The 238,462-nt window shown below is 42.3% G+C and overlaps 3 protein-coding genes across 4 annotated transcripts; 2 read left to right on the top strand and 1 right to left on the bottom strand.

Moving 5' to 3' along the window:
- The first annotated feature begins 10,977 nt into the window (after positions 1-10,977).
- LOC120052513 (FAS-associated factor 1-like) lies at positions 10,978-98,756 on the top strand. Of its 2 annotated transcripts, none has more exons than XM_038999467.1 (19): positions 10,978-11,270; positions 16,941-17,009; positions 21,666-21,712; positions 29,190-29,416; positions 29,937-30,028; positions 30,236-30,327; positions 34,916-35,021; positions 49,815-49,898; positions 62,706-62,801; positions 62,913-63,039; positions 63,139-63,202; positions 63,319-63,400; positions 66,839-66,993; positions 74,152-74,288; positions 74,521-74,609; positions 82,612-82,692; positions 83,001-83,078; positions 87,016-87,231; positions 97,352-98,756. In XM_038999467.1, exons 1-19 carry the CDS (start codon positions 11,214-11,216, stop codon positions 97,433-97,435), a joined length of 1,983 nt encoding a protein of 660 aa, XP_038855395.1. In that variant the 5' UTR covers positions 10,978-11,213; the 3' UTR covers positions 97,436-98,756. The 2 variants fall into 2 exon arrangements, with proteins under 2 accessions (XP_038855395.1, XP_038855394.1); XM_038999466.1 differs by having other exon boundaries at positions 62,880-63,039.
- A 9,522-nt stretch (positions 98,757-108,278) lies between these two features.
- LOC120051833 (doublesex- and mab-3-related transcription factor A2-like) lies at positions 108,279-109,902 on the top strand. The gene is made up of 2 exons (XM_038998715.1): positions 108,279-108,726; positions 109,055-109,902. The coding sequence occupies exons 1-2, from the start codon at positions 108,279-108,281 to the stop codon at positions 109,900-109,902; spliced, it is 1,296 nt and encodes a 431-aa protein (XP_038854643.1).
- A 10,408-nt stretch (positions 109,903-120,310) lies between these two features.
- On the bottom strand, positions 120,311-175,308 carry LOC120052068 (piggyBac transposable element-derived protein 4-like). Its single transcript, XM_038998929.1, has 6 exons — positions 175,179-175,308; positions 169,583-169,679; positions 169,233-169,239; positions 122,432-122,545; positions 121,271-122,222; positions 120,311-121,134 (listed from the first exon to the last, which is right to left on the bottom strand). Exons 1-6 carry the CDS (start codon positions 175,306-175,308, stop codon positions 120,311-120,313), a joined length of 2,124 nt encoding a protein of 707 aa, XP_038854857.1.
- Between the last annotated feature and the right edge of the window lie 63,154 nt (positions 175,309-238,462).

Below are 238,462 nucleotides of genomic sequence, written 5' to 3'. Positions count from 1 at the left end.
ATGGCACCACAACAAACCTGTCAAGAGAGGGCTGCCCACCAAAACTCATGGACCAGGCAAGGAGGGCATTAATCAGTGAGGCAACAAAGAGACCAAAGATAACCCTGAAGGAGCAGCAAAGCTCCACAGTGGAGATTGGAGTATCTGTCCATAGGACCACATTAAGCTGTACACTCCACAGAGCTGGGCTTTACGGAAGAGTGGCCAGAAAAAAATAAACACATGGAAGAAGGTACTCTGGTCAGATGAGACTAAAATTGAGCTTTTTGGCCATCAAGGAAAACGCTATGTCTGGCGCAAACCCAACACCTTTCATCACCCCGAGAATACCATCCCCACAGTGAAGCACGGTGGTTGCAGCATCATGCTGTGGGTATGTTTTTCACCAAAAAAAGCTGATACCGATTAATCGGCCAATTTTTATATATATATTTGTAATAATGACAATTGCAACAATACTGAATGAACACTTATTTTAACTAAATATAATACATCAATAAAATCAATTTAGTCTCAAATAAATAATGAAACATGTTCAATTTGGTTTAAATAATGAAAACACAAAGTGTTGGAGAAGAAAGTAAAAGTGCAATATGTGCCATGTAAAAAAGCTAACGTTTAAGTTCCTTGCTCAGAACATATGAAAGCTGGTGGTTCCTTTTAACATGAGTCTTCAATATTCCCAGGTAAGAAGTTTTAGGTTGTAGTTATTATAGGACTATTTATCTCTATACCATTTGTATTTCATATACCTTTGACTATTGGATGTTCTAATAGGTACTTTAGTATTACCAGCCTAATCTCGGGAGTTGATAGGCTTGAAGTCATAAACAGCGCAATGCTTGAAGCACAGCGAAGAGCTGCTGGAAAATGCAGGAAAGTGCTGTTTGAATGAATGCTTACGAGCCTGCTGCTGCCTACCACCGCTCAGTCAGACTGCTCTATCAAATCATAGACTTAATTATAATATAATAACACACAGCAATACGAGCCTTAGGTCATTAATATTGGTCAAATCCGGAAACTATAATTTCGAAAACGAAGCGTTTATTCTTTCAGTGAAATATGGAACCGTTACGTATTTTATCTAACGAGTGGCAAGAGAAGTGACACAATTTCCCTAGTTAAAATAAATGAATGTTAGCAGGCAATATTAACTAAATATGCAGGTTTAAAAATATATACTTGTGTATTGATTTTAAGAAAGACATTGATGTTTATGGTTAGGTACACAATGGTGCAACGACAGTGCTTTTTTCGCGAATGCGCTGGCGTTTGGCGAAGTAGGCTGTGATTCAAGGATAAATTAACAGGCACCGCATCGATTATATGCAACGCAGGACAAGCTAGATAAACTAGTAATATCATCAACCAAGTGTAGTTAACTAGTGATTATGTTAAGTATGATTGTTTTTTATAAGATAAGTTTAATGCTAGCTAGCACCTTACCTTGGCTCCTTGCTGCACAACAGGTAGTCAGCCTGCCACGCAGTCTCCTTGTGGAGTGCAATGTAATCGGCCATAATCGGTGTCCAAAAAACGCTGATTACCGATTGTTATGAAAACTTGAAATCGGCCCTAATTAATTGGCCATTCCGATTAATCGGTCGACTTCTAGATTTTGGGGGGGGGGGGGGGGGGGTGAGAAGTTATGCATGCTCAAGTTTTCTGTTTTTTTGTCTTATTTCTTCTTTGTTTCACAATAAAAAATATCTTGCATCTTCAACATGGTAGGCATGTGTCAATCAAATGATACAAACCCCCCCAAAATCTATTTTAATTCCAGGTTGTAAGGCAACAAAATAGGAAAAATGGCAAGGGCGGTGAATACTTTCGCAAGCCACTGTATCAACAGCTATTGTAAGCCAATCCATTAGGGGGCTGGAAGCTATGGTGAGCTTCGATTGGTCATTCGTACTGCAATATTATGGAGAACTTGCATTAAATTCAGGTTTCCTCAACTTTAGTCCCACCCTTTTCAACTCCCTCACAAAGGGGCCAGGATTCTGGTCTGGAAGCACCCTTTTGACTGCACCTACAGTTTTGCCTGGTATTGCATTTTAACTGAAGTATGGCCCAGAAAGACAATTCCTTTAGAGAAGACAAATTTGAAAATTCCTAATAAGACAGTTTAGTCCTCCCCTTTGTGCACAAAACATCCATTGAGTTATTCAAAATAATTTTTTCCATCACTCACAACCGAAGATATTAACATTTTATATTCATGCTCTACGACATGAGCCCAACTAGCCAGGGGACGTTCCATTTGGCTTGTTTAGCTGTCCACGCATTGACAGAGTTGCTGGAGCATGCTTGCGCGATACTGCTGTCAGTCCAGTGCACATTGAGTGCTAGTGCGCATGTGCAGTAATCCCAGTCAGAAAAAAACTCTGAAACAGTGTATGCGAACATGAGTAGATTACGTTGTTCAATGGTCGGACATCTTGGACACAGTCTCCAAACGGGTTCCTTGGGAGGGCCCAAGTCTGACGTCACCCCATTGAAGTTAAAAACGGTTAAGGTAAGGGTTAAGGTTAGGGTTAGGGTAAGGGTAAATGTCATTTTTAGGTTTTTGCTAGTCAGTTTAAGGGTCAGCTGTGTCCTTATAGTCTCTCCCTAGAGTGGATAATGCTACATGCTGATGTTGCACACAGATTTCAGCCAGGGGTAAACAACTGCTGAAACCTGATTGGCTGAACACCAGGAAGAAGCTTTAGCCACTTTAGCTAGCATGGTGGTGGAAAATGTTGTTTGATTAAGACTGTATGCATATTTTTCCAGCTTATTTTTATCCCGGCAGCTTGCCATTAAAGCTAGTTGAGGAGGAAACCTACACCCTTGCAGCCTGAATGGAGGATGTTTTATGTATGAGCTGGTTGCCCGGGGACACAAGTGCATAGCCGGCTGCATACATTCCTGTTGGACGCAGATGACAAACGACATAAAAGGAATAATAGCGCCTAGAGCTATCTATGAACTAGAGACTGCGTCCAAGATGGATGCCTGTTGTTTTCAATGTAATCTACTCATGTTCGCAAACACTGTTTCGTGGTGGTCGCTATCGGCTTCACAGAGCCTATAACGCCTGCGCACTAGCACTTACAGTGAGCAATGGAGCAGAGCGAGCGGCAACAACTTCATCATGTCATCCAGAAATATAACAGACATTGGATGAATATAAAATGTTAATATCTGCGGCTGTGTAAAAATCAGCCTTGAGGACAATAACTTAAATAATAATATAGATATTTTTGCCTCAAAGTGATAACAAAAGTGTTTTTTAAATGTTTTTTTTTTACTTCTCTATGGGGCCGTCGATGGGAATTTTCCTTTTGGGCTTAACTTCAGCTAAACTGCAGTACCGAAAGTGGAAAGTGTGCTTGCAGACTGGAATCCTGGCCCCCTGATCATATACAGAGAAATAATAATAATATCCATAAAACCTAGCCGGTCAAACAGGGAAATGGTTTCAATCGTTTTTCAACCTTTCATTTTTCCCATTGGGGATTTTAGATACACTTCAAATAAGGGCTGTGTTTTGTGTAGGCTTACCCTGGGGTGACGTTTTGATAACCGTGTAAATCTCTCTAGGACAAGGTGAATTTATCAATATATTCGCCTGTATTTATCCCCCAAAATGAAATGCTAATTTGCAGATTTTTGGTTTTGACGCCTATTTTAAAGCTAATTAGCATTTTCGAATCTGAGAGTAAATAGAGCCGAATATATTGATAAAGGTCACCTTTGTCAGACAGAGATTTATGTGGTTATGAAAACGTCACCCCAGGGTAAGCATACACAAAACATTATTTTAAGTGTCTCTAAAATCCTCTATGGGAAAGATGAATTGTGGAAAAACGATTGGAACCATTTCCCTGTTTGACCACTAGGTTTTATGGGTATTATAACACCTCCTCTGTGTGGGTCTACCCTGCTGCAAACATTCCAGTTGGATGCAGATGACAACTTCAAATGAATAATAGCGCCATCTGCCGGCCGGTTGGGCTAATATAACTCAATGATATGAACATAAAACCGACGGAGTTCCACCTCCGACACCGCCAAAACAACACTGCAAATGTAAATCTGATTGAATGTGTCGTAAAAGGGATCATCACATTCAAGCATACCTGATTACTTTTGTCTTCATGGCTGTACTGTAGGCCTATCCCAATTGAAATAAAGTAGTCTCATCGCTTTCCTTGCATTAATTAAGCTTGTTTGAGAGACAACATGATTAGATAGCCTACATAGCCTACATGACTAGAAAGAAGTCAACCACATTATGTTTATGAGGGTATTACATAGCCATTCACAGTTTGACTACACTTATTTCAAAAAAATATTAACGTTTTCTCGCTTTTAAAAGACAAATGATATTGCCATTCAAAGTGCCAAACTTCTCAAATATGACCGTGGGACAGAAATTGGGCATGTTCCTCCTCACCGAACCTAAAGTAGCAGGTTAGGCCTATAAGCTATGGCTTTGCTGTGCTTTTCTCCAAGTGGCCACCACAAGCCGTGAATGTTTGAAGTTCGTATTTGAATGTTAATTGCGCTGTTAATTTGCAAAGGAATAAAAAATAATATATATATATAATAATTGCCTGTCAAAGTGGTGCGTGGATAGACATTCCATGGCTTGAATAGTACCATAAAAATGTAGCAACTCTATAGCCACCTTAAAACTAACATTACATGATTTCATAATCACAGTGATAATAAATGTAGAAGCAAAGCAGATGTCTAGCCAATGTTTGGAGTAACAATATTTTTTATACAGTTTCATTTTGACCCCTAGTACTTCATTCCAAGATAGGGTATGCCTACTTTCAATAGCCTATATTTTCCTTGAATTAATAAAATACTATATCGTATGGAACAATCACTGTTGGTTGATCACATCAGCAGTGCTGAGTAGCCTCAAGGGGGATATAAAAAAAATGGCAAATTATTTAAAAAATGACGCAAACTTCTAATAATCAGTGAACAAATTAATTTATTCGTCTCACAAATCAAACAACAGTGAAAAACATCGATTAGCAATATTCAAATAGAAGATAATACAGTAAAACGAGGTCTACTGGTAGTATAGCCCTACATACATTATATTTCAACCAAATTGCTATCTAAAAGCCAAACAGAAAATCAGGTAAGACCTGCAGACAGTTGTCTTTGGTAAAAAAAATAAAACGTGAATATTAGTAAACGCGTGCTTTCACAGTTCCTTACAAAATCTATTTGTATGATTATTTACAAATGCACTGAAAATCGAAAAGAATTGCCGATACAGTCAGACTACCATTAGATTGATAATTTTTGACCAATGGTCTGGAGAATGAAGGTAAGCCTAGGTCACTGGGTTATTACTCAAAATAGCATGGGTTTAATTAACAAAATGGGCTATCGGACAAAATAAGACATTTGCTATGCGCACAAGAGTAGGCTACCTTGGATGAAGAGGGTCATCTATTCTAATACCTACAGCCTATGGTCTTGAAGTTAAACAATAAAATATTGTTCCTCATTTCATTTGAAATAGTCGTTGAATTATCAAACCCACACCTCAAATAGTTATTAAAATGTTGGTAATGAATTGAATTTGAAAGACAAATCCCCACCTTACGTGTACCACTAGGGAATATCGGAAAAACATGAGAGAAAAAAAGAGAAACAAAGCAGCTGGAGATGTTGTTAGGGAAATGCTGTCGGCCTAAAAATGCTTTAATATATTAAATAGATTCAAATGATCATTCCAGTGGCATATAATCTCGTCACATTTGTTCTGTGATGGAGAAAATGGGAGTCAAAACCTATGGAATTAGGCTATGTTTTCTTATTAGGTTAGGAGGAAACGTTCATGCTAGGGCCATCCTTTATGATTGAGAATTGAGGCTATCATGTCTGAAAAACATCCAAATACATTGTAACCAGAGAGGTAGATTGACCTACATGTTTTTGCTACTTTCTTCCTCGTTCTTATATAGGCCTACGACCTCGCTATCCCAGCCAGGATTGTCCGATATATATTCATTAATTGGTGTGCCCCTGAATGTATTGCGCAATGGATACTCTATGGTTCATAGTCGCCAAATCATAAGGTGTGTGGCCTTTGGAGTTGCACCTTGTGGCTTCTATCGTGCAACCAACAAGGAGCTGGACCACATCAAGATAGCCTTCTCTTGCGGCTAGATGCAATGGAAGATTGCCATCATTGTCCAGGAGATTGACGTCTGCGCCATGATCCATCAGTACGTGTAGGGTGTCTGCATATCCATCCCTTGCAGCGTCATGAGTGATGGTGAGACCTCTGACATGGTCGCGCACGTTTGGATTTGCGTTCGCCCTCAGCAGCGCTTCCGCGATGGCGGGGTTACCAAGTTTCATCACCTGTAAAAAAATTAAGAAAGAAAGAAGAAAAAAAGGGGGAAAAATATAATCAAATATCAGAGCTGGTTGAGAGCAGAACACTTATATAGTATAGTATATGCAAAGACAGAACATGTAGGCTGTAAGAAGTATACTGTTTTAAGGAAAATAGGAATTCTTTAGGGCTATGTTGCGGAGAGACACGTCTAGATTTACACCTGTTGTTTTCAAAAGGAACGATAAAAAACGAATCTAAATCACATAACAATTTATTATGTATTCATTATGTTAACCTTTTTTCATTCGTCTTTTACCTAAATAATGTAAACCTATTATCTTCTAATAAATCATAGAGCCTTAGTTCGTCGTCATCATTATTAGGCATATAGAATTAATAGCCATGACATATATTTTTCATTTGGAAGAGAGTGATACTAATAGTGTATTACAGTTTTGTGCGTGAGGATACATGTCATACTTATATCGTTTTCTTATGTACTAAGGTAAATCTTATAGAGCACTTTGAATTTGAGTATAGGCCTAAATTGGAGTTATACATTCAACAAAAACGTGTGGTTCGGTCAATTAACCACTTTCAGCCCTTTTCATCTGCACCCTGGACCCTATAACATGGTAAGATATTAGCCTGAAAATCTATCCAGTCTGGTTATGAACTGTCCAAATCAACAGTCTTTCACAATCTGCAATTTGCTAGTTTTTCATGAGTTTGATTTTGTAATTTGAGAAAACAGTAAACTTAGTTACATTTCTAAAGCAAACATTGCATTTGGAGATTCCCCATGTGGTCAAAGGCAGATATTCAGAGGTATGCCAAGGCGGTATAAATATAGCCTAACCAACCAAGTGATCAACCCACATAAATGTGTCATGACATAAAGAAACAGCAAATTAGTGTTTTATCTATAAACTTACAATTTAAGAAATAGTCTTGTTGAAACCAATTACATGTTTCATAGGCCTATGTGTTTGAGTGTGCATGCTTGTCCAAAGAGTAGTGCATGAGGTCAAGCATCAAGGTCTTGACTATATTATCTTCTTTAATTATCACTATTGAGCAATGATACTTCTTTAGAAATATAAAAACGTAATCACATTATTCAATGATTGACAAGTTTTCATAATGTTTGAACCCATCCTTATCAAGATATATAAACCTGCTAAACTTTTTAGTCTACAGAATGTCAAAAATATGAATATATTCACCAACAACAAATATATAATGCATTGCAATTACTGTTTCTGGTAAATCACGAATAGGTGTACATCATTAGTCTCGTCTACATTGGGGTTTTTAGTGGTTCACATAATGCTACAAAATGAAGGCCAACAAGTCACTTTGCTGCACTCTCCATAAATCATACAATTAAAAATATGACACCCTATTCTCTTTATGCTATTTTAGACTATTCGTTAAAAATCATTTGGATCAAGTATACATATATATATATATAGTCCAAGTTACAGAAATTGTAGCCTCTGGATAATTTTAACACTTTATTTGTCAATAAAGCACGCAGTTTAGTCCATTTTACATTAGGCTATACCAACACACACATATGCTAAGATGTGGTAGTTTAAGTTCAAATCGATCAAATAGACTGAATCATGAATTTATAGATTTACATGTTTATAAAATAAAATGCAAAACCAACCTGTAACGGTGTCCTGCCGAATACATTGTTTTCATTAACATCTGCTCCGTTCTGTAATAACATCTCAACTTCTGCTAAGTCTCCTCTTGCAGATGCGCTGCTCAGTCTGTTTGCCCCTCCAGCCATTCTTGGTGGACGAAAACCATAAAGAGAATAATGTTATATGATACAGGTTTCAAAAGTTGATACTAAGGTATGTGTGAATGATTTTGATGGTATACGTCTTCTTGGTTGTGACGCAAGGCACTGCGAAAATGTAGTAAATAGTCTGTAGCCTGAAAGAAGTTGGTACACTGCCAGGGTCCGCCTCCCTTTTTAATACCATCCCAATGTAACAACTCGCATCAGCACGGAAAACATGGATGTCACGCCATTTCCAACTCAAGTGTATGGTCATCACCACCTTCCTTAAAAAAATATATATTTTTATCACATTGGATTGGAATGTTGGATGTCCACTTGTAGACCAAGATGCACGAAGTTGAAAAACTAAAAACTAATTCCAATCGTCCAGCCTGCAGAGTTGAGGTTTATCTTTATTCTTGAACCCCGTTCACGTGAAGTTGATAACGTTTGAGATTCTAAAAGAGTGTTCAGGGATATTTCCCATGGTTAATTTATAGACCCGTGTTATTCAGAAAGATTCTATCCAACTCCACAATTAGGCTATATACTACCCTTCCGGACTGACGATACAGGTTAGCCTACAGGTGCAATTTATCTGCAACTCCAAAATGTTGGTCTGTCTCCTGCTCTCAAAAACGTTGCCTATGATGTCCTGCTGCAACTGTATCCATGGAACATTGCCGTTTCGATTAGGGTTTGTAAGTTTGTAGCTTCTGATTGTCGACTTGCTCTCTTACCAGTCCGGGGTTGAGAAAGATAGTTTAGAAAAAAACATTCTGACAACGTTAAGTCATCCAATGACATTTGGAGAGATGCTTGTTCAGAGTTTTATGTACACTTCCCGCCCATTTTCAAATGATGATACACGGTCTGGATATCGTCCTTCTTTGGTTCATTAATAGTAGCCTAAAGTGTTTGTTCGGGACAGTGCGCGGGAACAGTTTAGTCATTTGATATTGACGTTATATTAGCATATTCCGCTGAGCACATTACTGTAGCAGCATTGCCTACCATCTGTTACACTGAAAAGATTTACGCTACTAAACTTGTAAAGTTGAGTAAATAAATGAAATCAACCACACCATGGGCTAAATAGTTTCAAGTTCAGCCTGTAACAGGCATATGCCGGGTAGGTGTCGTCTAATCATGTAGGAATATAGCTTAACATAGCCTACACAAATGTCAATGTATAGCCGAGCCTTCATTCATATAACATTCTCCTACATACGACACCTCCTTACCCTTGCCATCATATGTTGAATTAGTTCATTCATTCGACTGGTTGGAAGTCAGTATTTGAGGAAAAAAGGCTGTTCTTGACATCACTTTTAGCCTATTTTTCAAATACCGAACCCGAACGCATAACAGTCGACAAAAGCGAGAGGGCGGGACTGAAAACAGTGATCATCAAAAAGGCTGCAGAGGCTGCAGTTATGACGATAGCGTCCGAGGCTACTTTCCCGAGTGCAACCACAAGATCACATTTTCATAACCAAAAAATGCCACGGAGTGTTGTTCCAGAACAGTTCATATTGCTCTCTGGTTAGGTTCGGTTGTTATGTCTCTGGCAAAGGCAACAATTACATTTGAGGAGAGCACAGAAGCAGAGCCATTTTTCTGCACAAACAAGTCATATCATAGGGCTACCATTGGGAGAGTGTAGGTAAGCCTACCTGTCAAAAACATGATATATTCAATCAGCTATTTTGGATATAACCTAGGCCTATGCATACAAACATAAGCATTATGATTTTGTTATCAATGAGGTCGGCATGTCTAGATTAGGTATTGAAGGCCAAGTCTGCAATTTCAACAGCCTGACCCTGTCACTTTGTTTGGTAAAATGAGGGATGGGAAATATTGATCGAAAGAGTAGATTGGAAAGACTGATATTCCATGAGATTGATAATTTGACCATATTTTAAAGCTATACATTGTTAAAAGACTCAATTTACAAATAAAAACAACTTAGAATTTGGGTTATGATGGGGGGAAAGACAGGTGTAGGGCCTATGCTAGCTAAGCCTACTAAACTCATGCCTATTCAAAAATGTTATTATGCAGATGACCATTGGAAAGGATATTGCTTATCCCTATTTGTAAGCCTTTTATGTAAAATTAATAACTTAGGCTACTTAAATCATTATGCTAAACATTTTTAGAATGAGAGATTTCCGTCTTGTGAGACATGAGAAATGTTGGCTATAGGCCTTCAGTACGCACAGTGTGGGCCATTGGAGCTGTCCATTGGAGTTTGTGTTGTTTTCTCATAGTAGTTTATTAAACATTTGATGTGAAAGCTCAAAAGTAAGGTTAATGTTAAAACAAATGACAATCTGACAATCCGTTATGTGGTCTATTTCTGGTTTTGTGGTCTAGTACAATACAATACAGTAAAATATACAACAATACAGAATTTGCTTTATTGGTCCATTTTCAATTTGAAAATGCAAAAAATAACTGACCTACATTTTCTGTCTCCTTTGATGGGTAGTCCTGATAGGCATGCTTTTATTACCTTGCATATGCTACCGGTATGGAGAACAATGAAATGTATTTATCAAAGAGAATTGTCACTTTAAGAATAACAGCTGAGCTTCCTCACGATGCGACAATTTGGGCATACCGTGAAGGCGAAAGGTTCCAATGTTGCAAATATAAAATTAAATGCATAGAATGAAATGGGTTCTAAAAAAAATAGAGCCCTCCAACTCTTTGTAGACCCATTCGCGCTCTATACATTGAATGTATATGTGTTCAGAACGTTACAGCAAGATGAACCATACCCCACTTTGCGGTTGCCGTAAAGCGAAGACATAGCCGTGAATACTGACGATAACAGAGAATTGAAATTCATATAAGCTGTACAAACCAACCCAAAGTGTGGCATTTGCTCCTTAGACATCTGGCGCATATTGATGTCTTGAGTTTACTAAAGACGATATTTACATGATATCTAGTGACCCTTTGCCTGAGTGAGTGAAGCGAGATAGCAAGCAAGCGATATAAGAATAATAGCTAACTAGCGTTTAGCCAGTCACTGCGATGGCTTCTGATAGCGAAAACAACATGGACAGAGAAATTATTTTGGCTGACTTTCAGGTGGGTTTCAACTTTCCTCATGTCACAATAACAAAACTAGCTACCTACTTAGTTTAATTATGTTGAATCGTAACGTACATTAATAGGCAGTGTTAATGTCAACAGTGCTGTCTCGTCAGCTGACAAGGCAAACACATTTCGCTAGCTAGCGTGTTAACGCTTACTTAGCTCACGTTAGCATGCTAACTAGCTAACAAGCCAGCTAACGTTAGCAAATTGAGCTGCACCACTGTCCCGCTTATCAATAAGTTGATGCATTTTAACAAAGTGTGTGTGTGTGTAAACACAGGTGCGTTTGTGGTATTGAATAATTACATTGTTGCAGAGCATTTCGTAAAGCTGTCAGCCCCCAAAATGAGCTAACGTTCGCTGGCCAACTAATGTGGTATGCCAGTCTGGTAGCTAGGTGGCTAGACGTCAGTTGCTAGCTCACTAGCTACTAGTAACAACAAAGCAGAGCACATAACTAACATGGATTTAAATATGATATAGTTAGCCCGGTGTCCTCTTTAGATATATTAGCCATGAATTGTAAATATTCAACTGACACAGATGGCTAGCTAGCCATCTTGTGTTGGCTTAGCTAGCTAACTTGCTTGGTCACTATTGAGCTAGCTAGCAGAGACTTGGATTTCTTATGCAGTGTGTCCCTGCTCTAGTGTTTGAAAGTATGAGCTGGAATAAGGTTGACTATCTGTAAAGTGGTGATGATTTATTAGCCAGGTAAGTCAGTTGGCTAGCTACCTAACGTTCAAATGAACTCTATATCATCCTGATAACAGGTCGTAGAATAACAAGGCCACAAAAAAGCTGAAGAACACAGTGCACCACGTGACTGAATAAAATCAAGCTTTAGGCTAGCCATACCAGTGTGTTGTGAACAACATTGGCGTGAGCAACAATTGTGGAATCGGCGGGTCGCCTTCAAAATAAAAGTACCCAATGAAACTGATGCAAACGGAAAAAAAAAAGTAAAATAATGACAATTCGACTAGATAATGTTAAACAAGTTTTGAATGTTATAATTGTCTCTTTTTTGTAATTAGTTATTTGGATTTTTTGTTAAGTACATCTGTTTAGATTGCACTCTAGATATCTAAATTATTTTCAGAATTGCATTGGGGGCGTACTTATATGCGACTGTACAACCAAACCTATGGATTGTGCACCCATGAAATGGTGTATCAGCCTACTCAGTGACACTCACAGAACACATCTATGTACAGTTGACACACATATTAGCATCTAATTGCAGTCTGAATAGTGCTGTGGCATTCATGAAATTTTCTCAGCTGGTGATTGAAATTAAAATAACTACCAGTCTCACGGTAATTGACCATTAAATAACAAACACGTTTAGCATCTCCTGGCTTCCACTCATAGCCTACAAGCCACTAATGCTTGCTTAAATGGAATAAATCCATTTAATATAACCTACACCATCACAATAAATCAATTTTATTTTAGGCTACATTTTCTTCATATGTTTCTTTAGACTAATTTCAGAAGAACAGAATAGCATATTCTGAGTTGTCCTTATGTTAGCCCCTGATCTGGCTATGCCATATGGCTGTGGGCTACACTAGTTCATTTAGCAGACAAGATTTGCTTAGAATTCCATGGCATAATTTTACATTATTTTAATAGTATGAAGAAATACAGTTGAACATAGCTGAACAAAATAGAAATAATATTTTCCCCAAACGATTTCCGAGGGAGTATGTACATGTGGCTATTCTTTGTTGAGCAGTTAACAAAGAAAGGGGTCCTCTTATCTGCTTAATTTAGGTATTTATGCAACTTTAGTTGTAATACACACGTTAGGCTATATGTTTAGATTTTTTATACATTCTTAGGCTGCATGATGCGACTCTAATGATGATTTGAAAAAAGTTGCATGAAAGGGATGAGCTCTGCTCCACATGTTTCATCAGTCTCTCATTCACAATTTGACAAGCACTTGATAATATTCTCATCCAGCAGACTATTCTTAATTTTATCTGTTCTTTCATATAGCCTACTACATGACCAAAGTATGTGGACACCTGAGGTTGGGCACAGATTTTAGTTGACCAGGGCAGAAATTTGATTAACTGAGTTGTTGGAAAGGTGGCAGCCTATAACAGTGCCACGTTTAAAGTCACTGAGGTCTTCAATACGGGCCATTCTACTGCCAATGTTTGTCTATAGAGATTGCATGGCTGTATGCAAAAATGTTATACACCTGTCAGCAATCTAGTGTGTATGTGGAATTATTTGATTTAGAATGGCCCACAAAAATAATAATCCGTAGCCTGCAATCGAATAGGGAATGGAGGTTAAGTGCATTACGCTTTTTTATATACAAGCATAGGCAGTGCGTCCATAAGGGGAAGCTTTCCCAAAGTACATTTGATTTAAATTGCCAAAATTATATAGCCTAATTAGCCTACTCCTGTCTATACATAAATAAATAAAATCATTCAAAATAGTCAACTAAAGCATGATTTGGGCAGAGAGGATCATTAGCTTCTTAAATAAATTGTGGATTGTTTTAAATCACATTGCCTACAGTCTGAAGGGGAAGGCAGCGTGTGCAATTTGAGCAGTTTGTTGATTTGTGACTGAAAAGTAGAGGCCAAGCTAATCGCAATTTTTGAAAATACAAGCGCATAAATACAAGCGCATAATTCTCAACCTAATTGAGCAAACAATAGTATAGCCTATTTTATTGGCGCCAGCGGAGAGCATCGGCAATATCCCAAGGTCGAGTGCGCACTGCACATATCTACTATTTTTCATTGTTGGGGCAGTGCTACTACTACAGCCGCAATGTTTCTTGACACTGCTCGCTTAACCCGGAAGCCAGCCGCACCAATGTGTCGGAGGAAACACCGTACAGTGTGCATGTGCCCGGCCACAAGGAGTCGCTAGAGCACGATTGGACAAGGACATCCCGGCCGGCCAAACCCTTTACTTGTTGTAAAGCGGATTAAAGGGTTACATTTTTACGATGAAGTTGAGCAGTGACTAGTGTGGGCGGACTGGAGTTCTGACGTCACAGAAAATGACGTTTTATTTTTTTCTAGGTGTAATCGTTATTTTACCAGCTAAATTGAATGAGAACACATTCTCATTTACAGCAACGACCTGGGGAGTAATATATATATATATATATATATATATATATATATATATATATATATATTTTTACAAATAAACGGATTTCAGCACCCAAAGAATAGCCTGCATTTACACATCACATTGATGCTCTGTGTTCTTCAGCATTTTTGTGGCTGTTATCAGTTTTTGATAACTTAATTTTGTGACGTCGGAGCTCCAGTCTGCCCACTCTAGTCGCCGCGTCAATCATAAATAGTCGGCTATCCATGATGACAGAATTGCTTCACAGTACATACACTCCTTTTTAGCTCCTCTTTAAACCACATTAGGCTTCATGCAGCTAAATCTGCAGAATTCTAGAAAAGCATCCTTTCAATGTCACATTATACTAGCTTTAGCATAGGTGGTTAGTGCAATGGAAATACATTGGGGCAAAAAAGTATTTAGTCAGCCACCAATTGTGCAAGTTCTCCCACTTAAAAAGATGAGAGAGGCCTGTAATTTTCATCATAGGTACACTTCAACTATGACAGACAAAATGAGAAAAAAAATCAAGATAATCACATTGTAGGATTTTTAATGAATTTATTTGCAAATTATGGTGGAAAATAAGTATTTGGTCAATAAAAAAAGTTTCTCAATACTTTGTTATATACCCTTTGTTGGCAATGACAGAGGTCAAATGTTTTCTGTAAGTCTTCACAAGGTTTTCACACACTGTTGCTGGTATTTTGGCCCATTCCTCCATGCAGATCTCCTCTAGAGCAGTGATGTTTTGGGCTGTTGCTGGGTAACGCGGACTTTCAACTCCCTCCAAAGATTTTCTATGGGGTTGAGATCTGGAGACTGGCTAGGCCACTCCAGGACCTTGAAATGCTTCTTACGAAGCCACTCCTTCGTTGCCCGGGCGGTGTGTTTGGGATCATTGTCATGCTGAAAGACCCAGCCACGTTTCATCTTCAATGCCCTTGCTGATGGAAGGAGGTTTTCACTCAATCTCACGATGCATGGCCCCATTCATTCTTTCCTTTACACGGATCAGTCGTCCTGGTCCCTTTGCAGAAAAACAGCCCCAAAGCATGATGTTTCCACCCCCATGCTTCACAGTAGGTATGGTGTTCTTTGGATGCAACTCAGCATTCTTTGTCCTCCAAACATGACGAGTTGAGTTTTTACCAAAAAGTTCTATTTTGGTTTCATCTGACCATATGACATTCTCCCAATCTTCTTCTGGATCATCCAAATGCTCTCTAGCAAACTTCAGACGGGCCTGGACATGTACTGGCTTAAGCAGGGGGACACGTCTGGCACTGCAGGATTTGAGTCCCTGGCGGCGTAGTGTGCTACTGATGGTAGGCTTTGTTACTTTGGTCCCAGCTCTCTGCAGGTCATTCACTAGGTCCCCCCGTGTGGTTCTGGGATTTTTGCTCACCGTTCTTGTGATCATTTTGACCCCACGGGGTGAGATCTTGCGTGGAGCCCCAGATCGAGGGAGATTATCAGTGGTCTTGTATGTCTTCCATTTCCTAATAATTGCTCCCACAGTTGATTTCTTCAAACCAAGCTGCTTACCTATTGCAGATTCAGTCTTCCCAGCCTGGTGCAGGTCTACAATTTTGTTTCTGGTGTCCTTTGACAGCTCTTTGGTCTTGGCCATAGTGGAGTTTGGAGTGTGACTGTTTGAGGTTGTGGACAGGTGTCTTTTATACTGATAACAACTTCAAACAGGTGCCATTAATACAGGTAACGAGTGGAGGACAGAGGAGCCTCTTAAAGAATAAGTTACAGGTCTGTGAGAGCCAGAAATCTTGCTTGTTTGTAGGTGACCAAATACTTATTTTCCACCATAATTTGCAAATAAATTCATTAAAAATCCTACAATGTGATTATCTTGATTTTTTTTCTCATTTTGTCTGTCATAGTTGAAGTGTACCTATGATGAAAATTACAGGCCTCTCTCATCTTTTTAAGTGGGAGAACTTGCACAATTGGTGGCTGACTAAATACTTTTTTGCCCCACTGTAACTAGTTCACTGTAACATGTCTTGATACTGATAATAACCTATTATAACTTGTCAGTCAAACCACCCAGTGATGTACTGAGTGGAGGACCCTTATTCATTAAGGACTAGATACATTAGGATAGTTGATAACAGGTAATTACAGTATCATTCAGTGTTATGTACTGATAATGGTAATTTATGCGAGAAGTGTACTTTCCAAATGTGTCCATTTAGTTTATTGGTGAGGCAAATTTGGGAACGCGGAGCAGTTTGTAAGTTAGTTATAAACTCAATCTCTTAATACAACAAACAAATCTGCTGTACCTTGTACGTTTGTAATGAGCTGGCATGTAGGCGTTATATTTGTGTATTTAGGAGATGCTTTTATCTAAAGTGACTTGGCTACAGTACAGGTCATAGTGACACACATTCAGTTGCCAATGTTGTCAATGCAGGAATCAAATCCATAACCCTGGTGTTGTCAGTTAGCACTGTAGCTGCTCAATTACACTTTCTATTGGTCTTTGTGTTATGTACATGACCTCTGTTTCTGTTTTTCTAACAGGCTTGCACGGGCATTGACGACATTGCAGAGGCAATCACGCTCTTAGAACTCAATAATTGGGATTTAGTGGTAAGTTCAAACATCAGTAGGTCATACGAACAAGACTCGGTTTTCTTCTTTTAAATTGGAAGTATATTATCTATTTTGCTGTTAAAATAAATGGTTGACTTATAGCCTTTAGTGTTGCATGTATATTTCAGTATGTGCTTTACAGTGCTACTACTGTTATATGTTGTAATTTCTGGAATATAATGCCTGCATTTTTGTTGTTCAATCAATTAAATGTACTTCATTAGTTTTGCAGTTGGGAAAACCATGTAGGCTCATGTCTAGTGATGCTCCATTTACTCTGCTAACATACATTTATTAAATGAAGAGCTATTTATATAAAATGATGGCCTAGGTAGGCTTAATTCACAATTCTCTCTTCATGATATCCACAAAGGCTTAGTCTACATGGTGAACCTGACTAAATCAAATCATGCTACAGTACAACTGGGCACTGGTGCGTTCTCATTACTGCAACTTTTAAGCCAATTCAATTGACCAAATAAGCAAAAAGCATAGCCACTAAAATCACACAGTGTGATTTTGTTACCTATTTCAGTTTGTTTTCTATTTTAACAGAAATGGTACACTTATGACTGAGATGTATCAGCCCCTTGATTGTGACGTTTCAGTCAACATTGCACCATCATTGCTATGTCCATCCAGTTGTCAGAGACAACGTAATTTGGGCTACTACCCCGTCTTTAATGTGCATATAAAGAAAGTCTCCTGACAGTTTTGATTTAAATTGAGATTCAAAGGAGTGGTATGAAACTGATCCTTGTGGAATGTTCTTTTTTATATATATATTTTGTTTTATACAATGTAACCCTTTATCATAAAGTTTGTGTTTTAATGGGGGTGTGCTATATTTAGCAGAGTGCTGTTCTTGTGCTGGCAGCTATTCAAAGCAAGCAAGCAGGGCCTAAGTAGTCTGGGTACCAGTCTCTTCAGCTAATCCACTCCATGTCATGTGCCAAAGAGACTGGATTTTACGCCGTCTTCAAATATGAACATTCTGTCATTAATGAGCTCAAGGAGAACAGGATTTGAGCACCCTCACAGCTATCCTCCAATCACAATGATTATGCAAATAATTTTTTTTTGTCCAGATGAATGCAGTGTGTCAAGTTGCTAGCGCATGTCTAAATTCTCAAAATAATACATTCTTCAATTCCAACCACAAAATGTTAGACTTTGTTATAACTAATTATGTTTTTGAGGCGCCACGTGTTATGGAAAATGTGTTATTTCCAACAACCAATGAGCAACTCTGCCGTATATCCAGCGCATATTAAATGTTGAGATGGCCAAAAGGCCAGGCTCTTTGGCAATTGCAAGGAGTGAAATGTTAGCTAAAGAGACTGGTACTCAGATTAGAGTGCATCAGCGGTGGTTCGACACATCTGTAAATGTGATGACTTGCACTTCCTTTTGTGTTGCTGTTAGGTTGAGCAAAATTGACAAGAGACCTGTGTTGGTACAGGACAGGAAACAAGTGTTAAATACTGTCAGTGCCCCTTGGACCCAGCAATCATTTTATAATATGTTCTGTTTATGTCCCTAGTAGTTTATGGTACGTTCTGTACTGTTTTCAAATACTGCTGGACATCCCCCCTGTTCTAGAGCTCTCACCTCAATAGGTTCCTAACAGTGGGTCAAAACTACTCGCTGCTAGCATTGTCCTCTTGCTGCTCTCTCAATCCTCAACAGTTCCCTAAAATCAGTTTCACAAAAAATCTGTTCATTTTTCTGAGGCCTACAGTCTGACACTTCAACCTCTTTTTACGAATGATCTGTTCTCATGTGATTTGTCATCTCCTATATTTTCATATCATCCCATCTACATTGCCTTCAGCAATAATTCACACCCCTTGACTTTTTCCATATTTTGCTGTTTTACTGCCGAAACACACTACCCCATAATGTCGAAGTGGGATTATATTTTTTACAAATGAAAAGCTGAAATGTCTTAGGTCAAGAATTCAACCCCTTTCTTATGGCAAGCCTACATACGTTCAGGAGTGAACATTTGCTTAAGTCACATAAGTTGCATAGACTCTGTGTGCAAAAATAGTTTTATTAAAACATGCATCCTGTTTGCATCTAGGCACTAACATAATACTGCAAAAAATGTGGCAAAGCAATTCACTTTTTGTCCATAATACAAAGTGTTATGTTTTTGGGCAAGTCCAATAACACATTACTGAGTAACACTCTTCATGTCTTCAAGCATAGTGGTGGCTGCATCATGTTTTGGGTATGCTTGTAATCGTTAAGTACTGGGTAGTTTTTCAGGATAAAAAAATTTACGGAATGGAGCTAAGCACAGGAAAAATCCTAGAGAAACCTGGTTGTCTGCTTTCCCCCAGACACTGGGAGATGAATTCTCCTTTCAGCAGGACAATAACCTAAAACACAAGTCCAAATCTACGCTGGAGTTGCTTACCAAGAAGTTGGTGAGTGTCCGAGTTAGAGGTCGACCGATTAATGGAATGGCCGATTTTTAATTAGGGTGGATTTCAAGTTTTCATAACAATCGGCATTTTTGGACACCAATCATGGCCGATTACATTGCACTCCACGAGGAGACTGCGTGGCAGGCTGACTACCTGTTATGCAGTGCAGCAAGGAGCCAAGGTAAGGTGCTAGCTAGCATTAAACGTATCTTACAAAAAAAAACAATCATACTTAACATAATCAGTAGTTAACTACACATGGTTGATGATATTACTAGTTTATCTAGCTTGTCCTGCGTTGCATATAATCGATGCGGTGCCTGTTAATTTATCATTGAATCACAGCCTACTTCGCCAAATGGGTGATTTAACAAGTGCATTCGCGAAAAAGCACTGTTGTTGCACCAATGTGTACCTAACCATAAACATCAATGCCTTTCTTAAAATCAATACACAAGTATATATTTTTAAACCTGCATATTTAGGTAATATTGCCTGCTAACATTAATTTATTTTAACTAGGGAAATTGTGTCACTTCTCTTGCGTTCATTGCACGCAGAGTCAGGGTATAATGCAGCAGTTTGGGCCACCTGGCTCCTTGCAAACTAATTTGCCAGAATTTTACGTAATTATGACATAACATTGAAGGTTGTGCAATGTAACAGGAATATTTAGACTTATGAATGCCACCTGTTAGATAAAATACGGAACGGTTCCGTATTTCACTGAAAGAATAAACATTTTGTTTTCGAAATGATAGTTTCCGGATTTGACCATATTAATGATCTAAGGCTCGTATTTCTGTGTGTTATAATTAAGTCTGTGATTTGATAGAGCAGTCTGACTGAGCGGTGGTAGGCAGCAGCAGGCTCGTGAGCATTCATTAAAACAGCACTTTCGTGTTTTGCCAGCAGCTCTTCGCTGTGCTTCAAGCATTGCGCTGTTTATGACTTCAAGCCTATCAACTCCCGAGATTAGGCTGGTGTAACCGGTGTGAAATGGCTAGCTAGTTAGCGGGGTGCGCGCTGATAGCGTTTCAATCGGTGATGTCACTCGCTCAGACCTTGAAGTAGTTGTTCCCCTTGCTCTGCAAGGGCCGCGGCTTTTGTGGAGCGATGGGTAACGATGCTTTGAGGGTGGCTGTTGTCGATGTGTTCCTGGTTCGAGCCCAGGTAGGAGCGAGGAGAGGTATGGCAGCTATACTGTTACACTGGCAATACTAAAGTGCCTATAAGAACATCCAATAGTCAAAGGTATATGAAATACAAATCGTATAGAGATAAATAGTCCTATAATAACTACAACCTAAAACTTCTTACCTGGGAATATTGAAGACTCATGTTAAAAGCAAGGAACTTAAACGTTAGCTTTTTTACATGGCACATATTGCACTTTTACTTTCTTCTCCAACACTTTTGTTTTTGCATTATTTAAACCAAATTGAACATGTTTCATTATTTATTTGAGGCTAAATTGATTTGATTGATGTATTATATTTAGTTAAAATAAGTGTTCATTCAGTATTGTTGTAATTGTCATTATTACAAATAAATAAATAATCGGCCGATTTTTAATCGGTATCAGCTTTTTTTTGGTCCTCCAATTATCGGTATCGGCGTTGAAAAATCATAATCGGTCTACCTCTAGTCCGAGTTACAATTTTAACTTCAATCTGCGTAGGGCTCTTAGACTTACCCAGAAAGACTCCCAGTTGTGATTGCTGCCAAAAGTGAGTCGAACATGTATTTACTCAGGGGTGTGAATAATTATGTAAATGAGATATTTCTGTATTTAATTTCCAATAAATTTGCAAAAGATTTATCAAATAGCTTTGGAAAAAAAATAAAAAATCTGACCCAATTACACCCAATACCCAATAATGACAAAGTGTAAACATGTTTTTAGAAATTTGAATTCAGGCTATAACCACAAAATGTGGAATTAGTCAAGGGGTATGAATGCTTTCTGAAGTAAATACCGTAACACTTAATTTGGGGATTTTCGTTTTGAAATATATTAGCGGTTAGTGACTCAGCCTCTCGCATGACTGCAAAAGGTTGCATTTGAAATCAGTCATTCTATTGGCAGGAACTGGCAGTAGAAAGTTATGGGGACATTTACCTACAGTAATCAGGATTTGATGTTGGAACATGCATGCTTTCAGGAATGTATTAAGTTGCAACACAACGTTTTCCATGGTCTTTTCTCTCTTTACAGGCGGCCATCAATGGTGTGATACCACAAGAGAATGGGATCTTGCAAAGGTAATATGCCAGAAAAGCCTGCCTCTTCAGAAGAGTCAATCAAGTGTTCACTGTACAGATTTTGTCAGTTGGCTTCGTTCAGATAGGTGAGGGAATGGATAATAAAATGTAGCCTGTTTCCTAAACATCCACTCCAATAATGTTGACCATATTGCATGAAGTCACGTAAAACTATGGCAAAATAGAAAACACCTTTTACACAGGAGGCATGCATCACCACATTCAAATCCATACTTAACTGTGAGCAACAACATTTCATGCCTCAACATTTCAATATTTCCCAAGCTGTGTCCTGTTCTTACTCACTTGAAATATGTGTGTAAATGGAAATCGTGGCCAGTAGCTTAAAACTACCATTGCACACGCTCTTCATGTACTTTCTGTAAGCACAGGTGCGGGCAATGCCCTGAACCTTTTGCTTACCTGAATATTGAACAATCATTTGTATGAAATTATGCGACAGATTATAGAAATGTCATAGTATCTGATATCACCCACAGTGAAAGCACATTTTAGAGAAGAGCTGGTTACTTATTCATGCTCTTGTAAAATAAAATTGGCCTTCTCAAAAAAGCAAACAATACCAGTCAAGTTTGGACACACCTTCTCAATCAAGTTTTTAATTTTTACATTTTTTAAACTTTTTAATACACTGTAGAATAATAGGTAAGACATCAAAACTATGAAACAACAAACTCAGCAAAAAAAAAAGTCCCTTTTTCAGGGCCCTGTCTTTCAAAGACAATTTGTAAAAATCCAAATAACTTCACAGATCTTCATTGTAATGGGTTTAAACACCGTTTCCCATGCTTGTTCAATGAACCATAAACAATTAATGAACATGCACCTCTGGAACGGACATTAAGACACTTACAGCTTTCAGACGGTAGGCAATTAAGGTCACAGTTATGAAAACTTAGGACACTAAAGAGGCCTTTCTACTGACTCTGGAAAAACACCATAAGGAAGATGCCCAGGGTCCCTGCTCATCTGCGTGAACGTGCCTTAGGCATGCTGCAAGGAGGCATGAGGACTGCAGATGTGACCAGGGCAATAAATTGCAATGTCCGTACTGTGAGACACCTAAGACAGCGCTACAGGGAGACAGGACGGACAGCTGATCATCCTCGCAGTGGCAGACCACGTGTAACAACACCTGCACAGGATCGGTACATCCGAACATCACACCTGCGGGACAGGCACAGGATGGCAACAGCAACTGCCGGAGTTACACCAGGAACGCACAATCAGTGCTCAGACTGTCCGCAATAGGCTGAGAGAGGCTAGACTGAGGGCTTGTAGGCCTGTTGTAAGGCAGGTTCTCACCAGACATCACCGGCAACAACGTCACCTATGGGCACAAACCCACCATCGCTGGACTAGACAGGACTGGCAAAAAGTGCTCTCCACTGACGAGTCGCGGTTTTGTCTCACCAGGGGTGCTGGTCGGATTCGCTTTTATCGGCGAAGGAATGAGTGTTACACCGAGGCCTGTACTCTGGAGCGGGATCGATATGGAGGGGGCGGTGTGTCACAGCATCATAGGACTGAGCTTGTTGTCATTATAGGCAATCTCAATGCTGTGCGTTACAGGGAAGACATCCTCCTCCCTCATGTGGTACCCTTCCTGCAGGCTCATCCTGACATGACCCTCCAGCATGACAATGCCACCACACACAGAACGAGCAGTATGGCTGATTTCATGCAAGACAGGAATGTCAGTTCTGCCATGGCCAGCGAAGAGCCCGGATCTCAATCCCGTTGAGCACGTCTGGGACCTGTTGGATCGGAGGGTGAGGGCTAGGGCCATTCCCCCCGGACCCGGGAACTTTCAGGTGCCTTTTGTGGAAGAGTGGGGTAACATCTCACAACAAGAACTGGAAAATCTGGTGCAGTCCATGAGGAGGAGATGCACTGCAGTACCTAGTATCTGGTGTGGCCACCAGCTGCATTGACTGTTACTTTTGATTATGACGCCACCCCCCCTTTGTTCAGGGACAAATTGTTAAATTTCTGTTAGTCACATGTCTGTGGAACTTGTTCAGTTTGTCTGTTGAATCTTATGTTCACATACATAATATTTACACAAGTTTTCTGAAAATAAACGCAGTTGACAATGAGGACGTTTCTTTTTTTGCTGAGTTTAGAATCATGTAACCAAAAAAGTGTTTAACAAATCAAAATATATTTGAGTTTCTTCAAAGTAGCCACCCTTTGCCTTGATGACAGCTTTGCATACTCTTGGCATTCTCTCAACCAGCTTCACCTGGAATGCTTTTCCAACAGTCTTGAAGGAGTTCCCACATATTCTGAGCACTTGTTGGCTGCTTTTCCTTCACTCTGCAGTCCAACTCATCCCAAACCATCTCAATTGGGTTGAGGTTGGGTGATTGTGGAGGCCAGGTCATCTGATGCAGTTCTCCATCACTTTCCTTCTTGGTCGACTAGCCCTTACTTAGCCTGGAGGTGTGTTGAAAAACAAATGACAGTCCCATTAAGCGCCAACCAGATGGGATGGCGTATATCTGCAGAATGCTGTGGTAGCCATGCTGGTTAAGTGTGCCTTGAATTCTAAATAAGTCACTGTCACCAGCAAAGCACCCCCACCACCACCTCCATGCAGAGATCATCCGTTCACCTACGCTGCGTCTCACAAATACATGGCGGTTGGAACCAAAAATGGCAAAATTGGACTCATTAGACCAAAGAACAGATTTCCACTGGTCTAATGCCCATTGCTCAAGTTTCTTGGCCTAAGCAAGTCTCTTCTTCTTATTGGTGTCCTTTTTAGTTGTGGTTTCTTTGCAGCAATTCGACCACGAAGGCCTGATTCACGCATTCTCCTCTGAACAGTTGATGTTGTGAAGGATTTATTTGGGCTGCAATTTCTGAGGCTGGTAACTCCAATGAACTTATCCTCTACAGCAGAGGTTACTCTTGGTTTTCCTTTCCTGTGGCCGTCCTCATGAGAGCCAGTTTCATCATAGCGCTTGATGGGTTTTTGCGACTGCACTTGAAGAAACTTCAAAAGTTCTTGAAATATCTGGAATGACTGACCTTCATGTCTTAAAGTAATGATGGACTGTCGTTTCTCCCTGCTTATTTGAGCTGTTCTTGCCATAATATGGACTTGGTCTTTTACCAAATAGGGCTGTCTTCTGTTTACCACCCCATACCTTGTCACAACACAACTGATTGGCTCAAACGCATTATTGCGGAAAGACATTCCACAGATTAACTTTTAACAAGGCACACCTGTTAATTGAAATGCATTCCAGGTGACTCCCTCATGAAGCTGGTTGAGAAAATGCCAAGTGTGTGCAAAGCTGTCAACAAGGCAAAGGGTGGCTACTTTGAAGAATCTCAAATATAAAATATATTTTGATTTGTTTAACACATTTTTGGTTGCTACATGATTCCATATGTGTTATTTCATGGTTTTGATGTCTTCACAATTCTACAGTGTAGAAAATAGTAAAAACAAAGAAATACCCTGGAATGGGTAGGTGTGTTAACTTTTGACTAGTACTGTACATTTTCATAGCTGTGTAAAGTGGAGCTTTAGTCCATCTGTGTAGGCCTAGATGTTTTTTTCAAGTCATCAAGAGCTAGTTTTTTTTTTTTTTTTTTTTGTAAAGCTGCAGTAGGCATAAACTTTGTGGCCTGATGAGGATTGCTGAGTGATGTAGCTTTGGGACAGTAGTACTGTAACATCAGTTTAATGATTGTTTTCACAAGCGCACTTGACCTCTTGAAGATGTAGCTCTGTTTCTTGTACAAAGCTTGAGTAGGCACAACCTGTGACAGATGGAGGAACAACCAAGGAAACAATCGTGATCATCAGTGCAGAACATTTAGGCTTTGGATCTCATTTCCCCTAGGAAGCTCAGTTTTTCATGTTTACTCTGTCGAGATTTCAACACCAATGTAGCCGTAAATCAAGAAACCAGATTTCTAGCTCAAAGCTGGGCAATATCAGGTGAAAGGCTAGTATTTTTGCCGGTGGTTATAGTTTGAGGTGATATTCAAGGTAGAGATTGTAGGTGTCATTGCGTTTTGAATTACTGAATTTCAATGGTAGGGAGAAAGTATTTGATATGTTCTTTGAGTATACAGTAGTAGCTATCAACAGAAGCAAAATAGTGTTTTGGGAAAGAGGATAAATCCAGAAAAACAGATCTTGCCAAAAGCTGGAATTAAGAGTGTTACTAACTGAGAAAAGCCATTGTGGACAACGTTTTTGCTCAACGGTCAGTCAGCACTCATGAATACACTGAGCTCAAGAACAAATACATTCAGGCTGGGCACATTCTGTTAAACGGTTTATTTTGCAAGTTTCTTAAGACTTTGGGGCATGAGAACATGGTTTTCTTAAGGGCACACATAATTATGAATGGAGCCTGGCAGCGTGACTTGCAGCCAGCCCGTATACTAAATAGCTGGCACCAGACTGCTCTCGTAGGATGGCACTCCTCCACAGTAAACGGCTCCATTGAGGTGACTAGAGCCAGCTGGAGGCTTGCTCTCAGCCACAAAGCCATGTCCTGCCTCACATTGAATAGGTGGAGAGTGCCATCTTCATGTATGCCATGGAACAGCCGTTTTTATTTGAAACACTCCTGACTTAACAATCCTTAGTATCAATGTGCCAAGTTTGTAGTTAAGTGTAACTACGATCCTTGTTATCTGAAACCTTCCATCACAACCTTCCATCACATTCCAAGCCTTCTGTCCATGGTGAATTTTCACCTCATTTTTGTCACGCCATATATATATAGTCATTGGTTGTGTCGTGTGTGTGTGCACTTGTGTGTGTGTGTGGGGTCAAGTTAGAAGCTTCACAATGGATTAGGTGAAAGATGGGCCGGTCTCAACAACACCAACATTCTATGATGGATATGTATGATAAGTTGTCAGTTATCCACCAAGATTGAAACTAAACTATCTGCGCTCTGGTTTTCTCATTTGTGTAGCTACAGGAAGTGTTAATTCGCTGTGCTTCTAGTTTCACTCTTAAACATTTACTAGGTAAGGGTGGATTACCTCAAACTGGCAATTTTGTTTTCTAAACCAATTTGTGGAGCCCAACGTTTTTAGAGAATGTGGCAGTGATTCTAATCGGCCTCACAACCGCAGATGACGGGGTGTTTCTCGATATGCATACTAACGTGTGTGGCACACCAAGTGCATTATCCATGTATGGTGTCATGTGGGTGAATGGTTTTCTGTTGTAGGGCTGGGCAATAAATCGAATGCATGTTTTTGCGCGATATTCCAAATGCCTGTATTGCAGGAATTGAGATTTTGTTCATTTTCGTTTTTATGATTGTTTGTCCGCATGTTGTATTTTTGGGCTCTTCTCCTTCGCTCCTTCTGTGCTGTGTGCACCGTCCCATTTACACCAGAGATCTGTATATAATGACGAAATGCACGTCTCCGCCCTAACTGATAGTCGGGAAGGCAGGCGACAAGCTCAGGTCCAAAATAAGCCCATAGAAATGCATGAAATGCATCATGAATTGGAAACGCTGCATGATGTGTCACACTGCATGAGGCAAATTATGGTAACACCAGATACTGACTGGTTTTCTGATTCACGCCCCTACCTTTTTTGACTGATTTCCTTATATGAACTGTAACTTACTGCATTTTGCCTCTTTTTTATTTTTGTTTAGTATACAAGGTCAGTTGTGCAGGTATCTGGAGTACAGGTGTTTGGCCATGTGCCCTTTGAGGGTTTGACCCTTGATTATTGCCAACAGCCTCTGCTCTTCCTGAACAAAATTTTCTACCTGCCCATCTGTTTCTATCTCTCCCTCTCTCTCTGCCCTTCCACCTATGATGGTATGCCTAATTTCTGGCTGTGGGTGTATCCAAGCCTGACCTATGTCTTCTGTTTACGGTATGATGACTGTTTGTAACAGTTTTCTACGTGGCCTCAGAATCCCAACGTCTTTAACCTTTTGGTATTGTAATCAGGTGGGATAAATGCAGTCTTTGTGCAAGGCCTTGGCACCCTGCTCCCCCTCCCAGTGCGATATGTGCTGACCCCAGAGGAAAAGAGAAGCTTCTTTGTCTGGGTTGGGAGAGAGAAAATACATTATTTACTGCCATGTGGGACTAGGGCTCAGGGGAATTCAGGCCCTAGACATAGAGAGGGAGAGAAAGGCGTTTTGTGTCTCTGGTCTCTGCAACAAAAAAAAAGACTGATTTTGCTCAGTGGCAGACAATTCAGCGTCTATAGGGCCCTGCCCATATTATCCCGGGTGTCAAGCCTGTTTACACTGACTCTGAAACTATTTTTGTTGCGGCTGAGCGACCCTTGTTGCCTTAGGAGGTTGTGGGTATTCTTATTTATTTTGACGTGCTCCAGTTGTTTGGGTATTTTTTGTGGTTTAGGCTACTTAAAATGAAATGTGATGCTTTCCTTCAGCATTTCCATGCATTGTGATACCAAGTTTTTAACCATCATGTTCCATATGTGGTGTAAGAATAACGCTGTATTTTGGTGGTTGAAACTAAACAATAGACTCCGTGATGCTCTGTGTTGGTCTACATCAGTGGTATTCAAAGTTGTGGTCGAGACCTCACTAGGGAATGGCAGTGGAGTTTTACTACATCTTTTTTTTAAGACTACATATTCATATGAAATGGGACACAAATGTTATTGAAAAATAATTAGAACGATTTTATTGAGTAAATGTAGGTATTGGTGCTCTTAGAGTTGAATGTGTAATGAATTGAAAGTTATTTGTTAATGTGAAAATCAAAATGTACAGCTTTGAAGGTTGTCATTATATATCTTAAAAATTAAAAAAATTCACCTTTATTTAACTAGGTAGGCCAGTTGATCAAGTTCTCATTTACAACTGCGACCTGGCCAAGATAAAGCAAAGCAGTGTGACAAAAAACAACACAGAGTTACACATAGGGTAAACAGAAGTACAGTCAATAACACAATAGAAAATCAATGTACAGTATGTGTAAATGGAGTCAGGCGATAAGGCAATAAATAGGCCGTAGTAGCGAAGTAATTACAATTTAGCAAATTAACACTGAGGTGATAGATGTGCAGATGATGATGTGCAAGTAGAAATACAAGTGGGCAAAAAAGTAAATAAAAACAATATGGGGATGAGGTAGGTAGTTGGGTGGGCTATTTACAGATGGGCTGTGTACAGCTGCAGCTATCGGTAAGCTGCTCAGATAGCTGATGCTTTAAAGATAGGGAGGGAGATATAAGTCTCCAACTTCAGTGACCAGTGAGAGATACCTGCTAGAGTGCGTGCTACGGGTGGGTGGTGTTATGGTGACCAATGAGCTGAGATAAGCGGGCGCTTTATCTAGCAAATGTGGGGTGGGTTGCCAAAAATTCTGGTGGGGGGGGGGGGAAATGGGGTCCCCGCTGATAAAGTATTAATACCACTGCTCTACATGATGCTTCGTCTGACACTTTGCCAACTGTCTGAACCCACAGTAACTTATCCAGCGTGGCATCCCAGGCCAACATCGATGGACCTCACAGCCAAGCAGCACCAGCGGCTCCACCAGCGGCTCCAGCAGCATCCTCCTCGTCTTCCTCAGCCTTCTGCCCCACCCTCCCCTCCCGACACATTGTGGAGCGGCAGCCACGCATGCTCAACTTCCGGGTGGAGTACCGCCAGCGCACTGTGGAAGTGGTCATAGAGGAGGGCAGCGTAGTCGGTGAGGCGACCCTCTCACCATAGACTACTCATACTATGGTTCCTACACTAACATTCCACTATGGGCCTACACATCACACACCCTTACTGCTTGCTTACTCTGAGACAATGTGGTGTTACTGAGAACCAAAAATATTGTCAGTTCCTGGTAAAAGGTGCGATGTTGGTCAAATTAACTTCACACTAAGGTATAGTGCTTTAGTTTTTAGACTAATCCCTTTCTCAGAATCTAGACATTTGTAACCAGTATTGGAACAATTTCTGTTGTGAAGATAATAGTGTTAAGAAGTCTGTTTTTACCCAAATATATAAGTTGCTTGTAAGGGGAAAATTGTCTAAAAATGATTAATTAAGCATATATTTGCACCCTCATGACAGAAAATACACATAATGAATTCGGTCATTTCACTGCATTAAAAACGTATTTGAAGGTTTTGTGTAACCTGTATTTTACTGCCATCTAATGGTGAACTGCTGTTGCAATTACATTAGGTATTTCTTCCTTTATTTTATCTTTGTAGGGGAAATTAAACAGATTCTTGAGACAGAGCTTCAGGTCCCCGTATCAAAAATGCAGTTGAAGGGTTGGAAGAGTGGAGACCTATCTGACAGTGTGAGTATTGCCCTCAAAATAAGAATTCTTTCCATAATGGAATGCCTCTTCAAATGATCATGTTTAAACCATCTCTTTGCACCATTTTTAGCTTTATCTTAATTTATTTTTCACACCGGAGTAGTTTTCACAAATGTCACCCACACCCATTTAGGGGGGATGGATACAGTACCACTGTGCATTATTCATTTGTCCCTATGTCCTCAGATTGTTCTGCAAAGTTTACACTTGCCAAAGAACAACAGCCTGTATGTGCTCACCCCAGATATCACACCCACTGCAAGCACCAGCCAAAACAGGTAACTAACTTCACTCACTCTTTGTTTTCAGTCGTGTAATCTGCAGCACAATTGTTGTAGAATAGGCCTACCCTCACTGTTGGAGATACCATCCCAGCAAAAGCATTATTGCCTCTGTTTTTTTAATAAAATAGACACTGCCACTTTTTTCTGATATGGAAATATGCAGTAGCATTGCCTGTTAGTGTTGCCCACATCCTAAAGGACTGGTTTATCAACAGGATTGCAACACTGCCAACCAGAGACGTTTACATACATGTTGAACACTAGGTGGCACTATACACCTAATAATGGTCAAATTGTTTCTGGACTATATACCATCCATTAATATTATACCATAGATTTCAATGTGATTGGAATATTTTACGAATATATTTTACCCTTTTGCACAGAAGGTTTCTGTCATTTATTTTGACATTTAAAATGAAAGGCTACTGCAATAGTCTCTAGTGTAAATAATGGTTTTCATAGCTGTATTTGTAACCATTTCAGAGCTTTTATTGAGTTATTTTCCAATACCAATAGTAAAGCAGTCTTTCACTTATGTAATATCAAGAGACATTTGAGATTCTTTGCGGGGGAACCATTAAGCCACTCTAGAAGGTCATTCTACCAAGCTGTATGAATCCAAGGAGGTTTTAACAACCTTTCCATCTGAAATGTCAAACTACTCATCATTGAGCTGTAATCCCATCACAAAGGCTGGTTTTGTGTCCGATCTGATTTCTCATCTGTATCAGCCAGGTAAAGTTCATACTAATAAGGAAATCCCACCCGTGGTGATAATGCTCTCTGGTGCACCTGCTTGCCAGCGTGGCACCAACCAATAAGGATGGTCAGGATTTGGTTGAACACTTGTACAATCTTTATTTGAGCATACTTTAACAACATCAGATTTAACCAAATGTAGAGAGAGAACCGTGTGAAAGGCAAGGTACTATAGTATTGCTTCTGTAATTGTTGATGAGATGTAGTGCTGTTGGTGTTTGTCCGTGGTCAGTTGTAACAGGAGGGGATGGATCTGTGTAATTATGTTTGTTGATTAGGGAGGCAGTCGGGGCCTAGTGGGGTTGCTGAGGAGATAGACACCTGGCACTGCCATGCATTATGAAGAGCCAGTCCGGCTCTACAGCAGTCACTGTGCACCGACGTGTGTCGGACAGGAGGACAACAGTCGAATTACAACTGGTCTCATGTTTCTTCCTCCTGTGTTTCTCTCAGAACACGTTGAATCAGACACAGAGAGACTGGCAGATACTGGCATGGGTCAAGTATTGCAATGCCTTGTTTGGATACAGTTTTGTAATATCTCTCAGATATGTAGGGGGTTGATATCCAGAAAGAAAGAATGCTGCTGCTGCTGCCGTTGGCTGTGCTGCTTTGATAACCAGTAAGTAGAGGTTTGACTGTGTAGGAGGCAGCTAATGGCCATTTTCTGGATAACTGTGCAAACTGCTGTCTCTTAGTGGCACAATTTCCAATTTTCTGTGTGCTTCAGTGTTAGGAGCTCATTATCTTCCATAAACTATTTTGGTGGAGTGTTGGGGAGTTAGCGGGGGTTTGTGGCGACCCTGTTGTCATCTTTGCTGCTGAAAGAGGATGACGATCACACTGCTCAGAGGAGCAGGCCTCCTGCAGGGAGGGCAGGCAAGCCGTTAGCACAGCAGCATTAAAAATAACCTTCGCAGCGCCGTCACCGAGTTGCTAGTCTGCTGCTGTCAGAGAGCTGCCATTCCCACCGCTCTGCCAAACTTTGTATTAGGCCTAATACTGTACCTGCTGAAATGGGAGACTGACTAGGCTGACAGGGCACTACTAGCAGAGCTACCTTGGTACTACTTTTTTATATCACACAGTGAACAAACAAGACATACACTTGTACTGAGGAGGGTACATTCAAGCCTGCGTAACTAATTGAAATTAGACTTTGTGGTAGGTAGTGCGCTGAAAAGCCAATGAAACAAAGTAGAAGTTGGAATAAATTGTGTGCTTATTTTTTGGCATTAACACTTTTTTATATTACTACTTAACTGTTTTAAGTTATGGAAGGCAATTATATTTGGTGGTAATTTATTTATTCATTAATAATCAAATTGTCTACATACTGGAATAGACCATCCAGTATTTAGTACTTCACTAATATTTGTGTATATTACTATGCCAGGAGAACGTATGTCCATATTTAATCTACTCATTGCTTGAGTTTAAAACCTAACATTTTACTTCTGATTTAGTTCCTAGCCCTTTGTAATAATTGGGTGCGGTTTCTGAAAATGGGACATAACTTAACAAGTGAAAGCCACAGTAGGCAATTACTTCAAAGCCGATCTCTGCACACATTAACCAGTCAAATAGTTATCCATATCATCAGGCCCACTCATTTGAATCCGGTGTTTGATAATAAATAAATTGGAGATTTCAGTCAAGCTCTCACTCAAAAGTTGTTACAAATATCTACTCCTGAGCCAAACAAACGTTTCCCGGTGTCTGTTGACTGACTGAATATAGGAGGGTTTCTAGATGGAGCTAATCTCTTGCATAAATAATGTAGGGTGATGAATATTTTAATGTGACTCATCTATTTCTGTTGCTTCCAGGAAGTGTGTTTATTGAAGGTTATTTTAATTTGAACTCAATGTGAAATACAAATGCATCATTAGACATTTGGTATTTATTTGCCACGTCCCTCCCTCCCCAGTCTGTTAACCCCTCAGAGATACTCATGCCTCAGATGCTGGCTGCCCAAAAGCATTGGAAACTATTAACAATTGGTGTGATGATTAGTCTTGAAACAAAATGGCAGACCAAGACATACCAGATAATGGAAGATTGCGTATTTCCTTTTTTGTGGAGGTAGGATGGTAATGCATGTCTGTCTGCCTGTAGTTTTGATCTCTTTAGCTCATACGTTACAGATGAGATGGTCAGTGTGTGTATTGTGATGTTCTAAAGTGAAGGAAAAAGTGTGCGTGTCTGCCAGGGTTAGTTTAATAAGTTCTGTGTGTCTGCTCCGTGCCTAGGGACCCTCAATGAATCAGGGAGGCTTATCTCAAAATGAAACCAATCTGTTGAGACTCCTCCTCCTCCTGCAAAACGGTTTATTTATTATTTATAAATCTAAGTGACATTTTACTCGGCGCACCTCATGCCATGTCAAGTACTCCTGAGAGGACGGAGCCTGGCCCGGTGTATCCATGTATAGAGTGCACTGACTGCTGAAGCAAACACTTACGTAACCCTTAAGCCCTCACAGCAGGACGGCCTGATGGGAGTCAAGTGTAGAGAAAACATGAGAAGAGCTGAAAGCACTTCGTTGAGTCGGTAGTATGACCCCAGAAGCAAAGATATTAATTCTCCACCGTAGGTTTCCATAGATCTTTTATCTCAATACGTCCGACTTGCAGGAAGCCAAATAGCTAAGTTACAGAGGAGACGAATTCCTCACAGTATGGACCACATAGTCTGCTCATGTTTACTGTGTAAAGCCATAAGTCACTATTATTATTATTTTTATTGCGGTCTTCACAACGGCTTATGATAACGCTACAACCCAGCTACCCACTTTTCTCTTTCGCGGTTTAGTCTGCCAGCAACAAACGGGACTGTGTCCAAACAAATCATGGCGATATTAGCTAGATCCCCTGTGTGAGTCTCCATTCCTCTCTCTCTCTCTCTCTCTCTCTCTCTCTCTCTCTTTCTCTCTCTCCTGCCTGCCTCTCCCTCTCTCCCTGCTCAACTCATTACATATGCATCCAGTCCTTCCACACCACACATTTTCAATCTTCCCGGTTAGCTACAACAAACATAACATTTACATATTGTTTTCGTAGTTTTAGTCAATGTAAATATGCCGTCATTATAGTACATTTGAGCTTCTGTTAACATAAGCTCGTCCAGATCTGCGCAGATTAAGGCAGTGCTTGCATAATTAATGTGTGCTACATATTAATTCTGACTCTCCTCTTCCTCCTCACTTGGATTTGAGCTCTGATTAACTGCCTGGCTTGAACTAAGCTCCCAATTCATATTCACGAACACAGACTGAGCGTTTGCTCAAACCGCTACTTAACCTCAACATTTATTATTAGGGAAGCTTCCAAAACTTGAAGCTCTCTGTGAAGCACACAAAGTATCTCCCTCTTATGCTGCACATATCCTCAGTCATTGCTCAAAACGGCAAGTTAGGACCCAGAACTCTACACCTGTTTGCCCTTAAAACCCACTGGCCAATGTATAGGTGCAGAGAAAAGACCCTCTGACAAATCAATACATGCTCTTGACTTCCAGACCAGCCATGTGTTGTTGGGGCTGTGAACAGGCTGTATGTGGGATGTCACTGCTGTGGCCCTGTGTCCTGGCCACCCCATGCTGGGTCAGGGAGCAGTCTAGCAGGCTGCTGGGGGCTGTTGAGCAGCAGAGGGACCCAGCACCAGGCGAGGCCTGCCTGGACAGAGACCGAGGAGTGGGCACGAGCCCCAGGGGAGATGCAGGGAGCCACGTCACTGCAGGGATAAGTGTCTGACAAGTCTTTGCTTGTTTTCTGCTTGACTCTGTTAAAAAAAAAAAAAATGTATTCCTCCCTCTCCAGCGACCTCCAGGAGTCGTTAAATCAGAACTTCCTGCTCGTCATCAGCCACCGTGAAGCCCAGAGAGACTACAACCTAAACTTCCCCGGCAGTCGAACCATACAGGAGGTGGGTCTACCTCTCTCTACACATAATGTCCTGTCAGTACTAGAAGGGCCTCAAGATATGGCCTTCTACCAGTAGGATAGTTGTAAGGTTTCATAATATTACACTTAGAAAACATAACTGCCATCACTGAGTAGGAACATTTTAATATTTGAATTTACTCTACAATTGCGATTGCAGTTATCGTTTATTACAAAGTTCTGCTCAGCCATGTTGCTACAATAGGAATGAATATCAATATTCGTCAAGAATGCTGAAGTTTACACACAATTGTTCTAACAGCTGTGGTGCATTGCATGCTTGCTGCGGCACCTCAACAGAGGACAGGTAGAGATATAATTTTTGTAGATTATCTGTCCATCAGGTCCACAGTGCCAGAGACTGTCTAAATGGCTTAACGCTGTTTGATCTGAGGACAAATTGGCATTTGCAGGCAACTTTGTGGGAAATGTGTTTGTGTAGATGGGGGTGGGGGCAGGGATTGGGGCCTGCTCATTTTCTCTATCTGAAACCAAACACTGGATTTGGTAGCAGATGATGAAATATTCATACTAGGACCACCAGCTGCGTATTTGCCCTTTCTCTTATGACAGTCTTAGCGACAGCTCGATTTGAGGGTTGAAGGGGGTTGGGTGGGTGGACTGCCATGTAGACAACACCATCATCAGTTGCTCTCTTCATCCGTTGCAGCTTTATCCTCAAGTGTTTTCACTTAAAGTGAGCTCAGAGAACCAAAACCGTGTTCTATTATAAGGATGCACCTCACCTCTTCCTCCTGTTTTAATAGCATATACAGATTGAGCTGAAATGCCTCCACGAATTATTAATGGCAGGAAGTCTCGTCCACGTTAAGTGTAACAAGCTCCCCATGAACTGACTGAAATCTCTCCAATGAGATCGATGCTGGGGTACATGGCATGCTCAAGGAGTAGCCTCCTTTTGAAGTTTGAATCGGATGATACTCAAGTACAACTGTATCACCATTGTGGTAGAGTTATTTTCATGTTATTCTGCACATGTCAGTGGCAGCATTTTGCTACTGGTGACTCTTAACATTGCCAAAGTGCCAGTGATTGGTTATTGTTTCTGTCTCTCATAATTAGCCAAACTGCAGACAGACAGTATTGTTGTGTGGCGCTGGTGCATCAGTTATATTGGTTTCGTAGGTCCCAGCATCCCCTGCTCTGTGCTGCCGCCTGTATGGCGCTGGTGACCATTACTGTAATCAGCCTACTTGAAGGGTTTGTAATGGTGCTAATTGAAGAGATTAATACAGCAGTGGCGGAGTGGGGGCGGCCTCTCCCCTTCCTCAGGCAGATGGTTTTGATGAGCGCCCACTGTGAACCTTAAGTGTTTCTGCTGGGATTACAAACACTGAGGAGGGGTCCCTGTTGTGAAGAGGGGTGTGAGGGGGAAAAGAAAGGAGGAAGAGGGCTGGTAGCTTGGTGGGGGAGCTGGAAAGGGGACAAAGCGAATTCAAACAGGCCTCCATGTCCTCACGCAAGCTTGTCTTTAGGCATTCTGTTGCCTCAAAAGAGAAAATGAGGCCCAGCACCTTTACCCCTGTACCTCTATCTGTGGTTCACTGCTTGTTGGGCACTTATTTACTGTTTGGTCAATGTTTTTTTTTGCATCATAATTTGTAGAACATAAGGCAGAATGCAGGTGATGGTTCAACAACTAGTGTGATCGCTACAGGTGGAAAACTGCTATTTGTATCGACAAGTGCCAGGCCTAAAGAACATCAAAGGGTTTTGGAATACTTTACAAAACTCAATTCAATTCTTAAAGTAAGTAGTGCAGGGAATTATGTAGTTTTGTTTGTCTATATTAATTTACTTGCCAAGTGAAAGTTCTAAGATCAGGGATTGTATTGTGGTTATGATGGAGATCTGAAACACCAAATAAGAACGCAACAAAGAAGCAACACCATATTCAAAGATGCCGGCCACTCCCATTTGCCCATTCAGTCCCCAACACCGCCACATATGGAGCCCACTGCAAACCATCTTTCTCCCCCCCATCCACTTTTGTCTTAGTTGAAGATCAGCCAATGGTGTCTGCTTGTGCATATTAATAGGGAGAGAGTCCTGTCCTCTTGTTTGTCTTTGCCAAAAGCTCTGGCTTTGCCTTGTGGCTCCCAGGGAACAGCTCCCCTCTCCTGCTCCCCTCGCTCGCCACAGTTCGGCCTCAGGGCTTGGGCTCTGATTGGTATTCCCAGCCAAAATGTGGGGGTACGCTAAGCTGGAGAGCAAATGTTTGCCAGGAAAGTGGCGGGTAGAATAGGGGTGGCCGATGGGTCTGGAGTGTCCGTGACCAGATGAGTTGTCCGGGGGATTTCTCCAGCCCCTGCCGTTTCTACTCTGCAGCTGGAGAGATGAACGGAGGACAAAAAAGAAAGAGGGAGAGATGGAGAGGGAGAGACTGAAAGAAAGGCATCTGGTGCTGGAGAGCTTGTGACTGTTTAACGGCAACCTTTTCTTCTCTTTGATTTTGCTCCAGCCAAGGATTACTAGTACTTGGCATTAAGAATGATTAGATCATTAATGTTTCTGTGTATATCGCCCCAAGCACTGTGATATCGACGACATGCTGGTCTCAGCCTTAACAGCAGGGAAGGGACATTCTTTATGTTATGTTATTAACACTTTATTTTTAAGGTATGTGTAATTACAGTGGATATTTCATTTTCAATCTGTCCTGACAAAGTAGACTATAGGCTATGTAAAATGACACAGCCGCAAAGCATTTGTGACATTAAACACATTTTTTAGCATTGTCTGCCTGTCTTTTACTGCTATTACCTTTTTGTAGGAACAGCTCTCTGGTTATTACTCATACTTAAAGGAGTTTAGGCTATTATGCTACATGTTGAAGGTGCAATATGCAGAAGTCGCTCAGCCATTCCCTGGTTGCTAGAATTCTAATAGTTCACCTAATTTCTGTTTGTGACAAAACAAGAAATGTCTAATGTAGAGAATCATTGTACCATTTTATACTGCTGTGAAATATCTTGTCAATAACCAAAAATACTGTATTTTCAGCTGTTTGACACTGGTGTCCAAAATTGAAAGTACAAAAGGCAAAAACTAAACTAAAGAACGGGAAGCATAGAAATGGTGCACACAGAATATATCTACCGCTTCTTAGACTTGCTTTCAATGCGAGTGACAGATCTATAACTCACTTTTCTAAGTGACTTTGGTCGTCAACCAAAAAGTTAAATATTGCAGCTTTAAGAAATAGTACAACTTGTCTGATTTTTATATTATGAAGTATAAGCTGTAACAATTAACCGATGTGCATCGGTCCCCGATTCAAATGTTTAAGATACGACCCCATCGGTCCCCAGACGTTTAACGTTTCCAAATGTAGCATCAGTCATAAAATAAATTCAAATGTTAAGAATCGCCGATTCACTAAAATCTTCAGCTCATACTACTTTCTTTCTACCTTCCGACTGATGCATCATCTACTTGTGTCGAATTTAGCATATAACTGTGACAGTCATTGATCTAACAGTCATTTTGCATGCCGAACAACCCAAGAGAACATGTAGCCTGGTCAAACTGTGCACTGTGCCCAGCTTTGCGAGCTGAGCAACGCGAGGTAGGCGGCCTGTGCCTGATCTTGCACATCTGCGTAGCGCATTCAAATGGTGAAATGGCTTGCGCGATATTAGGCTTTATTAGTTGAGTGACAACCTATGTAATTTGCTAGGTTGAGACGCAACTCTCATCTGGCTATACCTGCTAAACGGGGTTTACAATGATTTTTATTTCCATTGTTCAGGTTCACCATCAGCAATAATTTAGGTAGTTCTGCTTTCAACAATCAGTGTATGTTGTCATTTTTAGATACAGGGTAAAGTTTATAATTTAATAATCAGGAATCACTTTTGTGAGGCGCACTGCATAGCCAAAGCGGGAGGATAAAATAAATTCATTAAACGATTCGAGATGTGGGTGGAATCCAAAATTGTGATATTCATTGACTATGTCATAGCTAAATTGTAAAGGATAAATATTGATATATTGCTAGCTCAAACACATGATTAGTGAGTGATGGTGATTTCAGAACCAAAGTGGGGGGGGGGGACATAAAACAGGCTACATTGCCACCCGAATGTGTTAGACACCATTCCACTCCAGCCATTCCCACGAGCTCGTCCTCCCCAATTAACGTGCCGCAAACCTCGTGTGCTAATAATCTGGTCAAATCAGACCCGAATCAAACTGCTCTTGAAAGTGAATACAATTCTCTGAAAGACAGGGGGCAGCATTAGACAGCACTGTTACCAGTGTGTTAATATCACTGGCCTAACTTGTAATGGGATGGACTTTTTTAAACTTGATTGTAATACAGCGTTGGTCAGCAGTTGTAATAGTAGAAAGTACAACTTTTTTACTGAGTTGGGGCGGGGTTAATGATCTCTAATTGGAATGCCCAGCAAAAGACTAGTGCTAAATGACTTAAATGTATATAGAGGTGACATGGTCAATTGTTAAAGGCCCAGTGGAGTCAATTGTTTTGTATTTTTTTATCCGTGTTATTTCCTGATTTGTATTTTCAACTAGCAACTAATCTACACCGGACCTTCTAATCAGCAGGTTTGCATGGCTGGGTGTTTCGGTTTAGGCAGTAAATTAATAGACCAATAACAAAGCGTTACAAACCTTTCTGCCAAAAACAGTTTTCAGTTTTCCCCTCTGCACTCAGACCACTCCCAGACAGTCTTAGCAAAATTTTAGCTTAAATTGCTTTTTAGCAAAAAACTTTGTCAATTTTTAAATGGACAACGTTTACAGTAAGGTACGTATGTTACCCAGAAATGATTTGATATTGATATAAAAAAGGCTGAATTGGTTCTTATTTTAATGTTGGTTCTATTTAGCCAGATATCAATAGTAGAGCCCGACCGATATATTGGTTGGCCGACATTATCGGCCGATATTAGCCTTTTACAGAAATATTTGTATCAGTCTTTATTCCACAGATAAAGCGCCAATATTCTATACATAGAATGAACAAATCTACTGTAATTAGGCTCTTTCTAGCCAGCAAAGAAGTTAGCCTAGCTAGTAAGCAATCAATCTGTGCTACTTATATGCGACCACTGGACTGGCGCCAATGTAAACACGGACTCATCCTTGATACAAAAAGAACACTGTTACTGTCTGGGCCTATTATGTTAGTGGGCTTATTTAGTTAATTTTCTGAAACATGCAATCTGCAAAAAGCTAGACTAATCTGCGCCAATTATCATTTAGGCCATGCGCTTGCATTCATGTGTTAAGATTGTTAGCTAGCTGGCTGGCTACCTCAATTAGAATATGTGACTAAAACCAGTGCAGCAAGCATTTTTGTGCATGAATTTTTTCAGTTATCAGCTAATTACTTTTGCAGTTGACTTGAAATACAGTGCCTTCGGAAAGTATTGAGACCCCTTGACTTTTTCCACATTTTGTTAGGTTATGGCCTTATTCTAAAATGTATTTAAAAATATTCCCTCAATCTACACACAATACCCCACAATGACAAAGCAAAAACTGGTTTTTAGAAATTGTTGCCAATTTATCAACAACAAAAAAATATGACATTTACATAAGTATTCAGACCCTTTACTCAGTACTTTGTTGAAGCACCTTTGGCAGCGATTACAGCCTTCTAGTCTTCTTGGGTATGACGCTACAAGCTTGGCACACCTGTATTTGAGGAGTTTCTCCCATACTTCTCTGCAGATCCTCTCAAACTCTCGGGTTGGATGGGGAGCATTGCTGCACAGCTATTTTCATGTCTCTCCAGAGATGTTTGATCATATTCAAGTCCGGGCTCTGGCTGGGCCGCTCAAGGACATTCAGAGACTTGTCCCGAAGCCACTCTTGCTTTGTCATGGCTGTGTGCTTAGGGTTGTTGTCCTGTTGGAAGGTGAACTTTCACCCCAGGCTGAGGTCCTGAGTGCTTTGGAGCAGGTTTTCATGAAGGATCTCTGTACTTTGCTCCGTTCATCTTTCCCTCGATCCTAACTAGTCTCCCTGCCGCTGAAAAATACCCCTACGGTATGATTCTGCCACCACCATGCTTCACCGTAGGGATGGTGCCTGGTTTCCTCCAGATGTGACACTTCGAATTCAGGCCAAAGAGTTGAATCATGGTTTCATCAGACCAGAGATTCTTGTTTGTCGTGGTCTGAGAGTCCTTGAGGTGTCTTTTGGCAAACTCCAAGCTGGCTATCAAGTGCCTTTTACTGAGAATTGGTTTCCGTCTGGCCACTCTACCATAAAGGCCTGATTGGTGGAGTGCTGCAGAGATGGCTGTCTTTCTGGAAGGTTCTCCCATCTCCAGAGAGGAACTCTGGAGCTCTGTCAGTGACCATCGGATTCTTGGTCACCTCCCTGACCAAGGCCCGTCTTCCATGATTGCGCAGTTTGGCTAGGCGGCCAGCTCTAGGAAGAGTCTTGGTGGTTCCAAACTTCTTCCATTTAAGAATGATGGAGGCCACTGTGTTCTTGAGGACCTTCAATACTGCAGAAATGTTTTGGTACCCTTCCCCAGATCTGTGCCTCGACACAATCCTGTCTCGGAGCTCTATGGGCAATTCCTTCGACCTCATGGCTTTGTTTTTACTCTGACATGCACTGTCAACTGTGGGACCTTATATAGGTGGACCTTTACCACAGGTGGAGTCCAAGTTGTAGAGACATCTCAAGGATGATCAATGGAAACAGGATGCAGCAGAGCTCAATTTCAAGTCTCACAGCAAAAAGTCTGAATACTTTTTAATTTAAATTTTTATACATTTGCAAAAATTTCAAACCTTTTCGCTTTGTCATTATGGGGTATTGTGTGTAGATTGCTGAGAATGTTTTATTTAATACATTTTAGAACAAGGCTGTAATGTAACAAAATGTGGAAAAAGTCAAGGGGTCTGAATACTTTAAGGAGGCTAATATATTTTGTATTGAATGACCGTGTAAGTTATATTATGGTTTCAGAAATAGCATTTTCAAGTAGCGTTATTGCCTGTCATAAAGATTTTTATAAATAATCCAAGATCGACCACAGCCTGTCGTTTTCCAATGGGACCAAATGAGTCATAGTGGGCAGAACAAGCAAGCAGAGCCTATTTGCGTGTTCTAGTATGTATTTGCCTATTTCTTTAAGGGAACTCCTACTCTGAAGTGCTTGTGTTCAATAACTCAATTCGCCCTTGCACTCTTAAACAACACTTTTTAAAAAACAATTTTACTTTGGCAAAGGGTAAAGTCTACAAAACTTAGTCCACTCTGTCCATAACAGATTTTTGTTTTGGAAACAACTGTATTGAGAAAATGTTTAATCAATGAGAAAATTAGCACAATGTCAGCCAAAATCCGTGTCGCTCCATCTTCTCCCACTGCCGGCCACTGGGCTTCCTCTCACCACCATATTTGGTAGTGAGTGGTAACGCCAACCGGATTCACATTTATACGTCCGGTGAAATATCTGGCTAATTGTTTTATCTGTTATAACAAGCTCTCATTGCCAGGTTGCCTTAGTGTTTCTTTACATGACCTTTGACCGTTGTAAGCACTGTAGTGAATCTATTTAATAGAAATGCATATATCTAGTGGTGACATCACAAACTGCATTTCACTGCATAGTTTGATCTTGTGAAAAGTGCTGTTTCAGATTACTTTGAGACAATTTAATTCATTCTGCTCTTGTTTATTAGTGTGCTTGTGGTGCTTCAGAACAAACACTTATGCAGTCTTATTCACTGCCATAGATTGATACGTCTTTAAGTTGTAACTAAGAAGGTAAGTTGAACAAGTGTTTTGTATTTATAGAGGATATAGTTGGTTTTTGCTGGGTATCATGTAAACCACAAATAACAATTTTTCTAAATCTGAATTTTTCTATTTAGTTAAGATATCATAGTTTAGAGCAGTGGTCACCAACCTTTTCTGAGTCCATATCTCTTTCACAGTCAAAAAGCAAGTCGATCTACTGCCCAGATTTTTTTTTTTTTTTTAAAGTGACTTAAAAAAATGTAACATTAACCCAATGAAAACAGTTCTGTATGCATGAGGTTTGACCAGTAGGCTAAATACATTGTCACAGCATATTGGTTATATGCCTGCCCTGCCAGTATTGTTCTTCTCAGACAATATTATATTTAAAAATTCGCTCTTTGACAACAAAAGAGATCAGTTGCTATAGCATTTGCGAGGCACAGCTTAGCATGAATTGAAATAATTTGCTTATTTGACTTTTTATTTTACTGGATTGATGGCACCTGCATCTGATGGTCATGGTGCTTTCGAGACAACAGGGATCTTGGAAAAAACGAATAAATCACGACAATGAAGTTGATGTTGGATGACCGTTCAAAACAATTTTTCCCATCTTGTTTTTTTTTCAGTTCCCAATTGTCTGGAACGCACTGAAGTCAGATTTCCGAGTCCACAGTTGTTTGGAACACGGCATTAGTCTCAGTGGAGGGAGGGAGATAGCAGCAGAGGATCCGCCTCTCACGGTCCATGCTCTCTCCTTCCTTTCCTCCGGTGAGACTGACCGGAGAGAGGACACAGTCTTCCACTTGATGGTGAAACTCAAGTCGCACCGCATCTACCTCAGGCACAAATTCATGTTGTTCCTATGACCAGAGAAGGTGAAATACTCATTGATATTAAAATACGATGGCCTGCTCATAATAACAAAAACATAGGTCTATCGACAGGCCTAAATTAACACCTGCCAAATGCGAGTAGATTTTGTTATTGGCTGGCAAAATGTCTATTTTACCAGCCACTTTGGCAGGTGGTTAGGGCTCCACAGTGCGAGCATTTCACTGTCATTTGTGAAATCAAATAGTCAAGTATGAATACATTTATAATAAAATGTTTCAGTAGCTGTTTTCAAAGTACTTGTGCTGTTTTGTTTTCATAGCTACCACGAATCCTATGTAGCCTATTGCGCTGTCGCACAGGCATAACTTTGTCTAATTTACTTGAAACGAACGTCTGCTGAAGTGAGAATTGTGTTTCTTGGCTATTTACATTGTATTGTTCTCAAGGTTGCTTGTTTTTCTATGTTTGAGTTTCAACTGCTAGGAAAGAGAAGACAACGCTTCTACTAGTCAGACTCAATCTCACAGGCACCAACATGACTCGAGTGTAGTGATGGGTTGTTTGCGAACGAGTCGGCTCTAAGAGCTGGCTCTTGTAGGTGAACGTTGGGAGCCGGCTCACATATCAGAAGAGCCGAATCTATTTCTAAAAATCTATTTTTTAAATATATGAATAAGCAAAAGATTTTAATTGAATTAACTATTTCAAAGTGTGAAAAAATAAATAAAATAATATAGGCCTAAATGCTCAAGCGCACACATTCGTTCTGACTGTCTGCTCAGACTAACAGCCACACGCTTAGCAGCCGAGGAGAGAGAGGAAGGACAGCTGTGAAAATAGCTGGAAAGAGTCGGAAGCACAGTGGCATTTGGATGCATTTTAATGATGTCGACAATGTTAGAGCACAGTGTAGAATTTGCCAAAACAAAATCTCATATAAAGCCGGTTCTACGCACAAGCTACACCGGCATATGCGAACTGTGCACCCAACTGTGAAGCTAGCTGTAGCGGAGCTTTGACAAACTAGCGGGCCTGCTAGTGATGGTGGTGGAGCCAGCACCTGCACACGTGGAGATGTATCCACTCAGTCAAGTATGTCTAATCCGCGACCCACAGCAACGCAGTCTTCTATGGACCAGTTTATGCCAAAGTCTGTCTGTAGCAAAACAAGGCCAAGTTGATATTGCATTGGCTAAAATGATTGCCACTGATTTCCAGCCATTTTTGATCGTGGAGGACAGAAGTTTTAGAAATTATAGCAATAGTCTAAATCCAATGTACACAATTCCAAGCAGGAAAACCCTTTCAAAATCACTTATTCCACAACTTTTTGAGAGCACACAGGCTTCCGTGTGGGAAAGAGTCCAAAAAGCTACTGCAGTTTGCCTTACCGCTGACTGCTGGACATCAAGGGTAACCACTTCTTACATGTCGGTTACATGTCACTTCATTGAAGATTTTTCAATGTCTAGCTGTCTTCTGGACTGCTTTGAGTTCAGTGACAGACATACCTCAGAACTTGGCAGAGGAACTGTTGAGTGGCCAGAGAATGGCAAGTAAAATGGACCCATCATCCATGCCTTGCCCACACAATCAACCTGATTTGTAAGATGCTCTGAAGGTGATGAAGCCCACTGTGGACAAAGTGAAAGCAGCTGTGGAATACTTCCACAGGAGCACAGTAGGTGCTGAAAAACTAAAGTCTACACAACGCCAGATGGGGATGCCTGAGCTAAGGCCTAATCAAGACTGCACGACAAGATGGAATTCAGCATTTTATATGTTGAAGCGGTTTCTTGAGTCAAAGGATCTCTATCCTGGCCATTGTCAATGCACCTGTTGATGCTCTGACCCAGGAGGAATGGGAGGTGATGGAGGTGTGCGGAGTCCTGGAACCCTTTGAGCAGGTCACTGTGGAAATCAGTGGAGAGCGCTACAGTAAGCAGCTATTACTACAATGTATATGAGCAGTAGATGAGAAGGTAGTATCAGTAGACAAAACATGAACCTGAACTAATAAGTTACTGTTTACTCTTCAGCTTTGTGACAGCCTAAAAAATGATACTCCTGTGTAAGGGTTTGCAGCAAATCACAGCCAGTCGCCGGAGAGAAGCAAATGTAACCACAGGACGTGACAGAGTTGATGGACAACCTATGTTCATCAATGGACAAAGTTCCACAGAATGGAATATAATCATGTGCTATCAGAAACTGTTGCGCTTGACCCCAGGTTTAAGAAGTTAGCCTGCAGTGATGCCAGAGCGATTGAGGCTCTTCAAAGAATAACCTCAGCAGCAGGGAGGGACAGTCCCAGCTGGCTCTGGCACCAGGGCTACAGGAAGAAGAGAGATCAGATGGAGCAGAAGCACCAGCAGTAGTGCCACAAACGTCTGCTGTTTGGATGCTGTTTGACGAGACAGCAACTGGGGATGCAGCACGAAGGAATCCCTCAGCAGATGCCATAATGGATGTCCGATCCTATTTGGAGGAGCCAAATAGGATCTGCAGATCCTCTGAGCTGGTGGAAGAACAAGGCCTCGGTCTACGCACGGCTTACTAAAGTCATGACAGGGAGACTCTGCATAGTGGCCACATCCGTTCCCTCTGAGAGGGTCTTCTCGAAAACAGGACAAATAATTACTGAGAGAAGAAACCGCATCAGCCCCTCAAGTGAGGCAGCTTGCATTTCTGAATGCAAATTTCTCACAAAAGCAAAATATGGCCAGCATTGCTGTGTGCTGCTGGTTATGACATGGCAATAAAGAAGAGAGAAAAGAGGGACCACTTTAATGTTTTAAGTTGGATGCTGCAGTTTTGCAAATTATTTTTCTTTGATATGGTGCAATATTCTATTATGCTGTTCAGATTGTATTAGTTTTGAATGGTTAGATTTATATGCACTTTGTTTATATACATTAAAAAGTTATACTTTAAATGCAAATGTTTTATAGCCTTTTTCATAAACACATTGTGGTTAAGGTAGAGTATGATTTCATTTAATAATTTAATTAGAATTGTTTTAACACCAATCATAGGCAAACTGTTTGACTTGAAAAAATACAAAACATATATTTTATTAAAGAGCCGTTTGGGAGCCAAAAGAGCCGTCTCTTTTTGGTGAGTTGAGCCGAACGAGCCAGCTCGCTGAAAGAGCCGGAATGCCCATCACTACTCAAGTGGCGCTACCACGGTAACCTCCCGCCCTTAGAGGCAGGTGAATTTTTAAAAACATTTTCATCTCATCTGTGATATTTTGGTTAAGACTCCGGTCACACAAAAAATAAAATGGTGGGCCAAAAGTATTTTGGCTGGTAAAAAATCTGAGTGGCTGGTAGATTTGTTTCCTTTTATTTATTTATTTTTTTATTTTTTTAAATCTACCTGCTACAGTGGCTGGTGGACCCAAATGTTAATTTGATGCCTTAGCTATCGATACACTTGGCTACTCATTAAATTGCGGCTGCAGTGTGAGTGGAAGTAGAGTGAAGCGAGTTTTATGTTTTGACAACCCTGTGGCCGGGATCGTGGAAGCTGTAGCTAGGCACGTAGGGATTTCACCAGGATGGTCAGATCAAAGGACCTCAGGGACAGTTATGAGAACCTGTGACTCCAGTTGGTGAGGTCACAATAGTGGGTGAAATGTCTGAGGGAGTCAATGGTGGTGACATGGTTTGGCCAGCGCAGTAGGCATACTAGATTTAGCCACAGATCTCCCGGCCGTGTAGGCGGAGTTTGTGTTTTCAGACATGAAATATTTCAAAATGTGAACACTTTGCCTACATGTTGCGCAGGGCTTCTGAATCAAGTGCACCTGCCGACAACAGCGCAACACGAAAAAAAAGGAGGGCTTTTATCGTTGGCTTTCCTACAGAAATGTTTGGTGATTGACTAGGAATGAAGGTGACCGCAGATTTAGAGTATCGGTTAATCCTTTGGAGCACAATTTGTATAAATATAAATAATAGTCAATAACGAAAGTTATCCTGGTCTTATATTGATTTTAGGGCAGCTTCAGAGAGAATTAGCCAATATGGTCGTTATAAGCAAACCGGATGAGCCTAATCATTCATTCAGTAATTTCCCAACTCCCCTCATATTTTACTCATAGTAGTTTTGCTGAAACATTACTTTGTTTACATGTCAAATTTCAGTTGCTTGCTAATCATAAAATTATAGATTCTTGTTTTTTTTGTCTCTCCTTGAAGTTCTGTCTACTATGCTCAAGTCAGAACTTTGTGAAATATTGGAGTTAACATTTTCAGTGTATAAAACATCAGGAACTCCTTCCTAATATTGAGTTGTACACCCTTTTGCCCTCGGAACAGCCTCAGTTCATTGGGGCATGGACTCTACAAGGTGTCAAGTGTTCCACAGGAATGTTGGTCCATGTTGACTCCAGTGCTTCCAACAGTAGTGTGAAGTTGACTGGATGTGATTTGAGTGGTGGACCATTCTTGATACACACGAGAAACGGTTGAGTGTGAAAAAACCCAGCAGCGTTGAGTTCTTGATACAAACTGGTGTGCCTGGTACCTATTACCATACCCTGTTCAAAGGCACAAATCTTGTCTTGCCCATTCACCCACTGAATGGCACACATACACAATCCATTGTCTCAAGGCTTAAAAATCCTTCTTTAACCGTTCTCCTCCTCTTCATCTATACTGATTTATGAAGTGGATCTAACAAGTGGATCTAACATCACCTGGTCAGTCTGTCATGGAAAGAGCATGTGTTCTTAATGTTTTGTACACTGAGTGTATAGGAGTATGAGATTGTGCTGATCTGAGAGTAGGTCTGGTTAAGGTGCCATGGCCTGCTTGCAGTCATCAGGACCTCTGTATGGGCGTTAGTTTGTTGTTTCTCTGAGGCTGCTTTAAGCTCTGACTGGAGACGCTTCATTACAGGCTGGGCGCTAGTGTTTACGCCTGCCTGACGGTCAGCACTCAGAGGAGAAATCCCTGTAGCCCTCTGGTCAAACATGGATATTACACTCTATAATAACACTGGCCACCCAGCCTGACCCCACTGCATGTGTGTTTTAGACTTGCGTCCTGCTTCAGAGAAGAGGGAATGAGTTTTGAATATCATGATCCCATGTCAGTTCTTATGTATAAACTTTTACCAATGCAGGTTCAGGACGGTCTGCTTCTTACCAGGTGACAACCCCAACAAAAACACTTGTCTGCAGTTAAAAAAAAATTAAGAATAATCAATATGGAAAAGCACTCCACTGAGGGATGTTTGCTCCTCAATCATTTCTGAAATGGAAGTAGATGTTGGGGCTCTGTCTTATACCTCATTAACTAGCAATTTGCTTTAGATCAACTTGATATTAGCAGATCGGTCTGAAAATGTAATAGAGGCTCATTTTGAAAGTGAGAGTTCACACACTCCCCATAGCCCAGAGTGAGCGCTGCATGCTTTGCTTGGAATCCTCTGTTTTTGTAACGTTCTTGGAGTTTCCACCTCTATGGGCACGAGCCTTCCGTCTCACCAAAGATACATCTCCCTCTGAGTGTTAGAGGGAGGATTTGGCTGTGTGTGGAGGGAGCTTTCCACCACAATGGCCAGTTTGCTCAACATCAGTATCTGCCCCCGCAGGGTAGTGCATTCTGCTGGCGTAATGCGCTAGAATCCAGCGCCCAACACGCTCAGACGACGCCTGCTTTGATCACCCTTGGCCACTGCACATCAGGCTGGCGTTGGGCTTTAAACCAACAGGCCAGGGACGGTTGAGCGTGTCGCTCGGGGACGCTGCTAACTGTTTAAAAGCACGGAATGTTATTAAGTGCAAATACACCGCGCATGAATGGGAGAAGAGAAATACTGTTAATTTCAGAGCGTGGTTCTGTTGTTGTTGGGAATTAAGCGAGGCATCCGCAGAATGCAGATAACATGGGGGCTCTTTCTCTGTCCATTGTGCCCTCCCGCCATCTTTGTTATTCCCTGTGATGCTAAAGTGTGTGGCTATCTCTCGGTCTCCTGTGAAGGTGTGGAAGGAACTGTCAAAGCTATGCCGTCAGCACACACTGATGTTTTGTCTATTTCATGATGCGTTTACTGTTTTTATAGTCTGGTACAGCTTACTTACTGATTATTTGCAGTTTAACATTTGTTTGCTTCACGTTTGATAAACTTGAAATGATTTTCATAATTATTTGCCATTGTCATTTTTTTTCAGGTGAAGAGGAATGTTTCAGACCTGACAAACATCCCAGTGCGACACCAACAATGGGAGGGCTGGCCTGCTTCGGCATCTGATTCAGTAAGGAACAATAACACACCAACTTGTCTCTTGGGCTTGGAAACGACACTGTTGTCTTCTGCCTTTTATAGCTGTTGTTCACTGGCAGTCTTGAAATGCATGAGGAAAATGTGTTTTCATTTCACAATATATCTCATCAAAGATGGTCTTCTAACAGGCCCATTTGACATGTAGGTCTTTATCTGCTGAGCTGTCATGATTTAAAGGTTCAAGGCCCTGTTAGGTTTTTCCATGAAGGCTAGGCAAAAGCCTATTATTTTACAATATGTAGTGAATCCCAATTGAGAGAAACTGTTCAATGTTTTCAATGCTGAAACCATCTGCCCAGATGTTGAAACTAATTATGTTGTCAAAGACTGTCCCCCATGTCCTTCTGTCTGTAGACATTAAAGCTCACATCATTGAGTGTCACTGACCTCTCCTGCCCGGGGTCATGGTTCCCAGCCATTCAGCTGAACTTTGTCAAAGTGCTCAGAAGCGGTCCTCACAAGAAGACCTGAGGAACCCCAACCCCACCCCTTACCCCTCTTGTTTTTATTTGACAGCTTAGGCCTATATGTTCCCATGCTAATTGTATGGATGGTTATGCAACTGTGCTGTTGTGCACACATTTTGTTGGTCCCTTAAATGTTATCTTTGCTTTTTGAAGTATAAGTTCTTATTACAATATTTTATGGCATCTTCACTACACCAAACTGGGTTTGCTTGCCTGGGTCATGATTAAAATATATAATGACATTTCTGTTTTAGATATAGTAGTACAGAGTTCAGTAACCTGTTCTGTAAATGTTTTTTGGTTCAGATGGGAACCCTCTCTTTTTTTCCCATCTACATAAAAAAATTATATTTGACATATTGAATGAAAAATAACTGCACCGTTTTTTTGTTTTTAGTGAAGCTTTTAGGACTCGCTTGGTTGCTCTCTTGTGAAAGCGAATAGGCCTACATTGCGACCATGTATTTTCTTGAAAGGCTGAGACAAAAGGTTCCACTTCCTTTTTGTTCCAAATTGTTTCCTCTTTGTGTGTCCTAAAGCTAAACGCAGTGGCCAAAGGCAACCTCTCAAATGACGTTGTAGTAAACATTAGGAACACCTACCTAATATTGAGTTGCACCCCCTTTTGACCTCAGAACAGCCTGAATTTGTTGGGGTATGAACTCGACACGGTGTCGAAAGCGTTCCACAGGGATGCTGGCCCATGTTGACTCCAATGCTTCCTACAGTTGTGTGGTGGACCATTCTTGAGACACGGGAAACTTGAGCATGAAAAACCGTCTGGCACCTACCATACCCCGTTTTAAAGGCACTTAAATAATTTGTCTTTCTATTTACCTGGATTCACCTGGTTAAAGAGAATGTTTTGTATACTGTTTATTTGAATTGTTATCCATCTCTTTCATTAGACGGGCACCAATAACTCTTGCTGAGAAATCAAGTCCAATCAGGAACCACAGTAAAGTGTACAATATCACTTCACAGCCCTTTGAACCCACCATCTCTCACTTCCCAGAATATGAGTGAGGCTGCTTATCATTGAGCCTTGACTTGACCAAAGTGCTAAGGTAGCCTGGGGATGAATAGAAAGTGGGTGTATGTCATAGGCATGTGCCTTGCCATAGCCTGGCTAAGGTGGCTCTCTGCTCCCATGTTTCCTGGGAAGAGATATTAAAAGCCTTGATTGCAATAATGGCCCTCTCCAGACCCTTATTGAACTGTCTCTCTGAGCATTACACAGAAAAGCCCTTGCATGCCAGCCTGGCTGTTTCATTGCATATCTCATTAACCCCGCCTCATCTCTGGGGATTTGTACCAATAAACATGGCTTCAAATTACATTTTCAAGGAGTCAGAATCGATGACTACTACTCAGCTCTGCTTTCATTATTCTCAGCATATGCTCTCACTTATTTTGTGTGGGGGGAGGGCAGAATTCCCTTTTAACGTGTAATAAATTGACGTTTATTCAATTTGGAGATCAATATTGTTCAAACCAAGAGGTTTTATTACCACCCGGCCGTTTTATAATTAAAGACCCAAGACCCGTTGCAATATCAGAAATTATTGCGTGAGTGTCTACATTCAAGTGAATGTGGGGAGAAAAAAATCAGTCACAGATAAACGACATCTACATGTTTGTTAGATTACAGGCGTTATATTGGTGATGGCATAGTCATGTACTGTACACTGCTGGAGCAGCTCTCTGGAGTTCATTTCACAAGCTCCGCTGGGCACCACCTCTGCCAGCCACTCCAACCCACACAGCCTTTTAGCAACCAATTGCCAAGAGTCACTTTCATTTAGATCCTTGTGGATGTTGAAAATATAAGGCTTTGAATTGTCCAATTATAGATTTAGCAGCTAATTGATTGACTTATTTTACCTACTTCTGTTTTATAATTGTGCTTAACGCTCATAAATTGTAATCTTTGAAGATTGTTGGGTTGCTTTTTTTTTTTTTGTACATGAAAGCAAACCGGGTAGGAGCGTACTTCACATCACTGGTACTGTGCCTTCATTGTGTGTAGCGCCACAAAAGGTTAGCCTACATAAAAATAAAATCAGAGCAGGAAGAAACCTCTTGTTTTGGTTGGCAATGTGATTCAGTGAGGTAACTTGATATTTCAAATGGAAAGGAAGTGAAATATAATCACAGAGAGTAAAGGGAAATGCAAGCAACCTGGCCACAGAAATGAGAGGGTGATGCTCATTTGGCAGTATAGGCCTATATCCATGGTGCCTTACATTATGATGAAGCTGATGCTCAAATCCAAAGATGTTTGGGATTGGCTGGGATGAAAAACCAATAAAGGCACATTTATGAGGAAACAGTTGTTCCTTGAGGTAAAGGGCCATTGACTCCCTTGGTGTGAAAGATGATTGGTCTGTTGTGAGACCTTCTTCTTATTACAATTTCCTTCCTTCACATCTCTGAGAAATCAAGGCAGGCGGTAGGCGCTCTGGCCGTTCTGATTGACAGGGCGATCCTGCACCTTTGGAAGTGATTGACAGACAGTGGGACATCCTTATTAGACTCTCTTGTTTTCTCTGCTGCCATAATTGCTGACATTTATCCAGTGTTTCATGGTGTTTGCTAATGTATTAATGCAGCCATTCTGAGGGCTTCGCGCCCGTCGCCGAGTCTCCCGGCTTTTAATGGATTCTCTAGTTGACAGGCCCGTGCAGGCTTATTGGGGCCTGCTGGTTGCCGTAGCGACAGGGCTCAGTGATAAGCTGAGAGAGAGCCCCCTGTGATTGCTGTCTTTAGGTGACATTCAGTGGGCCTAGACTCTGTGGGGGACATGAGCTCTATGGAGGAGAGACTGTGTAGGCGGTCTCTATCCATCGCCCTCTAATGACCAAATACATTTGCTAATGCTACTTTGAGTCAGGGCTAAAAGTAAGGCGGTCTGGTACCGTGTCCCAGCAAAATAGATAGTGGGGGGTTAGGCTCATGTTTTACCAGTACGGCTATCACAATAATTCAAACAAAATGTCAAAAACTGTAGGCTATTACACAATTATTTGTCATTAGTGTATGTCAGAGGCACGAAAAATGAGTGAATGAACTTGATAACAGGTGGTACAGCCTATGCTCCACATTTTGCGAAGGCAGAGATGGGTGGCCGACAACACCCGCGCGGACAGCAGTATACGCATACATTCTGGCCTAATGACATTTTCCAAATGTCATTACACTTTTTGGTGTTTTGTGTAACAGATGTCTTTTATTCACCGCTGTTTTAGAGGATGAAATGTGCACGGGTAGCCTAGTAAAGGAGCCCTTTTGAAGTGATTATTTCACATTTGGAAGAGAACATTACTGGTTGTGTTTGCCACAATAAAAGGTAATAAGTTGTAAAAGTTAAATGTGAAATCTTTACGACTAGGCCCACACAGATCCTATGGAATTAATAGTGATTCTATATGTATTTCTATGATAAGGCCCAAAGGCCTACATTTTTTTGGTGCATGTGCGTGCACACATACAGGTCCCGTGCCGGGAAGAAATTTCATTTACTTTCACCCCTGCATTGATTGCTCTAATACATAAAAATAAAAAAATCATCCAAAGTGTTCCTCATTAGCTTGGACACTTCTTGGATCCCCTAGTCTGTGAGCATAGTGGTAGGCATGTGACAACTATGGAATTTGGAGAATGTGGCAAACGGCCACAGTTGCCAATTTTTTTTGTTATGTTTTGAGCTTGAAATGCACCTTCTCCTAAAATGAAAGTATTCAGAAGTTTGATTTATTTGAGTTCACGGTTATTGTCCATGATTGTCGGTTATACGATAATTGTGCCAGGGCTACATGGTGGTAAAACACCCCGCTGTTGATCCAGCAGCAGACCGGCATTCCTTTCCCACTGTGACTCTCTGTGGAGAAGCCGGTGATCAGAGTTGCCTGTGTGAACCTCACACACTTGGTGCAGGACCCCTGATCCTAATCAGGAGTGACATATCTGCAGCAGCAAGGAGGAACCTGAAAAGGGACCAACAGGTGTTTAGGGTGGGGCTTCTTTATTCTTTTCTTCTCTTCTCCTCCGTCTTTATTTTCTCTTTCTCAGGCTCTGTTGTCCCCCTTCATCAAAGAGTTGTTGAACAAGGTGCTATTGGGGCTCTGGGTGCCGTCAGTGCAGCTGTCAGTGGTAATTATCTCACTCACAGCCAGAGACCTAATCCAAACACTGCCTGAAAAAAAGAAACAGAAAGAGAATAAGAGAAAGAGGGAGAGAGGGAAAGAAAGAGAGCCAGCGAGGGGGGCTGAGAGAATTATTTCCCTGCATCGCTCCCCAATGCTTAGAAGCTTCAATGCAAGTGTTAATTAAAAGAATCCAAAAAAGAGGAGCTTGTTCATTGTGTAAGGATGGAAGAGAAGGTCAGTATGGGGGGGGTTAACCTCTCCCCTATGCCTTGTGGCGTTCCGTCACAGAGCTGTGGAGCTGCACTTGTCCCAAAGCATCAGTGGAAGGCACAGGGTCAAAGCTTGGCTTGGGTGAGCGCTCAACTTTTATTCCTTTTTTTGGGCACACATGTCATCCCTCCCCTCAAGGTCCCCCATTGACTGGGGAAGTGATCAACTTTATTTCTACACATATTAGGGCCTCGGAGGAGGAAAGCCTCTTGTCAAGAGGGTCCACTCGGCCGCTGTTAAATTCTCACGTTTGATTGCCACTCGATTGTCGAGGCTAGAGGAAAAGAGCATGGCATTCCTTCACATCTCAAAGCCCTCGTCGCTGTCCTGCTCAATGGGTCAGCCTCTTAAATCCCTGTGTCAATCATTTTTTTTAACAGCACTTTGCTTTTTATGGTCCACTGTTTGGAAATGTGCTCTTTCAAACCAACAAAGTGTGGCAACCTGACTCAATTTACAGTCTAGAATATTTCCATCCAATTCCTTTTATAAATTAATAAAATCAACATGGCTACATAATGTCTCCACCATTTCCTATGACCGCCTGATACGGCAACTGGGGCCTAGCTCCCTGCCATCCAGAACCTTCATACCAGGCACAAATTGTCAGACTCCAGCCACCCAGGCCATAGACTGTTCTCTCTGCTACCGCAGGACCCTGAACCAACAGGACCCTGAACAGCTTTTACCCCCAAGCCAAAAGACTGCGAAATAGTTAGCCAAATGGCTACCTGACAATCTGCATTGACCTTTTTGCAATAACTCTCTTGACTAATCACATATGCTGCTGCTACTGTTTGTTATCTATCCGGTTGCCTAGTCACTTTATTCCTAGTTATATGTGCATATTTCCCTCAATTACCTCGTATCCCTGCACATCGGTACTGATACCCTATGTATATAGCAAAGTTATAGTTATCCTTTGTGTACTTATTACTTATGTGTATAGACTGTTATTACTTTTCTATTTCTCTATTTACTTTCTTTCTGCATTGTTGGGAAGGGCCCCTAAGTAAGCATGTCACTGTTAGTGTACACTTGTTTACAAATCATGTGATTTATTCAAGTAAAATTGTACTTACCCTGGCACCCTATATATATATATATATATATATATATATATATATATATATATATATATATATATATATATATATATATATATATATATATATATATATATATATATATACTTTCACCCTTACCTATATGTATATAGCTACCTCCATTACCTTGTACCCCTGCACATCGACTCAGTACTGGTACTCCCTGTATATAGCTTGTTATTTTTACTCGTTATTGTTATTAGTTATTTACTGTATATTTATTCCTCGTGTCACTGTTTATTTTTTTGTTGTAATTTTTATCTTTAACTCCATATTGTTGGAAACGGATGCGTAAGTAAGCGTTTCACTGTAAGTCTACACCTGTAGTTTAGGAAGCATGTGACAGATAACGTTTTATTTGATTATACAAGGATATTTAACCCGCTAAAGAATTAGTGCGGGTAGATTTTTGTTAAATTGTTCATGTAAGGCAATTATGCTAAGTTTTCTTCCTAGGTGTTCCAGTGCTCTTTAGTTGTCTCAGCCTAGGCCTCTTCTGTAATGTACATTTTGCTTTTAATTAGTTGTGAAAGACAAACACTATCTGTCATGTCAGTATGTGTGGGCCGTGGAACTCACAAGGCCACATAGGAAGGCCATGACTAGAAGATGAATGACTTCGACTGCTTCTTCCCCTGGCCCTGTGCTGCACAGCAGGGAAATGGGTATGGACCATGGCAGGATATTGCTCATGATTTATTTGTCAAGGGAATACTGTGTTTCTGGTGTTTTTTGCTTAGCCGTTTAGCGAGTGGGAATTTGAAGTACAATGGTCAAGAGAACCTTATTTCTAGCGCCAGAAGTAATTAACAGTAAATTCTCAAATGACTGATGGCTCTCTCTGATATTTTGGTATGTTGTTTTTATAAGCCAGAAAAGCATGTGGTGGCCAAGGACTAACGGTTACGCTATTTTCTGGCTGAATCACTTTAAAAGAGATGTGGGAAAACTCCAGCAGTCACTCTGCTTTTGAAACTCAATTGCCGTTGCATGGAATTGGCTCCTGATTCAACAATTACCAGCTGGTCTTTGTTGGCTATAGCACCTGACAATAGCAAAGATTGCTACCCCCTGCTGTTGACTGCCAGGGACTCTCCCTTTTATCTGTCAGTGTGTCAATCACAGCATTCTGTTTAAACCTCCAGTTAATGCCACGAGTTTCTCAAGAGGTGAACGAGTAGGTCAATACATTTTTACAGTATTAATGAACTACAGTCAATGAGTGATGACTTGGTTTGCTAATGTTGATTATGAACAGACTAAAACACAGTATTGCTGAGTAGCGATTGTTTCTGATAATGCTTTTATTCATGATCTTTGATATTGTCAGTGATGGTTTTTCGTTGTGGTCAGATTCAGATCTGCCTTACATGCGCTCACCTCTGTTTTAGACTGTCATACTTAAATGAAATAATGAAAGCCTTTTAACACATGCAGTATTAATTTATTACTGTGATCATCCCTTTATCAGAGGGTGGGTTAGTGAGCAACACAGGTAAAAAGATGGCTGCTAGTGTTGTACAGTATACTGAAACTTCTGTACCTTTTTGATACTTGAACACAAAAAACGGTTTGGTTTTCCAATTTGTTACTTTCGGTACTTCTGTCATGTGTTTCACGTCGTCTACTGATTTTGAGAGAGGATCAAGTCAATCAGCGCAGCCGAATTCCCCTTATTATAACGCACCGTGCCTGCTCCACTTACTGCTACCTCTAGCCTGTCCTGAGAAACCACTACACTGGGAGTCTGCTGCATAGAAGTTTGCTGCATAGAAGTTAACACACTTAAATAATGCAACATGGCATGTAGATTTGTTTAAATTGTTAGTTACTGTTCACAAAACAATGTTCGTTACGGTCTAGAAACTTTACAATCCGAGCCGGATTAAGAAATCATAGGCCCCGGGTCTTTGTTTTCTTAATAGGTCTCATGCCCCCCTTTCTGGCACACCATCATTTTCTGTAAACAAATCTGTGCACCAAGATGCAATTCGATGCGTGGTAAATTTACTGTTGAAGAAGAAGCCCCTTTATAATAAAGCCATCATAACGTTTGCCTTGTGTCATAGGCTACAGTTGAGCGGAGGCGTTTTTACAATTTCCACACTAGAGGATTTTTTTTTGGCATGGTGCAAACATTTGGAGCAAACACCTGCTCTTTCCATGACAAAGACTGACCAGGTGAATTGAACTGACTCTGTGTGAATGACATTGTGTGTCTTAATGAGACCGCACACATTTTTATATAGATAATATATACAGTTTATATTGACTTTTATAAGGTTTTTGTACTTGTTTTTTTTGTGCTGCCTCTTGGTCCTCCCACGGGCCTGGGCCCAGGGGCTTCAGCCCTGGTAAGCCCCTGCTTTAACCCGGCCCTGTTTACAATGCAAGAAGATAGCCTACAAAGCTGGAAGCAACCTGGTAACTTTCCTTGTTACCTTACAGCTGAAGCTAACATTAATTATTGTTTGTGATATGCAAACCATAACACTAAATATTGCTTATTGTCACAAAAAAGTGATTTATTCATTTCCTCTCCCCGCCTCATCTCTGTCAAGATAATCTTTGCTCTAGCCTCGAACTGACTGTGTGTGAATGATGTCATAGGTCTTAGACTGCACACATTTTTATAAAGGGAGAGATTGCTTCTTCTTGCAAATGTTGTTGATCAATAAAATAAGTCCCAAATGTAGCCCAATGAAATCAGCCAAAACAAGCTCAATAACTCAATGCATGCACACACTCCTATTGAATATACATTCACCTGTATTATGAATAGGCCTCGGCTACATCTTGATTTACCCAGTTTATTAGTAGAGATTTACCATTTAAATAAATTATTACTGTTATGCATTTAGATTTGTTAACTGTCAATTTACTATATAATTGATTCATTAATAATGCATCTTGATGCAAAATCTTGATGATATTGAACTCAAGATCTGTCTGGATCAAGTGCCATTCTGTGACTTTGGCAAATATTATTTTTGGGGCCGTGGTATCATTTTGGTATCGAGCATCCGGATGGTATCGCATATCGTGATACTAAACCTGGTATAGGTATCGAAGTCAAAATTCTTAGATCGGGACAACACATGGGTACTGGGGTCCCATCACTTTCCTTAGCCTCTACCCTATCCCTTGGGGTTCAGCTGTATAGACAGTCTTTAACGAGTCCCTCCGCTGTGGTAGGTGACATTTACAGTGTCTATAGTTAGAAGGTTGTCCATAAACCATGAATATATATATTACCCATAACAGGCTGGATAAACTTTGCTTTCTTCTAACGATATCAGAAAATCTAAATGGTTTATCTGTGATTGCTGAACTTGGATCTATTTCTCCCTTGACTCCTCCTTTCAGTGGGGTCTGAAATTAACACCCTTGATAAAGATGACCAAAAAAATACTGTATATAAGATTGAATCGTACTATACCGGCTTCAACGCTCGTCCGATGTGGCAGGGCTTGCAAACTATTACAGACTACAAAGGGAAGCACAGCCGCGATCTGCCCAGTGCATCAAGCCTACCAGACAAGCTAAATTACTTCTATGCTCGCTTCAAGGTAAGCAACAGTGAAGCATGCATGAGATCATCAGCTGTTCCAGACGACTGTGTGATCACCCTCTCCGCAGCCGATGTGAGTAAGACCTTTTAAACAGGTCAACATTTACCAGGCCTCAGGACCAGACGGATTACCAGGACGTGTACTCCAAGCATGCGCTGACCAACTGGCAGGTGTCGTCACTGACATTTTCAACCTCTCCCTGTCTGAGTCTGTAATGCCAACATGTTTCAAGCAGACCACCATAGTCCCTGTGCCCAAGAAAGCGAAGGTAACCTGCCTAAATAACTACCACGTAGCACTCAGGTTGGTAGTCATGAAGTGCTTTGAGGCTGGTCATGGCTCACATCAACACCATTATCCCAGAAACCCTAGACCCACTCCAATTTGCATAGCGCCCCAACAGAGCCACAGATGACACAATCTCTTTTGCACTCCACGCTGCCTTTTCCCACCTGGACAAAAGGAACACCTATGTGAGAATGCTATTCATTGACTTCAGTGCAGCGTTCAACACCATGGTGCCCGCAAAGCTTATCACTAAGCTAAGGACCCTGGACTAAACACCTCCCTCTGTAGCTGGATCCTGGACTTCCTGATGGGCTGCCCCAAGGTGTGGTAAGGGTAGGTAACAAACACATCTGCCACGCTGATCCTCAACACGGGAGCCCCTCAGGGATGCATGCTCAGTCCCCTCCTGTAACTCCCTGTTCACTCATGACTGCATGGCCAGGCACGACTCCAACACCATCATGAAGTGTGCCTATGACAACAGTGGTAGGCCTGATCATGACAACGATGAGACAGCCTATAGTGAGGAGGTCAGAGACCTGGCCTTGTGGTGCCAGGATTACGAACTCTCCCTAGATGACTGTGGACCACAGGAAAAAAGGAGCACCGAGTACACCCCCATTCACATCGACGGGGCTGTCAAGCTTCAAGTTCCTTGGTGTCCACATCACCAACAAACTATCATGGTCCAAACACACTAAGACAGTCGTGAAGAGGGCACGACAAAGCCCTTCAGGAGACTGAAAAGATTTGGCATGGGTCCTCAGATCTTCAAAAAGTTCTACAGCTGCACCAGCGAGAGCATCCTGACTGGTTGCATCACTGCCTGGTATGGCAACTGCTTGGCCTCCAACTGCAAGGCACTACAAAGGGTAGTGCGTATGGCCCAGTACATCACTGCCATCCAGGACCTCTATACCAGGCGGTGTCAGAGGAAGGCCCTAACAATTGTCAAAGACTTCAGGCACCCTAGTCGGACTGTTCTCTCTGCTACCTCACTGCAAGCAGTACCGGAGCGCCAAGTCTAGATCCATGAGGCTTCTACCCCCAAGCCATAAGACTCCTGAACAGCTAATCAAACGGTTACCCATACTATTTGCATTGTCTCAGTATTTGAATTGTTTATTTTATACAGCCATTTTTGCTCCTTTTTATCAACGGTGTCAATCATTTCGGACCCCACTGTATATTTATACTGAAATAAATAAAGTATGTGGACACCCCTTAGTGGATTCTGCTATTTCAGCCACACCCGTTGCTGACAGCTGTATAAAACCGAGTGCATGGCCATGCAATCTCCATAGACAAACATTGGCAGTAGAATGGCCTTACTAAAGAGCTCAGTGACTTTCAACGTGGCACCGTCATAGGATGCCACCTTTCCAACAAGTCAGTTCGTAAAATCTCACTACCAAGTTCCAAACTGCCTCTGGAAGCAACATGAGGACAATAACTGTTCGTCAGGAGCTTCGGAAAATGGATTTGTATGGCCGAGCAGCCGCACACAAGCCTACGATCACCATGCGCAGTGCCAAGCGTTGGCTGGAGTGGTGTAAAGCTTGCCACCATTGGACTCTGGAGCAGTGGAAACGCATTCCCTGGAGTGATGAATCACGCTTCACCATCTGATAGTCTGATGGACGAATCTGTGTTTGGCGGATGCCAGAAGAACGCTACCTGCCCGAATGCATAGTGCTAACTTTAAAGTTTGGTGGAGGAGGAATAATGGTCTGTGGCTGTTTTTTGTGGTTCAGGCTAGGCCCCTTATTTCCAGTGAAGGGAAATCTTAATGCTACAGCATACAATGAATTTCTAGATGATTCTGTGCTTCCAACTTTGTGGCAACATTTTGGGGAAAACCCTTTCCTGTTTCAGCATGACAATCCCCCCTGTGCACAAAGCACGGTCCATACCGGTTAGGATTCCTGGTTTTCACACATGCGGCCTGGGTTCAACTCCGGGTATGGGAACGGCCTTTTGGGGCGGCAGGTAGCCTAGTGGTTAGAGCGTTGGACCAGTAACCGAATCCCCGAGCTGACAAGGTAAAAATCTGTCGTTTTGCCTCTGAACAAGGCAGTTAACCCACTGTTCCCCGGTAGGCCATCATTGTAAATAAGAATTTGCTCTTAACTGACTTGCCTAGTTAAAGGTTTACATTGTTTTTATTTTATTTTAATAATGGTTTGTTGAGATCGGTGTGGAAGAACTTGACTGGCCTTTACAGAGCCCTGTCCTCAACCCCATCGAAAAACTTATGGATGAATTGGAACGCCAACTGCAAGCCAGTCCTAATTGCCCAAAATCAATGTCCGACCTCACTAATGCACTAGTGGCTGAATGGAAGTATGTCCCTACAGCAATGTTCCAACATCTAGCGGAAAGCCTTACCAGATACCTGGAGGCTGTTATAGCAGGTCATGATTTTGTAATGAGACGTTCGACGAGCAGGTGTCCGCATACTTTTGGTCATGTATTGTATAAACGCAACATGCAACAATTTCAAAGATTTGACTTAATTACAGTTCATATAAGAAAATCAGGCAAATTGCACCCTCAACTTCAGAAATCTGTGGCATTGTGTTACGAAACTGCACATTTTATAGGGCATTCTATTGTCCCCAGCACAAGGTGCACCTGTGTAATGATCATGCTGTTTAAACATCTTTATGTCAGGTGGATGGATCATCTTGGCAAAGGAGAAATGTTCACTAACAGGGATGTAAACAAATGTGTGCGAAAAGTTTAAGAGAAAAGCTTTTTGTGCGCATGGAATATTTATGATTCTTTTTTTTTTTTAACACTTTACATGTTGCGTTTTATTTTTGTTCGGTGTATTTTAAAGGTTAAAATTGGAATGAATAGATAAAGTTCATTCAGATTTTTTGTTGTCAAATTTTTTTTCTGATCTCAGTGATTTCTATCCCTAGATGACACTAGCTGCCTCTGGAATCAGCTACCCCTGCCATCACCTCGGTGTGTGTCGAAGGTCCTCACCAGCCAACACCCAGGAGCCAACAGAAGAGGTAGAGAGAGAGACACACACACACACACACACACAGTTTATTTGGCCTGCTTTTACATTTTCTATTGTGTTTTGATAGGTCAACAATACTGAAGTGAATGTGTTTGTACAGTGCGCAGATGTTCACATGGTAAGTGACAGCGAAGGGGATGACTTTGAGGATGCATCTGAATTTGGAGTGGACGAATCAGAGATGTTCGGAATGGGGACTTCTACAGGCTGTCGGAAAGCCCCCTTGAGTACGTACCTCACTGAGTGTGATGCTGCCACTCGATTCAAAAAGCTTGATTTATTGTTTATCAATCTGTTATTAAGCTAATGCTTTTTACTCTCTGCAGTGCCAGAGAACACTGAAAATGAAGTTGATGCCTTACTGCACTTTACTGCTGAATTTACCACAAGGTAGGTTTTTAGTATTGTTTTATTGTTAGCATCGAAAGGGGTCTATGCTTCTCAAAAGATGTGGAAGTTTATGCATTCTTGCTTATTGATCTATCTCCTTTTTGTGTTTGCTGCAGGTATGGAGAATGTCATCCAGTGTTCTTCATTGGGACTTTGGAGGCTGCATCTCAAGAGGCCTTCTATGGCAAACCCAGAGATGTAAGTAACAATACAGGAGGAGCCTGTCTCGGTAGTATTATTTACAGGTTTACAGGACATGATACTAGATGACTGTTGTCAATGCTTATTTTTTTTTTTTACATGTTTGGAAGGTTTTTGAAATAAAAAGTTGGAGTGTTTGTTCAAAAAGAGCCACCATTTGATTCCTCTCATAAAGCTCATAAAATTTGTTTCACGACAGCTGCCGCTTTATTTTTAGCCCACAATTTTTCTTCATATTTCTGCTTTGTTCTTTTAACGAGGGTTGTATCAACTGACAGCTTGTGTGGATTACTGTCTTATTAGAATGGGAGAACACAGCAAGATGTTTGGGGGGTTTTGGACCATGAGGCAGAGGCTCGGTTGGCGTCTTGCCTGTCTCCCAGCTGATATCCTCTTCGCTAAGCCAGTGCAATATGGCCCACTCGCTGTGGATATCCTCTCTGTGGTGCAGCCGGAGACTGTACATTGTGTCAATGAAAATAAACCAATATGAAGGGACACATGCAGCTGACCCCCAGCTCTCTGCCTGTAGGCCTGGAGGAGATGAGACTGGAGAAACGCACACACATTTGACTCCCACTGATGTGACCATTGGCTGTCAACTATACCGAAACCTCCCCTCCCCAACCACCACCAGCGTCCTCTTGACAAAATTGGTCTAAATCGCTCCCTTCTTGTCATTGCAACTAGTTGTTCATTAAGTGGATATTGGAATGGTGCACATTTCAGGAGAAGGGGGGCAGTGGAGAAATTTTGCTCAGTCTCAAAGGCTGGCGGGCTAATCACTAAGTAAAACACTACATTTGATGAAGTGTTTCTGGAGGGGGAGATGCGCCTCAATCCAGCCTTAATGAAAATGCTTTGGGCTGCTGAGCCCTCCAGGGGATCAGCAGTAAGGCTCTTCAGACAGGCCACCCATCACTGCCAAGGCTCTTCTTAAATCCCCTTAACGGTGTGGTTAATCGGAGTAACCCTGCTCTCACTCACACAAAGACACGCATCAAAATTCATAGCAGAGGGTTTTATCACACTCAAGTATCCTCTTAAATCCCCCGTAGTTTAGCAAAAGAGCAATGAGGGGGAGAGAGGAGAAATCGATACCAGGTAGGGAAATGGATAAACATATTTTCATCCATCCCTCCCTGCTCTGGTGAAAGTGATCATTTTAGTGGCTTTTAATATTTTAATTGGCTTCTACTAGAACAGTTCCAGTCAGGTGAACTGAAGCCCAGCTGAATATTTAGACTATTAGTTTCAACTGTGTAAAGACTATTATTTTAATGCAATTCTACAATTGAATGCTATTGTTTTGTATTCACTCCATTTTTGACTAGTTATTGCGCCTAAATAAAAACATAAAATCAGAAGTGGTTAGACTATATATAGCTATTAATACAAAAATCCTGTTTTCAATCGGTTCAATCATGTACCTACCATCTGTTAAAGCGTTGATCTGAATGTGTGTTCTCAGTGTGTGAGGTCAGGGGAGCAGTAATTTGAGGTCTTCATTTTGAAGTGTTTGCTTTTCTTGAGGCTGCTGTGGATGATCACTTTTACCCGTTTCCTCCGCTCCTCAACACTGGATATAATTAAAAATGTCCTCCCACAACACAAGTACATAAACTGGCTGGCTGTCACAAATGAGATATGGTAGTGTGTTTATCAAGGGCCACAGTTATCAGGCAGGTGTATTTTTACCTTATCCTCTAATGACCCATACTACAGAAAATCATTTGTAAAACAAAACAAATGGCTTTTTTTTCACTGGTGTCTTGTTGCATTCTCATAACAATCCGTGTCTGTGTGACGTGGTTAAAGATGAGTTAGGTTCTACATTTTGTTCTCAGACTGGTCTTCATCTGCCAGTTGTCACTCTATTCAGCCCCCAGTGGAGCACCTGTGTGGGAGAATTCCTACTCATGTTGCAGATAATCATATGGTCCAGGCCGGACACAAAAAAACAGCCGTATGTGAGCTGAGCCCATTCTGCTTGCCAGCTCCTGGCCAACGGCTACCTGGTTCACATGGCTCTAGTCTACACTAAAGAGGAACAGACAGAGTGAACACTGACAGGGTGCTGTGTGAAAATCCCTACAGTCTGGCTCACAGAACGGATCGGTTTTCTCAAGCTTCTTCACTCTCCTCCTCTTCCCCTTCTCTGTATGGTGAACAGGTGGGATGATTCACACCAGTGGCTTTTGGGTCACTTTCTAGCTCGGGTTGAACCTAGTAATTTAGTTTTACAGGCGATTTGTCCCTGCTTAGAAATGCACTACAAAAGATGAAACGTGAAAGAAGATGGGGAACAGTTAGAGAAGACCGTTTAAGTAAAACGACGAAGTTTGTGATTGGGTGTTATTAGAGAAGAGGGCTTTTCCCTTTTCTTTACATAATGTATGTTTTTGAAACTACGGTTTGTGAAAATGTTCTCCGGAGACTTAGCACTTTCTATAAGTTGCAGAGGGACGAGTGTGTGCGTGTCCATGCGCCTATGTGCACGTATGTATAAGATAATGAGTGTGTGCGTGTCTCATTTCGTCTTTTGTGAGAGAAAAAAAAAAAACTCCTCTCAAGGCTGCATTTGCTTGTCTTCTCAGCATGAGTGTTTAATCTTTTCAGGGCGTTCAATTGGGCCACTGAATTAGCCCCAAGCTCCTTCCCGCTAGGAACCAGGGAGCTTATTCTAAACCTCTAATCGCTGAGCAAACACAGCAGTGCTCTCCCACTCCTTTTCTACACAGGCCACAATATAGCACAACTTTCTTTTTACTTTCCCTCACTTTTCTGCCTGTGTGGATTTTGCTTTTGGTATATACAGCAGCTCCTGAGAATTTAGCTCCTTCGAGTGTTGTAAGGAACATAGGGGGTTAGAAAGAAATTTGAGTGAGTGTTCTGTAATTTAGAGGGCTTTATTTCCTACATCATCCAAAAGAACCTTTTGTTTGTGGCTGTGTTTGTTTTTTAATGAGTTGTCAGTGAGTCTTGAGAATCTGTGGCTCATATGGTGTCTATCCATGGATTTAGAGCATTGTCAATATTGTCCGCTCCTGCTGTTAACCTGAGAAGGCCAATGGCATTTGGTGTAAAATAAAGTGATTTCTCTGTTTTTGTTTTCTCATTGGCCGCCTCAAAGGAAGTTTTATTTACTCCCTGTTCATTTGATTTTATGTGTTTTGCGTTTGACTGGTTTGGCCTTGTTGTCTGTGAAAGCAGTCTCTTTACTCGCGGTCTCCTGTCGAACGACGTGCGAAAGCTGTATTAAAACCTCTCCCTTCAATGATAATATAACGGGACTCTGAGCAAGGACACTTGTCTCCCCTTCCCAGTGCTGTGTTGGGTGAGGCCTCTGTGTTTCAGGGTCTGGCTGGTCATTAACTCATTGGCTTCTAAATCCTCACACCTCTAATGAAATACCTCTGCTGTCCGTTTCCACAGAGAAAACTGCTGGCAATCTACCTTCACAACGACGAGAGTGTGCTCGGCAACGTCTTCTGCTCCCAGATGATGTGTGCAGACTCCATAGTGTCCTATCTGAGCCAGAACTTCATCACATGGGCCTGGGATGTCACTAAAGAAGCTAACAAAGCCAGGTATGTCTAAGTATATGCCCTCATCACATCTCAGGAATCCACCCCTGGAGAACAGACTGAATATTAGAGAGTCTGAGAAGTGGATAATATTCAGCCCCCAGTCGCCAACTCCGCACCACCTTCTCTTTAACTCAAGCCCCTCTTCATCGGGAAGGGGGATGTGTGCTAACAAAAGCACTTGTGTTTGCAGTATGAGGCCCCAATTGGGCAATCTTAACTAATCTGCCTCAATGGAGGGTCAGTTCGAAATGAAGCTCACATGAAGTCTGCGTTGCCTGGGAGACCATATCTATTTACCCAAGGCTGAGGGAGTTGTCTTATCAACATGACAACAACTTTATCTCTCCTCCGTAACTTTACAACAGTTAGTTTCTGATTCACAGCAGATTCCAACTCCTTATTTCCACCTAGGCCGTGGCTGTTCCAGTATGTGACTCCTTGTGCTTAGCATTACCCAACTACCCAACTACACTCTCAAGCCCTCCACTCTTGACCCCAAAGCCAGGCTGGCCTCTCCCTGGCCTTGCTCTCCTCCTCTCCTAGTCAGGGGGGAGAATGAGGTAGCGGCCCAGGTGTGATGTGTCTGCTGTGGGGAGGATGGAGGAGGAGTGAGGGCCCGGCCGGTAGCCAGATGGAGGTTTGATTGGGGCACAGCAGCAGCCTCTTGCTCCGCGGCAGGCCCTAGATTTTCCTTCCACTAGACTTCAGGGCTAAGCCCACCCCCTGGTAGGAGGCGTTTACGAAAGACCGGGGGTGAGGCTCAGACACTGACCTCACTCCTTTTTTATTTCCTTTAAGGATATTCCTTCCCTCATTCTGTACCCTTTCTCCCTTTGCTTCTTGCTTTTTGCTCCCAGCTGAGCCTTTTTATTGCAGATTAAAGGCAAGCAACATCTGGAGCTGTTTTCCCCACGTTCTCACGCACTCATCTCTGCACCAGTATCCCTGCTCATTGTAAATATGGTATTGGATCTGACCCTGTATAATAGCGTCTTACTTCTCGTGTTCTTATTTTTATTTATGTTTTTGTTCTGCCTAATGTTATTTTTTTTGCTACATTGATAATGATTATTGCTTTGTTGGGTTTGGAGCTTGCAAGAAATGCATTTCACTGTGACATTAACACTTGAAACTCTTAGGTTAATCCTGAGTCACTGATGATGGGCATGAGTCGCAGTGACTAACTATTAAGAAGGTATCCTAATTTCTAGGGCCTCATAGCGTAAAATGAGCCAGTTAGGTTGCCTCTGTATTATCACAGTCCTCCTCTAAGTTTAGGTATTAATTATTATGCAAAAGGCCAGATCTGCTGAAAACATGCCAATTGTCACCCATGGGAAATGTCTCTGAAATACCACATGGACACTGAACCGCATACACAGCAAATATTGAACTTATTTATGAATAAATGTACTCAAACGACATCTTTCAGATTGTTATCTATGTTTGTTTTGCTTTTGATTCTATGTTTTGTGTTTTGACTGCCCACTTTCATACCACATCTCGTCTATTTTAATGCATCGTATGGTGCTGTACTGATCAAAAATGGAATTGAACTCATTATTCAGCACATTACCAGTGAAGGTTATGGTGCAGTCATCCGACTTCTTCATAAGCTCTGTGTATTCAAAACAAGAGAATATCCGGAGAAATTCAATTTTCCATTCAACACGTCTGCACAGAAAGTGTGTTTTGTGTGAGTAGCGTCTGGTTCCTATTCCACGTGATTGACTAAAGCACACCTGGAGAGCTTGTTGGCTGCTCACTGGGGTGGGGTGGCAGCAGTCTCTCAAGATCTCACGCATGACTGATGTAAAGATGTGAACCTTACAGTCCAAGGAAACATGAACATTTTGTGCAGAGATAGTGAGCTGATTTAGAGCCTCTTTACACTACTTTGACGACGCCACCTACACAGAACAAAAATATAAACGCAGCATGTAAAACGTTGGTCCCATGTTTACTTAGCTGAAATAAAAGATCCTAGAAATGTTCCATACGCACACAAATATTATTTCTCATTGTTGTGCACAAATCTGTTTACATCCCTGTAAGTGAGCATTTCTCCTATGACAATATAATCCATCTACCTGACAGGTGTGGCATATCAAGAAACTGATTAAACAGCATGGTCATTTCACACGTGCACCTTGTGCTGGTTACAATAAAAGGCCACTCTAAAATGTGCAGTTGTCACACAACACAATTTAATTTAATGTTACTTTCGCTACCATAAGCTGCCGCCAACGTGGTTTTATAGAATTTGACTGTACGTCCAACCGGTCTCACAACCGCAGACCACGTGTAACCGTGCTAGCCCAGGACCTCCACTTCCGGCTTCTTCACCTGTGGGATGGTCTGAGACCAGCCACCCGGACAACTGATTAAACTGTGGGTTCGTACAACCAAAGAATTTCTGCACAAACTGTCAAACCATCTCAGGGAAGCTCATCTGCATGCTTGTCGTCCTCACCAGGGTCTTGACCTGACTGCAGTTCGGTGTTGTAACAGATTTCAGTGGGCAAATGTACACCTTTTGATGCCCACTGGTACGCTGGAGAAGTGTGCTCTTCACGGATGAATCCTGGTTAAATGTACCGGACAGAAGTATGGCGTCATGTGGGCGAGCGGTTTGCTGATGTCAACGTTGTGAACAGAGTGCACCATGGTGGGGTTATGGTATGGGCAGGCATACTGTAAGCTACGGACAAAGAACACAATTGCATTTTGTCGATGGCAAAATTCCGTGACGAGGTCCTGAGGCCCAGTGTTGCGGCATTCATCCGCCGCCATCACCTTATGTTTCAGCAATGACCTGGGGAGTAGTTACAGGGGAGAGGGGGAGGAATGAGCCAATTGGAAGCTGGGTATGATTAGGTGGCCATCCCCACATACCCCCCTCTGAGTGGTACAAGGTAAAGGCACCACATGTCCCTGTAAGAATTACCTTAATACCAGAAGACAGCATTTCTTTTCTCTGTGAGCCAAATTGAAAATGAAAGGATTTCAAAATATCCAGACATTTGTGAATTATTGCATTAATTAAGAAACTGTGCAACACTATATGCAATATGGTTTAGATGAGAAGCTCCTGTATAGTTTGAATTGTTATCCTTATTTTGTTTGTCTATACATTATGACATTTATGGTATGCGAATAGCTGCACTCGCACTTGAAGCAGTAATGTTGCTTTGGCCACAACACATCCAAGGTACACTTGGGCGATCTACCGTTTTATAGGGTATACCAAGGTATGATTTTCAATACAAAAATCTGTTTTTATTTTGGTGTGAGGGCACCCCCGCCTTGCAGCGGCTGTTGGTGTGCGTGCTATACGTTCTATAGAACTATAGAAAATCTAAGATGTGTCAAATAAATGATATCCAGCTCAGGGCTCCAGCTATGCATTTGGTTTGCTAATTTGTTAGCTAAGGGACTAGATGTCAAGATCAAGCTTATTGGTTACAGAAGATACATTCAATCCCCTCCTGGATCAAGATCCCTGTTGCCTAAATAGTTTTGAGCAAAAATTCTGCCCCTTTATTGCATATTCGGTAATACCTTATACCCTGGTATGGTACAGAAATGGTATGAAAATCTGGATACCGCCCAACCCTAGAGGTGTTCAGTCCTACGGTCCTGCCTTTAGTGATGAGCTTAGAGGGCACTATGGTGTTGAACGCTGAGCTGTAGTGAATGAACAGCATTCTCACGTAGGTGTTCCTCTTGTCCAGGTGGGATAGGGCAGTGTGGAGTGAAGTAGAGATTGCGTCATCTGTGGATCTTTTGGGGCGGTTTCCAAATTGGAGTGTGTCCAGGATGATGGTGTTGATGTGAGCCATGACCAGCCTTTGAAAGTGTTTCATGGCCACAGATGTGAGTACTACGGGGCTGTAGTCATTTAGGCAGGTTACCTTGGCATTCTTGGGCACAGGGTCTGCTGGTCTGCTTGAAACATGTAGGTATTACAGACTGTGTCAGGGAGAGGTTGAAAATGTCATTGAAGAAACTTGGCACCTGGTCAGTGCATGCTTTGAGTACCTGTCCTGGTAATCTGTCCTGCCCTGAGCCCTTGTGAATGTTAACCTATTTAAAGGTCTTACCTTACTTACTCTTGTTGGCTACAGAGAGTGAGATCACACAGTTGTTCAGAACAGCTGGTGCTCTCATGCATGCTTCAGTGTTGCCTGCCTTGAAGCGAGCATAGAAGGCGTTTAGCTCTCGTCACTGGGCAGCTCGCGGCTTGGTTTCACCTTGTGATCGTTTGCAAGCCCTGCCACATCCGACGAGCGTTAGAGCTGGCATAGTAGGATTCGATCATAGTCCTGTATAGATGCTATGCTTGTTTGATGGCTAGTCGGAGGTCGTGGTGGGATTTCTTATAAGCGTCCAGATTAGTGTTCCGCTCCTTGAAAGTTTAAGCGCTTGCCTTCAGCTCAGTGCGTATGTTTTCTGTAATCCAGTGCTTCTGGTTGGGATATGTACGTACGGTCATTTCTGGGATGGCGTCATCAATGAACTTATTAATGAAGCCTGGGACTGTGGTCGTCAACTCAATGTTATCGGATGAATCCCAGAGCATATTCCAGTCTGTGCTAGCGAAATAATCCTGTAGTGTAGCATTCGCCTCATCGGACCACTTCCGTATTGAGTGTGTCACTGGTACTTCCTGTTTGGTTTTTGGTTGTAAGCAGGAGGATAGATTTATGATAAGATTTGCCAAATTGCAGGCAAGGGAGAGCCTTGTTTGGGTGTCTGTGTGTGGAGTAAAGGTGATTTAGAGTTTTGTCACCAAGATGCACATGCTGGTAAAATGCTGGTAAAAATCTGATGTTGAAGAGATGTCATTAGACATATTTTTTTCTAATGTAAATCCACCCTTCAAACCTGTAACTCTACCAAACCACCCCAAAAATACGTTTCTTTAGGACCTTCGTAGGAGCGTTGTTAAATATCAGAACAGGTTACCAAAACCATCGTTAGTAAAGTTTCCCTTGAAAACCCTTGTTATGTATTCACTGCCTCAGACCACTCATAGAACAGCTAAGTGCGTTTTTGGGTGGGTGCTTTTTTTGCCCTTCCGCCTCACTTTATACACCGAAGATATCTGCGAAACAGAAAATCATGATGTTCATCTGTCTTTCTGTGACCACTAATGACTTAAGAACTAATGTGACTACAAATACAAAGTTGCCATTTTCTTTTAGCATTTGTTAAACAAGTGAAGGATGAAAAAGATGCTTCAAATAAAAACCGAGATGAGTACATAAATAGCTACATACGCCTATATAAATAAGTCATATTAAAATGTCATGTTAATTCAGTTGAGTTATATTTTGCTAATTTTAGGCTACTGTTGGTCATTTTATCTTCAATATATTTCATGATGTGTAACAAGGTGCGCAATGATGTGCCAAATCTGGATTTTTACTAAGCATTAGAATAAACCACCTCAATATTTGAGACATCTCTAGGAGCTGATCTGTCGTCAGTATTGTGGAATAATTCTAATGTTAAGGTAAAATTTGAATGGAGACAGCTGATACGAGAGCAGCGCTGCATTTTATTTAGATCCTATCAGTACTGACACAAGCCTCAACGACGCACTTAGCTAACATTCTGTCTGCATGGTGTTTTGGGAAACGCATGTTATCTTCAGCCGTTGTAGGAAAGATGCATCGTTAACACACTCCTAATCCTTACTTCCTAGCCTGAGACGACACAATTTTCATCCTTCATATATGATGCTGTGTCAGTACTTGTTATTGTGCATCATATGTAGAAACCTTTTCTTAGCTTTTGGTTTACAAACTCAAGAGTAAAAAAAATCAAGCATTAGCCGTGTATGGTAGGTGTAAAAAAAGAAAGAAAAAAAGGCTGTATTGTGTCCGATTACATAGTTGGTTCCTTGAAACAGGTTTTTACTGTTTTGGTTTGACTCCTGGGGTGTTTGATTGATTGGAACAAAAGGAGGTTGTTGTTTAAGGGAATTAAGATTGGGTTTCTCTGAAGGCCCTGATGATTGTTCCCAAGTCCTTGGTGACAGGTTAGAATTACCCCTTTCCATTATTTTGGCCTGGCCATGGTTAGGCCTTTTCAGGGCCCTCTAGAGCAGGGACAAGGACAGGACATGGACATCATCTTAACTTCACTGTGTAAGGGGGAGAACCCCTCTCCTTAACCACAGTAGAATGGACAAAAGACGAGTCAGCCGCATCGTCAGAACTCATGAGCAACTACATGAGCTATTTGGTGTTGACTTAGGGTTAGAGTAATGTTGGGGTTAAGGATTGTGGTGGAAATTACCTTGTTTCTCCTGGAATGCTGATGGAGATTGGTGCTCATGCTTCCCATGGTTAAGCATTGAGCCACCGTTGTTCCATTGCACAGTTTGAAAAGTAATGCAACTAGCTCTCTCAACTTTGAATTCATGATTAATGAGTAGCAACCACGCCCAGACCACTCACTCCATCCCTCTCCTCTCTGACCTCATCCTCCACCCATTCCATTACTCCTCTATTTTACCAGCCAGTTATTAAAGTGGATCTTATTAAAAGGCGAGTGAAAAAGCGAATCTATATTTGCATTCAGTCTATAGCGATTCATTAATATTATGACATTTACAGTGAGCTTCGAGGGCCTGCCTGCTACCCTTTTCATTCTTGTGAAATGTTAATTTAAAGTTCTGTCTTTGTAATGGAATAAGAAATCCTCTCTGCCCTATCAATTCATCACCACTGGTGGGGAATACTAATTTGTCTGCCTGGCTTATTTAGACAGGGACCTCTCCTGGAAGATAAGGCAGAATTGGTTTTAAAGTCCTTAATGGAAACCTCCACCCAAAAACTAACTTTTGGTATTTGCTTCATTAGTCCATTGTTGACATAGTCAACCCTGTATAGGGATGATTTCATATCTTGAAAGCTTGAGTGCCGACAAGCAAAACATTTGATGCAAAATGCATCGTACATGGATGATTTCATATCTTAACTTGAGTGCTGACAAGCAAGATATTTTGGGACTACGTCAACAATGGACTAATGAAACAAATACCAAAAGAGTTTTTGGGTGGAGGTTTCCTTTACTGCTGTGAGCGGTGTACCTCATTCAAGTGCTGTTCATGTGGGAAAATGTCTGTCCCATCTTTTCCTTTCCCAGACTACTCACTATGTGCACGAGGCACTTTGGCAGTGTGGTGGCACAGACGATTCGGACATACAAGACAGATCAGTTCCCCCTCCTCCTTATTGTCATGGGAAAGAGGACATCAAATGAAGTTTTAAATGTTATTCAAGGTAATGACTGCATAAATCTCAACAATATCAATGGGTTGAAAAATCACATTCTGGTTGAAAATACGTCTTGGAGAGCTCTATGTTCAACCAAATTACTTTGTGACCCTCTGATAATGCTGAAATAGTAATGTATTTGTGTGAATACTTTTTTTTTTTTTTACCACAAAAGACATTTTTAAAATTGTATTTCTTAAATGTCTTTTTTTTATTATTTTTTTACTATTCTTTCAAGGCAACACGACAGTGGATGAGTTGATGATGAGGCTAATGGGTGCAATGGAAATCTTCACAGCTCAGCAGCAAGAGGACATCAAGGATGAAGTATGTATGAGAGGAACTCTGAAAGCACACAGAGGAACAGAGTTAAGTGGGAGTAGATGTTTGAAATGTAAGCCATTATTAGGCCATGGCCACTGAAATATACCATGATTTGTTTCATCACAGGAGGCCAAGAGGGAGCCAATTATTGTGCCATTTGAGCCGATCTCTTATAATTATGCCATAGTTTGTCCGGGAGCTAAATGGGGACATGCTGAGACAAATCGGAATGCATTGTGACTGCCACCAGCTCCACTTAGGGCCAAGGCAAAGAATACATACTCTGAGAGGCCCTTTATCTGGGTCAGGGGAGCGAAAGCACAATTCATTTCCCTCCCATTTTGTTTTAGTTTACTGTGCCTAAGATCGTCACAATGGGAGCAGGATACAAACTCTTCTCTCTTTCACCCTTCTCTGTCTATTGCTGCTTTAATCCAATAGAAACTTGACAAACAAACTTCACTCTGAGAAGAAAGCAGTGAAACAGAGGCGGTATTCTTTCATGTGAGGACAGGAATGTGGGGACAGTATGGAGGGGGTCCCTCTGTGTCAAAGACATTCACCTGACCTCATGAACGCTCTCTTTTCTGTGTCACAATGAATGGATTTATTTAACCATTCTCTCACTTTAGCAGATATTTGCTCAACATCCAATAACCAAAGAAATGCATTCTTTAGGTAGTCCTCCTAAGCTGACTACACTAGACCATGCTTTCTCAGGCATACAGTTTGTGTTGTTAGTGATTACAAATGACTCCATACCTTGTTTCTTTGTACTGTATTAACCTCTCATTAATCAGCAGTCCGGAAGAGATGACGTGTCATCAAGCTCAGTCCAATGTGCTCAATACTTAGCGTAAACTTGTCGCTGCGAGATGTCTTTGAATACCAGTACACATTCTCTCTCACTGACTTGTCTTTAGACCTTTCACTCTTGTTGATGGGATATAGATTTAGAGAATGAAATGGTCACACGGTGGTTTCTGTTTCTGAGATGAAAGGCATCTGTAGCAGTGTTTTATAGTAGATTAAAACTGGAGATTGTCTCATGTTCTTCAGCAGCACTAGGCCTGGCTGGCTGGCTGGTTGACTGTCTTTCTCATTCCTCGACTGTCACATCATATGATGAGTTAGACTCCCACGGTGTTGTAACAATACTAGTTTAGTGACCTTTCAGTGGTTGATTTAGTTTTGTTACAGCATCTCAGTCACGGGAATCATCATTAGTGTTTTGCACACAGCCAAGGGGGTAACTGTACGTGAGCCGATGAGTGTTGACACTTCTGTCTGTAACTGTGATTCCTATTAGGTTCTCATTGGATGCCTACCCTTTCAGAAAAATCCTTAAGACCAATAAGAAACAAGTGGAATGTACGCTATGTGCACATGTCACCAAGCTGTATGTCCTGTGTGACCAGACTGGATGCTACAGTAATATGCTCCAGTTAGAGATGTATGAATAATTGACTAACAGGTTTTCATGGGGAGAAGCTCAGTTGAATGCCTTGCTATTGTCTTCGTAGATGCAAAGCAAATATGACAGCTTTTGCTGTGAACAGAAAATCTGTTATTAAATTAGCATACCATACAATTTGATTCTTAAATAATGAAAATGGCCTTTATGGGTCAGTCTTTTAATTCAACAGTTCTCTTCTTGAATAGCTTTTCAATTTGGCATATTAGAATGTTTCTGTTCATTATAAGAAAAGTAAGTCATTTTCTGTCAGAATTGGCACCTTGACAAGCCATCTGTCTCCATAACAGTCACTGGTTGTGATAATTACACATGCCTGTCGGGATTGAGGGAAATGTGAAGTGATAATGTCACAAATCAGGAGAACAAATTATCATGAGTGGGTAATGTAAGATAGTGATTAATAACCTTAGGAATCTGAAACCACATCCTGTAAATTCCAGACCCTGTCTCTGCTGTGAGGTGAACTTGTCACTCCTAGTGCTCATCTGTTTCTCAAACATTAGAAAGCGCAATGACTTGCTAAATCACTTGACTACATGTACAATCTCATTGCTAAATATTTAACTATTTTGACACATTCGTAGGCTCAGTGGGCCAATATTAGTCAAATGCATTAGTACAGTATGTCACCATTTGGACCAGAGAGTTCAAGCAGAGGTCTCCTCAGGCGTTTCACATTGACAAGCGTTAAGGAGGTTTTCTCGAGATATTCTCGAGCGGTATCGATTGTCAAGAGACATTATTGTAATGTAAAAAAGTAATTTCAAATGCTACCTCCGGAGGTCGCGCACGGCACTCGCCCGAGTGTTGCCCCCCCTCCACGCAGGACAGTGTAAACATAATTGTCTCTTTCAGCCCAACACTCCTACATTGTAAATCGTAATAGCAGAGCAATGTTTTTGAAACTGATGAAATGTATAGGCATTTTCCTTATATTAGAGACTTGTTAAAAAAAAAAAATGTTTTTTTTAAAATTGCAGTAAAAGACGGTTAATCTGAAATTGACTCTAGCTTTAAGGGAATATCAAAACACGTCATTTATTTCAATGCAAAAGTGAGCAAAACACAAGCATCAACTCCATAGTGAATTAACTACTTTTTCAGTTGCAATTAGCTTTTTTTCATGTAATCATTTGCATGATATTGATGAAATTAAGCTAGGTTTGTTCCACTGGATGCCAAAAAGCAATCTAGCAATTGTATTATTGGCTGACATTAGCATTCAACTAACTAGCTAGCTAACATAGCCATTGTCTTACATCAGAGAGCGCGTTGATTCTGCCTACACGGTGGAGGGACAAGCGTCGGGGAGTGACGCCATCTGACGTGAGACAATGTAACTTAGCTTGCAAGTTATGTATGTGAGGATAATGCAGACATTTTGTTTAGTTTGCTATCTAGCTCTGTATAATATGAATGACTCTGTATGATAACATCACAGATAGAACAATGAGCCAGATATTTCACAGGATGTATAAGTGTGAAGCATCCGGTTGGCGTTTCCACTCACTACCAAATATGGTAATGAGAGGAAGCCCAGTGGCGCCAGTGGGAGAAGATGGAGCGAGATGGATTTTGGTCGACATTATGCAAATGTTCTCACCGATGATACATTTTATCTCAATAGTTTTCTGTTCCCAAAACTATAATATGTTAGAGTGAACTATGCATTGTGTTCTTTAGAAGGAGTGCAAGGGCGAATTGAGTTATTGTGCACTTCAGAGTAGGCGTTCCCTAATGGAAATATGCAAATACATCCTAGAACGCGCCAATAGGATCTCGCTAGCTCGGGCTTGGCTCTGCCCCCCTCCTTGCTTCTATTGCTCACTTTGACTAATTTGTTCCCACTGGAAACAGCCTGTGCTCTATCCTGGGTTAGTTATAAAAAATCTTTGATAACCGTTCTTGAACTTAAATTTTTGCTATTTGAGAAAATTATGTTAGCTAACGTAAGCTAGCTAGCAGCTATGCCCCTTTGGCTGTTTGTCTTACAGCTAAACTTATGAGTGTATGGACAAGGAAATAACCATTGAAATGCTTGTGTATTGTTGCATTATTCAGTGTGTGATATGGTAGATGCTAGGGTTGGGTGGAATGCATATTTCCATATCGTCATACCGTCCTTCTCTCATCCCGGGATTTATGGTGTTACCGGTTTAGTACACAAAGGGGCGCCAAAAACACCATTGTGCAAAATTAGCACAAGTAATAGCGAATTTCCATGGAGGCTGCTAGCTAAATATGCTAACGAGTGCAAACTAATTGTAAAGTCAGGCAATCCAGCTCATAAAGTTATACATATGGAGGTAGGAGTTACCAAATGTCATTTTTGGACATTTACAAATGAATGTGAATGAAAGATATTATGCACATGTACAAAGTTTTGCCTTATGCTTGTCTGAAGGAAGAACAGTACTGTGTACACGCTGTGTCTGTGTGGAGTTGCTAGGGCAACAGGCCTGCCTGCCTGCTCTGCTCATAGAAGATAGGGAGGAGCAGACAGGCCCAGAACAGAGAGGAGAAAAAGTGCAAGGAAATCAAGCTGCAGTGGCAGCTGTACAGAACTCATCCAAAGGGTTTTGACTACTCAAATACTAACACAATATGATGCCGCGTCACCTTATTAATTCAGCCACTTACTTAGGTAACTACCAAGTTAAACTTAAGGGCCGCGTTAACTTCTTTGTGATACCCCCCCTTCTCTCAATTTCCGCCTGAAGACATACCCAAATCTAACTGTCTGTAGCTCAGGCCCAGAAGCAAGGATATGCATATTCTTGGTATCATTTGAAAGGAAACACTCTGAAATTTCTACCACCGTAGATCTGGTAGAAGAAAATACAAGGAAATAAACATACGTTTTCTGTTTTTTATTGTTGCATCATCTTTCAACTGAACAAGAACAGCCAAACATTCAGATATGATGCTGGGGATAATTTCAATGCAGAACAGAGGAGGGCAACACTATTTGAAAAAAGTTTCAGAATGATATCTTCAGGAATGAGTGAGCTACATGTCACCCACTGATAATCACCCAGGTGTCCAAATGTGGCCAAATTGGTACAGTGATACATTTTGAACTAAATGACTACAGTGGGGCAAAAAAGTATTTAGTCAGCCACCAATTGTGCAAGTTCTCCCACTTAAAAAGATGAGAGAGGCCTGTAATTTTCATCATAAAAAATCCAGAAAATCACATTGAATTTATTTGCAAATTATGGTGGAAAATAAGTATTTGGTCACCTACAAACAAGCAAGATTTCTGGCTCTCACATACCTGTAACTTCTTCTTTAAGAGGCTCCTCTGTCCTCCACTCGTTACATGTATTAATGGCACCTGTTTGAACTTGTTATCAGTATAAAAGACACCTGTCCACAACCTCAAACAGTCACACTCCAAACTCCACTATGGCCAAGACCAAAGAGCTGTCAAAGGACACCAGAAACAAAATTGTAGACCTGCACCAGGCTGGGAAGACTGAATCTGCAATAGGTAAGCAGCTTGGTTTGAAGAAATCAACTGTGGGAGCAATTATTAGGAAATGGAAGACATACAAGACCACTGATAATCTCCCTCGATCTGGGGCTCCACGCAATGGTAGGATTGCGTGGAGTGGTAGGATCAGTCAGTGGTAGGATTATTTTTTGTGGGGGGGGGGGGGTTGAGATGGTTTGTCCTCGGGGTTTCGCCTGCCATTTCAGTTCTGTTATACTCACAGACATTATTATATATACAGTTTTAGAAACTGGAGTGTTTTCTATCCAAATCTAATTATATGCATATCCTCTCTTCTGGGCCTGAGTAGCAAACAGTTTACTTTGGGCACGCTTTTCATCCGGATGTCAAAATACCGCCCCCTATCCCAAAGAAGTTAAGCGAGCGGGTTGGTGGGTCGCGGCTTGGTGGGTCATGTTTCGTAGGAATATATGTGTGTGTTTTACAATACACTGCTTATAGTTTCCTTCATCATTTTGACACAACTGTCAAATCGCGGGAATTCCTATCGCTGTCCTTGGTTCTGAATTCGCTTGTAGCCTAGGCTATTTTCCTATTTGTTTACCTTTCACGTGGTAGTCACTAACATGCGATGGTCAATAGCGATGGTAGGCTAATGTTATTATAACGTTTGTGCAATGTCCAAATCCATGGCTCGAACATGCAGTGCGTTGAATAGTTCCATATTGAAGCCAATAAAATAGAAAAACTAGATTTGCTACATGTTTGTTATATCTAGGACTATTGTAGGGTTAGTGTATATAAATAATAAACTATATTCAATTGATAGGACAAACATCCATGCCTCCTGCCAAAGAGCTCTTAGGCCTACATGTGCGCACATATAATGACGTTCATGGAACAAGAGATGCGATTTATGTTATGCTTCTGACCCGATCCTATTTAGAATTATTGTTGTTTAGTTCTAAGAAACAGATTGTTTTTGGTTAATTGGATTTACAACAAACCCATGAACGGTGAATAAGTTTGAGAATGTACATGGCTTGAATAAAATGCCATTTCAAATGCCATTTCCCTTTCTCTTTTTATTGGATCTTTGTCCAGCTCCTGTGAAACGTTTGGATGTGTAAAACCCTCCGTAGTCTAAGTTGCCTTGTCTGTATTATGCAATTATGGTGCCTGTAACTGTATTTATACACACAGCCTTGTTTTATTAGAATTTGATTAGAATTATGCATTCTTTTTAGGCCTTATCAATAGCATAGTGAATCTAATCTTGCTTATTGACTACGTTTGGCATGTCCATGTCCAGACTGCAGTTTACAGTAGGCCTAGCCCCTGTGATTGCTGTAGCCTATGTTTAACCATGTATTTATGTAATGAAGCAATGCAATTAGAACAATATGGACAATGCTATTTAACGAACTGGCTTGTAACGGACTAACATTCGATTTTAGAGTCGATGACAATGCAATGCATTGGACCGTAAATACACAACTTGAAGCAACCACATATTTAGCAATGGAGCACGTTCTGATTGGCCAGTGAGGGGCCAAGCCTCGACACACCCACAACTTGTTTATTAATCAAAACCTAGTCCTTTCTCGCTACTGCGCCCATAATTACTGTTGTGAAAATAGCAAAAATATTTCTGACACACCCCTGAACCGGTAACTCTACCTCCAGCACTAAGATTTACCGTTGCGTTAGGTGTGTTGAAATAGAACCCATTATGTACATTTCGCCCCGATACCTCTACTTTTACTCTCTTCAATGGGAGTAAGCTCTCAGGGTGTTGCTGTACTCTGACGTGAACCCAAAGCCTCCACCACGTCTCCCATCCCAGGCCGGAATGACTTGTTCCTGTACCTGATGGTCGCCCCATTGCCAGCGTTGCTGCCCCAGACTGCTTTGAACTCACACCTATTCACTATCTGTGGCTGTCCTGATCTGCTCTCCCACTCCTCTGTGGACAGACCCAGACACTACAGACATCTGCCAACATCACACTCACATTCCTCACTGACTGACGTGCCTGGGAGGTAGACAGGAGCAGAGCCAAAAAGATACTTTCACACACATTACAGCAACCTTCACTGCTTCAGCCACGCCTACTTGTGGTTGTCTGTTTAGTTAGTTATTTTAACTGCAAATGATGTGTTCATCAGCAGGAAAACATTCAGTTTGTTATAGTGTAATCCTTTTGATTGCTTTTACTTTCAGATACAAAGTAGTTGTATTGTACACCATACAATACTCTGTAGATAATTGAAGAAAGGCACCATGTCTTGTTCATTGTGAGTGGTACCTCAACAGTTAAACCATAGTTTTATTTTGTTTGTTTCATGATATTTCATCAAAGGTAATGAGCACAATAAAGAGCGTAATCATTTACAGTAACTGTTATTTTGTGACTGGACGACTGCGTTTACAATAAGTGATCCATTATTATTTTGTACTCAACCCTGCTACTACAGTGTCTGTAGGATAAAGGGGAAAATGTGTCCTTTTCATTTTCAGACTTCAATACGACAGCTGACCACTCCCCCTGCCCAGCGCACAAACCCCACAAATTATAATAGCGTCACCTTTTCACATCTTTGACACAAAGTCCAGCGTTCAGAAAAGAAAATGTAGTCTCCCAAGCTCCAAAACAAATGCCAGTGCTGACACAATGGAAACAGTTATTTTTCTCTGCTTTAGAAAAGCCTCTTACACACAGCAGGTAGAAAAGCAGCAGTCTGCCTCTGTACAAACAGGAGCTCTGAGGGAAAAGAAAAGAGCCCTCCGGTCTGTTAAGGAAGTCAAGGCCCGAATAGATTCCCTACTCCCACATGATACTCTTTCAAACCTTGTGTCTGACAGAAAGCATTCGGTTCTCTCATTCAGCTCTACTCCAATTCCTGCTGCTCTGCTGCCCAGAGTCACAGCTATTCAACACAGCACAATATTACATGTGGCAGAGGGAGAAAGCAACTTTGTATTTTAACAGCTTTTATTGGTGTTTGTTTCGCTCATAACTTTAAGATATTTGTCTTCTTTTCTGACCTGGTCTCTTTCTCTCTATCCAGGATGAACGTGAAGCCAGGGAAATGGTGAAGAGGGAGCAGGATGAGGCCTACCAACTATCTTTAGAGGCTGACCGTAAAAAGGTTGGTCATCAACTCGAAAAACCACAACACAATGACATGGATCCATTCTCATCAGATAGATGTTTGAGGGTTTTTGAAGATCCATTTTAGCATTATCCTCAAGTGAAATATTATACAGAACACAAGTATAAAGTATATACCCTTTTATAATCATGTTATGATTGTGGCCAATGCAGGGTGTTTTAAATGGTTATTGTGAATTTGCCCAGTAAACCTGTTAACAGCCACATTTATTGATTGCTTGATCACTGTTCATAATGTTTTGACTTTGAATGGCTGGAGTAATAAAAATATATTTGTTTTTTCAGAGAGAAGCACAGGAGAGAGAGCAGGCAGAACAGCTTCGCCTGCAACAGATCCAGAAAGAAGCAGATGATGAGAAGGAGGTGAGAACATGAACCATATCTCATAATGTTTGTTTAGAGAAATAATGTCCCACTTAGATATTGTTGTAACACTGAAAACACATGGTTAGTTTGTTTTTTAAACATTGATATTTCAGTCCGTTCCTTGTTGCATATCAGACATTTCCATATCTTTTGTTGTTTGTGGAGTTTATACTAGCATGTGATCCCTGTGGTGGGGTCAGAGACACAGAGCAACATGTACTAAACTCTAGTGTGTACAGTAAGGCCTATCCCTGTTAAGCTTGTCATACAGAGATGTTATTGTCCTGTTCAAATGCCCTACAACACACAAGCTCATATTGAAACCAAGTGAACAAAAGCGGGAGTACAAAGCACGGTGGGACAAAGAAAAACAATTATGGCAGTGGGAACGCATTTGTGAATGCTGTAGTTATAGCTCCTTTTAGCCAGCTGATTGGCTATTTACTCAGCAGCAAACTCTACAGCCAGCAGGGATCAGGTGAACCAGCTATCTGAGATGATTTGTCACATTAGTTAAACAGCCCCGGACAAAAGCCCTGTCTGTCCAGTCTTAATTATATCACTGTAGTCCTCTAGCCCATTGCCATGGTTTCTTCTCCGCCAACACACTGCTTGTATCCAACAAGTGTAGATATTCAGCAACATGATACCCAGCAATGAGCACGGTTCCATGCACACAATAATATGATTATGGTGGTTAGTCAGATTAATGCAATAGTTTGTTTAAAACATTTACATGCTTTGAAAGAAGAAGGATTTCCCTGATAATCCTGTTTATATGGACACATCTGAAATCAGGCTACTTGATGGGACTTTTGATTTAATGCAGAAAATCGACCAATGAAAATAATAATTATACCACAGTGACCATGTTATTTTTGCGAAGTACATTTGATTCTTAGTTCGGGCATGTACAATTTGTATGTGAAAACAATTTCTAAGATGCATACTATCAGTTTTTCAGAACTCACTAAACTCGTGCGTAAGAGGGAGGCTTGCGTTGCTATTGCCGGCACATGTGCAGTTTAAATGCACTGCTGGAACGCCGATCTTAAGCAGGTCCTAATGATTCGAAAGCTTGCTCAGGAAATCAGGTGTTTAAATTGGTATATGCTTGCATTTATTTTGACCTTTGGCCGATTTTAAGATAAGTAGAGTAAGGTGTTTACATGACTATTTCCATGCTCGGCCTACTGCCATAATCAGTTTAATATCGATTGATTAGTGTGCTTGTAAACGTACTCAATGGCCCCTCTCTTGTTTACATGTAGTATGTACATGCAGTATATACCTTAGACAGGCTTACCGGGGCTTTTTATAAACAGATAAAACTGCAACCTATCGAACAACGCGGACTGGAAAGAGACGCACGCTAACACACGCACTCTACACACACGTGCATTGTAACGTTGTAATATAGTTGTATTGCGGTTTTATACATTTTGTATTGTAGATATGTATCGGTGTAATAATGTGTTGTATATTTTTTTCTCTAATTGCCTTAATCTTTTTTGGATATCAGGAAGAGTAGCAGCAGCTAATGGGGATCCTTAATAAATGCAAAATGCAGGTACCTTATTGTGGCCCTAAAGGCTAAAACAGGGGCAAACATAGACATTTTATTTTTTGACTTGACCTGTGTGTGATTGTATCAGGTGTATTTTCAGCCTGTCGACTGATGCGTTTCACGAATCTGGTTGTGTGTCTGCCTGGTCAAGTGTGAGGCAGGCAGGAGGGTGTGTTTAATGATGACAGTGGAGACTTAGAGACACTAGTGGAGTCACTAATGAAGCCTCAGGGACAAGAGGGGGGCAAACAACCTGGAGGAAGACGCACAACAACACACATACCACAACCATGATCACATACAACAGTGGTGAGGTAAAGGGAGGTCTCTGTCTGTGCCAAGATTGTGTATGACAGTCTTTTAACAGGTTGTACATCTTCATAGATTACATCTAGCTATACATCAGTATTACATACAGTTTGTACATGCATCAGAACTTCATGAGTCATCACTCAAGAGTAACTGGCACCGGAACATCTGTGTTTCAACAAAGCTGGAGTTCAAAACACAGATCTAGTTCCAGATTGTTTCGCTCTATCGCCCGCTACTACTACTGTTGGTCGTCGGGTAGAAAGATGGGAGAGATTAAGTGGAGCCTGTCTGTCTGTATGGCGTGTGGAGGAAGGACAACAGCTGTCCCAACTGTTCAGAGCTGTGTGCTGCTTACCCCTGGTTGTGCCAACGCCTCATTTCTCTGACATTGTGTGTGAGTAAACAAGGCAGCATGGTGTCCCACACCTGGAGCCCAGCCAAGCACCTAGCCAGCCACTCAGCCAGCTACTCACTCCCTCCCTCAGCCTCCCTGGCCTACGCACAGACCAGGGCCCAGATTCACAAAACACTTCTTATGCAAAAACTTAAGTTGCTTAAGTAGAAAAAATAATAAAAGAAGTTTGTAAGTGCAATTCCTCAACAGTATTTTAAGATTTAATGATTTTCTTACAAACTTCTCAAATATCTTCTAACAAATCTTCTTAAGATGTTTGTTGCTAGGCAACCATTTTAGCTAGCTGTCTAGCTAGCAATGACAATCATGTTAGCATATTTCTTACTAAGATTTACTGTTCTTAAACATGTTATTGGGTTTAAAATAATCAATACTGAAACATTCGGATGAAGTTTGTGAGTGAATGTTCAATTGCTTTCATGAGCTTTTTCTCTCACTGCCTTGAGTTTAAGATGAGTTTAAGATTAACTTTTTTCTTAAGGAGAAACATAAGAAATAACCTTTTTGAGGAATATAGCAACTTTGAGGGGGAGTTAAGAGGGGGATAAAAGGAAGTTAAGAAGAAATTTATTTTTAACAAGGTTTTGTGAATCTGGGCCCAGAACCCTCCAGTCTGCCGCGCGTCTACGTCTGTTTGTGCCCTGCACCACCCGCCACAGTACCCCGCAGGCTGCAGGAAAACAAACACCACAGTAAACACACAAGGACAAGGGGAATGCATTCTGTGTCTTTGTGTGGAGAGGGAGGTGAATGGAAGAGGTAGGCAGAGTGAGAGAGGCAGAGGGGGGGAGTGGTGATGTCATTATTTAACACATCCAGGAGCCCCATGGTGCTCCTGTCAGGTGCATGCATTGCCCCCCTCCCCCTCCCTGCCCACTCCTGTGGTGGTGTTTTTTTGGGGGGGTTTTGGCAGTGAGCGGTGATGCTCCTGAGTGCTCTTTGTGTGGAGCGGACTCTGAGTGAGGCGTGTGGCTTCAGATGCCACAGATCTGTGTGCTGCAGGGGGCCCTAGGGGCCCCTTTACCAGGCCCCTACCTGGGGGAGAGCCTCCGGCACGCGCCCACTCAATGCTTGGAGCTGCTAATGAACTACTGTTGTACACTTTTATGAAATATAATTGCATTATGGTTGGTAAATAAAGCTGCCGTGTGTTGTCACAGCATATGCTACCCACTGTCAAAACAGGAACAACAAGCTGGAGGGAAAGAGCCCGCGAAAGCCACAGGTCCTGCTCTGTGACACTGGAGACCTGATTAATTTCTCTGCTGTTGATGAGGCTAGCCTTTTTGTTCTGGGCCGCTATCTAATCTACCTCGACACGAGTCAGCGTTGTACTGTATGTCTTAATGGAGGAGAGGCAAAGACTAGCCTACATGTTTTGGAAGAACAGGTCAGAGGATTCGATGCCTTATAAATTACTCTGAATCCATATGTTGTCTCGTAATTAGTAGTTTGAGTGCCCATTTCTACCACAATTTATTAAACAGTTACAAAATCAACCCAGTATTTATATCTTAACATTTAAGTAGGTGTATTGTAAGCAAATAAATCACACCTACAATGATCATATTGTCCAACTGTGAATAATCATGGCCTTCCGTACCTAACTACCTAACTCTTTGTCCCTCCCCTTTGTCCAGGCCATCCGCCTCTCATTGGAGCACGCCCTGCCGCCAGAGCCTGCGGAGGAGGGAGGAGAGCCAATTAGCAAGCTGCGTATCCGAACCCCCAGTGGAGAGTTCCTGGTGCGGCGCTTCCTGGGCAGCACCAAGCTGCAGGTCCTCTTTGACTTTGTGGCCTCCAAGGGCTACCCCTGGGAGGGCTTCAAACTGCTCACCACCTTCCCCCGCAGAAACGTGAGTACAGCCTTCAAACACTGCAGTAAACACAGCTCACACACACACACATCAATTTAGAGGCTTTATAACAAGATAGAACCATGGTCTATAATGACTAACATTTAACTCTGTTTAGCTTTCTTTGCTCAGTGCCTGCAGCTCCCTAACTACAGGTACTGAGCTGTCATCATCAACTCAGCAGAATGCTCAGTGGTCCTGAATGTAATGTAACATCTCTGCAGGAGAAATCCACAGTAATAATTGGCTCATCCCGGCAAGTGGCTCGAGTTTGTTGCTCATCTCTATCCCTAGTGCCCAGAGAGTGTGACTGTTCAGATAGTTAGAGGATTGCTGTATAATTAAAAGCCATGGTGGGCTAATGAGAAGTGTGTTTTTCATGCGTGTGCATGCGTCCACACGCAAGTGTGTTTTTGCTTCTATCCACAAGTGCATTTCTAATTTGGTGAATATTAATTAGGAGCCAGTGCACATGCACAAAAGAGCACTGGCTACTTAGGATACAATACAGTCAGCAGTATTCTCCTCAGCCGTGGTGTACGGCGCAGCACCGACCGGAGTTCTCCAAGTAATTAGAGCTGGTGCCCACGCTCTGCTCTGTGCTGTGGCAGGTAGCTAATGAGCACAGTTCTAACTACCTGCTTAATTGGAGCGGTGGAAACAAAATAGGATTTCCATTTGTGTGTGTGTGTGTGTGGGCCTGCCCAGACACCCTGCCATCCTGGTCTGTAGGGAACATGGGAGTACAAACACTTTTCTCTCCCTAACTCTCTCTCACTCACACACACACACACACACACACACACACACACACACACACACACACACACACACACACACACTATACACATAAAAAATGTACAGGCACATACACTGAGTGTACAAAACATTAAGGGCACCTGCTCTTTCCATGACATAAACTGACCAGGTGAAATCTTTGATCCCTTATTGATGTCACTTGTTAAATCCACTTCAATCAGTGTGGGTGAAGGGTAGGGGACAGGTTAAAGAAGGATTTTAAGCCTTGAGATAATTGAGACATGGATTGTGTGTGTGTGTGCCATTCAGAGGGTGAATGGGTAAGACAAAATATTTAAGTGCCTTTGAACACAGGGTATGGTAGTTAGGTGCCAGACGTACCGGTTTGTGTCAAGAACTGCAATGCTACTGGGTTTTTAATGCTCAACAGTTTCCCGTGTGTATCAAGAATGGTCCCCCAACCATAGGACATCCAGCCAACTTGACACAACTGTGGGAATAATTGGTGTCAACATGGGTCAGCATCCCTGTGGAACGCTTTCGACACCTTGTAGAGTCCCAACGAATTGAGGCTTTTTCTGAGAGCAAAAGGGCTTGCAACTCAATATTAGGAAGGTGTTCCTAATGTTTAGAATATATATAAACACACACACACACACACTACTGTTCAAAAGTTTGGGGTCACTTAGAAATGTCCTTGTTTTTTAAAGAAAAGCCATTAAAATAACATCAAATTGATCAGAAATAGTGTTAATGTTGTAAATGACTATTGGAAACGGCTGATTTATTTTTAAATGGAATATCTACATTGGTGTACAGAGGCCCATTATCAGCAACCATCACTCCTGTGTTCCAATGGCACGTTGTTAGCTAATCCAAGTTTATAATTTTAAGTCTAATTGATAATTAGAAACCCCTTTTGCAATTATGTTAGCACAGCTGAAAGCTGTTGTGCTGATTAAAGAAGCAATTAAACAGTCCTTCTTTAGACAAGTTGAGTATCTGGAGTATCAGCATTTGTGGTTTCGATTACAGGCTCAAAATGGCCAGAAACAAATTACTTTCTTCTGAAACTCGTCAGTCTATTCTTGTTCTGAGATATGAAGGCTATTCCATGAGTGAAATTGCCAAGAAACTGAAGATCTCGTACGCTGTGTACTACTCCCTTTACAGAACAGCGCAAACTGCCTCTAACCAGAATAGAAAGAGGAGTGGGAAGCCCCGGTGCACAGCTGACCAAGAGGACAACTACATTAGTGTCTAGTTTGAGAAACAGACACCTCACAAGTCCTCCACTGGCAGCTTCATTAAATAGTACCCGCAAAACACCAGTGGCAATTTCTCACATGGAATAGCCTTCATTTCTCAGAACAAGAATAGACTGACGAGTTTCAGAAGAAAGTACTTTGTTTCTAGCCATTTTGAGCCTGTAATATATATTCTAAACATTAGGAACACCTTCCAAATATTGAGTTGCAACCCCTTTTGCTCTCAGAAAAAGCCTCAATTTGTCGGGGCATGGACTCTACGAGGTGTCGAAAGCGTTCCACAGGGATGCTGGCCCATGTTGACACCAATTATTCCCACAGTTGTCAAGTTGGCTGGATGTCCACATACTTTTTTATAAGTATGTGGACACCCCTTCAAATTAGTGGATTTGGCTAATTCAGCCACACCTGTTGCTGACAGATGTATGAAATCGAGCACACAGCCATGCAATCTTCATAGACAAACATTGGCAGTAGAGTGGCCTTACTGAAGAACTCAGTGACTTTCAACGTGGCACCGTCATAGGATGCCACCTTTCCAACAGGTCAGTTCGTCCAATTTCTGCCCTGCTAGAGCTGCCCTGGTCAACTGTAAGTGCTGTTATTGTGACGTGGAGACGTCTAGGAGCAACAACGGCTCAGCCGCAAAGTGGTAGGCCGCACAAGCTCACACAACGGGACTGCCGAATGCTGTAGCACGTAAAAAATCGTCTGTCCTCGGTTGCAACACTCACTCCCGAGTTCATAACTGCCTCTGGAAGCAATGCCAGCACAATAACTGTTTGTCGGGAGCTTCATGAAATGGGTTTACATGGCCGAGCAGCCGCACACAAGCCAAAGATCACAATACTCAATGCGAAGTGTTGGCTGGAGTGGTGTAAAGCTCGCCACCTTTGGACTCTGGAGCAGTGGAAGTGATGAATCACGCTTCATCATCTGGCAGTCCAACGGACGAATCTGCGTTTGGCGGATTCCAGGAGAACGCTACCTGCCTCAATGCATAGTGCTAACTGTAAAGTTTGGTGGAGGAGGAATAATGGCTTGGGGCTGTGTTTCATGGTTCAGACTCCTTAGTTCCAGTGAAGGGAAATCGTAATGCTACAGCATGCAATGACATTCTAGTTGATTCTGTGCTTCCAACTTTGTGGCAATAGTTTGGGGAAGGTCCTTTCCTGTTTCAGCATGACAGTGCCCCCATGCGCAAAGCGAGGTCCATACAGAAATGGTTTGTTGAGATTGGTGTGGAAAAACTTGACTGGCCTGCACAGAGCCCTGACCTCAACCCCATCGAACACCTTTGGGATGAATTGGAACGCCGACTGCGAGCCAGGCCTACTCGCCCAACATCAGTGCCGGCCTTCACTAATACTCTTGCAGCAATGTTCCAACATCTAGTGGAAAGTCTTTCCAGAAGAGTGGACACTGTTATAGCAGCAAAGGGGGAACCTACTCCATATTAATGCCGATGAATTTGGAATGAGACGTTCGACGAGCAGGTGTCCACATACTTTTGGTTATGTAGTGCCTAGTGCATTCGGAAAGTATTCAGACGTCTTGAATTTTTCCACATTTTGTTACGTTACAGCCTTAGTCTAAAATGGATTCAATTGTCGTCGTCCCCCATCAATCTACACACAATACTTCATATTGACAAAGCAAAAACAGGTTTTAGAAATTGTTGCCAATTTATAAAAAATACCAAATGGAAATATCACTTACAAAAGTATTCAGACCCTTTACTCAGTACTTTGTTGAAGCACCTTTAGCAGCGACTACAGCCTCGAGTCTGCTTCTCTGCAGATCCTCTCAAGCTCTGTCAGGTTGGATGGGTCGCGTCGCTGCACAGCTATTTTCAGATCTCTCTAGAGATGATCGATCTGTTTCAAGTCCGGGCTCTGCCTCGGCCACTCAAGGACATTCAGAGACTTGTCCCAAAGCCACTACTGCGTTGTCTTGGCTGTGTGCATAAGGTCGTTGTCCTGTTGGAAGGTGACCCTTTGCCCCAGTCTGAGGTCCTAAGTGCTCTGGAGCAGGTTATCATCATGGGATCTCTCTGTACTTTGCTCCGTTCATCTTTTCCTCTATCCTGACTAGTCTCCCATCCCCACAGCCTGATGCTGCCGCCACCATGCTTCACCGTAGGGATGGTGCCAGGTTTCCTCCAGACGTGACGCTTGGCATTCAGGCCAAAGAGTTCAATCTTGCTTTCATCAGAGCAGATAATCTTGTTTCTCATGGTCTAAGAGTCTTTAGGTGTCTTGTGCCTTTTACTGAGGAGTGGCTTCCGTCTGGCCACTCTACCATAAAGGCCTGATTGGATGAGTGCTGCAGAGATGGTTGTCCTTCTGGAAGGTTCTCCCATCTCCACAGAGGAACTCAACTGCTGTCAGATTTACCATAGGGTACTTGGAGGCTACTGTGTTTTTGGTACCCTTCCCCAGATCTGTGCCTCGACACAATCCTGTCTCGGAGCTCTACGGACAATTCCTTCGACCACATGGCTTGGTTTTTGTTCTGACATGCGCTGTCAACTGTGGAACCTTTTAATAGACAGGTTTTTAATAGACAGCCTTTCCAAGTCCACAGGTGGATTCCAATCAAGTTTTAGAAACATCTCAACGATAATCAATGGAAACAGGATATACCTGAACTCAATTTCGAGTCTCATAGCAAAGGGTCTGAATGCCTATGTAAATAAGCTATTTCTGTTTGTTTTTTGTGTTTTTTTTTATACATTTGCACACAAACTAAACTTTTCGCTTTGCCATTGTGGAGTATTGTTTGTAGATTGAGGTGGAAAATAAACTATTTAATCCATTTTAGAATGAGGCTGTAACGTAACAGAATGTAGAAAAAGTCAAGGGGTCTGAATACTTTCCGAAGGCACTGTATATGCCTTATTCACAACTTAGGCACACTTTAAAATCCAAGGATTCACAGTTTTGTCTTCAGAATTAAAACCAAAGAGAAAGTAAACAAGAGTATTAGACAAAGATAAAAATGTGTCTTAATCTCCAGTGAAATTCCAGTAGATGTGAGGCAGAGGAGAAGAAAGTAGAGTTTATTCTGTATCCCAAATGGCACCCTGTTTTCTATATCATGCACTACTTTTGACTAGAGCCCTATTGGCCCTGGTCAAAAGTAGGGCACTACATAGGAAATATGGTGTAATTTGGGAGACAGCCTAGCAGAATGTGTATGTTTGTGCATCGGAACACTGTTCCCAGTCCGTCTAATCTTCCAGCTCTCCTCTCTAATTAAAATGAGCCTCAATCTCCTCCAGACGCTCCCACTGTTGCTCTGCTCGGATTAGTGGATGTACCACTATTGCATTTGTAATGCACCACAAATGTTTAAACTTCATCTCTCCTTACTTCCCATGCATGACAAGAGAATTGCCAGCAATAAGAAATCAATTTAGTGCAAGATGATTAAACCGAAAGAAAAGAAAATGTGTTGCTGACTTTATACATTGGTTTCTTTGGCTGCTTGTTTGTTATTGGGGAAGTTTCATTTTTGGTCTTGGCTTCAACATTTCTCTTCACACTCACCAGCACCATGTGGTCCAGCTACTTAGGCTGGCTATGTTTACACAGGCAGCCCAATTCTGATATTTTTTTCACGAATTGGTCTGTTCACCAATCAGCTCTGAAAAAGATTTGATGTGAAAAGATCTGATGTGATCAAAAGACCAATTGGTGGGAAAAAGATCAGAATTGGGCTGCCTGTGCAAACGCAGCTGTACATTTTTCCAGTCATGAGTTAACCTAGCTCAGTAGACCCAACAGGTTTTAGATACCAAAACATTGTCTACACGTTATATTTTTCTTCACGTTGTGATGCTGTACTTTGTGCCAGGTTTTACCTTACCCTAATTGATGTTCCAGGTTTCTGAAAATAAAATAATGAACAGTGCCAATGTGTAGGATGATTTAGACAAAACTCTAGCTGAGGAAAAAATATACCTTGCAATGAAATGATCCTCGTGTCCAACTGAAATGGACATCAAAGCTGCACCAGTTGGTTCGTTTCAAGTCTGAAACAGTGAAGTGCACAGGAAGAAAATGGCAGTTTTATTGATATAGTCCCAAAATGCATACTCTTAACCCAAAACTCTTTCTACAATATCCTCTCCCACCTATATGACTGTGGGGTATAGCTCCAAAGCTCCATGTAGGATTTGCTCTGATTCCAGTAGCTCTCTGACTTATCACACCTCTGCCTCACAGTGCTGTACATGCATACTGTACTCAGTCTCACGCTTTCTGAACTGTGTTTGTGTTGGCTCTGCTCTATGCAGCATATAGCGCTTGTGGGAGCAGAGTGCTTCCTCTTCAAGAGAAGTTAAAAGCTCAAGGCCTGTTCCCCTAGGTAACGGCAGTCCCCCCTTTCACCCTCCGGTCCTCCGTCCCTCCCTCCTCCAGGCCGCACGGTGTCCCTCTTTGAAGTGGGCTGTTCACGCCCCGGCTCTACGTGTTGCCATCGTTCCTGGAAGCACATAATGGTCTCCCACTGCTTTTGTAATTGGCCGAATAAACACTTGACAACACAACTTTAAAACAGACAAGCTATTTGGTTTTAATTGACAGAACCCAAATGGCTTAATTAAAAATGCGTTATTTCAGCTGCATGTTTAATTATGTTGGAAACGGACATCTTGAGACGGGTGTTTTTATCTTTTCACTCAAGTTATCAACATACTAATGAAGTGGTTTGCAATATTTATTTTAACTTCAAGTGTTTAATTATGTTCAGTGTTATGATTTCCTCATGTTTAACTTAAGACAATAACATGGAGTTAATCAATTATTTTCTGAGATGTAAGAGCAGATTGTCTCTAACGCATATAAATTTGCCAAAATGTTCCTACTACGGTAGTTCTTCACTAGAGATTGGAAGTTGAGATCCAACATGATCTCAAATCAAATCTAGAAATGTAATCCCTCAAACATATACTTGCAGAGGGAGGGTGGAAGCTCTGTTCGATGGTAAGAATGAAATTAATCTTGTGTTTTATTTTCTTTATACAACCCACATATTGATGTTCACACTGAAATCTCTGTAGTCCTTGTGTAACTTGAATAAGTTGTGTACATGAGTGATGCTTATTTCGTTTTTTTAACCATAGACCTAAATAAAGATTTTAGTTTTAGATTACATTTTCAGTGGGATTAGACTATTTTGACAGTAGTTTAAAAAAATTAAAAAAATGGAACCTTTTAATTTAGCAGGGAAATACCATTTGAGACCCAGGCCTCTTTTTCATGAGCGCCTTGCATGTATACGTCATACAAATGTACAACATTTACAGTAGTAGTGGATCTATCAAGCAAGCTGGCATCTCGCTCTGCTCAGTATTTGTTTGGCCACTGTGTGAGGCCTGTCAGGATGAGTGCGTGTGATAGGGTTAAAGGATTATCCACTGTCAACATCATCAAGCACTGGAGAACACACTACTGCTCCGGATTTAACCGGAATCTTCAAAACACTCTTAAAATGACCCTTCACAAACCTGTGCTGGACTTTCATGTTGTGTGTCATACACCTAGTTGGTTTATCTACTATGCTAACATATGCTAATGCTTGTGCATTGCCTTTATCATAGAGCTGTTCTTGATAAGATTGTTTTGTTAGCCGTGTCATGAATAATGTTGGAATGAATATGTTTGTGTGTCATGCGCTGCCGTATGTGTCAGTCAGGGGAGAAGAGAATTCATCGAGTCTAGGCCGAGCCAGACAGTGAAAATATGGAGCTGGTATCACGACGCAGAGTGGAAAACAACAGCTTTGTTTGTTGACGGATGCCTCAATGCTTGTGGTCTGTTAATTGGATAACAATGTAAACAATCAGCAATAGCGCTTGTCTCCTGTGTCAGTGTGGCATCTTGTTTCTCTACTTTCTTTTTAGAGTCAGATGCTCTCTTCTCCCCCCCCCCCCCCCCCCCCCCCCCCCCCCCCCAACACACACACAGCCGCACCTGATCCTCCCTAAACCCTCATTTACTCATACCTGATGCTGTGGTGTCATAACACGCCTGTCGGGTTCATTTGCATAGCTGGCATTTGTGAAATACTGAGCCAAAGGTGGGGAGAAAGGCGTTCACCCGTTGGGGTGTAAGCTGTTAGCAGCAAGCCATCTTGCTTTGCCCTCGCTGCGGTGTGTTGTGTAGGTTGCCGTGGCACCCCCTCCCTGTGCTGCCTTACACCCTCAGGTCATACTGGGGAGCGGAGAGCCCAGATGACAGAAGAAATTAGTATGAGGAGATGAAGACAAAGAGCCTCCATTGGTGTGACATTTCCCTGTTCATCTGGGAATAGCAGTGTTTGCTGATGAATTCTTGCTCTTTGAACTCCCGGCATCATAGCTTTGAAATTATGTACTTTATCTAGCTCTATTGAAGGTTAGGTTTTGGATGTCTCAATGATCATTGGAAATATGACTCATTAGGAAAGATGACTCATTGAGGGGACAATAGGTTTGTTACCATATCTGTGTGGTAGAAAAGAGGAGCATGAGATGTTATATCAGGGAGTAGATCAGCCTGTTGGCAGCAAAAGTCACAATACATCCTACTTCAATGGAGAACCGGTCAAGACAATTTACAACTACATGGATTACACCCCCAGCCAGAGCGGTGATTGAGAGACACATCTGTCAGGATCTTTACACAGCCAACTCTGACTCCACGGTGAGAGGAGAGGTGGGTGTTTTGACTTGGTTTCAGCGCTCATGTTTCAGCCTCCTCAAAGGTCTCTCAGCCATTACATTACCTAGCTGTGTTTCTCCACCTAATCTGTCTTCGTGAGGATGGGCTAATCAGTGTGAGGTAAACTCTGACCTTACTGCGCTGGTTGTCTGAGGCCTGTTAGTTAATTACCACCCCAGTGATCATAATAGGAGGTCTAACCACAGGCAGCAGATAAGTCCTGGCCTGGCCCCCACGTCACAGAGGACCCAGGTGTGGGGACGAGGACGACAGGGGCCTATGTAACGGGAGACCCCCAGTGATTAACCCTCATAAGCTAGGAGGCAGGGTCGCCTCATGTTAAACAACATAACCATGTTGACACACGGGTAAACTAACGAAATTAGTTGTATTATGGGTGGCAATGCATCATTACGGTCTTGCTCTGCTGGTGCGCTCAACTTGGATTTTAATTATTTTTGCGCTTATTGATACACACTGTGTGTCACTAATATTACCGTCTACCTTACGTATTTGTGTTTGTTCATTCACTCAGTAGGGAAGGTGGTTCGTTTTATGGTCGTAACACATCGTACAATGCAGGGCCGTGTAGAAACTACAACAGTTTGGATGGAAAAACAGAAATGATCAGTCTCTCTTGGAAATGTAATGCTGGACACTGCAACAGAAATGATCAGATTGTTGCCTCAGTCCCAGCTTGTCTACATGATGGAAGAGACTTAGTTCACGCAGAGTACATCTCTTTGCATGGCGTACATTGGACATTGACTTTTGTGTACATATCCCAAGGTACATAGAAAGAAGTGTTCAAGGACATAAATGCTAAGAATTGGAATAGTTGATCATTGTTACTTTTTTATCAGCACATTGCAACTGAATACTTTTCATGTAAACAAGTGATTCTTAAACTGTTTCAGCTTGAGACCCAAATTAGAAATTTACTGTCCTCCGGTGACCATCTTCCAACGACCCAATTTAAGAAATAGTGTGTTTTATTATAGATGTATTCTCATAACTCGTAACCCACTTCGCCCATGGCCACTGGGTCCTGGCCCATAGTTTAAAGGAATATTTTGGGGTTTTGGTAGAGGCCCTTTATCTACTTCCCCAGAGTCAGAAACTCATGGATACCATTTTTATGTCTCTGTGTCTAGTATGAAGGAAGTTAGAGGTAGTTTCACGAGCCAATGCCCGTTAGCGCAATAACAGGAAGTCTATAGGTATCTGCTAGCATGCTAGTATCCCTTCATGAAACCCTGATAACACATGCAGTGAAAGGTCACTTTCAACTCAAGCTAGAACAAAGACTTGTAATGACTGTGTCATGTAACCTGTATGAATGTGAACTAGTCTCATGGTTCTCGATTTGTTCTTTCTCCTCTGCAGATCACCCAGCTAGACCCAGCCTCGTCTTTACTGGAGGCCAAGCTTTTCCCTCAGGAGACCCTGTTCCTGGAAGCTAAAGAGTAGGACTGCCTGGCTGTGGTGGTGGGACTGGCTGGAAGAGTAGTGAAGAGCTCTAGCATGGTCCCAGTGGGTCTACAGAGACCGACCACCCTCTCACACAGATGTGAACTCTTAAACACACAATACACAACATACAGTACACTACTCAGACACAAACACCCCCACAAAACCCACACGTAAGATTCTCTGCTCTCGGCCTCTGCATCATACATGAATGCCTAGTGTACACGTATGCACAGAGAAGCAACCACAAGCACACAGCCAAACTCTTTCGCCCCTCACTTAATTGCAATGTCATGGTTTTCTCTGCCCACAATCTTACAGTATGATCAAGGATATTAAAAATAAACTTTTGAGTAGAAGAACAGCATCACGGACAAGGACTTCCCACTACAGTACGGCTGCTATTTTAGACGTGTTTCAATAAAGTAAACAAAAAAAGCAAAGAGACATTTCCTGGAGAACGCTGGACTATCTCATCTCCACCTGCATTTGGCTTGTACCCTCTTTGCTCCCTCCACCCCCATGCACCTCCATGCACCCAACCAGTGACGGACCCCCCTGCCCCATCCAACCCGACCATCACAAGCAGCCAAAGAGGCTCAATGTTCCTGATCTGCACCCCTCCTGCTCTGCTCCGACCAGCCTGGTTTTAATTTCAAAAGGCTCCACAACCAACTGTTCCTCCTTTATTTTTCTTGATCCTTTTTAAGTTTGATGCTGTATTAGTTTTAGTTTGATATACATTATATAAAATATATATGAACATGCATCGGTCTGAGCCAGCACTCTCTTGAAATGCACACAGACACACACGTCGGTTGACATTTTATATTATTATTGTGGCCTTAATTATGTTTTTTTTCCCCTTCTAATTTAAGTTATATCTTAATACAGATTTGACAGGGAACATTTTGAGGAGCTGGATAGGCTATTCATTTTGTAAATTTCACTTGGCACATTATTTATAGTATTACATTTATTTTACGCCTTTATTTTTACCATTGGGCACGTTCCTATGCTTAGACGTTGCTGACACATGACAGGTCTAACAATGCCTGGATAGATATTTTAAGTGTCAGCTAACCACATGTAGCAATTTGTCAGTCGACGATGACGTGGCATGCAACCGTTGGTTGTTGCGTCGCCTCACCTTAGATGTGGAACGCGCCCATTATGATTTCAGGGTTTCTGTCATTGAGGCATCAGCAAACTTTCTATTCCATATTAAAGCTGTTATATTATTTATGCCATTTGTCTATTTGGCCAGTAGGCTATGGGCTGTCCCTGTCTGAAAGATATAAATAAGAGTTTTTGTGTTTGACTGAACTGTGTACGTCTGCATGCTGTACTCAATTAGCGAACATGGTGAGCTTCCTGTGTAAAAACCAGGCAGGGGATAAGACTACATTATTATTGCCACTAAAATGGTAAATACTAGTTTGCTTTTCCTAAGAAAAGTTATTTGCCTCATTGTCTTGTTTTACAGCAATATTTTCCAGACATCTGGTATTATCTGCCACAAAGGCTAATTTTCTCAGTTCAGCAATGAGCTTATAGGCTTATCTCTCCATCTGCAATGGAGTTCTTTTTGACAGTAAAAGCCAAAGTTTAAGCCGGCACAGTGGGCCCAACAGTAGAGCCCTCATTTTTCACTGAGAACTTTTATCAAAAGATGCAGGTTTCGGGAATCAGGATTAGTACTCTCAATGCATGCCTCTAATGAAATGACCAGAATAGATTTGGTGTTATTTCTGGCATTCTTATTTCTCATTTGGGTGGAGGGTCAGTCATTAAGGTGGAACAGGACCTCATGCTGTGGGTTTCAGAACAGGAGAATGTGCAGTGGGTTTCAGAACAGGAGAATGTGCAGTGGGTTTCAGAACAGGAGAATGTGCAGTGGGTTTCAGAACAGGAGAATGTGCAGTGGGTTTCAGAACAGGAGAATGTGCAGTGGGTTTCAGAACAGGAGAATGTGCAGTGGGTTTCAGAACAGGAGAATGTGCAGTGGGTTTCAGAACAGGAGAATGTGCAGTGGGTTTCAGAACAGGAGAATGTGCAGTGGGTTTCAGAACAGGAGAATGTGCAGTGGGTTTCAGAACAGGAGAATGTGCAGTGGGTTTCAGAACAGGAGAATGTGCATTGGGTCATTGGCAAATATGAAAATCCAGACAATCTTAATCTTCTTGGCATATTGTGTGCATCTGACCCTTGGAGGGAAAATAATCTCTCCATCCTAAAGGCAAATTCAGCCCTTTGCAACATTCCCACCGCTTTCTTGGTTCTCACGCAAGGAATTAGAATTTTTTATGTGTTCATTCAGTCAGACTTCCCCAGGCTGCTGTGTGTGTGCCTGGTGAGACAGAGCTGAGCATGCGTCAGTTGGTCTCCTTCACAACCTGATCTGACACACCCTGTCAGTAACCTACTGCTCAAAAGAGAGACAGCATTCTAGCCCTCATTTAAATTATCCAGGTTTATACATAGATACAGGTGTAGGATCTTAATTTGATCACCCTGTTGCAGGAGTACTTTAAATTGTGTAGTGTATTTTAGGTTTAGGCTTCTGAAGTTTGTCATTTACAATTTAAAATTTCGGACTTGATTTTCCCTTACGAAAAATGTTTCAACCTCTACAAAGATGTTATTTAATTATAATCCACTTAATTCACATGTTCTGTTGCTGCAGGATGATTTTTCCGCTGTAGCAAACTGGCTCAAATTAAGATTCTACATATGTAAACGGATTCAAGTGATTTAGCAAGTCATTACTATTTCCAATGTTTGAGAAACGGATGGTGAGTACTGGGAGTGACAAGTTCACTTCACAGCGGAGACTGAACAGGGTCTGTCATTTACAGGATATGGTTGCAGATTTCTAAGGTTATTAATCACTCTGGTAGATTATCCACTCAATTTGTTCTCTTGATTTGTGAGATTTTGGTGGTCCTGATACCCTGGCAAAACTAATAACTGTCACAGTTAAACTTCCCTCATGCATTCCCAATTTAAGGTTCCACAATTCTTGACTTGTTGAAAAAGGTCAAATGTAGATTTTTAATTGAAGGAGTTTGCTGCATATCAGAAGTGGGCACGTCCAGTTTACAGAGTTACTTATTTTAACCCAAAGTAGCATCATGGTTGTAAAAGTATGGAATCCTCAACAGAGCTTAAGGTAGAGGAGAGTTCACTGGACGGTAAGGATTTCATTGAACATGAGCTGGGTTCACATAAGCAAGAGACAAGTGCATAATTCTTGTCAGGCCTTCTTCCCCAGGGAATTATGTGGATTGTGCAACTCCTCTGATGTGTGATATTACAGTTTCAATCATTGAATGGTTCACTAATGCACTTGGGCATCTCTTTTGTACAGCTGCAACTAATGATGATGATGCAGTCGGAAATGCCAATTGGATAATATTTTTCTCTCAACTTGATCAAACTTGTCACCTGATTTATTTTTTACTGCTAGAATTGCAATATGTTCTGTTAAAGAGTTTTATTTCAGAGGATTGGTTGGTTAATGTATTGATGTGTACATGGTTAATGAAAACCACTTCACTAAATTATACGTCTGTAAAGATCTAAGTTTTTTGGTGCCATTATAGACCCCAGGACATCTGTTCTCAAGCATAATTCTGCAGTAAACTGTGAGGGACAACCTTTAAGACACACTGATTGAGACATCCAAAGACGCTGCCTGTCACTCAGTCTCATCTTTAAGTAAAGCCACCGCTGTTAAATCTCACATTTTGAGAATGTGGCTGTGTGACAATGGACTTATTCTCTGGCTTCCTGTGGCACAGATTCACTGGTGGCAACATCAGGTGGTGACTTTATTCCCTAACAAAAGGGAAGCGTTCAATAATGTTTAACCAGTCTTCCAGGGTCAAGAATGTTGGCCCCTAGTGAGGGAACAGAATTCCTGATGCAAGTGATCTCTCCTTTGAAGTAAGATGTGATCCCACAGCATCCAGCATTTTAAATCCACTCACCCAGTGATGGAGGGATCCCAGACTAAACTAACCTGGAGGGTCACTCAACGTTTACTTTCTCAGAGATGTTGGCACTCAATGAGCGCCAAAGAAACAATCTATGCAGCTTAAACTGTTGGGCACAAAAGGGGGCTCATTTCTCTCTGGGTTTCTTGTTCAATAAGAGAGAGAGTGAGTGTGTGTGTGTGATGGAAAGTGAGTAAGGGAGATGGAGGTGTCAAAAACGCAGCATAGCATCAGAAGATGTATGATTATTACGCTTTAACAGCCTTATGATGATCCTGTCATTATTGTCTAATATCCCACCTTTAATGCCAAGGTTATATTCATTTTTTAAATCAATTTAGCTTTTGGCTCATGCAAGTATAAAGGTGGTGATATTCAAACTTATGGAAATGTTAATAGTTGTGAAAAATCAACAAACAAATATTATATATACTATAAATAAAGTAGCTACGTAGAACACAAATCAGTGACCTACATATTTATTTTAAATGCGGTGAAAGCCTATAGACCTACATGTATGCTATATATTGGACAATTAAACACTCAAAGATATGATTAAAGCAAGAGCCCCAAGCAATAAAACTCAACTCGGGTTTTCTATTGAAATTAAGAGAACTTATATCATAAAAAAATGTATCAGTTGTGTTCTATTCTTTCTCGCATTATTATTTTATTTACTTCAAATTGAATGAAGTTATTTTATTTACCTCTTGAGGACACCATTACGCGTCTGTAGGCCTATAGGCTATGAAAATAAAATGAATGAAAGCGTTTTTATAAAGTGTTGTCCTTTTAGGTAAATTAAACAGGGAATTAGGACTATTTTGGATAATTTAGACTTTATTTCGAATGCAAATACAAACATAGGCACAACTACAATTTCCTACGTTTAACATAAAATTATTATTATTATTCACATATATTGTTTTCTTGTAGCCTAGTTTGGACTGTAGGCCTTTATCAATATGTTCCGTTTTTAGGACGTTTTATTTTTATAGAATATAATCATTACAACCTCCGTCTCCGTAAACCACAGGGTACACATAAATGATGCCATGTCCTATATTGAGACTGAGCGGCAGCTTTTTCGATTATAATGTTGTTTTAAGTTATTTTTTATCCATCACTAAAACCATGAGATAGTGAAAGGTGTTATGCAGAGCGGGATTTTAATATCGCCTATTTCTGACTGCATGAATAACCAACCATGCGGCATTTTAAAATAAACTATATAGGCGCATACAACAGGAGACAATATGTTTTTGTTTCCCTCATGTAAATTGGCATCATGTGAAACGTTGTGTGGTCTAATATAGGCTTTTAGCTTATTACAAAGCTGAAATTCTGACACTTGTGAATTCTCGTCAATAATTTCAGCTCTTGTAATAAACTATAAGGCAATAATAATGATCAAAGCCCACTCACCATCAGGCCTATAGATGATGTTTGCATTTTTGTAATTGTAGTAAATTGGTAATAGATTAAACTCAAATGAACGCTTAATTGACTTGTTATGATGTTATTATGGGTCATAAAGTCATAACATCCGGCTAAACGTTAGGTTTGATTAAAGGGCTACAATTCAACAGGCTATAATTGCAACGACATGGAACATTAATTTATTTAACGATTCCCACATCCATTTATATGCAATTTTTTGTTAAACCCGAAAGAAAAAACTTAAACCTGTGGCATTTGGATTATCATGCCCTCGAATAAAGCATTAAACAGGGCTAAAGGGGTTTGAATGGGAGCAGTGGCGTGCGAAGTAAAGCAGAGTAATTATTGCTTCATAATTGTGTTCTTTTTCTTTTTGAACAAGGTCTTGAGGACAGCCACACTTGGAACCGACGCGGTTGTGACATTTAGGAGGCCAGTCTTTGTACTGAACATTTCAAGTTTAAAAAACAAGGCCAATTGAAGCGGCAGAGCTCAAAGCCCAGACCATTGTAGCCGAACACATTGAGTTTTGATTGGGGACAATGGTGTTTCTCAAATTTCGAGCAAAAACTCATACTCCATCTGTGATCTCAATGAACGACCATTCATAGGCTACCTTCTTTTCTGTGCCATTCGTTTGCAAAGGAGGCAGATGTGGAAGGATAGAGCCTGCATTTTAATTGGCTGTGCGTACCTAACACACACACACACACACACATTTAGGCTACTCTAAAACTGTGTTAAACATTTTACAATTGAACGTGTGGAATGGCTGTATATTAATAGCTTGATTACTTTTATTGACATTCTTATATGCACACTGTTGTCATTATTGTAGCCTACTACATACGTATGAAACATATCAAATTAATCTCCTGAATAATTGTAGCCCACCCTATTTAAAGTGAGTCATGACAAGCACTGCCAACCTGCCTTGAGGGCAGAAGAAACGGCCGGGCTTTGGAGAAAGGTACGTGCATGTGTGCGTGATGCATGCACTGAGAGGTGGGAAAAAGGTTTGGCGAAGAGACCTTAAAAATTCATATGCGATGTCGGGGTTTAGAAATGCGTGTTGTTCCAGCAGTCAAGAGTGGGAGAGAAGGACTCTCGGGCTCAAGTGTTTGCTGAGGAACTGCGACCTTCCACTTATTCTCAGAGAAATACAGCAATGTCAGTATCTTCCATTGAGCCTATAGGCCTCATTGTTTTCAAGAGTAGTGCGTGAGTTATGGGTAAACTAGACTATCCTCATCTTCCAAGTTTTGGATATCAAAATCGACCTAATCAATTTTTATGGGGGTAGCCTGTAAGGTTTGATATAGCCAAACTATTTCAGGGCCTATACATTTGTGGGCAATATAGCTTTACATTTATTACCTACAGTAATAAATATAAAGTTTTTTTCTGGAGTTATTTCAAGGTTGTGATCTACAATGTCTTCAAGGAAATGCAACCATTCGCTTGAACTCCATCATCATCGCCAGAGCCTCATGTGAACTAGAGGTTAACAACGTAATGAGCACTTGGTGAGTAGATGAAGCGTGTAAATACGCACTGGTTTTCCCAAACCCTGTGCCTCTTACACCTTGTATAACTGCTACTCTAACCTCTGTCTCTGTTAATAGACTATGCGATTTCATCGGGAGACCCCGGGAGGCAATCCGTGTCCAGCCGTGCTCAGGCAGGGCAGCAGCAACGAAAGAGGTCGCTCAAATACCTCACCAGGGTGCTGCGGCAGCAGAAACATGCTGCTACATATGTTGGGTCAAGCACTCCCTTTGTGACTGCCTAAAATGGTGTAAAAACCCAGTCATCTGTAGCCTTTCTTAAAGAAATGAAAGCCTCTCATGGGTTTTTGAAGCATAGGCCTAATGAACTGTTCAAAGAATGTTGAATTTCTTAAGTGCCCACAGTCACGTTTTAATTGCGCTGGGGCATTTAATTGGAAACCATGAGAGAACACCGATAAAAATGTTTCATGGTAGGTCTATCCATGCATTAATTATATTTTTATTAAACTACCATATTAACTCAAAGCTGTTATATTTCCAACTTATTTATATTTCCGACCGAAAGAATTGTCCACGTTTGTAGGCTAGTAGCCTAAATGCAGGCCTAATTATTGTTAGATTAATGCCTCCAAAAAGGTAATTTGTTGTGCCTGCGTTTTTTAGCATGTTGAGCTTTATCCTCAATCTATTAATCAACTAACTTTGTTCAACATTGACCATAGGTGACATCAACTCCATCTCAATGTTTATATATTAGGCTACGCCACCCCGTGATTTATTGTCATGAAGTTTTCATGCGTGTGAGATAGCTGCCGAGATAATTAGTTTGAATGTCAAAAATATATAGTTTAATGTCGTCTCTATTAGGTAATTAAAGGTGCAGATGACAGCGGCAGGGGAAACAGATGGCATTTGCTTACTGTGGTTCATAGGTAAACAATGAGAAGAGCGGCATGTCCGCGTGCTGGAAACGCAGCGCGCGGAGCGGAGTGCAACATGCACCCCTTGTAGAGGCGACCAGAAAAGCCCTAGTCTAAATGTGGAAAGGTGCTCAGGGTTACAGAAGTACGGGTTATGATGTTTTGGTTTGTTGTTGTGTTTTGCAGCCCTATTCAGTCAATATAAACCCACATTAGTTATAATACATTGAATGCAGTGTCCCATGTAGGCAGGTGAAATGTTTAGCCGGTCTGTATTTGTAAATGATGAGGATTACTGCTAAATGTTCTTTGAGAGGGGGCATGCAATGTTTGGTTTTCTGCAGTCAATCAATATTACTGTGAAATTACAGAATTTGGTGCCAATAAAACATAACACTCAACATTGCATGATCCACAAGGCCTAGTTCAGAAGAAAACATAATTGCCTAGCATAGTCCTACATTTCACGTTCTTGGTAGGCCTATTTACATTTGTTTATCAGTCTTGTGCCATTGAACATAGTTATTGGAGTCCACTAAATAAAGTTATTGAATTGATGCACTCGAATGAACATTTCATATAAGCCCTTTAAATATGTACATTATTGGATCGATCCTTATCGTTAGATACAGCCTATTCCTCATTATTTCAATAAATAGTTTGTACAAAGTTAAAATGGCGTTCTGTGGTTGGTGAGAATTGCGAAGTTTCATCCACTGTATCAACCCTACCTACATCATTTAAAAAGGTGAGTGTAGGCATTGGTCAACGAGAGCATGGATCCACAGGCACCATCAGGATCCCAAGTTCAGCCTGGAGTGACATCGGACGGCTGCAACATCATCCCCGGGTATCCATGCATGGCCAGCAACCTCCAACAAGTTAGTAGGCTATATCACCTGCAAACTGGTCGTCCAAAAGTACCCTACAAATTAGAAATCTTGATATCTTGTGAGAAAAAGGTAAACAGTTCAATGCACACTAATAAAAGTTGAATAATGAGTTCATACAGGCTAAGTTGGAATTCATTAGTCATATTGAATTATTGCAACTTTTTTGAGTAAAGGCTCAGAAAATGTGTAATAATAGTAATCATTATAATCCTAATAATCGTAATAAAGTTACTGCATTATCACTTAATTTGTGTAAACAATGATTTATTGATTATCGCATTGTCAGTGTCGTTTTAAATGATTCAATCTAAAAATAGTCATATAATATGAATGAAACAATGAAAACACTTTTGTTATCAACATCTATGACTAATAGCAAATAGAAATCATCTTGATTGCAGAAAATATAGGGTAGGCATATGCACAAATTTAAAACATGCGGTCTTCAAATTTCGAGCTCGTTGTAAAAGGATTTGTTTAGCCTATGAACTCAGAAAGGGTTCATCGTTTTTTCACCATTTGATTTATGTATGTTGAAGGTATTTGGTAGCTATGTGCTTGAATTGAAATATTGTAAAAACAAAACAAAAATATCATTATTATAAAAAATATTCATAATAATAAAAATAAAAAACTTTCAAATGAAACGAAAATTATGTTGGTTCATTGTTTGCTGAGGACATAAAGAATATTTACTGCTTTGGGATATACTTGTAGACAATATGGTCTTCTATAGGCCTAGATATTGTTTTCCTAAATATAACCACACTGAAACGTTTTTGTTGTATTTTGTTTTGACATAATAAAATAAGTAGCGTATGGATGTAGCTAAGGGTCCGGTTTGCCTCAAATGAATCGCATAATGCATGTCCATGAGTAGCAATAAAATAGTGTTATAATCTGGATTAGGCCTATCATTGTACAATGAAAACACTTACTACGTTACTATTGTAAAACAAATACGTTACTATTGTTATTATAAAAAGTTGGGTTTATAATAAGGCAACCTCATTTTATCATTTTTATTTACATGATAAAGACGTTATTTTCCAACTCCATGCACAACATTCTACCAGCAATTGCATAGCATAGGCTAGTCTATTTGAATCAATATGTAAATGTCACTTACCTTGTGATTTGACAGAATTAAAAGGGCAGTGACGTCAGTGAGACTTTAATTATTGTCTGTCTCGAAAAAGGTGTAAATAAAATTGAAGGATCAATAACGGCTTTTTATACAAGTAAGACACGTGATGCACAACATCATGAAAATTAATCAAGCAAATTAATATAGATAAACTTCAGATAGCCTAGGCCTATCGAATTATTGCCTGAAAATGTCAATATTGAGAAAAGTGCATTTCATTTGATCTTGGGAATCTATTTCCCAAATTTCCCATAATAAATATGACTTAATTGAAAATCTAGTTCCATTTGCTTTGAAATTCGAGTTAGTTAAAAATAATGTATTTTAGCTCTGCAGGATCCCATTCAGATTCTAAACACTTGTTATTTGAGAAAGAACTCTGGTGGACACAGTTGAAAAAGGGACAAGCCAATCAGATTGCACCTTCCCCGTTTGGCCAATGACAGGCGCCACATTGTTGTCAAATTTGTCTAATGAAAACGTAGGAGCAACAATGGAGAGAGAGGGGATCTGTATCTAGTGGCAATCTCTTGAGTAAGTTAGTGTCTCACGCTGGTGCGAGTATAGCAACCTCGGCTCCTTTTGGTGAAATTAAGTTAAACAGGGGAGAGCACTCATTTCTGCAAGTCTCTTGGATTTCTCCTCGTAAATGACGTTTAAATTTCTGTATAGATTGTTGCAGAGATCAAGTATTGACAGGTTGCACGGCGTTTTTATACCTTATTAGCTAAATTGACAAACAGGTCATTTATCTTGGTGAAGCTTTAGGTAAGGCTACATTCCGTTCTCTTCAATGGACAGAAAACACCGGTAGAAGATTTCTTAATAAGTTGTGCAGATATGTTGAAAACTATTCAGCTGTTGTGAACAATCATCGATACACCATCGCGTTACTTTTTTCCAATTGATCGTAGATATTGGTCAGCGACAGGACATGGATCTGAGACCAGAGCTCTCCACGGCGCCGTCAGGATCTCAGGTCCACCCTGGAGCCGGAGGGTCTGTCAACATCCCCGTCTCCATGGCCAGTAGCCTCCTGCGTGGTCCGATGCTATATCGCACAACGGAGAAGTATCCTCGCACCCCGAAGTGCGCCCGCTGCAGGAATCATGGCGTGGTATCTGCGCTGAAGGGCCATAAACGTTATTGCCGCTGGAAGGACTGTATGTGCGCCAAATGCACCCTAATCGCCGAGAGACAGCGCGTCATGGCCGCACAAGTGGCTCTCCGTCGACAACAAGCTCAGGAGGAGAACGAAGCCCGGGAGCTGCAGCTCCTGTATGGGACAGCAGAAGGGCTAGCTCTGGCGGCCGCCAACGGCATTATACCACCTCGTCAGAATTATGAGCTCTTTGGTTCTGTCAACAACGAAAGTAACTCAGGTGAGTGGATTTATAGATTATCCTGCTCAGATCAGCCTGTTCATAAACACGAATAGGCCTAAATATTGGTGGAAGGTTGGTCAGGTTGTTTTGTGCGTAAATCCTGTGCATAAGCATGTGCTTTGCTAACGGCAACTTTGAAATAAAGGACACTGATAGAGAAATAATGTTCTGATGTGAAGAGGACAAATTGGCATTTAATTTACCAAACTGTCAAATTAATGTGACTATTTTGGTAATGGTAACAATATCAAACGTAGCCTATTAGGCGCCTCTTTAATTTGAGTGACAACATCTCATCGATTCGTTTTTCATGTATCTATTTCAGATTTAAGCATGCAGAAGTATGAATTGTTTCCGAAGTCCCAAATGTCGGCATCAGTGACCCAGCAGCAGACGGTGGGCAAATCGGTTTCCACTGACAGCGAACCCGGGATCTCCTCCCCAGACGCGCGTCATGGCTCTGGCTCTGAGAATGGAGACGGAGAGTCGTTCATCAGCTCTCCTGTCTCCAAGGCTCTGAAAGACGGAGAGGACACCCCGGGTTCGATTAGCCCCCTAGGTTCTGACTCGGGTTCGGAGACCGACAAAGATGATCAAGAACCCTCCCCATCATCGGCCGCCTCCAGGCAAATGAACCCAATCGATATATTGACCAGAGTGTTCCCCAGCCACAAGCGCAGTGTTCTGGAATTGGTTCTACAAGGCTGCGGGAAAGACGTGGTGCAGGCCATCGAGCAAATTCTCAACAACAGTGGACAAGCCAAGGCCCCGGAGCAGGTGTGGACAGCAGAACGCATACTCCAGAGCGCACAGCCTCCCCTCTCCTCCACTCCAAGGCCCATGTTACCGGGAGCCATGACGCTGAGCAACCGCTCCGCCTTCTCTCCACTGCAGCCAAACGCGCCACACTTTGGCGCTGATCCCAGCACCTACCCCCTGAGCACTCATCTAGGACTAAACCCCTTGCGCCTGGCCTACTCGGCCCACAGCAGAGGGCTCACCTTCATGACACCCTACTCCACCACGGGGTTGATGCCAACTCTGGGCTTCAGGCCGCCCATGGACTACGCATTCAGTGACCTCATACGGGACAGGACACTCTTGCACAAGGACCAGGGGTACACCAATGGGCTGTACAGGCCCCTCGGCAACAACAACACAGACAAACCGTGAGACTGAGAATGTACAATGTGTCATGAACGCAGTCCTGTTGGGACTATGATTCAAGTGGACACATTCAGAGAGGGACACTGTATTTGTAGCCACAAGTGTTGAATGTTATGGAGAGATCAGTAACGTGTTTGGCTATTGCACTGCTGTACATAATGCTTTGCTTTTAGTCGGTTTACTTGCCCAAAATGGCATCGGAAACCAAGCTCACTTATATATAACTTTGTTTTCTTAGAGATAGACTATTATTCCTTATACATATGTATTGCTATAAATCCCCCGCCAAGTGTGTAACCTGAAAATATCTAGTCAAACTATTTTGTCTGAAAATATTACTTAAAGGGGTTGCAATTCCCTAAAAACGGACAGGCAAACTATTCATCACACCATAATGTATGCAGTCGCATTATAATCGAGTGCATATACGGAGAAGATACAAATTCTAACTTCGATATGATTCCTGTAAATTGTATGGTTTCGATATTGAAAAAGTGTTTGCGTCCCAACCCAAGTGGGTTGTTTGATGATCCTGGTGCAATTGTTACTTCTACCTTTTCATTCCGAGTAATTATTTTCTGGAAGAAAACATCCAACCTTACTAACGAATTATTGCTCACTCTTTTTTAGTAGCATACATCCATGCTTAAAAAAACGTTTAAGCGGGCTGTCTTAAATTATTACCATAACGTGTAAATTACTGACGTTGAACATTTAAAAACGGAAGCTTAATTGTAAAACTATTGATGTATTGGCATTCCTTTTCTGACTTAGTTTTTATTGTTTCTCCAACAGTACAGTGTATATTGAATTTGATTATATAAGATTATTATATTACAGTTGACTTTACCTGTGTACTTGACCCAGCATTTATCAGCTACAACCGTTCTTCTCTATTTTGTGAAATTGCATTTTTTGTCCTGAAAAGTCTATTGGTTTTCTGTCACAAGCTGTACCGTCACATGTGGAATTGCTGGAAATAAATGTTATTTTATACAAAATGATTTCCAATTCTTTCTAGGCACTAATATAGCATTTATTTTCACACACGAACGCGCACACGTGCGCACACACGCACACACTTAATATTAGGCTATTGCTATTAGTTGTTATTAGCCTATTATTTGCAGTAATTATATAGTGTTTATAAGAATATGTATTCTTAACTTTTATCGCGCAGAAACTTGTCTTGTCTCATCAATACAATATTGTCATTCTCCATTTTCCCTTTATTCGTTTATAATAATCGTATAGACTTATAGACTCAGTCTTTGGAAACGGAAAAACACAGGGAACTGGCAAAGCACACATTCATTTAGGAATTAAAAGTCCACAACACTTGGAATATGATGCTGTAGAAACATAATCTCTCTTGCTCGCCGGAATCGAAGTGTTTACTCACGCCAGACAAATACTGTATAACAGAGTAAACAAAGTATTTGACAGTGTGCCTTCATAATGCCAAACGGAAAACGAAACCCAACACCTTTTGAGAGGCCCCTTATTCCACATTGCATGGCTTTGATAGCTTTAATTTAACTGGAAATACATGACCTCTGTTATTAGATTAATTCATTTGAATTCATATCTGTCCATTGATATATGTACAAAATAAGAATAAATGTTCAATAGACTTAGGCTATATTCGATGACAAACAATTCCAATATGTTTCATAGGCCTACATCTTGACCCAATTAAATGTTCCCTTTTTTATTTGCTATTATCTGTTTTTTCATTTGCTTTTATACAATGTACAATGTTTTAAAGTGCATACAATGATACTCGGTGTCAAACCATACCTCAAACAGCAATTATGTAAACATTGTAGACTTTTGTTTTATTATAGACATGGCTTGATTAAACTTGTCTTGCTTGCTGTTTGGGGTTTTAGGCTGGGTTTCTGTACAGCACTTCGAGATATTAGCTGATGTACGAAGGGCTATATAAAAAATAAACTTGATTACATCTGATCATCGTTAGCCAGAGCTGAAAGCTCTGTGAAACCGTTTAGCAGAACAGTTACGCTACAATGGTTTAAGGTCCAATGCAGCCGTTCTTATCTCAATATCAGATCATTTCTGGGTAACAATTAAGTACCTTACTGTAATTGTTTACAACTAAATTGGTCAAAAAGAAACAAGAAGAACTTCTTAGCATAGAGCAATATCTCAAGCAAGAATTCTGCTAGGACTGTCTGGGAGTGGTCTGAGTTGGGAGGGGAATCCTGAAAATGATTTGTTATTGGCAGAGAGGTTTGGGACTCTCTTTCTTATTGGTCTATTAACTAATTTATCTCATGATGATGTCACCATGGAAGGCCAAAACGTAATCCCACCTAAACAGGCTGAAATTTCAAAACAGCCCTGTAAGCTTTTAGGGAGATGACCAGCCAGTCACTCAGTTCAAGTTCAAGTATATATGTGAGAGACCTCTTTGTAATTTGGGCAGCTACATTACTCCATATCTGGGCCCATATTCAATAGGTAACTGCATACCTTTGCCCTGCCATTGTTGAATCACTCCCTTCGATGGTACAGAATTTGATAGGTGTAAACTCCAGGTAGGTAAGCCCAATGTCAGACACTCCACCTGGCCTTCTAGCAGGCTTAGGTGGAGCTACTACCATATTGCTCAAACACATGCAATCCTTTCAGATCAGCAAGGGGTACTCAACAACGGCAGAAAAAAGGGAGCAGGTTATTGATTTGGGATTCATCCCTGTATACAGCCTATGTGACTAACTGGTGTCTGCAGTTCTCTCAGCTGTGCAAGTGAGAGGAGAGTAAATCCAGGAGTGGGCAGAAAACATCAGATCTGAGAATGCAGTTCAATGCATATAGCCTACATACACTGTGTCACTGGAAGTTTTCTCGCTTTTCTTTTTTTATATCAATTAAATAAAGTCACATTTATGTCTTGACCTAGTTTTGATGCATTATGTTTGAGTACTCTGTGACCTCTCAAACTTTAGTGAAGCAGACAGTGATGTCGTACCTAGTGTACCCAATGCTGTATCGGATTTGGCCTGTCATCCTCCATCTTCATCATCAAGTTGAATGCAGACAAGTAAAACATTTTTTGTTGTCATGATTCCAGAACTTGTCTGGCAGCGGCTTCTGCTGTAAAAAGAATGGTGGGTAAACTAACTCTTATCGCTAGTCACGGTGAAAAAAGTAACGCGTCCTATATTTCAATGCATTTTTTCTGCGAAAGGTGGGTAAACTGTTGGGCAAAAAAAGTGAGTAAACTGCGTTTACTTGCGTTTACCTTCAACTAAACTGGTTATAACAACTAAACTTGGCAGCTCCTGTGTGACGTCCGTCTCTATTTGTCCATCCTCTATTTTCTTTACAACAGTACCACCTGGTGGTCAACTTGATAGCTAACAGTACCCAGTTGCATCCCGACGTTTTCTTTCTCTTACAGAAGGGCAACAAGCATTGCCATTTGGACCTGTTTGGGTTGGATAAATGTTATATATATATAAACACAGTACCAGTCAAAAGTTTGGACAATAACAGTGAAGATATCGAAACGATAAAATAACACATATGGAATCATGTAGTAAGCAAAAAGTGTTAAACAAATCAAAATATGTTTTATATTTGAGATGCATTCTCTCAACCAGCTCCATGAGGTAGTCACCTGGAATGCATTTCAACTAACAGGTGTGCCTTGTTAAAAGTTAATTTGTGGAATTTCTTTCCTTCTTAATACCTTTGAGCCAATCAGTTGTGTTGTGACAAGGTATGGGGTGGTAAACAGAAGATAGCCCTATTTGGTAAAAGACCAAGTCCATAATATGTCAAGAAAAGCTCAAATAAGCAAAGAGAAACGACACTCCATCAATACTTTAAGACATGAAGGTCAGTCAATTCGGAAAATTTCAAGAACTTTGACAATTTCTTCAAGTGCAGTTGCAAAAACCATCAAGCGCTATGATGAAACTGGCTCTCATGAGGACCGCTACAGGAAAGGAAGACACAGAGTTACTTCTGCTGCAGAGGATAAGTTCATTAGAGTTACCAGCCTCAGAAATTGCAGCCCATCTCAACATCAACTGTTCAGAGGAGAATGTGTGAATCAGGTCTTCATGGTTCGAATTGCTGCAAAGAAACCACTACTAAAGTACACCAATAATAATAAGAAACTTGCTTGGGCCAAGAAACACAAGCAATGGACATTAGACCGGTGGAAATCTCTCCATTGGTCTGATGAGTCCAAATTTGCGATTTTTGGTTCCAACCGCCGTGTCTTTGTGAGATGCAGAGTATCAAGTTTCAAATCAAATCAAGTTTATTTTATATAGCCCTTCGTACATCAGCTAATATCTCGAAGTGCTGTACAGAAACCCAGCCTAAAACCCCAAACAGCAAGCAATGCAGGTGTAGAAGCACGGTAGGTGAACGGATGATCTCCGCATGTGTGGATCCTACCGTGAAGCATGGAGGAGGAGATGTGATGGTGTGGGGGTGCTTTGCTGTTCACTCTGTCAGTGATTTATTTTGAATTCAAGGCACACTTAACCAGCATGGCTACCACAGCATTCTGTATCGATACGCCCTCCCATCTGGTTTGCGCTTAGTGGGATTATCATTTGTTTTTCAACAGGACAATGACCCAACACAACTCCATACTTTGTAAGGGCTATTTGACCACGAAGGAGAGTAATGGAGCGCTGCATCAGATGACCTGGCCTCCACAATCACCTGACCTCAACCCAATTGAGATGTTTTGGGATGAGCTGGACCGCAGAGGGAAGGAAAATCAGCCAACAAGTGCTCAGCATACGTGGGAACTCCTTCAAGACTGTTGGAAAAGCATTCCAGGTGAAGCTGGTTGAGAGAATGCCAAGAGTGTGCAAAGTTGTCATCAAGGTGTAACCGATGTGAAATGGCTAGCTAGTTAGCGGTGCGCGCTAATAGTGTTATTATCGGTGACGTCACTCGCTCTGAGACCTTGAAGTAGTTGTTCCCCTTGCTCTGCAAGGGCCGACGCTTTTGTGGAGCGATGGGTAACGATGCTTCGAGGGTGACTGTTGTCGATGTGTGCAGAGGGTCCCTGGTTCGAGGCGAGGAGCGGGACGGAAGCAATACTGTTACAAAGGCAAAGGGTGGCTACTTTGAAGAATATCAAATATGAAATATATTTGTTTAACACTTTTTTTGCTTACTACATGATTCCATATGTGTTATTTCATAGTTTTGATGTCTTTACTATTGTCATACAATGTAGAAAATAGTAAAAATAAAGAAAAACCCTTGATTGAGTAGATGTGTACAAACTTTTGACTGGTACTGTATATATTCAGACCCCTTGACTTTTTCCACATTTTGTTAAGTTACAGCCTTATTCTAAAATTGATTACATTTCTTTCCCCCTTCATCAATCTACACATAATACCTACATAATAACATAATACACATAATACCACGTAATATCTACACATTTTAAATGATATCACTGAAGCCCTTGACAAAAAACAGCACTGTGTCTCACCTTTTATTGATCTCTCTAAGGCTTTTGATACAGTTGATCATGCTATAGTAAGGCAGAGATTGTAGAGTGTAGGTCTTTCAGAGCATGCAGTTGCATGGTTTGCTAACTATCTGTCTGATAGAACTCAGTGCACTCAATTTGATGGGCTTATGTCTGTTAAATTGTCTGTCTTTAATGGTGTGCCCCAAGGCTCCGTACTTGGTCCTCTCTTATTCACTATTTATATAAATGATTTAGACAAAAAATTTCCAAAATGCGCAACTTAATTTTTATGCTGATGATACTGTTATTTACTGTTGTGCATCGTCTCTTACAAAAGCTTTCCAGAACTTGCAAACTGCTTTTTATACTGTTCAACATACCTTGTGTCAATTGAAGCTTATCCTCAATACTGACAAAACTAAACTAATGGTGTTTTCTAAAGCAAGAAATAGATCTCTGAACCTTTCACCTATTACTACCTGTCAGGGCAAGGAGATTGAGGTTGGCACCTCATATAAATATCTTGGAATTTTAATCGATGACGGCCTCTCTTTTAAATTGCATATTCAACAACTTACAAAAAAATTGAAGCTGAAATTGGGATTTTATTTTAGGAATAAGGCCTGTTTTTCTTTTGAAGCCAGAAGGAGGCTAGTATCAGCTACATTTATGCCTTTACTAGACTAATGGGATATTTTATATATGAATGCTTCCGCTCAGTGTTTGAGATCAATTGACACCCTTTACCATGGCACTTTGAGATTTATTTTAAACTGCAAAACCCTTACGCACCACTGCACTTTGTATACCATGGTTGGCTGGCCTTCTCTAGTCACTCGTAGGCTCAGTCACTGGTATACTTTTATTTATAAAGCCATTTTGGGTTTACTACCTTTTTATTTGGGCATTTTTATTGTTCAGAAATGTGGTGGGTACTCTCTTCATTTGCTGGACTTTATCCTGCTAACTGTTCCAAATTTACTTAATTTGGTAAAAGGGCTTTTATGTACTCTGCGCCATCGTCTTGGAACGCCTTACAAAATACTTTTAAACTGGAAGAACTTGTCCCGATTGGTATTTATAAATCACTGATGAATGATCTTGAGACTGATTCCCTGACCTGTCAATGTTTTTAATTTGCTGTTTTTGATTTTTGTTATACTCTTGTGAATTCTATGGTTTTTACTAGATTACTTGTAGTTTTTCATGTTGTTTGTCTAATTTTTGTAATGACTTGGTGCTGCCTATCTTGGCCAGGACTCTTCTTGAAAAAGAGATTTTAAATCTCAATGAGCCCTTCCTGGTTAAATAAAGGTTAAATAAAAAAAATAAAAAATAAAAAAAACATAATGACAAAGGGAAAACAGGTTTTTAGACATTTTTGCAAATTTATTACAAATAAAAAACTGAAATACCTTATTTACATAAGTATTCAGACCCTTTGCTATGAGACTCGAAATTGAGCTCAGGTGCATCCTGTTTCCATTGATCATCCTTGAGATGTTTCTACAACCTGATTGGAGTCCACCTGTGGTAAATTCAATTGATTGGACATGATTTGGAAAGGTCCCACAGTTGACAGTGCATGTCAGAGCAAAAACCAAGCCAGGAGGTCGAAGGAATTGTGCATAGAGCTCAGAGACAGGATTGTGTCGAGGCACAGATATGGGGAAGGTTACCAAAACATTTTTGTTCCCAAGAACACAGTGACCTCCATCATTTTTAAACGGAAGGAGTTTGGAACCACCAAGACTCTTCCTAGGGGAGAATTGCCTTGGTCCCAGGCCGCATGGAGTTTACCAAAAGGCACCCAAACTACTCTCAGACAATGAGAAACAATATTCTCTGGTCTGATGAAACCAAGATTGAACTCTTTTGCCTGAATGCCAAGCGTCACGTCTGGAGGAAACCTGGCACCATCCCTACAGTGAAGCATGGTGGTGGCAGCATCATGCTGTGGGAATGATTTTCAGTGGCAGGGAGTAGGAGACTAGTTAGGATCGAGGAAAGGATCAACGGAGCAAAGTAAAGAGAGATCCTTGATGAAAACCTGCTCCAGAGTGCTCAGGACCTCAGACTGGGGCGAAAGTTCATTTTCCAACAGGACAGTTTATGAATGTTCTTGAGTGGCCCAGCCAGAGATCGAACATCTCTGGAGAGACCTGAAAAAAGCTGTCCAGCTATGCTCCCCATCCAACCTGACAGAGCTTGAGAGGATCTGCAGAGAAGTATTCATTATCCAAGATGGCAAAGCAGTCAAACGTCCTTTGTCCTCGTCTTGTCGTGTCCCGTGTATATATATATATTTACATCTTTTCTTCGCATATCTTTTTTATATATTTTTTTCTAAAAACTCAACTTCAAAACACTCTCCTGCAACCCGCCTCACCAATAAAAAAAAAAATGTTTTATTCACCTCAAATCTGAAATCCACAACAGAAGCTAGCCAGAAGTTAGCCAGAAGTTAGCCAGAAGTTAGCCTATTTTCTTTCCATATCCCCGGATTTCTACCCCAAGCTCTGGACATTTACACCTGGATCTTGCAGCTAGCTAGCTGCTATCCGAGTGACTATTGGCTAACGTCGGTCCCGGAGCAAACATCAATTATTCCGGAGCTAGCCAGCTGAAGAGTTCCATCAGCCACTCCTGGGCTACAATCACCTGTCCGGACCCGTTTTACTGCCAATGCGGAGCCCCACCAGGCCTTCACGACTGGACTACCAACGTTATCTGCCCGAGGGAGTTATCCAACTGGCCCCTCCGCCGCGACGTAACCCGAACGCCCATCTGCGGCCCGCTAATCGTTAGCTGTCTTATCGGCTGCTATCTGAATAGGTCTATCAGACAATTTTCTTGGGCCACTATAACTATAACTATTTTGCCAATTGGATTGGTCCCCTCTACCACACGGCACCCCACTAATCTACCGACGGAAACGCACGAGGTGGCTAAAAACAGACCTCCATCTTCTGCCAGCTTGCTACCCATGGCCCGGCTAGCTGTCTGAATCGCCGTGACCCCAACCAACCTCACTACTCACTGGACCCTTATGATCACTCGGGCTAAGCATGCCTCTCCTTAATGTCAATATGCCTTGTCCATTGCTGTTCGGTTAGTGTTTATTGGCTTATTTCACGGTAGAGCCTCTAGCCCTGCTCATTATACCTTATCCAACCTTTCAGTTCCACCACCCACACATGCGATGACATCACCTGCTTTCAATGATGTTTCTAGAGACAATATCTCTCTCATCATCACTCAATGCCTAGGTTTACCTCCATTCACATCCTACCATACCTTTGTCTGTACATTATACCTTGAAGCTATTTTATCGCCCCCAGAAACCTGCTCCTTTTACTCTCTGTTCCGGACGTCCTAGACGACCAATTCTCATAGCTTTTAGCCGTACCCTTATCCTACTCCTCCTCTGTTCCTCTGGCGATGTAGAAGTGAATCCAAGCCCTGCAGTGCCTAGCTCCACTCCTATTCCCCAGGCACTCTCTTTTGATGACTTCTGTAACCGTAATAGCCTTGGTTTCATGCATGTTAACATTAGAAGCCTCCTCCCTAAGTTTGTTTAATTCACTGCTTTAGCACACTCTGCCAACTCAGATGTCCTAGCCATGTCTGAATCCTGGCTTAGGAAGACCACCAAAAACTCTGAAATCTCCATCCCTAACTACAACATTTTCAGCCAAGATAGAACGGCCAAAGGGGGCGGTGTTGCAATCTACTGCAGAGATAGCCTGCAGAGTTCTGTCCTACTATCCAGGTCTGTACCCAAACAATTTGAACTTCTACTTTTAAAAATCCACCTCTCTAAAAACAAGTCTCTCACCGTTGCCGCCTGCTATAGACCACCCTCTGCCCCCAGCTGTGCTCTGGACACCATATGTGAACTGATTGCCCCCCATCTATCTTCAGAGCTCGTGCTGCTAGGTGACCTAAACTGGGACATGCTGTAAAGTCCATGGATAGTAAGAGCACCTCCTCCCAGCTGCCCACTGCACTGAGGATAGGAATCTCTGTCACCACCGATAAATCCACTATAATTGAGAATTTCAATAAGCATTTTTCTACGGCTGGCCATGCTTTCCACCTGGCTACCCCTACCCTGGTCAACAGCACTGCACCCCCCACAGCAACTCGCCCAAGCCTTCCCCATTTCTCCTTCTCCCAAATCCAGTCAGCTGATGTTCTGAAAGAGCTGCAAAATCTGGACCCCTACAAATCAGCCGGGCTAGACAATCTGGACCCTTTCTTTTTTAAATTATCTGCCGAAATTGTTGCAACCCCTATTACTAGCCTGTTCAACCTCTCTTTCGTGTCGTCTGAGATTGCCAAAGATTGGAAAGCAGCTGCGGTCATCCCCCTCTTCAAAGGGGGGGACACTTGACCCAAACTGCTACAGACCTATATCTATCCTACCCTACCTTTCTAAGGTCTTTGAAAGCCAAGTCAACAAACAGATCACCGACCATTTCGAATCCCACCGCACCTTCTCCGCTTATGCAATCTGGTTTCAGAGCTGGTCATGGGTGCACCTCAGCCACGCTCAAGGTCCTAAACGATATCTTAACCGCCATCGATAAGAAACAATACTGTGCAGCCGTCTTCATTGACCTGGCCAAGGCTTTCGACTCTGTCAATCACCACATCCTCATCGGCAGACTCAATAGCCTTGGTTTCTCAAATGATTGCCTCGTCTGGTTCACCAACTACTTCTCTGATAGAGTTCAGTGTGTCAAATCGTAGGGCCTGTTGTCCGGGCCTCTGGCGGTCTCTATGGGGGTGCCACAGGGTTCAATTCTTGGGCCGACTCTCTTCTCTGTATACATCAGTGATGTCGCTCTTGCTGCTGGTGAGTCTCTGATCCACCTCTACGCAGACGACACCATTCTGTATACTTCTGGCCCTTCTTTGGACACTGTGTTAACCCTCCCGTCGTCCTCGTATTGTGTCTAGACCCCGAGTCCTCCTCTGTAGGACTTTGACAAGTGCTGACGCCGCTTCGGTGCGGGGGAGATGCTGCCTTCTTTGGATCAGCGGCTTCACAAGTGCCTTACCCAGCTGCTCGAGGAACACCCTGCGCTTGTTCCGCTTCCGAGGCATCCAGTCAGGCTTGATCTCTCGCCATATGACAAAGGCGTTGTAGCAGGACACGTCGAGGATGTTGTGGAAGACGACCAGGGGCCAGCGGGCAGTCATCCGTCTGCAGCTGTAGGTGCCGACCACCTTGTCTAGGTTGTCCACGCCGCCCTTGTTGCAGTTGTAGTCTAGGATGACGGCCGGCTTCCTGTCGTGGCGATCGCTAATGTCGGCCTCTGTGTGCAGCGTGCTCAAAAGTAGCACGTTCTTGTTTTTCTTTGCTAGGTAGGACACTAGAGTGGCGGTGGGCGTGAAAGCAAACCTGGAGGACAGAACCTGTCTGCCCTTGGACTCGAGCAGCGCGGGCGGGAGCTCGGCCTTGTTCTTTCTCACCGTGCCCACCATGGTGAGGTTCCTCTCGAGGAGCCGCTGTCCCAGTTCGTAGGAGGTGAAGAAATTGTCACACGTGACGTTGCGACCGCTCAGTCCCTTTGTCAGATCGAGAACGACGCGCATCCCCTGGTTCTTCTCGGGGCCTCCGCTGGCCGCCTTACCGGTGTACACTTGCATCTTCCAAGTGTAGCTGGACTTGGCGTCGCAGGCCACCCACGACTTGATGCCGTATTTCGCCGGCTTTCTGGGAATGTACTGACAGAAAGGACAGCGGCCTTTGGCGAGGGGAGAAGGGATTGGCGTCATTACCGGCTCATGGGGGCCAATGAGTGCTACGTTACACATATACTAGCTCTCTCTACGCACACACGCACACACGCACACACGCACACGAGCACACGCGCACAGTACCTCTGAACGGGACCAGTTGCTCGTCCACCGTCACGTCAGGCCCCGGGTTGTAGAGGGCAGGCAGGCGCGCCTCCCACAGGTCCCAGACCTCTCTTATGGCTGCGAGTTTGTCCGTGGCGAGCCTCGCGGGTCTCGACTGGCGATCGTCGAATCGCAGCAGCCTCGAGTACCTGTGAAAGACCTTGAGCGGCATGGTGGCTCGGAACACGGTCCTGCCGCTCTCGGCGTCCCACAGGCTGGCCGCGGCCTCGCCTCGGGACCTGTAGACGCCCGCTAGGATCAGCAGCCCTACGTAGGCGCGCAGGTCGGTGGCGTCCATGGCTCGCCAGCCGTCGCCGTATTTTCTCACCCCGTGCAGATTCGTCATGTCCAGAATTATCCTTTCTATCGCCGGTGTGACGAACAGGCGGAAGACGGACACGAAGTCGCGGGCGTGACTCACGGCATAGGCCGTGGGGCCTGGAGTCTCGTCCGGCCCGGCGTGGCAGATCGCGCGGGCCCTGCGGCGGCGGCCATAGGCCACGGGGGACCGTTTGATTTTGCCGTTTTTCGACAGCAATGGCGTCTCCCTTTGGCCTACGGCCGAGGCGATCTCTTCTTCGCCTTCGGCCTCGCGCTCGTTCTCGCCTTCGTCCTCGCGTTCGGCCTCGCGTTCGTTCTCGCCTTCGTCCTCGCGTTCGGCCTCGCGTTCGGCCTCGCCTTCGTCCTCGGGGGCTTCCTCGGGGTCTTCCTCCGAAGAGCGCGAAGACGCCTGGTCGGCCTCACGCTCGGGGTCGTATTCCTCCCCGTCTTCGTTTTCCGAAACCTCTTTCTCCTCCTCGGAATCGGAGTAGTCTTCTTGGTCGAAGCTGAAAAAGATCTGTTCTAGGACCTGCGCTGCGGTGAAACGCACGGTCATGGCTGCTCGGGTCCACTGATTGGGTCCACTGATCGGGTCCACTGATCGGGTCCACTGAGCAGAGGCGGGGGAGAGCACGCGGCACGGGGGTAACGATGACTTTGTGTGCCGCTGACAATATTAGTATCCTCTCTACGGCCAGCTTACGCCCCCTGGGCGTGTGTAGCCGTGTGTGCAGTTCACCCGTGCACCACTGGGCTGTCCTCTTGCACACACAGTGGGGCATGTCTGGACGTGTGTAGCCCTGCCTGGGTCACTCTGACCCCCAGCGCAGAGCGCAGATGGGGAGCCCCCAACACAGTACACACAATAGTATGCGCCGCTCCCTGCTGGCTCCCTGCTGGCTCCCTGCTGGCTGGCTGGCTGCCTGGGTCACTCTGACCCCCAGCGCAGAGCGCAGAGGGGGAGCCCTCAACTCACACAGTACACACAATAACATACACCTCGCTAGTGGCTGCCTGCTGGCTGGCTGGCTGCCTGGGTCACTCTGACCCCCAGCGCAGAGCGCAGAGGGGGAGCCCTCAACTCACACAGTACACACAATAACATACACCTCGCTAGTGGCTGCCTGGGTCACGCGGACCACGGGAGGGTTAACAACCCTCCAGACGAGCTTCAATGCCATACAACTCTCCTTCCGTGGCCTCCAACTGCTCTTAAATACAAGTAAAACTAAATGCATGCTCTTCAACCGATCGCTGCCTGCACCTGTCCGCCCGCCCGTCCAGCATCACTACTCTGGACGGTTCTGACTTAGAATATGTGGACAACTACAAATACCTAGGTGTCTGGTTAGACTGTAAACTCTCCTTCCAGACTCACATCAAAGATCTCCAATCCAAAGTTAAATCTAGAATTGGCTTCCTATTTCGCAACAAAGCATCCTTCACGCATGCTGCCAAACATACCCTCGTAAAACTGACCATCCTACCGATCCTCGACTTCGGCGATGTCATTTACAAAATAGCCTCCAATACCCTACTCAATAAATTGGATGCAGTCTATCACAGTGCCATCCGTTTTGTCACCAAAGCCCCATATACTACCCACCACTGCGACCTGTATGCTCTCATTGGCTGGCCCTCGCTTCATACTTGTCGCCAAACCCACTGGCTCCAGGTCATCTACAAGACCCTACTAGGTAAAGTCCCCCCTTATCTCAGCTCGCTGGTCTCCATAGCAGCACCCACCTGTAGCACGCACTCCAGCAGGTATATCTCTCAGTTCACCCCCAAAGCTAATTCCTCTTTTGGCCGTCTCTCCTTCCAGTTCTCTGCTGCCAATGACTGGAACGAACTACAAAAATCTCTGAAACTGGAAACACTTATCTCCCTCACTAGCTTTAAGCACCAGCTGTCAGAGTAGCTCACAGATTACTGCACCTGTACATAGCCCATCTATAATTTAGCCCAAACAACTACCTCTTCCCCTACTGTATTTATTTATTTTGCTCCTTTGCACCCCATTATTTCTATTTCTACTTTGCACATTCTTCCACTGCAAATCTACCATTCCAGTGTTTTACTTGCTATATTGTATTTACTTCGCCACCATGGCCTTTTTTTGCCTTTACCTCCCTTATCTCACCTCATTTGCTCACATTGTGTATAGACTTATTTTTCTACTGTATTATTGACTGTATGTTTGTTTTACTCCATGTGTAACTCTGTGTTGTTGTATGTGTCGAACTGCTTTGCTTTATCTTGGCCAGGTCGCAATTGTAAATGAGAACTTGTTCTCAACTTGCCTACCTGGTTAAATAAAGATGAAATAAGTATGGGAGAAACTCCCAAAATACAGCTGTTCCAAGCTTGTAGCATCATACCCAAGAAGACTCGAGGCTGTAATCGCTGCCAAAGGTGCTTCAACAAAGTCCTGAGTAAAGGGTCTGAATACATATGTAAATGTGATTTGATTTCAGTTTTTAAAAAATTATAAATTGGCAAAAAAATCTATAAACCTGTATTTGCTAATTCATTATGGGGAATTGTGTGTAGATTGATGAGGGGAAAAAAATTGTGGCAAAAGTCAAGGGGCCTGAATACTTTCCGAATGTACTGGGCATTTGTGAAGTATTCAGACCACTTGACTTTTTCCACATTTTGTTACGTTACAGCCTTATTCTAAAATTGATTAAATCGTTTTTCCCCCTCATCAATCTACACACTATACCCCATAATGGGTGTTGATTGATGAGCGAAAAAAATGATTTACTACATTTTAGAATAAGGCTGTAACGTAACAAAATGTGGAAAAAGTCAAGGGGTCTGAATAGTTTCCGAATGCACTATATATATATATATTTTTTTTTAATCAATGATTGGTAATTTAGCTTTTAGTAATCTTATCCAGAGCGACTTAGTTAGTGCATTCGTGTTAAGGTAGCTAGGTGAGACAACCACATCACGATCATAGCAAGTAAAACTTTATCAAAACTTTCATGCATTTATTATTTCACCTTTTACATTATTTGTTTCTTATGCTTATTATTCGTATTTTGTTTCTATCTGATTTGTTGATAGCATGTTTAGCAGGACTATGCCTTTCTTGATGAAAGCAACTGAACGTTTTGTGTGAAGAGGAGGATTATGTGGAAACTACACTACCCATGAGCACCTCATCCATGATTCGATGTTCATGACTTGAGGAATTTAGTGTCGCGTGCAAGTCTGATTTAAAACACTAGATGGTAGCCTATCCATACAAATGCCACTTTGGTCCGAGATGTGCAGCATGGATGTGTCTGTCATAAACAGTAAGGTCAAACAGAACCCTGCATGCCCCAAATAACTGCACTTCATATCACACAGTCAAGTAGTTGACATCGCATGTTGACATTTTCTACATTTAAGACTCACTATCATATTTCTTACAAGGATTATTCTCTCATAACGGAAATTGAGTAAATCCACCAAAACAGTCCCAGCAATTGTAATCTCTCTGGTTATCAGATCAATTTTATGATTTTGAGTTTACATTCTTACATAGGCCTACTACCTTTTTTCATGGTTAAGTGACTTGGTGACTGATGGATGTGAATATACTGCATGTTTCTAGGACATGGTTGAGGAGCCATGGAAATACAGATAGTGGAATACCTCCACAGTGTATTCCCTGAGAATAGATGTAATGCCCACAGAGCTGCATGTGTCTCTACAAGATAATGCTTTAATCCATTTATTTATCTGACTCAGTTCTGACTGCCCTCAGTTCTGTCGCCCTGGCAACAGCAGTCTGCATTGGTGATTGGTTTGTTTAGCATGTTGGAGTGTGTCTTTGTGTAGTGGAGAGGTTAGAGAGGGTGCCAGGTGTGTGTGTGTGGGGGAGGGGCTGTGGAGCATCAGTAGAGTAGGAGTTAGGGAACAACCAGGTTAAAGGTTAATTACAGTGGAAGTGTGTTGGCAAACAGAACCACAGTTTGTATTACCTAAAGGAGAGGGAGAGTGCCATCTTCCGGATTTACCTGGTAGAGCACTTATTGCAGTTAAATAATTCCTAGGGCTGTATGCCCAACACTGATGATGGCGCTGCAATAGATAGCAGCCGTTTTACTTGCTCCTGATCAATTCTGCTATTTTGTGTTCTCTTTACGCTGATCTTAACTGTTTTTGTACATAATGTCTCCACCATCATTTCCTACGACCGAAAACAGCTTATGGAGATCAGAACAGTGATCGCTGACCTCAATTTGGATGTCAATTTCTACTTCAGTGAGTCGGCAGCTCACAAGGACATAGATAAAATACATCTCGCTGGCTTTTACACGCATCGTCAAGACTGATCAGCAGCCTCGGGCAAGATGAGGGGTGTGTCTCTTTGTTAACGACAGCTGGCAATCTCTAATGTTAAGGAAGTCTCGAGTTGTTGCTCACCTTAGTTAGAATACCTCATGATAAGCTGCAGACCATACTATTTAGCGAGAGAGTTTCATCTATATTTTTGTAGCTGTCTATTCACCACCACAAACTGATACCGGCATGAAGGTATCCCTCAACGCGCTGTTAAGGCCATAAGCAAACAAGTAAATGCACACCCAGAGGCGATGCTTTTCGTGGCCGGTGATTTTAAGGCCAACAACAGATTCGCCACGCTGACCCTCAACACGGGGGCCTCTCAGGGGTACGTGCTTAGTCCCCTCCTGTTCCCCTTGTTCACCCATGACTGCATTGCCTGGCCGCGCACGACTCCAACATGACCATTAAGTTTCCTACGACACGACGGTGGTAGGCCTGATCACAGACGGCAATGAGAGCCTATAGGGAGGAGGTCAGAGACCTGGCAGTGTGGGGCCAGGACAACAACCTCTTCCTCAATGTCAGCAAGACAAAGGAGCTGATCGTGTACTACAGGAAACAGAGGGCCGAGCACGCCCCTATCCACATCGACAGGGCTGTAGTGGAGCGGGTCGAGAGCTTCACGCTCCTCGGTGTCCACATCACTAAGGTTCCACACACACTAAACATATTCGGCAAGAAGGCACGACAACGACTCTTGACCGACAACGGCCCTCAGATCCTCAAAAAGTTCTACAGCTGCCCCATTGAGAGCATCTTGACTGGCTGCATCACCGCTTGGTATGGCAACTGCTTAGCATCCGGCTGCAAGGCACTACGGAGGTTAGTGGGTACGGCCCAGTACATCACTGGGGCTGAGCTCCCTGCCATCCACGACCTCCATATAAGGCGGTGTCAGAGAAAGGCCATAAAAATTGTCAAAGACTCCAGCCACCCAAGTCATTGACTGTTCTCTCTCTCTCTTTTGGCAAGTCGGTTAGGACATCTACTTTGTGCATGACACAAGTAATTTTTCCAACAATTGTTAACAGACAGATTATTTCACATATAATTCACTGTATCACAATTCCAGTGGGTCAGACGTTTACATACACTAAGTTGACTGTGCCTTTAAACAGCTTGGAAAATTCCAGAAAATGTCATGGCTTTAGAAGCTTCTGATAGGCTAATTGACATAATTTCAGTCAATTGGAGGTGTACCTGTGGATGTATTTCAAGGCCTACCTTCAAACTCAGTGCCTCTTTGCTTGACATCATGGGGAAATCAAAAGAAATCAGCCAAATCAGCCCAAAAAATTGCAGACCAAGTCTGGTTCATCCTTGGGAGCAATTTCCAAATGCCTGAAGGTACCACGTTCATCTGTACAAACAATAGTACGCAAGTATAAACACCATGGGACCATGTAGCCGTCATACCGCTCAGGAAGCAGAAGCGTTCTATCTCCTAGAGATGAACGTACTTTGGTGCGAAAAGTGCAAATCAATCCCAGAACAACAGCAAAGGACCTTGTGAAGATGCGGAGGAAACAGGTACAAAAGTATCTATATCCACAGTAAAACGAGTCCTATATCGACATAACCTGAAAGGCCGCTCAGCAAGGAAGAAGCCACTGCTCCAAAACTGCCATAAAAAAGCCAGACTACGGTTTGCAACTGCACATGGGGACAAAGATCGTAATTTTTTGAGAAATGTCCTCTGGTCTGATGAAACAAAAAAAGAACTGTTTGGCCATAATGACCATCGTTATGTTTGGAGGTAAAAGGCGGAGGCTTGCAAGCCGAAGAACACCATCCCAACCGTGAATCACGGGGTGGCAGCATCATGTTGTGGGGGTGCTTTGCTACAGGGGGGACTGTTGCACTTCACAAAATAGATGGCATCATGGGGAAGGAAAATTATGTGGATATATTGAAGCAACAGCTCAAGACATCAGTCAGGAAGTTCAAGCTTGGTCACAAATAGGTCTTCCAAATGGACAATGACCCCAAGCATACTTCCAAAGTTGTGGCAAAATGGCTTAAGGACAACAAAGTCAAGGTATTGGAATGGCCATCACAAAGCATTGACCTCAATCCTATAGAAAATTTGTGGGCAGAACTGAAAAAGCTTGTGCGAGCATGGAGGCCTACAAACCTGACTCAGTTACACCAGCTCTGTCAGGAGGAATGGGCCAAAATTCACCCAACTTATTGTGGGAAGCTTGTGGAAGGCTACCCGAAACGTTTGACCCAAGTTAAACAATTTAAAGGCAATGCTACCAAATATTAATTGAGTGTATGTAAACTTCTGACCCAATGGGAATGTGATGAAAGAAATTAAAGCTGAAATAAATCATTCTCTCTGCTATTAGTCTGACATTTCACATTCTTAAAATAAAGTGGTGATCCTAACTGACCTAAGACAGGGAATTTTTACTAGGATTAATTGTCAGGAATTGTGAAAACTAGGTTTAAATGTATTTGGCTAAGGTGTATGTAACCTTCCGACTTCAACTGTATGTACGAATCTACCTCAATCACCTCGTACTCCTGCACATTGACTCGGTACTGGTGTTCCGTGCATATAGCCAATTTATCGTTACTCATTATGCATTTACTCCCCTTGTTATTATTGTCTTATATAATGTTTCTCTCTGCATTGTTGGGAAGGGCCCGCATTTCACTGTTAGTCTACACTTGTTGTTTACGAAGCATGTGACAAAGAAACATTTGATTGGAAATCAGTGATCACCACAATCTTTAGAAGATGTGCTAATCAAATGATCGATTTCTACAGTAATTCAAAACACACCAAAATCCTTGTCATGTCAGTAATGAGGATATATTTGAAAACATATATATTCAATGACAGAAAATAGTCACATTTTACCATTATTGCAGTGTAACTATACGATAATACTATGTAACTTCTGCTCTTTCAATTATTCTCCCAAATAAGGGCTTTCCGGATTAAATCTGAAGAAAGAATCTGCCAGGGCAAGAGTGCTAAAATAAGAAACTAATTTGATGTGCTATTTTGAGAAATGCTGTGCTTCTATCTGACTGTATTCTTTCCATGGTTCCCCTCAGTGTGTCGTAATGAATAATTAGCTCGGAGAAGATAAATAGCCACAGGGCCTCCTAGTGCAGAGAAAATCCATTTGGGTTATTACTCCTTACATAAAACTAATTTTCATTTTAAGAGCCCTGTTTACTGTCTGCACTGAATAACAAATAGATAACCATAAACAAACAAAGAAAATAAAACAATTGCTTTCTTTCTACAGAATAGACGCAACTTAACACAACTAGCTAGCATACCAAGTTTTAATTTGCTTTTCCTCTTAAAGGGTGTTATACACTGAGTGTACAAAACATTAGAAAAATCCTAATATTGAGTTGCAAAGGCACTTAAATCTTTTGTCTTTCCCATTCACCTTCTGAATGGCACACATCCTCAATCCATGTTTCATTTGTCTCAAGGCTTCAAAATCCTCCTTTAACTTGTCTCCTCCCCTTCATCTACACTGATTGAAGTAGATTTAACAAGTGACATCAATAAGGGATCATAGCTTTCACTTGGATTCATCTGGTCAGTCGATGTCATGGAAAGAGCAGGTGTTCCTAATATTGTGTACACTCAGTCTATGTACGGTATTTTGGTGTATTGTGTTATTAATTATGACCCTGGTGTGGTTATGGGAATGATGATTGACTCCTTTGTCTTGCCATCTGTATTTTTGTGTCAGGTCAAGTTAAGGTATCTAAACTGGAGAGGGGTGGGGGAAGAGAGTCCGAGGTCGCTATTGAACATAGGTCAACTCTGCATGCATTGATAGTGGAGCACCTTGAGATATATTGATTCAAGAATCTAATTTTAAAACGTCCTTTGAAAGGTCTTTCAATTATTCGGGCCATGGGACCCCTCCCGAGTCCCTTTGGCCCTCACGCTAAGGACTGCATCAAAATGTAAGGTAATACATATGCAACATTTACCGTGAATGCAGTCTCAGCGAACGTGGGAACATTGCATTTAGATTTAAATCGAGCTATAACGCAATATCTTCAGCTGTACAGCGCATTCGGAAAGTATTCAGACCTCTTACCTTTTAGCACATTTTGTTACGGTACAGCCCTATTCTAAAATGGAGAAAAAAAACGTCATCAATCTACACACAATACCTCATAAAGACAAAGCGAAAACAGGTTTTTAGATTTACATAAGTAAGTAAGTATTCAGACCCTTTGCTATGTGATTCGAAAATGAGCTCAGGTGCATCCTGTTTCCATTGATCCTCCTTGAGATGTTTCTACAACTGGATTGGAGTCCACCTGTGTTAAATTCAATTGATTGGACATGACATGAAAGGCACACACCTGTCTATATAAGGTCCCACAGTTGAGAGTGAATGTCAGAGGAAAAACTAAGCAATGAGGTCGAAGGAATTGTCCATAGAGCTCCGAGACAAGATTGTGTCAAGGCACAGATCTGCAGAAGGGTACCAAACATTTTTTGCAGCATTGAAAGTCCTCAAGAACACAGTGGCCTCCATCATTCTTAAATGGAAGAAGTTTGGAACCACCAAGACTCTTCCTAGAGCTAGCCGCCCGGCCAAACTGAGCAATCGGGGGAGAAGGGCCTTAGTCAGGGAGGTGACCAAGAACCAAATGGTCACTCTGACAGAGCTCCAGAGTTCCTCTGTGGAGATGGGAGAACCTTCCAGAAGGACAACCATCTCTGCAGCACTCCACCAATCAGGCCTTTATGGTAGAGTGGCCAGACAAAAGTCACTCCTCAGTAAAAGGCACATGAAAGCCTGCTTGGAGTTTGCCAAAAGGAACCTAAAGGACTCTCAGACCATGAGAAACAAGATTCTCTGGTCTGTTGAAACGAAGATGGAACTCTTTGGCCTGAATGCCAAGCGTCACGTCTGGAGGAAACCTGGCACCATCACTACGGTGAAGCATGGTGGTGGCAGCATCATGCTGTGGGGATGTTTTTCAGTGGCAGGGAGTAGGAGACTTGTCAGGATTTAGGGAATGATGAACGGAGCAAAGTACAGAGAGATCCTTGATGAAAACCTGCTCCACAGTGCTCAGGACCCCAGACTGGGGCGAAGGTTTACCTTCCAACAGGACAATGACCCTAAGCACAGAGCCAAGACAACGCATGAGTGGCTTTGGGACAAGTCTCTGAATGTCCTTGAGTGGCCCAGCCAGAGCCCGGATTTGAACCCAATCCAACCTGATAGAGCTTGAGAGGATCTGCAGAGAAGAATGGGAGAAACTCCCCAATTACAGGTGTGCCAAGCTTGTTGCGTTATACCCAAGAACACTCGAGGCTGTAATCGATGCCAAAGGTGCCTTAACAAAGTACTGAGTAAAAGGTCTGAATACTTATGTAAATGTGATATTTCAGCGTCTTAATTTTAATAAATTAACAAAAATGTCTAAAAACCTGTTTTTGCTTTGTCATTATGGGGTATTATGTGTTGATTGATTAGGGAAAAAAACAATTTAATCAATTTTAGAATAAGGCTGTAACATAGCAAAATGTGGAAAAAGTCAAGGGGCCTGAATAATTTACAAATGCACTATACTTCTGCTATACGGATTGAATCGAGCCCTAAATCATTTCCTCTCAACCCAATGGGTCAGGTATGCTCCCCTTGGTAAGACAATGCATTATATGCTGCCTAACAGACTGTAAATCTGTCCATGTGCTCTCTGTCTTAACGTTAGCATCCAGTCCATGTTCATTCAATGATTGATTGGAAAACTCACTGGATGGTGTGATGGTAATGTACAAACATTCTCTAAGAACAAAAGGCAGAACAAGGTATCTTGCCAATCAAATAAAAAAAATACAAAAGAATGTTATTTGTCACATGCAGAGAATACAACAGGTGAAATGCTTACTTACTACAAGCCCTTTCCCAATGATACAGAGTTAAATAAGAAGATAAAAACACAAGCATGATTTAAACCTGCTTGGAAACCTAAGGCTCGATGTAATCATAATCAGAGTGTGTATGTCAAAGTGCACAGAAAATGGGCCTTTTAATGCAAGAGTGAGATGTCAGAAGCTGGTGTTTACTGAGAAGGGAAGCGAGGGAATCTGCCTCTTAATATTATGACAATGTAAACCAGGAGCTATGTACTGGGGGGAAACAGTCCTAACAGATGATTATGTGCCCCGCCTCCACAATTTAGTGTGCACGAAGAGGTTGAGGTGCTTGTTGAAATTGCTCATACACCCGACCTACAGTTTGGGAACCACGGTTATAGTGTGTAGTCAGAGGATGTCCTTCTCTCTCTCTCTCTCTCTCTCTCTCTCTCTCTCTCTCTCTCTCTCTCTCTCTCTCTCTCTCTCTCTCTCTCTCTCTCTCTCTCTCTCTCTCTCTCTCTCTCTCTCTCTCTCTCTCTCTCTCTCTCTCTCTCTCTCTCTCTCTCTCTCTCTCTCTCTCTCTCTCTCTCTCTCTCTCTCTCTCTCTCTCTCTCTCTCTCTCTCTCTCTCTCTCTCTCTCTCTCTCTCTCTCTCTCTCTCTCTCTCTCTCCATATTTCAAAATGATTACACATTTCATGATTTACAATTTCAGATGACTTCATACAGTCACATACATGTAGAGGAATCAGAGGGTCAGGTACATTCAAGGTCATGGACATTTTTACATTGTTCAAAGGCAGTGCTTCTCACTCCTGGTCCTGGGGACCCAAAGGGTGCAACTCCCCCCCATACACCCAACCCCAATGAGAGGCTCGATGGATCCCCAGGGCCAGGACCAAGAAACACAGCTTAAAAGTATATCCAGTAAATTGACAGGTATTCTAGCAGATTCTCAACGGGCCCAAGCCAGCCACACATAATGGATGCAAATCAGATCTTTTTTAAAATAAATAATAACAACAAAAGCAAAAACAACAGTCAGGCAAGCAATTTACAAGTTTAAAGGAGGGTATGGACTCTGTGGAAGGTCCATGAAACTCCCCCAGGTGGAATGAATTACACATTTTTTCTCTCTTAAAGCCTAACTTATGTTTTCTAGTTTAAAAAAAGTTAATTCAATCCTGCAGCCATTGACTGTGCGATGGTGGGTGATTGTTTTTCTACTCAAGGACAATATGTCTCTTGGCAAGGATACTAGCAAAAGCGATTCCATCCTGTATTGCCCTAGGCACCATTAAACCAGTAGGTGGTAGACCAAAAACAGCCACCAGAGGGCATAATTCTACATTGACTCAAAAAATGTCAGACATTTCTGAAAAAACACTTGACCAAAGCACAATTATCTTGGGACCATAAAATATGAATACGATCTGCAGGGGTCTCTCTACATTGGTCAAATAGGGGGTCTAGGTTTGGACACATTGTAGTTAGCCTGGACTTAGTCCAATAGGTTTGATGTCACAGCTTGATCTGAACAAGCACACATTTCTAGAACAAATAGACAAGGAATGGACCCTTAACAATAGTTGCTTCCATTTATTATCTAATAATTCATGGTTCAGATCTTCCTCTCATTTTGTTGTAATGCTGAGAATGGGTGAGGGCATTAACGATGAGATAGAAGCATATATTGTTGCAATTTCCGCCTTTCTTTTCAGACCCTGTGGTAAAATAGTGTCTAATAGGAGGATGGGGGAAGTGAAGGAAAGGTAGTAAATGTCTGATTCACAAAATTACATACCTGAAGATATGGAAATAAATGACATCTGGAAAGATCAATGTTTTTGACTAGTTGGTCAAAAGGGACAAAATGATTGTCAATAAAAAGATCAGTGCCATACATCAAATGCTCTCTTTTCACAAGATGGTGGGAACATGAGGTTCTTGCTTATTGACATGCAAATATAAGCTGAGCGGAGCACAAAGTGTTTTTGGAATTGGAGCCATATTCTCGTAGACTGTTTAACATTGGATTTGATGTATGCCTAGATATTGGCAGAGGTAAGGGTGAACATCAAAGTGCAGATAAAGATGTGGTATCACAGGTTGATTATTCAATTTGCACCCAGAAAGGATGGGTCGAATAGTTATGAGATTCAAGCCAGTATGTCATATTTCAGATTTTTGCAGACCAATAGTAGAACTCAAATCAAATCAAAGTTTATTGGTCTCGTACACAGATTTGCAGATGTTATCACAGGTACAGCGAAATGCTTGTTGTTTTTAGCTCCAACAGTGCAGTAATAATACCTAGCTATACAAAACAATACACACATAATCCAAAAGAAAGAACACACATAGAATCATGTAGTAAACAGAAAAGTGTTAAACAAATCAAAAAGTAGCCACCCTTTGCCTTGATGACAGCTTTACACACTCTTGGCATTCTCTCAACCAGCTTCATGAGGTAGTAACTTGGAATGCATTTCAATTAACAGGTGAGCCTTGTTAAAAGTTAATTTGTGGAATATCTTTCCTTCTTAATGTGTTTGAGCCAATCAGTTGTATTGTGACGAGGTAGAGGGTTATACAGAAGATAGCCCTATTTGGTAAAAGACCAAGTCCATACTATGGCGAGAACAGCTCAAATAAGCCAAGAGAAATGACAGTCCATCATTACTTTAAGACATGAAGGTCTGTCAATACGGAAAATTTCAAGAACTTTGAAAGTTTCTTCATGTGCAGTCGCAAAAACCATCAAACGCTAGGATGAAACTGGCTCTCATGAGGACCGACACAGGAATGGAAGACCCAGAGTTACCTCTGCTGCAGAGGATAAGTTCATTAGAGCTACCAGCCTCAGAAATTGCAGCCCAAATAAATGCTTCACAGAGTTCAAGTAACAGACACATCTCAACATCAACTGTTCAGAGGAGACTGTGTGAATCAGGCCATGGTCGAATTGCTGCACAGAAACCACTACTAAAGGACCACAATAACAAGAAGAGAGACATGCTTGGGCCAAGAAACACGAGCAATGGACATTAGACCGGTGGAAATTTGTCCTTTGGTCTAGAGTCCAAATTGGACATTTTTGGTTCGAACCGCCGTGTCTTTGTGAGACACGGTGTGTGTGAACGGATGATCTGGGCATGTGTGGTTCCCACTGCGATGCATGGAGGAGGAGGTGTTATGGAGTGGGGGTGCTTGCTGGTGACACTGTCTGTGATTTATTTAGAATTGAAGGCACACTTAACCAGCATGGCTACTACAGCATTCTGCAGTGATAGGCCATCCCATCTGATTTGGGCTTAGTGGGACTATCATTTGTTTTTCAACAGGACAATGACCCAACACACCTCCAGGCTGTGTAAGGGCTATTTGACCAAGGAGGAGAGTGATGGAGAACTGCATCAGATGACCTGGCCACCACAATCACCCGACCTCAACCAAATTTAGATGGTTTCGGATGAGTCGGACCGCAGAGTGAAGGAAAAGCAGCTAACAAGTGCTCAGCATATGTGGGAGACTGTTGGAAAAGCATTCCAGGTGAAGCTGGTTGAGAGAATGCCAAGACTGTGCAAAGCTGTCATCAAGGTAAAGGGTGGCTATTTGAAAATATATTGTAATTTGTTTAACACTTGTTTGGTTACTACATGATTCCATATGTGTTATTTCATAGTTTTGATGTCAATGTAGAAAATAGTAAAAATAAAGAAAAACCCTTGAATGAGTAAGTGTTCTAAAACTTTTGAATGGTAGTGTATATTGGTGTGAATAGACAGTATGGGCAGTATATGAATAGAAAAGGTGTGTACAGCAGTAGTTATATAGGATGAGCCATGACTAGAATGCAGTATATACACCGAGTGTACAAAACATTAAGGACACCTTCTAAATATTGAGTTGCAGAAAAGCCTCAATTCATTGGGGCATGGATTCTACAAGGTCTCCAAAAGTTTCCAAAGGGATGCTGACCCATGTTGACTCCAATGCATCCACAGTTGTGTCAAGTTGGCTGGATGTCCTTTGGATGGTGGACCGTTCTTGATACACATGGGAAACTGTTGAGCATGAAAAACCCAGCAGCATTCAAAGCCACTTACATTTTTAGTCTTGCCCATTCACCCTCTGAATGGCACACATACACAATCCATGTCTCAATTGTCTCAAGGCTTAAAAATCCATATTTAACCTGTTTCTTCCCCTTCATCTACACTGATTGAAGTGAATTTAACAAATGACATCAAAAAGGGATCATAGCTTTCACCTGGATTCACCTGGTCAGTTTATGTCATGGAAAGAGCAGGTGTCCTTAATGTTTTGTACACTCAGTGTACGTATGAAGGGGGTAAAACAGTTTGTAAACATTATTAAAGTGACCAGTGTTCAATGACTATGTACATAGGGCAGCAGTCTCCAAGGTGCAGGGTAGAGTACCGGGTGGTAGCCAGCTAGTAACTGTGACCAAGGTTCAGGGCATGGTACTGGGCGAACTGCATGTTATGCACCTTGGTTTTTAGGCCTTTGAAGGAAAAGTTTACGTTGTCGGGGGTTTTTCTTTATCCATAATATGGATAATAGGTAATATGTTGATCTAGATCGTTGAAGAAGGATTTGGAGTGAAAAACTGCAACACATTAAAATAGATGGATAAACCTTGGCAGGACATACATTTTTACAGTATTTAAAAAAATTATTATAAATATTTTCTCACCTTTTTCATGGTATCCAATTGTTAGTAGTTACTGTCTTGTCTCATCGCTACAACTCCCGTACGGGCTCGGGAGAGAAGAAGGTCGAGAGCCATGCGTCCTCCGAAACACAACCCAACCAAACCACACTGCTTCTTAACACAGCGCGCATCCAACCCGGAAGCCATCCGCACCATTGTGTCGGAGGAAACACCGTACACCTAGCAACCTGGTCAGCACGCACTGCACCCGGCCCGCCACAGGAGTCGCTAGTGCGCGATGAGACAAGGATATCCCTACCGGCCAAACCCTCCCTAACCCGGACGACGCTAGGCCAATTGTGCGTCGCCCCATGGACCTCCTGGTCGCAGCCGGCTGCGACAGAGCCTGGGCTCGAACCCAGAGTCTCTGGTGGCACAGCCACCCGGGAGGCCCAATTTTTACAGTATTTATGTGCTCAGATAGAGAAAGGTGAAGAAGTCAAGTTTGGCATTTTCCAGTAACTTTGTAAAGTTTGCCTTTAGGAGGCATTTTGAGTCATCATGATGATGTGGCCGGTGACAGTTTGCTTCTTGAAATTCCAATATCTTGAAAACTTGACTGCTGACATGCAAAACATTTTGGGACTGTATCAACAGTGGACTAATGAAAAATACATTTTTTGAGTGGAGTTTCCCTTTAAGATTGTGGAAAACTGAGACACCCAAATATGTAAATGAATTGAGACCCTTTTGAATGGAAGTGTAGCCGAAATGAAGGAGTTATCATGCGGAAGATTACAAAAATGTTTTGAGCTTGAACCCAGATATTTTCCCAAAAGTTTCAATAATATTCAAAATCATTGGTGCAGATGACATTGGATCAAAAGTAAATGGAAGTATATCATCAGCATAAAGTGAGATTTTATGATCGAGACCACCTCATCTCACCCCTTTCACTTCCTCACTGCTGCATCGATCGATGGCTAGTGGCTTTATGGCAATAGAAAATTGGAGTGGAGTGCTGTAAGATTGTTGTAAAGGAAAGTATTCAGAAAGTGTGCCATTAGTTCGAACTGTAGCCATTGGAGATTTCTATATTATTTTGATCCATGAGATAAATGTCTCTCCGAAACCAAAGCTTTTGAGTGTACCAAATAAATAATCCCATTCTGTAGTGTCTAATGCTTTATCTGCATCCATCAAAATAACTATTTCTGAATTTGCAGATGGTCCCCCACCAGACTGCTAGTCGTTTATACAGTCTGGTTTGAAACAAGAGTATGGAAGCTGTCAGACTTCAGCAGTTTTAAAAGCGACCATATAAAAATAGCAATTTTCTTAGAAAGAATTGAATCTTCAGGACGTGACTTTCCTCATGGTTTGATATTTCTAGGATGAAAACAAGCACTACAGTGTGCAGAAAACCCCTTCGCTCCACACCCGGCCTTGTAGTGTGTTCAGTCAGTGGGGGTGTGGACACTTTTCAAGTGTATGACTCAACAGATGAGAGACACCCCCAGCTTGAATGACAGAAGTAGGTCTGTATGAAACCTGCCACCTCCTTTCCATGCTACCTCTCTGTCTCTCTCTCACAATGAATTATGCTACGCCAGCTGACACTGAGTGAAAGTCATCAAATGAAGATTAAATACGAGGCTGTTTCTATTGACAGGCACTGTCGCCAGGCTTGTCCCTGGGCCTCTGGGGAATGGAGACAATTACATTTAGAATGGGATTCATTCAAAGCGTTCAACAACTCATTAATTTCATATTGCAAACAGTACGTTTCAGCAAAAAGCATTGATGAGGAACAGCAAGAAGCCTTTAGAGAAGCCGCCACCATTTTAATGTGAATTCGTTATTAGCATATCACATGGAGAGATGGGCAGGTTGGAATATTTTTTTGTTGCACATATTGCCCTCATTTAAGGCTGCTTCCATTTGTTCACTGAAGTTTGCTTAAAGTTAATTCATAATTTTTTATGTAAAGAACCATGGTTCTCATTTTGCTGATAATATTGCAGGTATGTATATAACTGTTTAGAGTGAACAAAAACGGTTATAAGTCTGCTGTTCCAATGACGTTTAGGAGATCCTACAGCCAAATGGGTGCCTCCCCAACATATACATGTTTCCTCTGCTAGTGTAAGCAGTCCAAACACAAAGCAGTCAGAGGGGAGCTGTCGTCCGGGAACAGGTGGTTGGGATACAAAAATGGAAAACAGATCCTTACAGATAGTGTGGGCTTTGTAGAGAATGGCGCTGCAATAGATAGCATCCGTTTTACGGGCTCCTGACAAATTCCTGCTATTTTGTGTTGTTTTTGCGCTGATCTTAATTTTTGGGGGACATAATGTTTTCGGCATCGTTTCCTTTGACGAAAAGAGCTTCTGGACATCAGAGCAATGACCACTAACCTCGATTTGGATGAAGATTTCTACTTCAAGGAGTAGAAGGCCAAGAGAGACCGACGAGTGGGCACCCTGACAAAAGTAAGAGTACGTAAACCGCCTCCAACCTCCATTCTATTGGCGAATGTACAATCACTGGAGAACAAACTTGACAAGCTCCGTTGGAGATTATCCTATCAAAGGGACCTGAAGAACTGTAACATCCTATGTTTCTCTAAGTCGTGGTTGATCAAGGACATGGATAATATACAGTGCCTTCAGAAAGTATTCATACCCCTTGTCTTAATCCAAATTTAGTTGTGTCACAGCCTGAATTCAAAATGTATTAAATAAATTCAATGTTTTTTTTCTTCTCACCCATCTACTCACAATACCCTAAAAAGACAAAGTGAAAACCTGTGTTTAGAAATTTTAGCAAATGTATTGAAAATGAAATACAGAAATATCTAATTTACATACGTATTCACACCCCTTTGCTATGACACTCAAAACTGAGCTCAGGTACATCCAGTTTCTTTGGTCGTCCTTGAGATGCTGGTACAACTTGATTGGAATCCACCTGTGGCCAATTCAAATGTTTGGAAATTATTTAGAAAGAAACACACCTGTCTATATAAGGTCCCACAGTTGACAGTGCATGTATGAGCAGAAACTATACCATGAAGTCCAAGGAACTATTCGTAGATCTCCGAGATAGAATTCTGTTGAGGCAAATATCTGAGGAAGGGTATAAAACAATTTCTAAAGTGTTGAAAGTTTCCAAGAGCACAGTGGTCTCCATCATTGGAAATAAAAAAATATGGAACTGCCCAGACTCTGCCTAGAGCTGGCCGTCCGACCAAACTGAGCAACCGAGCCAAAAGGACCTTGGTCAGGGAGGTGACCAAAAACCCAATGACCACTCTGACAGAACTACATAGTTCCTTGGCTGAGATGGGAGAACTTGCCAGAAGGACAACAGTCTGCACAGCACTTCACCAATCTGGGTTTATGGAAGAGTGACCAGATGGAAGCCACTCCTGATAAAAAGGCACGTGAAATTGTCTGAGAGCATAAGGCAAAAGACTGTGTGGTCTGATGAGACAAAAATTGTACTCTTTGGCCTGAATGCAAAGTGCTATGTCTGGAGAAAACTAGGCACAGCTCATCACCCGTCAACACTACACCTACCGTGAAGCAAGGTGGTGGCAGCATCATGCTATGGAGATGCTTTTCAGTGAAAGGGACTTGTAGACTGGTAAGGACAGAGGGAACAAAGAATGGAGCAAAATACAAGCAAATCCTTGATGAGAACCTGCTTCAGAGTGCAAATGACCTTAAACTGGGGGCGAAGATTTACTTTCCAACCGGACAATGACCCCAAGCATACAGCCAAATCAACGCTGGAATGGCTTCAAAACAAGAATGTGAAAGTCATTGAGTCGCACAGCCAAAGCTCAGACTTGAAAATCTGTGGAAAGACTTGAAGATTGCTGTTCACCACCGGTATTGTGTATAGATGGGTGAGAAAAACAAATCAATTTAAACATTTTTTTAAATCGGGCTGTAACACAACAAAATGTGGAATAAGTCAAGGGATATGAACACTTTCTGAAGGCACTGTACATCTAGCTGGTATTTCTTTGCATTGGCAGACCAGAACTGCAGTGTCGGGTAAGCTCAAGGGGGAAGTGTGTGTCTCTTTGTTAACAACAGCTGGTGCGCAATCTCTAATATTAAGGAATTCTCAAGGTTCTGCTGGCCTGAGTTAGAATGCCTCATGTTAAGCTATAGACCATACTATTTACCAAGAAATCTTTTCATCTATATTTTTGTAGATGTCTATTTACCTCCACAAACTGATGCTGGCACTAAGACCACACTCAACGAGCTGTATACAGCCATAAGCAAACAAGAAAATTCTCATCCAGAGGCGGTGCTCCTAGTGGCTGGGGATTTCTACCATCATGTCAACCGGTGCAACTAGAGGCAAAAAAACTCTAGATCACCTTTACTCCACACAGAAACACATACAAAGCCCTCCCTTACAATCCATTTGGCAAATCTGACCATAACTCTATCCTCCTGATTCCTGCTTACAAGCAAAAACTCAAACAGGAAGTACCAGTAATGCGCTCAATAAGGAAGTGGTTCGATGAAGCGGATGCTAAACTACAGGACTATTTTGCTAGCACAGATTGGAATATGTTCCGGGGTACCACATCAGTCACCAGCTTCATTAATAACTGCATCAATGACGTCGTCCCCACAATGACCATAGTGTATGTACATATCCCAACCAGAAACCATGGATTACAGGCAACATCTGCACTGAGCTAGAGCTACCGCTTTCAAGGAACGGGACACTAATCTGGATGCTTATAAAAAATCCCGCTACGCCCTCCGACGAATCATCAAACAGGCAAAGCATCAATACAGGACTAAGATCAAATTCTACTAAACCGGCTCTGACGCTCATCAGATGTGACAGGGCTTTCAAACTATCACGGCCGCGAGCTGCCCAGTGAAGCTATCCTACCAAATGAGCTAAATGGCTTCAATGCTTGCTTCGAGGTATGCAACACTGAACCATGCATAAGAGCACCATCTGTTCCAGACGACTGTGCGATCAAGCTCTCTGTGGTTGATGTGAGTAAGACCTTAAACCGGTTAACATTCACAAGGTCGCAGGGCCAGACGGATTACCAGGACGCGTACTCAGAGCATGCACTGACCAGCTGGCAAGTGTCTTCACTGACATTTTCAACCTCTTCCTGACCCAGTCTGTAATACCTACATGTTTCAAGCAGACCACCATAGTCCCTGTGCCCAAGAACGCCAAGGTAACCATCCTATATGACTATCGCCCCGTAGCACTCACATCTGTACCCATGAAATGCTTTGAAAGACTGGTCATAGCTCACATCAACACCATCCTCCCAGAAACCCTGGACCCACTCCAATTTGCATACCGCCCCAACAGATCCACAGATGACGCAATCTCTATTGCACTCCACACTGCCCTTTCCCACTTGGACAAGAGGAACACCTATGTGAGAATGCTGTTAATTGACTACAGCTCAGTGTTAAACACCATAGTGCCCTCCTAGCTCATCACTAAGCTAAGGACACTGGGACTGAACACCTCCCTCTGCAAATGGATCCTGGACTTTCTGACTGGCCGCCCTCAGGTGATGAGGGTAGGCTACAACACATCTGCCACGTTGACGCTCAACACGTGGGCATGCGTTTAGTCCCCTCCTGGACTCCCTGTTCACCCATGACTGCATGGTGGTGCACGACTTCAACACCATCATTATGTTTGTCGACGATACGACGGTGGTAGGCCTGATCACCAACGACGATGAGACAGCCAATAGGGAGGAGGTCAGAGACCTGGCAATGTGGTGCCAGAGCAACAACCTCTCCTTTAACGTCAGCAAGACAAAGGAGCTGATCGTGGACTACAGGAAACAGTGGGCCGAACACACCCCCATTCATATCGATGGGGCTGTAGTGGAGGGGTCAAGAACTTAAAGTTTCTAGAGGTCCACATCACATTCGATCTATCACGGTCCACACAAACCAACATAGTTGTGAAGAGGGCACGACAACACCTCTTCAGAAAATTCTACAGTTGCACCATTGAGAGTATTTTGACTAGCCGCATCACTGCTTGGTATGGCAACTGCTTGACATCCGACTGCAAGGCGCTACATAGGATAGTGCATACAGCCCAGTACATCACTGGGACCGAGCTCCCTGCTATCCAGGACCTCTATACCAGACAGTGTCAAAGGAAGGCCCTAAAATTGTGAAATACTCCAGCCACCCAAGTCATGAACTGTTCTCTCTGCTACCGCACGGCAAGTGGTACCGATGCACCAAGTCTGGAACCAACAGGACCCTGAACAGCTTCTACTCCCAAGCCATAACAATGCGAAATAGTTGGTCCGGGTTGATATTTGGTTAACTATTTAATTATCTGCATTGACCCTGCATTAACTTTTTTGACTCATCACTCTCAATGCTGCTACTGTTTATGATCTGTCACTTTATTCCTGGTTATATTTATATATCTACCTCAATTACCTTGTACCCCTGCACATCGACTCTGTACTGGTAACTGTGTAAATAGCAAAGTTATCGTTACTCATTGTGTTATTTTATTATTAAGTGTTTTCCTTTTCTCTATTTTCTTTCTCTCTGCATTATTGGGACGGGCCCGTAAGTCAACATTTCACTGTTAGTTTATACCTGTTGTTTACGAAGCATGTTACAAATAATATACTGTTTTATTTGATTTGAGGAGGTGGCTTAAGGGTGGGTACATTTCCAGAGTTGTTAAGGCCATTAATATTTCCCTGAGGGTTCAATTAGTAGCTGAGGATTCACATGGGCTGGGGCTTTTCTTACTCATTGGCCGTCAATTAGTGCCTATGTGCCTCTGGATTGTACAGCTCTGCATGGATGAATCGTGAGACCCACTTGTTTGTCCAGTGCCAAATTGTGGAGATATCCCTCCTGGCTTGCATTGCTGTTGGCTCAGAAAACACCAGGAAAACGATTCAATGAGAAGATAGCCTAAATGTTCATGGGCATTAGAATCAGTCAACATCCTGTCCTAATTTCCCACAAAGTGACTTTGCTTGATTTGATAATCATATCACCATATTCTGACTTGGGTAAGGATTATTTTTAAATTGGGAATATCAGTGGTTAACAGCAGCAGATAGCACTGTCCTGGGATTTCTTTTTTCTCAAGGTAAATTAATTAACAACGTTTCATTGTGTGGAAAAGTTGGATGCAGCTGATTGCTTCACTTACTCTGCAAGCAGTGCAGAGATTTGTGGTCCCTTGACAGCTTAAAACATACCCTCTGTGGAGGAACTCACAGAATCAACACCACCAGACCCTCAAGCACACACATTCAGACGCACAGAGTTGCTTTGTTAATAATTCCTTTAATATTTTTTCTCCATTTAAGAAATCAACAACGGTTAACTAACTTGAAGTATAACAAATTGAGACACACAGGCCTTAAAGTTTGAGGGTTGTTTGTGTTGGGTCGTGTGTTTTCCCATAGTCTTGAAGAAAAAGAGGGAATTAGGAAAGTCAGAAGGAAATGAAGAAGAAGAAGAAAGTGGGTCAGGTTGAGAGGTGGGCAGAGTGGTGGCCTGTGATAACATTAACAGACTCTCTTTCTCCAACCAGCAATTACAGCCCTCCAAATTATGATCTATACTGCCAGAGTGTGCTCAGCTACGCAATGGAGACGGATGGAGAGGGCGCAAGACACTGCAGATTGATTATTGATTGGGAGGACAGTGATGGATAGGAACTTGGAGGGGACCCCGAGAGTACAAAGAGTGGGTGGATTTAAAGGAATTTATGTTTTTGGAGTGTGGCTGGTGGGAGGGGGAAGGGGATGGGGATGCAGGGTGGGGGACGGGGGACAGGGACAGGGGATATATTGATCAACTGCCCGTTGCAACCTTGAGAGGGTGCTGTTCACTACAGTTCACACATTTCCTAGTTGCAAAGTTTTCATAGGACAAAGCAGAATATTGTGAGGTGAAATGTTGTTGTCAGAAGAGATGGCATTGAATTGTACACAGCATCTCCTCTCTCTCGATCTTGGTTCGTGCTGGTGACTGTGACCTCCTCCTCAGACCAATTGGCAGTACGCCCAGAGCATTGTTCTGGGAACCAAATGGGATATCTCAGTTTCAAGGTCTCAGCTTGGAGAGAAGAAGCCTTGTGAGGTATTGGTCGGTCACATGCAGTAACCAAACGTTAATGATGAATTAATTATGAATAATGAATAATTTTAATAATGAAAATATAACTTGTCTGTGTAAGTAGTATATAAGAGAACTAACGTGACTGCCCCAGCAGAGCTCCTGACTACTGGCAGTGTACTACTTGGTGCATTAAGTTTGTTGGAACCTCTCCAGCTGGCTGATAATAAAAAATGATTAATTTAAGTTTGACTTTGAGTCGCTGGTAGTCATTTCCACAACAGTGTTGCTCATCATATGTCAGGTGATGTAAAAGTTGTGATATTTTTATTCTCCAAAGATACTTAATGGAAACAAAAATTATACATTTCCTAATTTTGCAATATACATTCTGTGATTTAACAATCAAAGATATCTTCAAATCCCAGAAGTAATGTTGTTAATCAAGATCATCTGAGCATAGCTCTCCATTAATGAATTGGAACAGATGTGAACTGTATCTGGTCTAGAACAGCAGATGATGCTCTATAGAATCTATAGGCTCTGTTATAGGAGGGAACTACAGGAAGCATTGCTGATGAAGTCAGTATTTGTATCCAGTCTGAGATTCAGATCTGATGTTGTATTCCAAACAGTTGAAAACTATAAATCATACACTTGGATGCCTGGGGTTTTAATCAGTATGGACAGCTCTGTACGCATGCATGCGTGTGTGTGTGTGTCTCTCTCTTTGTGTGTGGTGATGAGTTTTAATTCTGTGCCAAGGAGAAACCTCTTAGTCTGTCCCCAGTGAAGGGCCCTTCAGTATGGTGTAGGTAATCCTGTCTCTCTCTCTCTCTTTACTTTCCTCCTCCGCTGATGACTCCCTTCCTCCGGCTTTGATGTGCAGCCTCTATGTATGTGTGATAAAGGATAAAACAGCTTCTCGGGGGGTTTGTTTGAGTGTGTTGGATTGAGATATTGTAGGAAATGAACCCAAACAGACAACAGCTTTACTGAGGGCTGTGAATGTGGCTTGAATTTGGTGTAAATTCTAAATCAGACCATTGTTTTCCCTACATTTTAAAATGCTATGATGATTTAACAGAATGTTTTATTGTGTCTACCAAAACATTGATTGACACCCTCTAAAAATATATATTTCAAATGTATACAGTACCTTCTTATATCTTAAACACCACGTTCAGACTTTGTGATACACAAATGAATACTACAAATTAAACAATGGAAGAAAGTAGGCATAAGAATGGACCAGACCAGAGTGTTTGCCCAGAACACTGAGCCAATAGAAAGTGGGGAAATATTTGGTCCATTAATTTACTGCCCATTTCCAAATTATTACTTTCTGGCCGTGAGCAACACCTTAATGCAGTACAAATACTTTCACATTCGTTGTGCGAATTTACAAAGCATTTTCCACTTCACACAACAGGTGGTCAGGGTCAGCACGTACTGTATGAATGTAAATAGAAAAGCACAATGTGTTGGAAAAAATGGCTGATGCATCATGTGTTGACAGTTGGTAAATGAATGGTTACACTACAACATTTATTTCGCTCTGAGACCTTGAAGTAGTTGTTCCCCTTGCTCTGCAAGAGCCGTTGCTTTTGTGTTATGATGGGTAACGATGCTTCGAGGGTGGCTGTTGTTGATGTGGGCAGAGGGTCCCTGGTTCGAGCCCAGGTAGGGGCAAGGAGAGGGACGGAAGCTATACTGTTACACAGAGGTAAGCTGTACATATACAGTATTAATGCTATTTCAGACCTCAATGCTGTTAGACGTATACTATTTCAGACCTCTATGTTGTTAGACGTATACTATTTCAGACATCTATGCTGTTAGACGTATACTATTTCAGACCTCTATGCTGTTAGACGTATACTATTTCAGACCTCTATGCTGTTAGACGTATACTATTTCAGACCTCTATGCTGTTAGACGTATACTATTTCAGACCTCTATGCTGTTAGACGTATATTATTTCAGACCTCTATGCTGTTAGACGTATACTATTTCAGACCTCTATGCTGTTAGACGTATACTATTTCAGACCTCTATGCTGTTAGACGTATACTATTTCAGACCTCTATGCTGTTAGACGTATATTATTTCAGACCTCTATGCTGTTAGACGTATACTATTTCAGACCTCTATGCTGTTAGACGTATACTATTTCAGACCTCTATGCTGTTAGACGTATACTATTTCAGACCTCTATGCTGTTAGACGTATACTATTTCAGACCTCAATGCTGTTAGACGTATACTATTTCAGACCTCTATGCTGTTAGACGTATACTATTTCAGGGTTCCAGTACTTGTAAGACCAGACATTCCTCTTACACGTCTAGTTTTGATAACAGGATATGGTCCATATCTCAGAGTAACATAGTCTTTGAACACACAGATCATGCTTGCATCCAAACTGCAGTGATGTGAACAACTGTCCTGAGAGAACATTCGATGCTGGGATAATGGGCTAATTTGCTGTATTTTAAATTATTTTCGTTTTAAACTCCTCCTCCGCTTTAGATTAATCACTCACAAAAGACTGATGAGGGCTAAATTAATGCCAGTAATGAAGCCATTAGTGTAATTAGAAGCGTGGCAATCAGCCCATGTTTTGACCAGTTTTTTTTTGTGTGTAGCTGGCAGAAAACACCTCACCAATGTGTGAAGGGGTGCTCTTAAACCTCCAACCCTCCATCAGTTGTCCCCTCTCCCTCTCCTCCACTCCCCAACCCAGTCCACCCATACCCCCCTACAGACATGCTCCCCAGGCCACAGCATCCCCAGTGGGGGTTGCTGAGTGGGTGGAGTGGGTATGATGGGCGCTGGGTGGTCTAGGTTGGTTGTTTAGTCCCTAGGGAGGCCTGCTGAGTCTGAAGGAGATGGGGAGACTGGGGTAAGGAGCTACGGAGTGGTGTGAAGCAATCATGTTCAAATAAGACCACCTCTTAACGAGTTAGCTGGTGTGTGTGATGCGTAGCATGGCTTATAGTCCTGCCAATTAGACACTGTTTACAGCTTTAAAAAGCTAATTTAAGCCACGTTAAACATGCACATCTCAATAAAAGGTTGTGTGGCAGGGAGGTTAATGAATTTTCTCTCCACCAAGGCGCAGGACTTTATCAAGTGGATCAGGAAGAGATGGCCGCTTCTGAGAGTAAACAAACACTGTGTAAATCCTCTGTCCACTTCACACATCTACCTGCCTCTTCCTATTGCACAACACACACACACACACACACACACACACACACACACACACACACACACACACACACACACACACACACACACACACACACACACACACACACACACACACACACACACACACACACACACACAAATAACCAGTCTATATGAAACGTTTTCTCTCTCTCAGATCACAGTTGAGTGTGTGTGGATTCTTCCTGACTCGTACAAATCAATGAGGGAGAGGGGAAATTGTGCAAATTAAGAAATGGGAAAAGATGGCATGAGAAAGATTAAGTATGAAAGAACTCAACTCCAGCCCACTTTAATAATGGAAATGGATGGAAATTGATCAAAAATGTATCACTAGCCACTTTAAACAATGCCACTTAATATAATGTATATGTATATACTGTACTCTATATCATCTACTGCATCTTGCCATCTTTATGTAATACATGTATCACTAGCCACTTTAAACTATGCCACTTTTATGTTTACATACCCTACATTACTCATCTCATATGTATATACTGTACTCGATACCATCTACTGCATCTTGCCTATGCCGTTCTGTACCATCACTCATTCATATATCTTTATGTACATATTCTTTATCCCTTTACACTTGTGTGTATAAGGTAGTTGTTGTGAAATTGTTAGATTACTTGTTAGATATTACTGCATGGTCGGAACTAGAAGCACAAGCATTTCGCTACACTCACATTAAAATCTGCTAACCATGTGCATGTGACAAATCAAATTTGATTTGATTTGAGAATGGTCCAAACATACCAAGACAGTCACGAAGAGGCCATGTCAAACGTTTTCCCCCTCAGGAGACTGAAAAGATTTTGGCATGGGTCCTCAGATCCACAAAAGGTTCTACAGATGCACCATTGAGAGCATCTGACCATAAGGCGCTACAGAGGGTAGTGCGATCGGCCCAGTACAGCACTGGGGCCAAGCTTCCTGCCATCCAGGACCTATTTACTAGGCGGTGTCAGAGGAAAGTCCATAAAATTGTCAGAGACTCCAGTCACCCAGGTTATAGACTGTTTTCTCTGCTACCGCACGGCAAGCGTTACCAGAGCGCCAAGTCTAGGACCAAAAGGCTCCTCAACAGCGTCTACCCCCAAGCCATAAGACTGCCGAAAAATTTATAAAATCGCCACCGGACTATTTACATTAACCCCCTCCCTTTTGTACACTTTTGTACACTGCTGCTACTCGATGTTTATTATCTATGCATAGTCACTTCACCCCTACCTACATGTACAAATTACCTCAACTAATCTGTACCCCCACACACTGACTCGGCACTGGTACCCCCTGTATATAGCCTCGTTATTGTTATTCTTATTGGGTTACTTTTTTATTATTAGTCTATTTGGTAAATATTTTCTTAACTCTTCTTGAACTGCACTATTGGTTAAGGGTTTGTAAGTAAGCATTTCACGATAAGGACTACACTTGTTTTATTCTTCACATGTGACAAATAAAGTTTGATTTGATTTGATTCAACTGGTTAGTCTATGTCATGAAAAAAGCAGGTGTTTTGTACACTCAGTGTATATGCGTGGACTTTGTGTTGAAGGAGCCGCGTGGTAAACCTGTTTACATGCAGTAGTCCTGCATGCTCTTTGATACAGGCCTCAAGATACGAGTAAACAAAATGTGCCTCCCGGGTGGCGCAGTGGTCTAGGGCACTGCATCGCAGTGCTAGCTGCGCCACCAGAGTCTCTGGGTTCGCGCCCAGGCTGGGCTGGGTTCGCGCCCAGGCTCTGTCGCAGCCGGCCGCAACCGGGAGGTCTGTGGGGCGACGCACAATTGGCATAGCGTCGTCCGGGTTAGGGAGGGTTTGGCCGGTAGGGATATCCTTGTCTCAGTATGTAAAATGTATGCACTCTACTGTAAGTCGCTCTGGATAAGAGCGTCTGCTAAATGACTAAAATGTAAATGTAAATGTAAATCTTCAATGCCGCAGACATTTTTTTGGTACCCTTCTCCAGATCTGTGCCTCGACACAATCCTGTCTCGGAGCTCTACGCACAATTCCTTCAACCTCATGGCTTGGTTTTTGCTCTGACATGCACTGTCAATTGTGGGACCTTACATAGACAGGTGTGTGCCTTTCCAAATCATGTCCAATCAATTCAATTTACCACAGGTGGACTCCAATCAAGTTGTAGAAACATCTCAAGGATGATCAATATCGAGTCTCATAGCAAGGGTCTGAATACTTATGTAAATAAGGTATTTCTGTTGAAAAACCTGTTTTCGCTTGGTCATTATAGAGTATTGTGTGTAGACTGCTGAGGAATAAGGCTGTAATGTAACAACATGTCGAAAAAGCCAAGGAGTCTGAATACTTTCCGAATGCACTGTACATTTGACTGCTGTATAGTTACATTTGGGGGTTATAACAATTTCCTGTTATTAAAGATCACACAATTCAAAATCATGGGGGGTAAAAAGTGTCTTACTGGAACTGTTTGTTCTATACTGTGTGAGATGTTTTATTCAGACTTCTCCCACTGATGTGTTACACTCTTAGAAACAGTTTGATGTTTACATAGCAAAAACAAACCTGACCTGATTACGCCCACTGTAACTAGTTCTCAAACTGAGAGGCTGGTGGAGAATAGTGAAAGACAACAAGGACCAGAAGTGGCAGGTCCCTTTAAAAACTCAGCAGGGAGGAGAGGTGAGGCTGTCTATTCAGGATATTCCACTGAGGAGGAACACATTTCTGATGTGTGATATGTTATTTATGACGTTAGGTAGGTATCCCTTGTTGCCGTTGGAGATGATATTTGTTTTTTAAAGTATTTATTTTCAAGAAAACAGGAAGGAAAACATTCTCACACATGCTTTCTCTCACGCATTCACATACAAATAGTTACTATACATCTTTGTAGTCATCCTAGTATTGTATTTACTGGTGCACTGTATTTTGTATTACACTTATATACTGTACGCTAGGTCAGATGTTTTCTTTAGTGGCTCATCACACCATAAATGGCTGCCTTGGGTTTGGCCCATTGGCATCTATTGATGGGTTACTACTGAAGATTTTGTAAGCTCAGAGGACCAGAGGGGTTGGGTTGAAGAGGGAGAGCACCAAGTAGAGGGGAGGGTGCTGCCCCTGAATAGGTATTAAGGAAGAGTTCAATATGGCATTTGTTTTGAGCTGAAAGGAAAGGTAAAGAAAGACGAGAGAGAAGGAAAGGGCCAAAATTATTCTGAATAATGTATCGCTGGCCTCTAATGACTTCTGTTTAAGACTCGCCTAAATCCTTCAACTTCTCGTAAAACTTCAACAATTTCGCAGTCGAGTAATCTTCAGATTTAATAACCTTAAGCTTCCCTAGCTCCATAAATCTGACGTTCCTACGCCCCCTCCCTTCCTCCTCCTTCACCCGTTCAGAGCGTCTGTGCATTTTATCTCCATAATAACACAAAGCCTCGTTCACAGCCTCGGTGGGCGAGATAAGGGAAATTCCTGCCCATATTTAATAGCTTCTCTCAGCTATCTTTGGCTCCCAATTCCTCAGGACCGAGCACACTCACCTTGGAAGCGGTGCCTAGAGGAGATCCCTGAGAAAGGTGTGACTAGCGTGTGTGAGCACACAGGGAGAATCTTAATGTCATGGCTGCTCTCTCTCTGTCTGTCTCCTCTCTGTTACTTCTCACTGACCACTCCCTTATATACTGGTAGTCACTGCCTCAGCAGAGGAAAATACAAAGAGATGGTTTGAAAGGAGACCACTTCTGTTGTTCTAAAACATTCACTATGGCAAAACTGACAGAACACGAAGGCTCCAATGACCAGCAAAAGTGTCGTTATGAATCTGTGATACTCTGTCTTCAAGATGGAGAATGTGGATTTCATATATTAAGAATGATGATTATGATGAGTTCAGGGGCTTTTAAGTCGGCAGGTAGCCTAGTGGTTAGAGCGTTGGGCCAGTAACAGTAAAGTTGCTGGTTTAAATATCTGAGACTATAAGGTGAGAAATCTGTCGATATGCCCTTGAGCTAGACACTTAATCCTAATTTGCTCAAGGGGTTCTGTACTACAATGGCTGACCCTGTAAAACAACATATTTCACTGCACCTATCTGGTGTATGTGACAATAAAACATATTTTCATAAAAACAATTGCTCTGACCAATCTGGCCTTAGGCTGTGACCTCAGTTTTATTATAAACCTCTAAATAATAAATGATCTGGCAAACCTTTCCTAGAGGTGGATAAGTACTTTTTCAGTCCATACTTGTGTTTACTCTTTATGGTCCTACTGACGTTGTTTGGCCGTAGTGCCAGCTGAGTCAATGCTTAGGTATTTATTAACACCTGCTGCCATCAATTCCTCAAGAATAATAGACTTGACTGAGAAAAAAGGGAAATTTCATCGCACCAGGGTGGAGGCTGCACGGGCCTGATAGGATGTGTGCCAGCTGGGCAGAGCATGATGCTAGTAACTACACATCATGGTGATACTAACTACACATCATGGTGCTACTGCTACACACCATCGTGCTATTAACTACACATCATGGTGCTACTCATCATCAGCTCATCTCTGTTACATACTGTAGCACTAATGCAGCCCTGTGACTAGGACTGAGTGATCTGTGACATATGTGACACCTGATAGTGTGTGTGTTTGTGTGTGTGAGTGAGTGTGCACGCTTGCCTGCCCTTACAGAAAAAACAAATGATTTCACTTGGAAATCACATGATTTCACGTGAAAAAGTATTTTTGGAAGACTAAACATGTGATCACATGTTTTCATATGTGTAGTTTCATGTTATCATGTGAAAACATGTTTTTGGAACACTTCACATGTTTTTCCATAAGGGTGGAGAAGACTAGAACTCTCTGTTCATGGTCAGACTCACAGAATTCTATCATGGAAGCGTTTCACAAACAAACAAGCACCCTTTCCAACTCTGCTGCAATAACATACAGTAAATGTACTGGAGCGCAAATTGGAGTGAGATGCAAAGGAATAGTGAAACTGAAACTGCGAATGTTGTTGTACAGTATGCTGAGACAGTTCTGCAAACTGTATAAAAACAAACGGTCACACAGTTAAGTCAAATCTGGTCAAATCAATATAGCATTTTCAGTTGTACAACACCAAGCTATGATCTACTTGGATGAAAATCTTGAATCAAATCACCTTTCATTCTCTGATCATCCGTTTCGAACACACAAAATGACAGATAGTAGAATCTTCTCCCTCCTTCCTTGTTGTTTTATTTCTCAGAGAGAGAGAGAGAGAGAGAGAGAGAGAGAGAGAGAGAGAGAGAGAGAGAGAGAGAGAGAGAGAGAGAAGCTGGGAAGTGCCTCTGTAGAGCGAGCAGTGTGGAGTGAGAAAGGGGCAGCTGGGATAGGATTAATTTCTCCAACCCAAAAAGACACCCATCCTTCAGGGAAAGCCTGCCCTGCTGATTGGTAGCAGGCTCTCGCAGTTTTGGGCAGAAAGGATTTGCTTCTAAGTCAGTCTGCTTTATGTAATAGCCTCCCATATGCTTCATTCCAGGGAGGCATCTGTGGAGAAGTGACCTCTGAAGGGATGAGAGAGAGAGAGGTACAGCGGAAAGAAAGTTGCTACGTACATTAGCGGTGTGTGGGTAAAATCACTGGAGAAGCCAGAAAAAAAGACATATTACAACCTATGTGTTGTGATAATTGCGTTGTTTGCTCTATAACCTTTTAGTTCATATGCCTTGCGACCGTGATATATAGGCCTAAAGGCCAAGACAATAAGAAGACACATTGGCAGAATAAATTCAACCACACATTTGTTTCATCACAAAACTAGAGAGCAACATATGTCCAGTGAAGTTCACAAAGCATATTGCTATAACAAACAGTTACATGACCTACAGCATGGTCAAGCGACATTTTCGGACCATTAAACAACTATTGATTTAGAACCACGGAGAGTTAATGCAAGTCACAAAGAAAACAGGAGCTGCCTCCATTATTCCAGCACCATTTCAACTTCAACATGTCAACATCATTAAATCACCTCTGCTTAGTCTAATACAGTGACACCAAATACAGTGACACTAAAAGATACCAAACAATATAGTCCAATTAGCGTAAGCTAAATATGATGTGGCTGTGTGTTTGTGTGTGTGTGTTGTGTGTGTCAGTGCGTGTTCGTGCAAGTAGAAAAAACATGTTGACTCACCCTACTTGTAGAGAAACGCCAATGCCATCCACCTCTCATTCATGTTGATGAAACGGTCTGTCACTGTCATACAGTACATACTTTTATTTTTTGTTGTCTTAAGGTACTTGGCTAAAATGCTTGCTCGCTAGCTTAACTTCCTTTCATCGGCAACATTAGCTAATTAACATTAGCCTTTTACATCTAGCTCCATATTGAACTTCCATCCTCTCAGGCCAGGGGCACAATGTATGAATTTATGGTTGGATCAGAATCACCGCTATAATCATTGGCCAGTACAGAGAATTACGTCCAAATCTCCATCCATTGCTAATTTAGGAAAGGGACAATTTTAGCTAGCTAGCTATAGCTACTGGAGGACAACAACACAACGAGATGCAACATTTCAAGTTGTTTCTGTCAATGACGTATGCTCTTGATGCGATTTGATAGTAGTGAGTCAAAACTGTCTTCCCTTGGCGATTTTTTGATGCGCCAGGACCATTCCCAGTTGAGCTCATTCAGTTTAGCTCAACGCTGATTGGCAATTATTTTCCACTTTTTTTGTCAAGGCAGGCCAAATGCTTGCTGGTTTCCCTTGCATTCAATGCTACGAGCGGCAACAAAATCATACCCTTTTGGACCAGACAGCATCAGATAGATGGCCTACACGTAGAGAGGCAGAGAGGCGTTGTTTCGCTCGCTCGGATGCTTTCTCCAGTGAGATACATTCAGCCTCTTGCGAATTGAAGGAAAATTATGAAACAGAGAGACGAAAGATACATTATTTTATAAAAAAATATATATACACTACCGTTCAAAAGTTTGGGGTCACTTAGAAATGTACTTGTTTTTGAAAGAAAAGCACCTTTTTTGTCCATTAAAATAACATAAAATTGATCCGAAATACAGTATAGACTTTAATGTTGTAAATGACTATTGTAGCTGGAAACGGCAGATTTTTTATGGAATATCTACATAGGCGTACAGAGGCCCATTATCAGCAACCATCACTCCTGTGTTCCAATGGCACATTGTGTAAGCTAATCCAATTTTGTCATTTTAAAAGGCTAATTGATCATTAGAAAACCCTTTCTCAATTATGTTAGCACAGCTGAAAGCTGTTGTTCTGATTAAAGAAGCAATAAAACTGGCCTTCTTTAGACAAGTTGAGTATCTGGAGCATCAGCATTTGTGTGTTCGATTACAGGCTCAAAATGGCCAGAAACAAAGTATTTTCTTCTGAAACTCGCCAGTCTATTCTTGATCTGAGAAATGAAGGTTGAGAAATGGCCGAGAAACTGAAGATCTCGTACATCGCTGTGTACGACTCCCTTCACAGAACAGCGCAAACTGGCTTTAACCAGAATAGAAAGAGGAGTGGGAGGCCCCGGTGCACAACTGAGCAAGAGGACAAGTACATTAGAGTGTCTAGTTTGAGAAACAGATGCTTCTCAAGTCCTCAACTGGCAGCTTCATTAAATAGTACCCGCAAAACACCAGTCTCAACGTCTCAGTCTCAATGTCTGTGAAGAGGCGACTCCGGGATGCTGGCCTTCTAGGTTCCTCTGTTCAGTGTCTGTGTTCTTTTGCCCTTCTTAATCTTTTATTTTTATTGGCCAGTCTGAGATATGGCTTTTTCTTTGCAACTCTGCCTAGAAGGCCAGCATCCCGGAGTCGTCTCGCGATGTTGCGCCTCTGAGTTTAGAAACTCTGTGGTTTTACTCTACACAGAGTAAAAATTACACAACCACACTCAAGTCTGGTTATTAATACAATCACTGGTTCTTTTACACCACTGAGTGTTAAGTTAATTTAACTCCTGAATCAACACTAGAAATGTTACATTGAAAAATCAAAACACTAAGTAAAAAGACACATTTCCTGTGTATCATACAATACACTGCTGGTTCACTCATACTCGCCGATACTCTTGCTCTTGCTGCTGGTGATTCTCTGATCCACCTCCATGCAGACGACACCGTTCTGTATATTTCTGGCCCTTCTTTGGACACTGTGTTAACTAACCTCCAGACGAGCTTCAATGCCATACAACTCTCCTTCCGTGGCCTCCAACTGCTCTTAAATGCAAGTAAAGTAAATGCATGCTCTTCAACCGATCGCTGCCCGCACCTGCCCGCTCGTCCAGCATCACTACTCTGGATGGTTCTGACTTAGAATATGTGGACAATTACAAATACCTTGGTGTCTGGTTAGACTGTAAACTCTTCTTCCAGACTCACATTAAGCATCTCCAATCCAAAATTAAATCTGGAATCGGCTTCCTATTTCACAACAAAGCATCCTTCATTCATGCTGCCAAACATATCCTCGTAAAACTGACTATCCTACCGATCCTTGACTTCGACAATGTCATTTACAAAATAGCCGCCAACACTCTACTCAGCAAATTGGATGCAGTCTATCACAGTGCCATCCGTTTTGCCACCAAAGCTCCATATACTACCCACCACTGTGACCTGTATGATCTCGTTGGTTGGCCTTCGCTTCATATACGTCGCCAAACCCACTGGCTCCAGGTCATCTATAAGTCTTTGCTAGGTAAAGCTCCGCCTTATCTCAGCTCACTGGTCACCATAGCAGCACCCACCCGTAGCACGCGCTCCAGCAGGTAAATTTCACTGATCACCCCCAAAGCCTATTCCTCCTTCGGCCGCCTTTCCTTACATTTCTCTGCTGCCAATGACTGGAACAAATTGCAAAATCGCTGAAGCTGGAGACTCATATCTCCCTCACTAACTTTAAGCATCAGCTGTCAGAGCAGCTCACAGATCATTGCATCTGTACATAGCCCATCTGTAAATAGCCCATCCAACTACCCCATCCCCATATTGTTATTTATATATTTATTTTTTGATCTTTTGCACCCCAGTATCTCTACTTGCACATTAATCTTCTGCACATCTATCACTCCAGTGTTTAATTGCTAAATTGTAATTACTTCGCCACTATGGCCTATTTATTGCCTTACCTCCCTAATCTTACCTAATTTGCACACACTGTATATAGATTTTTTTCCTATTGTGTTATTGACTGTACGTTTGTTTATTCCATGTGTAACTCTGTGTTGTTGTGTCGCACTGCTTCGCTTTATCTTGGCCACTCTGCTCAATAAAATCACAGAAAATACTAATTTGAAAGACAGACACTTAACAATATAAACTATGTTGGCTGGAGTTTTATGGTTATCTGTTTTGACGGTTGAGTGGGACTCTGGCAAATGGTATATATTTTGTTCTGATACAATCTGAATTTAAAATTGATTAAATTTAGTATTTGTGGCACTGGCCTACACACAACACCCCATAATGTCACCGTGGTATTATGTTTCTTGACATTTTTACAAATTAAATAAAAATGAAAAGCTAAATAAACAGACAACCTGTTTGTTATAGCAAGTCTAAATAAGTTCAGGAGTAAAAATGTGCTTAACAATTCACATAATAAGTTGCATGGACTCACTGTGTGTGCAATAATCGTGTTAAACATCGTCTCTGTACCTCACACATACAATTATCAGTCTAGCAGTGAATTTCAAACAGAGATTCAACCACAAAGTCCAGGGAGGTGTTCCAATGCCTTTAAAAGAGGGACACTAATTGGTAGATGGGTAAAAAAAAATAGAAAGCAGACATTGAACATCGCTTTGATCATTGTGAAGTTATTAATTACACTTTGGATACAGGCGTCCTTCCCAACTCAGTTGCTGGAGAGGAAGGAAACCGCTCAGGGATTTCACCATTAGGCCAATGGTGATCTTAAAACAGTAACAGAGTTTAAAAAATGTATGGCTGTGATAGGAGAAAACTGAGGATGGATCAATAACATTGTAGTTACTACACAATACTAACCAACACGACAGAGTGAAAAGAAGGAAGCTTTTTCAGAATACAAATATTCCAAAACATGCATCCTGTTTGCATAAGCCACTGAAATTAAACTGCAACAAATGTGAGAAAGAATTTAACTTTATGTCCTGAATACAAACCGTTATGTTTGGGGCAAATCTAACACATCACATCACTGAGTACCATTCTTCATATTTTCAAGCATGGTGGAGGCTGCATCATGTTATGGGTATGCTTGTCATCGGCAAGAACTAGGGAGTTGTTTTTAGGATAAAAAGAAACAGAATAGAGCTAAGCACAGGCAAAATCCTCGAGGAAAAGCTGGTTCCCTTTGCTTTCCAACATTGGGAGACAAATTCACCTTTCAGTAGGACAATAACCTAAAACACAAGGCCAAATATACACTGGAGTTGCTTACCAAGATGACATTGAATGTTCCTCGGTGGCCTAGTAATAGTTTTGACTTAAATCGGCTTAAAATAAATCGATTGTCAAGACTTGAGAATTGTGTGTAGATCTGTGAGAAAACAAATATCTAATCCATTTGGAATTCAGGCTGTAACACAACAAAATGTGGAATAAGTCAAGGGGTATGAATACTTCCTGAAGGCACTGTAAAACTATTAAGGGAATACCAGAGAGATGTACAAAAATCACCATATAGGTACAGTTTAATTTAAGGATCAGACACTTTTTATAAATTTAGTCTAAAATGAGATGCCCAAATCTAACTGCCTGTAGCTCAGGACCTGAAGCAAGGATATGCATATTCTTGATACCACTTGAAAGGAAACACTGAGGTTTGTGGAAATGTGAAATTAATGTAGGACAATATAACACATTAGATCTGGTAAAAGATAATACAAACAAAAAAACATGTGTTTTCCATCTTTGAAATGAAAGAGAAAGGCCATAATTCTATCCTCCTGATTCCTGCTTACAAGCAAAAATTAAAGCAGGAAGCACCAGTGACTCGGCCTATAAACAAGTGGTCAGATGAAGCAGATGCTAAACTACAGGACTGTTTTGCTAGCACAGACTGGAATATGTTCCGGGATTCTTCCGATGGCATTGAGGAGTACACCACATCAGTCACTGGCTTTATCAAGAAGTGCATCGAGGACGTCGTCCCCACAGTGACTGTACGTGCATACCACAACCAGAAGCCAACATTCGCACTGAGCTAAAGGGTAGAGCTGCCGCTTTCAAGGAGCGGGACTCTAACCCGGAAGCTTATAAGAAATCCCACTATGCCCTCCAAAGCGTCAATACAGGACTAAGGTCCAATCGTACTACACCGGCTCCGATGCGGCAGGGCCTGCAAACTATTACAGACTACAAAGGGAAGCACAGCCGAGAGCTGCCCAGTGACACGAGCCTACCAGATAAGCTAAAAAACTTCTATGCTTGCTTCGAGGCAAGTAACACTGAAACATGCATGAGAGCATCAGCTGTTCCGGACGAAAGTGTGATCACGCTCTCTGCAGATAATGTGAGTAAGACCTTGAAACCGTTCAACATTCACAAGGCAGCAGAGCCAGACGGATTACCAGGACGTGTACTTCGAGCATGCGCTGACCAACTGGCAAGTGTCTTGACTGATATTTTCAACCTCTCCCTGTCTGAGTCCATAATACCAACATGTTTCAAGCAGACCACCATTGTCCCTGTGCCCAAGAACACTAAGGTAACCTGCCTAAATGACTACCATCCCGTAGCTCTCACGTCTGTAGCAATGAAATTCTTTGAAAGGCTGGTCATGGCTCACATCAACACCATTATCCCAGAAACCCTAGACCCATTCCAATTTGCATACCGCCGCAACAGATCCACAGATTATGCAATCTCTATTGCACTCTACACTGTCCTTTCACACCTGGACAAAAGGAACACCTATGTGAGAATGCTATTCATTGACTACAGCTCAGCGTTTAACACCATGGTGCCCTCAAAGCTCATTACTAAGCTTAGGACCCTGGGACTAAACACCTCCCTGCAAATGGATCCTGGACTTCCTGAAGGCCGCCCCCAGGTGGTAAGGGTAGGTAACAACACATCCGCCACGCTGATCCTCAACACGGGGGCCCCTCAGGCGTGCGTGCTCAGTCCCCTCCTGTACTCGATGTTCACTCATGACTGCACGGCCAGGCACGACTCCAACACCATCATTAAGTTTGCTGATGACACAACAGTGGTAGGCCTGATCACTGACAACGATGAGACAGCCTATAGGGAGGAGGTCAGAGACCTGACCATGTGGTACAAGGACAACAGCCTCTCCCTCAACGTGATCAAGACTAAGGAGATGATTGTGGACTACAGGAAAAGGAGGACCGAGCATGCCCCCATTCTCATCGACAGGGCTGTAGTGGAACAGGATGAGTGCTTCAAGTTCCTTGGCGTCCACATCACCAACAAACTATCATGGTCCAAGCACACCAAGACAGTCATGAAGAGGGGACGACAAAACCTAATCCCCCTCAGGAGACTGAAAATATTTGGCATGGGTCCTCAGATCCTCAAAAGGTTTTACAGCTGCACCAACGAGAGCATCCTAACGGGTTACATCACTGCCTGGTATGGCAACTGCTCGGCCTCTGAACGCAAGGCACTACAGAGGGTAGTGCGTACGGCCCAGTACATCACTGGGGCCAAGCTTCCTGACATCCTATACCAGGCGGTGTCAGAGGAAGGGCCTAAAAATTGTCAAAGACTCCAGCCACCCTAGTCATGGACTGTTCTCTCTGGTATCGCACGGCAAGCGGTACCGGAGCACCAAGTCTATTTCCAAGAGGCTCCTAAATAGCTTCTACTTCCAAGCCATAAGACTCCTGAACAGCTAATCAAATGGCTACTCAGACTATTTGCATTGCCCTTATGGAACACTGCTGCTACTCTCTGTTATTATCTAGGCATAGTCACTTTAATAACTCTACCTGCATCTACATATTACCTCAATTACCTCGATACCGGGGTAATAGACCGGGGTAATACAGACACAGCAGTGGTTCAAACTGTTGAACCCGGTTCCTACATTTTAATATAAAAATTGATTTTATCAAAGAAAACTACACAACATTTTATCTCTGGGACCCTCAGGATGACAAATCAGAGCAAGATTACTGAATGTAAGTACATTATTTACCTTCAGAGGTGAATGTATCAAACCAGTTGCCGTGATAAAAGTTTTTTGTTGTTGTGCACTCTCCTCAAACAATAGCATGGTATTTTTTCACTGTAATAGCTACTGTAAATTGGACAGCGCAGTTAGATTAACAAGAACTTAAGCTTTCTGCCCATATAAGACATGTCTATGTCCTGGAAAGTTTGCTGTTACTAACAACGTCATTCTAGTCACATTAGCGCAGGTTAGCAACAACTGTCCCGGTATAGGGACACTGATCCTGTAGAGGTTTTAAAACATTTTCACACCTATATTTTTAAACTTATCAGATTACTCCAACTCCTGATGTTAAAGTGTAAACATTGATACAAACACCAATGCTTAGGCACCGTTTAAATTAAATAAAATAATACAATAAAAAAGGTTATTCAGATTCAGAAGAGTTCTACAGTGCATTCGGAAATTATTCAGACCCCTTCTCTTTTTCCACATTTTGTTACGTTACAGCCTTATTCTCCTCATCATTCTATACACAGTACCCCAAAATGACAAAGCAGAAACAGGTTTTTAGATTTTTTGAAATATCTTGTTTCTGTTTTTCTTATTTTATTTATAAGTATTTAGGCCCTTTGCTGTGAGACTCAAAATTGAGCTCAAGTGCATTCTGTTTCCATGGATCATCCTTGCGATGTACAGTATCTACAACTTGATTGGAGTCCACCTGTGGTAAATTCAGTTGATTGGACATGATTTGGAAAGGAACACACATGTCTATATGAGGTCCCACAGTTGACAGTGCATGTCAGAGCAAAAACCAAGCCATGAGGTTGAAGGAATTGTCCGTAGAGCTACAAGACAGGATTGTGTCGAGGCACAGATCTGGGGATGGGTAGCAAAACATTTCTGCAGCATTGAAGGTCCCCAAAAACACAGTGGCCTCCATAATTCTTAAATGGAAGAAGTTCGGACCCACCAAGACTCTTCCTACAGCTGGCCACCCGGCCAAACTGAGCAATAGGGGGAGAAGGGCCTTGGTCAGGGAGGTGACCAAGAACCTGATGGTCACTATGACTGAGCTCTAGAGTTCCTCTGTGGAGATGGGAGAACCTTCTAGAAGGACAACCATCTCTGCAGAACTCCACCAACCGAGGCAAAGATGAATGGAACAAAGTACAGAGAGATTCTTAATGAAAACCTGCTCCAGAGCGCTCAGGATCTCAGACTGGGGGCGAAGGTTCACCTTCTAACAGGACAACGACCCCAAGCACACAGCCAAGACAACGCAGGAGTGGCTTTAAGACAAGTCTCTGAATGTCCTTGAGTGGCCCATCCAGAACCCGGACTTGAACCCGATTGAATGTCTGGAGTGACCTGAAAATAACTGTGCAGCGACGCTCCCCATCCAACCTGACAGAGCTTGCGAGGATCTGCAGAGAAAAATGGGAGAAACTCCCCAAATACAGGTGTGCCAAGCTTGTACCCAAGAAGACTCGAGGCTGTAATCGTTGCCAAAGGTGCTTCAACAAAGTACTGAGTAAAGGGTCTGAACGCTTATGTAAATGTTTTTTTTTTTTAAATATCTAAAAAACAGTTTTTGCTTTGTCTTTACGGAATATTTCTAAAACCATGTTTTCGCTTTGCCGTTATGGGGTATTGTGTGTAGATTGCTGAAGATTTGTATGTATTTAATCAATTTTAGAGTAAGGCTGTAACGTAACAAAATGTGAAAAAAGGGAAGGGGCCTGAATACTTTCCGAATGCACTGTAGAACCCTTCTTACCTTCCAAAGAATCATTCTTGCCTTCCAAACTGTCACCAAAGAACCCTTATCTTTCAAAAAGGGTTATTCAGATCAAAACGGTTCTTATTAGGTGTCACACCCTGATCTGTTTCACCTGTCTTTCTGTCTCCACCCCCTCCAGGTGTCACCCATCTTCCCCATTATTCCCTGTGTATTTACACCTGTGTTCTCTGTTTGTCTGTTGCCAATTTGTTTTGTTTCATGAAACCTACCAGCGTTTGTCCCCTTGCTCCTTCCTGTCTGTTCTTGCTCCTGTTATCTACAGGAGTCCTTCCCGGTTTTGACCATTCTGGCTGCCCTGATCCAGAGTCTGCCTACCATTCTATACCTTGCCCCACCTTACTGAATTATTGACCCCAGCCTGCCCTGACCCTGAGACTGCCTGCCGTTCTGGACCTTTTGCACCCTCTCTGGATTACGGACCTCTGCTTGCCTTTGACCTGTCGTTTGCCTGCCCCTGTACTATAAATAAATGTTTGTTTCTTCGACACTGTCTGCATCTGGGTCATACCTGAAATCTGATATTAGAAGCCTATCCCTCTGCAAAGAACCCTTTTGGACCCCTTTTGTCTAAGAGTGAAGGCTTGGAGGATGACACTTGAATCTCACCAGTATTTCCAACAACATAAGTCTGATCTAAGAATGGTATACATGTTTATCGCAGCTTGAGGAAGGAAACCTCACTGTCAGAGAGCTGTAAATCCAGAGGAGATCAGTGCAGGGAGATCCACAAAGAGGCGTTCTGGTTGCAAGGACAGCATAATTGAAAGTCCCCCTTTTTCCTAGCGGAATCTTTTAAATTAAACAGTAGGAGTAGTGCAAGTCAGAGTTGGGATCAATTACATTTTGATTCCTCTTCCCACTTAGAGGTTGAACATAATATGTATGGGATTTAAATAGTGAAAATAATCTGTTTATATTACCGCCCATTTTTGAATAATCCATATCCAACTCTGTCCCTGAACTGTAAAGTGTAAGTATGACATGTAGGATAGAGTTTATTAGTTTATGTTTCAACCTTAAGTGTGGATTGGAAAACGCACAACTTTAGATGCCCTCTGACTTATAAACTCTTCATGAACTCAATCAGTGGCTAGTTTGTCTGAGTCTCTCCCTGTCTGGTTAATTACTGGTTAATTACTTATTTAGACACAGGTCGCCATGTCAAATATTAGCTGTAACTTCCTAAACTGACGGACTGAACCCGCAGAGACTTACTTGCTCAACTATTCTGAAGAGGAAATTTCACCAGACTAGCCTCTGTCTGAGAATTCCTCACAGTGGGCTAATGCAAAGAGGCTGTGAGAGTGAAAGGGGAGGTACCTTCCCCTCTGAAGGACTCATCCAAAGGACACTGTGTACCTCAGTGTGACAGATCTGCTTGTATTGACAGCTATCCATCTTGTCAGCATAAATAAGATTAATGGCACCGAATGAAAGGAAAATTATACATATAAAAGCCTAGTGTGTGCATATGGTCCATTAAGCATTTTCCTGTTGTTTTTATGGCTGGTTTAATCTTTTTTAATCGGTCAGAAAATCTATTTGTTCATGTTGCTGCCAAGTTGTTGAGTGGGACACTCCATCATATTTACAGGGTGTCCGTCTGAGGCTGACTGGACGAAGTGTTATACTTTGTTCATCACTCATCCGACGTGCTGGACGAAGCGTTATACTTTGTTCATCACTCATCCGATGTGCCACAGGCCACCACTGCAAAGACTGACACTGTAAATATTGTATGACTTATTGTTCTTCTTCTGCCCATTTTTGAAGGCATCAATTTAATTGATGATAATTTAACACAATATCAGTTCCATCATGGACTTTATTCCTTTGTCAACAATGTGGAGCACTTTGTATCTCTTTGCAGTGGAGGACTGCATGATTGTCCTGTACGAATATGCTAGTCTTGTTAGCGTGTGAAAATCTACATTGATGTCGTTTGGGGCTCCTGATGATACACTATATATACAAAAGTATTTGGACAGCCCTTCAAATTAGTGGATTCAGCTATTTCAGTCACACCCGTTGCTGACAGGTGTATAAAATCGAGCACACAGCCATGCAATCTCCATAGACAAACATTGGCAGTAGAATGGCCTTACTGAAGAGCTCAGTGGTTTTCAACGTGGCACCGTCATAGAATTCCACCTTTAAAATATATATATATATATTTAACCTTTATTTAACTAGGCAAGTCAGTTAATAACAAATTCTTATTTACAATGACAGCCTACCCCAGCCAAACTCTAACGACGCTGGGCCAATTGTGTGCCGCCCTATGGGACTCCCAATCACAGCCGGTTGTGATACAGCCTGGAATCGAACCATGGTCTGTAGTGCCACCTCTAGTACTGAGAGGCATTGCCTTAGACCGCTGCGCCACTCGGGAGCCCAACAAGTCAGGTTGTCAAATTTCTGCCCTGCTAGAGCTGCCCTGGTCAACTGTAAGCGCTGTTATTGTGAAGTGGAAAAGTCTAGGAGCAATAACAGCTCAGCCGCACAGTGGTAGGCCACACAATCTCACAGAACGGGACAGCCGAGTGCTGAAGCGCGTAGCGCGTAACAGTCGTCTGTCCTTGGTTGTAACACTTCCTACCGAGTTCCACACTGCCTCTGGAAGCAACGTCAGCCCAATAACTATTGGTCGGGAGCTTCATGAAATAGGTTTCTATGGCCGAGCAGCCACACACAAGCCTAAGATTACCATGCACAATGCCATTAGTCTGCTGGAGTAGTGTAAAGCTCACCGACATTGGACTCTGGAGCAATGGAAACACATTTTCTGGAGTGATGAATCACACTTCACCATCTGGCATTCCGAAGGATAAATCTGGGTCTTGTGGATGCCAGGAAAACGCTACCTGCCCGAATGAATTGTGCCAAATGTAAAGTTTGGTGGAGGAGGAATAATGGTCTGGGGCTGTTTGGTTCGGGCTAGGCCCCTTAGTTCCAGTGAAGAGTAAACTTAATGCAACAGCATACAACGACATTCTAGACGATTATGTGCTTCCAACTTTGTGGCAACAGTTTGGGGAAGGCCTTTTCCTGTTTCAGCATGCACAAAACGAGTTCCATGCATAAATTGTTTGTCGAGATCGGTGTGGAAGAACTTGACTGGCCTGCACAGAGCCCTGACCTCAACCCCATCGAACACCTTTGGGATGAATTGGAACGCCGACTGCGAGCCAGGCCTACTCGCCCAACATCAGTGCCCGACTTCACTAATACTCTTGCAGCAATGTTCCAACATCTAGTGGAAAGCCTTCTCGGAAGAGTGGAGGCTGTTATAGCAGCAAAGGAGGGGACCAACTCCATACTAATGCCCATGATTTCGGAATGAGATGTTAGCTGAGCAGGTGTCCACATACTTTTGGTCATGTAGTGTACCTTTCTAATATGTGGTATTATATTGTATTACACTGAATACAAATATAAATGAAACATGTAAAGTGTTGGTCCCATGTTTCATGAGCTGAAATAAATGATCCCAGAAATTGTCCAAACGCACAAAAAGTTTATTTCTCTAAAATATTGTGCACAGATTTGTTTACATCCCTATTTGTGAGCATTTCTCATTTGCCAAGATGATCCATCTACCTGACAGGTGTGGCATATCAAGAAGCTGATTAAACAACATGATCATTACACAAGTGCACCTTGTGCTGGGGACAGTAAAAGGCCACTCTAAAATGTGCAGTTTTGTCTCACAACACAATGCCACAGATGTCTCAAGTTCTGATGAAATGTGCAATTGGCATGCTGACTGCAGGAATGTCCACCAAAGCTGTTGCCAGAGAATGTAATGTTCATTTCTCTACCAGAAGCCGCCTCCAATGTCGTTTGAGAGAATTTAGCAGTACATCGAACTGCCATCACAATCGCAGACCACGTGTTACCATCATCTGTGGGATCATCTGAGACCAGCCACCCGGACAGCTGATTAAACTGTTGGTTTGCATAACCAAATAATTACTGCACAAAATATCAGAAACTGTCTCAGGGAAACGCATATGCATGCTCATCGTCCTCACCAGGGTCTTGACCTGACTGTAGTTCGGGGTCGTAACCGACTTCAGTGGGAAAATGCTCACCTTTGATTGCTACTCGCATGCTGGAGAAATGTGCTCTTCACGGATGAATCCCAGTTTCAACTATACCGGGCAGATGGCAGACAGAGTGTATCCCGTTGTGTGGGCGAGCGGTTTGCTGATGTCAGTGTTGTGAACAGAGTGATCCATGGTGGCGGTGGGGTTATGTTATGGGCAGGCATAAACTACGGACAACGAACACATTTGCATTTTATCGATGGCAATTTGAATGTGCAGAGATATCATGACAAGGTCATTGTCGTGCCATTCATCCGCCACCATTACCTCATATTTCAGCATGATAATGCACGACCCCATGTTGCAAGGATCTGTACACAATTCCTGGAAGCTGAAAATGTCCCAGTTCTTCCATGGTCTTCATACTTGTTACGCACACCTCTAAAAAGAGGGAACGCAACTCCCTGCTGCAACTCAACTCTCCGTGAAGCGAAAGAGGTATGGACCGTAGGTGCGAGAAAGGACGACAAAGGCAGAATTTACCGTTACTAGGATTATTTCTTACACGGTAATATGGGGAAAAGGGGCTGGACGGAACCAAAGGAAAGAAAGTAAATATCAAAGCTCCCCCTCTCCTATCTAACCTGCCTACCCACTTAACTTACCTAACTTAGCACCACCTGGTGCCCTAACCAAAATACAGGGGGTGGTCCGCCCAGGTCTTACCTAGTGTGCCTAGACATTGAATATACTACGGGTATATGTATGCCCTCGGGCCTCTTGCCTAAGCACTCCCTAAGTGCCTTCCCCTTCCCCCCTGGGAACAAATGAAACAGAATAATTATTAACAATTTCACAAACACTTTACAACAAAACTGAGTAAACTAACTCAGGCCACTAAAGAAACTTTGACAAAGCAACAAACACAGAACTCTTTCTAATGATTTCTCCAAAACATTCAATCTCCCTCTAATCTTTCTCATGATCTCCTTCTTCTGAACAGAACACTGGCTTTTATATCTTCTGGTGGCAATGGTGATTAGAGTCAGCTGTTTCTTGACGAGGGGGCGGGGTCAGCTCCAATCATCAATTAGCCTGGGGTCGACCAATCAGCTGCTTGGGGAGTTTTCAGGAATCTATCTCCTGAAACACACACTCAAATACAAACCAGAAACTGGGGAACGTAACACGCCCACCACAAAAATTGCAAACATAGTTTGTAATAACAAAACCCAACGCTTCCCCAGTTAGTAAACCCGTGATAGAGCGTCAGCAACCACATTCGCCGAGCCCTTCACATAAGCTATCTGTACATTATATCTTTGTACAATCAGAGCCCACCGCATAAGGCGGCGGTTCTGATTGTACATTTGCTTCAAGAACACTAAAGGATTATGGTCCGTGAAGACCATTACAGGCAAGGCACTGGATCCCACATATACTTCAAAGAACTGTAAGGCTAGCAATAAAGCTAGCGTCTCTTGTTCAATTGTGGAGTACCTTGACTGACACGAGTTGAACTTACGGGAGAAGAAACTGACGGGCCGATCCACTCCGTCTTCATCTTCCTGTAAGAGAACCGCACCCACCCCCACTATACTAGCGTCAACCTCCAACTTAAAAGGTTTGTCAAAGTTGGGGGCGGCAAGCACTGGGGCACTACAAAGTAGCGCTTTAGCGGACTCAAAAGCATGGTTACAGTCCTTGGACCACCTAAATGGTACCTTGGGACTAAGCAGAGATGAAAGGGGAGCTACTACCGTCGAGAAATTCTTACAGAATGTACGATAGTACCCTACCATCCCTAGGAATCTGCGCAACTGGCGTCGAGTCGTGGGAGCAGGAAAAGCAACAATATCTTCCACTTTGCCAGTTACTGGGCGCACTTGACCTCGTCCCACTTGTTTCCCTAAGTAAGTCACCGTAGCCTTCCCAAACTCACACTTGGCCAAATTGAGGGTTAAAGAAGCATTCTCCAACCGCTGAAACACACTTTTCAAAGTGGAGAGATGATCAGACCAAGTAGACGAATGTATCACCACATCATCAAGGTATGCAGTACAATTTGGCACATCTGCAAACACAATGTTAACTAGACGCTGAAAAGTAGCAGGTGCATTACACATGCCAAAGGGCATCACAGTGTATTGTACAAAGTTATCAGGCGTAACAAAAGCCGATATGTCAGAAGCTCTAGAGGTCAGAGGCACCTGCCAATAACCTTTTAACAAATCTAACTTACTAACGTAAGCAGCAGAGCCAATTCTATCAATGCAGTCATCTAATCGAGGTAGAGGAAAAGAATCAGACTTTGTAACTGCATTTACTCGACGATAGTCCGTGCATAAGCGGGACGTACCGTCAGGCTTAGGAACAAGAATACATGGGGAACTCCAGGAGCTGTTACTGGGTTTTGCCATGTCATTCTGCAATAAATAAGCTACCTCACTTTTCATTACCTCCCTTTTCTTTGCATTAACCCGGTACGGATGCTGACGTATAGGAGCAGCGTTCCCTACATCCACGTCATGTTCCAAGATGGACGTGCGACTCGGAACGTCCTGAAACACACTGAGAAAACTGTTTATCAATAGGATAAGGTCCTTAGTTTGATCGTTATCCAAATGTTCCATTTGAGAGGGTAACTTCTTCAGCATCTCTGAATTACATAGGCGTTCACACTGCTGTAACGTATGGCGTAACTCCAACCCATCCTCCTTATCATCCTCTAGGTCCCAGCCAGGCTTCAGCACCACCGCAGCCACACTGGAGACGGCGGGCTGGACCGGCTTACTTGAGGAGCTGTCTGGAGAGTCACGTACATAATATGCTTTTAACATGTTAACATGGCACACACGGGAAGAACGCCTTCGATCTGGGGTCTTTATCACATAGTTGGTGTCACTGAGTTTCTTTTCCACCAGATATGGTCCAGAAAAACGTGCTGACAGAGATGAGCCAGGAATTGGCAACAAAACTAAAACTTGATCCCCTGGTGCAAAAGAACGGCCAACAGCCTTTTTGTCATAATGCACCTTCATGCGTTTTTGCGAAGAGAAAAGAGACTTTTGGGCCAACGCACATGCGGCGTGCAGTCTCTCCCGCATCTTACTGACATAATCCAACACATTTTTAGGGGCGCTACTGGGTGTAGGAGATAAGATATGCTCCTTCAACACTTTCAGCGGGCCCCTTGGGGTATGTCCAAACACAAGGTCAGCAGGGCTGAACCCTAAGGACTCTTGTATCGTTTCCCTAATAGCAAATAGGACAAAGGGCACCCCCTCATCCCAATCGGTACTGGTATCCATACAATACTTGCGTAGCATTGCCTTCAGCGTCTGATGCCAACGTTCGAGAGCCCCTTGACTCTCTGGATGATACGGACTTGAGACCTGATGGGAAATACACAGCGTCTTTAACACATTTGAAAACATTTTGGACATAAAGTTGGATCCCTGATCAGTTTGGATTACTTTAGGGAGTCCAAACGTAGAGAAGAACTTCACCAGTGCCTTCACCACAGTCTTAGCCGTTATAGTACGGAGAGGAATAGCCTCTGGGTATCGAGTAGCACTGCACATTATTGTTAGTAAGAACTGGTTACCTGACCTGGTTTTCGGCAATGGACCTACACAATCAACTATCACTCTTTCAAACGGTTCCCCCACCACAGGAATCGGGCAGAGCGGTGCTCGAGGAACTGTTTGATTCGCTTTCCCAGTGAGTTGACATACGTGACATGTTTTACAAAATTGGACCACATCAGACTTCAAACCTGGCCAGAAAAAATGACGAAGGACCCGGTTATAAGTCTTTGTGATCCCCAAATGTCCAGACCACGCCTGGTCATGGGCGAGTGACAGCACCTGCTGTCGGAACGGTGTAGGAACAACCACTTGACACACTTCACTCCAGTCATTAACGGTGTCATGAGCTGCCCATTTACGCATCAAAACTCCTGCTTCCATAAAGTAGGCAGTCTCTCTAGTTTTAGCTTCTTCAATGGAAATTACTGAAGCAAAACACTTACGAAGACTGGTGTCTCCTTTTTGACATTCAATCACCTTCTCAGGGGTGACAGACAAAAGAATGTCATGTAATTGGGGCGCGATTTCGCAGTCCCCTGCCTTAGTTTTTACTCCTGTAAAAACTGTCGGACTTGCAGAAGGAATACTCGATGCATTGTCTTCTACTTCAATATTCTCAAAAATGGAACTAGCCAAATCCACCACATCTCCAAGCTTGCGAGATTGTGCCCTCGTTAAGACACAAGCAGGAAAAACATGTGGAAATGCTTGAAACAATTTCTCATCTGCAATTCTGATTTCTGGGTTGTCTACTACCTCTAACACAGGAGTAACGTTACCACCAGCAATATCATTCCCTAGTAGCAATGTGACTCCTTTTACTGGCAGTGTAGACACTACACCAACACGGAAACGTCCTGATACCAAGTCTGACACTAAGTGGACCCAGTGTAATGGTACAGGTACTGTTTTTGTCTCTATCCCCTGTAATATGACATGCGAGCCACAATATGTTTCAGGAGACCAGGGTAAAGCATCAGTAATGATTACTGACTGCGCCGCCCCGGTGTCTCGTAAGATTTTAATTGGCTTTTGATCAGCTTGTTCTCCAGTTAAGGAAACACAACCGGTAGAGATAAACGGAGCATAAACAGGATCCGGTTTCTCAAATGCTGAATCAATACCTCGGACCAACGGACGAGCCAAAGACTTGACTAAACCCAAACTTTTTCTTTTTGGGGACGGTGACTGTTTCGGTTTATTTTTCAAAACTGGGCAGTCCGCAATCACGTGACCCTTTTGGTGACAGTAAAAACATTCACGGATCTCATGAAAAGGTTTGTCAGAGGAAAAGCGACCTGAACGAGGCACTGATGACGTAATCAGTCTACCTTCAAAACGAGGTGCACCAAAGACAGTCTTGTGTGTCAAAGCGTACTCATCTGCCAACACTGCTGCCTGAGCCAATGTCACCACTTTCTGTTCATTTAAATGAACTACAATTCTATCAGGGAGGTTGCTTTTAAAATCCTCCAACAGCATCAACTCCCAAATATCAGCAAAGGTGTTAGCTTTGCTGGCTGAACACCATCGATTAAACAGAGACTCTTTGTCCCTAGCAAACTCAACAAAAGTACAGTGAGAGGGTTTCTTGTGGTTCCTGAAGCGCTGTCTATAAGCTTCAGGCACCAACTCATAAGCCCGCAACACGGTAGTTTTAACTGTTTCGTAGTGTAAACTGTCTTTCAGGGAGAGAGCAGCTACTACTTCCTGGGCTTTCCCAGACAATTTACATTGTAACAGGAGCGGCCAAATCTCGAGTGGCCAATGTAGCGCAGCGGCCACACGCTCAAACGCAGAGAAATAGGAATCAACTTCCGACTCTCGGAATGGTGGGACTAAAGCTATATTTTTACTCACATCAAAGTGGGCTTGATGATGAGCAGCTTTTGGAGTCGTACCGGAGCCAGCTTCTAGCTCCAGTTGTCGGATCCTCACCTCCTTGTCGGCTTCTATTTTCCTAATTTCAAGATCAAAATGCATCTGTCTCTCCTTATCTTTTTGCTCCATTTCTAACCGGGCCAGCCTCACCTTCAGCCTAGCGGTCCCGTCTGAACGACCTGAAGCAGAAGATAAAGGATCATATCGAGGCAATGCAAAGGGGGTACGAGCAACCCCTTCCTCCGCCCTGTCCTCCGACTTGACATCGGAAGGTCTACCCGTCTCCTCTCCTTGCAATGAGAGAATTCTTTCTCTTACTAATCCCTCCCTGACTAGCACTAAAAGCTCAGCCTTCAGGGCTTTCTCAGGGATAATGAATCCATAATGGTCAGCTATAGCTAAAAGGTCTACTTTTCGAAACCTCAACAAACAATCAATAGAGGGTGCTTCAATGAACTTGGAGATGGCTGAGGCAGCCATCTTGTACACAACAATCTACTGAACACACAAACTAAACAAGTCATCCAAACTCACAACCTACCATCACACCTCAATCACTAACCACAGAGAGCTCAGTGCAGCAGGGTCCGGTGGGTTTAATGGAATCCCGGATGAGCCCCCATTATGTTACGCACGCCTCTAAAAAGAGGGAACGCAACTCCCTGCTGCAACTCAACTCTCCGTGAAGCGAAAGAGGTATGGACCGTAGGTGCGAGAAAGGACGACAAAGGCAGAATTTACCGTTACTAGGATTATTTCTTACACGGTAATATGGGGAAAAGGGGCTGGACGGAACCAAAGGAAAGAAAGTAAATATCAAAGCTCCCCCTCTCCTATCTAACCTGCCTACCCACTTAACTTACCTAACTTAGCACCACCTGGTGCCCTAACCAAAATACAGGGGGTGGTCCGCCCAGGTCTTACCTAGTGTGCCTAGACATTGAATATACTACGGGTATATGTATGCCCTCGGGCCTCTTGCCTAAGCACTCCCTAAGTGCCTTCCCCTTCCCCCCTGGGAACAAATGAAACAGAATAATTATTAACAATTTCACAAACACTTTACAACAAAACTGAGTAAACTAACTCAGGCCACTAAAGAAACTTTGACAAAGCAACAAACACAGAACTCTTTCTAATGATTTCTCCAAAACATTCAATCTCCCTCTAATCTTTCTCATGATCTCCTTCTTCTGAACAGAACACTGGCTTTTATATCTTCTGGTGGCAATGGTGATTAGAGTCAGCTGCTTCTTGACGAGGGGGCGGGGTCAGCTCCAATCATCAATTAGCCTGGGGTCGACCAATCAGCTGCTTGGGGAGTTTTCAGGAATCTATCTCCTGAAACACACACTCAAATACAAACCAGAAACTGGGGAACGTAACAATACTCACCAGACATGTCACCCATTGAGCATGTTTGGGATGCTCAGGATCGACTTATAAGACAGCATGTTCCAGTTCCCGCCAATATCCAGCAACTTCGCAAAGCCATTGAAGAGGAGTGGGACAACATTCCACAGGCCACAATCAACTTCCTTATCAACTCCATGCAAAGGACATGAGGCAGATGGTGGTCACATCAGATTCTAACTTGTTTTCTGACCCACGCCCCTACCTTTTTTTTAAGGTATCTGTGACCAAAATATGCATATCTGTATTCCCATCATGTGAAATCCATAGATTAGGGCCTAATTAATTTATTTACATTGACTGATGTCCTTATATGAACTGTAACTCAGTAAAATCATTGAAATTGTTGCATGTTGCTTTTATATTTTTGTTCAGTTTATGCAACTCTCTCTGGATGACATGACACTGCATCTGTTCCATCTAATGCTGGAGAATCTCCTATAGCAAGATTGCTCTTCATGTCATGTATTCTGAACATGTGTGGATTTCTATTTGGGGTTGTCTCTGGGGTCTGGAGAGAAAGACAGATGGGGATACGTGTTTTCAATGTAAAAATGTATGTTTTCAACCTGTCAAACCTAAGATGCAAGTTGAATGGTAAGCTAATTCCCTTGCATATTCATTCGTATACTGTCACCGTTTATCTTGCCACATAAAGAAATAATATATTTCAGTCCGGTGTGCCTCAGTCAGTATCCTTATTTCCATATATTGCCATGAATCTGATCCAAGCGAGGCCTGGCATATGTTCACTGAGAATCTAAAGTCTCCTGGTACCTGCTACTGTAGCTCTAATCTGTGTAAGACTGCAAGGGAATTCATCACATTCTGCGGCTCAAAGAGAAGGTGAGAATTTCCTCTGACATCAGATCAGTCATTGAGGGGGAACAGAACACTGGGTGTTCTAAACCCACAATGAAATCATGATTATCTGCATTCAGCAAAAATTAAATAAGTATGTAATTCCAGTTGGGGGAGGAGGCTAAAAGACCTAATTTGACATAACAAGTATTACTATAAAAAGTATTTATATAATCATCAAGGGATTTAGCTGAGAACCTAGGCTACCTGGAGTGGGTTTACTGAATCCATTACTGCTGTGGGGATTATTAACATCGCCACCAGTTGCAATAACTGATAAATTCCACATTAAAACATTGCAAGGCATTGAAATATGTCATTTTCATTCACAGTGGCAGTGCCTCTGAAGCAAAAACCATTACAATTGTAAGCAATTTATATGTCAGCTTTAAAAAAAGAGCTGTATCTTGTAGAAACCTTTTTTGCGATGCTATTTTCCCCTTGAGCTCACTGGCTTATTAGAGAGACACAGAGCATTATTTGCTTATGCAGTGAAGCCTAAAACAGTGGAGCAGCAGTATTTAAAGCCGCTTCGCCCCTCCATTTCCCTGAATGATTACCTCCGTCAATGCTCCAGCAGACCCCAGAGTCCCCGATCACAGATATATCTCTGTTGGAGCCGTACAACACCTGTCTCTTAAAACGCTCCAGAAATCCTGCCAGGCCTTTTTGACACACCTCAGGATGCATTAACTCTAGCAGAAGAACTCTTTAAATGCCTGCCCATTAAACCAGTGAGAGACTGAACCATTACATGACTACTATTGGCATCAAGCTTAAGCTGCACACCAGCTAGAAAACATTATCCAACCATTACTCCCACATCCTTAGACTGTACATTTTAATACTCTTCCAAACAGTGTTCTCCATATTGTACTGTACATGTCAGGGTAGGGGTGTTGAGTGGTCTAGGACTGCACCAAGGGAACATGAGATATCAAGTGAATGAAGGCTACTGCATACTGTGCAGTGCTGTCTACCGTGACCTTACAGTGAGAGGATGGGGTGGTGTAGAAGAGGAAGGTTAAGGAAGAGGTCATGTGTTACTCTGTCCAATGCCCAAATGTAAGGCCCTCCGTACATTGTTCAGGGCAAGCAAAGTGTTAAGGCTAAATGAGAGAGCTTACTGGATGCTGTCACGCTTTGACTGTCTCTATCTCTCACTCCCAGACACAGAGAAAGAGAGAAAGAGAGAAAGAGAGAAAGAGAGAAAGAGAGAAAGAGAGAGAGAGAGAGAGAGAGAGAGAGAGAGAGAGAGAGAGAAAAGAGACGGAGTACAACTGCACAATTCTAATTTCCTCTCTCCGTTATGTTAATGGGGCTGTAGTGGAGCAGGTCGAGAGCTTCAAGTTCCTTGGTGTCCACATCACTGAGGATCTATCATGGTCCAAACACACCAACACAGTCAGAAGAGGGCACGACAATGCCTCTTCCCCCTCAGGAGGCTGACAAGACTACAGCTGCACCATTAAGAGCATTTTGACTGGCTGCATCACCGCTTGGTATGGCAGCTGCTTGGCATCCAACCACAAGGCACTACAGAGGGTAGTGCGGATGGCCCAGTACATCACTGGGGCTGAGCTCCCTGCCATCCAGGACCTCTATACCAGGCAGTGTCAGAGGAAGACTCCAGCCATCCAAGTCATAGACTGTTCTCTCTACTACTGCATGGCAAGCGTTACCGACGCATCAAGTCTGGAACCAACAAGAGCCTGAACAGCTTCTACCCCCAAGCCATAGGACTGCTAAGTAGTTAGTTAAATAGTTAACCAAATAGCTACCCGGACTATCTGCATTGACTCTTTTTGCTCAAACGTTTTTTACTTGTCATATACGCTACTGTTACTGTTTACTATCTATCTGTCACTTTATTCCTAGTTATATGTACATATCTACCTCAATTATCTCATACCCCTGCACATCGACTCGGTACTGGTACCCCTTGTATATAGCAAAGTTATCGATACTCATTGTGTATCTATTATTACCTTTATTATTACACGTTACTTTTCAATTTTTTCTCTATTTTCTTTCTCTCTGCATTGTTGGGAAGGGCCTCTAAGTAAGCATTTCACTGTTAGTTCACACCTGTTGTTTATGAAGCATGTGATTAATAACATTTGATTTGATTTGATTTAATGGAATAAGGGGGAGGGACCAACTGAGTCATTTCACCTTAAAAAACACACGACAGAGGATTATGACACCCACCATCTCAGATTGTACTAAAGTCGTTTCTGTGGTTAGAAACAAATAAGATTAGCATTCCTGAAACATTATTTTTTTGAATATAATTTGATCTCTGAGAAATTAAGTTAATTGATTACACTCAAATTGGCCATTTTAATTTATAGGATTCATATAATCTTAAATAAATATACTGTAGTGTCTAACATCCGATTTGGACCATAATTCTTCCTAACAATGAGTAAGACATGAGGAATCCAATAAAATGATCAAAAGCCATCCATGGGCTCTGTGAATGTGATGATGTTTTTTAATGAATGGTGTAGCTGTTGAACACGTCGAGGAGACTAAATTAATTGGCGTTACCTTAGATTGTAAACTGTCATGGTCAAAACATATAGATTCAATGGTTGTAAAGATTGTTAGAGGTCTGTCTGTAATAAAGATATACTCAGCATTTTGACACCACACTCCAAAAAGCAAGTCCTGCAGGCTCTAGATTTGTCTTATCTTGATTATTGTCCAGTCGTGTGGTCGAGTGCTGCAAGGAAAGACATAGTTAAGCTGCAGCTGGCCCAGAACAGTGGCACGTCTTGCTCTTCATTGTAATCAGAGGGCTGATATACTGTAAATATTATGCATGCCAGTCTCTCTTGGCTAAGAGTTGAGAAGAGACTGACTGCATCACTTCTTCTTTTTATAAGAAACATTAATATGTTGAAAATCCCAAATTGTTTGCATAGTCAACTTACACGCAGCTCTGACACACACACTTACCCCACCAGACATGCCACCAGGGGTCTTTTCACAGTCCCCAAATCCAGAACAAATTCAAAAAAGCATACAGTATTATATAGAGACATTATTGCATGGAACTCTGTTTCATCTTATATTGCTCAAATAAACAGCAAACCTGGTTTCAAAAAACAGATAAAGCAACACCTCACGGCACAACGCCTCTCCCCTATTTGACCTGGATAGTTTGTGTGTACTGTATGTATTGATATGTAGGCTAATGGGGATCCGAATAAAATACCAAATACCAAATACCTTTAAAAAAGTACTGTAGATATGAGGTTTGTGCAGTAGGCTATAGGCTCAATACAGTATCACCACATATTGGCTTTGCTTTAATTGCCCTGTCAATGCATTGTTGTTCATACTATTTTTTAAATTATATTTAAAAATTTGAGGTAGGAAATATGATCACACTGGTAATAGATAAGTTGTTGTATTACTTGTGTGGCACAGCTGAGTAAGCATACATTTAAAAGCTTTGCTTTTCATTTTACTGGGTTGATGGTGCCTGCACCCGATGGCATTGGTGGAAAAAGTACCCAATTGTCATACTTGAGTAAAAGTAAAGATACCTTAACAGAAAAGGACTCAAGTAAAAGTGTAAGTCACCCAGTAAAATACTACTTGAGTAAAAGTCTAAAAGTATTTGATTTTAAATATGCTTAAGTATCAAAAGTAAACGTAAAAGTATAAATAATTTCAAATTCCTTATATCAGGCAAACCAGACGGCAAGATTTTCTTGTTTTTTTAATTTACAGATTGTCAGGGGCACACTCATCTTTTAGTGAGTCCGCCAATCAGAGGCAGTAGGGATGAGCAGGGATGTTCTCTTGAAAAATGTGTGAATTGGACCATTTTCCTGTCCGGTTAAGCATTCAAAATGTGGGTACTTTTGGGTGTCAGGGAAAATGTATGGAGTAAAAAGTACATTATTTTCTTTAGGAATGTAGTGGAGTAAAAGTAAAAGTGGTCAAAAATATAAATAGTAAAGTACAGATACCCCCAAAAACTACTTAAGTAGTACTTTAAAGTATTTTTACTTAAGTACTGTACACCACTGCCTGATGGTCAGTCTCAGCGGAGTGAGAGAGCAGCAGACTAAGGGTCCGCTTCTCAACATCCCTCCTCTCTCCCTTTCCTCCACTGACACTGGCCAAAAAGGGATGCTGTCTTCCAGCTGATTGCAAAACTTGAGTCGCACAGCATTATTTATGCCTCATGCACAAATTCATGTTGTTACTCAGAACAGAGAAAATGAAATATTCCTCAATATTAAAAAAGCTGCTAATAATAATAAAACAAGCCTATCGATACATGTTCCTACTCATTCATTACAGCTGCAGTGCTGGTTGTAGCGTGAGTGGAAGTCGGACGATTGAGCATTTTATGGCTTATAAGTGTTGAATAAAAAGTTTTGACAGTGCTGAGTAAGGACTTCAACATGGACTCATAAAAACAGTCTTTCTCTGGTCATGATTTTAAAAGTTTGGAAATCTCACAGTATCAACTTTGCTGTAGCTTTTTTTACGCCTGCTACTTTACTGCAGACACAGTAATCTGAGCCACCCGATTGGCCATCGGTAGGCCTAAAGTGCACTTGATTTGCTGAATAAATGAACACTCAGTATTCATAAAACCATGCATAGACATAAGCTCCTCTGATCAATTGCTATTTATTTAAAATATTTCATAAGTTTGAGCAAAAAAAGTATGGAAAGGATTTTCAAATGTCAGACCATTCATGTGTGTTATTTCTTCTTCCATTACTTTTTGTTGTTTGCTTGGTTTTTGCAGTCCAAGTACAATGAATGTACCGATTTCCCTTGAAGTCAACTCTGCCATATGCAAGAAAAAAATGAACAAAGGCCTATTTGGTAAGAAAAACAGAAAATCTAATGTTTGCAGGATTCGGAAGGCCGAAGTAGCCAATCAATATCCATCAAATGGAATTTGCTGTTTCTCCAGGAGTGGGTAGTTCTACTGGATGACTCATTCGTGCTTCCCCTCTCTCAATTATGGAGACACTATTATTCCTCCTCACCATAGCAGTCATGTTGTTCGGCCCTTCTCTACCCGCCACAGATCTATTCAAGAATGTAAAATGTGATTATCTCACACCTCTGGCTTGTACAAACCTTTTATTCAAAGGGAGGTGTACAAGAGAATCCTATTGAGAATGTGTCAGACAAAAGTGCTCTTCTGAATCAAGCAGCTTTCCTAAGACATGCCCTGCTCTGATATACAGCGTGATCTCTTAGCTAAGGGGCAAACAAAGGGGAAAGGGTAAAGGAGAAAAGCTTCCACTAGTAATCCTAAGAAAGGTTTGAGAGCTACAAAAGAGGCAGGCAAATCATTTAAACAAGTTCCCTTACTACACTCTTAGAAAAAAGGGTTCCAAAAGGGTTCTGCGGCTTTCCAAATAACCCCTTTTGGTTCTAGATAGCATTTTTTTGTAAGAGTGTACTCACGTCATACTCATCCTATTATCTGTTCTGATCACTGAGGTTCTCTCTCCAACAGCAATCTCTGTTTTTAAGGGATTTATTTCCAACAAGTTTGAAGTTTGGTAAGAGCTCATGCATTACAATGAAATGTCTGCTATCCATCATAAAGTTTGCTTCAGAGCCAGGCCTGTTTACAGCGAGCTAGGTGTGAGCGATGAATCAGTGCTGCGTAAAGCCTAGCAAACAGATGTTTTCTCCTCCAGTTTGTAGATAAATGCCCACTGCTTCCTGCAAGGGACATTTGGCACCCTGATGTCCTCATTATTCATTGGGAGACGGTTTCCAATAACAAGGGCAGACAGGGGACATCTTTTGAACACATTATCCATTGAGCAATGCATAATGTATGGTGTGGTGCACACAAGGGTGGTCATCACCTGGCCTCTGAGCCACTGAGATCGTGGGAGAGATTGAATTAACGTGTGAAATGGCTCAGCCTATGGTAATCTGCCATCTTGCTGACACAGGTAGTGAGAGAGAGAGAAAGAGAGAGAGAAACAAAAAGATGTCACCGAATTTCACCTTTTTTTGCCGCCGTTTCCCAATGTTCTTGAACTTGGGAATTCATTTGCAAAATAGTGCACCTGTTACCCACTCCACAATAAACTTGTTTATGCTGCCAAAACTTGTTATTGTTAATCAGTGTTATCATAGCAACAACAATAAAGCTAATAAATCAACTTTATTAAAGCATTAAGGCACGAGGGGTGTGGTATATGGCCTACATACCACGGCTAAGGGTTGTTCTTAAGCACGACGCATCGGGAGTGCCTGGACACAACCCTTAGCTGTGGTATATTGGCCATATACCACAAACCCCCGAGGTGCCTTATTGCTATTATAAACTGGTTACCAACATACACTGCTCAAAAAAATAAAGGTAACACTAAAATAACACATCCTAGATCTGAATGAATGAAATATTCTTATTAAATACTTTTTTCTTTACATAGTTGAATGTGCTGACAACAAAATCACACAAAAATTATCAATGGAAATCAAATTTATCAACCCATGGAGGTCTGGATTTGGAGTCACACTCAAAATTAAAGTGGAAAACCACACTACAGGCTGATCCAACTTTGATGTAATGTCCTTAAAACAAGTCAAAATGAGGCTCAGTAGTGTGTGTGGCCTCCACGTGCCTGTATGACTTCCCTACAACGCCTGGGCATGCTCCTGATGAGGTGGCGGATGGTCTCCTGAGGGATCTCCTCCCAGACCTGGACTAAAGCATCCGCCAACTCCTGGACAGTCTGTGGTGCAACGTGGCGTTGGTGGATGGAGCGAGACATGATGTCCCAGATGTGCTCAATTGGATTCAGGTCTGGGGAACGGGCGGGCCAGTCCATAGCATCAATGCCTTCCTCTTGCAGGAACTGCTGACACACTCCAGCCACATGAGGTCTAGCATTGTCTTGCATTAGGAGGAACCCAGGGCCAACCGCACCAGCATATGGTCTCACAAGGGGTCTGAGGATCTCATCTCGGTACCTAATGGCAGTCAGGCTACCTCTGGCGAGCACATGGAGGGCTGTGCGGCCCCCCAAAGAAATGCCACCCCACACCATGACTGACCCACCGCCAAACCGGTCATGCTGGAGGATGTTGCAGGCAGCAGAACGTTCTCCACGGCGTCTCCAGACTCTGTCACGTCTGTCACATGTGCTCAGTGTGAACCTGCTTTCATCTGTGAAGAGCACAGGGCGCCAGTGGCGAATTTGCCAATCTTGGTGTTCTCTGGCAAATGCCAAACGTCCTGCACGGTGTTGGGCTGTAAGCACAACCCCCACCTGTGGACGTCGGGCCCTCATACCACCCTCATGGAGTCTGTTTCTGACCGTTTGAGCAGACACATGCACATTTGTGGCCTGCTGGAGGTCATTTTGCAGGGCTCTGGCAGTGCTCCTCCTGCTCCTCCTTGCACAAAGGCGGAGGTAGCGGTCCTGCTGCTGGGTTGTTGCCCTCCTACGGTCTCTTCCACGTCTCCTGATGTACTGGCCTGTCTCCTGGTAGCGCCTCCATGCTCTGGACACTACGCTAACAGACACAGCAAACCTTCTTGCCACAGCTCGCATTGATGTGCCATCCTGGATGAGCTGCACTACCTGAGCCACTTGTGTGGGTTGTAGACTCCGTCTCATGCTACCACTAGAGTGAAAGCACCGCCAGCATTCAAAAGTGACCAAAACATCAGCCAGGAAGCATAGGAACTGAGAAGTGGTCTGTGGTCACCACCTGCAGAACCACTCCTTTATTGGGGGTGTCTTGCTAATTGCCTATAATTTCCACCTGTTGTCTATTCCATTTGCACAACAGCATGTGAAATTTATTGTCAATCAGTGTTGCTTCCTAAGTGGACAGTTTGATTTCACAGAAGTGTGATTGACTTGGAGTTACATTGTGTTGTTTAAGTGTTCCCTTTATTTTTTTGAGCAGTGTAATTAGAGCAGTAAAAATATATGTTTTGTCATAACCGTGGTATATGGTCTGATATACAACGGCTGTCAGCCAATCGGCATTCAGGGCTCGAACAACCCAGTTTATAATTGTGTTTATACCATGGCATTCTTGAATACTCGTTTCTGATTGGATTGAATGGCATTAGAGAGCGTGCATTATTTCCCTATACTGCACGGTAGAATTCAATGACTATGGTTCATTCTTACATGTTCTCTGTTTGAGCTGCTTTTGAAAGCAAAAGTCGAATTGAAAATTATTGGCATTTTAGATTTTTCTTTCATAATAGCAAGCTGATGGTGTGGTTAGCTAACTAGCAAGTCTCTTTGTTAGTTTACCAAGGCAACTTCTGTCGCTATCTAGTAAACTTGCTATCTACTTCAGCGGATTAACACATTTGTAGCTGTAAGTGAACACATTTCTAGAGGCAAAAGAGTTCAATTATAGCCATGGTATAAAAGGGATAATCAACTCGTGTCTTTATGCATTCTCTGGAAAAGAATGCAACTCTGTGGAAGGTCAGTTCCACTCCACTAGCGCGTTGTGGAACACACCTTCCACGTCATTCATTATTTTCCATAGAACACACAGCCTCTTGTTGATTAAGATCATAAAGATCATAAAGATAAAGATCATCAAGGACTACAACCACCCGAGCCACTGCCTGTTCACCCCGCTATCATCCAGAAGGCGAGGTCAGTACAGGTGCATCAAAGAAGGGACCGAGAGACTGAAAAACAGCTTCTATCTCAAGGCCATCAGACTGTTAAACAGCCACCACTAACATTTAGTGGCCGCTGCCAACATACTGACTCAACTCCAGCCACTTTAATAATGGGAATTGATGGAAATTTATGTACAAATGTATCACTAGCCACTTTAAACAATGTCACTTAATATAATGTTTACATACCCTACATTACTCATCTCATATGTATATGTATATACTGTACTCTATATCATCTACTGCATCTTGCCATCTTTATGTAATACATGTATCACTAGCCACTAAACTATGCCACTTTATGTTTATATACCCTACATTACTCATCTCATATGTATATACTGTACTCTATACCATCTACTGCATCTTGCCTATGCCGTTCTGTACCATCACTCATTCATATATCTTTATGTACATATTCTTTATCCCTTTACACTTGTGTGTATGAGGTAGTAGTTGTGGAATTGTTAGGTTAGATTACTCGTTGGTTATTACTGCATTGCCGGAACTAGAAGCACAATCATTTCACTACACTCGCATTAACATCTGCTAACCATGTGTATGTGACAAATAACATTTGATTTGATTTGATTATCCCTTACTTATATAATTCAGTTCTACTTGTTCTTAGTAGTGTTCAAACTCATGTACTGTCTGTTGTAGTGAAACCTAGCTAGGTAAAGATTGTAATTATATTATACTGCATTTTATACAATTGCAGTCATTAATGCCTATTTGGTTTATTATAATGCTTAAGTGATTCCTTGTGTTCTCTACAGCAATGTTCTCTACAGACAAGAAGTCTACCTTCTGAGTGAATGGATCATGGGCAGCTTTTAGATCAGACAGCCATCAGGTTGTCACTATGTCATTCTAACCACAGTTACAGCACTGCACTGGACACCAGGGGACTGTATTCCTGAGAAATGGGTTTGACATTGATTACTTTGTTAAGGGCATGTGTTTTAACAGATCACCCTCTTCACAAACATAAGTTGTATCCCTGTTGTCCAGAGGTGAGGGGAAGTTTGTGTGCTATGTGTTTTGCCCTTCAGGGCAGGAAAGACATCAGGGACATAGAGTATGTGACTTCTGTCCTGTATTTTCTACAAAGCAAGAATTAGGATGAATTGCTTGACTTATTGATTGAGTGATTGTTTGATTAGTTGCATTGCATGGCTGTCTACAATGTTAACACAAGTGTCATTTGAATACTGTTGGACATGTCAGACTTGCCAATAGTGTGACGGCAACTAAGCTTTTCAGAGAAAAGGTAAAGCCAATAAAAAGTTGTACATGCTATTGGCTCTGTCTCCCTTTATACAGTTGAAGTCGGAAGTTTACATACACTTAGGTTGGAGTCATTAAAATTTGTTTTTCAATCACTCCACAAATTTCTTGTTAACAAACTAGTTTTGGTAAGTCGGTTAGGACATGTACTGTGTGCATGACACAAGTAATTTTTCCAACAATTGTTTACAGACAGATTATTTCACTTTTAATTCACTGTATCCCAATTCCAGTGGCTCAGAAGTTTACATATACTAAGTTGACTGTGCCTTTAAACAGCTTGGAAAATTCCAGAAAATGATGTCATGGCTTTAGAAGCTTCTGATAGGCTAATTGACATAATTTGAGTCAATTGGAGGTGTACCTGTGGATGTATTTCAAGACCTACCATCAAACTCAGTGCCTCTTTGCTTGACATCACGGGAAAATCAAAAGAAATCAGCAAAGACCTCAGAAAAAAAATTGTAAGCATCCACAAGTCTGGTTCATCCTTGGGAACAATTTCCAAATGACTGAAGGTACCACGTTCATCTGTACAAACAATAGTACGCAAGTATAAACACAATGGGACCACGCAGCCGTCATACCGCTCAGGAAGGAGACCCGTTCTGTCTCCTAGAGATGAACATACTTTAGTGCAAAAAGTGCAAATCAATCCCAGAACAACAGCAAAGGACTTTGCGAAGATGCTGGAGGTAACAGGTCCAAAAGTATCTATTTCCACAGTAAAACGAGTCCTATATTGACATAACCTGAAAGGCCGCTCAGCAAGGAAGAAGCTACTGCTCCAAAACCGCCATAAAAATAGCCAGACTACGGTTTGCAAATGCACATGGGGACAAAGATCGTACTTTTTGGAGAAATGTCCTCTGGTCTGATGAAACAAATATAGAACTGTTTGGCCATAATGGCCGTTGTTATGTTTGGAGGGAAAAGGGGGAGTCTTGCAAGCCGAAGAACACCATCACAACCATGAAGCACAGGGGTGGCAGCATCATGTTGTGGGGGTGCTTTGCTGCGGGAGGGATTGGTGCACTTCACAAAATAGATGGCATCATGAGGAGGAAAATGATGTGGATATATTGAAGCAACATCTCAAGACATCAGTCAGGAAGTTAAAGCTTGGTTGCAAATGGGTCTTCCAAATGGACAATGACCCCACGCATACTTCCAAAGTTGTGGCAAAATGGCTTAAGGACAAAAAAGTCAAGGTATTGGAGTGGCCATCACAAAGCCCTGACCTCAATCCCATAGAAAATGTGTGGGTAGAACTGAAAAAGCGTGTGTGAGCATGGAGGCCTACAAACCTGACTCAGTTACACCAGCTCTGTCAGGAGGAATGGGCCAAAATTCACCCAACTTATTGTGGGAAGCTTGTGGAAGGCTCCTTGAAACGTTTGACCCAAGTTAAACAATTTAAAGGCAATGCTACCAAATACTAATTGAGTGTATGTAAACTTCTGGCCCACTGGTAAAGTGAATAAAGAAATAAAAGCTGAAATATATAATTCTCTCTATTATTCTGACATTTCACATTCTTAAAATAAAGTGGTGATCCTAACTGACCTAAAACAGGGAATTTGTACTTGGATTACATTTCAGGAATTTTGAAAACTGGGTTTAAATGTATTTGGTCAAGGTGTATGTAACCTTCCGACTTCAACTGTAGGTGGGTAGAGGGGAAGTACTCCCTTGGATTAAAAAGAGCCTGCCCCTTTATTTTTATACCAACTAGTTTCACCCTGATTAATAGACCAAAGAGGGGGGGGGGGGGATCTGTTTTAATTAGAAAATAAAATCTATGATCTGCTCCTGTGGATAATTTGTTTCAACTGTTAAAGCTATTAGGAGTACAGGGGTGTTAGGTTGGAATTGTGTTTACCTACGAAGGCTGACTAATCTACAGTAATTAGATCGTTTTAACAATCAGGAAATGGGATGCTCAGTTTGTTATGGTATTCATCTTAAATATACCCCTGTCAAAAACACAAGAGGTATATTTTGAATAGGGAATTCCTAAAACAGAGCTATTTCATTTGAGTCAGATCACCAGGTAGGCCTAATTAGAAAGGATTTCAAAAAGTTAGTTTTTTGTAAAATGAAGCGTTCTATTGTGAGTTATGAGTAATGAAGATTGTTTGCAAGGGAACAGATTGTGGTTGTTGATGTTCTCGTTGACAGGTAGCATGTTGTCAATGCTTTGTGTTGTTATCATACAGCAGCTTTGAGTCTTAATTGGGACCCAGAAGGATTTTGCTTCAGAGCTGGGAGTGGAGGAAAAGAGAGAAGCAGAGACAGGAGAGAGCAGACAGAGCTTGGTATTATAGAGAAACGCACATAGAAACACACCAACTGGCCCACCATTTTCATGAAAAGAGAGAAGCAGAGACAGGAGAGAGCAGACAGAGCTTGGTATTATAGAGAAACGCACATAGAAACACACCAACTGGCCCACCATTTTCATGAAAAGAGAGAAGCAGAGACAGGAGAGAGCAGACATAGCTTGGTATTATAGAGAAACGCACATAAAAACACACCAACTGGCCCACCATTTTCATGAAAAGAGAAGGAGGTTGAAATGTTGGAATTCTTTCTCCACGTGACGTGTGTATACTTAAAGAGACAGAAACCTGTTTTCAGTCAGTGCATAGCTAATGTAACATCAGAGTTCTTTCTAGTCGATATCCAAAACCTACTTCTTTCATTTTAAGCCCATTTCCACTATTTCCAATCATCTGTAAGTACCATGTTGTAGTAGTCGGTACCTGCACTCTAACACAGCTTGTATTTAAACTCGGCCCAAGTTCAAAACTTTCATGTCGACTTTCATGAGTTTACAATTAAGAAGGACAGCAAGTTATTGACATGTCTCACAAGTTAGAGAACTACAGCTGCAAACACAGATACTTAATCTGGGGGTTTTTTCAACTCAAAGAGAAAGCATCCCATTATGTAGAGAAAAAGAGCAGTTTGTTTGTTTTCTGACCATATGGCTCCATTAGTGGAGTAATGACCTCCGAGCCCCTCAGGACGTTTAACACTGCCTCCAGTGGCCATTCAGATTGAATAGTCTTTTCAATGCACCAGTTGGCATGTGCCAATTTGTGTGTGTGTGTGTGTGCTTGCATGTATGTGTGCACGTGTCGTGCGTGCATGTGTGTGTGTGTTTGGCAAAGGCTTGCGAGTATGTGCAGGAATATAAAATTGAAGTGAATGTATTTGAGAACTTTGTGACTAAGAGGGTTGGTGAATGAGAGTACTGAAGAGCTTTTGATACAGAGCACAGCAGAGTGCAATAAACAAAAAAGGCAAAATAGTGAGGACACCCCAGCGAATTTGCATAGAGATCTCCAAGTGAATTATGGTTCAGGATAAAAGCGGCCAGGACGGCTGAATATACAGATTATGATTTGAAAATCCTATATGACTTAATGGTACAGTTGCCTGTTGAAGGGGAATGAGAATCCATCTGACCTCCGGTAGCCTTCCCACTGTGTTGATAAATGGAAGACCAGGGACTTCAGGATATACAGTATATGATAATGTATATATTTATCGCAGACAACTTTAAAAAAATCTGTCTCCTTGTTATGTCAAAGAGACAAATAACGTTAAGGCCAGGCACTACAGGCAAAAAGTTTGATTTTGCTTCCGTCTGTCAATTTTCAGATTTTGGGATATTTTGCAACAACCATACTTTCATAAAATGTACAAATAAATCTGCAATAATGTATATAAATACTTTATTTGTATCATTTTGTCCCAACTCCATCAACTACACCTACCATAAATGTCATTTTTGTTAGCATGCTTCATGTAGAACTTCAACTGGTATTTTTTTTTAAATCTACATGTTGAATCAGATATCATTCAAAAGCTTGTTTTCCGCAGCATATGGTTAGCTAGTCCATACATGGCTATATCCTTTGTAGAAGTAGTGCTTCGTGCTGAAAGATGATTAATTCCCTGACATCCGATTGGTTACTGGTATTTAGAGGCCCTTTCCGGCAACCTGATTGGTTAAAATGCCTCACGTGCCGCGCAACACTTCCTTGTTTAAAAATATATCCTGCGAAGAGTCCACGTAAAGAGACAAAATGAGAAAATCTCAAAGAATATACCCTACAGTATGTTAATAATAGGCAATCTCAGTTAGCCAATGCGAGAAAAGCAGTGAATGAAAAAAAAATTTTGCCTGATCAGCCGATCGAGGCAGTGGCAGTATAGGTAGAGGAGGAAAAGGAGGTAGCCGGCAGCAGCGCCACTGAGACGCAAATTAGTTGAGATGAAGATGACAGCTAGCAGCGATCAGCCAGACAATAGCCAGCCAACAGTGGCTTTTAGTCCACATGTCACAAATAAACCAACTTGTACATGATTTTATTTATCCTAACTGTAACGCCCGTCGGAAGAAGTGGACCAAGTTGCAGCGTGGTACGTGTTCATGATTCTTTATTTTCTCAGAACACCAAACATAACTACAAAAGAATAACGAACGTCACGTTCTGTAGGCTTCACAGAGCTAACAAAAAACAACATCCCACAAAACTAAGGTGGCAAAACAGGCTGCCTAAGTATGATTCCCAATCAGAGACAACGATAGACAGCTGTCCCTGATTGAGAACTATACCCGGCCAAAACATAGAAATTAAGAACATAGAGTTTCCCACCCGAGTCACACCCTGACCAACCAAAAATAGAGAATAAAAAGATCTCTACGTCAGGGCGTGACACTAACTGTCTGAACACTGGACTGAAAATCACCATAGACCCCACCAACCAGGGATCCTGTAATTCTGTCATAATAGAATGTGCACACTGTGAAGGTGATCATGATGCAATTAAGAGGAGAGTTTACACTTCCTCCAGGCTGCAGGAGTGCTCCAGGGAAGAGATGGCATTTGATATAAATGTGAGGATGTTTTTTCTAGCCCACAAACTTGGACTTGGTTATGCAGCTCTAAAGAAAATAAGCAAAGTCCTAGGGATTCCTTCCTTGCATCTCAGCTCATATCAGAGACATAACAGGAGAGTGACAGGTAAATAAAATGGGAGAGTAGCACATTATTGTCAGGTGAGTTGCTGTGTATAATTAATATTTATTTTCTTGCTCCAGTAAATGTATTCAAAGTGAATAGGAAAACATAACTGTACAATGAGAACGTCACATAGGCCTACAGTGTCATAGGGTGTAACGGCTTTCTTCCATAGGTGAAGGAGAGGACCAAAGTGCAGCGCGGCTAGTGTTCAACATGTTTAATAAAAGAACAAGTGAAACACTACAAACATACAAAATAACAAAATGTGCAAAAACCGAGACAGACCTATCTGGTGCAGACAACCACAGAGACAGGAAACAAACACCCACAAAATCCCAACACAAAACAAGCCTCCTATATATGATTCTCAATCAGGGACAACGATTACCATCTGCCTCTGATTGAGAACCATATTAGGCTGGACATAGAAACAGACAAACTAGACACACAACATAGAATTCCCACCCAGCTCACGTCCTGACCAACACTAAACAAGCAAAACACATAATAACTCTGGTCAGGACGTTACAGTACCCCCCTCCTGAGGTGCGGACTCCGAACGCACCCCTACAACTCAAGAGGAGGGTCTGGGTGGGCATCTGTCCGCGGTGGCGGCTCCGGCGGTGGACGAGGACACCACTCCACCACTGTCTTTGTCCCCCTCCTTAGCGTCCTTTGAGTGGCGACCCTCGCCCACGACCTTAGCCTAAGAATCCTCCCCAAGGCCCCCACATGATTTTGGAGGTAGCTCAGGACAGAGAGGTAGCTCAGGACAGAGAGGTAGCTCAGGACAGAGAGGTAGCTCAGGACAGAGAGGTAGCTCAGGACAGAGAGGTAGCTCAGGACAGAGAGGTAGCTCAGGACAGAGGGGCAACTCCGGACTGAGTGGCAGCTCCGGACTGAGTGGCAGCTCCGGACTGAGTGGCAGCTCCGGACTGAGTGGCAGCTCCGGACTGAGTGGCAGCTCATGACCGTAGGGCAGCTCATGACCGTAGGGCAGCTCATGACTGTAGGGCAGCTCATGACTGTAGGGCAGCTCATGACTGGCTGACGGCTCTGGACGCTCATGGCTGACTGACGGCTCCGGCAGATCCTGTCTGATTGGCGGCTCTGGCAGATCCTGTCTGGTTGGCGGCTCTGGCAGATCCTGTCTGGTTGGCGGCTCTGGCAGATCCTGTCTGGTTGGCGGCCCTGGCAGATCCTGACTGACGAATGGCTCTAGCGGCTCCTGACTGACGAACGGCTCTGACGGCTCGGGACAGACGGGCGGCTCTAATGGCTCGGGACAGACGGATGGCTCAGACGGCGCTGGGGAGACGGATGGCTCAGATGGCGCTGGGGAGACGGATGGCTCAGATGGCGCTGGGGAGACGGATGGCTCCGATGGCGCTGGGGAGACGGATGGCTCCGATGGCGCTTGGCAGACGGCCAGCTCTGACGGCGTTGGGCAGACGGACAGTTCAGACGGCGTTGGGCAGACGGACAGTTCAGACGGCGTTGGGCAGACGGACAGTTCAGACGGCGTTGGGCAGACGGGCAGTTCAGGCACCGCTGGGCAGACGGGCAGTTCAGGCACCGCTGGGCAGACGGGCAGTTCAGGCACCGCTGGGCAGACGGCAGACTCTGGCCGGCTGAGACGCACTATAGGCCTGATGCGTGGTGCCGGAACTGGAGGTACCGGGCTGAGGGCACGCACCTCAGGGCGAGTGCGGGGAGCAGGAACTGGGCACACTGGACTCTCGAGGCGCACTATAGGCCTGGTGCGTGGTACCGGAACTGTAGGTACCGGGCTGAGGGCACGCACCTCAGGGCGAGTGCGGGGAGAAGGAACAGTGCGTACAGGGCTCTGGAGACGCACAGAAGGCTTGGTGCGTGGTGCCGGAACTGGTGGTACTGGGCTGGAGACACGCACCACAGGGAGAGTGCGTGGAGGAGGAACAGGGCTCTGGAGACGCACTGGAAGCCTGGTGCGTGGTGTAGGCACTGGTGGTACTGGGCTGGGGCGGGAAGGTGGCGCCGGATATACCGGACCGTGAAGGAGGACACGCGCTCTTGAGCACCGAGCCTCTCCAACCTTACCAGGTTGAATGGTCCCCGTAGCCCTGCCAGTGCGGCGAGGTGGAATAGCCCGCACTGGGCTATGCAGGCGAACCGGGGACACCACCTGTAAGGCTAGTGCCATGTACGCCGGCCGGAGGAGACGTACTGGAGGCCAGATATGTTGGGCCGGCTTCATGGCACCCGGCTCGATGCCCAACCTAGCCCTACCAGTGCGGCAAGGTGGAATAGCCCGCACTGGGCTAAGCACGCGTACTGGGGACACCGTGCGCCTTACCGCATAACACGGTGTCTGACCAGTACGACGCCCTCTCACTCCACGGTAAGCCCGGGGAGTTGGCTCAGGTATCCAACCCGGCTTCGCCACACTCCCCTTTAGCCCCCCCCCCCTCGGGTTTCCAGCCACTCTGCCTTGCAAGCGCCTCATAATGCCGCCTCTCCGCTTTTGATGCCTCCAGCTCCGCTTTGGGACGGCGACACTCCTCTGGCTCTGCCCAGGGTCCTTCTCCGTCCAGAATCTCCTCCCATGTCCATTCCTCCTTATACCACTGCTGCTGTCGCTGCTGCCCGTTGCCACGCTGCTTGGTCCGGGTTAGGTGGGTGTTTCTGTAACGGCTTTCTTCCATAGGTGAAGGAGAGGACCAAAGTGCAGCGCGGCTAGTGTTCAACATGTTTAATAAAAGAACAAGTGAAACACTACAAACAACATACAAAATAACAAAATGTGCAAAAACCGAGACAGACCTATCTGGTGCAGACAACCACAGAGACAGGAAACAAACACCCACAAAATCCCAACACAAAACAAGCCTCCTATATATGATTCTCAATCAGGGACAACGATTACCATCTGCCTCTGATTGAGAACCATATTAGGCTGGACATAGAAACAGACAAACTAGACACACAACATAGAATTCCCACCCAGCTCACGTCCTGACCAACACTAAACAAGCAAAACACATAATAACTCTGGTCAGGACGTTACATAGGGCTGTAGCATAAAGTAAATACATGCTGATATGCTAATATTTGCATAGGGTAACATGTTGATATTTAGTGCTGCAGTTATGACTGTAATGTCGACAGACATAATAAATACTTTCCCGCCCCACTTTAGTTGCAGAGATTCAGAAAGGGCTACCGTCAATGGAGAGTGCTGCAAAGATAATTAAAAGAGCATGTGCAGATATAGACCCAGACATAGCAGAGTTGCTGAAGGAGGATGAGGATGCCATCATAGACATTCATGTATCCTTTGATGGCACTTGGCACAAGAGAGGATTCACTTCCAGCTACGGGATAGGTGTGTGCATTGGTGCTGGTACCAGCGAGCCTTAGAAAATGGTGAAGATCCACCCAGTCACAAAAACCATGAAGGCCGTACATTTTTTAATAGAGAGGTTGCACAGAAAATGGTACCTGTACATCATAGGATGTCAAATGATAACCTCCTCAAAAGAATGTAGCATGGAGGAACCCAGAATGCAAATGAATATCTGAACTCTGTAAAATGGCCATGATGCCCCAAAACTGTCTTTGTGGGCAAAAGCCGCATTGACGCAGCAGACAGTATGGCAGTAGCCACGTTCAATGAGGGAGCCACTGCTATATCAAATGTGATGGACAAATTGTGGCTTGACAGCACTTTGGTGACGCTGGAAGCAAGTAGGAGTTGTGAGAGCTGATGCTGCTTCAATGGAGTGTGTCAAGCGTAGGCGCAGGTCCCATGACACAGTCAAGAAAGTAAAGCGGCACCAGCAACTCAAAGACGGCCTTACATATGTGGCAGGCATTGCTGAGTAATGTTCTGCACATTTCAACAGCCATTCAAAATCCTTGTATGTGACAAATTGAGCAAAGTGATATGAGAATTTGCCCAAAACTGCATATTTTCCCAGCAGACCAGTATTCAAAGCATATGCTCTATTGCTTGCAAATGTATTAAACATGCTAATGCATTTGTAAAAGGTATATTTGATGTTTATTTGTCAGTTTAGAAGTAATATACGAATAACAGTTTAATTAATGGTCATATTTATGGAAAGTACATTTTAATTGCATTAGCCCAGGTATTCCCAAACTGGGGTACGCGCACTGCAGTCGGGGGTACGGCAAATAAAAATGTGATTCACATTTATTTATTTTCACATTTTCAAACAGTCTATTTAGTAAGGTCATAGAGACACATACCAGCTCTACTGGTAGTACTGCTACTACCAGCAGTACTACACCTGCACCTGTCGACGACACAACTTCCACAAGCACATCTAATGCTAGCATCAGTAATTATACATTTTGTTGTTAGCCCAGCTAGCATGGACACTGACAGTTGTGAATCTGATGCAACCGAAGAGCTACTGCCCCCTTACCTGGGAAAACACTGAACAACAGACAGGGACGTTGGACCATCGAAGAGGCGCGAATATGATGAGAACTACATTGGTTTGTGGTTCACTTATATTGGGTGTAGTGCCTTTCCTCAGCCACAGTGTGTTATATGTGCAAAAGTACTATCTCACAACTCGATGAAACCTTCACTCTTGCGCAGACATTTAGAAACAAAAAAATAAAAAATAAGCCACTGGATTTTTTGGAGCGAGAATTAAGACCACTTTCGAGTTGGAAAGTACATTAGTACATTAGTACTTCCGGCGCCGACAGAGATGGCCGCCTCGCACATCGCGCTCCACTCCCTAGCATACTACTCGCCAATGTCCAGTCTCTTGACAACAAGGTTGATGAAATCCGAGCAAGGGTAGCATTCCAGAGAGACATCAGAGACTGTAACGTTCTTTGCTTCACGGAAACATGGCTCACTCGAGAGACGCTAACAGAGTCGGTGCAGCCAGCTGGTTTCTTCACGCATCGCGCCAACAGAAACAAGCATCTTTCTGGTAAGAAGAGGGGCGGGGGGGTATGCCTTATGATTAATGAGACGTGGTGTGATCATAACAACATACAGGAACTCAAGTCATTCTGTTCAACTGACTTAGAATTCCTCACAATCAAATGTCGACCGCATTATCTACCAAGGGAATTCTCTTCGATTATAATCACAGCTGTATATATTCCCCCCCAAGCAGACACATCGATGGCCCTGAACGAACTTTATCTGACTCTATGTAAACTGGAAACCACACATCCTGAGGCTGCATTCATTGTAGCCGGGGATTTTAACAAGGCTAATCTGAAAACAAAACTCCCTAAATTCTATCAGCATATCGATTGTGCTACCAGGGCTGGTAAAACCCTGGATCATTGTTATTCTAACTTCCGCGACGCACATAAGGCCCTCACCCGCCCTCCTTTCGAAAAAGCTGACCACGACTCCATTTTGTTGCTTCCAGCCTACAAACAGAAACTAAAACAAGAAGCTCCCGCGCTCAGGTCTGTTCAACGCTGGTCCGACCAATCTGATTCCACGCTTCAAGACTGCTTCGATCACGTGGATTGGGATATGTTCCGCATTGCGTCCAACAACAACATTGACGAATACGCTGATTTGGTGAGCGAGTTCATTAGAAAGTGCATCGGCGACATTATACCCACAGCAACGATTAAAACATTCCCAAACCAGAAACTGTGGATTGATGGCAGCATTCGCGCAAAACTGAAAGCGCGAACCACTGCTTTTAACCAGGGCAAGGTGACCGGAAACATGACCGAATACAAACAGTGTAGCTATTCCCTCCGCAAGGCAATCAAACAAGCTAAGTGCCAGTATAGAGACAAAGTAGAGTCGCAATTCAACAGCTCAGACACAAGAGGTATGTGGCAGAGTCTACAGTCAATCACGGATTACAAAAAGAAAACCAGCCCCGTCGCGGACCAGGATGTCTTACTCCCAGACAGACTAAATAACTTTTTTGCTCGCTTTGAGGACAATACAGTGCCACTGACACGGCCCGCTACCAAAACCTGCGGGCTCTCTTTCACTGCAGCCGAGGTGAGTAAAACATTTAAACGTGTTAACCCTCGCAAAGCTGCAGGCCCAGACGGCATTCCCAGCCGCGTCCTCAGAGCATGCGCAGACCAGCTGGCTGGTGTGTTTACGGACATATTCAATCAATCCTTATCCCAGTCTGCTGTTCCCACATGCTTCAAGAGGGCCACCATTGTTCCTGTTCCCAAGAAAGCTAAGGTAACTGAGCTAAACGACTACCGCCCCGTAGCACTCACTTCCGTCATCATGAAGTGCTTTGAGAGACTAGTCAAGGACCATATCACCTCCACCCTACCTGACACCCTAGACCCACTCCAATTTGCTTACCGACCCAATATGTCCACAGACGACGCAATCGCAACCACACTGCACACTGCCCTAACCCATCTGGACAAGAGGAATACCTATGTGAGAATGCTGTTCATGGACTACAGCTCAGCATTTAACACCATAGTACCCTCCAAACTCGTCATCAAACTTGTCACCAAACTCGTCATCAAACTCGTCATCAATCACCCTGGGTCTCGACCCCGCCCTGTGCAACTGGGTACTGGACTTCCTGACGGGCCGCCCCCAGGTGGTGAGGGTAGGTAACAACATCTCCACCCCGCTGATCCTCAACACTGGGGCCCCACAAGGGTGCGTTCTGAGCCCTCTCCTGTACTCCCTGTTCACCCACAACTGCGTAGCCATGCACGCCTCCAACTCAATCATCAAGTTTGCGGACGACACTAAAGTGGTAGGCTTGATTACCAACAACGACGAGACGGCCTACAGGGAGGAGGTGAGGGCCCTCGGAGTGTGGTGTCAGGAAAATAACCTCACACTCAACGTCAACAAAACAAAGGAGATGATTGTGGACTTCAGGAAACAGCAGAGGGAGCACCCCCCTATCCACATTGACGGGACAGTAGTGGAGAGGGTAGTAAGTTTTAAGTTCCTCGGCATACACATCACGGACAAACTGAATTGGTCCACCCACACAGACAGCGTTGTGAAGAAGGCGCAGCAGCGCCTCTTCAACCTCAGGAGGCTGAAGAAATTCGGCTTGTCACCAAAAGCACTCACAAACTTCTACAGATGCACAATCGAGAGCATCCTGTCGGGCTGTATCACCGCCTGGTACGGCAACTGCTCCGCCCACAACCGCAAGGCTCTCCAGAGGGTAGTGAGGTCTGCACAACGCATCACCGAGGGAAAACTACCTGCCCTCCAGGACACCTACACCACCCGATGTCACAGGAAGGCCATAAAGATCATCAAGGACAACAACCACCTGAGCCACTGCCTGTTCACCCCGCTATCATCCAGAAGGCGAGGTCAGTACAGGTGCATCAAAGCAGGGACCGAGAGACTGAAAAACAGCTTCTATCTCAAGGCCATCAGACTGTTAAACAGCCACCACTAACATTTAGTGGCTGCTGTCTTCATACTGACTCAACTCCAGCCACTTTAATAATGGGAATTGATGGAAATGTATGTACAAATGTATCACTAGCCACTTTAAACAATGCCACTTAATATAATGTTTACATACCCTACATTTCTCATCTCATATGTATATGTATATACTGTACTCTATATCATCTACTGCATCTTGCCATCTTTATGTAATACATGTATCACTAGCCACTTTAATCTATGCCACTTTATGTTTATATACCCTACATTACTCATCTCATATGTATATACTGTACTCTATACCATCTACTGCATCTTGCCTATGCCGTTCTGTACCATCACTCATTCATATATCTTTATGTACATATTCTTTATCCCTTTATCAATCAATTTCAATCAATCAATTTTATTTTATATAGCCCTTCGTACATCAGCTAATATCTCGAAGTGCTGTCCAGAAACCCAGCCTAAAACCCCAAACAGCTAGTAATGCAGGTGTAGAAGCACGGTGGCTAGGAAAAACTCCCTAGAAAGGCCAAAACCTAGGAAGAAACCTAGAGAGGAACCAGGCTATGAGGGGTGGCCAGTCCTCTTCTGGCTGTGCCGGGTGGAGATTATAACAAAACTATGCCAAGATGTTCAAAAATGTTCATAAGTGACAAGCATGGTCAAATAATAATCATGAATAATTTTCAGTTGGCTTTTCATAGCTGATCATTAAGAGTTGAAAAACAACAGGTCTGGGACAGGTGGCGGTTCCATAACCGCAGGCAGAACAGCTGAAACTGGAATAGCAGCAAGGCCAGGCGGACTGGGGACAGCAAGGAGTCACCACGGGCGGCAGTCCCGACGCATGGTCCTAGGGCCCAGGTCCTCCGAGAGAAAGAAAGAGAGAAGGAGAAAATTAGAGAGAGCCAAGATTTTCAAAATGTTCATAAATGACAAGCATGGTCAAATAATAATCAGGAATAAATCTCAGTTGGCTTTTCATAGCCGATCATTAAGAGTTGAAAACAGCAGGTCTGGGACAGGTAGGGGTTCCATAACCGCAGGCAGAACAGTTGAAACTGGAATAGCAGCAAGGCCAGGCGGACTGGGGACAGCAAGGAGTCACCACGGCCGGTAGTCCCGACGTATGGTCCTAGGGCTCAGGTCCTCCGAGAGAAAGAAAGAGAGAAGGAGAAAATTAGAGAGAGCCAAGATTTTCAAAATGTTCATAAATGACAAGCATGGTCAAATAATAATCAGGAATAAATCTCAGTTGGCTTTTCATAGCCGATCATTAAGAGTTGAAAACAGCAGGTCTGGGACAGGTAGGGGTTCCGTAACCGCAGGCAGAACAGTTGAAACTGGAATAGCAGCAAGGCCAGGCGGACTGGGGACAGCAAGGTGTCATCATGCCCGGTAGTCCTGACGTATGGTCCTAGGGCTCAGGTTCTCAGAGAGAAAGAGAGAACGAGAGAATTAGAGAGAGCATACTTAAATTCACACAGGACACTGGATAAGACAGGAGAAGTACTCCAGGTATAACCAACTGACCCTAGCCCCCCGACACATAAACTACTGCAGCATAAATACTGGAGGCTGAGACAGGAGCGGTCAGGAGACACTGTGGCCCCATCCGAAGAAACCCCCGGACAGGGCCAAACAGGAAGGATATAACCCCACCCACTTTGCCAAAGCACAGCCCCCGCACCACAAGAGGGATATCCTCAACCACCAACTTACAATCCTGAGACAAGGCCGAGTATAGCCCACAAAGATCTCCACCACAGCACAAACCAAGGGGGGGCGCCAACCCAGACAGGAAGATCACGTCAGTAACTCAACCCACTCAAGTGACGCACCCCTCCTAGGGACGGCATGAAAGAGCACCAGCAAGCCAGTGACTCAGCCCCTGTAACAGGGTTAGAGGCAGAGAATCCCAGTGGAGAGAGGGGAACCGGCCTGGCAGAGACAGCAAGGGCGGTTCGTTGCTCCAGAGCCTTTCCGTTCACCTTCACACTCCTGGGCCAGACTACACTCAATCATATGACCTACTGAAGAGATAAGTCTTCAGTAAAGACTTAAAGGTTGAGACCGAGTCTGCGTCTCTCACATGGGTAGGCAGACTGTTCCATAAAAATGGAGATCTATAGGAGAAAGCCCTGCCTCCCGCTGTTTGCTTAGAAATTCTAGGGACAATTAGGAGGCCTGCGTCTTGTGACCGTAGCGTACGTATTGGTATGTACGGCAGGACCAACTCGGAAAGATAGGTAGGAGCAAGCCCATGTAACGCTTTATAGGTTAACAGTAAAACCTTGAAATCAGCCCTTGCCTTAACAGGAAGCCAGTGTAGGGAAGCTAGCACTGGAGTAATATGATCAAATTTCTTGGTTCTAGTCAGGATTCTAGCAGCCGTATTTAGCACTAACTGAAGTTTATTTAGTGCTTTATCCGGGTAGCCGGAAAGTAGAGCATTGCAGTAGTCTAACCTAGAAGTAACAAATGCATGGATTAATTTTTCTGCATCATTTTTGGACAGAAAATTTCTGATTTTTGCAATGTTACGTAGATGGAAAAAAGCTGTCCTTGAAATAGTCTTGATATGTTCGTCAAAAGAGAGATCAGGGTCAAGAGTAACGCCGAGGTCCTTCACAGTTTTATTTGAGACGACTTTACAACCATCAAGATGAATTGTCAGATTTAACAGAAGATCTCTTTGTTTCTTGGGACCTAGAACAAGCATCTCTGTTTTGTCCGAGTTTAAAAGTAGAAAGTTTTCAGCCATCCACTTCCTTATGTCTGAAACACAGGCTTCTAGCGAGGGCAATTTTGGGGCTTCACCATGTTTCATTGAAATGTACAGCTGTGTGTCATCCGCATAGCAGTGAAAGTTAACATTATGTTTTCGAATAACATCCCCAAGAGGTAAAATATATAGTGAAAACAATAGTGGTCCTAAAACGGAACCTTGAGGAACACCGAAATGTACAGTTGATTTGTCAGAGGACAGACCATTCACAGAGACAAACTGATATCTTTCCGACAGGTAAGATCTAAACCAGGCCAGAACTTGTCCGTGTAGACCAATTTGGGTTTCCAGTCTCTCCAAAAGAATGTGGTGATCGATGGTGTCAAAGGCAGCACTAAGGTCTAGTAGCACGAGGACAGATGCAGAGCCTCGGTCTGACGCCATTAAAAGGTAATTTACCACCTTCACAAGTGCAGTCTCAGTGCTATGATGGGGTCTAAAACCAGACTGAAGCATTTCGTACACATTGTTTGTCTTCAGAAAGGCAGTGAGTTGCTGTGCAACAGCTTTTTCTAAAATTTTTGAGAGGAATGGAAGATTCGATATAGGCCGATAGTTTTTTATATTTTCCGGGTCAAGGTTTGGCTTTTTCAAGAGAGGCTTTATCACTGCCACTTTTAGTGAGTTTGGTACACATCCAGTGGATAGAGAGCTGTTTATTATGTTCAACATAGGAGGGCCAAGCACAGGAAGCAGCTCCTTCAGCAGTTTAGTAGGAATAGGATCCAGTATGCAGCTTGAAGGTTTAGAGGCCATGATTATTTTCATCATTGTGTCAAGAGATATAGTACTAAAACACTTAAGTGTCTCTCCCGATCCCAGGCCCTCGCAGAGCTGTGCAGATCCAGGACAGCTAAGCCCTGGAGGAATACGCAGATTCAAAGAGGAGTCCGTAATTTGCTTTCTAATGGTCATGATCTTTTCCTCAAAGAAGTTCATGAATTTATTACTGCTGAAGTGAAAGCCATCCTCTCTTGGGGAATGCTGCTTTTTAGTTAGCTTTGCAACAGTATCAAAAAGAAATTTTGGATTGTTCTTATTTTCCTCGATTAAATTGGAAAAGTAGGATGATCGAGCAGCAGTGAGGGCTCTTCGGTACTGCACGGTACTGTCTTTCCAAGCTAGTCGGAAGACTTCCAGTTTGGTGTGGCGCCATTTCCGTTCCAATTTCCTGGAAGCTTGCTTCAAAGCTCGGGTATTTTCTGTATACCAGGGAGCTAGTTTCTTATGACAAATGTTTTTCGTTTTTAGGGGTGCAACTGCATCTAGGGTATTGCGCAAGGTTAAATTGAGTTCCTCAGTTAAGTGGTTAACTGATTTTTGTCCTCTGACGTCCTTGGGTAGGCAGAAGGAGTCTGGAAGGGCATCAAGGAATTTTTGTGTTGTCTGAGAATTTATAGCACGACTTTTGATGCTTCTTGGTTGCGGTCTGAGCAGATTATTTGTTGCGATTGCAAACGTAATAAAATGGTGGTCCGATAGTCCAGGATTATGTGGAAAAACATTAAGATCTACAACATTTATTCCATGGGACAAAACTAGGTCCAGAGTATGACTGTGGCAGTGAGTAGGTCCAGAGACATGTTGGACAAAACCCACTGAGTCGATGATGGCTCCGAAAGACTTTTGGAGTGGGTCTGTGGACTTCTCCATGTGAATATTAAAATCACCAAAAATTAGAATATGATCTGCTATGACTACAAGGTCTGATAGGAATTCAGGAAACTCAGAGAGGAATGCTGTATATGGCCCAGGAGGTCTGTAAACAGTAGCTATAAAAAGTGATTGAGTAGGCTGCATAGATTTCATGACTAGAAGCTCAAAAGACGAAAACGCCATTTTTTTTTTTGTAAATTGAAATTTGCTATCGTAAATGTTAGCAACACCTCCGCCTTTGCGGGATGCACGGGGGATATGGTCACTAGTGTAACCAGGAGGTGAGGCCTCATTTAACACAGTAAATTCATCAGGCTTAAGCCATGTTTCAGTCAGGCCAATCACATCAAGATTATGATCAGTGATTAGTTCATTGACTATGACTGCCTTTGAAGTGAGGGATCTAACATTAAGTAACCCTATTTTGAGATGTGAGGTATCACGATCTCTTTCAATAATGGCAGGAATGGAGGAGGTCTTTATCCTAATAAGATTGCTAAGGCGAACACCGCCATGTTTAGTTTTGCCCAACCTAGGTCGAGGCACAGACACAGTCTCAATGGGTATGGCTGAGCTGACTACACTGACTGTGCTATTGGCAGACTCCACTAAGCTGGCAGGTTGGCTAACAGCCTGCTGCCTGGCCTGCACCCTATTTCATTGTGGGGCTAGAGGAGTTAGAGCCCTATCTATGTTGGTAGATAAGATGAGAGCACCCCTCCAGCTAGGATGGAGTCCGTCACTCCTCAGCAGGTCAGGCTTGGTCCTGTTTGTGGGTGAGTCCCAGAAAGAGGGCCAATTATCTACAAATTCTATCTTTTGGGAGGGGCAGAAAACAGTTTTCAACCAGCGATTGAGTGCTGAGACTCTGCTGTAGAGCTCGTCACTCCCCCTAACTGGGAGGGGGCCAGAGACAATTACTCGATGCCGACACATCTTTCTAGCTGATTTACACGCTGAAGCTATGTTGCACTTGGTGACCTCTGACTGTTTCATTCTAACATCGTTGGTGCCGACGTGGATAACAATATCTCTATACTCTCTACACTCGCCAGATTTAGCTTTAGCCAGCACCATCTTTAGATTAGCCTTAACGTCGGTAGCCCTGCCCCCTGGTAAACAGTGTATGATCGCTGGGTGATTCGTTTTAAGTCTAATACTGCGGGTAATGGAGTCGCCAATGACTAGGGTTTTCAATTTGTCAGAGCTAATGGTGGGAGCCTTCGGCGTCTCAGACCCCGTAACGGGAGGAGTAGAGACAAGAGAAGACTCAGACTCAGACTCCGACTCGCTACATAATGGGGAGAACCGGTTGAAAGTTTCTGTCGGCTGAATGAGCGACACCGGTTGAGCATTCCAACAGCATTTCCCTCCAGAAGCCATGAGAAAGTTGTCCGGCTGCGGGGACTGTGCGGGGGGGTTTATACTAACGTTACTATCTGTACTTACTGGTGGCACAGACGCTGTTTCTTCCTTTCCTACACTGAAATTACCCTTGCCTAACGATTGCGTCTGAAGCTGGGCTTGTAGCACAGCTATTCTCGCCGTAAGGCGATCGTTCTCCTGTATGAGTACAGCGACTGCAATTAGAAGACATCATGTTAATGTTACTACTTAGCTTCGGCTGTTGAAGGTGTTGACGAACCATGTCCAGATAAAGCGTCCGGAGTGAAAAAGTTGAATGAGGGAAAAAAGTTGCGATGGAAAAACTAAAAATATAAACGGTAATTAAAAAACAAAACAAAAAAACGTAAAGTTGTCAGCTAGCAAAGTAAAGTAAAGTTGGCAGCGAAACGCACAGCAACACGTCTGCACACTTGTGTGTGTATAAGGTAGTAGTTGTGGAATTGTTAGGTTAGATTACTCGTTGGTTATTACTGCATTGTCGGAACTAGAAGCACAAGCATTTCGCTACACTCGCATTAACATCTGCTAACCATGTATATGTGACAAATACAATTTGATTTGATTTGAGTAGTAAGACATGTATAAAAGCAACAGATACCATTAATAAGAAGGGTCTAGAAGCATCTTGTCACGATCGTCTTGCTGAGAGAGAGTGGACCAAGGCGCAGCGTGTGCAAAATACATTCTCTTTTATTTTAGAGAGAAAGGAAAAAACACGCAACGAACACTTTAACAAACTGAAACAAAACAACAAACGATCGTGAAGCTATAGACGTAAGTGCACAAGCAACAAACGTACAACATAGACAATTACCCACATAAACCTAGTGCCTATGGCTGTCTTAAATATGGCTCCCAATCAGAGACAATTAATGACATCTGTCTCTGATTGAGAACCATTCAGTCAACCATAGACACAGCTAGACACCTACACTAAACACAAACCCATCTACTCTACTTAACCCCCTAAACCATACAACCACCCTAGACAATACAAAAACACATACCTTCCCCATGTCACACCCTGACCTAACTAAAAAAATAAAGGAAACAAAGAATACTAAGGCCAGGGCGTGACACATCTTATACGGTGAGCTACCGAGTGGCTAGGACAGGCAAGCCCTATACTATTGTAGATTACTTAAACCTGTTTGGGCTGCAAGCCCGACACCGGTACACTTATGACAACATCCAGCTCAAAGTGCAGGGCGCGAAATTCAAAAGATATTTTTTTTAAATATTTAACTTTCACACATTAACAAGTCCAATACAGCATATGAAAGGTACACATCTTGTGAATCAAGCCAACATGTCCGATTTTTAAAATGTTTTACAGGGAAGACAAAATATGTAAATCTATTAGCTAACCACGTTAGCAAAAGACACCACTTTTCTTACTCCATCAGTTTTTTACTCCATCAGTAGCTATCACAAATTCGGCCAAATAAAGAAATAAATAGCCACTAACCAAGAAACAACCTCATCAGATGACAGTCTGATAACATATTTATGTATAGCATATGTTTTGTTCGAAAAATTTGCATATTTCAGGTATAAATCATAGTTTACATTTCAGCTACAATCAGAAATTGCACCGAAAGCAGCCATAATATTTACAGACACCAACGTCAAATACCTAATTACTCATCATAAAACATTTCTGAAAAATACATAGTGTGCAGCAATTGAAAGACAGGCATCTTGTGATTCCAGACAATATTTCCGATTTATTAAATGTTTTACAGCGAAAACAAAATGTAGCGCTATATTAGCGTAGCCACAATAGCCAGAAACACTTGGGCGCCCACGACCAGTTGACATGCACGACAGATATATGAAATAACATCATAAATTGGGTCTTACTTTTGCTGATCTTTCATCAGAATGTTGAACAAGGTGTCCTTTGTCCAGATGAGTCGTTGTTTGGATTCAGAACGGCAAATTTCCCTCTTCATTTAGCATGGGCACTAGCCGAGTGGCACGGATCTCTCCAACGTAAACACAGTCAGAGAACGCAACACGGCAAAACTCCCGAAAAAATTTCAATAATCTGATTAAACTATATTGAAAAAACATACATTACGATGATATGGTCACATGTATCAAAGAAAATCCGAGCCGGAGATAGTTGTCATCCATTACGGCAGCAAAACAGAAGGCAATCGCACTTCCAAGTCGCGCGCTTCAGAGTACCGGAAGTGGACGGTCACGTCAAAGAAATAGCTTTTATTCCACCCCAGACCAAGATAAACACAAAATTTCTTCTCTCACATCATCTTGACACCCAGAGGAAGGCGTATGGAGTGTACGTAGACTCCTACGTGTCATGACCATGTATAGGCAGGAAGTTGAATAGAGCATATATTTCTGACATTCTACTTCCTGGTCAGGGAAAGTGCTGCCAAAGGAGTTCTGTTTCACTCAGAGAAATAATTCCAACGGTTTTAGAAACTAGAGAGTGTTTTCTATCCAATAATAATAATAATATCCATATTGTACGAGCAAGAATTGAGTACGAGGCCGTTTGAAATGGGCACGATTTCACTGGCTACTCAATACTATCCCTTGCAGCCATAAGAAGTTAATTCTTCTCGCTGCCGCGGATATGGCTGGGGACAATGCTGGGGGAAAAGGCCCCAAAAAACTATACAGACAATGCCTTCATCAAACAACACTGTTTCACGACACAACAGTGACATGGCAGGAGATGTTTTGAAACAATTACTGTTTTGCATACAAGCCAGTGAATTCTATGTGTTATAGCTGGATGAGTCAACAGACGTGGCGGGCCTGGCACAGCTCCTGGTATATGTCCGTTACATTTATGGGAGGTCAATTAAGGAAGACATCCTCTTCTGCAAACCACTGGAAACCAGGACAACAGGAGAGGATATTTTTAAAGTACTGGACAGCTTTGTGACATCAAATGGACTTTGGTGGTCAAGATCTGTTGGTATCTGTACTGATGGCGCAAAAGCCATGACAGGGAGACATAGTGGTGTGGTAATGTGCGTGCAAGAAGATGCTCCCAACGCCACTTGGGTACACTGCAGCATCCACCGAGAGGCTCTTGCTGCGAAGGGAATGCCTGACAGCTTGAAAGACGTTTTGGACACTACAGTGAAAATGGTTAACTTTGTTAAAGCAAGGCCCCTGAACTCTTGTGTATTTTCTGCACTATGGAATGATATGGGCAGCGACCATGTAACGCTTTTACAACATACAGAAGTGCGCTTGTTATCAAGGGGCAAAATATTGACAATTTTTTTTAAAGATTTCTTTACTGACCATAATTTTCACTTGTCTGACCGCTTGCATGATGACGAGTTTCTCACACGACTGGCCTATCTGGGTGATGTTTTTTCTCGCCTGAATGATCTGAATCTAGGATTACAGGGACTCTCCGCAACTATATTCAATTTGAGGGACAAAATTGAGACTACGATTAAGAAGTTGGAGATCTTCTCTGTCTGCATTAACAAGGACAACACACAGGTCTTTCCATCATTGTATGATTTTGTTGTGTGCAAATGAACTCAAGCTTACAGACAATGTCAAATGTGATATAGCGAAGCCCCTGAGTGAGTTGGGTGCATAATTACGCAGGTACTTTCCCGAAACGGATGACACAAACAACTGAATTCATTATCCCTTTCATGCCCTGCCTCCAGTCCACTTACTGATATCTGAACAAGAGAGCCTCATCGAAATTGCAATAAGCGGTTTTGTGAAAATGTACAATTTCTGGATTGGGCTGCACTCAGAGTATCCTGCCTTGGCAAATCGTGCTGTTAATACACTGATGCCCTTTGCAACCACGTACCTATGTGAGAGTGGATTCTCGGCCCTCACTAGCATGAAAACTAAATACAGGCACAGCCTGTTTGTGGAAAATGACTTAAGACTGAGGCTCTCAATTATGAGCATCCTTTCAAGCACACCCTTCTCATGAACCTATGGTGAGTTATTCACAATTTCTGATGAACAATAAGGTTTGATATGTAAGATGATGAAATAAATAGCAAAATGATTGATTATTATTATGTTATTATTTGTGCCTTGGTCCTATAAGGGCTCTTTGTCACTTCCCACGAGCCGGGCTATGACAAAAACTCACACTCATTCTTATGTTTAATGAATGTATCGTATAGTGTGTGTGTGGCAGGCTTACAATGATGGCAAAAAACAACATTTGACAGTGCGTTGACCCTGGTGCTAGAGGGGGTACGCAACTGGAGGTTGAATGTTGGAAGGGGTACGGGACTATAAAACGTTTGGGAACCACTGCATTAGCCTGTCTTTAATCGGCCATTTTCTCAAAATGAAATGTTCCCATGCGCCTATTTCTCAGTCTTCAAAGGACGTATATTCACATTATTCTACACACAGGTTCTTAGGTCTTATAGTCAGACGTTTACAGAAGCTTTTTTAATATCTTGTGTCATTTTGATTTTGTGTATTTATCTGTAAATATATGCAAAATATGCATCTGTCATACATGTGAAGTGTTTTTTAAATAATTCCATGAAATAAACTGTAAAAGTCTGACCATTGAGTGTCTTATCAAAATTAAAACATTTAAAAAACATTCTGCCATGAAGCAAGGTGTTGATTCTCGTGATATGCAAAATAGCACATATTTAAGGAGGTTTTGCCTCATTTGCATATGTAAATAAATTTAAAAAAATACAGCTTTTAATACAATAATATATTGTATTTATGTATACTTTCAACTTGTAAAGTTTCAGTCTGATGAGAGTAAAGAAAAAAAAATCCCTATTAGCCTGTGGTGCATGGCCTTAACATCATGATGATTACAAATGAGTAACAAATACAGGTGATAACTCAATAAATGCTTCTGGATTTTTTACTTCTTGTTCTGCAAAACAAAATGACTAATTATAATGACTTATCATTATCAATCACTTTAATAGTTGAACTAGAACAAATACACCCTGGGGTGAATGAGTCATAAAACATAACATAATAGACTTAATTAAATCAGATAGCATTTAGACTTCCTTTAAAAGCGTCTCTGATAATCCAGGCATAGGAAAAATGGTCAAATACTCGTAATTGCTGTAAATGTGAAACTTTACCTAGGAATACATTACAAGGATTCTGAGTGCCGTCTAGGAATAACATTATCTTTGAAAGCGTTCACCTTTACATCTAACCAAATAGGTAGAAATTGCAGACACACTCATATGTCGAACTTTATAACTGTCTAAAAATTATGAATACAAATCAATTGACCACATGATTTTTCCTGTAGTTAAAAGAAAAAACTGAAATATATTATAGTTTTTTACAATTTTTTACAACAAGCGTTTACCTATACTTAAGATACTTTTTCTAAACTCTTAACACAGCAACACATCTACATCACACAATTAGACAAATAGTACATTTTCTGCTCAAAACCACATTTTGTTAATTAAATACAACTCTACATTTCAAGATGAAAAAATGTTCTCTATATACACTAACTATATCAATACACGACAAACCCGACTCAATATCTAATAATTCTGTCAAAACTCTAGCACATTTTTTCTCTCTTTATGTAGTGTTGTGTTGTCTCTCTTGTCGTGATGTGTGTTTTGTCCTATATTTATGTTTTTTTATTTTTTTATTTTTTTAAATCCCAGCCCCCGTCCCCGCAGGAGGTCTTTTTCCTTTTGGCAGGCCATCATTGTAAATAATAATTTGTTCTTAACTGATTTGCCTAGTTAAATAAAGGTTAAATAAATAAATAAAAGTCCTAATTTTTCCTCCCACATGTTCCCTTTCTGCTTCTGGCACCAGTTGTTGGTGGAGGTCATCTAAAAACAAAAGAAGGCGCTTAGTGTTGTAGGGACCAATCTGGCACTTCTGCAGGACCAAAGCAGCACTCGAGATTGCAGCACACATTGTGATATTTGCTCCTCTCTGACCCGGCACATCAACGGTGACCCTTTTCCCGATGAAGTTTCTACACCACCGACTTGTTTTTGCCAGGTTAAACCCTGCCTCATCTACATCAATGATTTCATGTGGGGTCTGATTAGCCTCCAACTCCATGACTCTCTGAAAGAAATCAAACACAGTATGTGTAAATGCTTTTCAGTATGTCCTACTGTATGTACTGTAACCCATGTTAACATGTAGAGTAGCATAGTGTAAAACTCACTATAGAGCAAGACATATTGGATAGATACCGTACCTGGACGTATTGGTGCCGGAGTTCCTTGACCTGCTCACTGTTCCTTTCAAAAGGAACTGTTTAATTTGAACTCTGTGTTTGGTCATTGTCCGAGCAATGGTAGTCAGACTGATGCTTTCCACATTGTGAAATACCAGGTTGTCCTCTACAATTCTGATTTACTGCATTGTCAGCAATGACCTGCTCTTGGTCTTCACTGAGGAGCTTTCCTCTTCCCCCAGAGGGAGGAAGACATTGCGTCCTTTAGAGGAACAAAAATACAACATACAGTGCTTTGCAAAAGTATTCATCCCCCCTGCCGTTTTTCCTATTTTGTTGCATTACAACCTGTCATTCAAATAGTCATTTCAACTTGTCATTTTTATTTGGATATTATGTAATGGACATACACAAAATAATCCAAATGGGTGAAGTGAAAAAAAGAACTTGTTTCAAAAAATTCAAAACGGAAAAGTGCATAAAATGCATAAACTCAGCGAAAAAAAACATCCCTTTTTCAGGACCCTGTTTTTCAAAGATAATTCTTAAAAATCAAAATAACTTCACAGATCTTCATTGTAAAGGGTTTCAACACTGTTTCCCATGCTTGTTCATTGAACCATAAACAATTAATGAATATGCACCTGTGGAACGGTCGTTAAGACACTAACAGCTTACAGACGGTAGGCAATTAAGGTCACAGTTATGAAAACTTAGGACACTAAAGAGGCCTTTCTACTGACTCTGAAAAACACCAAAAGAAAGATGCCCAGGGTACCTGCTCATCTGCGTGAACGTGCCTTAGGCATGCTGCAAGGAGGCATGAGGACTGCAGATGTGGCCAGGGCAATAAATTGCAATGTCCATACTGTGAGACGCCTAAGACAGCGAGACAGGGAGACAGGAAGGACAGCTGATCATCCTCGCAGTGGCAGACCACGTGTAACAACACCTGCACAGAATCGGTACATCCGAACATCACACCTGCGGGACAGGTACAGGATGGCAACAACAACTGCCCGAGTTACACCAGGAATGCACAATCCCTCCATCAGTGCTCAGACTGTTCACAATAGGCTGAGAAAGACTGGACTGAGGGCTTGTAGGCCTGTTGTAAGGCAGGTCCTCACCAGACATCACCGGCAACAACGTCGCCTATGGGCACAAACCCACCATCGCTGGACCAGACAGAACTGGCAAAAAGTGCTCTTCACTGACAAGTCAGGGTTTTGTCTCACCAGGGGTGATGGTCGGATTTGCGTTTATCGTCGAAGGAATGAGCGTTACACCAAGGCCTGTACTCTGGAGTGGGATCGATTTGGAGGTGGAGGGTCCATCATGGTCTGGGGCGGTGTGTCACAGCATCATCGGACTGAGCTTGTTGTCATTGCAGGTAATCTAAACGCTGTGTGTTACAGGGAAGACATCCTCCTCCCTCATGTGGTACCCTTCCTGCAGGCTCATCCTGACATGACCCTCCAGCATGACAATGCCACCAGCCATACTGCTCATTCTGTGCGTGATTTCCTGCAAGACAGGAATGTCAGTGTTCTGCCATGGCCAGCGAAGAGCCCGGATCTCAATCTCATTGAGCACGTCTGGGACGTGTTGGATCGGAGGGTGAGGGCTAGGACCATTCCCCCCAGAAATGTCTGGGAACTTGCAGGTGCCTTGGTGGAAGAGTGATGTAACATCTCACAGCAAGAACTGGCAAATCTGGTGCAGTCCATGAGGAGGAAATGCACTGCAGACCTTAATGCAGCTGGTGGCCACACCAGATACTGACTGTTTTTTTTTATTTTTATAATATGTTTATTATTTTCCAATAAAAATAAAGTAAAAAAGACAGCAATACAAACAATGACATTCATTGTACAGTTGAATGGGATGGCCACTTTAGAGGACAAAACAAAAGTTAACTCACACATACACAAAATAAAACAAAATCCTATTAGGTGGTACATGTATAAGAAGACAGCATATAGTCATTACAAGCAGTGTAGTTAAGCCAAAAATAAATATTGAGTGTAGTACAGCACAGAGTAGCAGCAGATCGTCAGCACAGTTATGAAGCGGGACTAGACCATTTATCCAGTATCGGCTGCCATATTTTGTAAAACAATGGACTTCTATTGGAGGTGTTGTATCGAATCTTTTCCATATGTATTACATTCCCTAAATCCCGTAACCACATTTCAAAGGTAGGTACAGTCTCCAATTTCCAAAATTGCAATATGAGCCTTTTGGCTAATAGAGTACAAAGAGAGACAGCTTTCCCTTCCTGGTTATTCCCATCAACTGTACCAAACAGAGCGATCAATGGGTCTGGGGCTAGAACTCTATCAAAGGCCTTAGATAAGTAATCAAAAATGAGAGCCCAGTAAGCATGTAATTTAGGGCATGTCCAGAATAAGTGGGTCAACGTCCCCTCCTCCTGCTTGCACCTCTCACACAGTGGTGAGGTGTCCGGGAATATTTTATGCAGTTTTACTTTTGAGTAGTGTAACCTGTGAATCACCTTAAACTGTACAAGGTTGTGTCTGGCATTCACTGAACTGTGGTTTATATTCCTGAGAGCTTCTATCCAGTCCTCATTTGAGATTTCTGAACCAAGTTCTTGTTCCCAAGCCCTTTTAATGGTGTCTGTGGATACCTCTATGTGGGCCTGTAGCACATCATACAGTCTAGAGACCGACCCTTTTGAATGGGGTTTGACAAGGATCAAGCTATCTAATGTAGGACTATTTGGCTTCATGCCATACTGTGGGATATGTGTCCTTAAGAAATTCCTGATTTGGAGGTATCTGAAAAAATGTGTTGTTGGCATGTTGAACTTTGCCTGTAGTTGTTGAAATGAAGCTAACTGACCATCTATGTATAGATTACCAATTGTTGTGAGCCCCTTCTCCCTCCACTGTGAAAACACCACATCATCCAATGCAGGGTGGAAAGCATGATTCAGGCTAATCGGGCTGTCTATGTAAACAGTGGGTATGTTAAGAAAATCCCTAATCTGTTTCCAGATCCTAAGCGTATGACAAATGACTGGATTGGAGTCATAAGTGGCTTTTTTCACATATGATGGGCTATTAACAAGTGCAGGGAGTGAGGAACGTTGACAGGAGGCCTGCTCAATCAAAAGCCATGAAGGCATATCCTTCTGTCTCATCGCAGGTAAACTTTCCCTCCAGAAAGACACAATGTTCAGAATAGCAGCCCAATAATACAGTTTGAAGTGAGGAAGGCCAAAGCCCCCCTCTATCTTGTACTTGCATAAATGCTTCTTTGCAATTCTGGCTGCCTTGTTATCCCATAAAAATGGAGTTACTATTGAATCCAGTTTCTTAAAATAGCTTTGTGGTACGAAATTGGGTAGACATTGGAAGAGGTAAAGAAACCTGGGTAGGACAACCATTTTAATAGCGTTTATACGACCAACCAAGGAGATAGGCAGAGTTTTCCAAAAATCTATATTTTGTTTAAGCTGATATATTTTCATGTCCCAATTCGCTTTCAATAGCTGATCAAGGTCTCTTGTCACTACAATGCCAAGGCTTGTGAACTTGTCCCTCACTGTTCTAAACGGGGTAGATTGCAGAAATTGCATATCCACAGGCCGTGATATTGGCATCAACTCACTTTTTTGCCAGTTTATCTTGTAGCCAGAGAAGGAGCCGAATGTGTTTATCAAGTTAAGTAAGGGTGGAATAGACGTTTTAGGCTTGGACAAAAACAAAAGAACATCGTCTGCATATAGGGAAATTTTGTGCTGTGTGTCCTTTATTTTAACAGAAGCTATATCGGGACATGCCCGAATGCGAGTAGCAAGGGGTTCCATGGCTATAGCGAAGAGAGCAGGCGAAATAGGGCACCCCTGTCGGCACCCCTTGAACAGGCGGAATGACTGCGACATTTCCTGATTGGTCACCACGGAGGCCATTGGGTGTGCATAAATAATTCTTATCCAATTAATAAATTCCTTTCCAAACCCAAAATGCTCCAGAACCGACATCATATACTTCCACTCAATCTGATCAAACGCCTTCTCTGCATCAAGAGCTATTACCACTGCCTCAACTTTATGATCATGATACATTACGTTGAAAAGGCGTCTCAAATTGTAGTATATATGTCGGCCCGGGATAAAACCTGTCTGGTCAGGGTGTATGATGTCGGAAATATATTTTTTCAATCGGTTTGCCAATATCTTTGTCAACACCTTGTTTTCTATGGGGAGTAACGACACGGGGCGATACGACGACATCTCCACGGAATCTCTATCTTTTTTCAAGATCAGGGCTATCGTAGCCTCATACAGTGTTTGCGGGAGTTTGGCATTTTCTTTTGATTGTTGAAACATTCGTAACATAAGTGGAGATAGACTAGCGCAGTACTTCTTATAGAATTCTATTACATATCCATCGGGCCCAGGGGCCTTGCTGTTTGGAAATTGTGCTATCGCTGTGTTAATTTCCTCTAAGGTTATCCCTGCATCGAGTGCAGCAGCTGCCCCCCTGTCTAGTTTAGGAAGTTCACATTCAGCGAGAAAGCGTTCCATAGTTTGTGGATCAGTAGCATCGCATTTTGATTGGTATAGCTCTGAGTAAAACTGCGCAAAGCATTTATTAATGTCCTGCGGATCTGTTACTATTTTACCCTTCTTGTCTTTTATTTTGTGAATAGCTCTAGATGCCTGTACATGCCTTAGCTGTCTTGCTAATAATTTATGTGGTTTGTCCCCCAGTTCAAAATAACTTTGTTGCGTTCTAGCAAGTAAAGAGCCCACCCGTTTCGAAAGGATGGTATTGTATTCATATTTTAACTTTGTGATCTTCTCAAGGACTGTATATGAGGAATTTGTCCTAAAAACATTCTCCTGTTCCCCTAACTCTCTTTCAATTTCTCTCAGCCTAGTATTGGCACGTTTCTTCCTCTCTGATGTATAAGAAATAATGTAACCTCTAATCACAGCCTTTAGAGATTCCCAAAGGGTGGAGTCGTCAACATCCCCCGTGTCGTTAGTTCTAAGGAAAAAGGCAATCTGCTCCTTCAAATACTGACAAAAAGCCTCATCTTTCAACAGGTATGCGTCTAAGCGCCACGGTCGCCGACCTGTCGACATATTGTCGAGTTTCAGCACCATGGACAGAGGAGAGTGGTCCGTAATTAGAATGGGGTGATAGGTAACCGACTCAGCTGCTGAAATTAGTTTGGAGTCCAACAAGAAATAGTCAATTCTGGAATATGATTTATGAACTGATGAAAAGAAAGAATAATCCCTGTCTGTTGGGTGCTTCAGTCTCCAAATATCGACAATGTTAAGGTTTGTCATCAATGTATTTAGACAGACACTGGCATTTGATTGTTGAAGTGACCTTGATAGCTGTTTATCTAAAAGAGGATCTAACGTACAGTTAAAGTCACCTCCAACAATAACACTTGTATCCGAGATATTTGGTATGGCCTTAAATACCCTTTGAAAAAATAATGGATCATCGAAATTGGGTCCATATAAATTGACCAAGGTTATTGGTTTTGAATTCAGTGTACCAGCAACAATAATATACCGACCATTAGGATCTGAAATCGAGGTTGAGTAAACAAAAGGAATGTTTTTCCTTATCAGGATTGCTACCCCTCTCGCTTTTGCATCAAAGTTAGACTGGTATATCTGACCGATCCAGCTGACTCGTAGCTTGGCCTGCGCCGAGCGTTTAATATGAGTTTCTTGAAGAAGCACTATGTCAGCACCCAGTGATTTAAGATGAGAAAAAACCTTAGCTCGTTTCACGACATGCCCTAATCCATTACAGTTCCAGCTGACTATCTTTATTCCACCTGGTCTACTCTGTGCTCGGTCACTATGTGGCATTTCTTATTTTAAAGCAAATTGCTGCTGTCATACAAAACCCAGAAGAAAAACGTCCCGCCGTACGGGAGCTTGTCATGCCACCTGTATTAATAAACGTGAACATAAAACACAGACCCCATCCCCCCTCCCATTCCTTTACTGAGTGACTTCCCCAAACGAAGCACTCCTTGGCTAACACACAAACCTTAGGGTGTCTAGACATACAGCTTGAACTAACTCGTCGTCTATAGATGCTCCGCATATAAACTAATATTAAATAACACTTAACTCTCACGTTAGGGGGTGAGTGGCGCCAAAACATGACATGCCAAACAATGCTATATTAGCCACAACATCTCACCTATCCTATAAGTCCCAATTTCTGATCTTCTGATCGAAAAGACATAGGCCGGAAATTCAATTCAAACACATTCCTGGCCTGTATTTGGCCATTTAGCCGGCTGGCACAGCCGTTCTGTATCCTCAGCCGGGGAGCTTGCTTGTCAAGAACAGATCGGCCTCTTTTGCGTTGTCAAACGTACGTGTTGATCCCTCGACTGTCACCTTAAACCGGGCTGGGAAGAGGAATCCATATCGGATGTTGGCCGCCCTGCATTTGTTGCGTACCTCATCATACTCTTTCCGTTGGTTCCTCACCTCCAAGGTAAGATCTGGGTAGAAAGACACCCTGGCTCCGTTGTAGTTAAGGGGGAACTTTTGACTAGCCAGCTTGAGAATGAGATCCCTGGTGTGGGGATAGTGCAGCCTTACAATGAATGGCCTTGGTGGCCCGCCCTTGGCCGGCTTCGTTGCCTGTGATCTGTGTGCGCGGTCGATCAGGATGGCCGTTTTGAAGTGTTCACTCCCCAGCAATGCCGGTATCAGCTCCGAGACAAATTCAGTGGGTTTCCCTTTCTCAGTGTCCTCCTGGATCCCACATATTCGGATGTTCTGGCGTCTTGAATGCGACTCGAGCATTTCCAGTCGGGCCTTCAGGGTTTTGTTGTCATTTTTGAACGTTGCGCACTGTTTCTCTATGTCCTGTAGTCTGGCCTCGTGATCGACTGTCGTCTGCTCAACCTCGTGCACCCTTCTCTTAGTTGCCTTCACAGTTTCGGCCAAAGTCCCAATACTCTTTGAGATATCAGCCAACCTTGTGTCCACCTTCTTGCTTAGTGCGATTATGGCAGCCAGTATGTCACGTTGAGTAGGATCTGTGGGGAACTCTTGGAAGCTAGCCTCTTCAGCTAGCTCCTCGTGGGTCGGCGACGTTGAAATTGGTTCGTTGTCTATCTCATTCCAATTATCTTGTTTAGCGCCCCCTTTTTTGGTGCCTTTCCCCTTTGTCATATTTGTTTGAAGTTATAGGTTGTGAGAGGTTAAGATAAATACTAATTTGTTTCAAAATTGAGCGGAGCTCTAGCACAGCACGTCTACTCCATAGCACGCTCTCTAGCGCCCCCCAGATACTGACTGTTACTTTTGATTTTGACCCCCCTTTGTTCAGGGACACATTATTCCATTTCTGTTAGTCACATGTCTGTGGAACTTGTTCAGTTTATGTCTCAGTTGTTGAATCTTGTTATGTTCATACAAATATTTACACATTTTAAGTTTGCTGAAAGATTTGCTGACAGTGAGAGGATGTTTCTTTTTTTTGCTGAGTTTATGTATTCGCCCCCTTTGCTATGAAGCCCCTAAATAAGATCTGGTGCTACCAATTACCTTCAGAAGTCACATAATTCGTTAAATAAAGTCCACCTGTGTGCAATCTAAGTGTCACATGATCTGTCACATTATCTCAGTATATATACACCTGTCCTGAAAAGCTCCAGAATCTGCAACACCACTAAGCAAGGGGCACCACCAAGCAAGCGGCACCATGAAGACCAGGAGCTCTCCAAACAGGTCAGGGACAAAGTTGTGGAGAAGTACAGATCAGGGTTAGGTTATTAAACAATATCTGAAACTTTGAACATCCCACAGAGCACCATTAAATTGATTATTAAAAAATGGAAAGAATATGGCACCACAACAAACCTGCTCACCAAAACTCACAGACCAGGCAAGGAGGGCATTAATCAGAGAGGCAACAAAGAGACCAAAGATAACCCTGAAGGAGCTGCAAAGCTCCACAGCGGAGACTGGAGTATCTGTCCATAGGACCACTTTAAGCCGTGCACTCCACAGAGCTGGGCTTTACGGAAGAGTGTCCAGAAAAAAGCCATTGATTAAAGAATAAATTAAGCAAACACGTTTGGTGTTCGCCAAAAGGCATGTGGGAGACTCCCCAAACATATGGAAGAAGGTACTCTGGTCAGATGAGACTAAAATTGAGCTTTTTGGCCATCAAAGAAAACGCTATGTCTGGCGCAAACCCAACACCTCTCATCTCCCCGACAACACAGCTGTGGGGATGTTTTTCATCGGCAGGGACTGGGAAACTGGTCAGAATTGAAGGAATGATGGATGGCACTAAATACAGGAAAATTCTTGAGGGAAACCTGTTTGTCTTCCAGAAATTTGAGACTGGGACGGAGGTTGAAGCTGGAGCATTTTTGCCTTGAAGAATGGGCAAAAATCCCAGTGGCTAGATGTGCCAAGCTTATAGAGACATACCCCAAGAGACTTGCACTTGTAATTCCTGCAAAAGGTGTCTCGACAAAGTATTGACTTTGGTTGGGTGAATAGTTATGCACGCTCAAGTTTTCAGTTTTTTTGTCTTATTTCTTGTTTGTTTCACAATAAAAAACATTTTGTATCTTCAAAGTGGTAGGCATGTTGTGTAAATCAAATGATACAAACCCCACAAAAATATATTTTAATTCCAGGTTGTAAGGCAACAAATATGAAAAATGGCAAGGGGGTGAAGACTTTCGCAAGCCACTGTATGTATTTGCGTTGGGCCTGGTGGCCTACAGTTACTGTGGGACATAGCAACAGTAATGATTGAATAAGCCGTTGTGAAATGCATTACTTACCTGTTGGTTTGTTGAAAATTCCGTATATTGGAAGCCATGGTTGACCGTCTGAGATTAGGCTGGACTCTTTCACCAGCCTCTCAGTGATAGACCATGGTTTATCACATGGTCTATCATGGTGGCTCTTATTTCAGCAGTGACAATAGCTCATACTCTCCTTTGAACACCACCACACATTCTTACTCCTCTCCCCCTACCTCTCCTTCTCCATTGTCCTGGTCCAACTACTCCTCTGCCTGGTCCAGCTACTCCTCTCCCTAGTCCAGACATATTTTTTCTCTCTCTATCCACATTGAACAAAAATCAATCCAAAGAGTCCCCTTTTTACTGTGTATGTCCATGTAATTGAAAGAACTTCAACAACTGGCTGTCTCCGATTGAGATTGGAATCAGCTGTGGTTGGTCTATTTTACACAACTTACAGTAAATCAGTTATTTCTCAATGTTTCAATGATCTGTTCATTCAAAAATGCTTATCAGGTGTTTCAATACAGCTTTTGAGCTACTGTTGTTGCAGAAGTAGAGGCGTTATACTATATTTAAGGTTTTGAACATTAGGTCTTCATTTCTGGCATGCTGTGCAAGCATTTGTAAATAAGACAAGAAAGATCCGTAATTTTGCTATTGGGTAAGCTTGTATGTAAATAAATGTAAGCATTTTAGAAACGTGTTAATTGACTGCATATTGTGTGAAAACATCATGAATTGTGTTAATTGGTATGGTCCACAACAGACGGATGTTGTGCTAACTGTGTTTAGAGTTTTGAAAATGTGACGACAGATTGGACAAAAGGATATTAGCTATTTAAAAAACTGTAATTTAAAAATATTTTGTTATGCCATGTATAGTTGAAGTCGGAAGTTTACATACACTTAGGTTGGTGTCATTAAAACTCGTTTTTCAACTACTCCACAAATTTCTTCTTAACAAACTATAGTTTTGGCAAGTCGGTTAGAACATCTACTTTGTGCATGACACAAGTAATTTTTCCAACAATTTTTTACAGACAGATTATTTCACTTATAATTGACCATATCACAATTCCAGTGGCTCAGAAGTTTACATACACTAAGTTGACTGTGCCTTTAAACAGCTTGGAAAATTCCAGAAAATGTCATGGCTTTAGAAGCTTCTGATAGGCTAATTGACATCATTTGAGTGAATTGGAGGTGTACCTGTGGATGTATTTCAAGGCCTACCTTCAAACTCAGTGCCTCTTTGTTTGACATCATGGGGAAATCAAAAGAAATCAGCCACATCCTCAGAAAAAGATTGTAGACCTCCACAAGTCTGGTTCATCCTTGGAAGCAATTTCCAAATGCCTGAAGGTACCACGTTCATCTGTACAACCAATAGTACGATATTGGGATTACGCAGCCGTCATACCGCTCAGGAAGGAGACGCGTTCTGTCTCCTAGAGATGAACGTACTTTGGTGCAAAAAGTGCAAATCAATCCCAGAACAACAGCAAAGGACCTTGTGATGATGCTCAATGAAACAGGTACAAAAGTATTTATATCCACAGTAAATCGAGTCCTATATTGACATAACCTGAAAGGCCGCTCAGCAAGGATAAAGCCACTGCTCCAAAACCGGCATAAAATAGCCAGACTACGGTTTGCAACTGCACATGGGGACAAAGATCGTACTTTTTGGAGAAATGTCCTCTGGTCTGATGAAACAAAAATAGAACTGTTTGGCCATAATGACCATCGTTATGTTTGGAGGAAAAAGGGGGAGGCTTGCAAGAACACCATCCCAACCGTGAAGCACTGGGGTGGCAGCATCATGTTGTGGGGGTGCTTTGCTAAGTCTGGTGCACTTCACAAAATAGATGGCATCATGTGGAGGAAAATGATGTGGATATATTGAAGCAACATCTCAAGACATCAGTCAGGAAGTTAAAGCTTGGTCGCAAATGGGTCTTCCAAATGGAGAATGACCCCAAGCATAATTCCAAAGTTGTGGCAAAATGGCTTAAGGACAACAAAGTCAAGGTATTGGAGTGGCCATCACAAAGCATTGACCTCAATCCTATAGAAAATTTGTGGGCAGAACTGAAAAAGCTTGTGCGAGCATGGAGGCCTACAAACCTGACTCAGTTACACCAGCTCTGTCAGGAGGAATGGGCCAAAATTCACCCAACTTATTGTGGGAAGCTTGTGGAAGGCTCCTTGAAACGTTTGACCCAAGTTAAACAATTTAAGGCAATGCTACAAAATACTAATTGAGTGTATGTAAACTTCTGACCCACTGGGAATGTGAATAAAGAAATAAAAGCTGAAATAAATAATTATTTCTACTATTATTCTGACATTTCACATTCTTAAAATAAAGTGGTGATCCTAACTGACCTAAAACAGGGAATCTTTACCTGGATAAAATGTCAGGAATTGTGAAAAACTGAGTTTAAATGTATTTGGTCAAGGTGTATGTAAACTTCCGACTTCAACTGTATAAGGTTAGTTCACTCCTGTATTTTATCTTCTTCTAATTACCGTGGAAGATGCCATAGATGCCATACTACTGCTAGGAAGAATAATGTGAATGGGTTTATCTCGTTCACGTTTGAGAAATCATTTTCAGAACTCTGATAGACGAATACATCAAAGCTGAAGTTTGGTGACTCCACCTCCAAATCAAATCTGATTTAATTTGTCACATACTTTGTAAACAACAGGTGCAGCCTAACAGGTGCAGCCTAACAGTGAAATGCTTATTTTCCAACAATGCAGAGTTAAAGATACAACAATTTGAATAAAAAATGGAAATAGTGATATGAGGAATAAATACACAGTGAATAACAAATAAAAATAATGACAAAAAATAACATGGCTATATACTGGGAGTACCAGTTCTGAGTCAATGTGCAGGGGTATGAGGTAATTGAGGTAGACACACTACATGACCAAAAGTTTGTGGACATCTGCTTGTCGAACATCTTATTCCAAAATCATGAGCATTAATATAGAGTTGGTCCGCCCTTTGCTGCTATAACAGCCTCAACTCTTCTGGGAAGGCTTTCCACTAGATGCTGGAACTTTGCTGCGGGGACAAGCTTCCATTCAGCCACAAGAGCATTAGTGAGGTCGGGCACTGATGTTTGCCGATTAGTCCTGGCTCGCAGTCGGCGTCCCAATTCATTCCAATGGTATTCGATAAGGTTGAGGTCAGGGCTCTGTGCAGGCCAGTCAAGTTCTTCCACACCAATCTCGACAAACAATTTCTATATGGACCTCGCTTTGTGCACGGGGGGCATATTCATGCTGAAACAGGAAAGGGCCTTACCCAAACTGCTGCCACAAAGTTGGAAGCACAGAATCGTCAGGAATGTCATTGTATGCTGTAGCGTTACTGGAACTAACGGGCATAGCCCAAACTATAAAAACAACTCCAGACCATTATTCCTCCTCCACCAAACTTTAAAGTTTGCACTGTGCATTGGGACAGGTAGCGTTTTCCTGGCAACCGCCAAAACCCAGATTCGTCCGTCGGATTGCCAGATGGTGAAGTGTGAGTCATCACTCCAGAGAACGCGTTTCCACTGCTCCAGAGTCCAATGGCGGCGAGCTTTACACGACTCCAGCCGATGCTTGGCATTGCGCATGGGGATCTTAGGCTTACATGCGGCTGCTCGGCCATGGAAACCCATTTCAACGAACAGTTCTTGTGCTGCTTCCAGAAGCAGTTTGGAACTCGGTAGTGAGTGTTGCAACCAAGTACAGACAATTTTTAAGCGCTCCACGTTTCAGCACTCGGTGGTCCTGTTCTGTGAGCTTGTGTGGCCTACCACTTCGCGGCTGAGCCGTTGTTACTCCTAGACTTTTCCACTTCACAATGACAGCACTTATAGTTGACCAGGGTAGCTCTAGCAGGGCAGAAATTTGACAAACTGACTTGTTGGAAGGTGGCATCATATGACGGTGCCACGTTGAAAGTCACTGAGATCTTCAGTAAGGCCATTCTGCTGCCAATGCTTGTCTATGGAGATTGCGTCGCTGTTTGCTCGATTTTATACACCTATCAGCAACTTGGGGTGGCTGAAATAGCCAAATCCACTAATTTCAAGGGGTGTCCACATACTTTTGTATATATAGTGTATGTACATATAGTAGGGGTAAAGTGACTAGGCAACAGCATAGATAATAGACAGTAGCAGCAGCACATGTGATGAGTGTGTGACATGCTGACCAGACCGGACACGTCACGTGCGCGAGCGTTGCAAAATAAATGTTGAAATCCATGTCATTCAATTATTGCACCCACACTGCTCGCTTGTGCCAACGAGCGTCTGCGATGCCAAGGGCTAAAATAGAACTCCTTTCTATTTCTGACGCAGATCGTGCTGAAAGTCCTGCCTCTCCCATCTCCTCATTGGTTTATAGAAGCAGGTACCCACGTGCCATCTCCTCATTGGTTATACCCACGTGGGTGATTGAAAGACGAACTGTTTTGCCGGTCGTCGTGGTAATACTATGAAAGTTTAGATGCCGATCACCATATAAGTTCAAAGATGAAAAAGCCTGGAAGGAGGAGAGATGACTAGACACGATTCGGTTTTATGTGTGGATTCATTGTCGGAGTAGAGGACCTTGTGCATTTCAGGTAAAATAACAACTCAATGTTTATATCCCAGGACAAATTAGCTAGCAACAGCAAGCTAGCTAAATGGGACAAATTAGCTAGCAAGTGCAAGCTAACTAGCTAAATTGCCAAATGCTTTTCGACCTGTCCACAAATTAATGTCATTGGTTCAGAGTTTGTTTTGATATTTTAACCTGCGTGTCGTGATCGCGTTTGGTGTAGGGGGACAAAATAAATGTATACAAAATAGCGCACGATGACGCACGCACGCAGCCGGTGTGTGTGTGTGTGCGTGTGCGTGTGTGTTGTGGTGTCTGTGTAAGTATGTGTAAGTGTGTGGGTGGTAGAGTCCAGTGTTTTGTGCATTGAGTCAGTGGACGAGTTAGTGAAAAAAAGGATCAATGCAGGTAGTCTGTGTAGCCATTTGATGAGCTATTTAGCAGTTTTGTTTAGCAGTCACATGGCTTGGGGGTAGAAGCTGTTCAGAATTCTGTTGGTTCCAGACTTGGTGCACTGGTACCACTTGCCTTGCGGTAGCAGAGATAACAGTCTATGGCTTGGGTGGCTGGAGTCTTTGCAAGGCATCCGCCTGGTATAGAGGTCCTGCATGTCAGGGAGCTTGGCCCCAGTGATGTAATGGGCTGCACTCACCATCATCTGTAGCGCCTTGTGGTTGGGTGCCTTGCAGTTGCCGTAGTGATAACCAAGAGATACTTGCATTTCAGGGTCAATGGTGCAGCTGTAGAACTTTTTGAGGATCTGAAGGCCCATGCCAAATATTTTAAGCCTCCTGAGGGGGACGAGGTGCAGGTGGGCCCTCTTCACAACTGCGTGGGTGTGAGTAGACCATTCTAATTCCTTAGTGATGTGGACACTGAGGAACTCAAAGCTCTCGACCCGCTCCACTACAGCCCAATCGATGTGGGTGGCGGTGTGCTCGCCCCTCCGTTTCCTGTAATCCACGGTCAGCTCCTTTGTCTTGCTGACATTGAAGGAGAGGTTGTCGTCCTACCACCCTTGTGTCGTCAGAAAACTTGATAATGATGGCCACCGTGTTGATGGTCAGCGTGGCAGATGTGTTGTTGCCTACCCTCACCAGGATCCAGTTGCAGAGGGAGGGGTTCAGTCCCAGGGTCCTGAGCTTGGTGATGATGGTGTTGAATGCTGAGCTGAAGTCAATGAACAGCATTCTTACATAGGTATTACTTGTCCAGGTGGGTGAGGGAGTGTGGATTGCAATAGAGATTGTATCATCTGTGGATCTGTTGGGGCGGTATGTGAATTGGAGTGGGTCCAGGGTGTCAGAGATGACCGTGTTGATGTAAGCCATGACCAGCCTTTCATTGCTCTAGATGTGAGTGCTACGGGATGATAGTCATTCAGGCAGGTTACCTTGGCGTACTTGGGTACAGGGACTATGCTGGTCTGCTTAAAACAAGTTGGTATTACAGACACGTCAAGGATAGGTTGAAAATGTCAGTGAAGACACTTGCCTGCTGGTCAGCGCATGCTCTGAGTATGTGTCCTGGTATTCTGTCTGCGAATGTTAACCGGTTTAAAGGTCTTACTCACATCGGCTACGGAGAGCGAGATCACACAGTTGTCCGGAATAACTGGTGGTCTCATGCATGGTTCAGTGTTGCTTACCTCGAAGCGAGCATAGAAGTCATTTAGCTCATCTGGTAGGCTTGCATCGCTGGGAATCTCGCGGCTGGGTTTCCCTTTGTAATTTGGGAAGTTTGCAAGTCCTGCCATATCCGTCGAGCATCAGAGCCGGCGTAGTAGGATTCGATCTTAGTCATGATTTGACGCTTTGCTTGTTTGATGGCTTGTGGGAGGTCATAGAGGGATTTTTTACAAGTGTCCGGATTAGTGTCTCGCTCCTTGAAAGCGACAGCTCAAGCCTTTAGCTCAGTTTGGATGTTGCCTGTCATCCATGCTTTCTGGTTGGGGTATACAGTGTATTTGGAAAGTATTCAGACCCCTTTGACTTTTTCCACATTTTGTTATGTTACAGTCCTATTATAAAATGTATCAAATATTTTTTTCCCTCATCAATCTACATACAATACCCCATAATGACAAAGCAAAAACAGGTTTTTAGTAATGTAACAAAATGTGGAAAAGTCAAAGGGTCTGAATACTTTACAAATGCACAGTATACCCCTACCAGAAAGCATGGATGACAGGCAACATCCAAACTGTGTTGATGCACTTATTAATGAAGCCGTTGACTGATGTGGTAAACTCCTCAAAGTTATCGGATGAATCCCGGAACATATTCTAGTCTATGCTAGCAAAACAATCCTGCAGGTTAGCATCCGCTTCATCAGACCACTATCATGAGGTATTCTAACTCAGGGGAGCAAGCATACATGCATAGAAAAAACAGTGAGATGTATATTATCTATGTCCTCGTACAGTCATGACTCTGAGAAACAGTTTTTCAGGTCCTGTTGATGGGATTGTCTCAAGTGGAGCTCATCCAATTTGTTCTCCAGTGACTGCGTGTTTGCCAATAGAACAGAGTGCAATGGTGGTCTATTCGGTCGCCGACGTAGTCTTGTCAGAATGCCTTCTCGCCTGCTTCCTCTTTCGAGTCGTGGGGATTAGGGCCTGGTCTGGAGTAAGCAGAAGGTCCAGAGCTGCCAACTCATTGAAGTAGAAATCTTTATCTAAATGGAGTGTAGTGATTGCTGTCCTGATGTCCAGAAGCTGTTTTCATTCATGGAAAGTTATGGCAGAGACATTATGTATAAAAAAGGTAAGATCAGCATAAACAAAACACACAAAATAGCAGGATTAGTCAGGAGCCCGTAACACGGCTACTATCCCCTGCATCGCCATCTTTTTCAAATCCATGCGGCTGTGATGTCACTGATGACAAAAATCAATATATTGTTGTGCGTCGCTGGAAAAGCTACAAAAGAACCAGATATACTGTACTCCTTTATCAAATATCATCACAGTGCAGAGTTAGGGATGAAGCCAAGTTATTTCTCTGCAGTTGATGTTAAGTTAATAAGGAAGGCCTGGAATTAAAAAGGGAGAAAATTCCTGGGCTGCTGGCTACATGGAGCGAATGGGAGGTTGATGAGGGCGGTTTGTTGGCCCATTGTCTCCTAGTGGAGTTGCTCTATGATTAGTCAGACAGTGTTCTGACTGGAGGGAGACCCCCTGCCTGCAGGCGCTGACTCAGGGAAGCCCACCACATCATTACACTCAGTTGTTGTGTCACTGAGGTAGACTCACCCTTTCATTACAGCCCTGCATTCATCACACCCACACAACCCACTTCAGGAGACACTGTCTGTCTGTCTGTCTGTGTCTCTGACTGTCTACCGGTCTGGAGGTAAAACTATCCAGTCTCCACACTTTGTACATTTTGATGTCCCCTTTACTTATTATAGTTACAGGCTTTCTGATCTTATGAGCTTTCATGCTTTTGTGCATTTACAGTTGAAGTCAGAAGTTTACATACACTTAGGTTGGAGTCATTAAACTCGTTTTTCAACCACCCCACACATTTCTTGTTAACAAACTATAGTTTTGGCAAGTCGGATAGGACATCTACTGTGTGCATAACACAAGTAATTTTTCCAACAATTGTTTACAGACAGATTATTTCACTTATAATTCACTGTATCCCAATTCCAGTGGGTCAGAAGTTTACATACACTAAGTTGACTGTGCCTTTAAACAGCTTGGAAAATTCCAGAAAATTATGTAATGGCTTTAGAAGCTTCTGATAGGCTAATTGACATAATTTGAGTCAATTGGAGATGTACCTGTGGATGTATTTCAAGGCCTACCTTCAAACTCAGTGCCTCTTTGCTTGACATCATGGGAAAATCAAATGAAATCAGCCTAAACCTCAGAAAAAAATTGTAGACCTGGTTCATCCTTGGGAGCAATTTCCAAATGCCTGAAGGTACCACGTTCATCTGTACAAACAATAGTACGCAAGTATAAACACCATGCAGCCGTCATACCGCTCAGGAAGGAGACGCGTTCTGTCTCCTAGAGATGAACGTACTTTGGTGCAAAAAGTGCAAATCAATCCCAGAACAACAGCAAAGGACCTTGTGAAGATTCTGGAGGAAACAGGTACAAAAGTATCTATATCCAGAGTAAAATGAGTCCTATATTGACATAATCTGAAAGGCCGCTCAGCAAGGAAGAAGCCACTGCTCCAAAACCGCCATAAAAAAGCCAGACTACGGTTTGCAACTGCACATGGGGACAAAGATTGTACTTTTTGGAGAAATGTCCTCTGGTCTGATGAAACAAAAATAGAACTGTTTGGCCATAATGACTATCGTTATGTTTGGAGGTAAAAGGCGGAGGCTTGCAAGCCGAAGAACACCATCACAACCGTGAAGCACGGGGGTGGCAGCATCATGTTGTGGGGGTGCTTTGCTAAGTCTGGTGACTTCACAAAATAGATGGTATCATGAGGCAGGAAAATTATGTGGATATATTGAAGCAACATCTCAAGACATCAGTCAGGAAGTTCAAGCTTGGTCGCAAATGGGTCTTCCAAATGGAGAATGATCCCAAGCATACTTCCAAAGTTATGGCTTAAGGACAACAAAGTCAAGGTATTGGAGTGGCCATCACAAAGCCCTGACCTCAATCCTATAGAAAGTTTGTGGGCAGAACTGAAAAAGCGTGTGCGAGCAAGGAGGCCTACAAACTTGACTCAGTTACACCAGCTCTGTCAGGAGGAATGGGCCAAAATTCACCCAACTTATTGTGGGAAGCTTGTGGAAGGCTCCTTGAAACATTTCACCCAAGTTAAACAATTTAAGGCAATGCTACCAAATACTAATTGAGTGTACGTAAACTTCTGACCCACTGGGAATGTGAATAAAGAAATAAAAGCTGAAATAAATCATTCTCTCTACTATTATTCTGACATTTCACATTCTTAAAATAAAGTGGTGATCCTAACTGACCTAAGACAGGGATTTTTTACTTGGATTAAATTGTGAAAACTGGGTTTAAATGTATTTGGTCAAGGTGTATGTAAACTTCCGACTTCAACTGTATTTTAAGAACTAATTTCCCTGTTATAGTCTAAAAGCATTTGGAGTGCACATAATTCCCTGAAAGTTTTATATTGGTGGTTGTCAGTTTGTATCCTATGTCATTGTTTTCATTCCCTATCATTTCTGCTTCAATTATCTCAGCACTCTGGCTGTCTTCTCCAGCGCTTGCTGCACTTGAGTTACTTCGCTGAGGATGTATGCCCTTGAATAAACATTACACTGACGGGCTGATATTCATGAGCTGCCACTCCTCAGCCCTCTGTATCTCCACACTCTGTCCCATGGAGCAGCGTCTAGACACCAGACACACCAGACACCCAACATCATCACAGATGCCTGCCTCAGACATCATTACGCATCCACCACTGTCAACTCTGAGTTCCACAGCCATATAAGCCCAGAGCTTGTTTGTGCTCCAACATGGATCACATAGCAGGGCCCCTTCTGCCTGCTGCAGCCTGTGGGGGCCCTGGCACGCTGGGTACACTGACCCATGGGGAGGCCTGTCTCTGGGCCCTGACAGTGGCTGCTGCTGCCTGGCCCTGCTGATGGAGTATGCCTGGCCAGCTGCTGTTTCATGCCAGATTAGCCCTCCTGTGGTCAATTTGCTTTTCCTAATGTCAGGTCCCCTCTGCTGCTGGATCGCCTGTCGCCTAGCAACGCTGGCTGCAGCCAAGAAGCTCAGCCATGCATGTGAAATTCCACCTGCACGGTAGAGGATGGGAGGGCCTGTGTGAACTGCCTCCAAATGTTGTGTGGTGTGCACGCTTTCTACTGCAGGAACACGGAGGTGGCCAAGAAATCACTGGAAACCAGCGATCTCGCTCTCCAAAGCTCATTTCCACTAGACCCACTGGTCCCCCCTCCAGACTAGCAGAGTTGATTTAGTGGGTGTAGGGCTGGTGGTGTTTCCCTCTAGCTGGTGCAGCAGCACTGTCTGCATCTCTCCCGCAGTCTTTGGGCTCTGAGCTGTAGGCTCTGATTCAGTCTATCTTATAGAGTGTACTGCTGGATAGGTTTGAGGCGCTGGTGGGTTATATATCTTCCCTGGATGTACAGTACATGCCAGAATGGGTTTGCCGGGGAAAAGCTGCGATAGCTGCATTTGATTACATTTGCAAGGCATGAGCTCACAGAAGGTCAGTGAATCAGATACCAGTTTAATACTACACACTTTAATGCAGGGCCTGTGGTAGTTGTCCGGGCCGAATGCAAAGGAACCATTGAAATTTTTTTTTTTTTTGTAGTATTTACTTACCCCTTTTTCTCCCCAATTTCGTGGTATCCAATTGGTAGTTACAGTCTTGTCTCATCGCTGCAACTCCCGTACGGACTCGGGAGAGGCGAAGGTCGAGAGCCCCCGAAACACAACCCAACCAAGCCGCACTGCTTCTTGACACAATGCCCACTTAACCCGGAAGCCAGCAATACCAATGTGTCGGAAGAAACACCGTACACCTGGCGAACGTGTCAGCGTGCACTGTGCACGGCCCGCCACAGGGGTTGCTAGTGCGCAATGGGAGAAGGATACCCCTGCCGGCCAAACCCTCCCCTAACCAGGACGACGCTGGGCCAATTGTACACCACCCCATGGGTCTCCCGGTTGCGGCCGGCTGCGACAGAGCCTGGACTTGAACCCAAGAGGAACCATTTTTTTGTGTGAATGTGTTTAAGAATGGGACCACGCTAATGCTTAAAACTTCTTATGGCTGCAATCCCGCTAACGGGATCGATATGACAACAGCCAGTGAAAGTGCAGGGCGCCAAATACAAACAACAGAAATCTCATAATTAAAATTCCTCAAACATACATGTGTCTTATATCATTTTAAAGGTAATCTTGTTGTTAATCCCACCAAAGTGTCCGATTTCAAATATGCTTTTCAGCGAAAGCACTACAAACGATTATGTTAGGTCACCACCAAACCACAATAAGCACAGCCATTTTTCCAGCGAAAGATAGCAGTCACAAAAAGCAGAAGATAAAATTAATCACTAACCTTTGATGATCTTCATCAGATGACACTCATAGGACTTCATGTTACACAATACATGTATGTTTTGTTTGATAAAGTTCATATTTATATCAAAAAATCTGAGTTTACATTGGCGCGTTACATTCACTAGTTCCAAAAACATCAAGTGATTTTGCATAGCCACATCGTTTCAACAGAAATACTCATCATAAATGTAGATGATAATACAAGTTATACACATGGAATTATAGATATACCTCTCCTTAATGCAATCGCTGTGTCAGATTTAAAAAAAACTTTACGGAAAAAGCAAACCATGCAATAATCTGAGACGGAGCTCAGAACAATAGCCAAATTAGCCGCCATGTTGGAGTCAACAGAAACCAGAAAATACATGATAAATGTTTTCTTACCTTTGATGAAGTTCATCAGAATGCTGTCCTAGGAATCCCAGGTCCACAATAAATGCTTGATTTGTTCGATAATGTCCGTTATTTATGTCCAATTAGCTACTTTGGTTAGCGCGTTTGGTAAACAATTCCAAAGTCACAAAGCGCGTCCACTATAACATGACGAAATGTCCAAAAGTTCCGTAACAGTCAGTAGAAACATGTCAAACGATGTATTGAATCAATCTTTAGAATGTTGTTAACATACATCTTGAATTACGTTCCAACCGGAGAATTACATTGACTTCAATTGAGCGATGGAACGGAGCTGCCTCTCACGTGAACGCGCGTGTTCAATGCGTGGTCACCTCATGGCAGTGATTACTCATTCCTGTCTCCTTCGGCCCCCCTTCACATTAGAGTCATCAGACAAAGTTCTATTGACTGTTGACATCTAGTGGAAGCCGTAGGACGTGAAAACTCATCCATATCTCGCTGTAATTTCAATGGGAGCTTGGTTGAAAATCTAGCAGCCTCAGAAAAATTCCAAACAGGAAGTGGAACTTCTCAGGTTTTTGCCTGCCATATGAGTTCTGTTATACTCACATACATAATTCAAACAGTTTTAGAAACTTCAGAGTGGTTTCTATCCAATACTAATAATAATTTGCATATATTAGCAACTATGACTGAGGAGCAGGCCGTTTACTCTGGGCACCTCTGTGCACCTTTCATCCAAGCTACTCCATACTGCCCCTGCAGCCATAAGAAGTTATTAAGAGCTGACTTTGAGAACTGGCAACCGTCCTACTCGTTTCCTAAAGAGGAAACATTGTTTCTGAGCAGATTTCAAAGCAGGGTGGTACCATAACAAATATTCTGTCACCATTATGTGGCTGCACCAGCAGACATCTTACTCTGCTAAGTGAATTACATTTTGTAGACTTAAATAAAATAGACTGTATATGTTATCTCTAACTTGTACTCAGGCAGTACCTTCTCCCTGTTTTCTGTTTATTACACCTGGTGGATAGTGTGATCAAGAGGGTCAAGGTTTTAGTGTACTCCAGCGCTGTGCATTCAATTGGATTATAATTGACCCACTGCCTGTGAGTGAAACCCTCTGTAAAAGGTACTAGCGTCTAATTGTGAATAATCCACCAGGAGACCAGCTCATATCCATTAGCACTTCCCCTGGTCTTGGCCAGAAGAGGACTAAAAGCACTGGTGGTCTGACAGCTCTCTGCTCTGCCTAGTGGAGTGGGCTGTTGACTCTGGTGACCAGTGCCATTGCACTCTCTGCTTTTTATAACCATGAGTGTCCAATTCAGACTTTTTCCTACTGACAGATTATGTAAAAACCCTGTATTTCAATGTTTTCCCACAGATGTCATGAAATTCACTGCATTTCAGTTTCACTATGTTTGTAGCAGGGAAAAGATGAGGGGATTGTAATGTCCACCAGATTAATAAACACCAAACAAAGCAATACCAAAAGCTTCAGCGAGGGTTTAAAATCAGTGTAAATGTAAATTGCAATCTAAATTCCTGTAGAGTAGTGATGTGGCCAGGCCAGAACATGACAGAGGGGGCCTACAGACAGTACTCTGGTTAATTAGACCTGGAGGCGAAGATGAGGTGAAATGATGTTGAGTCTGTTGACCTAGAAGGGAAGTGAAGCATTCAGGCAGACAGTGGTGACAGCGGGAAGGAAGAGGGTGCCCACCAGGTGAAATACTACTTGTCTGACCACAGCTGTGTGTGTAGTGACTGTATGAGTGTGAGTGTGTGAGTGTGTGTGTGTGAGAGTGTGCGTGTGTCTGTGCTCCTGTGTTTTTGCGATACTCACAACCTCCTCTTCCAAGGGCCAAATTAAATCCACCCTGTGCCTGACCTGCTGATTTCAAATTATAAGCACAGTGCTGATGATAGGTTCACCTCAGGCCTGAGATAGAAGCCGTTAGAATTCAAGAGCCAGTACCTGCCAGGCAACTGGATATGTGCAGGAGGGTCAGTGTTTATATCTAATCATAGCCTGTGGCTGGTGCTTGGATGTTTTTATGCCTCTAGCAGCTTTAGACGGCTAGCGGCATGTTTGGTCATCTCTGCCCATTTCTAGAGCTGTTTTCAGTGTGGATGTGCTGAGCTGTACCTGTGATGTCAAGTGCAGTGGCTGATTTAGGGATTTGAAGGCCCCAGGCAGAGGTCAGTCTGGGCCCCCCCACCCTCCTATATATATATAGATATAAAAAAGAGTAATACATTTAACATTAAAAAATGCATTACCTTTTAATGTGCCATGAATACAACCAATCATGTTTTCATCTAATTGTCTAAGAAATCACTACAAAAAGTAAGTTACATTCGCATGTTAATAAAAAATAATTCTGCATTCGAACAGGGCGCTGTGCACCTGACAACTTTCCTTCAATTCGCAAGTGGCTGAAAATACTGTATCTCACCGGAAAAAGCATCCGAGCAAATGAAACAGCGCCCCTCTGTCTATATGTAGCCTGTGTATCTGATGCTGTCAGGACAAAAAGTGTATGACATGCCATACTCTGTTTGGCCAGAGAGCATCAAATGCATTGGCTACACATACATGTGCTCTGTCTCTGCCTCGACGCCAAAGGTAGTATTATCAGCAGCACCTATCTTTTTACTAAAGAATTGCGTTAACTTAGGCAATTTATGTTAAAATGATATCTTCTTACTTGCGGCTATGGGGCTATGGAACACTGACCTGTTCACCGGACGTGCTACCTGTCCCAGACCTGCTGTTTTCAACTCTCTAGAGACCACAGGAGTGGTAGAGATACTCTTAATGATCTGCTATGAAAAGCCAACTGACATTTACTCCTGAGGTGCTGACTTGCTGCACCCTCGACAACTACTGTGATTATTATTATTTGACCATGCTGGTCATTTATGAACATTTGAACATCTTGGCCATGTTCTGTTATAATCTCCACCCGACACAGCCAGAAGAGGACTGGCCACCCCTCATAGCCTGGTTCCTCTCCAGGTTTCTTCCTAGGTTTTGGCCTTTCTAGGGAGTTTTTCCTAGCCACCGTGCTTCTACACCTGCATTGCTTGCTGTTTGGGGTTTTAGGCTGGGTTTCTGTACAGCACTTTGAGATATCAGCTGATGTACGAAGGGCTATATAAATACATTTGATTTGATTTGATTTAGATTTTCTCTGCCCAGCTCTGAAAGCTCCTCATTGCTGCAGCTTAATTTCAATGAAAGTCATGTTTGCAATCATATCGAGTGAAAACAATGCATGGGAACTCTGTCAGGGTGAAATAGTTCATTATTATGAATCAGTCCATGGGTGAGTAATGACACTTGTTTCTACTATTATGAGAAAAACGTTGAGTATGTTAATATTGATACGAAATATATGTATATGTATGGAAATCAATTATACATCTTTACTAATTATAATTAGGCTGTATGGATTAATTCACTTTTTTGGAGGACTTTTTTATCAACAATGTGGCAACCTATTTTTTATTTACTTTACTTATTTCTTAATACCTTCTGACCTAAAAAAATATCCTGCTTGAGAGATTCCATGTGTAAGGCTGCCACTCTGTAATGATAGTACAGGGCGGGGGAACCGGGGAGGGGGGCATAGGGAAGGAGGGGCTGGGAATGGGAGGGGGGAATGGTTTACAGAGGGGTTTGTGGGTTGGGAACGACCAATGGGTGGGTTTCCCTGTGGGTGCTGCTTTTTGTTTCACATCCATGGGTTTATTAACACTAAAGATAACAATTACATCATTAATAATACAGTACCAGTCAAAAGTTTGGACACACCTACTCATTCAAGGGTTTTTCTATATTTTACTATTTTCTACATTTTAGAATAATAGAAGACATCAAAACTATGAAATAACACAAATTGAATCATGTAGTAACCAAAAAAGTGTTAAACAAATCAAATATATTTTAGATTTTAGATCCTTCAAAGTAGCCACTCTTTGCCAGTGGAGGCTGGTGGGAGGAGCTATAGGAGGACGGGCTCATTGGAATGGAATGGTATTAATCCCCTCAAACATATGGAAACCACATTTGACTCCATTCCATTTACTCCATTTCAGCCATTACAATGAGCCTGTCCTCCTATAGCTCCTCCCACCAGAATCCACTGGTGTGATCATAATGATACATAAGAAACTCAGAATCACCCTCTTGAGTAAATTACTTTCCTTAAATGAATCCATAATGACAATAACATTGTCTTTATTAATGTGTACTCTCCAAGTTCATATTTTTTTAACCTTTATTAAACTAGGCAAGTCAGTTAAGAACAAATTATTATTTACAATGACGGCCTAGGAACAGTGGGTTAATTGCCTTGTTCAGGAGCAGAACTACAGATGTATACCTTGTCAGCTCAGGGATTCGATCTAGCAAACTTTCAGTTAGTGGCCCAATGCTCTAACCACTAGGCTACCTGCCGCCCAATATGAACCTATGTTTTTTAATTCTCTGAACAGCATATTGTTAGAATTAACTGAATTTCATCTGGTTATTGGGACAGACATGAATGTCATTTTGGACATGCAGGACAACTCTAATAAGACCAACTACAATCTACATCGAAACAAGGCTCTCCATTATATACTCTCTGATTAAAACCTTATTGATGCCTGAAAAGCACATAATCCTAAACCAAAAGAGTACACTTTCTGCTCAAACAGGAATAAAACATTCTCTAGAATCGATTTCATACTATTATCTACATCTCTATTCTGACCACCATGCTTACTGCTGCCAACTTCAAATCTATGAATCTCATAAAAGAGCCACAAGATGGCATTTCAACATTTCATTACTACAAAATCCTACATTCTGTGATCAATTTTAAATTTAACTAAATTAATTAATAATGATCAATACAAATTTAGTCGATGACCCCAGGATTCTATGGGATGCCACCAAAGGTTTTAGTAAAAATAATGCAATTGCATTTGCATCTGGTTTGAATAAATCACAATTAACCCTTTGACACATACGATCATGTGTTTGTGATCATTTTTGAGTGCTCCCTGCAGCGTACGATCAAAAACGTGATTGGAACAGTAGCAACATAACGTATGATGCAACAAACGCGTCTAAACAGCATTGCTGTCTGAAAAGAATATAAATAATGTTTTGTACTGAATAAAGGTCTTCACAACTTTATTCCTCAATTTCACCTTTTATTGTAAAAGGTAAATGTAAACTTCATCACCCCTCATAGCCTGGTTCCTCTCCAGGTTTCTTCCTAGGTTTTGGCCTTTCTAGGGAGTTTTTCCTAGCCACCGTGCTTCTACACCTGCATTGCTTGCTGTTTGGGGTTTTAGGCTGGGTTTCTGTACAGCACTTTGAGATATCAGCTGATGTACGAAGGGCTATATAAATACATTTGATTTGATTTGATTTAGATTTTCTCTGCCCAGCTCTGAAAGCTCCTCATTGCTGCAGCTTAATTTCAATGAAAGTCATGTTTGCAATCATATCGAGTGAAAACAATGCATGGGAACTCTGTCAGGGTGAAATAGTTCATTATTATGAATCAGTCCATGGGTGAGTAATGACACTTGTTTCTACTATTATGAGAAAAACGTTGAGTATGTTAATATTGATACAAAATATATGTATATGTATGGAAATCAATTATACATCTTTACTAATTATAATTAGGCTGTATGGATTAATTCACTTTTTTGGAGGACTTTTTTATCAACAATGTGGCAACCTATTTTTTATTTACTTTACTTATTTCTTAATACCTTCTGACCTAAAAAAATATCCTGCTTGAGAGATTCCATGTGTAAGGCTGCCACTCTGTAATGATAGTACAGGGCGGGGGAACCGGGGAGGGGGGCATAGGGAAGGAGGGGCTGGGAATGGGAGGGGGGAATGGTTTACAGAGGGGTTTGTGGGTTGGGAACGACCAATGGGTGGGTTTCCCTGTGGGTGCTGCTTTTTGTTTCACATCCATGGGTTTATTAACACTAAAGATAACAATTACATCATTAATAATACAGTACCAGTCAAAAGTTTGGACACACCTACTCATTCAAGGGTTTTTCTATATTTTACTATTTTCTACATTTTAGAATAATAGAAGACATCAAAACTATGAAATAACACAAATTGAATCATGTAGTAACCAAAAAAGTGTTAAACAAATCAAATATATTTTAGATTTTAGATCCTTCAAAGTAGCCACTCTTTGCCAGTGGAGGCTGGTGGGAGGAACTATAGGAGGACGGGCTCATTGGAATGGAATGGTATTAATCCCTTCAAACATATGGAAACCACATTTGACTCCATTCCATTTACTCCATTTCAGCCATTACAATGAGCCTGTCCTCCTATAGCTCCTCCCACCAGAATCCACTGGTGTGATCATAATGATACATAAGAAACTCAGAATCACCCTCTTGAGTAAATTACTTTCCTTAAATGAATCCATAATGACAATAACATTGTCTTTATTAATGTGTACTCTCCAAGTTCATATTTTTTTAACCTTTATTAAACTAGGCAAGTCAGTTAAGAACAAATTATTATTTACAATGACGGCCTAGGAACAGTGGGTTAATTGCCTTGTTCAGGAGCAGAACTACAGATGTATACCTTGTCAGCTCAGGGATTCGATCTAGCAAACTTTCAGTTAGTGGCCCAATGCTCTAACCACTAGGCTACCTGCCGCCCAATATGAACCTATGTTTTTTAATTCTCTGAACAGCATATTGTTAGAATTAACTGAATTTCATCTGGTTATTGGGACAGACATGAATGTCATTTTGGACATGCAGGACAACTCTAATAAGACCAACTACAATCTACATCGAAACAAGGCTCTCCATTATATACTCTCTGATTAAAACCTTATTGATGCCTGAAAAGCACATAATCCTAAACCAAAAGAGTACACTTTCTGCTCAAACAGGAATAAAACATTCTCTAGAATCGATTTCATACTATTATCTACATCTCTATTCTGACCACCATGCTTACTGCTGCCAACTTCAAATCTATGAATCTCATAAAAGAGCCACAAGATGGCATTTCAACATTTCATTACTACAAAATCCTACATTCTGTGATCAATTTTAAATTTAACTAAATTAATTAATAATGATCAATACAAATTTAGTCGATGACCCCAGGATTCTATGGGATGCCACCAAAGGTTTTAGTAAAAATAATGCAATTGCATTTGCATCTGGTTTGAATAAATCACAATTAACCCTTTGACACATACGATCATGTGTTTGTGATCATTTTTGAGTGCTCCCTGCAGCGTACGATCAAAAACGTGATTGGAACAGTAGCAACATAACGTATGATGCAACAAACGCGTCTAAACAGCATTGCTGTCTGAAAAGAATATAAATAATGTTTTGTACTGAATAAAGGTCTTCACAACTTTATTCCTCAATTTCACCTTTTATTGTAAAAGGTAAATGTAAACTTCATCATCCAAACATAACACGGAACACATCCACAGCTAAACTCATTCCATAAACCAGTCTAAATAACAGGTTGCGCTGACAAAAAACTAAACATAAGTTAGCAACCTAACAGCTAGACTAGTTTACAATGTACAACAGCTCTGATGAGCACAAGGGAGAAATTAAATATTGTTTAGAAAAGAGATGCGTGTCAGCTAAGCTAACAGAAGCTAAATTCTTTATGATGGCAGCCATGTTTTTTATGTTTGACTTGGCAAAAACTCCCTAATCCTAGAATGCTATTCACTATAAGACACAACTAAACATAGTCTAAGATGGCTGCGCTCAATGCCTGAAAAATATCAACTTAGTTTAGCCACTTTTCAGCATATTACAAATCGTCGATGTACTTGTTACAGTGTATACAAGAACCATAGCACATGACTTGACAAGTCTTTTACCATTTTTGCCGAATCTCAAAGCAAATAAACAGTTTTCACCTCACAGATCATCACACCAAATACAAGCCAAATACAATACACCAAATACAAGCCTAACCGTAGCGTGAAAGTTAAACAGGGCTGAAACCATTTTAGGGGGGTTTGTGGGGGAGGGTTCCTTTCATTTGTGGGGTGTTTTCAATCCATGGGGGGTAGCAATGGGGGAAGGTATCGTGGGGGGATATGATGCAGGAAATATTACAATGATGGGGGATTTATCAATAAATGGGGGGTAAACACAAGATAATGTTATATGCTAAATAAAAATAAAACCACTGGAAAGGGGGTCTGAGCTGGCAACCCTGAGGTACCAAAGGTACAATCTGATGCCGCGTTCTAAACAACTGAGAACTGGGAAACCTTTCGACTTTCCAACCTGAAGATTTTCTTACATTTATTTTACCACGTAAGTTGACTGAGAACACATTCTCATTTACAGCAACAACCTGGAGAATACCTACAGGGGAGAGAAGATGAATGAGCCAATTGAAAGCTGGGGATGAAGGCCAGATTGAGAATTTAGCCAGGACACCAGGGTTAACACCCCTACTCTTACAATAAGTACCATGGGCTCTTTAGTGACCACAGAGCATCAGGACACCTG

Source organism: Salvelinus namaycush, chromosome 8 (genome assembly GCF_016432855.1).
Source record: "Salvelinus namaycush isolate Seneca chromosome 8, SaNama_1.0, whole genome shotgun sequence".
NCBI classification, from domain to species: Eukaryota; Metazoa; Chordata; class Actinopteri; order Salmoniformes; family Salmonidae; genus Salvelinus; species Salvelinus namaycush.
Note: the sequence above shows the minus strand (reverse complement) of the source record. Positions and strands in the feature narration are given on the sequence as shown.

Bases quoted from the DNA above. Each gene is read 5' to 3' on its own strand.
- LOC120052068 (XM_038998929.1), bottom strand. From the start codon at position 175,308: ATGCATCCTGAGGTGTGTCAAAAAGGCCTGGCAGGATTTCTGGAGCGT. The intron at 169,680-175,178 runs GTAATCATTCAG...GTGACTCTCCAG, and splicing joins CTGCTGGAGCATTGACGGAG to ACAGCTCCTCAAGTAAGCCG. The intron at 121,135-121,270 runs GTACTGTGCGCG...CCCTCGCCAAAG, and splicing joins GCAACTGGTCCCGTTCAGAG to GCCGCTGTCCTTTCTGTCAG.
- LOC120052513 (XM_038999466.1), top strand. From the start codon at position 11,214: ATGGCTTCTGATAGCGAAAACAACATGGACAGAGAAATTATTTTGGCT. The intron at 63,203-63,318 runs GTAGGTTTTTAG...TGTTTGCTGCAG, and splicing joins ACTGCTGAATTTACCACAAG to GTATGGAGAATGTCATCCAG. The intron at 66,994-74,151 runs GTATGTCTAAGT...TTCCTTTCCCAG, and splicing joins AAAGAAGCTAACAAAGCCAG to ACTACTCACTATGTGCACGA.
- LOC120051833 (XM_038998715.1), top strand. From the start codon at position 108,279: ATGGATCTGAGACCAGAGCTCTCCACGGCGCCGTCAGGATCTCAGGTC. The intron at 108,727-109,054 runs GTGAGTGGATTT...TATCTATTTCAG, and splicing joins CAACAACGAAAGTAACTCAG to ATTTAAGCATGCAGAAGTAT.